The sequence below is a fragment of the Haemaphysalis longicornis genome, unplaced genomic scaffold, assembly GCF_048455015.1.
Source record: "Haemaphysalis longicornis isolate Haplotype H1 unplaced genomic scaffold, Haemaphysalis longicornis Haplotype H1 scaffold_4, whole genome shotgun sequence".
Classification (NCBI taxonomy): Eukaryota; Metazoa; Arthropoda; class Arachnida; order Ixodida; family Ixodidae; genus Haemaphysalis; species Haemaphysalis longicornis.
Genome location: NW_027526361.1, coordinates 166522452 through 166733311, shown reverse-complemented (window position 1 = coordinate 166733311; position 210860 = coordinate 166522452). Strand labels below are relative to the sequence as shown.

At 48.3% G+C, this 210860-nt stretch overlaps 1 protein-coding gene and 1 pseudogene across 2 annotated transcripts; both read left to right on the top strand.

The window, feature by feature from the left end:
• LOC144180660 (uncharacterized) overlaps positions 1-6640 on the top strand; it is a 14298-nt pseudogene extending 7658 nt beyond the window's left edge.
• Positions 6641-49520: 42880 nt separating this feature from the next.
• Positions 49521-172050, top strand: LOC144179495 (anionic trypsin-2-like). 2 transcript variants are annotated; one of them, XM_077707869.1, is made up of 6 exons: positions 49730-49922; positions 110030-110213; positions 117902-117992; positions 121963-122146; positions 153290-153435; positions 171871-172050. In XM_077707869.1, the coding sequence occupies exons 1-6, from the start codon at positions 49856-49858 to the stop codon at positions 172033-172035; spliced, it is 837 nt and encodes a 278-aa protein (XP_077563995.1). In that variant the 5' UTR covers positions 49730-49855; the 3' UTR covers positions 172036-172050. The 2 variants fall into 2 exon arrangements, with proteins under 2 accessions (XP_077563996.1, XP_077563995.1); XM_077707870.1 differs by lacking the exon at positions 110030-110213 and having other exon boundaries at positions 49521-49922.
• The last annotated feature ends 38810 nt before the right edge of the window (positions 172051-210860 follow it).

The following is a 210860-nucleotide window of genomic DNA, read 5'->3' as shown; positions in this document are numbered from 1 at the left end:
ACTGCTCTAACCCGCGTCTCGTTGCCGCGGAGCAACCGAAAGCAAAATACAAACTAAACCAACCTCAGAATTTCTAAGAACCAAAGGAGGAGACAGAGACGGCCTAGCAACAGCCCGGAGCTCCCCCTCCACAGTGAAGGCGAAAGCCATTGCGCCTGTTTTTTTTCGTCTGCTCAACACTGTCAAAACTAAGTCTCTTCTACACTTTTCTATACAGGATGCTTGGGACTAGACAAAGAAATGCACAATTCTTATCACAACCATACGAGCACTACCATGGAAAGATGCAAGCATGATGTACACAGAGCGCCAACACTACCAATTACACAGCAAAGAATTCACAATAAGAAACATGCGTTCTCTCATTTACACAGCGGGCTGGAGAAAGGGTCAACTGGCTCACCAGGAATCGCCTCGGGAGGATTGTTGACAGGCTGGTGTGCGCGTGCGGGGTCATCAATCGGCTATAACCGTCATCCGACCGGGCGGCGTATTCCCAAACCATATCCCGTAGGGGCCCAGGCCAACCACACCCCCTAAGCAGGGGCGCAGCCAAAGAGGTTAAAAAAATTGCAGTTTTTTAACCTCCTTGGACGCGGCACCGTGACGTCTCTACCTATATGTGCGCGACTTCATGCGAGGTGGATTTTTTCCCCCCTCCCCTCGTTTCGGCTGCTTTGCAGGCAGCCGATGGTTTCGCTCCGTGGGCGGGGCTGGCCTGCGGCGCTGGGGAAGCTAACGCACATGTGGTAGAAGCTAACCTTTTGTACTTGAGCCCCTGATCTCTCCGCGCTCTTCTTGCGCACCTGCAAGTTGACGCTGACCTCCGATCGGGTTCCTAGATAAGCGCTCGACTCGGTGCTCGAAGTGCGGGCGCGGGGATGGACGCTTTCACGCGCATGTGGCAATTATACACGTTCCGGAAAGCGAACACCTTCATTGAAAGCTCATTCTACAGCACACAGAAGGGTATACAATTGAGTTGGGTGCTCTTTCACTTATACACACCTCAAAACACGATTCGGTGCTGCAGGTAAGGATTACAAGAAAGGCAGACAATTACCCATGACTACATTTACAAACTGTCCTACTCTTGCGAAATATTACAGCTGCATGAGCTGCTACATTTTGGCACTTTCATAAGTGCTATTACATTGAATTTCGTTAACCTTAACTTCATTGCATTATTCTTTATCAGGAACAGTGCCACTAAGGAAAACATTGACATTTTGTTAACAGCAATGGAAGGTGTGAATTGTTCTTGCAAGGGTGATACATTGATAAGGAAGACACCAGCTCAAACGTACACGTTTTACACTCGGTCATGAATTCTCCATAATTTGCACTGCTGGTCATAACAATTTAGGGAAACAATATCAAAAATATATACCAACCAAGGGCTAAGCAATATTGTACAGCAACTGAAGTACTTGATGAGTTTGATATATGTCTTCTGTACAGGGCTATTGACCACAGTCTCTTCACTGAAGCCATCAGGCCAAGTTTGATATCAGGAATCATGCGTGCTACCACTCACACTGTTGCCAATGTCGATTAGTTATTTTTAACAATTTATGCTTCATGCACACAGAGATGTTGCTGCATAAGATACGTTATTTATAAATAGACAGCTCCAGCAGGATCCGAATGGCGCTGATGCCCCCCCCCCCTCTGTAATCGGGAAGGCACACTAAATCGTTACTACTTAATTTGGCTCTGTCCATTATTCGACCGTAATCGCCACCAGCTTTTAACTCTAGGTCCCGCCCTTGCGACTGAACAGGAACATGTTAGTCGGGTCCGTGACGATCCCACCGCACTAGATGCAATTACCGAGTACGCCCTTGAAAACAGACTCTACAAATTGGTGTAGAAGCCTGTCAGACTTCCCCGTTCGGTAAACAATGTGAACGGTCTGCAGCGTGCACTGTTTTCAGTGTGAACTGTACATTTAAGTGTGAACTGCGCGTTTTGCTGCCACTGACTGACTTTAATGTGTTCATTTTGCGATTAGGACCCGAAGACTGCAACTGTGTTCATTGTGCGAGTTGTGACCTTCCCCTTTTCTCCTCATCCTTGCTCCCCCAGGGCCTCATGGCCTCTCATTTAATACAGTGTTACACTCGCTCAGATACGTATATTCTTTTCGCTGGGACATGAGTAGTTGCCCGTGAGCTTGAAGTCACGGTAGTCGCAGAAGAGATAAAACTAAGTAAAAAAGATATTTCCTTTGCGCACTATTTTTGCGATAGTGATCTCGGAGTCCAAATAGCGGCAAAAAATTGTCACTTTTAGAGATCCACTGATGGGTATAGATGAGCAGTTTGTGTCTGTTTACTTCGATGCATTTTTAGCTACCACATATATATATATATTTCTGTAGTGTCTGGCCTTTTAATTCGCCAGCATTGTGTCACAGCTCGCGCCTCAACTGTAAGCCACACACACGCAAAAAGTATACAAATGTATAAACAAGAAATAGCAGGAATAAAAATATAAATAGTACAACACAAGTTGCAAAACGCCGCCTCGCGTACTACAACGCTTCGTATTGAAAAACGTACCTTTCGCCCAGTTTCTGGACCTTTTGGACAATCCAGGTTGTGTTGGTGCACCCGCTCTACGTGTCCATGAAGGCGTTGACTGCTACTTCGTCAGATAGGTTCGCGCGGAACACAGACTTACGATTTGTTGACGCGAGGTCATCTCTGACGACCTCGATTGGCTGCTCGTGCTTATTCATGAAGCAGAAGTTATAAGCTTCGCGACCATAGCGTGAATGCGCGGGGGACGTGCGTGGCGCACACAATTATGAGAACGGACCCTGTGATGGGCAGTTCTGCGCGATTGCGAGGCACAGACGAGTATGGCGAATAAAACGCTCGCTGATGTTCGCAGCAGACGAGCGACCGACGTACGCGTGTGCTTTCGACCGAATGAGAGCAAACGTTCTGCGCTTCGGTAGGGAGTCCAAAGGACCACCCAAGACCAAAAAAAAAAAAAACACTTTTGCCTTCACTTTATTGGGAGTGCTTGCCTTCCGGAACGTAAACAATAACTACATATGTACGTGCAAAAGCATTCATCCGCGCGCGCACTTTGAGCAACGCGCCGAGCGCTAGCTTAACTAGGAAACGCATGGGAGACGAGCGACTGACGGCGCACAAGAGAGCGCGGAGAGCGAGCTTCATCTTCCCAGCGCGTACGCCAGGCTTGTGCTAGGAGCGAAACCATCGGCCGCCGCGAAGCAGCGCGATCACAAAAGATCAAAACAAATTTTTGTCTTCATTTTTATGAGAGTGTTTGCTTTCCGGGACTTGTATAATTGCCACATGTAGTACGTGAAAGCGTCCATCCGCGCGCGCGCACTTCGAGCACCGAACCGAGCACGATCGGAGGTCGTCAGCGTCAACTTGCAGGCGCGCAAGAAGAGCGCGGAGAGATCAGGGGCTCAGGTACAAAAGGTTAACTTCTATCACATGTGCGTCAGTTTCCCCAGCGCCGCAGGCCAGCCCCGCCCACGGAGCGAAACCATCGGCCGCCCGCAAAGCAGCCGCAACGAGGGGAGGGGGAAAAAGAAAAAATCCACCTCGCATGAAGTCGCGCACATATAGGTAGAGACGTCACGGTGCTGCGTCCAAGGAGGTTAAAAAATTGCAATTTTTTTAAACCTCATTTGCTGCGTCCCTGCTTAGGGGGTGTGGTCGGCCTGGGCCCCTACGGGACATGGTTTGGGAATACGCGACCGGGCGACTCCACAAAGGTGATGTCGGCAGAAACGGTACAATGTGTCCGTCCAAAACAGTCGGACATAGCGAAGGTGCTCGGGCCACGCCACGTATAAGCCGGGCGCGGTATTGCGACGTGCTCTAGGAATAATCCAGGTGCACAATTTCCACACTATGCTGGCGGCACATGACTAAGGTCATCACAGGCCAGGTGTCTCCCAACAATGGAAAACCCAATTAAATAACTAAAAACATCCCACTTCACACCTGCCAGTGACACTGCGGCTGATCATTTACAAGATCTTCGAGCCTACCAGACTGTATGGCCAAGGTGAGTCAAGACAATAACGCAACAATGCGCCTAACTGACTATTCGGGACCTCCGCCTTTAACCGTTCATACTCAATAACGGTGGCGATGTATTACACCACGAACCCCCAGTTGGCCTAGCGAGACACTCATCCCCGGAACCACCAGCAATACAAGCTGGTCCCTGTCCCCAGCGCCCGTTGCAAAGCAAGTCAACGTCACGGCGCTCCGCCTACCAAAGGCGGCCGAGAAACTGCTCGGAAAAAGGAATTGTCCTGCCAAAACCCTGGCTAGCTCTTCTAGCTCTTCGGGGTGAATACGTACGATACATGGCATTCCCACAGAAGGAATCGGTCGCATTAATCCGTAGAGATAAAAAGATCAAGCACTAGTTTGAATACTCTGCGTTGTGGAATGAGGTTACTCGAATTCAAGCATCTCCTTTAGCACCCGAGCGTGGGTTGCGCCAAAATCAACATCAAAATCGAACCCAGCACGAAAGCCCTATGTTCTCATGCTCGAAGCAAGGAAAACCTCGCGCTCTCGAGCTCCGCCGGCATCCACAAAACGAGGAGCCGGTCCGGCCGGCGGCCCGAATGCGGGCTCTCACCGGAACGTACACTGCACGCAACTAGCGTGCCTGGCGCGGCCAGCCGATTGCACAAGCAAAGCTCGCTACGGTATGGCAGCAAATGAGCAATCAAACGCTGCCCCACGTTGGGCGCCAGAGATGTGGGCATCATCCCATCCTATTCTTAACCCTAGCCATTAAGGAATAATAGAATAACGCGCCGTCGTTATTCTCACTGCTCTCGCGCAGCGCCGAACTGCCCTGCCGAGAGACTCTGCCAACAACGGGTTCGAGAGCGAGCCACGACTCTCGCCGCGAGTGTACGTTGTCAGTCACTTCACATGGAAGCGATACATTTCATAATACAGGGGTTTATTACGCGGGAAACCACGATACAAACACTACACTGCACTACGCACCTAGCCCCTGGGGCATACAGCCGTCAGCGTGTGCCCAGCCCGTAGTCGGGCAGCAATTAGCGTCCGCCGGCGTTGGCCGGCCGCAACGCTCGCTGACGTAGGGGAAGGGGGGGGGGCTCTCTGTGGCCGCCACACATTTCAAGCCAATGGACTCGACGCTCGTCCGCTGACCTCAGACGGCGCAAGCCGTCACATCGCGGACGCGGGGGCAACCCACCAATGAGTGGAATATGCCCGCGGAGACTCGCCGGGCATCCTAGATAAACGGACTGACGCAAATCAAGGCATGCGCAAATCGACACGGTGGGTGCCGTGACCAACGGGAGTGGGAAACAACGGCCAATGCAAGAAACGGCGAAAAGTGGCCGAAGGGCACTTACGTACCGTGCGATCGCTGCGCGTCCCAAGGGCGGTCTCTCCGGGGAGTCTCCTGCGCGCTTCCCCCGTCGCCTCGTAGGGAGAGGAGGGAGGCGCGCGAGGATCGCCCTTGCCCCACCAAGGAAGAGGACGTCGCTAGCGCCTCCTCGCCTCGATATGAGGGGCTTGGCCCCCACAACATATAAGGCGAACAATATGTACATGGGGGCCCCACAGACAACGCTTCACTCTCTGCTGCGCTACCAGCGCTCCCTCCCGCCGCTAAAGTACTGGACGCCCGTTGCTAGCGCCCTTCAGGAGGCAGTCACGAAGCGGTGAGCGAAATCTTGTTCCATCTCATCGCGTGATCCCGCAGGGACGCACATGCGTGCGTACCAAAGGTAGTCCGTTTTTATATATAACTTGTGCCTCGAAGTTAAACCTCCACATCAGTACCCAACATTGTTCCTGTAACCTCTGTCAACACAGGTTTTCTGAAGTCCTGGAGTATACCAGTCTTGCCCTGGCAGCGGCAGTCCATCCCAAGTTCAAGCTCTCCTGGATGGTAGAAGAGCGAAGAACGGCAACATTTCACCTTCTCGAGGAAGGGGGCGGAGTGCTGGAAGCATCTTCCAGTGAAAATCCAGCAACTGTTGACGGAAGTGACGAAGGCGACGAATTCTTCCAGCTGCCGCAAGCCTCTCCCGTATCCACCGAGGTGCAACAGTGGGTAAACGATCCAGGAACAAGTCTGAGCGAGCTGTCGAAGTTGCTCAAGATAAAGAAGATCTTCATACAGCGGAATACGGGAATTCCATCCAGCGCACCCACTGAACGTCTTTTTAGCAGAGGACGTGACGTATTCGCCATCAAGAGAGGGAAGCTCTCCGATTCCAACTTTGAAAAACAACTAATTTTATGCTACAATGATGTTAGCAAATAAATTCCTTACAGCGAGAGTGCAGCAACAAAAAAAAGTTCTATATGATGGATAGAGAACTTCCGTAATAAAAAAAATGAGGCGTACACGACAATTATTGATTTGGGCATGAGTGTGCATCATTTTAGGTTCCCCTCGTGTAGGCTTTACTACGTGTAATTTTTACTACCTGCATGTCTTCGTACGTTTCTATTAAATGAGCCAGATCTTGTTAGCTATTGCTTAGTTTTACACCGTAACGAAAAGTAACGACGTTACGTTTTTTGCAGTGACTGTAACTGTAACTAGTTACTTTTGGAAAATTCGTAAATGTAACTGTAACAGAGTTACTTTTTTCGGCTAGGTAACTGTAACCGTAACACTGACTTTTTTTCGGTAACGTGCCCATGACTGCAACATTGCCACCGTTGTTAGTGATGGCCTGGAAAGAATCACGCCAAAGCAGGAGGCACCGACCAGTCCAGGTGATACACTGTACTTCGTTTCGCCAACTTCCGCATCGTTGTAAAAATTGTGCTGGTAATCAATAAACAGCTAGAGCACAGCGCTGTACCACGCGCTGATAAGGGCAGCAAATGTAGCGCGAACAATGGTGTTCCACATAAACCTTGCCCACAGCTACTGTCACCACCAATTTGGTTGTTGTTGCACATATGTGTTGTTGCACATATGTGTTGTTGCACATATGTGCAACAACACTATGTGCAACACTGTGTGCAACAACACAACATCAATATGTTTTGTTACACATAATTACAAACGTCATGTTAGTAGGGCTGCTTCTGGTTATAGCAGCAGCTGTCCAACAGCCTACCACTGCAAGTGATGAAGAACTACCCAACCATGTGATGTTTTTTGTCCAAAAAGAAAGAAGCACTCAGGCCTTCATTTCCTTTCGCGAGTCATTGCTTTTGCTTTCATCATTAAAAATCGGGTGATGCGACTTGAAAATTATTTCTGATAGGCATTGTTGACTGCGCCCGGTCTGGGAACAATTTTTTTTGCTGTGAGTCAAAGAAATAAATGTCTCGCACCTTTGATTTATAGTTCTGAAATTGCAGGTCTCACAAATGTCTGCATGTGCCATTACATTATTTCAAATTGACAACTTGTTTGGTCTCCTCTTTGGGCCTCATTGTGCAAAGCCCACCTGTTAAAGGGGTCATGCAGACAAAATATGTGTGTTTCATTAAAATGTTTAGTATTTTCTGAAAAATTACAATTGAGGCCAAAATGTTTATTCTTCTGCTAAGGCGTGTGTTTCGTGATGTCTGTGATGACGTAACTGGACCAGGTAATAGCGTCCTCGATAGACACACACCGGTGTTTCCCCCAAACCAGCGCTGTGCACAGTGCCCCACGACGGTGCGCACCGGCACAAAGCTTTGCTCGAGGAAAGAAAGAGTGGTTCTACGCCATCTACGGTTCGTATCCATCTTTTGGGCTACAAGAGCAACTCGTGAAAGCGTTGATGTGCCAAAAAAGCAGCTCAGTATTACACAGCGCTGCTACAAACTGATATTTATTGAAAGCAACTACACAACCTATATATATCCCGCACACTTGCGCGACAACGTACTCATAATGAACACCCACCAACAAGCCGCTTCTGGTCATCTGAGAGCCACATTAACGCGACTGCCTGCAGTCACGGACTTCCCTCGAGCTATGACAATATATGGCCCTTCCCGGTCTAGGTACTCTAGCGATGCGCGATACCGCATTCGAACAAAACGAATGCGAAACTCCAATATTTACTCCTACTGGCGGGCGCATGCAGACTTTTTTGCAGTAAGCGAAATTCCTGCATAACACATAATGTTCGTGCACTCATATGAATTTCGTGGCCGTTATTACCGCCCGGTCTGATGAATTCGCAAGGCATAAAGTTGGGCTAGTTGGTTATCTGACTGCATTTTTCTAGCGAAAAATAGACGCGGACGAAAAAAAGTACACAGGACACTAGCGAGTGTTCTGTGTACTTCTTCTTCGTCCGCGTCTATTTTTCGCTAGTAAAATGAATTCCCAAGCAACGGGTCCTTGGAAATATTGATATACAGCCGTTTTCCATCTTTATATGAGTGCATCAACGTGCTGCCGCTGCAGCAGACGGTCCTGCAGATGGCGGAGAAAACTGCTTCACCAACGCCATTCGTTATGCATCTCGGGATTGTACCGCTGCACTCCGTTGTTTCTCGCGGTGCACGACGATGCAACCAAAAATTGCCCCGCGACAGCGCATCCCGGTTTATTGGGGACAGATTGTGCGCACTGGTGCAGTTTATTGAAGATGAAAAGGCGCACTGGTGTGACCCGGTGCACAGCAGTACGGTTTATCGAGGATGTCATAACTGTTCAAGTAAATGTTAGTGCGCTATTTAGTCTGCAACTGCAAAACGCTTTGTTTACCATCAGTCCTCCTAGATGGTGCCACCATATACCGTCAAGACCTCTGTGCGCAACCGCTTTGTTTGCGACCGTATTTGCACCTGGCTTGTTTTTGCTATGGTTTGTAGTGATTGTTTAGTGAAACATTGGGTATGCTCGACAAACAGTCATGGAATACCATGTCGCTTACGCCAATCGGCCAGCGTAGTGTGAGACAACCCTAAAGCGCCGGACTGCTGTACAGCTATAAGAAGCATAGTGCGCACAGTACCAACAGCCGCATGCACTTGTGCTTCTGTGCTTATGGGTAATTTCGTAACTTCTATTGTTTACTCCACCATTCTTACTGCTATAAAACGAATATGCTTTAAATTTAAATGCAAATAGCTTGTTCTGCAAGCCATGCCTAACTGGCGTTTGCTTTTGCTGGCCTCAGCCAATCGCACAGCTGGGCATATGACGTCATAGGTTATAGCGTGGGAAAGAGGGTCGCATGGCCATTCTTATTTTTAATAATATAGCATGATTTAGTGAAGTTTGTTTTAAAGGTGGTGTCAGTGTTATTCTAATAAGGCAATCTTTCAAATCAACCAAACTTGCATTTTGTCTGCATGAACTCTTTATTACGCTGCATAAAGTAGCAAACTCTGCATCATTACAATATGATGCGTAGTATGTGGTAGCATTAGCAATGCTCTATTATCGGGACTCTTTCTAACAAATGAGCATTTTTCTTTGATATATAATTCTTCGGTAGTCATGTAGGTAGCAAATTCTCTATTGAAAATGGTACCAGACATGAAGGAAGAAAGGCCTCTCTATAAATATTTATGTATATGTTTACACCCAGTATGCAAAAATTCATTCTGATTATATTTCTTAGAATTGCATACAAGGGTTTGTTTGACTACTTATGCATATTGATACTAACATATCTTCTTACAGGCTGCAGGAGGTGTACTAATGGAGTATCCAGGTCAACATGCTAACGACATGTTGCTGTGAAGAGTTCCTTCTTATTTGTTTACTCATGTGTTTTCTTTTCAGCGTCTGGCAATTCCCGGCTGTGTTATCTGTCTTCAAAGGTGAGCGTGTTATCATCGTTTTCGTATGCTGCGCAAGCTATTTTGTTTGATAGAAAGAGTCGGCACTAGGCTAGAATGTTCTTCGTTGATCACCAGTATTCTCAACCTCATCGGACACTAACGTGGCTATCTGGGCGTGTTGGTTTAACATGATTAGGAGAAGACAGCGCGGTTTACACACGGACACAGGGGAGAGTACTTGACACACACGAGCGCTGAACCAACAGTTTTAATGAAAAAAAGACACACCTATATATACGCACTGCAGTCACGCTTATCTGGGCTTTTATACACGGCGCATGCGCAGAAAGTCTAATTCTTTTGCAGTAAGGGCTAGTGACGGTGAACTAACGCATGCTTGCCCAAGCCTGTGGATTAATTCAGCTTCAATTATCTCCCGTGTGATACGGTCTGAGCATTTCTTTACGACAGAAGTTCTATCAAAGAACGGCACACATCCGCACGTGTGGCAGTGCTGCGCTAAATATCCATCGATCACTTTCTTTTCGCGTGCGTTGTTTACCTTATTTGCATGTTCCCTTAACCTGTCCTTCAGACATCTTCCGGTTTGCCCTACGTAAAATCTTTTGCAGCGGAGAAGAATTTTGTAAACGACCCCTTCCACGCATTCAACATATGCCTTCCTGTGCTTAGTGTTCCAGTGCCTTCCCCGCATGGCCTCTGGGTCGCTCAATCTGCACAGCTTCAAAAGCTTGTTTGGGGCGGAGAAAACGACCTTCACATTTGAACGCTGGGCCATTTTCCTCAAGTTATGGGAAAGTTGGTGCATGTAGGGGATCACCGCAACCTTCTGCCGGCCCTCCATAGGATCAGCACGAGGCTGAGTTTTCCCACGCAGTCCTCCGAGTAACCCTTCTGGAACGGAGGAGAGCACCGGCGCCGGGTAGCCAGCGCTCTGCAGGCGTTCCACCTGGCCGTAGAAGCTGGCGGAAGTAAGGTGCGGACATGACTTTTCAAGGGCGTTCTTGAAGCACAGAGTGACTATTCCCCTTTTCACAATCTTCGAATGGGCGGAGTTGTATGGTAGAAGGGGTTTCTTGGCCCGCGGTTCATAGCACCAGCAGACACCATCATTGCGAAATGTAATCCGGATATCTAAAAATTGCTATTGCCCCCCCCCCCCCACCGGAAGTTCGTACGTCAGGTCAAGTGGATGCCAACCCTCTCGAAACACAGTTAGGACATTCGCACGGTCTTGTATAATAAAAATTTCTGGCCTGGTAGCCAGAATTGCGGTCTGCAAGTCACAAGCCCATTTCGGGACAGTGAGAAAATTTGTCATTTAGGGTGCACAGCGGTATAAGCGACTAAAGCCAGGTAAATGAGTTTGCTGAGCAACTTGAGCGTACGTGTTGCAGTTGAAATTTAGAACAGAATTTTTTTGGCTGGGGCGTGAGAAATGTAAACCTGCCTTATACTGTCACAAATCTTAAAATTTATTGCTTCCGCATGGTACACTAATAACTACTGAGTCAGTTGCAGTTTTGCTTGTTTACACATCGCTTGCCGTAAGGAAGACAAATCACTTGTACCAATCTTAGCGTGGAGAAAAAACTATTAGCACTTGAAGCCTGCTGTAAAGAAAAAGGTGAGACATAGGCGAAAGTCGACAATAAGCTGTTTTGAAATGGCACTTTGTTACCCCAGTGGGAATAGAATGGCTACTTAGAGGTAGTTTTAAAGGGGGAGAAGACCAATGACTAGATGATGGTGAGAAATAATTTGGTGGCAGAGAATGTACTCCGACAATGCAGAATAGGAGCAGTTGGAACTCGATGGAAGAGGCCATCATTCTGCAATGGACATAAAGTGGGCTAATGAGGACGATGGCGAAATGTGATAGCACTCACAATATGAAGGGGCTGTTTCCATACAAAGAATGTAAGGTGCCTGGTGAGGACGTAAACTTGCATTAAATCGAGCAAGGCCAGCTGGCCTTCCTCGATTTTCAGATCCAAACTAGATCCCCATGGACTGTCTGAGATGCTGTTCGGTATGCTACCTGTATTCCTATGGGGCTCCGTGCCCGACGAGTGGCAGCAGACGATCGGACATCTAAACTGAGGAGGTCCAGAATTGGCAAAACTGGTAGAAGTGCTCGCATATATTATAGAATGTAACGCGTATCAGGAGAGGGTAGTTTATTCTACGTATAGACGCAGTAATATTCCCAGCTGGGGTAGACCACTCTCAACGTTGTGGAAAATTACGTGTGAAAGGAAGTACAAAGTACACAAGAACGAGTATTCGCTGTGATAGTATTTACAATTTACAACATAATCAACTGCTCCATAATTACAGATGTGCTAATATCAAATTTAGGATTGCTAATCAAATACAAATATTGAAGACTAACTGCGAATCAAATATTTTCAACCACAAATATATTTGCTTTGTGTGTATAGAGCTAAAACAAAGCTGAAAAATATCTTAGTCAGTCAGGACTGAACACACCTGAGTATCAAGTTTAATGGTACGACGACAAGATGGCAATGCAGTGAAACAAAAATCTAGCATGCATTGGAATGAAGAGATGCGGGTTTGTTCCACAACTGGCTATGAATACAGACTGCAGTCCCTCCAGTCATTGAAAAAAAATTACACCATCTTCCCGTGGGGAACCCTGATGAGGATGCGAAGCTTCATGGGGGTTCCATGTGGTTCCATTGTGTTGCCGTTATGTTGAGTGATCTGGTATTTAGCAGCGCCAGAGGGAATTCCGTGCCCGGGTCCACACCGGTGGCAGAGGCACGCAAGTACTGTTGTGTTTCGGTGAGTAGGTGGTGGTTCTCGAGGCGCAGAAACTCGTCCATCACGTTCTTGTCGATGTTGTCGTCTCTGTGGTAGAATCGGTAGTCTCTGTCAGCGTTGGTGAGGTAAAGGTTGACGTTGGTGCACCGGCTGAAAGCAACGTACACGCCCTCCTCTTCGCAGCCTTGTCTTCTTCTCCTTCTTCTTCAGCGGTTCCTCTACGGGAAGATGACGACGGTGGTTGAACGCGAATCTATCTCGTAATGGATTCTTTGGTTGGCCAATCCCTACGGGCATCCTGCCACAATCATCATCAGACGCACTGCGGACGGGGCGAGAGCAACGTACACGCCCTCCTCTTCGCAGCTTTGTCTTCTCCTCCTCCTTCTTCTTCAGTGGTTCCCCTACCGGAAGATGACGACGGTGGTTGAACGCGAAGCTATCTCGTGATGGATTCTTTGGTTGGCCAGTCCCTAGGGGCATCCTGCAACAATCATCATCAGAGGCGCTGCGGACCGGGCACGGACGCGGGACATCCCCCCGAGCAAGAGATGCTTCGCATCTGAACGGACCCTTGTTATGCGTGTTAGTGGCTGGTATTACCCGACTGCGAGCCAACGAGTAATTCTTGATTCTTCAATTCTCCTGCCACATCAATAGTGAAATTCTGCGTATAAAGTTTACCACACTACCCTTACACTTCGGCAAACATACACCAGCGTTGGAATGCTCATGTTTTGTGCATGTCATGTTTTCAACTTTTTTGCTCAGCTTTAACGTCGCGCAAACAAGCCAACCCTCGGGGGCAGGTCGTGCAGTGAAGCTTTAAAGTTTGTATGTCGTGTGACAGAGCCAACTTTAACTGCTCTAATATTGATCCATCTTTTTGGAAAGTATACCCAAGATTATCACGCGTTTCTGATCTGCGGTAAGGAAACAAACTATTCAGAACACTCTCTTGGAATGTAATTGCATCTATCTATATCCAAAAAATAAAATGTTCGCATTCCTGGAGCCCTGGAGTTGTGCACGCAGAAGGAAAAAAAGAAAGGAAAGAACAGTATCCAGATATATTTAGCAGGGAACAGTCCGGTTGATTACCCTACACCGACAAATTACACGCGAAAACCGGCCGGCATGACACAGCCGTTTCGTGCACTTCTTTGAACTGCGCCGTGGTCAATCGGGTTTTCTTTCGTGAATGTGTGCAACCAAATGAAGCTGAAACAGATTCACTGCAGCTGATCCGCCACTATATAAATTATGCATCCTACCAATTTTAACGATGATGCTGTTTAACTTGGTCGTTAATTAGGCCGGCGAACATGTGCAGCAAAACCCTGCCCAGCAATTACGCCATCGCGAGCGCCGGCGCCAACAAGCGATGAGCGAGCCCCCCACCGCGACGCGTTATTTACCGGTGAAGGCGCGATGAACGATTTGCCCTGCCACGTTGTGCCATCGGATGACGATGACGAAATGACTCGTACTGAAAACAAAACAACACATTGTATACAGTCAGAACAAAACCTGATTTTCGGATTTTTTTTAATCTAACGAAGAAATTCAGGTTCCCGCTCAGGTGCCCATACGGCTGAATGCTTTTGTAAACTCGGGCTAACGAAAAAGATTCAGCGCCATTCTAGATTTAGTAGTCTTTCCATAAACATACACATAAATAGGTGCAATTTCTAATGTGTTTCGTTGCAATGCCACGAAGAATATTTCAGCATGCCAGGAAAAGAAAAAAAATTACAGCATCTCCACGAAGGGAACTATGTGGTGATGCAAAGCATGGGGGTTCCGTGTAGGTTTCACACCAGAGTAGAACCGGCGCAGGCGGTGTCTAGGAGCAGACTGAACACCGGGCAGCGCGCGCACCTGCTTTTATACAGCTTGAGGAGAGGATAATGAAGGAGAGACGCGCATGCGCAGTGGGGGTGTGGACGGTGCAAACACAAGGGAGGGACATAGCCCCGTCCATGAGATGGCTCCTGGAGCGACAGTGTCGCCGTTGTCTTCCTGGGCCGGCACGAGACAAGCACGCTTCCCCTTTAAGGGCTCCTGGAGCGACAGTGTTGCCGGTGTCTTCCTGAGCCGGCACGAGACGAGCCGAGCGGCGAGGAGGAGGACGGCGTTATTACAGCTGGCGTGGAGAGGGTTACAGGGAGGAGAGGTGGACGCCGGACAACGGAGGGACAAGGCGAGCTCAGAAGATGCTTTGCATCTAAAAAAAACCAGGTATAGTTTCGTTTTAACGGAGCTCCACGGGACAAACTAGCTCTACGCGGTCGCTGCAATTACGATGTCATGGTATCTGTTGTGGTGCGCCTCCTTTCAGACGTCTGTAGAGTCAACTGCTTGTAAAACCACAGACCCGATATTACGAAGCTCTCTATTTAATCTAATACTTCCCGGGGACTTCGTTACATCGGGTTTTAACTGTACTTTATTGGCCGAGTGCTAATTGCCTTTTGTTGGTCTAACAACGACACTACACAGAAAACTCGGTCGAGGCATAAACACGCGTGAACTTACCCGGACCAGAGTCCTTCAATAAGCAGAGTCCTTCAATGCTTTTCTGATCACGAAACTCCGGCCGAAGTTTCATTCAGGGACAAAAGCTGCCGCTAGGATCGCCCCTGTTAACGTGAAGGCTTCGCCGGCGGGCGATGACGCTTGCGAGCCGGCTGTTTCTCCGTCGGCAACGCGCGCTTTCATCTGCTCTTCATTTCCACCTGTAAAAACGCGAGCGAAGTGTGCATGTTTTTGAGTCAGTTGTTGTCGCGTAGCTCAGCTGTGAAATTGAGGCAAGACCACGGGTGTTACTGAGGCGTATATGTTGCAGCGTTCGTTCGTTGCGGCAGGCACCGCTACGTTCTCGCTTTGACAAGGCGGACATCTGACGTTTTCAATTTTTGACTAGCCTTTGCAGCCGCCTTGCATGAGTTGAGTTAACTAGCGCCAGAATTAAATGCGTATTCAGCCCTGGGCGACATGCTGCGCTGAGCAAATAGGTGGGCAAACATACAGCACGTTGGGTTAGCGCTGTGTTTGCGCTATTTTATGTTTATGTATTTATTTTATGTAATGCAAAAAAATATTCGAGATGCGGAAAGTGAACGTGGACCGCAGGAAAAAAAAAAACGCTCACAAAATGGAAGCAGCATAATGGGCGCGCGGAGGGGCCAGGGTAGGAGTAAATGCTACAGCCTTGAGCGACTTTCTCGGCTGTCCTCATAGGCATAGGGTGTCAACAGATAAAAACTCGCCCGCTCAGTGCCTGTCACACCCCTCCCACCCAAACGGCAAGTTAAAAAACATTGATTGATTGATTGATTATGAGGTTTAACGTGCGACGCTACACCGGCAATGAGGCACGCACCGTAGTGTAGCCCTCCGGATTAATTTCAACCACTCAGGTATCTCAAACTTGCGCCGAAATCTGGAACACACAAGCGTTTTCTCTTTTCGCCTCCATCAGAAAGCGCCTGGGAACCCGGGTCTTTGGACTTATCAGCACAACGCCTTAGCCCCTGGGCAAGCAGGGCGGTCAAGTTAAAAAGATATATGTATGCAGGCAAAGATAGCCATGCTACGGTTTCCAAATTCAAAATGTCTGATTGGATAACCAAAATCACAGTAGCTGCAGTCCCATCGTTGTTCAACGCTGAACGCGACGACATTTTGCAGACGGATTTTCTCGTTGTGAGCGCGACCGTGGCTTGGGCTTCGTAAAATACGCCGGCAGGTTTTCAAATATCCGCGGGGTATGGCATCGACTCGGAGCTTGAGCTTCTCGCGCTTCAGAAGCACAGATTGCCCACTTATTTTGCACTCATCGGCTCGAATAATGTCCGTAGGGTCGAAATGTTTCTCGCACACACGAACGGCCTTCGAATCGAAGCTGAAAGCGTCCGTCTCCTGTCGTGGAATGGCTCGCTTCCACCTGTCGCGTTGTTCGCGGTCGCTTGGGAGGCAGAACAGCGAAGCCTTTTCCGTTGTACTCCGATAGCCAGAGCGTCAACCAGGTACACAGCACGTCAGAGGCATGGTAGTTCACATAGTTTGCACTTCGTGATTAGTGCAGAAAGCTATATCACACAACAAACACCAGCATGCTCGCGCTCCAACGCACTGCAAATGCGGCCGCCGCCGTCCAAGCCGCCTTCACCGGACTCGTAGCGCCACCGCGCAGGAGCTTTGGTCCCCATATGAAGCTCTCCCATAGCGTTACGGAGAAGTTTTGTGACCAGAAAAGCATTGAAGGACTCAGGCCGGACCAAGAATAAACTAGGTGGGGCCGCCAGTGTCGCTGTTTGCCCAGTCTTGGCGACACTAGTGCGGAGCTGCCCCCCTAGTGCAATGCGGCCCCGGCAACTTGCTGCGCTTTGTATTTTGGTGGTGGCATGATGACGAAATATGTGAAGCAGTATTTACATCGCATCGCCGCCTGGCCATGCAAAGGGGAATTCGAATCAAGCTCTTGCTGTCAAACTTACTGGACTACTGGCGCGAAATTTTCGTGTTATATATTTTTTTCGCTGCTATGGGTGCCTACCACTGATCTCCACTTAGTTGCTGGATGGCGCTTCGCCGCTGTCGCGGCCGGGCGCGCGCACGGCCACCGGAAGTTCAGCGGCTCGTCCCGGAAGTCGGGCGTCTGCTATGCTTTTCAACCGCTGATAAGCATCCCGATTGGCGGATTTTGGCATTTTGTTCTCACTCTATTGCATTTTGGCTATACACATTGCGTTCAGATCGCAACATATGCTATACCGAAATATGCGACGTTAATATGAAGCAGAATTTAATTGCAAAGGAGAACGAAAATGTCACTTGGGTCTTGGTTTGAGAGACGACGCAGCTCTAACGGGATTTATGCTAGAAATTTATGCTAGGGATTTATGCTAGAAAGAAAACAACGTGGGCACGGCGACAGGCTGTAGCCGAGTTCGTGCGCCCGTTCTGTCAAAACAGTTGTCAGTAAAGTGGTCACTGCAGAGCCTGCCTGGGGATGGAGAGCTAGTTACACGGGCACAGTTAACCACGGTTAAGCAAACCGCGGTTAGACAAAACCGCAGTTTGCTGCGTTACACGGCAGACGAAACTGCGCTTACGTCGCTAACCATGGTTAGCGCAAACTGAGCTTGGCACCTCAGTTCGGTTACGCTAACCGCACTTTCTGCAGCCGCAGTGCTCAAAATCGCACAATTCAGTTCGGACGCAAGTGGCGGCGCATCAGCGGAGGCGAAAAAAAAAATCACCTGGCGTTCGGAAGAGACAAAGGTTCTCAAATAGCGGGCGCCCAAAAGCTGTCCCCAAGACGCGCTTACGTTCTTTGCATCGCTCTCGCAATCAGCGCGACTTCCCGTCAGCAGCGGCTCGTTTCCCGATCCGCCCGATCAACTACGACAAACGCCGTGCTAAATTTGTAAATTCCGCGCGTCGTCCGCCAGAAATGGATATAGCAGGCAATCTTGAAGCGTTTTCATGAAAAGCACACGGAAACGATCGGCGCGCGCGTCGGCCGTGCCTGTAAACACGCCGGCGCGCCTGCCCGCACGGCACTGCTTGCGGCCCGAACCGTCCCAGACCACGGCAGCAACAGCTTATCGCATCGCCGCTCTTCGAAATCAATCTGATCGCGGAAAAGAACTTCCGCATTCGAGAAAATGGATGTTAGTGCGGTGAAAAATTGTGCTATGGATTGTAATTCGCAGTTGTAGAGATAGCGGTGGTCAAATATCTACCGCGATGCTGAGATGAAAGTTCCCAACACCGAACAGACCTAAGCAAACCAAGACGGTTGCGAGCTTTGGGGAAGCCCCTCTTCTCGCCACGCACGAGTGCGTTGCGTTTGTGTCAGAAGCGAATGCTTTAACGATATTTCTTGTTGTCTACACTGCTTCTCTTTTTTTTATCGTGAAGTTAAAAGTGTGGTAATTTATTTTTGTTGCGCTCATAATCAAGTGACTGCGGTTACCAAACTTGCAATTTCGCGTGCAACATCCAAAACCGCAGTTGGCGATAACCGCGGTTAAAGTTTAGTATCCACGGTTAAACTTAACTGCGGTTACTTTCGCCATGTAACTAGGGCATAAGTTTGCCACCCAATGCAGGTATAAATCCGGCTTAGAGCGAGGGAATCTGCGTAACAAGAGCCCCAGCTTAAAAACGACACTGATATGACATTTGCGTTTCGCTGCGTATCACGCACGTCGTTCAGAATATTGTAATACTTCCAAGTAGAACGTCTTCCCAGACGACTTCTCTGGTCTGCTTGTGCAGTTTACGGCGCAACAAGCAGGCATTTTTGGCGGAATGCGTGCGAAACCAGCCCATGCGTAGCATGCGCTATGCTGGAACGGCCCGACTTCCGGGACGAGCGCTCGAACTTCCGGCGGCCGTGCGCCGGAGAGCTCGAAGCGCCATCCAGCAACTCTGGTGGAGATCAGTGGTGCCTACCAGCCCGCTAACCTTAGAGTGGAATGTTAGATGGTCGATCGCAGCGTAAATAATTGTTTGCAGCCTCATTTATTGGTATCAGTTCCGGTTCCGGTCAGTTTCGGTTTCGGTCTTTGATACGCGCGCGGGCGCGTCCAGACGGTAGTGGTCGCACGCGGCCGGGCAGAATGACCCTAGCCCTAAAACTGTGTAGTGATGCACAGGGCGAAGCAGCGCGCGCCAACAGCAGCCATCGCTTTGGCTACGTCAGGGGAGCCCTGACGTCGATAGTTTGGCTGAAGGAGCAATGCCGATGTCAAAACGTATCCGCTCTAAGCTTTCTGCAGCGTGAGAAGGAGATTAACATTGATTTAACATATGTTATACCAGGACTCTGGTTATACTTAGCGGTTACGGCTGAAACTCCGTGGGAGTTATCTCCACATACAAGTGAAGCTTTTTACGTAGTCGTCTCAGCTTTGAAATTTCCTGTCAGTACTCCTCACCAGCTCTTTGGCTTTGATGCTGCAGTTGTGCACGCATGAAAGAAAAGGGGCGTGTGCATTGTCATCGTATACACGTCATAGGTCAGGGCATATATCTATGAAAGCAATCTGGCCGCGCGTGCAGCTTAATTTTATCGTCGGAACCATAGATGGGGTGTGTCAGCAAACATTTTCACCGTTGATCCGTCCCCACACGACAGATCAAAGTACGTGGCTGCGTTGGTGCTACCTTCACTGGTCCATTGCCGGTGGTGACATCGCCGAAACGCGGCTCGCCGCATTGTCAGTGCACCCATTACATGCCACTTCGATGGCTCATATATGACTCCAGACGCCGCTTGTGGGCGTAGGTTTGCGACAAATGCTGTGTGGTGAACCTCTAAAGGTCCAGCAAGGCGTACGCATGGGGCCGATCGAGTCTCAGTTAAGTTAGCGACGGACAAGGATGAGATGCCCACCAATTAATCTTCAATAATTAATCTCCAACAATTAATCTGCAATTAGCGCCTACGCCTGTTCCACCCATATGTCGCACCTTTAAATGCTTGTTGCTTAAATCACTGCAGATTTGCAGAAAGATATTGTCATGTGAATGTCTTGCAAGACACATGTTGTGTAGATATTTGTGCTAGGATGATATGAACCAGGCCGGCTTTAAAAAAAGAAAAACAGAGAAAACATAGAATTCAATACGCTTTAGGCTTGCTAACAGTGGGAGGCAGTTTGGTTTTGACGAGAGCTAGCCAGCATGTTTCGATACTGTTGCAAAGGGTGAAAAAATGAATAGATCTTCTACAGCTTCAACCCTGTGAATTAACAAAGAATTGTTGTGCTCTGTAAACATGTATGTTTACAGAGCACAACAAATATAAGGAGCTAGGAAAATAACTCCAAGCCTTGCTTTGTAGGGTTATAATGAACGTGTTGGTACAAAATTAGACTATTAGGAATTACTTGGTGTCTGGCTACCCAGGAAACGTGCACTTGCTTAGATTTATTAATACACAATTTCTTGTTCATGCATGGCACTGCGTACGAAAGTTACTATAACTTCTGCATGGAGTGATCTCCTGGGCTTTTACCTCCACAGCTTTTACTGAATCATGCACAGTATTCTTGGAACAGACATAAAGGAAAGAGTATTTGGTAGGCAGCTCATTTATATGAATATAAGACACAAATGCAGTAGGGTTCTTAAAGCTTAGCTTGGTGGGGGGTAAATGAATTGGTCGATTCCTCATTTTTTAAAGGAAGTTACCTCAACAAGCGTTTGAGAAGGGTGCTGAGCTGCAAAAATAAGGAGCTCGTGTCCAACCCGGCCAGCTAGACCTAACCAGTCAATCCATGCACATGGAAGGGGACTCGTAAAAACCTATGCAGAATTTAAGAGCACTAAATGTATTTAATGTCAATACTAATACCAATCCAAAGTAGAAGCCCATAGACTGAGGTGTTGCACTACTGAACACGAGGCAGAAGGTTTCCTGGGCATGCCAGTTTTTGTGAAGGAGGCGGAAAACACAGCTGTCCGTGAGTAAGTGATCTTGCTGTTGAGTGAACACTTCCAGGTGGTATAAGTTCATTCATTGCCCTCCACCATGGCATGGCTCATATTCATGGTGCTGCCTCAGAACTTTATACTACAAACTTATCTTTCAGGTCTTAGCACTAGAAACATTTAAATGAAACATTTCTGACATTGTATAACTGTTCTTGGTTAATTATTCATTACATAATGGGCACTATAGCAGTGTTGTTGAAAAAGAGCTGCAGCTAAATTCTAAAACCTAATGGTTGTACACTAGTGTCATGTTACAAGTAAATCGAAAATGAAATAGTTATATCCTTTCGTTCCCGAGCTGTGCAAGTTGTACCTGCCCATGAACCTTCAAATGCTCTTTAGTCTCATTGCCAACACATGAGCCATACATGCGCTACTGTTCCCAAAAGGGCTAATCAAGCACACAACCTCCAAGAAAACACATCAGGCATTGGGAAAAAAAACAGTTAAAATTGACTCACTTTATTTGATCGACAACTGGCACATTTTGCCTTTATAATAAAGCCAACAAAAGACCATCGCCAGCACTGCATTAGGGCTTAAGAACGTTTCTGCAGTTGGCTTTGGAAACAAGCAGAATGCACCATTATGTACAGGAAACACATCACAAGCCACAGCTTTGACCAGCCCATTCATTGCACTAGGTGTCAAGAGATAAAAAAGAAGGACCACCACGAATGCTTTATTGTATGCACAATGATCAAACATTAATTCAGAGTGTAGAAAAACATCCCTTCCAGCATGTTCGGTTGCTCAACCCATTTGTGGTCACACATGGTCACAGGATCAACCCATTTGTGACACCCTCATCGAAATGAAGGCGAGAACGAGTGTGTGGCAAGATTTCAATGTGGGCTTTAGGTTGTCTGTAGGCTGTCTGCAGCCATAATTGCTATTGTGCGCCAAACACCCTAGGATATTGAGTGCTGTGAAGTTAAGCAATTAAAGTAGTCAGAAAAAATTTCTATCTTATGTTCACCGTTGCGCATCCTAGTAAACCGTTACAACCACCTGGCATGTTGGCAAGGGAAAGGGAGTCAGAGTAAAATATTTTTGAAAGGAGAAGAGGTCAGCCTGAGAAACTGAACTTGGGCCTGCTACTTAAATCCTACTGGGACAAGGAATGTACTGAATACTGAGGGTATGAGTAATGACAGTTGACAGTGAAATCAACCAATGAACTTTGTGCACTTAAAGGGCCCCTGAGATGGGTTTTTTTTTGGGGTCGATGGTATCGGAGCACAATGACTATTTCTTGAACTAATCGTGACGTAATAGTGCGCTCTTGGTTTAATCAATTTTTTACGAGCGTAAAAACATCAGAAAGCTACAAAAATATCTTTTGTGTGTGTGTGAGTTTACACAGTCGCACATATTCGTTTTATACCGGAGTGTAAAGCACTTACACACCGAGCCAAACGGGCTTGACGCTCCGTCGTTCTCGGCGGAAGAATACAGTGAGGGCAGGAGCAACGACGCTTGCAGCTAGCGTGATCGCTCAGCGCTCCGTGTCTGGTGTTAGAGTATCATCAGTTTTCTTTGCATTTGCTTTCTTGGACGCTGTGCCCGAAAGGATTCTTTGCACCATCTGTGTTTCGAGCGTAGCCTCGACGTTGTTTCAGTTATGAGGTGGTAACGAACTGCGCGCCGAGGGAGCGCCGCGCCGACGACGAAGGCGGAGCTCCGCACGCAGCGCTTGGACGACGCCGGCACTGCTCGTGATCACGAGGCGCACGTTCAAGTGCGCTCACGCGGGCTGAATAAATCAGTTCAAGCCCAAACGCTGTCGCAGCTGATTCTCTGCGGCGGTCGCGACAAGGGTAAAAGCATGCGAGGGCAAGAGCAAGGGCAAGAACAACATCAACTAAGATTGCTTGCATGAAGCGCCGAGCGCAGCGCATTTGCTGTGCCGTAAAGTTCCGGAAGAACGCCCACCCAAATTTAAGTACAGTGATATCAAGTGAAAAATACGAGATGGGCGAACTTTCGGGTCAAGCGCGGCAAGGACGAATAAGTGAGCGCATCTACACATGAAGAGATGATTCGGGTTTGTTTTGTTCACTCATCGGCGCTAAAGCCATGGATTTTACGGGGTGGGCGTGTCTTTCTGTAAATTGAATATTTCACTCGTAAAAGGGGGTGGGCGATGTTTCGGGGGAGGGCGTTCACTCCGAACTTTCCGGTAATCTAATCAAGACGCGAGCGTACGTTTCGCCGGCGCAGGGGGCTCGCTACTACAGTCGCTAGAAATTCTAGCCTCTCTATCGCTACGTAATAATAATAATAATACTTTATTAGCACACATATCTTCTGGAGACCCAAGCCTGCAAGGGCTGCAGAAGGCAGTGTGCCCTTACCACGACGGTAAAAATAAGTTATCGTTCACGGAAACTCTCGCGCATTCAAGGTCGACTTCCGCAATCACCAGTATCTCCTGTTCAAAGTCCGTAAGGACTGAAAAGATAGCTTAAAAAAGGGCGTCGTCGTCTCATGTGCGACCCACTCACTGAAATAACCATGGTAACGACGACGCTGTAAACCAACGACCGCCGCCGTCAAAAATCACGGACATTCCGGTGGCCAACCATGAAATGAGTGCTTCGCCTCGGACGAGGTCGGACTATGTCGTCATCGCAAGCTGCCGAGCCAAAAAATAGTTCTGTCTCGTCGGGGTAATAACTTTTGTTAGCGTGAGCGAATATGCTTACTATTTTTTAACTTCTTTCTACAAGAACTATAGAGTAGTTTTCTGACACAAACAAAAACACTTTGAAATCCATCTCAGGGCCCCTTTAAAGCATGTATAACATGCAACGGGGCGCAGAAACATACTAATCACTGTACAATTCGCATCCCATATTTACCGTCCATAAAAAAATAGTTCCGAAGTTTGTGAAATTTCACCAACTATACCCGGGAGTTCAGACAGGACAAGCCGCGATTTGGCAGCTCGATCTTGTTTCTTGATGTCAGCCCACATGCCCAAAATCTTTCGTTTGGACAGAGGGTAAGCATTAAAGCGTAGCAAGGCTGCTTCAAGGTATTTTCATTCACTATACTTGGCCAAACATTGCAAATGATCAATTGTCTCTGTACAATTTTACCCAGAAGGCAGTCTGGGCTGTCCTCGCGTCCGATTGTGTGCAGAATGCTATTCCAAGCCGCAGCCTGTGTGGCAAGGTTTCATTGACTTTTGTGAAGTCGAGGGGCATGAGCGAGCCAGAACCTTTGCTCGGGATCAGTCCTGGGGGGCCGTTCCTGTCAATTTTGTTGGTTTGACCAATGCAGGGCAGCCGATTGTGCACGGGCTCTGTAGAGTATTGCGTTGCTGTCTAGTCTTATGATGGGTGTAGCTAGAAGAGGGTATATCTTTTAGCAGGCACAAGGCAGCATTTCCTTCACAGAAAATTAGTTCTATAATTGTAATTACACTGGCTAGTTTCTAATAATTTTTGCAAACAAAGAGCACGACTACAAAGTGTAACAAAGGTAAGAGAGAGCAATGACTTCCAGCTAGTGCCTTGTTTGAAACGTATGACCCATATAAATACCATGCGCTATAACATCAACAGAAAAACCAGCGCAACACCATGCTGCAACTTTCCTGCTACGACCCCCATGAGCACTGCCAGCTTTCATGTCCGCAACCTCGTTAAACTCAGTTTATCCTTGAGAACATGATTTTAGCGCTAAAGACGACAGACACTTTACTGGTGCTTGAATCTATCAAACACCAGCAAACATCAGTTAATTTGAAATGATACGGTAAACTTGGAAGCTGGCACAACTCAGTGGGAAGGGAGCAGCAACAACAATTCTGTGCACAATACAGCCCCTGTTGCGGCATTTTTCAGTACGGCGACCGTTGTCACACTGACCTTGTTAACCTATATTTGAATCTCCTGATACTATGGAGAGACTTGTTGCACTGGTGGCACACTGTAATTACCACTGTGTCGATCCATGGAGCCTGACAGTTGCCATTCGAGTATGCGAGTCTGCCGATGGAATTTTTTTCTGGAGACTGTTGCACTGTCCCGCAGTGCTTCGTGTATTATGTCGTGCTGGCACAGCCATTCCCTTCCACGCGGACAAACAAAATGCGCACAGACCACATGCAACACACATGTGTTTGCGTTGTTGTGTGGGATGCAGGTTTGCCAACGGCTACCAGTCGGCTGCGCAGTAGCACCCAATGTATGCTTAGATGCAGATACCTGGCTCGTCAGTGAACAGAAGTGGTTTTGCCGGTTGGGTCAAAATCAAGCATGACTGTGTTGAGGGGCACACGAAGAGTGGAGCACGTCAGACATACTTTTAGCCTGTGCGATCAGTGTATGTGCTTTGTGCCATTAGGAAATTTAGCAGGTGTATCCCGTGTATTACGTTTTTTGCAAGTTTTTCCGACATACCTTTAGACGCTGCGTTAAATCGTCAATTCCTTTCAAAAGCAACACGAAGCCAGCAGGTGAGAAAAAAGGTATGTTAGTAATACTAAAAGAAATTCAGGCTATTAGAAATGGTTCAGAATGGCATGTAAACAATCTTTGCTAGCATGCACAGTATTTGACGAAATACTGCACTGTTACAGTAGCACATGCTCACGTGATTAATAAAGTTCTTTCACTCACTCACTCACGTGATTGCAGTGTTTGTCTTTACTCCCTGTCGTATTGTTTTTTGGCGCTGTTTTTTCTAAGTGTGTAAGGTTGATTTAGTGCTAATATGCTGCATGCACACGTAAATAAAAATACCCTGCAAAAAAGATGAACAAGGCAACTGGGGTGAGAGAAAATAGAAATAGCAACCACGCAGAGTCACTTAGACGGTATGCTTAAAGGGCAGGTGTAACAGTTCAACACAGCTCGTAGCACCTGTTATTGCTGAAGCCACTGATGCATCAGCTAGCCTGTCATAAATGGGCACGGTCACGTACGTTTGGCGACATCGTAAATTCTGGCGCACACGAACACAACATCCACGGAAAATGACACAGTAACTTAGTACAGATATCCGGCGAATTTTTTGGCCACGCTAGTAACGACAAAAATCACGTCAATTTGAAGCGCACGAACGAGAAATCGCTGTCACTGCGACGCACCGTTACTAGCTGATGAGATTCTAGAATATTCACGCATACACTCCTGCTGCGACACGGGTCTGGACACTTTTCTACGCATCATTTCAGAACACGCAAGCCGAGTACGGAGCAGTATCAAAATATTTGCCTCGCGTGGTGATACCGACACAACACCGTGTAGCATCGATGACTGCGGAGCCAGCAGCCTCACACAAACAATAAACCTCTGGAAAAGTACGACGCATCACACAAATCGGTCGCGTTTTAAAGGCAACACGGTGCTTCGTACCTTACGGCACATTTTGGGGCAACATTTGGTTCTGATCCGACAATTCCCGCACACGTTGTTCATATGAAAACGCTGCGCTCTGCGCAATCACTGACCAGCACTTCGCGTTGCTGCCATGAATAGTTATCGGACTTTGAAGACTGGGAAATACAGCAGAAGATACAGGCGCGGAGACACAGGTTTTGATAGCTTGGAGCTAAACATCTATACGAAACGAAAACACAGCGCACCGAACCACTCCTGAGCGACTCCAAATAACGCCGACGCTCGTACATTTCTTGCTTGTTTCGTCAACGCGCGAAGCCGGAATATTTGAAACAGGCCAATGGAACAAACTCGGAGCAGACGGACTACGGAACAGACAAGCCCGTGCTAGAGTGAACTGTACCCGTACGGATGCCAGTAACGTGCCCAAATTCTCTCTTCGATTGAATTCGGCCTCTTCTCCATGCCTCTCGTCCGTAGGTCATCCGTAACACCCGTTGTAAATCTATAAAAAGTGCTTTGTTTACACAACTTCTTCTACTTGAGTGTCTAAACCAATAACAAACTCGAGTTTCCCAGAGAACAATATAATGCAAATAGCTACAAAGCATGTCTATGACGTCACGGTGACTATGTGACGTCATATTAACAGACATTCAACTCAGCCTAAAAATAAATATTGAATTTTGTAATATGAGTGTGTCACAGCCAAAAATATATGCAATAATTTTGCAATAACTGCAGGTTCATGCAATTACGCAATTTTTTTGTTAACGTACGTCACTTCCGTGGGGCGCAGCCGCCAGTTCGGGGAGAATCGGCTCGGAAGCCCTGGGTTGCTGCAGCAGACGCAGCCATCTAAAAATCGTACTAATTATTCAAACTGACAATTTTACGTTAAAATTTGTTTTGAAGGTGCTTAATTGTTTTGTTTGTGCTTTCGCAAGTTATTCATTGCTATCTTAACTCCGGTTTCTATGTTGCGATTGTTTCTGCCTCCGCGCAACTGCCTAGACCAATTAGCGCTTGCGCGGGCACTCCGGCACAACATGGATGAAGAGGGCAGTGGGTTCACAGGTCAAGATCTGCTGTCCTTGTTTATGTCGAATTAGCGCGGTGATGCTACATGCACTTTTAATGGAAACTTTGCGCGCTGTTGGTTCGCGCCGCAGTTACCGGTTTCGATGACAACCAGCCTTTATTCTTCAAATAGTGTGCTGCTCCACCGTAACTTCGATTTCGAGACTCCAGCAACGTAAATTCCTGCTCTGCTGAGAGGGAGTCCCTTTTGCGGTCGACTGAAGGAGCAATACATAGTTTTCATGCACGTCACGTCAGGTACTTGCGGCTTCCGGCGGCGTCTGGCGATGGGATAACCCAAGTTTACCTACGTGCCGGCGTCTTGCATTCTCCTCGATACGCAGGGGCGCTTCGTAAGCTGCAGTTATGACGATCTGCGCAGTTTTTGGGTGCCGAAGCAGAAGTAAATCGTCAGCGAAACCGACGAAGATGGAACCAGGTCTAGGAATGTTCCGTTTGCCGAAGGTGATTGCCAATCAGTGCGAGCGAACGAAGCTGCTGTCCGAAGAGCGCCAGCATGCGCGGTTCTCCCGCATAAACCGCAAGGACTTGATGAATCTGGGCCACATTCATGTCTGCGGTTGTCACTTCATTTCAGGTAAGATTTCTTCGAGCAAAGGATGTTGCGAGCGATCATAACGAAATATGGGGAGTCACACGAGACCTTCCGCCGCTCGTTGCCGCCGAGGCAGTCAGGCGTGGATTCACTTAGTCCGTCGCTGGCTGCAAAATTGGGCTTTGCGCAGAAGGCCTTGTTCCCATTTCATTTGTATGCACGTTGTTTTGTTATGCCTTTTTCGCAGTAGAAATATCAGCGTAGACTGTGCTAAGCGCGGCTTTTGGGTTTGACTAAAGTGGTGCCGTTAGAGTGCGGCGAGTTTCAAGAAACGTCCTTTGGCTTGCAGGTAAACCTTCGGGTTTAATGGATGAGGGAAACCCCGCCCACCCAGCATCTCGGCTACCAGCGCGGAGAGCCGCCAGCAGCGACGGCTGCTCGCTATCAGCGCAACAAACAGCGTAGAAGAGCAACGGTCAGCACCGTTGCTGCGATAACGACCCACAGCCTTCTGGCTTTCAATGACCCAGCCCAGCCAAACTGCAGCGATGTTGATACCGAGTCGCCAAAAGGATGGCAAGTTGGGCTGGTTGGTTCATAGTTACCATAATGAAATGCAGCGCGAAAAAGGACGTTAATTCTTCTTTTGTCCCGTCCTTTTTCGCGCTGCATTTCATTATGGTAACCGAGTCGCCAGCTGTGCCTAGCGTCTTTGAGGATCATCCAAAAGGTTTATGTTATCTTTTTGAATTTAGAAACATCCTCATTTTTTAAATGGGTGCAGCACTTTTTTGCTTTTCCACTGGACTCAACAATGTTGTTTTCTCTCCCTCCTCTTCTACTGTTCGGCTTCATATTTATGTACAAAAATACACTGTTCCAATTCCTGCAGATGCTGTCATTCAGACCGACCTGACTGCGCGACTTGGAGGAAGCCAAAATCAACTGCCAGAGGCTCGTCTCCAAACTGGGAGCATCCGAACAATAACGGGAGAAGCTGCAAACAGCATTGCAAGCCGTCAACGCTGACAGCCAGCAGCTCTCATTGAACATCCAGTCACTGGAAAAGCAGAAGCAGCAGCTTGAAGTGAGGGAAGACTGACTGCGCAACAATGATGCGAAAGTGTTGTTTTATACTGGAATCGCCAACATAGCTTTGCTGATGGCAATTTTTTAGTTGATTGAGGTTGTTGTGAAGCACACGTCGCAGAATGGTCTGGTCAAATTTCAAGAATTTCTTGTTTTTTTTGTTAAAGTTAAAATGGAACTTCCCTCTCCAGGATCTTGCTTTCAGGTTTGGTATCTCCGTCTCTACTGTAAGCAGGATCCTGGAGAAGTGGTTGCATGTGTCATTCTGGAGGCTGCAGTCACAGATTGTGTGGCCATCTAGATGCGATATTCAGCGTACAATGCCGCAGGCATTCGTTGATTCCTTTGGAACGAAGGTAGCTGTCGTAATAGACTGCTTCGAGGTCAAGATTGAACGGCCATCGTCTTTGTTGCCAAGATGTGAGACTTGGTCGCAATACAAGGGCAGCAACACTGCCAAATTTTTAATCGGGATTTAATCCCAGGGCATGATAACGTTTATATCTGAAGGCTGGGGTGGCAGCAGTAGTGACCAGCACTTAAGAGAGCATTGTGGAATTCTCGACAAGTTGACACATGGGGATGTAGTCCTTGCGGATAGGGGCTTCAACTTTGCCGACAGTGTAGGTTTGGACTGTGCCACACTGCATATTCCCGCGTTCACCATAGGAAAAGCACAGTTGTCGGCACTTGATGTGGCCCGCCCCCGAAAGCTGGCTGATGTGCGCATCCACATCGAACGAGTACTAGGGTTAGTGCGCAACAAGTGTATTTTTATTTTATTTATACATACTGCAACCCGTAAGGGCTATGGTAGGAGTGGGGAACAGGCCAGTACAAAACAAACATGGTGTAATACTTGGCGAAGGAAAGTAAAATACAAAGTGGCAAGACATGGCATCACATGGTGGCATAATGAAGACATGGTGGCAAGGAACAGAACACAGCAACCATACTGTGCAAAACTGTGCATACTTTGCATACTGTGCACAGCAAACATAAACAGCAAAAAAAACTGTCAAAGGGTATTTATCGATAACAAGAATTCGTTTAAGGGCAAAGAACGTATGTCACCGGATAAGTTATTCCAAAGTTCAACAGTTCGTGGAAAGAAGCTAAATTAAAACGTGTTAGTACGGGCGTAGAATGGTGTCATATTCAAAGGATGGTAGTGGCGTGTTGAAGAAGGTCTGGAACATGTTAAGTACAGATCTTTTGAAAGTTTGCACGTCGAAAAAATTATAGAATGTAATAGCCTGAGAGACTCAACGTTCCTTTGCGATGAAAGTAGAGATAGGTTCAAAGATGGTAATGCTGACGTAGGTGAAAAAGCAGAATCATATCGCCTGAAGATGAATCTAATGGCCTTTTTCTGTACCGATTCAATTTGTTTTAATACGCACTGGTTGTAGGGGTTCCATACAGGTGACGCGTATTCGAGCACTGGGCGGATAAGGGTCTCGTACACAGTTAGTTTTGTATCGCTAGCGGCCGCAGATAGTGTACGCCGGAGGTAACCAAGTTTTTTTAGGGCTTTAGAAGTAATGTAATCAATATGGAGGGACCAGGACAGGTGAGGAGTAAAAAGCACGCCAAGGTATTTATATTGGTAAACTCTCAGCACGGACAGTCCATTAAATGAGTAGTTGAAATCTGAAAGAGCTAATTTATTAGTAAAGGACATGAACACAGTTTTTTTGTAGTTAATATTCATTTACCAGGAACGGCACCAGTTGCAGAAAGATGCAAATGAATCGTTGAGAAGGATGTGATCATTGGGCGAGTGAATTACATAATATTGCCGCAGAGAATATCATATGATAGAGCCAACGAAGCACGTCAGCTTGCCCGTACCCACCTCGCCGTTTCACAAATCAGCCAGAAGAACCGATATGATGAACGTCACCGCGTCGTGCACTTTTCACCAGGGTCCCTTGTTTTACTATGGTGTCCGACTAGCCGTGCCGGACTTTCTGAGAAACTGCTTTCCGGGTATGCTGGCCCTTACAAAGTACTTCGTCCAGTTACGGACGTTACGTATGAAATCGTCCCCGTCGTCCTTTCCAGCTCTGAACCTCGGAGTGACATCGTCCACGTCGCCCGCCTCAAGCCGTACCACTCCCTTGATTCACCTTCCACATTGTAGCCGCACAGCACCGAGCCGGCGCTTATCCTGCGGGGGAGCTATGCCGCGTGGAACTTATTAGACAAATGAGCTAGCCGAGAAATGAGCTGGCCAGACACTCGACTTACAAAGGACGCAATCCCCCAAAGTGGGCATGTGCCATGGTTCTGCGGCGCCTGGCTATCCGTCGAGGAAGAAGAAGACGCTCTGGTGGACTAGCGTGTGCACGAGCTGAAAGACCTAGCTGCCTGTCCGAATTTCCCTTCCTAATTATCTGCCAATAGAGACACATTCGTTTAGTACTTGTGAATAAGCGTTTTCCTTGCTCCGCAACAATATAAAACACAATCATCAGCGTACAAACGAATCTTAGAGTGAACAATATCAGGCAAGTAATTAACATAAAGCAAAAATAACGGAGGCCCGAGGACTGAGCCCTGCAGAACACCAGAAGTGATTTTGACCGGGGAAGAAGCAACGGAATCAAAGTACACAAATTGAGATCGGTTCGAAAGAAAGCAAGAAATCAAGTGAACTAATTGTGGGTTATTGAGGAGCTTATTTAGTTTGTGCAAGAGTTTTGAATGAATAACAGTGTCAAAGGCTTTAGAAAAATCGATAAAGATGGCGTCAATCTGATGTCCTGCGTCAAGGTTCATGGAAATGTCATGTGAAAAGGCAATAAGTTGCGTCACCGTGCTGAACCCGCGTCGAAACCCATGTTGAAAATTTGACAGAATGTTATTAGACTCGAGGAAGTTCATGATATGTTTAAAGATTATGTGTTCAAGCATTTTACAAGAGTATGAGGTTAATGAAATAGGTCTATAATTGGAAAAAAAGTGCTTATCGCCGGATTTGAACAGAGGAAGAACTTTACCTATTTTCCAGGACGAGGGAACAGTAACGGTGCGGAATGATGTGTTAAAAATAATTTCAAGGTACCGAGCACACCACTGGGAATACCGGAGTAGAAATGCATTGGGCATGAAGTCAGGACCACTGCATTTTTTTGCGCCCAGATTTATTATAAGGTTCACAATGCCCTCTGCGGTAATTGTAATATTCCCAATGGAGATATTAGAAAGGCGATTTCGGAAGGGCGGGACAACGTTATTGTCAACAAAAAAATTGGAACTAAAATCGTCATTGAAGGCATTTGATATGTCAGCTGCGTCACATAATGTTTCGCCATAATAAGTGAATGAAGACGGTAAAGTGGATTTGGGAAGGATAGAACGCCAAATCTTTTTGGGGTTACTTTTAAGCAAAGTTTGAAGCTGTACACGATAATAAAAATCCCTAGCCGCGTTTGTTATCCGTCGAAGTTCTTCTTTCGCGAGTTTGAACTTGGTGATAGTGTCAGGGCTATTGTTACGTTTAGATCGCCTGAGGCGATTCACACGGCGTGATAAGTGTAGAATGTCGCGATTCATCCATGGAACACTGCGATTAGTCTTCTTCGTCTTTAGTGGGATAAACTGCCGTATGCAGGAGTTAATAAGCCGCTCAAAGAATTCTACAAGGGCGTTAGTGTCACCACTGAGACTGAGATCGTTGAACGCCTCAAAGCTATGGAACAATTCCTCGATAATAGAATTATCATCAGCGTTATTGAAGTCAGGGAAAGTTGTGAACAGCGAACCAGGTTTAGGCAATGAAGAAGGAAGGTTAACAACAACTGTACTGTGGTCAGATATTCCTTTAATTATCTCATGAGTGAAGCCATTCTGCGCAGCACGAGCACTAAGAAAAACTAAATCCAGTAGGGCGTTGGACCTTGTGGTGCCGGTAACGATCTGGAGAAGCCCAGCAGAGAGTGACAAATTTAGGAGTGATTTGTTAATAATGGTATCGCGACCGCTGCAGGTCATTGCCGACCAGTTAACCCCAGGTGCATTGAAATCACCCATGCAAACGAAATGTGCCGCAGAAAAGTTATGTTCAAGAATGAATTGACTGAGGGAGTGAATGCTTTCAACCGAACACCCAGGAGGGCGATAAAATACACCGATTACAATTGACTTTTTAGGAAGATGCAGCTTGCACCATACTGATTCAGTCGCAGCTGGAGAAGGCAACACAGAAAACTTAAGGTCAGAACGCAGTAGCAAAGCAACACCACCACCTTTCATATTAGAGCGATCAGACCTAACTACGATGAATCCTGGTGGGGTAAATTCTGAATCAAGTATGCCATCGTGTAACCATGTTTCGGTGATCCCAATCACATGGGGGGAATACGAGGAGACAAGAGCAAGAAGGTCTGGAAATTTATTGGTGATACTTCTGGCGTTTAGATTAAGGAGGGTGAGGTTATCTGGATGCAGGCACAGAAGGGGGCGGTTTACTTTAACCCGATTAGCATATTGAGGTGAGTGTCCCAGTCATGACGAGTGTCGTCAATGTAAACGTGGTCGAAACGTATTTTAACTGTGGAACCATTGCTACGATGAGACGGGGTGGCCTCCCAAAGTTTCCTACGTAACGAACGTACTCGTGCAGAATAATCTTCAGCAATTCGGAAATCAGTACCTTTTAGCTTTGTAGCATTGCTCAGAACATCCATTTTTTCTCTGAAATCCAACAGTTTGAGAATGACTGGACGTGGAAGACCATTGTGCGCCGTACCGATTCGGTGACAGCGCTCAGTACGAGGACACACCATTTCCAAATGCTCGGACATAAATTTCGCAACGGTAGCGAGTAAAGAAACATTTGTTTTTTCTGATTCTTCGGGCAAACCATGGATGATAATGTTGTTCCTTCGAGAGCGATTTTCTAGTTCGTCGTTTTTAGAAACAAGTTTTGATACTGTTTGTGGTAAGTGCAAAATGTCGGAACGTTCTGGCTCAGACAAACTGTTTACGGAAGATGCCGGCTTTGATTCGAGTGCAGACACACGCGCTTCAAGAGACTCAAGTCGGGCGTTGAAGGACTGCCTAATATCAGAGATATCGCGCGCGATTTGCTTTTGACCCGCCAGTATCTGCGAAAGAGTTTCCGCGAATGAATCAGAAACGCCCGGAAAAGGGGGGATACCGATACATCAGAAGCTGATTTGGCGCGCGAGTCTATGGTTGTTTGACAGAATCACTTGTGTTATTAGTAACCTTAGGACAGGATTCCTTGGGAGGGCCTGGGTTCAGTTCAACGTCACCGCTTAGGATAAGACGATGTAAGCAAAACGCAATGTGTGAATAACAGGACACAACACTTCGTGGGCAGGCACAGAGCAGCAGAAAACGATCATCGCTTCTAAAGCACGCAGCATCTGTGAGGTAACATACCTGCAAAAGCAAGCAGCGATCAGGCATCGTGCTCACACCGCTCCTGCCTAGCCCGCTGAAGAAGATGCCGGGATGAAGTCATTTTAAACGGGTCGAGTGTGACGTCACTGGCCAGGAGTTGGTCGTCTTCCAGGGGTCGTTGCAGGCATCCAGGCAAGGTGAACGAGGCAGACAGCCCAAGATAGGGCCATCTAGCATCACCAGTCTGCCGGGCACGTCGTCGATAAGAGATTCCGGAGGGACCGCGAAGTTCGCATGCGCAGGCCAGGGTGATGGGTCAGGCCCGATCCTTGGCTCAGCAGAACACGGCAGCAGGGCGGCGGACCAAAAAGCGAACTGCAAAAGCTAGCAGCGATCAGGCATCGTGCTCACGCCGCTGGTCCAGCCGATAGACGTTCGCACTTGCCGGCCGGGAGACATGCACACAACATTGGATAAGATGGTTGCAGTATGTTGTGCAGTGACTACAGTGAACTAGAATAGCTTGATCCAGTGGCGCGAACGGGAGCCGCTCTGCAGCGCTCGGCTGAACCAAAACGCGTCTACCACCGCCAGGGGCGCCACTGCGCCTTCTTCGAACGGTGCCGCCGTTGAACGCAACGAACGGGCCATTGCTTGGGGCGCTCGCCAGGTATTGCCGCTGCCGTTTTTTTTAGTGTGGCATAGTAATTAACCTTTATGGAAGAAATACACTCGCTTTCGTTCTCTCTGTACCTTTCTAGGGACGTTTTGTCGCTTATCAGACTCGTTTGAGCCATCGGGCAACGGCTACAAACAAAGTTGCGCTGTACCGTCTGCTAGCGGCGCAGTCGATAAGCGGATGTGCGATGCGTTGGCGGCGCGCGGTCAGACAGATTGTGCGTCTGTTAATGGTCGATGCCTTGCATTTTCTGCGTGTTTTGCGTTTCCGTGATGCTCCCCTAAACCAGCTAGGGATATGCAATCGTCAGAAAAATAGTTATTGCGAGTGCTGTCTAGCTCCTATACCCCTCTGCGCTTTTATACCAGTTTGTGGCTAATTTGGAAAATGCCTTCACTACGTGTCTGAGCCTCGATATTGTGGAGGTCGTAAAGGCAAAAAGGGAGCTCCAGCTTGGCTGCCCTGACCAGTGCAAAAATGTGGCAGCTGAGCTCACTGCTTTTAAAATAACAACACGCTTTTTTCACTGAGAGCATTAAAAGCAGCAACACTCGAAAGCGCCAGGCTTCGAAGTACTTGAAACTGAGTCGCAGAACTTAAACTCGCAGGCGTGTCGCTTTGTTTTAAACACTTTTATGCGATATAACTTCGCCTGGCTAAGCCATTGTCGTGACTCTCGTCTAGGGAAAATGCGTTTTCATTTTTATTTTTCAAACTTTCTTGAAGTTCCAAAAAAAAAAAAAAAGCTCGCCTCTCTTGTATTGCTTATCGGCCTGGAAATGTCATGCGCATTCTTCAAGTGAGGCTCGAAAACATTTGGGGTGCAAAATATAGGAAACAGAATAGGCCGCCTAAATTAAAAATTCTTTCACTCACGGGTGCTACCGGACGCGTGAATGCTGGGTATAATTTGCTTCCGTAGAGGCAAAGCCACAAGTAGGCTCATGCCGGGACTTTATTACAGTAAATAAAAAAAGTAAACCCATTCGTAAAGAATTAAACACGGCAGTTGTCCGCCGGCAGCACATCGAACGCGTACACTCGTATCGATCGTCTGCGTAGGTAGCAGACGACACCAAAAAACTCGATTTATAGCCTTTTCCCTGCACCTCAAACGGGCAGATTTGCAACAAAAGTTCCTATGGTACGGGGACCCCAGATGAGAGCAGCCTTTTTTGTAAAGGTTAATTACTGCCAAACATTGAAACAACGACAGCCATAAGTTCATAACCACTGCCGATCGCCTGAAGCATAGAGTTTCATACTAATATACACTAGAGGGAAATGTGGCGCCACCGTCTAGGGGAGCCGCGCTTCGGTGAGCGTGCCGTCATGTACCGGGCAGGCACGTTCCACTTGTCCTTGGCATGGCTCACGAACAGGCTGAAAAGTTGGCTTTGGCTGCAAAAATGAAACAATATTACTGCAGAAAATTAATCGAACTTGTTCTGTTATTAAAAAAATAAAGCTTCATAAAGATTGATTCGCCAGGGATTATTTAGAAGCTTCATGGAAGATGAATAAAAAAAGTGTTACCCCTTTTGGCTTCAAGACGAAAAACAAGCCATGTGGCTGACCAAGCCAAGGAGGCGAGGAACGTCGCTAGCTGCAATGGCGCCGCCCACGGCGGCACGCGAATGCAGCGCCAGATTTCCCTCTAGTATATATTAGTATGAAACTCTATGGCCTGAAGTACAGCGACTGCCGCGACGGCACCTCTCGAAGAGGCCGCGGCAGCGCCCCCTGGGGCTTTCTACACAGAAGAGCACGCCCCTTTCTCGCCGTTCGCGCCATTAGATCATTCTAGTTCACTATAGCAGTGACACACTTGTGTCCTTCTGTTGTCCCTGAAAACCCAGCCATGACAGCTACACCTGCTGCTCAGAGTGCAAACGATTGAGAGCTACACTAGCTCTGTGCTTCTTGTCAGCCTTTTGTTTGCCTGTGATTGTTTTAGTTAATTGTTTGCATATTCATAATTGTTGTGCTTTTTGTTGCCCCTCTTTCATATTTTTATTACTGTATGTTGTCTCTGCCATGCTGTAAATAATGTGCAATATGTCAATTTTATTTGTTTCTTGTTTAAATTTGTTTGTATTTTGTGTGTGTTTGCCTGTAACAATTTTACCATGTCATGCTTCCAAAGTGGTGCATGCTGCAGAGTTTTTGTAGTGGCGCTTCCCTCAAAATTGGTTTCAATTTTTTTTAATGCCTAGTTACTGTTTATGGCCCTTGCATGCTACTTTGTATGAAGAAATCGAGGGTTGGACGGCAACCCGTCTGGTCAGGAAAACACATGACAATAAAAACTGGCACCAACCAAGAATGTTTAAAATCCAAAAAAGACGCTCCGGCTCCCGTACGGGTGCCTTGTTCACAATGAAACTTCATTGTGAACAAGGCACCCGTACGGGAGCCGAAACGTCTTTTTTTATTTTAAACATTCTCTGTCTGTGCCATTTTTTATTGTCATACTTTGTACGAATTGTAAACTGCACAGTTTCTTTTGCCGGGTTTTTATTGTTGCACAGATGGGCACAAACACTGCTGCTCAAGATCTTGCACGTGGACTAGAAGTCACAAATATTTAGAACAGTACCACGATCATAATTTCGGGTGTGTTGTCAGTCTGTTGGCTCCTGTTTTGTGCCGCACATTCTCGACAAAGCCACACCTTTTGCTTTGGTGCTCGCTTGATTCCAAGACGTGTATACCCATTTTACTGATCTCCATCACAAGCTAGCATTTTCCCCGATTCTGTACCCTGGCACCAGCAGAAGGAGTCTTTGTCACTGTCGCTTGTAGGCTTCATGGTATCTTTCATTGTAAAGCACTCTGTGAATAGTTGAGGCAGAATCACATGGGTGGAGAACTTTCTCGCTGATGCTAGTATCTTCTGGACAAAGGTATCATCCCTAAATACTCTTTCAATGTGTAGCTCCATAGGCGTCCACACGACAAAGTCACAGTACGCAACACCACACACCCCCATCTGGGTTTGCACTTGTTAGAAGTACGCGTGTGCCCGTTTTAAGCGCAGGCTCCCATCAACGAATTCAAGGCAAAAGTCTAAAGTTTTGCTTGCTGCTAGCATTCATTTATTTTGCGGCAGAATGGGGACATTTCACTTCAAGCGTGCTGAGCCTGCCCTGCCCTTTAAACCTCTCGCCTGCAACACCTCCGGGGCACAGGGCTCCATCCTCGGAGACCCCCTGATCTACAGTGGTGGTTATGGGGCCCTCAGTATCGGTCTCTGCTGACGTTTGTGCGTGAAACCAATGTGATATTGTATATATAACTGTTATGCCATAAGGCAAACTCTCGCAAAAAAACTTCAAGCACGCGCATTGGACAGCAGCATCTGGGCTGGCTGCAATGTACGAGTGGTCACCAGAGCCACAAGCCAGATTTTGAATGAGCAAAACTGACATGCTGCTTTTCATTTTTGCGACATAGCTGTTTATTGCCTCAGATTCGTGATCTAGACCCCACGTTGCGGCAGGAGTGGAAAACTTGTGCATTCCTGGGTGACCGATTTTCTTCAGCAAGGAAATGAAACATGTCAGCACACGCTTTTCATGACGGAGGCAGTGATGCGCCCAGCCCGGTACGCGTACCACATTGTGCATTTCGACTGTTCTCGTGTGCTGCTTTCAACATGCTGTACCATCTCTTGGCTGATGACCCGTTTTTCCAGAAACTTCTCGGCACGGTGAATGAGGGAACCGAGCTCATCAGAAGACGCTTCTTTGCATGACAAGGTACGAAGCAGCTGCGGGTCTTTGTTTTGTTGTCCCTGAAACAGTGCACTGTAGTGTGGGTGCACCATAAGAATTGCCGGCTTTACGCCGCAGGCAGCAACTCTCGAGTAAAAAAGGTTTAGCTCCTCTTTTGTAGGAGCATTAGGAATAGGCAGTACGGCTTGTGGCAGGCTTTCACACGTATCTTGGCCATTGGCCTTGGGCTGCATTTGGTCCATCTGTTTTTTCTTCCTTTTTGAGAAAGAAAAGTCGATTTCTCTGAGGCGCTTGAATTGGGCACGAGGGTAAAGGCTGGCAGCCACATATTACTGCGTTCCATGCTCGTCCTGGCATACCGGACTCTTACTGCAGTCTCAACAGCGAACAGCATTGCTCCTACGTAAGAGCAAGCTTCACCTTGACCTGCCATGCACATGCAGTGGGCTGTGGTGACTGCTCCATCGGCGATGGCTAAGATCCATGCTTTCAGTGGTGGATCTCCAAGCCGCTGTGAATGATTCACCTAAAAAAGAAAAATAAAAAAGTTTGAAGCATAGTCAGATAGTTTTTTTAAGAAAGAGTTTATCCACCAAGTAGTGTGCACGGTTAACCAGAAAAGTGGCTATTCTTGCGCTAGTGCACCTGCTAGCCCGCCACTGGGTGTACTATTTACACGGCATGTTTAAAAAGCCAAAATGCAGCACGAATAAAGCAGGGGGATGGTTACTTCATTAGCAAATCGACCGCACGCCGATGAGACGTGCTGTAACATTAGGATTGCTTGGCGGTACTGACAACACAAATGAGCGAGTGCAGTCGCGATGATGCGGTGCCAGTCTGCCGACACCGGCTTGCGCGCAGTACCGCTAATACCACCGGTTTTTGAACCTCTCGTGAAGGTACAGTTTCTTACGGAAGAACGAAAAACCACGCATTTTCCGTGTTCTTACCTCACTCAACACGATGACACGTTTCGACGGCAGCTGCGTTGCTTCCAAGCACTTCACAAATCCACTCGGCACGAAGTTGTGCGCCTCTAAGGACTTCAACATTCTCATATCCTCCTGAGTTGCATAGTTTGTGGCGAGTGCAAGGTAGTTATAGATGTCCATGTACACAGTGGACGGTAGCAGCTCCACATCCGCGACATCTTTCCCGATGCGCAGCTCGAACGGGTCAACACCCTCGAAAAATCTCAATCTTTGATTTGTAACGCGCAAGTGCAGGGCCCACCTTGTTTGCGAACTACGATGAATGAAAACCAGCTATCGCGCTGAACAGGCGACTATCGCGTGCAGCCTGAACGCAAAAGCAGCAGTAACACGCTCGAAAGTTCTTGCAGGTTGCACCGCCGCATTTGTATGCAGGTCTACAACATGGCGGACCGCACAAAAAAAAAAAAACGCAGACGTGATGTCACATAAAAACTATGTATTTTGAGGCGCCCAATGTAACTATTTCTATGTGGGGAGAACTTGGTTTCAGTTGCTTGAAGCTAGTAATTTTTCTCACATTTTGCCGCAAGCTTATACTTTCTTTTTTTGTGGCATGCGGCACCCTCATGCTCTAGCGAGATGTAGTATGCCGCGGTAAAAGCGAGAGCTGCGTCGTTGTAGCATGCGCATAAACCACGGTGGTTCTTGGAGCCTTTGGAATTAACTAAAGGGTAATTCATTAGTTAGAACGTGCATAATAGCGGGTGAGCTTGTCCAAATACTAAAAAACTTTTCATGCCACGTTATAAACCGTAGTGACATTTTATCTTGGCTTAGGTAAAAGAATGGCATGCACGATCCCAAGTTTAACTTGTTTGTTTTTATGTTTCACATGTACACTTTTTTGCTTAAATAAACATGCACATTACAACATACGGTCAATTACTGAGGACAACACAGGGCGTTGCGAAGAACATGCAGAGAGAACATTTATTACAAGGAAGCGAATCTTTATGTACAATTAACGACAAGAGGAGCGGTTAAGTTTTCCCTCCGATGCTTTGGATCACGAACAGATCACGATCATGAACAGCGGCTCAGCTTTAGGTGTTTCGCCTTCTCCCGCTTTCCAGCCTTGTCACTGTTAATGCCTTTGACATAGAAGTGAAGTCGCGTAGTGACGTAAAACCTAATTATCTTAGCTGTGAGGCAAGAAATATGCTCAGGGAAGGCGACTTCAAGAGTAAGTTTCGTCATACACAGGCAGCACAGAATATCTAGAAAACGTCGTATTCATGAATCAAGCGTCCGAAAGGGATTTTAGAGAGGAAAAGACGGCTTCTAGAACTCAATAATTGCAAGGATAAGATCCCTCCGAAAACTACGTCTTTAAAACGTATTTTTACAACTGCTTTTAGCAGTTGCTCCTCTGGATTTCTTGTAGCCGTCCGTATAATCCCATGCCAATACTTTTGTCGAGGTTGTATATAGTGCCTTAACGCGCCATTTTTCGTAGCCTCGTGTGACTGAGAAGGCGGTGGGAGAGTGTCACGTAAAAGCCTTGCTCTCTGCCTCTGCCTCTGTTGGCCGCGTCCGCATGCCTGTGGAGATGGAGGCTATGGTCGGGGCGCGCAGTGGTTATAGAGTAATAAGTTTTGGCGCCAAAGGCCAGTGGCATAGTTGGCGGGAGCGTGGTTCTGCGACGCCGACGCTGTGGTGGAGCCTCTTTGTGCATCGCTCTCGTAGTACGAGCAGCGAAGAGGGAGAATTTTTGTAAGTATTTGCAGTTTGTGCCGGGTCTACATACTTCACATTCTCTTCCGCGCGATGTGACTGCCATGCTATGAACCGTAAATGTTTCTGATATATTTGTGACAGCGATTGGGAAGGACAGCTTCGTTTTATTTTCTTCCAAAAGCGCCATTACGTTGTTTTGACGTGTGCAGTTTTGCGCTGTTGTGTAGTATACGTAATGTCGTGGCTAGTCATAAGCAGTAAGTATCTGGGTAAGCAACTGCATGCACCTCGAATATATTGTTCGCTTGTAACATTTGTTTAGTGTTTTGATTTACTTGAGCGACAACTTGTGCTATATCTTGGAAACATCGGTCGGCAGAGCTAAGCTTCGCTTCCACCGTAATGTTTGCGAAAGCTGGCTTCAAAATTATGCGATATCCTTCGTAGGCCTGCATTCACCCTTAGTATCCCAGCTGGAGGGACGTACGCAAACAAGCGGGTTCGTTTCACTCCTTATGAGAGAATTATGTCGTCCCACGTGACGCAGTGCCTGCAGGACAAGGCGTTGTGGTTATCGTGGGCGAACGCACGTGGCCATTAGCGCGCCGTAGCGCTTCAGGTGTCCGTGTTTTGATGCCGATAAAGCTCAGCAAACCGTCTACATCGTGCGTGCCTTTTTGTTCTAAGCAGAACTGCACTTTTACTGCGCTGCCTGTTTATTCCTTTTTTTTCAACATTTCAGATTCACGCATTGCCGGGTGTTGCGTACGCAGTTTCAAACCACCACCTGCTTTGTCTTAGAACTGAGAACCCAACGTCGACATAGCGACATGCCGTCCCAGCCCGATGATGGACGCGGTAAGCGTTGTAATGTCAAAACCCGGTTCGCGACAAGGCTCGTTGGGCAGAATTGAATTAAAATAGTGCAGAAATATTCTGAGATTCTTGATTTTGAATATTTTAAGATATTTATAAGCTATATCAGCTCGAAACATTATTTCTTCCATGCATGCCTGCGTTGAATTTTTTCTTGTTTTCGTTGTGCCTATTTGCAGCTGCGAAAAGCTTTCATCATTGTTCTCATGCATGCGTTTTTGACTTCTTTAATTTCACAACTGGAGGTTACTTCGTGCTCAAATTTCTGTAAACGCCAGTTCACTTAAATGAGCAAAACTTTAAGGCTTCCGTGTTGCAAGTGCGCTTAATGCAATGTGCCTGTTTGCCGCCTTTACAAATTGCACGGTTCCTGATGACTGATGAAGTGGAGGCTGTACCTTCTTCAGGGGTATGGGAAAAGATTTGCTTTTGGCCGGTTGCCTGCAGTACAACACGCCTGACAAAGAAATTACTCAATGTGACCAACTGTACCCTTCCTCCAAAAAGCACGACGTACGGGTAGTTGGCACAGCAAGAGCTTGTACCAACCTCGTGGGCAGCGTAACGTTAAATGACCGATCAGGGAAAACTGTATGCTGTATGCTCTAACGCAAGTGTGCAGTCTTTTTCCATGCCCGTATTATTCAGGGTAACCCAAGGTGGTAGAGGAGTGCATATGAATGGAGCTCGTTTGTTTAGCTTCAGTGGCTGTCATTCGTATTTGACTTGTCCAGTTACTCATTTACCTTTTCATTGCGTGCGCTTTTCGGCACTGTTTCAGTTTGTGTTATCCAGACCAGTAAATGTTCGTTTTATGCTGTGTTGGCAAGTACTATTTCGAGTAGTCATTTTTAGAAGGGCTTTAACCAGTGCTTATAGTGCTTATTCTAGTGCTTCTTCCAAGGAGAAAAGTGTCTTCATTATGCACATGGCTTTTTATTTGTTTAGATAAAGTTTAGACAACTGCGCATGTTGCGCAGTTTTGATACAAATTTGCTTTCGTTCATCAGGCGGCTCTAAAAGCTTGAAAATTGCAAAAATTGCGCCAAACTGCTCCAAAACAGTCTGAGAGCCAAGGATTTTAACACTCCCGTAGGTTTCCGTTGGGAAAAATGCTTAGTGACGGCATACTTTTCCAGCACCCCCAAGGTGATGCTGTTTGTAAGGCTTTAACTGATTAATTATTTAATAAAAAACCCGCACAAAATTGTCCTCGAGATAGTTTTTTCGAAATTCACAATGTCGGGTAGCACACATGATATTCTGTGAGTTTTTTAAGTTGTCCCGTCAGAAAATATTGCAAAGTCCTGTAGAAAAGATACTTATGTGTACTGAGGCGACAAACTACTTTTGCGAGTTGATGAACAAACTGCAATTTTCGGAGTGCCGTATCTCCAGAACGAGATCACTGGGCGCCGCCATCTTGCTGTGGTGAAGATGGGAAAACATTTCCGCCGTGCCGATTTCTACCGTGGTTTTGGTTATGGGAGTGGCTGGGTTTACATTTAGTCGTTTGATCAGTTGCGGGAAATTGCGCGGTTCGAAAGACGGGAGTTTATAAAAAACAACGTGGTGCCCGCGAATTCGCCATGTTTCGGCCTTGGGTGTGAGGAGCGGTGCCTGCTTGAAGTGAAGTTTCGGATTCATTGCGCTGTTATAAAACGCTAAGTTGTTGTTAGCTTTGACGGCGAGCTTGCGAGCGGCGCGAATGGGACGATTTACACTGCAGAAGTGGCGGCACAGGCGATATCGCTGCAAAATGTTCAAGCAGTGTCCGATAGCGGCACGGCCTATTTTCGCACACCAGTAATAATAGTTCATCTATCTGAAGCGAAATTTAATGCCAAGAGGGAGGGGGCTAAACACACCAACGTTACTCAAATTGCGATCGTAGTAAACGGGCACCTCGGGGATTTAAATGGGAGGGCTGGTGGGGTGCGACGACTGTTCCCTCACTTCGCGCAACTTTTGCCATGGCTCTACAAATGTAGAGCCATTGCAAAAGTTGCTTGTTTACAACTTGTTTACAAAAACAAGATTTCAAAAACGATAATTTTGGCATTCACATAATAATAAAGATGCCTTGCAATTGCTTAGTTTCTCAATTCGATATTCTTCATGGCGCTCAATGGACGCCGGTTAATGCATAGAGCCTTTAAGCTTAAAAATGGTTTGTAAAAAGGCAGTGCACTTCATACCTTGTGATACTCTGGTAGAAAAAAACTTTATTAAAAGGCTGTTTTAGTATTATGTACGTTTAAAACCGAATAAGAAGTGCAATTTTCTCCCCTGAGTTGCCAAAAATTGGATTTTTAGGCTCCTAAGTGACATAATAAATGTGTTTCTTCTGCTCAAAATCGAGATTTCGTTGCTCCAAAAACTGCTCCCAAATCTAATTCAACTGTTTCGCCCCTGCTGGAACCAGGTGAGCACTGGTATTCTGCCTAGTAATTTTGTTATATACTCTTTACAGTGTGATCTCTCAAATAAACTCAGTTTAATGGTTTCACTTTCCTAAAGAACTGACATTTTTTGCAGAACCAGTTGTCGTTGCATTTTATTGTTTAAGCGTAGAAAGCAAATGTATAAAGTTCTGAACTTGATGGTAAAATTTTCTGGTATTGACTCTTTTTGTAAGTGTTTTGTTTGTGTTTTATTCTTGCTTTCAAATAACCATACTCAGAAAATGTACAAAGTTGTGGATGTGACAGTGCAAGTCTCTTGCATGTACTATTTTTTGTGCAATTTCTTATTTGTGCTGCATTGTTGTGTCCAAATATCTATAAGAAAATGCGCAAAGTTTTGGACCTGATGGTACAAGTTTCTCGCATTGATTTTTTAAATGCGGAGCATTTCTTAGGCTCGCCTTGTCCTGCGTCGTTGATGGCGGCGCCGTCCACACGCTCACTGCGCATGCGCAACTCTCCTCCTTACACCCACAGCTCCGCGATACTACACTATAAAAAAAAGAAACAGTTAGCGGCGCCCGGTTTCGATCCCACGACTCTCTGGCCGCAACGGGAGGTTCGCGGTGCTCTTCCCACTACGCTACATATCCGGGAGAGGAGCAAGTGCTACGAACGTGCCTTATGTCCTTGACTCATTCAAACTACGTCAAGAAGCTACTGATACAACGAACGCACGCGAAGCTGAACGTGAACGGAAACGACGAACTGAAAACTTTAGAGGGGGATGCTGAATTTCCCGTGGGAAAGCTGTGGCGGGAAGCGCCACGCGCCTTGCAGCTCAACCAGCCCCGTCCGCAGCACCTCTGATGCTGATTGTGGCAGGATGCCCCTAGGGATTAGCCAACCAAAGAATCCATCACGAGATAGGTTCGCGTTCAACCACCGTCGTCATCTTCCCGTAGGGGAACCGCCGAAGAAAAAGAAGAACGAGAAGACAAAGCTGCGAAGAGGAGGGCGTGTACATTGCTCTCAGCCGGTGCACCAATGTCAACAACCTTTACCTCACCAAAGCTGACGGAGATTACCGATTCTACCACAGAGACAACATCGACAAGAACATGATTGACGAGTTTCGGCGCCTCGAGAACCACCGCCTACTCACCGTAACACAACAGCACTTGCGTGCCTTTGCCACCGGTGTGGACCCGGACGCGGAATTCCCTCTGGCGCTAGTAAAAATCAGATCACTCAACATAACGGCAACACAATGGAACCACACGGAACCGCCACGATGCTTCGCATCCTCATCAGGGTTACCCACGGGAAGATGGTGTAATTTTTTCGTTTTGTTTTCAATGTTTTTTGTCTGCGCTCCGTTCTTGCTTCAAAAGTAAGAAAGTGGAAAGTTGTGGTCCTGCTGGTACAAGTTTCTGGAATTGATCGTTTTTGTTCAATATTCTATTTGCTCTTAATTCTTCCGATAAAATAACCAATGTAGTGTTTTTGTGTAATGATGTTTCTGGCACGTGCGAGTAAGATTTTTCCACGGAATTGGGGTTTGAATGGTAGTGGTATTTTTGTGCTCAGTACTTTACTTTACCCTATTGCTTTGTCTCACATAAAATGTTTTCTCAAAGCAAAAACCTTTTTATTGCGAATGCGTGCAGCAAATTGGCCGCATTCACGCCTAGCATCACCTCCGGGGGAAAGGGGGGTAGTGTAGGAGCGGGTTAATGCAGCCGTATTTTATACGCGTAAAATGCGGCTCTAAATATCCCAAGAAACGGCATCTTATCGTTTTTTCAAAGCCGTTTTCTAGACCGTACTTATCGATACGCCTTTAAACAATCTAAAATGCCGATTGAAAAGTCACATTGACAGACTCATACAGCGCTTGCAAAATCCCACTTTTAGACCAATTTCCGAAGACGTTTTAAAGCGGGTTGTCTAGAAATAGTAATACCCGCTGGATATTACACGTGATTTAAGACCTCTCCGAAACACCGCGAAAGCGTTACAGGATTGTCTGGGATGTTTACAAGTCGTTTTTTTCGTCCTCAAAAATCCTGACAGTAGACGTCCTTAAGCTCTTCTTGCAGTCGCATTGCACCCGCGCACAGCTGCGTAGAGTGAGTTTTCTTTAAAACTCCTTCTGCCTCTCTTCTACGTTGCCCTGGGCACTCCTTGAGCAACACCCCTCTAGTGTGCACTTTGCAGTACATGCCAGATGGCGAATTAAAAGGGAGGTTCCCGTTTGAACCCAATCCCATTTCACCCGGTCGCTCGCGCGCGCGTCCAGACCTGCAGCGGTGCGATAAGAATGGTGACGTCAAGTGCTGTTTCCTGTCATGGCGGCCACTCGTCATTCGTTTTGTGAAACCGAAAGTGACACAAATAAACGACGCCGTAAATGATTGTTTAGGCTGCTATCGACCATCTAATGTGCGCTAATAGGTACCCATAGCAGCGAAAAAAACGTAACACGAAACTTTCGTGTCAGTACCATTGGAGTTATGCGGGTCTACATTGCGATTAATGGCTCCTTGTGATGGTTACTGACTGTTCTAGCTATTTGATGATTCTGTACTATACGACTACTATATGGTTATTGGCGAAATGTAGACAGACTGTTTTCCAGATTGCGCGGGTATATTGCTAATAACGGCTCCTGGTGACGGTTACCGACTGCTTGAGTGACATATTTTGGATTTTTAGAATTTAGGGTCGGTGTTCCAGCCTACGCGTTCTATGACAAATACTATACCAATTATATAAAATGCACTTCAGCATCTAACTTATAGCCTTCCCTTTTAGTATCTCTGTACTATCAATCGTCAGTACTTCCTTGCGTAACTTTGACCAGTGCTGGGTTCTCGTGTGTTCTGTTTTTTTTTATTCGTGACTAGCGATCAGGGCTCCTCTGAAAGGTTACCGAATGCTGTAGTTCCCAAACCGAATTAATCTTCTTTCAACACGTAGCACGATATACGCGTTTCGGCGCCCATGTAATGTAAAATAATTCAGCTTCCATCTAGAAAGTTCCCAACGCCGTCACACCCTGTCAATTAGCTACTCTTTCAGCGCTATGCTAATTATTTTACTCGTGAAAGGTGCACTGAGGAATGTTTATATTGAAACAGAACTGCACAGTTACAGGAACCATTTATTGAACAGTTGAATGATATTAAAATGGAATGACTTGTCCGCAACAATCAAGTAAGCACAAACGTTGTAGAAGCGCCCTAGAAAATGACGTGTACGATCGAGCGTCGTCGACTAAATTGTAGCGGTGTTTGGCCGGTGAGAATCTAGTTTTCAGCGTTATTATATCCCGAAAAATCCAATTGGATCGGAAACACTCTTCATCAAAGAGACGTTTGAAAGACAGAAGTATCGAAAGGGGGAAACCATCTTCATATTAAACAAGGCCGCCTGGCGCGGCGCACAATGAGCAGAGGAAACCTCGGCTCAGCTCTAAAAAGCTAAAACAGCCTGGCGTGGCCAGGCGCTGGTAAAAAGAAAAGGCAAGACATGCTCGCGGCAATATATACACAACATATACACAATTATATACATAAAAATCTTTAATACACAGATGCGTTATGATTTCAACTGATACACAATTATATACATCATCATCACCATCACCATCATCATCATCATCACCACCACCACCACCACCACCAGCCTATCTACGCGTACTGCAGGGCAAAGGCCTCTCACATTATTCTCCTATTGCCCCGTATACATATTATATACATACCTATATATACAATTATATAGATATAATTACATACATACAAAACATATACACAGACGCGTTATACTTTCAACTTTTCGTAATAACACCGCGACTTGAAGCCCAAACGTGGCGGTGATTTGTAGCGGTGATTTGTTACGGCTTGGACCTCTCGACTCGTTGGACCTTTTGACTCGCCTCAGCCGCGTCAAGAGGTCCACGGGGAGTCAAGAGGTACAATGAGACAAGAGGTTCAACGAGTCAAGAGATGCAATAGTGGACCTTTTGACGCGTTGGACCTCTTGACTCATTCAACCTCTTGACTCGGAATCCCCCCCAGGGTGGCGGTAGTCATCCAAGCGGCACGCCATCCCGAGATTTTGAAGCGCCAAAGAATTCATAACACGATGCGCTCATGTGGGTCCCTTCGTCCGTTTCTCCTTTCTTGCCTACAGGCGGCTTCTTGCTGAGCAGGCAGTGGCCATGGAGCACGACAGGCCGATCGAGCACGCGACAACGGCGGCGCAGCGTTGTCGTCGTCGCCGCTAGTTTTTACAGCGGTACGGCCAGCCTTGAACGGTTAAGCGCGGGGTCATTCCGTACTGCAACTGCAGTAGCGAAAGAATGTCTGTCGCCACCGCGAAAGCAAAAAGTCCAATGAGCTCCGCTGGTCATCGACGTTTCCAGAGTGGAATGTCTCATGATCTATTCTCCTTCGGATGGCTGGAGTCGTTGCTGCGATCGATGCGTATGCGGCGCGCAGTCTTGGTAGTCATCGAATCAGCGAGGGTATCGTGTGCTGCGCGCTTCGACGGGTCTGCTCGTCGAAGCAGGACGACGGGGAGAAGTGGCGTTCGCCGGTGTGATTTATTTTTCTCGACGGCCAGCCGAAAGCCACGCGCCCGAGCCTGTCTCGGGCGTGCGTTTGCATCGTGGCTTATTGACACGGCCAGCTGCGACACAGTCGTCCCCGTCGGTAGGCTCACTGCGTGCCAGTGCCACTGTGGCGGCACCTGCTTCCGCGTCGAGTAATGCTGCCTGAGCGCTTTTCACGTCCAGTAGCTCGAAGTAGGCGCACCTTCCGACAGGCCACACTGCTGTCAGCCGCTCGGAGTGAGCGACTGGGCCCAACGCCGGGCTCCCACCCTGCAGCTGGGACGCGCCGCAGCAGCAGCGGCTCCCCGACACCCGCCGGCTACGGCCATGCCCGACCCGCTCGCCCCTCTGCTGCTGCTCAACGCCTTGCTCGGCGTCTCCGTGGCTCAAAGCGGTGAGGGCCTCTTTCACTTTCCCCCTTTATCCGCGCAGTGGGGAGCTGTTATTCCTGCTACATAGGTTGACAAAGCTGACTTGCTACCGACAGCTCCGTAACTGTGTACGTTATGGTGGTACCTCGGGAAAGAGTACTGAACTTGACCACTAAGACGACTTTTTCGTTGCTCAGTGTCTTTCACTTGTTTTAAATGATTTCTTCAGGCTGAAGTTTTAATCACACTAAAAACAGCGCAGGGACGAGGACGGAAGAAGTGACAAACTGCAGCGCACTAGTTTGTCACTTCTTCAGTCCTCGTCCCTGCGCTGTTTTTAGTGTGAATAATGCGTACCCTACTAGCCCACCGTCAAGCCTTATGAAGTTTTAATCCCTTTGTATGCCAAACCTGCGTCAGCGCATCGGATTCTGTGGGAGGTTAATAAAAATCGGTGCAGATCGTGTTTTGCTGCATTTGTCCCGGAACAAAGCAATGACGTTCCGCTGCTCAGACGAGTTGTGAGCGTGTCCACTGGCCGTGCGATCGATTTGTCGCTGTTTGTGTTAGCGCTACCGAACTTTTGCAATGTCGCTGCGTTTCAATGTTGCAATGTCGCTTCAGCGAGTCGCAGCGTCGTTGGAGGGTTTTCATTTTACCGTCGTTGTGCAACTTTACCTCCCGAAGTTGTTGCTTTTAGTTTCCCCTGCGTGGGCTGGGGGATCTTCCACGTGAGAAGTCAGCATTGCTACGGCGGTTCGGCGATTGGTATGAGTAGGGCGACGGCGAACGTTTAAAACGGGCTGTGCCACGGCTGGTTTGAGAAAGGTAGTCGTCGATCTCACGTGGTCGTTGCCCAGGGAGAGGGCGAGGTCGTCGACGGAGAAACCGCGCAGTCCGAGTCTCTTTATGGGCAACGACGATGGATGTGATCGGCCTCTCCGCAGTGGTAGCACAGCGGACGATTATCGGCGGTTGGCCAAACGTCGGTCTTTCTCGGCGTCTGGTTTTGGGCTGTGGACGGCGGTACGGTGGACGGCGGTGACAGTGGGGACAGCGGGGAGAGTGAAAGGCGGTACGGCGGAGCTTCTTGTAGACGGGTTGGAGCGGGGTGGGGTCGACGAACAGCCGTGGATTAGGTCATCGCCTGTGGCTCGCGGGGTGCCTCGGATGGCACAGAAGTGCCCAAAGAGTGTTGAACCTCTTCGCGGATGACGTCAGTCAGGGAAGCCACTTGAGGTTGCTGCGTCGTCGGAAACAGCTTCCGAAGCTCCGCCCTGACCACTGCTCGGAAGTGCAAGCACCTTGCTGCGGCTTTTCTCAACTGCTACAGGTGAGACGTACAGTTTTAACTGCCACTGTTCGGGCTGTGATAGAGCTCCGCCGTAGACTTTAGCCACGGCAACACGAAAATGTAAATGCAAAACATTGCACATTCCTGCTCAGTACTGAAAAAGGTCGGTTTAGGGCAATTATGCGCATACGGAACTGCTGTAAACGTTGCCAAAAATATGTGGCTTGTTGTTCCAACGATTACAGCATGCAGCTTACATGTGCAGGATGAACTTATAAACCGAACAGCTTACGCCGTGGCGCAATTGCCTAGGGCGTTGGGTAGCTGCCGGTGAAGCCAGATTTTATTCAACCGGGCTGTGCTTTAAACGGCTCGACATTCGGGGCGCACGTTAAATTTCCGGCACATTTTTTTTTCTCGGAAGTTAGTAATTTTGTGCTATGAGACCCAAGTTTGACCATTTTGATAATCGGGCGCGGGCTCCGTTCGCTAATTTATAAGTACAAATTTCTACTATACTCGGATACAAGTCAAGAAAAAAGGGGCGTCGCCTAATCCCCCACTTCCACCACCCCCTTCCAGCCAATAGTGTCGCTCTATCAAGGTGACGTCGTGGCCGACCGCATTGCCCCTGCGGGCAGCACTCGGAGCCACGCTTTCCTTAATGCGTCCGTGCCGAAATGTAGTTCTTAAGGGCGCCTTCACTTTGAGCGGAGATAAAAACCTTAGCTAAAATTTTTTATGTGCCCGTTTTAATGCAATGCGTGAAAGAATTTATCGTCAGCTGCAGTAGCGAGTTTCAATTATATTCCTGATGGTGAATTTCTGCTCTTCCGGGTTTTCCCTCAGCCGCTTGCTTCTGGCAGCTTCTGGTTTTATGCATTGCCGGCCCCATTTCCCGCCATGGATCCCGAAGAAGTCGCATCTGAATGTGCTGCATCGTTCTCGACTGAGAATTGTGGTGCGTTGCCATCTACGCCACGCCGATGGTACAAGAAAAACAAAAGCCGCCGTGTCATCTGCAGCTGCGGACGGGAGATGATCCGGAACGCGTACGTTCGTTTGCGGCATCTTCACCCAGAGCGCAGCGTTGAAGAAACGGCCGCGACCGTGAGCGATCTTCTTGGAGTCAGCGTGAGCTTGGTGATGGACGTGAAGAAGGAGATGAAAAATAACGACGGAAATGTTGCGACGCCCTCCCGAAAGCGCCCGCGAAGCGCCGGAAAGAGACGACGCACAGAAGTGTACGACGACTTCACGAAGTGCGCATTGCGGTCGTCCGTGCATCGTTTTTTTTCGCAGCAATGAGATTCCGACAGTGAAGGCAATTGCTGCGGATTTCAACGCTAGCGGCGATGTTACTCCTCTCAAGCCATGGACTGTGCGCCGCCTGCTGAATGACATCGGGTTCAGGTATGAGAAGAGGGGCCGGAACTCGCTGCTGATCGAGCGGGACGACATTGTCGCGTGGCAGCAGAAGTACCTCTACGACGTCGCCAGGTACAGGATGGAAGGTCGAAAAATCTTCTACCTTGATGAAACCTGGGTGAATGCGGGACACACGCTATCGACTGTTTGGACGGACACGACGGTTGCTTCCCACCACGACGCCTTCATGCGTGGTCTGACGACAGGTTTGAAGCAGCCGTCAGGGAAAGGACAGCGCCTGATTGTAACGCACATCGGCAGCGAGGACGGCTTCGTCAGTGGTTGCCTGGATATCTTTCGGGGTACGAAAACCGGCGACTACCACGAGGAGATGGACGGCACCCGCTTTGAAAGGTGGTTTGGCGCCGTTTTGCCGCAACTGCCACAAGGTAGTGTAATTGTCATGGACAATGCCTCGTACCACTCGCGGCTGGAAGAAGCAGTGCCTACGACGTCTTCGCGCAAACAGGTCGTTCAGGACTGGCTGACGTCCAAAGGACTTGCTTGGGATGAAAAAATGCTTAATTAAAAAGGAGCTCCTCAGCCTTGTGACCTCTGTAAAGACACGGTACATCAAATATCGTGTTGACGGTGCAGCTGAAAGGGCAGGATGTATTGTGCTTAGGCTCCCACCCTACCATTGTGAGCTCAATCCCATTGAGCTCATATGGGCGCAGATGAAACGAGGTGTCGCAGCCAGAAATGCCACATTTAAGCTGGCAGTTGTAGAGGTGCTCCTGACGGAAGAAGCTGCCAAGGTAACAGCTCAACACTGGGCAAACGCAGTTCAGCATGTGATCAGCATTGAAACAAAGTTCAGGGGAGACGGTGGAGCAAGTGCGCATGTTCAACCTATTATAATCCATCTGGATGAAGATGACATGGACTCCGACAGTGACCTATCTGGTATCGAGTCCTTTGAAGATGTGTAAGGCGGCCAGCTATTCGCCAGTGCCGCCTTTGCCCCTTTCAGTTAGTGTGGAGTGCGCAATTTAGCTTAAGTAGGTGTGTTTCCATAGCTGCAGGAGCAAGAAACTCCATCAGACAGCAGAGAAGACCAGACATGCTGTTTGTGTGCGTTATTAAGACTTATTTCTGGAGTTAACTGAGCTGCCTGTGTGTGCTGCGTAACTTGTTCATGGTTGATTGCTTTGATATGTAGCTATGAGAATCAGAAGATGGAATTGCAGTATTTGGTTTTTATTTCATTTGCCATTACTGAATGTTGTATGCTGTGTTGTAGAGTCGACAGGGATTTTCCAGTATGACAGTGAGGGTGACAAGTTATTTCAACAATCGATGCATGATATCATTTGCTGTAGTGAACCGAGCGGTGTATTGTGTGGTGCTGGCTCAGGACTGGTTGCCTTGATATGTAGCTATGATAATCAGAAAAGGCTGTTGCAGTGCTTGGTTTCTGATTGCATTTGTTGCAAGTGTGGTGCAGGAATTAGGCCGAATGAATGCAGTCCTGACCAGACACTGCGTGGCAGACGTATCCATAAAAGAAAATTCTACATCTCGAGCTAGAGGAAACCCACACTGTTCCAAACTATTTTCTGGAAGCAGGGCCACGCTTGCACTATGCGATAGTTTTCGCTGCACAGGGAGGATGGCTATTCGCATGTGTAGCATGAGGTGTGTGCAAGCAGAGTCAAGCGAGTTCGCAAATTCACTTCAAGCAGAATCATCTGCAGTGTGTGGCTCTACGGCTCCTTGTGCGACACTATATAAATGGCTATAAAGGCAAGTTTCACCTACAGGAAAAGACGCTAGCTCGAGTTTTCACCCCACGTTTTTTACATTGTTTGGACACTTATGCGTGTATTGGATGCAGAAACAAAGTTGCAAATTAAATGCCTACGTGAAAGCATGTAACTGAACATTGTGTGTCCGTGTGGCTGGCTGAGCCAAGTTGTCTTCTTGTAGAACATTGAGAACAAATAAATCTGTTTAAGTGTCTTATTGCTCGTTTCATTTGCTATGCATAATTCAGCAGTGCGTCTGTTTAGCTGTCTGAGCCAAATCTGACAGGATACAGCAGTGAGGACAAGAAACGTTGCTTCGGTGTTTTATTTCTAATTTGATTCTATTTAGCTATCTGCTGTCTTACGCACGACTTAGGATAAATAGGTTTTATCTGTTGCCTACTCCACTGGATAAAATGCAGAATCACAATGTTAAAAACAATCCCCAAAGCTTTGGGAAGGGGAAACAAGGTTGGTTTCAATCGATCCTCCCATGTATGGGAATTATTTCATGTAGTGCATATTTGGCGAGATTATAAATTTCCTCCTGAACATATGATCCCATTTTGCCTTTGCGTAGCAAGAAAAGTATGATATGCATTGACCAGTTTCAGTGCAGCGATGTGTACCATATGTGTGGTTCCATGCATCAACTCAACCGACATGTCATCAATCAGTGCAGATCACTACGTAACCCTTCAAACAGACTTCATTGCCTGTGTTATGAAGTGGGCATCAATTCATGTTCTGTCATTGTGATTTACACTCCTAATATATGTGTAGACATTGCACGAGTTGAGTTGCGAACAGTCCTGTGGCAAGCAGCAGCTTGCTATTTGACTTGGAGCAGCGAGCTTCTCGCTCCAGCGGCCACTTGTGACGCAACAGTGAGAATGGATGAAATGCTGAGCTGTTTTCCACCCTGAATGCTCTATTTTGAATTTAGAGCACGTGCATGCAGATGACCATTGCAGCAGCAGCTTCTTACTTAAGAGACAAACACAAGGCGGGCAGTGTCTATATAGCTTCAATAATGCACATCTCATGCAAGAATTTGATTTGGTGAACAATATGCATGCGCATGTGTAGAAAAAGCTAAAAGGTGGTTTATTTGATTTCAGTGCTGCGTTTCATGTCTTCACATGCATTGTTGCAGCTGGTCATACCGGTGAAATCTAGCTAATGCAATGTCACTATCGCGAACCACAGCTCATTCACAAAGCATAAACGGGACAATGAAATTGAACTTACAGTGGTAACACTCCTGTGGAATCTTAATTATCATAGACAATGCAAACTCAAAGCAGATGCCTATTCGTATTTAATTCACAAAGGTTTTTGTCCGAAACAACAACTTAAGGCACTCCAACAAAAAACAGGCGACAAAAACATACTTGTGTCAATTAACACATTTAACAATGGTATCTCAGCGTAACCGAGAAAAAAAATAGAAAAGGTGGCCTATTAAATCCCATCACGTAGCTAAGCTACAGCTCGTACGCATTCACGGTCAAAAAGTGCGAAAATTCTGCTTCTTGTATTTGGCAACTTGATCACAATTTGGGCGAATACGCTTGCGCCCGACATGGACTTGGGACACACGGCTCGACATATATGCTTTAACGAAATGTAGCGCGCGCCGTCGCGTGGCTTGCGTTTCGCCCCGTGCGTACTGTCCATGGCGTTAATAACTTGCTGGCGTAATCTACGAGAAATAAACAAGGAGTTATCGCCCCCTGTCGCAGACACTGGTGCGATAACGTGGGTAGCACAGACACAGGAGGTACTAAACGGTAGAACGGTACTTCACGCTCAAGGCCAAACGCCCGCACAGGATGACGACGACAGCTTCGTATCATACAGCGTACTGCAGTAACTGCAGCGGCGGCTGCTTACCGGCAACGCGAGCGCTCACAAAGCAGAAGAAAAAACACCGTAGCGATTGTCATTACCGAGCATGTTAAGAACACTGCACACAACACGCAAACAATGAATACGACTGAACGGCACTAAAAATCGTCCTCAGAGAGCCCGACGACGCCGACGGTTTGACGCGAACAGCGGAGGCGGCCATTTTGGTAGAAGTCCGGAAGCGCGGAAGAACATTTTTTGTGATTTCTTCCGTGAGCGCGGCGTGGAGGCGGTCTACCGCGACGTCACGTTGATACGGCGACACCATTGGCTGGAAGGGGGTCCTTTGATGAGGAAAAGCCGCACTTTTCTTGAGTTGTATCCGAGTGTAGTTGGTTAACAGGCACGCGGATCACTGATGGAGTTCGGAACATGCCCAACGTACTCCCGGAAAACGACTAAACTAGAAGCTCACATGCGATAAAAGTAAAAAAAAAAGGCCGCACAGCGTGCGCAGATAAGATAACAGCGTGCCCTGGCTGTTTGGAGCTGTCAAAGCTGCGGGAGTCCTGCCATTCACTGACTTCAGCGTCACTGACTTGAACGTCAAGTACGTCGAGCTGCGCGGGGGGGATCGGCGGCGCAGATGCGCATTTGAGGTCCGCTTCAAGTGCTGATTAAAAAACGATGTTCCCAGCTAATCGAAATCAAGGCTTCATTTAAAAAAATAATCTTGACATAATTAGCACCCAACACATATCTTTAGCGCCTAAAAAATACATGCTCGAGCAGAGCACACGGGGAAGCGCGCCTACAGAAAGTACACCGCGCGCATGCAATGTGGCTCCGCTACAATGAAAAATCAAGTGGCTGCTGACCTGGAAGGTAGTGGTCGTCTTGAGGGAAGTGCTTTGAGCAAACATGCTTGACGTGCGTCACTTTTTTCTAATGCGTAGGTCCCGTCTCCACAATGCCTCTCGAGGCGCGCCGTCGACTTCTTGCGGGAAGCGGTAAAAGTATCCACTGCTGTACTTCCATCGTGCCGACACATCGACGGGGACGCAACTAAACTTTTTACACGTCCGCTTTATCGTCTTCGGGCCTTCTTTCAACGATATCACGCCAACTACGCAATTACGACGACAAACAAGTGCGGTGCGCCATGGGGACGTTCGCAACCGTACCTGATTAGGGCGATTCTCGCGACGGCCGCTAAGTGGCGGGCACAAACACAGAGTCGCAAATACGGCCTGGCTGACAGGGGCTTATGCAGGGTTTTGGTTCTCTTTCGCGTCTTTTTGCTTTTCCGCGCCCGACACAACTTGTTATGGTGACGTCTGTGAGCAAATAGTACATTTAGGGCACTTCAAAAAACAGCTGCGTCTTGGAAGAGTGCTCGAACGCTAACGAGATCTATCGGGGGACACGGTTGTACGCGCTTCTATGCCACTCGTATAGGCCTCCTGCGCTGGAGTTTTGGCGACATGCAGCGCCCCTAGCGGCCGACGCCTCTGGGTAGTACAAAAGCAGACGACCCTCGCCGCCCTCCATGTGTTTTCAATTACAAGCCAGAGTGAAAGTTGGTTGTGGCGCTTTGTGGCGTGTTTAAATGACTGCATACTGTATGAAATAACCCTTAAAATAGTTGCAGAGGCTAAACAAAATAATATCCGCTAAAAGAAACTGATTTGTCGGCTTTCTTTTGAGCGAGCTGTCGTGGTGGTCGCGGCGTGGGACAGTTCGCCAGGTCGGGTGGCTTAACTGTTTGACGACAGTTAGTTTAAGGAAAGTTCACGAGTAGCATAAACATGGAACGCTGCTCACCCTATATCCTGAGGTAACTGCAAAAGGTTGCTTCAGCGGGAGCATGCAAGCGAACGCAAGAATTGCGCAGCCGACTCAGCTGATCGACACTGCTGGCCTGGCACCGCCTTTGAAACAAGCGGAAATTTTCTTTCGTATTTTTCTTTCGTATATCTTTCGGAAATTTTCTTTCGTACATACGATCATCACTGACTGTTGGTTTTCTAGTGCAGGGGTCGTCCACTCTGAACGCCGGCACGCCAGTTTTGACTTCAAATGGAGTTAGACAGCGAGACAAGAACAGAGAATTGGCGTCCTCCTGTTGAATTGCCCCCCATCTCCACACTTCGCCATAATATTGTCAAATATTATGAGAAATTCGCTGAATTTTTTTTCTTTGCATTCAAAGCCCCCTGCTCCTCCCACCCGATTTACCGTCCAGCCCTCCGCCGTGTCGGCTGCATGGAACTCGGCCGTTGCTGACCCTCATTCTAGGCTATTAAGTGCGAACTGGGAATGTATGCTGTAAGAGCGTAATTAAGTAAAGTGAGAGCAAACAAGGAAAGCGAGCGGCCTCTTAGTTCACCCGACCACTTTGTTTTAGGGCCACTAATTTCGGAATCGCAAAACAGATTTCACGCTTCTGACGGTCGCGGCATTTTGTCACAGAGACACGCAACAAAACGGCAAGCTAACACTGCACCATGTATTCGTAACGGCGACGCAAACGAGCACTGTTTAATGAAAGTGCACGCATAGTGTGCAGGTACGCAAAAGAGCGGCGCACCGCAGCAGGCAAGCATGCGGTCCGCCGGACTCGCTGGCTTTTTAAAGCGAGATCATCGCCGATTGCGTCACTCTTCTTTTTTGATCGGCTGTTTTTGAGAATTTGTCACCTAGAGTATTAGCTTAAATTAGAAAGTTCACTTAAAATCTCACTTCGTACGACCATCGATCGGTGAACTTGCGAGCAGCAGACGCCGTCACGGTCCCCGCATTTTCGTCGGCGCTCTAAACGTGTTTAGCGCTGCAAAGCTTTTTCCCCTAATGCCAAGTTGATCGCTGAAATATATCGGACGCGTCGGGGATGAGCTGGTGACCACGTCGCAAAATAATCGGGAGCGTCGAGCTCATTTTGCTTCTGTAAACACGGGATCCTATGGGACCCGCGCAGCTTTGTACTACCCGGAAGTACTGCCCGGAAGCCGCTTGCGCAGCGCCCCCTGGGCAGCGCAGGAGGCCTATGGGCGTCGGCGACGGCAGCAGCATGTAACCAATGTCACCTCCGAATACTTCAGGAACGAGTGAATTCTATTGCCCCCTCAGTTAGATCTTATACTGGCAGTGAGAGGTGTGTTTCGTTCTGCAGCGCGGACAACGAATGTGGCTTTGTATGAAATATACACGCCGTAGAAAAATGTGTTTCGGTGGTGTGATTACCCAATACCGGACAATAATTTTGCCTTTTATGGGAATATAAGCCACGCGCAAATGTTAAGCCTATTCCAAGGCTGTGGTTCGTTAAATATGTGCCTACTCACGCCTTACAGCAAGGACCAAGGAAAGTTAATGAAACCACGGAAAAATAGCTGGTCTGCCAAGTCTGTAAGAAGCAGAACAGCTGGTACGGGAATGAAAAAACGCAGTGCAGCTTCGGAAGTGCTAAAGAGGTTTGTCGAAACTTAAGCAATGTAGGACTCACCGGACCAACTAGATTCGAAATGAACTCTTTGTTTCACAAAACATGAGGGAGGGGGAGGGGAGGGGGCGCTTAACTACCGTTGTGTACACTGACTTAATAAACACTTATTGAGACCGGCGTGTACAATGTAGGGTGAAATCAAGCAACAAACGTTTTAGTAATAACACACACAAGGTGAGCGTTCACTTTGCTTTAATTTTTCTACTTTTCGACTTCAACGAATAACTGATCACTTAGCGGACGCATTTTTTGAAGAATACAGTAAGTTAACTAGCGTTAAAAGGTGTTGTTGAAAAAGCGTAGTATCCGATAAGGCCCTCTGATTTCAGTTCGTGCTAGATTTTGCAGGCTCCGTGTGTCGTATGACTACGCTTCAAGGAAGCGTGTAGTCGCGGCCGCGGATAATTTATTTATTTTATACATACTGCGGACCACACTTCGGTCCAAGCAGGAGGGCATCGTACAATGCAAAAAGCAATACAATAAAATATGCACAAAAAAAAACAATGCACAGTTACCCAGTATCGAAAGGACTTCATTCGGTTACCTGGTTCCAGTCTGAAAGTGCGTGGGAAAACCAAAAGATTGAATGTGTCCGTTCTCGCAAAGTACGGAGTTCGTGCGTTTTGTTGGTGATGTCGTGTCGGTCTTGTGTTTAAGGGAGAAAAAAAAGGGGTTGGAGCAAGGGCAACTTTGCGATTATATAAAAGAGACAAAATAAAGGCGGGACTTCTTTCTACGATCCTGAAGGGAAGGAATATTATTAGCATTAGGTCTGAGAGGGAGTCCGTTCGCAAAAACCGAGAATAAACATACCGAATGGCCTCCCGCTGAATCCTTTCAAGTTTCCTAATGTTGTGTTTAGTATGGGGGTCCCACACGATACTCGCATATACCAGCTTAGGCCTAACGAAAGAAAAAATCACTAAGAAGCTTAACGTTTGGAGCAGAATTTCGGAGCTGATATCTTAAGGAGCATAATTTCCTGAAGGCAGACGAGCAAATATTATCTATGTTCAAGTTCTATGATAAGTTGTTTGTTAATGTAACGCCGAGGTAGTTATAGCTGTCAACCTGTGTGAGTGAAGACGCTCCTAATTTATACACGTGTTCAATGGGGTTTTTTCTTTCTTGTAACACAAAGATATACACTGTTTTCCTAATTTAATTCCATTCCCCATTCTACAACACCACTTACGCACGTTTTCAATGTTTTTGTCGAGTTCGTTCTGATCATTAGTACTTGTGACTTCTCGAAACAATACACAGTCGTCAGCGAACAATCGAATTTGAACAGTAGGGTCAACAACAGTTACTAAATCGTTAATATACAACAGAAAAAGCAATGGTCCCAAAACACTACCTTGTGGAACCCCAGAGGTGACAGGAAGACACCGAGATTGTTCTTCGTTAATTTTTGCAAGCTGTTGGCGGTTGGATAGGTAGGCTGCGATCCAAGAAACAAAAATATCCAGGATGCGAATGTTTTAAAGTTTTACTATTAATTTTTTATGTGGTACCTTGTCGAAAGCTTTTTTGAAATCTAAAAATATAACATCAATTTGGCCATTGTTGTCAAGACACGCTGCAAACGAATGAATTATTGTCACCAATTGGGTGGCCGTGGAATAACCTTCTCTAAAAACATGCTGAAAATTTATCAGGGCTGCATTTCGTCTAGTAATTCAAGAATCTGCTTGGCAATGATTTTGCAGCACTGGGACGTTAGAGATATCAGACGGTAATTTTGAAAGCTAGACCGGTCACCTTTATTAAAAACGGAACAATCAGAGCCATCTTCCAGTAACTCAGTAGCTTCCGAGTGGACAAAAAAGTCCGAAATATTACAACCAGAAACATAGCAAGTAATTCGGCATATCTGCGTAAAAAGACGCTTGGAATTTGGTCTGGATCACAAGAAGACTTGGTTTTCAAATTTAACAGCATAGATAGTACACCAGATTAAGATACAAAATCAGCGTCATAAATGCCAGGATCTGGTATTAACAGTGGATAAGTTCGCGTAGGAGAAATCACACTGTGAAAATAATGATTAAAATGCTCAGCAATGATTCCAGGGTCAGAAATTCCATCACCGTCGACATTCATTTGCCTTAAAGGCTGCTTTTTGTCAGTAATGTAATGCCAAAATTTATCAGGATCATTTTTCATGAAGTTTAGCAGGAGCGTTTGAAAGTACCAGTCCTTGGAGCAGAACACGGTGTTTTGCAAAACATTTTTAAACTCTCTGATGATGTCAGGCTGTGCATTCTTCTCTAATCTTTTGAGTTTGCATTTCAAATGAAGGATTTTACGTGTTATCCAAGAGTGCACGCTTGTGAATTTTTTTGCGCTTGCTCGGTATGAAGTTTTCAAGGCAGTAATGGCACATGTCCTTATACCGGTCCCATAGGTAAACGCCATCCCCATCGAAATTAGCAAGACATATTTCTGGATGTTCATGCACAGATTTGTCATTAGCTCGTGAGTAATCTTCGAAACACCGTGTCGTGGACTTATCTTGGGAGCTTAACTTGAGAAGGGGTACAGTAACGCATACTAAGTGGTGGTCAGATATTCCTGGTTTTATTGCAAGAGAATATTTGTCAAAATCGCGGGGAATAAATACAAGATCCAAAAGAGAACTACGGGGGCCCTGTACACGAGTCGGTTCGTTTACAACTTGTAATAAGTTATGTGTAAGCATTATATTAAACTGTATGTTTGTGTGTTTCAAAAATTATGAACCCACCATCAACTGTTTCCAGTCATTCCCTGGAAGGTTAAAATCTCCAACCAGAAAAATTTTGCTGTTCAGATATTTTGACATGTGCTCTCCAAGTCTAGTTAGATATTGCGACGAGGAGTCAGGAGGCCTGTAAAGCGCGTAAAGAACGAAATAGTACCCCAAACGCAAAACCTGTATGCCCAAGCATTCAGGTTCGTCGATATCAGGCAACAAAACGGCCTGTATATTGTTCTTTAGAAGAACGGCTACGCCCCGCCACTGGAAGCTCTGTCTTTACGTATTATCTGATACGACGCAGTGAAGACTCTATCATCAGTTATATCACTTCGGAGCCAAGTTTCTGTCACTACGACAATGTGTGGGTCATTTTGTAGCAAGATAATTTCAAGCTGGTCAGTTTTAGATGCAGAGCAGCTCATTCACTCGCCTTGTCCCTCGGGCGTCGTCGGCGTTGTCCGCCCCTCCCTCATTCTCCTCGCCGCGCCAGCTGCGCTCTCCGCCGCTCACCCACTCTCCTCTCCGATAGCGAACACTCTCTCGCGAGGGGCATTGGATTGGATTGGATTAGGTTGGCTTGAATTGGATTGGATTGGCTTAACTTGGCTTGGCTTAGCTTGGATTAGATTGGGATTGGATTAAAGTGGATTGTGTTGGATTGTGTTGCGTCATAGCCGCGGCACGTTGCGTCATAGCCGCGGCAGACGCGCTGGGGCCGGCGCATGTGCAGTACTCTCTCTTCCGCGGTTTCCTCTCCTTCGGGCGCGCTGCGCATATAACCGGTGTGCCGTTCTCCGGCGAAGCAACATCCACGCTTGGCTCAAACACCTAGAGTCCACGCCGCTTTACAAGTACGCCAACGTCGTCATCGACTGGGACCGGCTTAAGCAGTCCTCTCAACGTTATGCGCGCTATAAAACGCGGTCCCTCGCCGCTCCGCCTATGCGTCGCATCTACACAGGGGTTCCCGCGAGGGGAGGTGGGAGTTTTTATTTTTTAGAGTACGAGCGTTCAGGTTCAGCAGGCGCAGTTGCTTTTCTTTGGTTGGGTTCGCATTACTGTTAGGGGTGCTCCTGGTTTTTTGGTTGATTGGCCTTGTGGGAATATATTTGTTCATGATGCGTGGTTTAGTGCATGTGCTTGTTGTCTCGTCACTGGACCATTTGGCTTTCGTTCGTCGTTTTTTCGTAGGAGTATGCGTTCATCTTTTTCGGTATCCCAAGTCTAAACGTTGCTATTGATGAATAGTTTGTCGAAAACTGACGACACTTTTTCTTTTTTGTCGCGGTTCGTTTTCTAACTTGACCACAGTTTACGACTGATGTCTCTCACTCTAAGGGATAAATCTTCACTAATGGAGAAATCTGAATCTTTTAGCTTAGATCCTTGCTTAAGAATTGAGATCTTGTCGTTTGCGTCTTGCAGACTAAAAATAACTGCTCTAACTTTGTTTTGTGCTGGGCTACCTATTCGATGGATGCGCTCAATATTAATTGGTTCAAGCTCCAGTATGTCTTGAATTACTTCTTTGTTGACAGCATGTTCAAGTGTGTCACTAATCTCGTTTTCATTTTCCGGTAAGCCGTACACTATCAGGTTCGATCTTATACTATGGTTTTCGAGCTGATCAACATGCTTTGCAAGTTGCTGAATTAGGGTACTCATAGAAGCTATTTGAGTTTGGAAAGCAGCAACTTTGACCTCCAGATTCGCCAAGGTGTCCAATTTTTTCTCTATATCAGTTTATCGCTTTTCTTTTATGTCCTTTATGTCAGCTATACTTTCCGGTTTAACAATTTTAGCCAAATCAGGACCATGGTTTGTCTCAATGTCTCCGCCAAGAAGGAGCAATTGTCGCAACAAGCCAGAAACATCGTAAGACACACCAGAAGACCATGGGCATGGCAGCACAAGTAAGAACGGGTCGCTTTAGCGGAAGCATTTTCCGTAACGTTTGTTCACCTGTAAAAGGAAGTCAACGAGTTTTCAGACCACCGCATACTGGTTGTGCCACCGTGCCCAGTGGCTTAGGAGTGGACAGGACGCTCATATATAGCCGAAATCCGCAACGGCGCCGCCTGGACGACTTCTGTATCAGTGATGCACACGTGGCTGATAGCTGCAGAGGCAGGTGGTCCGGGAGTGCAGTTGATGGCCGGCAAGGCAAGATGAGGCTGGTCGCAGGGTGCAGCGCATGCGCATCTCCCACTTGCAGATCGGAAGGTTCGGCAAAAAGGGGGCCCAGCAATCCAAGGAACTGTAGAAGGAAGACAAACGGGTTTTCAGACCACCGCATAATGGCTATACACCCATCTCTGCGCTGCTCGCGAAAGATATACAATCGATTGCGAACGGTCACCTCGCAACAAAGTGACCCAGCATTAATCTTTTTGTCGTGTGCTGATGCCCGCGTAAAATCTTGCATTATCCATGGCACTTATTTCGTAAAATGTTCGGGAAATTTATGCCACACTGGCTTGTCAAGGGTAGTGATCAATATCAGAGGTATGAAGCGTAACTGGCGGGATTAGGTATGAGTGCTCTGATAGATTATGTAAGCACACAAAACCAATTTACGTCGTAGTAAATAACCGTAGCATGACCATCTGAAGAAGCCCTGCTTACGAAGATACTGTTTCTGCTGCAGTAAATTTTGGGGCAGTGGAATTACAATCAGCTCCATGCATATGCCTGTTTCGCGACGCCGGCCTGTGACACACGCCTGGCGCTTACACGGACTGAATGTACAGCAGTAAGATCACGTCATAAACGTTTACACTCTCGTGAATACACCGCATTTGCGAACAGAATGACTGCTCCATATAAATACGTATTTACAACGCATACAAACGGTAAATCTCAGTCGCGGACGTGTCGCGAAAGCAGCGGCGACAGTGGTGAGCGGGCCGGAGACGCCCTCGACTACTTTCGTAACGGCCCGCTAGGGGGATTTCAGTGGCGCCCCGACAGGCAGCGCTCGAGGCGTACAGTTTTATATACTCACAGCCAAATCTAAACGTCTAAGTCGGTTTATATGTTCATGCTTGCCAAGATGGTTGAACAACAACAAGACATTACGCAAAGATAAGACAGAAAATTAATACACAAGGGATATTTAGTGTCTGTTTATAAAAAAATTCATGGATGCTTGATTTTTGCGAAATTAAATACAACATCCACTGCACAAAAAATAATATTGTCGCCAGCTGTCGCCCGCACCACTGAAGTTTCTGGCGGCATTTTAAGAACTCAAGCGGCAACAGTAACAAAAGGTTCCACTAGATAGGTTCCACGTTCTGCTTGGAACGCACGTGAACTAGGACAACGCGGTACTATAAACGTTGAAGTAGGGCGCCTCGATTCACGCGCGTCTCCGCCTAACGGCATTACTGGCATCAAGGCACCCGGCCTGGAGTAGTGGAACGCGGTAAATTTAAATTAACTTGAGCAAACCTTTAGCGTGCTTACCCTGCGAGGAGCGTCACGCAAGAGGAACAACATGAGAGGCGAGCGGGAAAGCGAAGGGAGGCATTTACTTGGCAAATGTCGACAAAGACTATCGTGTTTTGTCGAAATTTGCAGCGAAAGGAACAGATACGCGGCCAATTTTTTTTACAAAGCCCATCGATATCGTCAAAATGCGCGGTGCGTTTGGGGCAAGTGCGGCAATGGAATGGTAGGTACCCTGAGGACGTTGTCTTGAGTGAGGCGGAATGTTCTCATGCCCCGTCGGGTCTCGTGCCCCGCCACGTAGGGCAAACCTTCGGGTTTGTCCTAGGTAGACGTTTCCGCATGCTAATGGGGTGCTGTATACGACTGCGGTATGGCATTCGGCGTACCTTGTTCGGTGATTCGTGGTGCATGTCTCCCTTCATGGTTCGTTATTTACACGTCGCCAGATTTGATACGCCTTGTTGGGGATACTGCACACAACGAACACAAATTGCCTGACTGCTAAGCCATGCACGTAGGGAACTACCACCGTATTTCCTTTCAGAACTGAATTGTTTCCACGGGTGCTATCCGTGAGGGGGGCAGAGATGTAGGCGGAATGCCGACAAGGCCTCTGCCCCCCCCCCCCCTGCACTTCAGCGTAGACGGTATTGCAGAAAAACGTAACGTCAAGCACGCAACAAAAGACACGCGATACACAGTGCTTAGAATAGAAGATTCAAACATTTACATAAGGTTGAATAGAACTCAAACGATACCTAAAAAAAGAAAACAAAACCAACAATAACAACAAAAAAACTCGAAACGATTCCAGGTCATGCACAAACAGAAAGAGTACATTCCAAGTACGTAACAAAACGCACGCGTTACATAGCATTTAAAATAAACCAAAACAACCTGATGCATAATTTAAAGTTGTCACGCATGTCACGCAATGCGCAAATTTGTCGTGTGCCCTCTTGTTCCTTCTTTTCAAAAGCTGTAGTAGGCTTTTGCTCACCGCCGCCAGGATGCTTTTCCCGTAGCCGGCGTCACGCAGCCTGGTTATCTGCCGGTTGAACCTCGTTGTCATCTGATGTGTGCAGGACTTCTCAGTGGCGGAGTGCGAAGCCGTTTAAGGTGATGTACTTAACAGGTTTATTCCATGAGAGGTCTGAGGAAAAGCAAACCCCTAGATACTTTGCGTGATGTACTTTTCCGATGGGAACGTTATATAAGTGGTAGTTTTGGATAATGTTAACCCGCTTTCTGCTGCAGTTTAAATGACTACATTTTTGTGGATTAAGGTCCATGTGTCACTTATGGCCCCAGGCAAGGATCCGGTCAAGGTCACACTGTAAGGAGGAAGCATCAACGTCATTCTCTATGTTTCTATAAAACACGAGATCACCCGCTTCTAACCTTATTTTGGATGTGATGTTCAGGATCATGTCTACATCAATGAGAAATAAAAGTGGCCCTAAAACAGATCCTTGTGGGACCACCGAAGTGACAGCGGCGAGATTTGATTCGGAGCCGTTGATAACCACTTTTTGTGAGCTAGCCGACAGATAATTCCGTACTCAGCCAAGCACAGAACCAGGAAGGCTAAGGTAGGATATCATAAGGAGTAAAAGATAGCGGGGAACAGTATTACGCGCTTTTTTAAAGTCCAATAAAATGCAATGAACTTGTTTACCAGCCTCCAATGAAGAAAATATATCGTGGAGAATTCAACCAACTGGGCTACACACGAATACCCGCTCGAAATTCATGCCTGGCATCGTTAAAAGAATTGTTCTCGTGTAAGTGGTGAAAAAGGTTTGAGTATAACACATGCTATAACATTTTGCAACACACACTAGCGAGGGATGTCGGTCTGTAGTTTTGTGGATGTTTACGGACACCCGCTTTATGAACCGGTTTAACATGTTCCGTTTTCCAGTGACGCATCCCGTAGCCCTAATCTTGGACATCGGATCCGTGTAGGTTCATGCACGCTACATGAAAGTTTGGTCTAGAACAGAAGTAGTTGACAAAAGACTACTTTGGGTAATGTTAATTATGTAGCTCTGCGGAACACTGCATCTCCTAGTCAACGCCAGCAGGCCTGCATCACGGAGATGCATGTTCTCGTTGAAAGGCGTTTCATAGATGGGGTGTTTCAATGAAGTTGTCTCCGACCTCATTGCACTCTTTTTGTTTAAATTAGGTGACTTGTCAACCAGGACCTTTGCTCCTTGATGATTCGCGCTTTTTAATTCTCAATGCAAAGCAAACTTGACGCAGGTTCCGTTTGAGCTTTAGTGATCTTTATTGTTATCTATGCACTGAATTGTTTTAGGCCCGCTACTTGCAGCTCACTGTCACGCTTTTTCGCTTTCAACGCTGTCGTTCTTTGCAAAGCGTCGCACTTGAGATGCCAACATGTGAGCAAGCATCATGTGGAGTTGGGCAGTACATCACAGGACGAATCATTAGGCGGTTATCTTTAAGCAATTTTCCGCAGTGCAGCTGCCATCATCGCGTGGCTAGGTCACTGAAGTTCGTACGTAAGATATAACACATTCCCGTGCTTTTTACAGCAGCGCTGTCTATTTGGAGATTCCGAAAAAATATGCCCGCGGACGTTAATGATATTTAGCCGGATATGTATAATGCTTGTTAACATAAATGCATTCTCGAAGGTCCCTTGGCGTGAGGTTTCGGCCACTGTTTTTCCCAAATAGCCTGAAGGGCTTCCGGAGAGACATTTTCTCCAGTTTTTTTTTCACATTTAAGACAGCGAATATCACCTGTTACCCGTGTATGTGTGTATGGGTGGAAGGGGGCATGCACGTGAGCCAGGTTTTTGTGAAAAAATCCTACAACCGTGTTTACAGTCGTTTCATTTGTCCAGGGCACTTTACAAACGTCGGCAAGTATATATCCTCCTGCGCAAAATGCCAACACCTACAGCCCGTCGCCGACAAACGGCTTAATTGTGTTCCCGCTTGGGCATTGAATATGGGGGAATGGATCTGTGCGGGCGGGTAATTACCAGCCGGCTACCGCTGGATTATGACTGTGGCTGATCCTTTAACCAGGCGTGGCAAAACCTCACCCCTGCAATTTGAGCACGCCAAAGAAGTCATCAATCTTGTCCTGAAGAGGTCATGGTGCATCGCACGTCCTTTTAAGCGATGGACACAAGGCCTCCCTACCTCAAGTTCTCGAGAAAGTGCTTCGAGTTGCAAATGTTATAAAATGAGTAGCAGTAACCACCCTGGGAATGATGGTCTCATCGGAAGATTTCATCGAACTCTCTACGACATGCTCTCAACATACACTGCGCCAGACCACAACAACTGAGATCGCGTTCCACCTTCGTAACCTTTGCCTATATAAACAGATAAGCAGCGTACTGCCGGCTGCTCACCTTTTTTTTCTAATTTCCCCATCCTTTGTTCGAGACACCGCTTTCTCCCTACCCCGGTCGCTCCTTCAACCCCGTTTCTCGAGCAGTTCGTTTCTTGGCTGAACCACTCGCCCGCATACACGCTTAAACCACGTAGCAACAACTAACCACTCCGTCAATTTCCGCCCAGGAGATAAAGGGTTACTGTGAACGCTAACTAGGCAAACATGCCTTTGCGAGAGTTACTAGAGTCCACCATCTTGCTTTAACTCCGGAAAACATTCCCCTTCTTGTGCTATAGTATAAACGCACGCAAGGCCGTAAGTGACAACCGCTTCCCACTCCCATCCTAAACAACCTCATTACCCGCGTTCTTGGGCTTACGAGTCACGATGAAATCGGAAGGCGCAGGTATTTGAACCTACCATCATTCACAAGGCACATTATTATAAATCATGCTATGTGTAAAAGAGTCGTGAGCTAGGCGAGTTGGTATGGTGTCATCTGAACAACAGCGCGAAAACACGGGAACAAAGGACGCAAGGCCTCCCTTACAGTTAGCGCTCGTCTTGCCTGCTTCGTTTGTCCCCGTCTTTTTTGCGCTGTTGTTCAGATGATATGTAATTTCGTTAGACGCGTCGCTTGTTGCCGACAAAAGCTCAAAGAAAACGACCTCGTGTGTCCCAGTCAAGCCCAACTAGTTAACCGCATCACGTATACAGTTATCAGTCAGACACCTACCACAAAAAAAGCGAAATCCAGAAACTGGAAAACGTCATTCCCTAAGCCTATTAATTAGCACTATGGCTTCCCCGACAACATCTACTCTACTACCAAATTATCTCAGAAGCGGAATCCGTAACGCCTCTGAGGGACTGAGGGGACTCTGCGAGGCCCACAATGTTAACGAAATTGCAGGACACAACCTTAAATCCACTGGTTGCACAATATTCTGTCGCTTTGTCTTTGAACTTCCCGATACCTACAACCCCCACCAATGTATACCGCAGTGACCTCGCGGTTCTATATCCCCGCACCACGATACCCAAAAACAAACCCCTTCGCATGCAGCCAAGGTCGCTAACAGCCCGCATCCGAGCGCTTGGCATATGCTTCAGGTAAACGCAGAAGTTCGCTACGTTGACGCTGCCAAATAGCCCCCCAAATCATCCTTCGCAATTACAGCCTTACAACAACGTCACCGCCAAACACACCATAACCACAGAAGAAATTGTCCTTGCTCTCGCACCCACAACGGCTCATGATCATAACAATTGTCACAAATTATCAAACTGCTCGTTGGCCTGACACCGCCGGCCGCATCGCACACTCAGCCCTGCGCACTACGAAAGGCATTCGAAACCCACTGAGTTTTACATTCTCTTGACTGTATGACATGCGTGTCTGGAAGGAAATGAGACGGCTCACACCGCTGTCCACGCACATATCTACAGGGTTCCCTCTCCATGTCTCAGCACTCCACCACCCTGTGCCTTGAACATACAAAGATATGCTACAACGCTACAGCCTCGAACACAGCACTATTCCACCGCCCGAGGACAAGTTGACAGAAAACAAGTCACCACCTACCACCGCCTTCGAACGAACACGTATCCACAACGCAACCTCCTCCACGTTCGTTTGGCAGTGGCACGCCATGTTTGTTCGTTGATTCATCTTCTGTAGCGTCGAATTCCTTGAATGAGCTCTGCAGTAGAGGTCGTTCCATGGTACGTGATTAAAACTTGAAGGGTTGCATGACGCGACACAACTTTTTGGAGGATTAATTTGGCCACTAAGACCCGGCTGGGAAGGGGGTGTGGTTTGACCACTAACGCTGAAGGTCAAAACTGTTCACCCCGCGAAGACTGGCTGAGATAGCGCAGTGCAGATTGCTCTGCAATACACAGACGTTGAGAAGCAGCCAGCGAGTGACGTGCACGAACAGCGTCTGCGAATCGAATTCCACGGTGTTTGACCAGCGAGCATTCGTCTCTCCACGTTAATCCCTTTGGGACCAGCGAATTACATCGGGAACACTTACGATAAAGAACATTCTAGCCTAGTAATTACAGGCGGAAAACACTTCTTATCAATTTAAGATAGCCTGTGCTTCATACAAAAGAAAGCGAAAGAAACACGCACATTGCTTGGAACACCGATAAGACAGCCGGTCGCGGTCATATGCTTGCAACAATCCCCGTCAGTAAACTAACTTGGAAGACTCTGCCTGATACTCTTGGCAGCCACCACCTTACCATTATACTCATGTTCCCGCATCCCCTAGGGCGGCACTGAATCGGAACTGCCAAACACACCGACTGGCCCAACTTTCCACTGGACCCGACAATCCTACCATCATGAATAGAAAGCATTGAGTTGTGGCCACAGCACCTGTACGAGCTACAACAGTCCCACACTGACAAAATAGCCTGAAAGGGACCCACAAAAGCTTTGTGAAGGTGGCAATCAAATGCATTCAGGTGGTAGAACACATAACCGGAGATTTTTGAGCCAAGTGTGAGCCCCATACGTTGTATGGATAATTTGTAAACGATTTTTGAAGATCCCCTTTCTCAGCCGATGAGCGCGACGCCGCAGCGAGACGACCGCGGCTGACGCAACGGCGATCGCGGCTGACGCAACGGCGAGGCGCCCCCCTGATTCGGCCGATCGTCGGTCGCCGGCAACGTCACTGCCATTGGCTTCCGGTTGCTCTTCCTCCTTCCTGCGTGATCCCGAGGCAAAGGCGGGCCTGCAGCGAGTGACGCGTTCCTGGGCGCAGGAATGTAGCTATCGGAGGACGGAAGTCGAGCGTCGCGATGTCACATGGCTATTCCCAGTGTTTCCAGCTGCTTTGAAAGAAGCAGAGAGGGAGGAGGAATCGAACGGCAAGGGGGGAGAGGTGCACTTATTTGCTTCTGGCGCAGCTAATACTGAATGTAGATCAATAATTCCAACGGCATTGCATCGCTCGCTATATTGGTACTACGCGACAATAAAGGCCTTTTGTAACTTTTACAAAAGGCTTTTCCGGGTCCCTTTAACGTTTGATGCCCTAAGGTTGAGTGCTACTGCGACCACCTCTGGGCAGCGCGAAGAGGGCTGCTGAACAGGTGGCGGCGCCGAATGTATAACCAGACTCTGAACCGGAACATTGCCCGGATTATTGAGCAAGCCTTCTAGTACGCCCAACAACTGCACTCCAAAAATCGGCGCACGTTTTGCGACCAATCATGGGGCGCGCTCACGAACCAAGCGGGCTTCATGCTGAGGCACCTTATGGGCTCATCACCATCAAAGACACGTACGGCCCAACATGACACCCGGCCACCGCACAATCACCTGTCCACGCCTGACCAACTGTTAGACCAAGTACACACCAAGGTTTTCGGGGATGATGGGACAGCAATCACCCACCCAGGATAAATGGGAGTGTCGACACCCACTCTTGCCGTATCGCGCAATAAGACCAAAGTGTCTCAACCGTTGGTGAAGTTACTTCGCAATACGGCACCGGACCAAGAACTGATAACCTACTGCCTCCTACGTAACCTCAACAAACACCAGGAGTATCTACAGGAGTGCTACAACCGTCACTGAGCTCAGGGCACGGTACCGGCGCACTGGCATCATTCTGAATTGGCGCGGTTGCTCAAGCCCAACGAGTCCATCAACATTGACAACATCCGACCTATCTAACATCGTGCATAAGCAAGTTCGAGTACGTCATTACACGCAGCCCCGCACGGGCCGCCTAATGTATTCAAGGTCCACTTACGAGGTCAGTTGCCTGGCGCCCCGGCCTGGCGCGTGTAACGATAGAGAGAGAGAGAGAGAAACAACTTTATTTAACCGATTTTACGACGTCTTCTCCCGGCGTCGTCGATGGGAGTGGTTCCCTATTCTTGAGACCCATATGCCTCTCTGGCCTCTTGTCCCCTGGCAACCAGCTTGATTTGGTCTTCCAGAGAGGGGCTGATCAGCAAGGTCTCCCATCGCTCGGTGAGGGAGGGGGTAGTGGGGGAGTGGTTGAGGGGTGGAGGGGTGTTTTTGGTAAAGTCACATTCTCCGATTATGTGGCGGAGCGTGCCGAGTTCTTTTTTACAAAAGGGGCAATTTCGGGTGTAGCGTTCAGGAAACATCTTATTTTGAAGGAGAGGGTGTGGAAAGGACCTAGCCTGTATCTGTCTGTATATTGATTGTTGGTCTCGGCTCAGTGACTTGTGTGGGTCAGGGAACCGCTTTCTTTGTTCTTTATAGTAGTGCGTTATGTCGCTATAGCTGGTGATGGCGCGTGGCTCTGACTCCTCTGTCCGGTATTCCATTTCTCGGGCGAGTTGGTGGGCTAGTTCATTGCCCTCCAACCCGGAGTGTGCCGGCGTCCATATAAGCTCCACCTTTCCATTGGTGGGAGTGCGGCATTTCTTCAGTACCTTAAGTGCTTCGAGAGACACCCAACCTGCTCTGTAGCTGGCGTATGCCTTTTGGGAATCCGTGATTATTTTCTTTACTTGTGGTTGCGTTAGTGCAAGCGCAATTGCTGTTTCTTCGGCCACTTCTGGATGGGACGTCTTGATGGAGGCGCAGGTGACGAGTTCACTCCGTGTTGTTATCGCCAGGGTGGCCCTTGTGGTGCCCTTAGGTATTGTTGCGTCGGTGTATAGCGTTCTGGAATCTTCTTCTCGGTCTATTTCCTTTACGATGGTCTTTGTACGCGCTGCTCGGCGGCCATCATTGCGTCCTGGTTTCATGTTCCGGGGTAAAGGTTTACTCTCTATTCTGTTGGCCCATTCTTCGGGTAGGCGGTCTTTCTCTTTACTCTCTGCTTCTTGCCATCCTACCTTGGCGAGGACTCGTCGACCTGTCGGTGTCTGACTGAGTCGGACTCTTTGGTTTGATAAGTGAGCTTCGATTATTTCTTCTACCGTGTTGTGTTTTGACATGCCAAGGAGTCTTTCCGTTGATGAGTGCATTGGTATTCCCAGCGCCGTTTTGGTGGCTCTTCGTATGATTGCGTTGAGCTGATCCTTGTCTTTCTTAAGTAGTTTGAGGTAAGGTGCCATGTACACTATGCGTGACGTGATGAACGCTTGTACCAGTGTTAAGGCATCTTCCTCTTTGAAGCCTCTTCTTTTGTTGGCTACCCGCTTGATCATATTGATTATTTGATCTGTGGATTGTTTGAGCTTATACAACGATGCCTCTGACTTTCCGTTGTTTTGAAAGATGACTCCCAGGATGCGGGCTTGGTTGGTTGGGTCTATGTTGGCGCCGTCTAGGGTGAGACGAATGCTGTCTTTTTTGCCGTTCTTGCGTCTTGGTTTGATGATCAGAAGTTCTGATTTCTGCGGTGAGCAACTGAGGCCGCACGTTTTTGCGTATTCGTGCACGGTCTCTGCCGCTCTCTGTAGGGTTTCCTCAATCCACCCCTCCGATCCTGCTTGTGACGTCCAGATTGGGATGTCGTCTGCATAGAGGGCGTGATCTATTCCCTCTATTTTTTGGAGCAGGCTCGGAAGTGGGAGAAGTGCCAGGTTAAAGAGGAGCGGCGAGAGTACCGACCCTTGTGGTGTTCCTCTGTCTCCCAGGGCTATAAGTGCTGACTTTTCTTCGTCGCCTATCTTGATTGTTGCGGTGCGATTGCTCAGAAAGTCTTGTATGTATTTGAACGTTCTTTCTCCGCAGCCCGTCTGTTTTAGGTTACGGAGGATGCTTTCGTGTGTGACGTTGTCGAACGCCCCTTTTAGGTCGAGTGCCAAGATGGCTCGTGGTGCAGGATTTTTTGCCTTCTTGATGACCAGTTCATGTAACTGAAGCATCATGGGTGCTCAGATGTCTTCGGAAGCCGTACACGGTCGAGGGCATTTGTTCGGTGTTATCTAGATGCCTTTGGAGTCTCTTGTATATCATGCGCTCCACCACCTTCCCTACGCATGACGTAAGGGAGATGGGCCGCAAGTTGTCCAATTGTGGCGGTTTCCCTGGCTTGGGAATGAAGCGAACGTCTGCGTCCTTCCATTCTTGTGGTAGCTTTCCTTTCTTCCATGCCTCATTAGCTAGCATCAATAGCTTCATTCGGTCTTTGTCGTTGATGTTTCTGAGCAGTTTGTACGCGATGTTGTCTGCTCCCGGCGCGCTGCCTTGATTGCTTTCCTCGATGGCAGCAACTAACTCCTGGTCAATGAAGTCTGCGTCCATTTCTGCGTTGGCGGCTCCCTCATACCTGAGTGGGGCCGTGTTGCTTCTTTCTGTCTTGAGGTATTTATCCGTGAGGTCATGGATGAGTTGCGTTACGCTTCCGTCATATTTGTTTATCGTTTTTGCAAGATCTCTTGCGTTGGCGTTCTTGCTTTTAAGTGGGTCGATTAAATGTCTTAATAGTTTCCATGTCTTTTTCGTCGATAGCGTAGCCTGGAGGCTGTCACATACCTTAAACCAGTTTTCCCGGCATAGTAGTACCGCATATTCGGCCGCTTTTTAAGTGCGATGCACTTTATAAGCGACCCCAAACCATCCACCGCCGGCGGCGGCGGCGTCCGCAGCCCTGCTCTCCCTAGCAACGGCGCAGAGCGGAAAGGAGCGTCGGTAGCAACGGCGCAGTGACGTCACTCACCACGTGACGCCACGCCCTCACCGCTCCCTCGCGGCGCGGCGGTGTGCGCCGCGCGCATCCCTCTCCTCACCCGCGCCGTGACGTCACGCACCACCTCCTCTCCCGGCAGCTGCCGTGCGCCACTGCGCGCGTCCCCCTCCCCCTTCGCTCGCTCCTCCTCTCTCCTCGCTGGCTGCAGCTGCGCGCGCACCCCTCTCTTTCGCGCGCCCGCCTTCTCTCTCAGCCACCTGGCTCGGCGCGCTCAGCGCGGCGTACCCCCCTTTATATGCAGCGTAAACCGTCAGACCTCCGTGGGTCGGCTCGCGCGCGCTCTCTCGCTACAGTCTCCTGCTCGCTCTGCTCCAGTTTAGACCGTTCGCTGGCTGGGCGCCTCTCAAGGCGATGTCAGAATTACTACGCCGTGTACTCTCGGCGCAAGAAATGCATTCGCACTTCCTCACGATTCCCTTCGGGGAGGTGGGGGCAATTTTTTTGTTGAGTTCGTTTATACGTTTTCGGAGCTTGCGATTATGCCGTTGTCGCTTCCACCTTCTTGTGAGACTGTGCCTGGCCGCCCACATGTGGCTGAGTCGGCTGTCTATGAAGGGTGTTTGAGCGGTTGTGGCTATCGTTTGCGTGAACTTCTTGATTTTTTCTCGCTGTCTTTTGGCCCATTCATCATACGTCTTGCAGTCTTGGCTTGCCTCGTTTTGTTCTTCCTCTTTCTCTTTTTCTGTTTCTTTTCTCAGTCGGTCCCAGTCCGTAATGTTGGCGTGGCCTAATCTTGCCCTGATTTCTGTCCCTCCCAGGGTGATGCAGATTATGTCGTGGTCCGATCCGAGGTTTTCTCCCGTATTGCACCAGGTGGCGTCTAGGTTTCCTCGTATTAGCGTAAGGTCCGGGGTGGTGTCTCTAGCTGTGCTGGTGCCTGTTCTGGTTGGTATCCCTGGTTCGTTGATGATTTCGAACTCGTGGTTTTCTATTGCTTTGAGCAGTTGGTTTCCTCTTTTGGACGCATATTTGTAGCCCCATGTCGTGTGGGCTGCGTTAAAGTCTCCGACCATTATAACCGGCCTTGTTTTAGCTTCTTTGATGCAGTCTATCATGGTGCCCTCGAAGTCTATGTTCTTGCTTGATGGTCGGCAGTAGGCGTTTAGGATGAAGATATTCCTCTCTCCTTTCCCTCTTCTGCTGTGGATTTCTATGAGCGTATGGTCGCAGCCCCGTTGGGCGGTCACGTGTTGTGTGGCCGCCACGTTGCTACGTACCATGGTTGCTGTGCTTCTTTCTCCGGGGTCCGTGTATGTGACGTATCCCGAGAGTTTAGTTTTGCCATTCGTTTCTTGCAGTGCTATGATGTCTGGTTTCTGTTCCAGTTTGTCTATATATAGATGTAATTCCTTTATCTTACTTTTTAGTCCCCTGCAGTTCCATTGTAGGATTGTTGCGGTCTCTTTCTGTTTTTCTTTATTCTTCATTTTTTGTTTCTTGGATAGTGTATTTGCGTGCCGAGCTTACTCCTCGTCGCTTGTTTCTTATCTCTTCTTTCGCTGTTCTCTTGCTAGTCATTGCCTTGTGTTTGAATTTCGCCTCTAGCGTCATAATTCTCACTGTTAATTGGCCGCATTTGGTTTCAACGTTTTCCATTTTTGTTGTTAAGTCGTTCACTTGATTGGAGATCTTCGTGAGCATAGCTATGACCGTCTCGAGAGTCGGAGGAACGGTGGTTTCCGCTGTCCCTTCTTCCATTGCTACTGATGTCGTCTCTTTGTTGGTATTTTGCGTCATTGCTTGAGTCAGTGGCGGCGTGACTAGCATCTGTGGCGTGATTGGCGTTGGTGATGAGGTTTGCGTTGGCTCTGCCTGCGTGGAGCAGGGGGTGTCTCTCTTGGCTACTTTTCTCTTAGCTATGCTATCATCACTGCTTTTGTTCTTGGATTTACTGAGCGCTTCTATGCGTTCCATCATTGCCTTTATCTGACCATTCTGTCTTTCTACCATTTGCTTCAGCTCTGAGCACTGACTGCAGTCTTTGTTCTTATGAGGGGGGGAAGCGGGAGTGAAGGGAGGGAAGTTGCTGTTGCTGAGAGCGATGGGAGACCCCACCGCCCAGCCCACCTGTTTCTCGGCGTCGTTGCTCCTCCGGGGCTTCGACTTGGACCTCGAGCGGGACTCCCTCTTGCGAGATCCGGTTGTCGATGGCGATCTGGTGGCGCTCTTGCTTCTGTCCCTTCTTGTTTTCGAGCGGTTCCGCCGTTCGCCCGTTCCTCCTGCTGCCGCCTGCTGTTGCGCGGGTCCTCTGGGTGGTGTTAGTGATGACGCTAGTTGTTGCATTAGTTGTTGGTCTCCTTCTTCACTTGGGTGTTGCCTTTCCCAGCGTCGTTTACGTATGACGTAGGGGGTCTTAAATCTTGCCTTGCAATGTTTGTCTGCGGTGAGGTGGTTCCCTCCGCAGAGGCTGCATTTCGGGTTTTCGCAGGCGTGATTGTCTTCGGGGTTCTTCATTCCGCACCCTCGGCATATTCGGTCTTCAGGATTGGGGCATACGTCCATCCTGTGGCCGAGGCGTCCGCACCGATAGCATAGTTCTATTTGCTTGCGGTACAGCGCGCACTCTACCAACAGGTTGCCGTACCTGATGTAATTTTGAACTTTGTCTCCGTCAAAGGCTATAACCACCGTCGTTGTCTTGCCGATGCGATTGGCTTGTAGGGCGGTGGGGTTGTAGTCTTGGACGATGAATTCGTTGATCTCTTGATTTGTGTCTGTTAGCGGCACTCCTCTGATGACGCCCTTGACGGTTCCGTGAGGGGCCGCTTCATAGGCGCTAATTTCGTGTGCTGCTCCGTTGATGTTGAGGATTCTGACAGCCGAGTAGCGGTCTGCGTTCTGTCTGCTTGGGGTACTGATGGTTGCTTATTCGGGCAGATGACGTCATGAACAACTTCTTTGCCGCTAACTCCCGCAGCTGCCAGTATGGCGCGGCTGACTTCATATCTTGAAATTTCTCCGACGTTCAGGCCTACTCTGGGATGCATGACTATCTTGGTGTCTTGTCTCGGTAGAAACGGCATTCTTGCCGCTTTTAGTAGCTTTCCCTTGACCGTGCCTCGCTTTGGGTGACGTGGGCCGGCGACTGCCACTGCCTGTCCAACGTTAGGCGACGATAGGCTCAACTTGATCTCCTTTCGTTGGGTCCTTTTTTCACCGGCAACTTGCCATCCGAACGTTCTAGACATTTCTTCCGGCATAATTTCCTCGCCTTCAACTTCCACTCGCATGGCGGACGCCATTTTCTTGAGTTAATTCGTTGCTAGGGGCTCCGGTGAGGTCGATGGACCCGCCGGGGCTGCGCCGCGGAACTTCACTGAGCGTTAGGCTTAGCTCTCTGCGGCGTGGCGTTCACAGAAAAAGTTCGCTAAAATCGAACACAAATCACTTTCCCACCTGAAATTTGGTATCTACGTGGTCCTTGCAACTTCGCGGATGCCGTCGTGCCAAAATAGCGGCGATTAGGGATGATGGTCCGGGCCTTTTGTCCAAAAAACTGTCGAGCCGATGCGAGACACCTTGGCATTCCACCGCGCTCTCCGCCACTCGGTATAGAGGCACTGCACTGCCAACACTACGCTGTCATCGTCGTCAATTCGCTGCGGCGCGTTCGGCATACGGCTCGTCTGGATGCCAAGAATGCCGCGGGAATAACACCCTTTCCGAAGGCAGATGGCCCCACCAAGTTCTGTGGATTGGGCGCTAACTGACAACGAAGGGGTAATTGTCGTCGTCTGACCTCACGGAAGCGGCGGCCTTCCCGCGAGATCCCTTTGCCGCGTGCCGCCGAAAGACCTTCGGAGTCATGGGTACTCGCCGCCGCGTGCTTGTTCGCCTGCGCACAGGCTTTTGACCCGGGGGTGGTGGCGCCTAATCGAATATTCGGCAAATGGCTGCGTGACAGCTGTCCTTCCCTTACGCATGTACGAACGCTAGAGGGGCGTTCCCGAGAGAGAGTAATACCGAAGTGTTTTAAGGCCGAACTTGGCCGCAAAACAGCTTTCTTGTCTGAGCTTTCAGCTAGCCAGTTCCCGGCGAGACAAAGAGCCTCGACCGCTGAAGCTAGGTGGGGATTTGGGAGCCCCTTAAGCGAGAGGTAGACTGGAGGATCGCGTCGAAAGTTTAGGGCACAGCTGTGTACCGGGCAACTAGACGGCTCCTGCGGCGGGAACAGAGTCCCGGCCGTCGTTTCTCGAGCGGTTTGTGTACGCTGTAAGCATACAAGAGTCAGACGGAGTTAGGAAGCTCGAGTGACTTGTGCGCAGATAGAGCTAGCGTCTAACAGCCGTTTGAAATTTTTTCTTTTTATTCCTTATTTACTACGTTTTCCTAATGTAAATAGTTGTATATAAACTCTTCGTTTCCGTTCATCAAATACAAACGCGTCGACTTATCAATTCGGCCACCCTCTCCGAGAACTTCAACACCATCACCCTGCGCGTATCCTGCCAAATCAACCGGAGCCCGGGCAATTGGGTTCGTGATCGGCACCGGACTTCGGGAAACGAATATCAAGAATTTTTACCCAAGTTGACTGTACTGGCGACACCACGGACCCTGAGGCCTCATTCATAAGCTGTAACCAACCGTGGTGAGAGCTGGAGGGTAGAAGCATGGAACGGTGGCCGTCGGAGCTCTTGGTCTAGCTCCGGCCTATGGGCTCCCTGTCTGCCTACTAGGAAGGGAGCTACGCGTCCTCACTGGCCATCAGGGTAAAATCAGCGAAGAAAGTACCCGTGTTCACAGCCTTTTACTGCAAAGCTGTATATGTCTATCCGCCCCCCCCCTTCCAAGTTTCATTCCTGTTTCATCGATTTACTCAGCGCCACTCCGGGGCTCCTCCTCACCACCGCTGACACCTCTTTCACAACTATTTTCCCTCTCGCCTCCACCGATGCCCCTTTGGCAAGTTGCGCGAAAGGCAGCCGACGGCGGTGGTGTGGTTATCAGATTCCTCCGCTCTATGCCGCCATAATGTAAAACCTCTACAGAAGCGTGCCACACCAGCCTCCACCTGCTGTACCATGTGACCCCGCTGCTGACCTACAGTGCCGGCCAGCCCCGAAAAAGCGTTCCGTCGACCAAGCTCCAGAGGACACTGCCAGTTCTCGCGAGGACGTGGTTGAAATGGACCAGGTGACATTCACTCCTGTCACGTACAAGAAAAAGCGGACCGCCGGAATTCCGGTTGTGTTTCAACCAACAGGAGCAGGATGCTTTTTCTGGAAAGACAACCCTAACATCTTTGCCTAAGAGGTCGTGGCAACCGCACAGGAAAAAGTTCTAACGCATCGGCTGAACAAAGACGACAGCCTTATGGTCACCGTATCAACTCTTGCTGCTGCGAACCGTCTTCTCCAGACCTACAGCCTTGCCGGTATAACCACTGAAGCTTGCGTACCTCACTCCTACATGGCGACGTACAGGAGAATACAAGGTGTGCCCCTCGAGTACACGAACGAAGACCTCAGACGCTACCTCAGCAGTCAAGGTGTGATATCTGCCCGCAGGCAAGTTTCCTATGCCCGTAATGACGACAGTGTTGTGACTGAATCGCGCCGACAACCTGTGATTCTAGAGTTTAAATCTGACTCACCACTACCAGAACGAGTTTTCTCGGCTTTTGCAGTTTCCCGGTGACGGAATACATGGGATCAGCTACGCAATGTTTTACATATCAGAGACATGGCGGAGCGAACAGCGGCCGATAGGTCGCGTGACGCTATTACACGGCATTCAGCGAGAACGCAGGGGGTAAACCCGCAGATGTGTTGGTCAGTGTACCGACATGTCCTCCCCATGTCTGCGTGGGCTCGCAGCTCAATCGATAAGACAACGGGCAACTCGCTGCGTTACTCTATTCGTTCCAGGTTACTGAAGTTGCTGGCGGTGCCAGTAACTTCTTTTATTTGTTCGCGGGAGTTTTTTAAGTGCGAATGCACTTTATAAGCGACCCCAAACCTTCCACCGCCGGCGGCGGCGGCGGCGTCCGCAGTCCTCCTCTCCCTAGCAACGGCGTGGACCGGAGAGGAGCGTCGGTAGCAACGGCGCGGTGACGTCACTTCACCACGTGACCGCGCTCGCTCCGCCTCCTCGCCGTGGCTGCGCGGGTGCGCGCCGCTCCCCGCACCGCTCCTCGCGCCGTGAAGTCATGGTATGACGTCACAGCGCGCCTCCTCTCCCCAGCAGCTGCCGCGCGCTCTCTCTCCACCGTGACGTCACACTCTCTCCTCTCCCCCTCGCTCGGCTGCAGCTGCCGTGCGCCGCTGTCCCTCTCCCCATGCGCTCGCCTCCTCTCTCAGCCACCTGGCTCGGCGCGCTCGGCGCGGCGTACCCCCCTATATATGCAGCGATAAACTGCCAGACCTCCGTGGGTCGGCTCGCGCGCGCTCACGGGCGAATGCCAACGGATTTTAACTTTACTCCCCCTCATAGCATCACCCCGTGCATTCGCACTTAACCATGTTCACCCTCGGGGAAATGCTTGGGAGTTTTTTGTTGAAACCAACGGTCGCGAAGTAACCCTTGGGGGATAGAGGTAAAAAGCTTTGCTTTAAAAATTACACCATCTTCCCACGTGGGAACCCTGAGGGGATGCAAAGCCGTGGAGTAGTAGCGTGTTAATTAGTTGTTAGAGTAAACACACGTGTAGTAGCGTATTAAAGGGACACTGAAGTGAATTTGTCAAGCTCCCGTTTTCGCTTGCACTGCGTAGACTGGCGCAAATTAGCACACTTTTCATCGTTTACCCGGTTGACAAATCGGTAATTATTTTACAAAGCGCGAAAGAAGAAAAACTACCATGCGCGGTTTGCGGCGGCCGCACCAACTAAGCTGTGACGTTGGGAGGAGGGGGCACCGTGATTGGACGATGCCCAAGGTTAGTAATCAAACAAGTTTCGGTTTCGGTTTCGGTTCTGGAAAACAATATGTTTGACATCTGATGGCGTCGTTGGATGGGCATTCTCAATATCCCATGAATAGTAGTACCGCGCTTCTGCCATGTTGTCGGCTGTAAACTACATAACATAAGCCTCCCAGGACGGCTTGCAATCGTAGCATTCACTAGCCGAGGCCTACGATGTGCATGAACACCCTCCGCATCCCCGCAGACGCTCAAATACATGCGCTTTTCCCCATATTTCGAGCTTGCCTCACTCATGCCTGTATCGTAAAAAGCATGTACGAACCAGGCCAAGGGTCTGTTGATTCTGGCCTGTGCCCACTGGCCGCAAGCAGTCGGTGCTTATAGCAACAGCACGCCAACGATAACTCGCTAGCGCGCCAGTGCCAGCCTGCGCGAATTCTGTGGACTAGTTCGTGGAGTAATGAACGTTGCGGCCCAAAAAAAGGTGAACTCAGTATAGAAAACATCGGCGGAAAACGAAAAAGTTCACTTATACAAAAAAAAGCACGTACCCGCGGGGATTCCAACTTGTGACTGGCAAAACACGTGCGATGACATACCTAGCGCTCCAGACCACTCGGCCACGAGCGAGCGCTGCCGACCTTGGAATTATAAGGTATATAATGTATAACCAGTTTACACTTTTATTTAGTTTTAGCATTTCAAGGAGCTTAGGTGACTATTTGTTGTTTTGCGCTCGTGCAGTAAGCATCCCCCAAGTTTCCACAATATCTCACGTCTAGCAATTGCATCTCTTAGACGGAAAGACGTCCGCAGATGCGTAGTCGTGCTGCTGGCCGCTGTGCTTGTTCGCCCAGCGCAAAAAAGTGCTTCCCGCACCCTAGTTTTACGCTGTACGGTAAAAATATCAGTTGATTTTATTTCCTTAGTACCTATATTGACTTCGCTGACTCTTCTCCCGCCTTCAAGATGCCTTATATTTTGCTACTGGCGTACCAGTCAGCGAAGCGTCGCATGTGCGCTTGTGCAGTGCTTGTGTGAAGCGACCTTGACTTGGAGCTAGATACAGTGTACAAACTAACCAAGTAAAGAAAGGCACATTCTTCCATTCACAAACGTGTCCTGGCTTCGTTTCAACTGAGCGAACGAATTGCGACAACCCGTCGGCGGCCGGCGGACGAAACGCTAGGCCGACTGACTCTGTCTGAAGGCCGGGGAGCCGTGCAGTAGCGCAGCCAATTGCGAGCTCGGCTCCTCCCGACGTCACACGAAAACGCCACAGAAAATGGGCGAGCGTAAATAGAGGAGGACAGCATTTTCAAAATAATTTTTCTACTAAATAAAACCGCGTAAACGAGCCCAGAGTGGTCGAAACATGGCCTGGGGACTCCGGACTATATATACAATTTGCGCTAGTAATCCCGCAAAGTTTACTTATCACTTCAGTGTCCCTTTAATTCCTCCTGACTATGGGCTACGAAGCTGAGATTTTGAAGGTCTCATACACCACTTACCGGAACCATTTATATTTGTAGGCGACCTCAATGCACATAACTAAATTTGGGGCTCTTCCCGAACGGATCCCGGAGGTCGCGTCAGTGAAGTTGCTAACATCATTGGGAGCCTGCCTTTGGGAACCGAATACTAAGAGTTATTTGTAATATTAAAGGAATGCAAAGATTAGCCGTCCGCTTCATTTATTAATGATATCGCCGTCATGACTACCCTTTTAAACTGGCGAATATGTATAAAGAAAATCCTAACAATAAAATCTCAGCGAAAACTAGCCAGGCTGACATTCGTTTTACGGAAATGAAGGACCCGACACATCAGTCTTGCTGACTCTGTCATCAACGCGTTTCACGTGACATTATCCATTCTGCTAATTTCATACCGTTCTCAGCGCGCACTAGCAATTTCAAGCCCTCATTTTCTCATGGCACTATATACAATGCGGTACTTCATCCGCCTGAAATTGTTCAATTCGAGAGTATGCTTAAATGTGTTGATAATGTTTCACTTAAAAGTTTTCACTCTGTGTTTCAAAAAAATTTCCCATTACCGTGTTTTACTGTTTTTACCTCGGTAGAAAGGAATAAGTGGTCTAAGTTCACTGTAACACTGCATGTGAGTATGCGTGGCCTGCAGCACTGTAAAACTAAACACGACATAAAAAAGTGCTTAGGTATGCTCCGAGGTTTTGTCAGTCGCGTGTAAACATAAAATGTTTTACACGGTAAGAACAGCCGCAACAGTGCAGGCCGTAAAAATGTTCGGTAAAGCAGCAGTAGCAGTATTGAATCAATCAATCAATCAATCAATCAATCAATCAATCAATCAATCAATCAATCAATCAATCAATCAATCAATCAATCAATCAATCAATCAATCAGCCAAAATTCACCCATTGTAATTACTGATATAATTACGAATAATAATCTATCAATGAGTTTTATTTAACATCCCGTCCACGAACGAACAGAGTGTTTTTGTGTTGGCGCAATGTTAGGGCTTTGTTTGCTGCCTGTAAAGAGCAGAAAGACCTGCAGGACATTATTGCTTGTCTCGTAGAACACTGGATAAACACAATGAAGAAGAACAGGAGAACATAGAAGGAGAAATGCAGTGACGCTTAGTTTACTCCCTAATGTGAAACTTCGGTGCAGCGTGAGCTGCAGTCTTATCGGTCACGGCGTCTCAGGAAGTGATCGCGTAATCAGCCAACGCTGGGCGGCGCTTGCTACTCTGCTGTTATCTCGCAGTGCGTCGCTGCCGCCGGCGAGAGCGTTGTTGCAAATCACGTTTGAATCTCCCGGGAAATGTCACGTGGTTTCAATAAGCGGCGAATGAAGCAGCGTCTGACGAGGGGAGCACGCTTTTGGCTGCGACGCATGAAACAAGAGGGAGGGGAAGGCAGTGAAAGAGATGCCGCCCTCCTCCTCCCCCTTCGCCAGATGCTCTTTCCGTTTTCTTTCGGTCCTCGCTGCTGCGTTCGGTCACTCTGTTACGCGGACGCATACGCCACGAAACCCATGTAACTGTTGCCAGAGGGTTGCCCCCAAAAGGAACACTCATTCACCGAATCCAGAATTATAACACCGGAGGTGGTGCATAAGAGAACGGAAAACAAAAGAACAAGAAAGTGAGATTGCAAAATTGCGTCATGTCAGCAAAAGATGTCATTTTTCACAACATGAAATTGTAGGTTTGCTGCAGGCGTGTCACGGGACAGGGTAAACAAATATCAGGACAGAGGGTAAACCAATTAATTATTGGTTGGTGTCGAGCCAGTTAACGTAACATCTTTGGAACATCGGGCGAAAGATAATATTCCCTCGAGATATCGGGATCAGTTGATATGAGGTCAGGGCGTGGAGAGCTTGTGAGAACCCCTTCTATAGCGATCACCCAGCGTTAGATTCAGTTTTTAAAGCAAACTTTTAAACTTGATTGATTGCAGGCTTTAACGCGCCGACGCAACGCAGGCGATGAGGCGCGCCGTATTTGAGGGCTCCGGATCAGTTTTGAACACCTGGGTATCTTTAACGGGCGCCAAAAATCTCGTACACACGAGCGTTTTCACTTTTCGCCTCCATCAGAAAAGCGGCCGCCGCGGCCGGGAATCGAACCCGCGACCTTGTGCTCAGCAGCGCAACGCCTTAGCCACTGAGCCACCGTGGCAGATCCAAACTTTTAAACTACAGAACGTGGACCGGCCACTGCACCTGCTATGTTTACATTTAACTCTCGTAACTTTCTTTTCACCACTCTTCAAAATTTGTTGTCCCACCCTTTTATTGTGAACCAGTATATCAGCCAATGAAATTTTCGTGTTCGCGTCAAGAGAAAACGCCAGGCTAAATGAAAGAAATTACTGGCACCGCCAGGAATCGAGCTTGGATCCGGATAGAGAAGCGGAGCGACAGTAACTATACTAATATACATAACGGGCCACATGGAGTGATTGCAGAGGTTTCATAGTACAGATCAACCTAACTATGCGCACACTACGCTCACACGCCCACACGAGGAGTAGGGGAGACAGACGGTGTACTCAACGAGGTCAGCGGCGGGTTTACCACTTGCGCTCATTCCGAGCGCTCGGGTGAAGTGAAAAACGCGTAATGCATGATAACGGTGCTCACGTGGTTAGGATTAGCGGCGAACGGAACAGGGTCTAGGGAGGAGGCGGGCACTCTTTGGCGGCGACGTATGAATGATTGAAAACTTCAACGCGCACGGAAAACAAGAAACGAGAGGGGGGAGGCAGCGCGAGAGATGACGCCATAGCTGCGCGTGCCGTCCTGCTCCTGACCCTTCACCAGACACTCCTTTCCGTTTTATTTCTGCCGTCGCTGGTGCATTCGGTGATTCGGTTACGTGGACGCCGCCCCCGCAAAACCCAGGTAACGGCTGCCAGAGTCTTTCGTTTCACTCGTTGTAGAGCTACGTGTGTGTATTCAAGTGACGTCGCATGGGCGATAGTTGTGGGTGTCGTTTACAGCTCGCAGCCCAAGCACCCTCACAGCGTAGATTGGAACCAAATTTTTTGAAGTGCGCAGGTTTACAAAGTTCGCCTTGTTTAGAATAAAATCCGTTGTCAGTGGGTCGTCTTCCCTGAAAGTGTCGTTTTTTGTGTCCGTTCTAGTTGAAACCAAATGAAACCAAACACATCGAGGCTTTCCCAGATGGGACGGGGAATTGTATTGACGTCAAGAGTTTAGCACAGTCGACATTGCCGTGCACAACTTTTTGTAGGAAATTTATATCTCGCACTCGATTCTCATCGTGTATATACACGAGACCTAGGTCAGCCGAAATGGAATAATAGTTATAAAAACGGCGATGACCAACGTGTCAATCACATACTATATGAATTAAACTGCGCTAAACATTTTCGATTCAGTCGCTGGAAGAATATAGCAAATTGCTTCAATGACAGACAGGAACTCAAGACGTGCTTTTGTTATGGAGCAATAAAGCATGCGAAGAATTGTAGGTTATGAAGTTTTAAGTGGGTCAAGTTGGGTATGTGAAGTGATACCAAAAAATTTTTTTTTAAAGTGCACGTGTAACATTGTATAAGGCAGATTTCAGCGGGAGTCTAGATCTGAATTCTTTTCCACACCAAGGTCTTCACAGGATGGTTCCTTACAGAAAAGTAGGACTGATCTGCTTGTTGGAGAGGAGGCAATAAAACACAACACCACCGCGTTTTCTGCTGACTGTCATAACAACGGTTAAATTGCAATCGGTTGTAAGGTACCAATGTTCGATCCAGTAGATGTCATTCTGCAACGATGCACCATCCTGAACGCTTTCTATCTTCCAGGACCGTTTCATCCAATCTGCAAACAAGAAAGCTCAAGCGACGGCAGGTCATCTATGAATATTAAAAACAACAATGGCCCACGGTTACGGCCCTGCGGTACGCATGGTAGCGACAGGTATGGTTTAGACAAACACTACAGATGTTTCACTTGATGAGGGCTATTTTCCAAATGGCTTCTAAACCACGAGCCGTAGTGTCGACATATCTCAATTTGTTTTAGTTTGAACAAACGCAGTCAGTCTGAAACTTTATCAAATGCTCTTGTAAAGTTGAAATAAATTGTGTTGACTTGGCCTATGGGACTGGTGTAGCCGGGGGAACACGCAGATTTCTTTCGATAAACCTGCCCTTTTCAAAGCCATGTAGCCATGGTGAAATCTTTCTTTTCAGAGAAAGCAAGAGGTCGTCAAGGACGATTTCTAATACTTTAGAAAAATCACATAAGGTTGCAGCTTTAAAATTTTGGCACAACTAGTAATTTTTTTGCCACTGAGAAGGGAAGGATCCAGTCTTGAAAGACAAAGTGAATACATAAATCAAGGCGTGGACCAAAACAATTAGCACTGGCTTAGCTCGGCCATGCCAGGATACACGTAGCGTGAGCTGAGGTTCAGCTGGTTATTTTTAGGTCTCCTGGTTGTCTAGGATTAGCTGATTATCATGCTTACTGCTGCTAAAACCATTTCCAATCCAATACATTCTAGTCCAGTTCAGTTGAGTCCACTCCAGTCAATGCTCCTCGCGCATGCGCAGCACGGCTTTCCAGGAGCCACGCGAAAGGGCTATCAAGCGGCTCCGGCGCAGTGTCAGACTTGGCTACTGCGCAACGGAGGCGCGCAGCTTAGCACGCGCCGCCGCCAGTGCGTGTGCCGCGGCTATGACGTCACTCCTCTGGAAATCCCACGCCGGCGAATGTGCAGACCCAATTCTGTAGACACCCGTACTCCAATTCGATTTGATTTCCAATCTAATCCAATACAATCCAATTTCATCATCATCATCATTATCATCACCAGCCTGTCTACACCCACTGCAGGGCAAAGGCCTCTCCCATTATTCTCCAATTACCTCGGTCCTGTGCCAACTGTGACCAATGTATCCCCGCAAACTTCTTGATCTCATCTGCCCATTTAACTTTCTGCCGCCCCCTGCAGTGCTTGCCTTCTCTAGGGATCCACTCTGTTACCCTTAATGACCAGCGGTTATCTTGCCTTCGCATTACATGCCCTGCCCACGTCCATTTATTCTTCTTAATTTCTACTAATATGTCTTTAACACCAGTTTGCTCCCTGACACGCTCCGCTCTCTTCTTGTCCCTTAATGTTACACCTATCATTTTCCGCTACATTGCCCGCTGAGTCGTTCTCAATTTAAGTTGAACCCTCTTAGTGAGCCTCCAAGTCTCTGCCCCGTAGGTGAGTACCGGTAAGATGCAGCTGTCATACACTTTCTTCTTCAGCGACAATGGTAGGCTGCTATTCATTATCTGAGAATGTCTGCCATATGCACCCCACCCCATTCTGATCCTTCTAAGTATCTCTGCCTCATTGTTGGGATCTGGGGTCACAACTTGGCCTAAGTAGATATATTCGCTTACCACTTCCACTGCCTCGCCACCTATCTCAAACTGCTGTGCTGTCCCGAGGTTATTGATCATTACTTTAGTTTTCTGAATATTAATTTTCAGGCCCACGGTTCTACTCTGTTCGCCCAGTGCGGAAAGCATGCTTTGCAATTCGTCCCCCGAGTTACTTAGCAAGCCAACGTCATCAGCAAATCTGAGGTTACTGAGGTATTCTCCATTAATCCTTACTCCCACCTGTTCCCAATCCAACGTTCTGAATACTTCTTGTAAGCATGCTGTGAATAACATTGGAGAGATTGTGTCCCCTTGTCTGACACCCTTCCTTATAGGTATTTTACTGCTCTCCCTATGGAGGATGATGGTAGCTGTAGACCCATTGTAGATATCCTCTAGTATTCTTACATAATGCTCATCTACCCCCTGGTTCCGTAATGCCTGAATGACTGCTAGGGTTTCGACCGAGTCAAATGCTTTCTCATAATCTATGAAGGCTATATATAGGGGTTCAGTATACTCAGCGCACTTCTCTATCACCTGATTGATCGTGTGAATATGGTCCATTGTTGAATAACCTTTACGGAACCCTGCTTGTTCTTTAGGTTGACTGAAATCTAAGGTTGCAGAGATTCGGTTAGCGATTACCTTGGTAAATACCTTGTAGACGACTGACAGTAAGCTGATCGGCCTGTAATTTTTCAAGTCCTTCATGTCGCCTTTCTTATGGATTAGGATGATGTTCGCGTTCTTCCAAGATTCCGGTACCATTGCGGTCATCAGGCATTGCGTATACAGGTTTGCCAGTTTTTCAAGTACAATTTCTCCGCCATCCTTCAAGAGGTCTGCTGTTATCTGATCCTCACCAGGTGCTTTGCCCCCTTTCATTTCTTTCAAAGCCTTCCTTACTTCTCCGGTCGTTACTGGTGGGATTTCTATCTCCTCTGAACTACTGTCTCGTTCGGCATTATCCTGTATGTCCCGGCTGCTGTACAGATCCCTATAGAACTCCTCGGCCACGGTGACTATTTTATTCCTATTTGTGATGACATTGCCTTGCTTATCCTTAAGTGCATACATCTGATTTTTCCCCACGCCAAGACGTCTCTTCACTGCTTTCTGGCTACCTCCATTCTTTACAGCGTATTCGATCCTCTCCATATTATACTTCCGTATGTCAGCTGTCTTGCGCTTATTGATTAACTTCGAGAGCTCGGCTACTTCTATTCTGTCAGCTGCGGTAGAGAGTCTGATAGTTTGCCGTTTCCTGATTAGATATTTCGTTTCCTGTGAAAGTTTACCAGTATCCTGTCTAGCCATAGGGCCCCCGACTTCTACTGCACACTCCGTGATAATGCCTGTAAGGTTGTCGCTGGCTTCCTGTGTCGTAAGCTCGGCTTCCTCATTAAGGGCGGAATATCGGTTCTGCAGATCCTCAATTCTTCTGCTTTACGTCTTACTGTTAGCTCATTTATCGGCTTCTTTTGTACTAGCTTGTTGCGGTCCCTCCTCAAATCTAGCCTAATTCGAGATCTTACCATGCGGTGGTCACTACACCTTACCCTTCCGAGCACTTCCACATCCTGCACGACGCCAGGGTTATCGCATAATATGAAGTCTATTTTATTTTTGTGCTCCCCATTCGGGCTCCTCCAGGTCCACTTCCGACTCTCCCGTTTACAGAAGAAGGTATTCATTATGCGTAGGTTATTGCGTTCTGCAAACTCAACTAGTAGGTCCCCCCTGCTATTTCTACAGCCCAGACCATAGTTCCCAACTGCCTTGTCTCCCGCCTTATTCTTGCCTACTTTAGCATTGAAGTCCCCCATAACTACGGTATACTGTGTTTTTACATTAGCCAATGCCGATTCCACATCTTCATAGAAGCGTTCCACTACTTGGTCGTCGTGGCTGGATGTGGGCGCGTAGCCCTGCACCACCTTGAGCTTGTACCTCTTATTGAGCCTAATTACAAGACCTGCTGCCCTTTCGTTAATGCTGTAGTATTCGTCGATGTTGCCAGCTATGCTTTTATTGACTAGAAATCCCACTCCCAGTTCTCTTCTGTCCTCTAGATCACGGTAACATAGGACGTGTCCATTTTTCAGCACCGTAAAGGCTTCGCCTGCCTTCCTAACCTCGCTAAGCCCTATTACATCCCATTTAATGCCCTCTAATTCCTTGAACAACACCTCGAGACTTGCTTCGCTAGATAAGGTTCGCGCGGTAAACGTTGCCAGGTTCAGATTCCATTGGCGGCCTGTCCGGATCCAGGGATTCTTAGCACCCTCTGCTGCGTCACAGGTCTGACCGCCGCTTTGGTCAGTTGCTTCGCAGCCGCTCGGGACTGAGGGCCGAGGGTTAATTGGCGTATTCATGGGAGGTTGTGGCCGTTACTACACCAGGGTGGCCAATCCTGCTCTGGTGAGGGAGTGCATTACCGGCAATGGTCGCCGGGGTCAGGCCGCACCCCAAGCCCCTTTGTGCAATTCCATCAATACGCGGATTTTTTTTTTATCCGGTTGGAATTGTCCGGCACCGGGATTCGAACCACGGTCCTTCTGCACGTGAGGCGGGTGTGCTACCTATACGCCATCGCTGCATACCAATCCAATTTATTCCAATCGAAATCCCAAATCCAAATGCCAATTCAATCCAAATCCAATGCAATCCAATCCAGTCAATTGCTCCTCGCGCTTGCGCAGCCCGGCCCTTCAAGGTCCACGTGAAACTGCTCAACCTCGGCCAGTGTAGCTTACGCTACAATACCTGGAACAAAACCAAAACGCGGACCAAACCAAAGAATTGGAATCTCATCACAACCAGATGAAATTTTTGGTTCCAATTTCAAAATCCATCGGCTAACTCCGGTTTCTTTGCATCTCCTAAAACTTTTCAATCATTGCTGCCTTGAAGGGACCTTGCAATACTCTTTTTAACTATTTTTTACATCACCAATGCTTGAGAACGTAGTCAACAAACAGACCCACTTTGAATAGGAGGTCACAAAGCACGTCAGCAAAAATTACTGCTTTATGCCGATCAGATAACTTAGAAACTCCCTTTCCCAGTCTTGGCTTTCATCGAGCGCTCATTACAGCGGTGTAATGGATACTGTCCGTCTTCCGTTTGCAGCAATAAATGCATTCTATAGCACCCCTAAAGGAGCCAAAGCGAAGCAGAAACGTAAGGCGGATATGCTCCGACAAGCAAATCACGCAGTGTTGCTCCGTGCTGGCGATTACTATAGCTTTCAGAATGCTTCCAGGCGTGAAGGAAATAGTGAAACTGTTTATCAGAAGTGTTGCAGAGTCCCTTTAAAAATCGGTGCATGTACACAAGTAGTCGGGTCGCCAGAAAGTGGAGCTTAAATGCTACGCAAAGGCCTCGCATACTTCCTCTGACAAGCATCAGATCTTAGTATCAGTTCCGAGAACAGTAGAGCTGACGTTATAAAAGATTAAAGGTACGTAACGACCCAACGTAACGCCGACAATGATTTTACTCTTTGTCCCTGAACCGTTTAAGACGTTAGCGATAAAGCCTTTCGTCAGGGGCAAGAAGCTACTTCGAATTATTTTGCAGACTGAATATGCTAAGTACCGGTAATTGTAGTAATCTTCCTTACATAGTATATGGGAGTGCTGTTTCCTGCATATGAAGTTCGGCAACAAAGGCGCAAACCAACCGGAAAATATCGGTTTCGTGGAATACTTTTTGGTATATCCTCCTTCATTGCATCCCGAACTAGTGATGAGACAACGGAAACAGACCTGTGAACATCTGTAATAGAAAAAGAAACATCTCGGCCAATCATAGCTGCGCTGACAGTTGTAGTATCCTACGTAATCACCGTTAACATACCTAAAGTTTGATATTGACCGCACAAGTTGCAAACTCAACAGCAGATTAAAAAAACTTAGCGCCAATCTACCCTGTGAATGTGGTTGGAAAGCAAAGCTATAAACGACACCCACAACGATTACCCACGCGGCGTCACTAAAATTAATTCACGTGGCTCTACACATAGTGAAATCAGAGACAAGTGAAATGCACTTAACCACACCCTTTATTACTTCAGATAGATATTCTTTGCAAAGGTTAAATCAATGCACTATTCATGAGCAGTGTTTGAGTTGCATTGTGGAAGCACATGAGTGGAAACGTTTTTTTTAAATAAAGGAAGGCGAATCCCGGTGTTAGACGATCTCACTTCTCCGTCTCTGCCGCTGCGGACGGAGGCGACGAGAACGGCGGCAGAGATGGAGAAGCGAGATGCCATGCGTTAGTGTGAGCATCGTTTAATTTTTGTAACTCCTATTCGCAAAACCTACAAAAATGCTCTTGGACTCCCTGCATACACTCCTACCACGTACCTACTCCGACTCGGCCTCCACAATACACTTTCTGATCTAGAAGCACAGCACGTCGGCCAGCTCACTCGCCAATCCCTCACTCCCACGCGCCGCACCGTCTTGGTACACCTGGGTCGTTCCGTTCCTACTTCATTGGGCGTACCACAACGAATGTCCACCCAAATCTGTACACACATCAAAGTTTACCAAATCCGCGCCATATGTACCCAATATATTTACAACGGGGGTCGAAGACAGGCACGCGTTCGTCTCCTAGAGAAACGATACTCCAACAACCCCGAAACATGATACAGGGATGTCGCAACCTACTCACACCGAAGAGCCCATGCAATGGTTGCCCTCTCTGTTCAAGGCTTCATCCTGCCATCCGCCACCATCGCTGATACCAACACCTCAATTGCCGGAGAGACAGCCATAGCCCTCGCCGCCACCACAGCGCCTGCCGGCTATATAACCATTCTTACCGACTCACAGAAAGGTTGCCGGAACTTTCTGGCAGGATGTCTTCAAGCTTCTCCAGATTATCATAATCAAGACTTTGCCCTACATCCAGACTGCACGGACCCCAGGTCATGCCTTACTCCCAGGGAATGAGACGCCGCACGCCGGCCGGAATATCCTTATCCGGGCGGGCGTCTTGGCGGTACCCTCCTCCAGCCTTCCCGATTCCAATCGCTACACCAATGTACTGAACCACTACCGTCAAAGCCGCCGCCATTACCCACATCCTCATCCCTGCCTCAACACTTGCGACGCCGGAATATGGCGCAGACTCCAAATGAAAACATACGTCCCCAACTACATACCCTTACAACTGGCCCACCTGCCACACACCCAGTACGACTTACCTTCTTGTATTGGCATGCGCCAACCACCCAACCCCCTCCCTCCCTCTTCCGTCCCCCCCCCCCTACACTGAGCAGTGGGAGAGTAGGCTGGCCAGCTTTCAGCTCGGGACTAGGGGCACCTGATCTCCCGCGGGATTGAGAAGCAGCAGTCGCTCGCGGGTTTGCGAACTGAGCAGAGGCCACCCACCTTCCTTTTATTTATTTTTTTTTGCCGGATCCAACTAGAAATGTGCGCCAGTCCACCCTGTGAATGTGTGGGAAAGCAAAAATTTCAACGACATCCACAACAATTAGCCATGCGACGTTACTTAAATTTGATCACGTGGCTCTACAAATAGTGACACCAGAGACAAGTGACGCGCACATAACCAAACCCTTTTTTTACTTGAAATCGGTATTCCTTGCTAAGGGTTAATCAATGCATGATTAATGAACGATGCTTGGTTGAGTTGTGTTGGTGAAGCTTATGAGTGGAAACTCGTTTTTTATAAACTCAAAGGAACCTCAAACCCGGTGTTAGGCGATCTAACTTTTCCTTCTCTGGCGCCGACGATGAAGGCGACAATATCGGCGGCAGAGACAGAGGAAAAGTGAGATGCCATGGGTTGTCATCATAATATTCATCATCATCATCCTATCTACGCCCACTGGAAGCCACAGTCTTCTCCCATAAAACTCCAATTTATCCCGCAAACTTCTTGATCTCATCTGCCCATCTAACTTTCGACCGCCCCCAGCCACGCTTGCCTTCTCTAGGGATCCACTCTGCTACCCTTAATAACCAACGGTTATCTTGTCTTCGCATTACACGCCGGGCCCACACACATTTCGACATTTAATTTCCACTTATATGTCTTAAAACGCGCTTGCTCCCTGACCCACTCCACTCTCTTCTTTTCCCTTAATGTTACACCTATCATCTTCTGTTGGATTGCTGGCCGAGTCGTCCTCAATTTAAGTTGAACCCTTTTAGTGAGCCTCCAAGTTTCCGCCCCGTATTTGAGTACCGATAAGATGCAGCTTTCAAGATGCAGCAGTAAGATGCCAGTTCGTGTAAGATTTATTTATTTTTTTAAACTCCTAGCGCATGCGCTAGGCGCGCACACGGCTGCTATAAACATGCCGTGGCGGAGCGAATTGCGGCGCGATAGGTCGCGTGACGCTGTTACATGGCATTCAGCGAGAACGCAGGGGTAAACCCGCAGATGTGTTGGTTAGTGTACCGGCATGTCCTCCCCATGTCTTCGTGGGCTCGTAGCTCAATCGATAAGACAACGGGCAACTCGCTATGTTACTCTTTTCGTTCCAGGTTCTATTCCTGGCGGTGCCAGTAACTTTTTTTATTCGTTCACGGGAGTTTTCTGTTGACACCAACGGTCCCGAAGGAACCCTTGGGGGCTAGAGGTAAAAAGCTTTGCATTAAAAATAGTAAAATTGCCGAGGACACCTACTGAATGGCACGACCGTGTTGCTTGTTAGAGTGACATTGGAAATGGGGACAATGATTAGATTGAAAACATAACCGGAAACATCTGCAGTCCTATTAAGCCGAACAAATTCATTGGAATTAATGAACTCAAACCGGCATTCTGCCTTTTTGGTGCGTAGCCGCAGAGTATATGAATTAGGCCAGGCGCTGAGCAATCATCCTGGAAACATTGAAATCACCACATTGCCGCGAACCATGTATGGGTTTGTTTATTTGTTGTTTGTTTTTACTGCCCGGCCACGCCCGGGTGTGTTATCTGTGTCCCAAGTGAAGCGCGTCTTCCATTCTTTATTTTTATGCCGCACGGACTACCTCATTCAGATAAGCAGACTGTTTCGCCCTTACGTCATTAGCCCAGAACAATCTTCTTTGATCTACAATGTTCTGGATATACATCGACGGTTCCAGAAACACTCGCGCTCAAAGATAAAAGCCTGCAGAGCAGACGCCGCGGCATTCGAATCACCGACGCTCGCTTGCGCACGTCACCTAGCTGACTACTACTTCGCCGCATGTGTATTCTTTGAGTTGTTAGGGGAGCAAAAGTTCGCTCTAATAAACTTGTTTTCCTCGAAGACAACTGCGTCGTTTTTGGCTTGGTGATATCTGGTGGTGGTGCGGGGTACATGAACCCTAAACCTTCTTCAAGCCGGCAATCAAGCCCAAGTCGTGTCAGCCGCCGGCAGCAAGGTCTTCTCCCAGAGTTCGGGCTTCTTCCGGATGAAGTGAAGAAAGAAGACGTCGTGAAAACCACCATGATCAATGCAGGCACCATGACCAGCGCTTCCAATCCTGCCCTCGTTCTTCAGCAACCCAGGGAGCCCCCATCACTCTATGGGTCGCCGGCGGAGGACCGCGAAGACTGGTTGGTGCAGGTCGAACGGGTCAGGCTGTTTAATCGATGGGACGACGCGGAGACACTGAGGCAAGTGTTCTTCTACCTTGAGGACTCAGCACTGATCTGGTTCGAAAACCATGAGAGCTCCCTAGAGTCTTGGAACGGTTTCAGAACACAATTTTTAACGACGTTCACCATGGTTGTGCGGAAATAGCGGGCCGAAGTATTGCTGCAGACGCGGACACAACCGAACGAAAGCATTGTTGTGTTCGTCGAGGAGGTGAAGAGGCTTTTCTGGCGTGCTGACGTTGCATGGCGGAAGAAAAGAAGTTACGCTTCTTGATGTGCGGTGTAAAGCAGGAACTGTTTGCTGGAGTTGTCCGCAATCCACCCAAAACCGTCGCCGAATTTATGACCGAAGCCAGCACAATTGAGAAGGCCCTCGAAATGCGTGCTAAGCAGTATGATCGCAACTTAGTTAGCGCGGCCAATGCGAACTATTTCGAAAGCACGCGGATTCTGGCCGACAGCCTACGCGAGACTATGCGGGAAATAGTGAGAGAGGAGCTGCGGAGACTTCTCCCAACGCCGCCGCAACCCCAAGTCGTTTCCCTTACCGACGTGATTAGGGAAGAAGTGCAGCTTGCGCTAAGAACTTCAACGACGCCAGAAGCACCCCGCGAGACGCAAGCCATGCCCTACGCGGCTGCTGTCCGTCGACCTCGCCCGCCTGCCCCCTATCGTCCCGAGGCTCTATACCGTTGTCCCCTGTCCCCGGCCCGACCACCTGCAGTGCAAACCTCCGCCCCAAGGAAGACCGACGTGTGGCGAACGCCAGATAATCGTCCGCTGTGCTAACACTGCGGAGAAGCCGACCACATCTACCGTCGCTGCCCCTACAAGAGGCTTGGTTTGCGAGGGTTCTCCGTCGACGCACCACGCCCCCGACCGGGCCAGCGTCCAACTGAAATCGAAGATTACCTGACCAACACTAACCGAGGCCCAGTCCGTTTCAACCGTTCGCTGTCGCCCTACCCATACCAGTCGCCGAACCGCCGTAGCAATGCTGAGTTCTCACGTGGAAGGTCCACCAGCCCACGCGGGCGAAACTAAAAGCAGAAACTTCTGGAGGTGAAGTTGCTCTACGGCGAAAAACCGAAAACCCTCCAACCACGCAAGGACGCGCCGAAGGCAGTGATTCACGACATGCCCTCATCCCGACGACCCAACCTAACCCTGACGAGACTCCCGAACACGACGACAGCTACACGGCGCGACGCGTACCCGACATGACCGAGACTGCCGCTGAAAAGACGATGACAACGATGCACAGTGCCCGAACGTCAACACGCACAAGCCGAGATGCGATGCCCCGACGCTCCCGGAACTCGAGGAAGGCGGCGTCCGACGTCAAGGTGTCCATCGACGGCTTTGATGTAGTCGGCCTCATAGACACGGGAGCCGACTACTCAGTAATGAGAAGATCAATCGCGTCTAAGCGGAAGAGGCTTACGACCAGATGGGACGGTCCGCACATACGCACAGCAGGAGGCTATCTCGTGACGCCAAGTGGAACGTGCACATCGCGCGTCCCTGAGACGGCACAACGTACCCAGCGGCGTTCGTCGTTTGGCCTAACTGCTTCCGCGACGTAATTCTCTGAATTGACTTTTTGACGGACAATGGTGCAGTAATTGATCTACAGGCCAAGTCTATAACATTTTCCTCCGATCACTGCATGACGCCGGAACCGAACCCCGAACACCGTCCTGCTGTAAGGATCGCCGACGATCATGTCTCCCTGCTACCCAGCGCAAGCTTGATGATCAGCGTCTACTGTAAAGATGCGGTTCCTGACGTCGACGCTGTCATAGAGTGTGACCAAAGGCTGCTTCTCGGCCGCGGTGTCTCTGTCGCAATAGGCCTTGCGCGCTTTAAGCAACGCCAATCCCACGTTTTGGTCACTAATTTCACCGACGAGTACCAGCATTTAAACAAGGGAGCTGCAATTGCGTTCCTGGAAGAAACGCCAGAAGCAAGTGACCTGATCCCGGTTGCCGAATTTGAACGCCCACCCGAAGATACCTTCAAGCTTCTGAATCCTTTCGACGTGAATCCGGCGTTACCGCAAGCAGAACGAAACAAATTATTGGCTTTGCTGCGTCACTACAGGGAGTGTTTTTCGTCGAACTCAAAACTACACCAGACACCTGGCGAAGCACCGGATAATACCCGAAGATGGAGCCCGACCTACCCGACAGTCACCGTACCGCGTCTCTTCGCACGAGCGGGAAGCCATCCGGACTGAAGTCGACGACATGCTCAGCGACGACATTATACAGCCATCGAAAAGCCCCTGGGCTGCTCCGGACGTACTGGTGAAGAAAAAAGACGGCACGTTAAGGTTTTGCGTTGACTACCGGTGACTGAACAAAATCACCAAAAACGACGTGTACCCCCTGCCACGAATCGACGACGCCCTCGACCACCTCTGCCATGTGAAGTACTTCTCATCGATGGATCTGAAGACCGGATACTGCCAAATTGAGGTGGACGGAAGACGCCGAGAGAAGACGGAATTTATAACCTCGGACGGCCTATACGAGTTCAATGTGATGCCGTTAGGGCTGCGCACGGCGCCAGCAACGTTTCAGAGAGTCATGGACACTGTGCTAGCTGGCCTGAAGTGGCACACCTGCCTCGTATACCTCGACGACGTTGTGGTATTCTCCCGGACTTTGGACGAACACTTTGCAAGGTTGCAGTCTGTACTCGAGGCCATTCGTACGTCAGGGTTAACTCTGAAGCCCGAAAAGTGCCGTTTCGCGTACGAGGAACTCGCGTTTTTGGGCCACGTCGTCAACGCCGCGAGAGTCCTACCTGACCCGACAAAAACGTCAGCCATTGCGAACTTCCCAAGGCCGAAAGACAAGAAGGGCGTGCGAAGATTTCTAGGACTGTGCACATACTACAGGCGCTTCGTCGCAAACTTCGCACTCATTGCAGAGCCACTCAAACGCTTGACGAAAGATAGCACCCCTTTTAGCTGGGAAAATGAGCCACAAGCATTCTGCGAGCTCCATAAACGCGTGCAAAGCCCGCCCGTGCTCGCTCATTTCGACGAAGACGCCGAAACGGAAATGCACACGGACGTCAGTAATATGGGCTTGGGTGCCGTCCTCGTCCAGAAACAAAACGGTTCAGAAAAAGTAATCCCCTTTGATAGCCGTGGTCTGTCGAAGGAGGATAAAAACTACTCAGCGTCTGAAAGAGGGTGCCTGGATATTATATGGGCGATTTCAAACTTTCGCCAATACGTGTATGGTAGACCATTCAAGGTTGTTACAGACCACCATGCGCTTTCTTGGCTTGCAAATTTGAAGGACCGCTCTGGACGTCTTGGGCGGTGTAGCTTGCGCCTGCAAGAGTTCGACGTTACAATCGCCTATAAATCCGGCAGGAACCACTCCGACGCCGAGTGCCTGTACCGCGCTCCTGTCGAGCCACCACTACAAGACTAGTATGAAGACAGCGCGTTCTTCGGAGTAGTGACGGAGAGCGGCCTAGCCTCCCGGCAGCGTGCCGAACCTGACTTACGCGTCATAATCGACTACCTCGAAGGATGCAACGTCGCCGTGCCTAGGACCTTCAAACGAAGCCTACCAGCATTTAGCCTGAAAAACTCCGCTCTCATGAAGAATAATTTCAGCCCCGGAACGAGAACGAATTATATTCTTGTCATCCCCGCAGACCTTCGTGACGAAATTTTGAAAGCGTACCACGACGACCCGTCTTCCAGACATCTCAGCACAGCCCGTAAAATTGGAAAAATTAAGGTGAAGTACTACTGGCCCCGCCTTACATCCGACGTCACCCACTATGTCCGGAGCTGCCGTGACTGCCAGCGACGAAAAACGCCACCGACGAGACCCGCCGGACTTCTGCAGCCGCTCGCCACCTTATCGAGGCCCTTGCAACAGCTAGGAATCGACCTTCTGGGCCCGTTCCCTACGTCCCGATCCGAGAACAAGTGGATTGTCGTAGCGACAGACTACATGACGCGCTATGCAGAGACCGCCACTCTTCCGAGGGGGACTGCACAAGAAGTCGCCAAGTTCTTCATAAGCCAAGTCGCGCTGCGACATGGAGCCCCGGAATTCCTAATCACGGACCGCGAAACAGCCTTTACTGCGGAGCTGATGCAAGTAATATTACGCTACAGCAACACGGATCACCGAAGAACGATGGCGTACCACCCCCAAACGAACGGACTAACAGAACGTCGGAGCAAGACAATCGCGAATATGCTGTCAATGTACGTCGAAGTTGAACATAAGGCTTGGGACGAAGTGCTCCCGTATGTCACGTTTGCGTACAACACGGCTATCCAGGAAACTACGCAGATGACGCCGTTCGAGCTTGTCTACGGAAGACGGCCGACTACGATGCTTGACGCCATGCTTCCGCATATAGAAGACGATGACCTCAACCTCGACGTCCAAGGATACCTTCAGCGTGCGGATGTGGTCCGCCAGCTCGCTCGAGTTCGTACAGCGGACCAGCAGCTGGCGGATGCCGGGCGCTACAACCTCCGACACCGAGACGCCAAGTACAACCCCGGGGATCGCGTTTGGGTTTGTACTCCCATCCGACGATGCGGACTAAGTGAGAAGCTTGTGCGACGGTATTTCGGACCCTACCAGATTCTACGACGTGTCGGCCAACGTACCTACGAGGTTATCCCCAATGGTGATTCTGGAACATCACGACGACGCAGGCGGCCCGAAGTCGTCCACGTGGTTCTCTTGAAACCTTACTAAGCAAGGTGAAGGACTTTTTTTGTTGTCTGTTCGGACTGTCTTCTATTTTATCATCGGGTCGATGCACTCTTAGAGGGGGGGTAACGCCGACAACCATGTATGGGTTTGTTTATTTATTGTTTGTTTTTACTGCCTGGCCACGCACGGGTCTGTTATCTTTGTCCCAAGCGAAGCGCGTCTCCCATTCTTTATTTTTATGCCGCACGGGCTATCTAATTCAGATAAGCAGACTGTTTCGCCCTGATATTGTTCGCTCAGAATAAGCTTCTTTTATCTACAATGTTCTGCATCTAAATCGACGTTTCCAGAAACACTTGCGCTGAAAGATAAAAGCCTGCAGAGAAGACGGCGCGGCATTCGAAACCCGACGCTCGCTTGCGCACGTCATTTTGCTGACTACTGCTTCGCCGCATGTGTATTCTTCGAGTTGTTAGGGGAGCACAAGTTCGCTCCAATAAACTTGTTTTCCTTGAGGACAACTGCGTCGTTTTTTGGCTTGTTGACAATATATGTGTACTTTGTATCGTAAAAATCAACCTTACTGTCGACAGCAGCACAAAGATTCGCAAGTGCACTGCCGTCATAATTTGTAGGAGAATAGTAACAACAAATCAGGTAATTTAAGCCATGGGCTGCGGGTAGCTGCTGACCTGCACTTTTCGCGTAACTCTGAATGTGCTTCCTTCGGAATGCTTGAGAACTAGATATAAAAGCTATCGAGACTGCACCTACATTTATTGGGGTGTTTAACGCGCCAACGCTGCACAGGCGATGAGATGCGCCGTATTAGAGGGCTTCGGATTAATTTAGCCCACCTGGGGATCTTTAACGTGCCCCGAAATCTCGAACACACGAGCGTTTTTGCCTTTAACATCCATCAGAAAAGCGACCTCCGCGGCCGGATCCCCCTTTTTAATATGTGCTGTCCAGCGCCTCTTCCCAATAAGGGTGGAATAAATGGCCCGGAACACTTAGCTCAGTTTCAGCTAAACATACGATTTCGCATGGATAGTGTAGTGATACAGGCAAGCGAGAATCGCAGCGAAGAGAAGGTGACTTGAAACAGACCACAAACAAGCAGCATGAATCTATGAATGGCATGTAAAGTGCAGCCCGATAGAGTTACTGCTATTGAAATTTGCCACAGGAAATATGCGCAGGCCTGTCAATGCATAATTGACAGGCCTCTACATTTAAAGCCAACACCGACTTTGAAACAAAAGCCACTCACTGATATCAACCATGTCAACGGCGAAGTAGAACGAATAACAAGTACGTTAACATAGAAGCAGTTAGCTTAAACTTGATAAGCTTACATCAACAAAGAAACAGACCCGATTGGCATGGTGTGTGTCCATATAAATTCTGAAACATAGAAACTACTAAGTTCGTCAGGCGCCACGGTTCTTGGCGAAATGTGGGCACGGGGAGAGGGAATGCGTCGAGTTCATTTAGAACAATTTGTACACGTGTCAAATGGGCGCCACTAGATACTTGCGAAACAAAAATGACAATACCAGTGTGAAGAGCTCCCCGTTCCCACCAGCAAAACAGTTTTCTCCAATTAGAAAACGTTACCGAGAGAAATCTGCCTTATCCTACACGACAACCTGTTAAATGGATTGTAGGGTGCCCCAGAACAAATTATGGCTTACAGATGTTGTCTTTTATTCTGCCCTCATTGCTAAACCGGTTGTCTAAACATAATGTGGATAGCCTGTATTCCAATCTGCAACGTATTATTAATTTGCTGAGAAGTTGACCACAGACTCATTAACATTTTTTTTGGTTGTGCAGTAACGCAGCCCGTTTTTGTTTTTGTTGCTTCTTTTGTCTCGTTTACTTGTTGTTTGAAGTGCTGACAATCTTGTCTTTGCTTTGTACCTGACGGGGCAAGAGCTAGTCAGGCTGTCTAGTACAGATTTTTTCCTTGACCCTGCCACTTTATACCAAAATATCTGTATATATAGATGTACATAAGTGGAAATAAAGAATTCATTCATTCAAATATAATAATTTAAAATGATAATATCCGTGAAAACACAACTTGAGATGCCAATAAGGTTCTTCCAAAGGCCCAACGAGTCTGAAGTAGCGAGCACCATCACGTTCAGTCGACGTATCCGTTATGCACACGCACATGTAAAACGAAAAATAGAACCAATAGAGTCGATACAAATGACTCCTGAGGTCATTAGAAATGGAGATCCCTGCAACATCAACAGGTCCATGCGCCCCCTGGGAACTTCGATCTCGCGCCCATCAGCCCTGAACGTCCCAAGCCATTCGCCGCTATGCTTCGGGCCAAAAGTTGGCGGAGTACATAAACTGAGACACATAGCCTCGATAAATCATTGTGTTCGAGCTGATGGGTCACGTTCTAGGCCGGGCGTGCCGAGATTGACGACCTGCCTGGACCCGCAACCTCCGAGCGCCAGCTGTCACGGAACGAAGCCGCTACGCCTCGATGCAACGCCAGGTGCGGCGGTCATGTTTTCTGCCCCATATCTTTCCCTTAGAATGCATCATCTACAGCGACCGTCGTATATCAAACTTCGTAACGACTTTTTAGAGTTAAGCGCTCTTCGGCTACTAACGATGTTTTGTCTTGGAACCAGATGGTCAAAAAACCTAAAAAATACGGAGTACTTTTTAGGTTTTTGAAATTTTTAATTTAAAATTTAAAATTTTTAAATACGGAGCACTTTAGGAGCCCGGCTTGTCGTCGTGCCCCGCACGCAGTCATGGTCACTGAGGGCGTCACGCACCCAAACAGAGGCTTCGAAAAGATACCCGTTTGTCCCTGGATGTCGATTTCCGGTCAAAAGCTATACTTGGACAACGGGCTTTACATCGGCAGAACCATGTGAAACTCCTGAAACGGCTGTAATGGGGCATACGTGACCCCATTACTTAGCGCAAGGCAAATTCCAAGTACATTTGAGGAGAAGTATATGTACTTCAACGGGACTCCCCACGTTTATTTAGTTAGGAATGCTCGTGGGTGGGTTTTCTACCACAGTAACCGAAAAAAAGTGGCCGTGGAAGAAAAAAAAGGACGCGGTCGAAATAGCGCTGAAAGGCTCCCGAACGAACGAGATGAAAGCAAGCACAAAAAGACCAGACCTTCGCTCGTGCGAAGGTCTGATCTTTCCATGTTTTAGTCAGAATATGACACAAAAGATGAATATAAAGGATGCGAGCTGTCCGTTGGGAAGGCGCGCGCACACTGCGAAAGCGGAAAAATTGAATTTCATTGAACAAACCTCTGTTCAATTCATGAAGTGACACAGGGACGGAAAGAGCGTGAGGAGTAGTAGCAAAGATCCGAACTTGAGTGGCTTTACGTTTTTCATTATAAACGTTCCCTGCGCAATAAGTGACAAAAACGACGGAAAGCGTGTACAACACCAAACGCAACTTTCAACTCATTTGGGTGCGAAATTGTGACGTATAGGACCCCCACAGTAAAATAATTTCCATATGCAGTGTCCCTTCTCCCTTTTGGAGCATGACATTATGAGAAGGGGGGGGGGGGCGTAATCAATGTTTGTTATCGTAACAGTGAATGGCCTTATCCGACAAAGTAATGTCCTTTTTGCGCCAGTAATAGGGCAGGCGCGCTGCGACAAATAAACTTAATCCGGCCATGCACTCCGCACAGATGGATAACCCGCAAAGCAGGAACGCGCGGCCAGTGTGTACCATTGTGTGCTACTCCGTACGGGATCCCTGCAACGCTTGCCCTTCAGGTGCTTTTCTAGGTCTGTTCTTCAGGTCGTTATACAAATGCAAAAAAAAAATTATCAGGAACGGTGCGGAAATGAAAGCGTTATTGAATTTTTACTTCTGCGAATATACCCCCCTTGGTGTCTCAGTGGCGAAGGCGTTTTAGTGCAAGGACGGGGGTTCGATCCTGGTTGCGGTGGCTGATTTTCTGACGGAGGCGCATACCGAATACGCCCGTGCGTCAAGAGTTCGGTACATGTAAACGATACCCACGTGGGCAAAATTATTCTGGAGCCCTCCACTACGGTGCGCCTCACGGCCAGGTGTAACTGAAGCGCGTTAAATATCAAAATCAATCCATCACGCTTACAAACACTGCGGCACTAGCTATGTCATACCCGAAGCCTCTGGATACGAGCACGCAACGCAGGGTCTCTACAATGGGCTGGGCATGCAATATTTTGTATCTGACAAAGTACCAACCGAGGCAGCGTAAATAATGCTTCAGGTCGTACTTTTAACAGCAAAGCTGTTTAAGCTTCAGCTTGGTCCGTCGGAGCCTGCAAAAAAGCACATAAAGAATAACACCGACGGCAACTGAGCGTGAGCCTCGTGAGCAGCGCCCGGCGTCGTCTAGGCTTGCGCGTGGGCTTGCGTCACGTGAGGACCTTGCAAAAAATGCCAAGAAACAATACCGAGCACACGTCACCATGCGCCTCGTGAGGACCGCCCGGCGTCGGCCAGCTCGACCTTGAAGAACACTGTGCTTAGGGTTCGGGGCGTGATCACGTTCCGACAGACACCGTGGATACTCCAGCTAGGCTACACCGTGGACTACACGAGATACTGGGAGATCCTGACACACCACTCCCTACTTGCTCTGGATGTAACATCGTACTCAGTCGATATCACATCCTCTTGACCTGCACAATCATGGCATAAGCTAACACTACAAACCCACCCCACAAAGTATGGCTGACCGCAACAAGCACCGCCGAAGAACAAAGGCAACTGGCGGCGTACGTCAGGCAGCGGCTTGAAGACGACACCGCAGGTCCTCTAGAATGAGAGGACTAAGCAGGCCTGCGTGCACATAGTTACTAAAAGATTTTTATCTCTCTCCCACTCTCTTCGCCAGTTCTTGTGCCTTTGCGCCTTAAGTGGGAAGCACAGAAAAGCTCGCGCTACAGATGACGAGTTCGCGGAGCCGGTACTAGTGTGTGCTAACGCGGTCCACATTGGGAGAGATAGGAAGGCCTGCGGACAGTGATCCATGCCTGCCAGTCATAAAGAACTTTCCGTGGAAAGTTGGGAAATCCATGTAAGGTGCAACAGCCGGTTCGCCGACGAAGGGACAGGGACCGCCGGCTCTGCTGTTTCACCAGACTTGCAGTTCTAGTGCAAGCTGGGGCGATGTTTGTAAAGAAAGCATGGAAAATATGCGCAGACCTACAAAAGAAGATAAACGCGTAGAACAGTTAAAGTAGCAGACCACACCTATGCTTCGGTCTTAATATGCATGACGCGATAGCGTTACTTCGGCGTGGAGGGCCGTTTTGGAACGCAGTTTCTACATTTACTGCACTTAAGTTCAGTGACGAGATCTAGACAAGCCGCAAGGGGTTTTAATCCCCGCGTCACAAGAAACTCAGGGGCTATCTGCGCTTGTGTGGCCTTAGGTGTGACCGTGAAAAGTTCCGGCTGCGGGGTGCCGGTCAGTTTGAGCGAAAAGGCGACAGTGTCAGAGTTTAAACTGTTTATTCTGACAGAGCCATTTGGCTGAGAGAGAGGCAGAGGGAGGGAGAACTTTTTTGAGCAAGATTTAGTGAAAGACCCGAAGGCCACGGCCCCTGCACCAGCTCACGCTGATGTTGGGGCTACAAGCTTTTCAGGGCAGATTCCCATGTGTGGATTGAAGTGAAATATGTAATGTAACGGTTTTTCACCCCTGAGCATATACTTGGGTATTACCAGATTTCGTATAAGAGAGTGGGTGCTTCCTCGCCCATGAAGATGGGTTGATACATGTGTTGGTCTGTATCCTGCGCACAGTTTGCGAGTCTTAGGCGTTGAGATCCCCTGGTGGCAGCGGGAAGGATGGTGTTCCTAGGAGTAGGATAAGAAGACGTCCTCCATATTTTATGGGGAGTGTGGGTGTGACAGTCGTGGTCAACAGGGAGCGCGGTATGCGAGTTCGCGTGGATCGTGGTCGGCTGCATCACTCCCTTATGTCGGCATGTCGGCGCACTGATGTGATCTCAGCTTTGATTATTGAAGATTCTAGAAACTTTCTCTAGAGTTTCGGTACTCTGCCTGCAGCCAAGAGACTAGTGGCCTTTTGAACATATGTAATGATATATAGGCGTCTTTTTGATAGTTACGCTAGGCGGATCGCAAGGACGATGGCTCCGATACCGCTTTTTGTCTTCATATGCTGGAGGGTAATGAAATAACAGCACTTGCATGGTAGTTCACTGCGATAACTGTTGCCTTTGTAGTTTCGGATGTCCCGGCGTGGGCGTATATAGTGCTTCATGGTTTCGAATTTTCTTCAAATAAATTTTTTCCTGGCTTCTCGCGTGTCGTTGTGTAGGTTCTACATTTTTCTGGAGGGGAAGGGATTTTATGGAAAATCGTTGGACCGTTAACATATCCATCATGGCGTCCAACCATTTTTTTCCTCTGGGGGTGTGCCTATATAGATAGAATAACCTGTCCCAATTTCATTTTTCCCGCACGTTGCTTGTGTGCTAGTAGAACGGTCTCGCTGATTTCTTCAAGGGTATTATGACACAATTTTAATGCCCATGCGGCGATCGCGAAAACAGGAATGTTGAGGGTTGGCCTAAATGCTGCCTCGGTGGTGGTGCTTATTTTGACTTCTTCAGTGCGGGTACAGCCTGGTACGGCTGTACCCGCCTGTACGGTACTTCCTGTACGGCTGTACCGAAAAATGAGCCTAATAACGTTGTCCCGTGAATGAAAACGTTTACACTCTGACAATGTGGCCTTGCCGCTCAAACTGACCAATACCCCGCAGCCGGAACTTTTCGCGGTCACAGATAAGGCCCCACAAGCCCAGATGGACCCTGAGTTTTTTGTGACGACGTAAAAGGCAAGAAAACTTGCGTGTTCCGGGGAACTTTCTTTTCTTATATTATTTTGTTATTTGTTATATATTAGTAAGGGTGCACATTTTCGTTGGTTGCTCGAAGTTTTCGTGATAGCTATACCGCATAAAAACTTCAGACGCAAAAGTCGTGAAATCCGGCACCTCCTACCCATGGTCTTCCTGTAAGTGGTGCCCACACGGGAGCTAACCTGTCGGCAGCGCGGAAGCCCTCCGGAATCCTGGCTGGTCCAACATTCTTTTCACCACATGGCTTCTTCGAGTTCATCTTCAGGTTTTCGCTTCTCTTTACGCTCGCCGTTCCTCTCGAGACAAAGTTGGCTTCAGCTGTCACCCTTGCAACAATTTCTCTCCCCCTTCGCCGCTCATTGCGGGAAAACAAATTTTCTCGCTTTAGCCAGAGAGATTACACTAGCGGGTCGGGAGAAAGCGCATCATGTAAGAATACACCCCATCATGCCAGGGATTATCTGCATCTCAATTCGTAGTAGATTGGTACAAACATCGCGAGCTCGTCCGGCAAGCGGAAAGCATCAATTGTGTCAGATTAGAATACATTAGAAGTGACCGCACAGCGGAAAACTACACAGGCACAGAGATCGTTCTGCGTATTTTAACAGCGGATCTGTTGCAGGTCGGCCATTTTTGTCCGTCTGCTGAAGGTCGTGCGTCACGCTGAGGTAGGAGCAGGTTCAAAGACCTGCCGGGGGCCCCGCAAAACCGGTTTTCAGACGCTTCGATAGAGGCCGCATCGGTCTAGAAGGGATGGAATATTCCCCCTCGCACTAGGGCGGGAGCCCCCCGCCGTGGACATTTAGCTGGCCATCCCTTTGCGAGGACAGAACGCCGTCCCCGGGCCACTGCCCACTGACGTTCGAGACGAAGAGAACCACCGCTCCGCTGTTTTAACAGATCTCCTGGGCAAAACAGGATACTGGGTAAAACAGGATTTAATTTTTATTGATGGCTGAGCAATATGTCTTTTGGTGATAAACTTTTCGAACTTTTTGCCTCAGGTGTCACGTTCAGAACGTAGTTTTGAGCGGCGATAACGAAACGCTACTCATACCGCAGGTTCTTGCGGCGTTCGACCCTTGCGTCCCTTGGGCCGAATCGTGGGTGGGCGACCGTCCAAGCCAGGCGACTACCCGTGGCAAGTTGGAATCAAGTATAAAAGCGGATTCCGGACCATTCACCTATGCGGAGGAGCGCTCGTCGCAGACCGATGGATCGTTACGGCTGCCCACTGCTTCGAACAGTTAGTAGCCACCGCCTTTGAAGGCAGCTTTTTAATATTCCCATCCACCACCCTATCGATGAATTCACCCGTCCATTCATCAATTATTCTACAATTAAAAGCCAAGCACACGTGTCATTCGAGAATGAATGCACGGAATGCAAGCTACCGGTCGTCATAAATTGCGTATGCCATGAACAGCACACGTAGTAGGTCGCTACAATATTGCATTTTACTGCGAAGCACTTTATGTCTAACCCCGCCTCCCCAGCTTTACTCTGGTGAAACCGATTTACTCGGCGCCGCTCCTGCGCTCCTCCTCGCCACCGCCGACCCCTCTTTCACAACCTTTGTTCCCCTCGCCACCACCGATGCCTCTTTCACAAGTTGAACAATCGGCTGTAACGGCGGAATGGGCGCAAAAACGGCTGGAAACCACTGTCGCCGTTGTCGCCTCAAATTCCATGTAGCTGATTAGGTGCTCATTCTTTCCAGTTGAAGACCAACTTACCCGGTTGGAGTGCCATTTGGAGCCCATAACTCTACAGCTTCAAAGGCTTTCGGAACGAAAATTTCACCGATGTATTTCACGCCTAAGTACGCTCCCATTTTCTGTTGCCCGTTTATTGCGGCGCGGGTTGCGGCTGGAAGAACTGGGCGTGCACGTACAACTGAGCTTTATGTCGCTACTGACGACATCCCGTTGTGCTGGTGGGAAATTTAAACGTGAAATTCGCATGGCTCAATGGGCCCTGTCTGGTGTACTCCGTTATCGGGCGGCTTGTGCCTGGGTTGGCGTGTTACCCAAACAGGAGCTTGCCTAAGACCGGGGAAGGAAGCGTACGTTTACATGTTTCTCCGCTAGAATAACGCTCGAGGCCTTACAAGTGTTAACTCGCTATGGGAGGGACACATGTCGTTCGCATAGAAAAAGAAGAGCGGGAACAGAATGAGCGTGGGCCAGAAGGGACGCGCGAATGGGCGCGAAAAGAACAAAACGCCGCGGACGCCGCCGCCAGCGTCTCAAGTTCCATTTCATTGAGGAGTTGGCAATCCCTCCCGGATGAAAAGCAACTTGCCAACTTTGGAGGCCGATGTCGGCCAATATTAAGTGCTCAGCCTAAAGGGATTTCAAAGCAACATTTTCGACGGCGTCTTTCACTACTAAGGACGCGCACATAACCGGCAGCTGGTTTACGCGCTCACGGGTTCGGTGGAAGGGCGTTCACGCGCACCTGTAGCTTTCCTGCCCTTACTGATGTTGTTCTGTTGTTCTGTTGTTCCTGCCCTTACTGATGTTGTCCGTTGTTCTGGCGGATGGTTTAAACGTGGGCGTCACGCGGCCCAATGCGCCTTGTCTGGTGTCCTCTCAGTGGTCTAACGGATCGGCTTGGTGTGTTACACAAACAGTATGATACGTAGGACGCGGGAGCGCAAAATACAGCTCCGTGTTTGCCCGCGACAATAAAGCTGCGTTTCCTCCCAGCTTCCTTCCACTAATTGGCTAGAAAGTATGGTCAATAGCAAATTAAGAATTTCGTGCACTCGTGAGCTACAGCCTAAGCCAGAGATGTTCCTTGGTGACAATTCTTCATCCAGTGACTGACCCTTCAGCCGAGTAGCCCAGGAGACTGGCACGGCGTTGTTCGGCCAAGGCCTAGAGACGAGCGACGAGCGTCTGCCGAGCACTTCTGTTCAAGAGCATCCCTCTGGACAAAGTTTGTCAACCCTTATCAATCGGAATCTCAGACCCCCTGGCGGGGAAGTTGTCACGATACAGCACGTCGCTACACTGTGCGCGCGTACTGAAGTTTTGTGTAGCGCAGGGAAGCTCCCTGTGCTTGGCGGCAGAGCCCGCCTTCCTCGAACATGTTACTACAAGCGCCCACCGCGTGGAGCCCGCTGGCGGTGACTCAGGCGGCGCTAGCTGTAAAATACAAAACTGTTGTAGCGGAGACGTGTGGAGACATGCATCTGCGGGCGGACGCCGCTCGGCGAGATCTTCTCTTCTCCCTCTCTCAGACTTAACGTGTGCGTGCGCCCACGAGGCCTTTAAAGAGTGTTCGTATGTGTCTTCACTGTGGTCTAGCCGTGCGATAAAGCTGATTGACCGTTGGCACCTCGGGTTATAAATACGCGTTCCTTTGGAGCGCGTTTTACTCGGCCGACTGTATAGGATCCTCTTGTTGCTCTGCTCGAGAAATACTATAATCTGGCCCATAAGGTTACTATTCCTCTGTCGCCGCTGTTCATCTCTCGCTATGCAGTAAAACAGTTAAGTTTTGCCTTCCGCTCTTTGTCAACACCGAAACAGCTGCTTCTGTTAGCCGCTCGCCCACTATGCTACCGCTACGTGACGTAGGCGACGGAGCCTGGTTTCTGGTACCCCTCGCAAATACCGCAGCGTTAAAGGTTCCGTACTCCTTTTTTCAGCTCAATCGAGTGTGTAAAGCTATGTGCCTTAATGCGACTAAACATGGTACAAAAATACACATACTACAAACAGCAACAGTCCTCAAAGTGGCAAATAACGTTGCTGGGCACGCGTTGCTTTGGTTTAAGACTCCATCAGCTGCAGTTCCTTTTCAGCGTCGTGGTGATAACGTTTTTTCAGGGCAAAAACACTTTATTTTTTCCGTACCAAATCCACCAAAGTGTACTACAAAGGGTCAATGAACACAAACACTTAGGTATCATTCTTTCTTGTGATCTAAAATGGAACAAGCACGTGTCATACATTTCAACTAAATCCCTCTCAGCGCTTCTTTCCCTCAAACGGTCCCTCCGATACGCTTCGGCAAAAACCAAGCTACTTGCATACACGTCACTCGTTCGATCTATCATCGAATATGGCGTCATATGCTGGTTCCCACATACTAAGTGTGCAATAGCAAAGTTAGAGGGTGTACAAAGAAGAGCAGCCAGATCCATCTATAACAAATACCGCCGTCATGATTCACCAACTGAACTGTTAAGATCAGCTGGGCTCCCAACAATCAGCGATCGCGCAAGATGCCTTCGAGTGAAATTCCTGTTTCTTCTCCAGAGAAATTCTCTAAAAATAGACAAAGACCGGTACCTAACACGTTCCCATACAAGAAATTTTAGAACAAAACACAATAAACAATTACTCGAATACAGATTTGACAGCGACACCTTCAGGTATTCCTTTTTTCCGCAGGCCATCAGAGAATGGAATGTGTTACCCCAAGAACTTGTTGATTGTACGTCCCGTGACTCTTTTCTGTCCGGATTGTCTAATTATTACTTTGTTACTACGTAATATTGTACGCGTGTTTTTTGCTCTTCAGTTTGCTTCAGAAAATGTCGCATTGTGTATGTCGCAGCATGGGTATTATCGTTATGATTGCTTCAACCAAGGCAAATGCCTCTTGCTACTCTTGTTGAAATATGTCTGAATGATCATGTACCTTTTTGACCTTTCACTACTGTACCCTTTCCTGCCAAAGCCTTTGTTAGGCTAGCAGTATGTACAAAATAAATAAAAAATAAACTAAGCAGACAACTTAATAATGTCACCGTGAGATCTCCTTATTTTTATTTTTTTAGCGGTGGCGCATACAACCCCACGAAAATTCTTTCTGGCTATACTCCACTGCTCGCAGACGTTGCACATGATTCGGAATAGGTCTTCGAGGAATGTTCTTCTTAATTGTTGGTCGCGGGGGTGCTCTGGTTGGTGGAACTGCCAATCACAGCCACGAACCAGAGCACCCCCCCGACCAACAATTAAGAAGAACATTCCTCGAAGACCGATTCCGAATAATGTGCAACGTCTGCGAGCAGTGGAGTATAGCCAGAAAGAATTTTCTTGGGGTTGTATGCACCACCGCTAAAAAAAAAATAAAAAGAACGAGATCTTGCGGTGACATTATTCAGTTGTCTGCTTTAGTAATGCCTAAGTGTTAGTAGTTTTGTTTACTGTAATACGTATCTGCGCAAAAATGCGGGCGCACACTGGACTACGAAGAACACAATTTTTCTACAAACCAACACTCCTCGTATTATTGTTATTATTTTTTATTTTTGCTGCAAAGCAGTATATGTCTAACCCCCCGAGTTTTCATTCCGGTGTCATCGATTTACTCGGCGCCGCTCCGAGGCTCCTCCTCACCACCGCTGACACCTCTTTCACAACTAGCTTCCCCCTCGCCTCCACCGATGCCCCTTTGGCAGCCGGCAGGTAACGGCGGTATGCGGTTATCAGATGATTGCGAAAAAAACCAGGACGGATGGGCGTAAAAAAATGCTTTGACGATTACTACACTCTTTGTGCACAGCGCGAGCTGAAGTATTCTCTGTAACGGCGCATTTCTACGGCGTCTCAGGAAATGTTCTCGTGATCAGCGAACGCACGGCCGCGTGCGCTACTCTGCTGCTAGCTCGCAGTGCGCCGCCGCCGCCAGCCAGCATGTCGCAATCGTGTTTGAACCTCCTGCGCAAATTTCCCGTGGTTTGGATTAGCGGAGGATGGAACAGCGTCTGGGGAAAGTGTCGGGAGAAGGCGCTCCTTAGTGGCGACACATGAAACATGTGTGAGGGAAACGCAGTGAGCCAGATGACGCCGTGGCCGCACATGTACTCCACTTCGCCCTTCGCTCGACGCTCCTCTCCGTTTTCTTTCTTTCGCCGCTGCTGCGTTCGCTCCTCGGTTATGCGGACATAACAGACGCCGCTCCAACGAAGCCCAGGTAACGGCTGCCAAAGGGCCTAAGCCCGCCGTCGCTGTTTCCACTCAAATTCACTTCGCCAAGTAGTTGAGAACCCCTCCAGGTAGAAGAGAAACTTCCCCTCTTGGAACGCCGACTTGAGCCCATATTTCGTTTTCAGCTTGGAAGGCCTTCCAAGCGACATTTTAGCCGGTGTCTTTCACGCTGAAGTCTGAGCAATCACCGGTTGCCGGTTTATGCGTGCACGGTTTGTGCGTAGAAAAAATATGGGTCGTGCACGCACTGCTAGGCTTCATGCCACTACCGATGAAATGCCGGTTATGCTGGTATTTAGACGTCGAAATTACATGGCTCAATGCGGTTAGTCGGCTGTCCTCCTCACTCGAGTGGTTCGGGTGTGGGTTTAGGTGTTACTCAGACATCTTACACACACAGTAACATGCATAAGAGGGGGAAGGAAAATGAACAGCCACAAGTTTGTACGCGAGAATAGAGCTCAAGGGCTTCCAGGTTTTAAATCATTATGGGATCGATGCATGCCGTTAGTTTGGAGGAAGAAGAGCAAGAATCTAAGCGTTGGTTTGAGCGCAAGCGCGAATGGGTACAAATACAATGGAAAGCTGCTGTCGCCGCCGTTACCGGCCGCCTCAAGTTCAGCTCGTTGAGTAGCGGCGAATCCCTCCCGGATGAACAGGAAATTGCCCGCTTGGAAGGCCGGCGTGAGCCATTATCACTTCTTCAGAGGGCTTTCAGGGGATATTTTCGACGGCGTCTGCCACTTATAAGCTCGCGCACATGACTGGTTGCCGGTCTATGCGTGCGTAGGTTTGTAGTAGAGAATAGTGGTAGGGACGACGGGAGGCGTGCACGCGCAGCTATAAGTGTCATGCGTGGACTGATGGATTGCATGTCTGTTGTGCTGGTGCGAGATTTACACGCGGACGTTAAACGGCCCGATGGGACCTGTCCGAAGTTTTTATAGGTAGAGCGGAATGAGTTTGCGTGTTAGGCTATGTTCATATTACCGACGCAAAACCCGTATCGTGATCTATGGACGTAAAAAATGTCATTACACGCAGTTCGGTTGGCTGAGGCGTGAAATGATGTCATTATTTAAGGTTATTACGACAGTTGCTGCAACAGTCTGAACCCCGCCTTTCACAAACAGTAAGACGCTTACGACGTGGGAGGGACACAGGTAGTTTTATGTTTATCTGCAAGAACAAAGCTTGAATCCGTCAGAGGTTCATTCAACTAATTGGCTAGGAAATATGCTCCATCACACATTATGATAAACGTGGTTTCGTTACGTGCACTCCGTGGACTGCGTCCAGCTTTGCAGGTCATCCTTCTTCACAGAGTGGAAAGGCACTAATTTTTTTTATATATCGATGTGGTGTGTCAATAGCACCAAAAAGGCCGGATGCCGGGTAAGTGGGAAATACAGCGCTCAGAAAATTTCGCGATGTGATGTGACACTGAAACACACTCCTTGTCTGACAGAGATGACATTTTGTGCCCGGTTATACAAAAGCGCAGTAAAATCTCTTTAACAGGCTACGTGACAGATTTCCCCATGATTCATGACTAATTAGATTAACCTAAGCCCTACAAAAAAGGACACTGTATGTAATATAAATTATCGTTTTGAATTTTTTTCATTTCAATGACGCCTAGTTCCTCAAAAAATTTTGGTTTACCTCGCTTTCAGTCGCAATTTCTTCGTCCGATAATACAAGCACAATTGCCATTCCAGCGTTGCAACAGCGTTTTTCTTTTGTCAGATTCTTCGGCGGTGTTTCCGGCCGAAGTTGAACGCCACAGCACACGAAGGCTATTAAGAAATGATTACAGGGAAATGCTTCGACGCCTTTGTAAAACTCCCAAAGGAGCTACTGTTTCTGCCTGATTTTTCTATCTCATAGCGACAAAATTAAAATTCACATTTCATTTAATTATTATCGGCCCGAAGGCATTACGTAAGGGGTAACAGAGGTAACAGAGGTAACAGAGGTAACAATAGGTCGAAGCAGTACATACTGGACAAGTTGAAGAATACATCTTGCACAAAATATCATCTGTTACAGCAGTTGAACTTGAAGGTACATCTTGAGTGAGAATATTTGTTTCCCGTTTATCCCTAAAACTTTAACTATCAGTGCATGCTCGATTTTACACGCCGAACGTACACCTGGGGCGGTATTCTCGTAACTGTCCCTTTTGAAAACGTCCCTTTTGCGTCCCTTTCATCGTGACGTACTTCCGGTAAAGCAGTGGACCTTTGATTCAAATACCGTAACTGTTCTTGCAAACGCATTTTAAAGAACTTAAACCGTATCAGAGTATCTTTTATGTGTTTATTGTTCCGCGAGCGAACCAACAATAAGGCGACGAAAAATCGTCTGCTCCAAATCGTCTGCTCCGAGTAGCCGCGGCTCATAGCTCCGCCGCGCTTGCATAGCGTCACATCCGGGTGTTCGCTGTTCGCCAATCAGGACTCGCTCAAAAGGGACACTTTTGAAAGGGACACAAAAGGGACAAAACACGGGAATACCGCCCCTGGGCTACGAGTGCGCCGTATAAAGTGGAGGGCTGCAGATTAATGTAGACAACCCGTTTATGCTCACATTGCATCGTAATATCAGAGTCCTTCAATGCTTTGAAAGACTCTGGTAATATCTACGGACGTTTACTTCTTTAGCCTCCAACAGAAAAGCGGCCGCCGCGACCGCGATGAAAGCCGCCTCCTTGGGCGCAGCAGCACAACGCCGCAGCCACAGAACCACCCAGACGGGAGTATCACAGCAACAACAACGACATAGTGACGGCCGTACTAAGTGAAAAAGAGTGGTGCAATGAAGTTTTCGAAAAGGGTTTTCTTACCACGATGTTTACAGTTCTTGTGGTCATTAACTTTTACAGGACGAAGTAGCCTTGGATTTTTTGGTGCGGTGTAAGGGGTCATGAGGCTGGCTAATTTTCCGCGTGGTTTCTTTCCTTTCTGATTGTCGTTAAAAGCCGGAAAAACATCTCAAGGTACGTCTTCCGGCTCGGGGATTTCAACAAGACCGCCATGGAGCCCGGCGAGGTGCACGCCAAAGGGGATTTGGTGAGTGCTTTCTGCGCTACTTCTTCCTTTTCCACTCCCTTTTGAATGTGGGGCCATTTTTTGACACAATTCGGCAATTCCCCCTCCCTCCTACACTAGCGCACTATCTCAAGCACAAGAGATTTAAACTTCATCAACCTGCTTCGTTGTGCTATTATGACTACGCTCACAGTGGGTGCTGGCGTACGGTCTACTTTTTGTGCCCTATTTTATGGATTACCGAAGCTAGGACACTGTCGACGTGAATCAGTGGCCCAGATAGGTTCCTTGAAAATGTGTAGTCACTGATAAATCATTGACACAATAGGACAAATTCACATTTTAGACACAACGCGACACTACAAAATCGCCTTTGTTTTACAGTGAAAGCTCGTCAATTCGAACTTAAATAAGTCGAATTTATGGACAATTCGAACTGTATGATTTGGTCGGTCGAAGCCTCCATAGAAGTCCGTGTACAAAAAAGCCCACGAGTTCGAATTTCTGTAGGTTCCACCATGCGTAATTCTAACTACGCACCACCGCGTAGGCGGCTTGGCGTCTGACAAACGTCCAGATATACGCACCCGCTAACACACGTGACAGCATCAACTCCAGGACAAAAACCGGCGGTAAAATCGGGTCAAACCAGCCGGAAACACGTATAGCGTGCGTTTTGGAAGACATGTTCTTTGCAGACCACGTCGGTGTGGACAGGAGTGCGGTGGTGTGTGGTGCGCTGGCAAATCACCAATCATTTCTCAGGTAACATACGTAGAATCAGTCTCTGCCAGTCGAGGAAGAGGAATAGGAGGACGACGATGATGACGAAGAACCAGTGCGGCCATTCGTTCGAAAGTCAAGACTGCATGGAGTGCCGTCTGTCTTTTCTTAATTTTTGATGAAAACCAGCAGGAAGCTCGCGGATGCAATGGCTCGTTAGAGGAAAAAGTGCTCGCTGCCGCTTTTAGGGACAAAAGGCAGACTGCGATCATTTTCTTTGCAAGCATAAAATTGCGTACATGCCCTACTGCTTCCCAATGGCAGTGTGCAGTTTTCGTCACTTTCGTTAGTTCCGACTTTCATTAATATCAACTCAGATAGCATCCTCCTGCGGTTAGAATTAACATGAGCATATTATGCGCTGCCGAACGCGTACCGAACGCTTTACTAGGTGCACTTACTTTTGGCCAGTGAGCGGAAGCAAAGTCACTGGATGCAACCGAGCCAAAGCTCCCAGATATTCTCGTGCGACGGTATTGGGGATTTTTAATGAATCTTGACCGCAAGCGTGTCCTGTTTGGCTAAGGCTTGTGTGAAACGCTTCCTTCTAACATTTTTGCATGCATTTGCAAATCTCACATTTCACCAAGTTTTATGGTACCAGTTGCAAAGGCTACCTAATTTAAGGCTTCCGATTTTATCAGGTCTGTGGCTTTCAACGCCTAAAGTTCAGAGGCGATGGTGTAGGCTTCAATTGCTTTTCTGAAGAATATCACGCACGTAAAGCCTAAAAGCCATCCTACTTTTGTAATTGCCTGCGACGCCCTGTCGCGTTTTAAGTCTTAACAGCAAAAGATTATCCCCACGTTTCCAACTCGTCGTAATAATGTCCCGTTGTTTCACTTTCGGTGAAATCATTTTTGGTCACCGTAGCCCGAAACGGGCAGAAAAACTAAATTTCGTGCCGTGAATACTAGCAGCCGTCACGACCCGCTATATCCTAGTTGACAGTGTTAACCGGGCAAATTTATTTAGGGTCTTAGAGAAGGGCGTTAGTGCGACCTTGTTAGTACTACTGATTTTACAAAAACTGCGCTGGAACTGAGCACGAAAGTGACAAGACTGGGCGCTGGCTAAAAGCGACGATTTTTTTCGCCGTGGCGGAATACATACCCTCGGAAAGAAACACAAACAATAGGAAAACAATAACACATAAACATCTGTTTTTGTCTGTTTTTTGTTTTCTTTTTACTTTGTTTTTCTTTCCCAACGTATATATTCAACCACGACGAAAGAAAATTGTAGTTAGTCAGTGCTCACCCTTGTCACTTTCTTGTCCCTTTGTAGCGCAGTTTTAATGCGATAGCGTTATTTTGCTCATTTTTCGATTTCCCATTTTACCGTGTTCTCCATAATAAACCTATCCACATATTACAGGCTATAGGTATTCTTAACTACCTAGTGGCTTGGGTTTCGACGCCTGTGTCGACGCCTGTGGGCAGAATTCACCTCATCTCCCAGTTGATCCCGGCGTACCGCAGGGCCGTGTGCTAGGACCGCTGATGTTTTTAATGTATTGCAATGATATTGTAATATTATTACTGATCCGGTTAGACTACGAATATTTGCAGACGACTGTATTATTTACACTGATGTACAAACGCCAGACCACCAATTCGCTTTTAACACTGGCTTAACAATACTATTTCGTGGCGCAACGAATGTGGCATGCTGCTACATTTTGACAAATGTGTTTTCCTGCGAATTTCTAACAAAAAAATCCTTTCAGTTTTTCTATTCGGCACCCAGCCAACCCTTAGCCAACCGAGCCAATTAAATACCTGGGCAAACCGAGCAAACCGAGCCAACCGAGCAAATTAAATACCTGAGCTTCACAATAAAAAATGAGTTGTGTTCGAATGCACTTATGTTTTGTCCTCGACTCTCCGTAAACTGTGTCTTCTGAGGCACGAATTCAGAGACGCCCCCTCGCAAGTAAAACTTTTAGCATATAACATTTTAATACGTCCTAAGCTAGAATACGCTTGTATCGTGTGGGATCCGCCTACTATATCTAACATTTGATCTCTTGAGACGATTCAAAGGTAAGCAGTGCGTTTTATTTATACGAAGTTTGGTCGGGGTGTATCAGTTACGAAGCTAATGCAAGATAATAGAATCCAAACACTACTATAACAACGCAAGCTTCTCCCTCCAAATTCTTGAATTCACCAGTTAAAAAACTTCCGTAAGATCCATCTGCTCACGTGACTCCAGCTTCGGCCCGGCAAAGTCGTCACTCGCATGTTCTTTCTTTAACCCCCTATTTCGCCCGTACTAATAGGTTTGAAGTTTTCTTTTTCTTGCGAACTATGACAGAATGGAGCAACTACCCCGCTGATTACATCCAGGGGTTAGATCTTCATGAACCAAATGTTTATTTACTACGAGTTTCGACCCCCACTCCAACTTTATTTTGGATGTTTTGACTTGATGCATTTGCGTTGTTTTTTGCGTCCTTTGCTCACCTCTTACTGAGATGTATTTTACTGAAGCTGTGTTACGCACGTATTGATTCTATGGTTGTACTGGTGTACCTCCTTCTATGGCGTTTGGCCTGCAGTATCCACAAATATAATAAAATAAATATAACCTCTCAGCTAATTTTAATGATTCGGCTTTTCGGTAAGGTACAGGGGAACATTTGGTGCGTTTTCAAAGAGTATGACGTGGGATACAGATGTCAGTCAGCAGTTCTTCCCCATCTCGCACCTAAATACATTGTTAGGTTGAGCGGCGATATTTCTGGCTTTCTGGCTCATATCGGTACCTGTGACGCCATTTTGTACCCAGGGACTGGGCCCATTCACGGCTACTGTCGCGTGGGGCTGTGTAGGCCGACATTCCCGGTCGCTCAAGGCTGCTTTCAAATGCACACTAGGCATATATTCCGGAAATACTTTTTATATACATGCCTACGTACGTACAAGGTTTGACTCGAACCAGGAGGTTTTCTGACATCCTGAGTTGAAAACAGTCTATTTTCAAGGGACGGGACACGACATCTTAACAATTAAATTTTCACCCGTGTTTCTGCCAAGTAGCCGGTGTCAGAGCTATTATTTCAGAGCTGTCAGAGCCGCTGTCTGCCGGCTTATTTAGCCAAAGAGATTCGTAAGTAGCTACTACAGGCTTTTTACCAACATCGCTAGAATAAAAAACGTCCAGAAACTGTATTGAAAGCGTTTGCCATTGGCGTTTCTCGCAGATGATTCCGCACAAGAAGTTCGACATCCAGACGTTCCGCAACGACATTGGACTGGTGCGACTGAGTGATCCCGTAGACCTAGCCGGCGCGAACGCAAACCTGCAGACCATTTGCTTGCCTGAACCGCACATGGACTTCTCAAAGGCGCGGTGCATCGCTACAGGATGGGGCGAGACGGAATTCAGTGAGTGCGCGCAATTCCGACGCATTTTCAGAAGCTTCGCGGATAAACGAACGGGCATTCGCTTTCGCCAGGATAGCTTCGGAGCTTTTATTTGCAGTTAGCACCTCATATTCAATTCCCATTAGGTTCCAGGCGCACCTGATGCAGGAAGGATCAATCGCTGATCAGCTGTGATGCGTCACCCGTCATAGAAGTGGCATCGTGCCCAAATATCGTGCCCAAATGCGTGTATTATATGACGTGGACAGGTGCACCTTTCTGAGATTATCAGTTTATAACACAGCGCCGCTGTCAGCCATGGTACTGATACATTCAAAATTTGATTTTATTAAATTTATTTTGAGTGAAATAAAAAATCTGGTAAGAGCAAGATGACTTTCAAGAAGCCATTCAAACCACCCAACAGTACCTTCGCGGTTGTGGCCTGCACTGCTCCCCAGATAAATCCGAATCATTGCTTCTTAAAAAACGAACCAGAGGTCGGCCCCGGCGCCAATTCCTGATATAGAACCTAAATTAACAACGCTCCAATCCCACAGGTATAAACGCCCCGCCAACTATTACTTACACTACATGACAACGCTCTATAACCTGCAAACCACAACTCATCAAGTTCTACATCTTACATGTAGTATCACAAATCGCCGACATGGCTTCAAAAAACAGGACACCATTAAAATTGTGCAAGCATTCATAACGAGTAGAATTACGTAGGAACGCCATATCTAGCCCTGAAAGATAACGAAAAAAAACTTAATATCTTGATCCGAAAAGCCTACAAGTTTTCTTTCGGTTTACCCCTCACTGCTTCTACAGACAAATTATTGCAATTAAGCGTGCACAACACTTGAGAGGAATTGGTTGAAGCCCACAAAACTATCCAAATGGAACGCCTAAAACTCACCAAGGCCGGAAGACACATCCTACGAAAACTGGGTTACGAAGTTCCGAAAGGCAATAACGGTAATCAACGCATTTACCTAAACGTTAGAGAAAACATCACTGTCGCCCCGATACCAAGAAACATGCATCCAATCCAAAACAAAGCAGGACGCAAGGCAAGAGTTAAAGCTCTTCGAACTGCATACGGGAAACACTCTGGCATTAGGTACGCAGGCGTATCACTACACACCAGTCGATCAGCCCACGCCATCAGCATAGTCAATAATCAGGGGCTGGAGCTAGCTTCTGCTTTTATACCTACCAAAGACATCGACACCACCGAAGGAGCAGCCATCGCCCTTGCAGCTACCTACCTCTGACAAAGAGCATGTGACCATCATAGCAGATTTCGAAACAGCTTGTCGAAACTTCCAAATTTGACGCATTTTATCATCGGCACCAAAAATTCTATCGCCCACCCTGATGTACCAGAAATTTTAATGATATGGATACCGGCTTATTCATCACTCGAAGGGAATGAGGCGGCTCATGCCACAGCCCGAGCTCATACACGCTGGGTGCCTCCTGCTGGAATGTCAGCCAGTCCTTCCATGAGCCCAACACGAGAAATAATCCCCAGAAGTTACAGTGACATCCTGCCCTACTACTGCTTCAGACGAAGAACCTTTCCGCCTCAACATCTCAACATGTCTCGCGAAGACACGGTCATCTACAGACAGCTAAAAACACACACATTTCCACATGGTACATTACTGCACTCAATACATCCGACATTATACACAGTACACTTGCAAATTCTGCATGGAGCCATGCACTCTCTACCACATGGTATGGGAGTGCCGCCACGCATCATCCCTTGCCACAAATTCAAATCCGTCGTTTAAGCAGTTTGAACGTCGGTTGACCAGCTCCAACCCGGATAACCAACAATATTTGGTACACCGGGCGAGACAGGCCGCCATGGCCCAGGGCTTCCTGGACTAAAAAGGTCCTCTAACTGGCGGTCAACCCAACAGCATTGACTGCTCAACTAAATGTTTCTTCCTCCTCTTTCTAGTGAGAGTTTAACGTAAAATTGACCATACGCCTTTTTGGGAGAGAGCAGTCTTCGGTAGAAATCGATAGGAAATAAAAATAAAGGGGTATAAGGGCAAATAGCGCTACTTCAAAATGCTGTTAAGTATGGCTGAATAAAAAACTGAATGTTTTAAATATGAAAATAACCACGCTGTGTTCCTTCACAAACCGGCATGTGTGCCGTTACAGTTTACAACGTCGATTAAATACCTGGGTCTCTATTTTCACGAACAAATGTCCTGGAGAATCATGGGGAATACGTTATCAAACTCCTCAGAACACTATCTGCCCAGTTATATAAACTGATTTAATATCACTTTGAGAATCTGCACCCGTTGGTATTTAAGCCTGAGGGCAGCGTAACCTGCGATATGGAATTTTAGCTTTTGGTTTCTGCGCACCAACCAGCATACAAACAATGAATTAGATATATTCGAATTAGATATATTCAAATACCTGATGACGTTCCATGCGAAACTGTCCTTGACACCTCGAACAAAGCGGTGAAAACACACATTACCGGCTTGGACCCTTTTATTGACCTTTGCGTTCAAGCGACATGCCCTCAAACATTTTTGTTCACTAAATAAATATCACTAAAAAGGCCTCAAGCGCTACGCAAAACACACCTTTATAAACAGTCAAGGATGTGCTGTATTTTTTACAGTGCAGAGAGTAGTGTTTCATTTCATTTAAGTTTCCTTGGGACATAAGCAAAATGTTTTCAATTCATTCATACATACATACGTACATACATACATACATACATACATACATACATACATACATACATACATACATACATACATGCATACATGCATACATGCATACATACATACATACATACATACATACATACATACATACATACATACATACATACATACATACATGCATACATGCATACATACATACATACATACATACATACATACATACATACATACATACGTACATACATACATACATACATACATACATACATACATACATACATACATACATACATACATACATACATACATACATGCATACATGCATACATACATACATACATACATACATACATACATACATACATACATACATACATACATACATACATACATACATACATACATACATACATACATACACACATACATACATACATACATACATACATACATACATACATACATACATACATACATACATACATACATACATGCATGCATGCATGCATGCATGCATACAGTAGCCGATCGCTTTTCGGACTCCGAAAATTCGGACTTGCTGGATATTCCGGATTTTCCCGCGGATCCCCCAGTTGTCCCATAGGAGTAACGTATATGAGCAACGAATATTTCGGAAAAAATAAAGCCCAAAGTTCGATTTCGAAAGAGACACCAGCCAAAGTTCGAAAGAGACACCAGGCGGTGTCTCCTGCTCGCGGTCGCCATATCCCTGGGCATCACGGAAGGGGCCCTGGTGGAGCTGTTCACTGACTAGTTTTCCAGGGGCGCTCCAACCCCGCCTCCAGTTGCTGCGGCCTCACCGGACGCGGCGCCAGCCGCCCCACACGGCCAGAGAATGGTTTCCCTCTGCTCCACGAACATCAAGCCCCGTGAGATGCAAGCCGACCTGAATCGCTGCCCCAAGCGGCGGAGCGCTCCTAATATCGACAGGGTGACGTACCAGATGTTGCGGAACCTGGACGTTACTCAGCTGGAGCGGCATCTGCGAATGTTTAAACGGGTCTACAAGACTGGTGCCCTGCCGACACCTTCGCTCATGGGGCTCATCTCGCCAATTCTCAAGGTCAGCAAGCCCCTGACGGAGCCAGAGTCCTACCGGTCCATGTCCCTGATGTCAGCTGCTGGGAAGGTCATGGAGAGTGCAGGCTTGGCCCGTCTTGAGTGGATCGCGGACCACAGCGGCGTCTTCCGGGAGCAGCAAAGCAGCTTCAAGCGGCACCGCTGCACGGCTGCACGGCTGACTCCCTGGGGGACGTCATGTCCATGCTGGAACAGGCCCGCCACGACAAGAAGGTGGCCTTCCTGCTTCTGCTGGACATACGGTCGGCCTTCGACACGGCCACCCACGGGGCCATCATGGAGGCCCTGGACGGCATGGGCGTTGTGGGGCGCCTCGGAGGCTACATCCGGGCGTTCCTGCGTAACCGGGCACTGCGGGTGAAGGTCCGCCGGGCGACCAGCAGTCGTCGAGACGTCCGCTCCGGGATGCCTCAGGGGAGCGTGCTGAGCCCGTTCGTTTTCCACTTGATGCTGGCTCTTCGCCCCTACTGCATCCCTCCAGGCTTGCGACACCCAGTAAAGGTGGCGGTATGGGTTGACGACGTGGCACTCTGGACCTATGGCCCCACCTAAGACTACCACACAGTGAAGGCCTGCCTCCAGCAGGGTCTGGGAGCAGTTGCAGTCTTCCTGTAGAGCCGTAGCCTACATCTCTCGGAGGCCAAAACGCAGGCCCTTGTGCTGCACCAGGGAGGATGCAGGGCTCGACGGGCAATGCACTCAACACACTCAACGGACGGCCTCTTCCCTGGCGGCTGACCGTGAAGTACCTGGGGCTGCTCATTGACTGCCGGCTCACATGGCTGCCAGCTGTCAACTCCCTCCGGGCACGCAGCGCACGGGTGCTCCAAGGGGTGCGGCAGCTTCTGGCTCGAAGCAATGGCGGCTCACACCAAGGGGCGTAGCGCTTGTTCCACGGTATGACCTCCGCAGCTGTGCTGTACGTGTTTCCACTCGCCTACCTGGGAACGCGATGCTGGCAGGAGCTGGAGATAGACCAGCGCCGCGCCGTCCAGCTCTGCCTGGGCCTTCCTTACGCGTCCCCGGTGGCAGGCACTTACACCGGCGCGGACACCTGGCCCATCGAGATGCGTGCATTGCAGACGGGGCTGTGGCACATCCTGAGCCTGCTGAACGCACACGATGGGGCTGCGCTCCTGCAGAGGTTCCGTAGCCAGCCCAACTCGCACGTGGGAGCGCTGCTCACTATCTTCGAGGAGAGCATCGAGATGTCGAACCGACCCTGCCTGGAGCCGCCACCACGCGACACCGGGGAGGCCCTGCAGGTCACAAAAACCCTCCGCGTGGTTCGCAACAAGCGGGGTCCGCAACAACCCCAGGCCATACACCACGAGGCCTGCTGCAGGCTGCAGGACCAGCTGAGCAGCTACCTGCATCTGTTCACGGACGGCTCCGTCAGGCAAAGCACGTGCGAGGGGGCGGTTGCAACGCGGACGCCGACGCCCAAGCCAGGGAGGCCCATCAGGAGGGCACCGCAGTTTCCCAAGACGTCACCGCCTTCGACGAGGCCCTGATTGTGCAGACTATGCACCCCGACCCTCGGGTCGTGAGTGACCTGGTGCCGCGACCGTTGCCGGCACGCATCAGCAGGGACGCCCGCTGCCTGCTTCTCCGCATGCGGCTCAACTGCTGCAATGTGGCGGAGCGCCTGCACCGACACGGGTGCAAGGTCTCCCCTACTTGTGTGGACTGGCCGGAAGCAGATGCGCTGGATCACCTACTCTGCGTTTGCCCCCACCACGTGGGGCCGAGAGCAGAGCTCCACCGGGCGCTCCAGCGTTGAGGCCTTACCAGCGCCAGCATGGAGGACCTTCTGTTCCCGAAGGGGCCTGCGGCAACCCGACGGGAAGCCTTCGCCCATCTGCTCCGACCGGCGACCGGCCTCATTCAGCGGCTGTGACTGACTGTGCAATGACTGAGTGATGTGCACGGACTGACAGGTTTTTAGGACTGACAGCTCTTTTTATACTGGAGCACCCCTTAGTCGGCGCTCTCAGCCGGCGCCTTGGCGCCGGCTTTGAAAGACAGGGAGAATAAAGGAACGAGCTTCGCGTGCTTGGTGCATCAGCACGGCACGGGCAGTTCGATTCCGAAAGCCTGCCACGCTAGTACTCTTTCTCTTGCGGTGCGCTGCGACCCCGCGGTTCCCGACAGTGGTGACTCCAGACTAAGACATGGCCGACTCCAGCAACCTTCCGCCCTCAGGCCCTCTTTTGGCTGATGCTTCCTCACGGCCGTCGCACGTCGCAGTCATACAGCTCCATCCGCCCAACTTATGGTGCAAGAACCCGCAGGTTTGGTTCGCCCAGGTCTAACCCATCTTCGATATGCACCGCGTCATCTCGGAGACTACTCGGTTTCACCACTTGCTTTGCAACCTGCCTTCTGAGATGGCTGATGAAGTGGCAGACGTCATCGGTGCACCTTCGGGCGACGCTCCGTACCAGCGGCTCAAGCAGAGTATTCTGGACCGAACCACGGCGTCCGAGAGCGCGCGCCTCCGGCACCTACTCGCCAACGAAGAGCTGGGATATCGCCGCCCTGTAGCGCCCCTTGGTCGGCGCTCTTAGCCGGCGCCTTGGCGCCGGCTGTGAAAGACGAAGAGAATAAAGAAACGAGCTGCGCATGCTTGGTGCGTCAGCACAGCACGGGCACTCCGATTCCGAAAGCCTGCCACGCTGGTGCTCTTTCTCTTGCGCTGCGCTGCGACTCTGCGGTGCCGGACAATACCTTTCTCTCTCTCTCTCTCTCTCTCTCTCTCTCTCTCTCTCTCTCTCTCTCTCTTTCTCTCTCTCTCTCTCTGTCCCTCTACGCTTTATCCGTTCACTTCTAGTCTACTTCCCTTCCCCTGCACTGGGTTGTACGCAGGCGAACTCCCTACCGAGCTCAAAATAGCCTCAGTGCTTTACTTTCCTTTTTTTATTGCGGAAGTTTGCTATTCAGCATAAGGGGAAATTACATGTATAGATACACCCCGGATTCCCGAAGGAATCGGAGCAGGGGGCCATGATGTGGTCCTTGTATCCACGCCATGAAGTTTGGCGGACGTCCGGGGCGCGGGCCGCAGGTCTCGATGTGCACAGCGGGTAAGCTTCGCAGAGCGGGGCAACTCCACACCAGGTGCTCTGCTGTAGCCTGGTCAACTGGAGCGGGGCAAAAGGGGCAGGTGGAGTTGAACGGGGCATGGTATTGAGGAGGCCAGGACCTCGTCACAGCTGGCGTGAGGGCGACTCCCAGGCGAAGACGTCTGAGCAGGACCTCATCTTGGCGAGACAACCCGTAAGGGAGATCTGTACCGCGCGGGGGTATGAGAGCGCGCGCGGTGCGCCGTAGACGTTCTTTTGCACTGGTAAGGCGAACACCTTTTGATGAAGGTGCAAGAGGAGCTGGATATTGCACACGCACGGGGTGTGTTCCGGCATCTGCAGCCTGCATTGCGGGGTGGCTATTCCGTTGGCGCCATGACACGCGCACACGACATGAATAAGTGTCCATTATGTCCTGGATTTCCAGCAGAAGTTCGTTGGACGTGAGAGTTTTACGAAGCTCTCCAACAGCTGCCGACGAATCAGTGTAAACTGTACACTGTGGTGTAGCGTGGTTGATTAGCAACGATGTGTGTAGCAGAGCATCCCGCACTGCAAGTTCTGCCTGCGCTGATGGCCACTTCTCCGTTGTTATGTAAGTGCAGGTCACTGGATCGGGAGCCACAGTCGGGCAGAGTAGAGCCGTATGAAGTAAGGTATCGGAAGCACTGGCGTCGACGAACATCAGCGTAGACGAAGGGCTACCAGTGTCCATAGAAGGCGGAATCGGAGCACCAACTGTCCGGCGATGAATACGGGCAACAGGTCGTGCATCCGTTAATTCGTGGAACTTCCATGAGGGCCGTATAGTGGGGTTTGATAGTGGTGGGGCTGGTGAACCGGTAATGTATGCTGCAAGAGCGGCGGAATCAGGGTCAAGGGCTTGTTTTTGGAGGCGGGCTTGTCGACGCTGATGCACTAGCTCATCAAACGTGTTGAGCTCCGCTTCCTGTTGCAGAATAGGGACTTGGGTGAGGGCTGGAAGACCAGTTATAGCTCGCATAGCCGAATGGTTTATTGATTCGAGTAGTGCCCAGTCTGACTTTGTAAGAAAGTGGAATTGCGCTTGATAAACTATGCGAGGCTGAAGAATGGCTCGGACAAGCATGCGGGCCATCTTGGAGGCCGCTCCGCCGGCTTTTTGGGACATGCGACGGAACAGATGCAGCGATTTTGAAGCTTGATGCTTTGAACAGCGAATCCAAGGTTTTGCAGAACCGGTGGCCGTAATATCCAAGCCCAACACCCGCAGGGTAGATGCTGTTGGTATAGGCGTGCCTTGAGCCGAAAGACGGATCGGGGAGGTTGCCAACCGCCGACGTCCCCATGCGTTGGCCACGGTGAGGAGGGCTGTTTTGTTAGGCGAAAGCGGGAGGCCAAGATATCTGCACCAAGAGTTGGTTTCATCTAGAGCTTGTTGCAGGCGGACACTTTGAACGTGAAGGTCCTGGTGAACAGACCATACCGTGATGTCGACTGGATAGATGATACTATGGATGTGTGGAACAGCACCAAGTCGCCAGGCAAGAGGTATCATGGCCATGTTAAAAAGCAAGGGGGCCAAGACAGATCCCTGAGGCACACCACGGCGGGGCTGGAAGGAGCTTATGGGAAATCCGTTGAGACGTATGGAGAAGGTGCGGTTTCGTAGGTAGAAGGAAATGAAATCACATAGGCGGGATGGCAGGTGAAGGAGATGAAATACCGCAATGACGGCGGCGTGGCAAAGGTGGTCGTACGCTTTGTGAACGTCCATGCCCAGCACAGAGCGAACACGGTGGAATCGGCCGCCAATAAGGATCATCTCGCAGAGGTGGCCCAGACCATCCTCTGCACCAAGGTTGGGACGAAATCCAATTTGGCATGGGTGGTATAGATGGTGCTCGTCGAGCCACCACTGAAGGCGTGTGGCAATCATCCGTTCCAACAGCTTCCAAATGGTCGCCGTAAGCGCTATTGGTCGGAGGTTGCGGATGTATGTACTCGGTTTACCGGGTTTCAGGATAGTGATAACATCCGCTTGAAGCCAGGCCGGGGGGATTGTACATGTGAGCCAAACCCGGTTGCACGCCTATAGGAGTCCCTCCAGAGAAGAATGGTCGAGGTTCTTGAAAGATTCAAATGTTACTCCGTCGGGGCCAGGAGCTTTGCGGAGTGCCGCCGTGTCAATGGCCGCGGTTAGTTTCCTCAATTATAAATGGTGAGAGTATGCCCTCGGTTGCTGCTTCCGATGGCGGCGTACCAGCACCGGATGGAAGAGTGAACGGTGGGGGCATGATGGCTGGGTCCAAGTCAAAATCGGGGTATAAAGTATGGGCCAGCGTATCTGCAAATTGCAAAGAAGTCTGGTTGGACGTGCGGAACGCTGACGCAGAAGGATCTGGGGATCGTGGTGATCGCTCCAACGAATGAAAAATGCGCCATATGGAGCGTAGTCCAGACTGAGGCCCTAACGAAGCGCACATGTCAAGCCAGCGCTGGCGGGACAGCCGGCGTTCATGGCGACGAGCCGCGGCTGTTAGCTGTTTAAGGCGGATTTGGCAAGTCGGGGAGTTGGAATTGCGACAAGCAAACACTTCTGCCTGGCGGCGCTGCGCCCACAGCTGACGGAGGCGCAAATCAGGGTTAGGGCGGCTCTCGTCAACCCAGTTTACAGTTGTAGAATCTTCAAGAGCCCTTTGTATGGATGATAAAGGGTCCTCTTTGAATGCTGATATCTGCCTAATCGACTTCCGAAACTCGTCCCACTTGATAATATGGCATTTACGACGTAGGCGACGAGAGGGCGAACATGAAGTATCGAGGAAAATAGGATGATGGTGGCTACCCCAGCAGTCTGGCTCCCGCCGCCAAGTAACGGCCGTTGGACCAAGCCACCAAGCTAGGTCTGGGGAATGTGGAGGCATACGAGTAGACGTGGAACGGCGAGTTGACTGGGTCGTGCCATTAAGTAGAGTGAAGCGAGAATTCTCCATAATCTTGAGGGGACCTGAACCTCGCGCACTCGCCATGTTATAGCCCCAGGCTGGGTGCGGAGCATTAAAGGGACACTGAAGTGATATGTAAACATTGCGGAATTACTAGCGCAAATTGTAGTCCGGAGTCCCCAGGCAATGTTTCGACCACTCTGGGCGCGTTTACGCGATTTTATTTAGTAGAAAAATTAATTCGAAAATGATGTCCTCCTCTCTTTACGCTCGCCCATTTTCTGTGGCGTTTTCGTGTGACGTCGGGAGGAGCCGAGCTCGCAATTGGCTGCGCTACTGCACGGCTCCCCGGCCTTCAGACAGAGTCAGTTGGCCCAGCGTTTCGTCCGCCGGCCGCCGACGGGTCGTCGCAATTCGTTCGCTCATTTGAAACGAAGCCAGGACACGTTTGTGAATGGAAGAATGTTTCTTTCTTTACTTGGTTAGTTTGTATACTGTATCTAGCTCCAAGTCAAGGTCGCTTCACACAAGCGCTGCACAAGCGCACATGCGACGCTTCGCTGACTGGTACGCCAGTAGGAAAATATAAGGCCTCTTGAAGGCGGGAGAAGAGTCAGCGAAGTCAATATAGGTACTAAGGAAGTAAAATCAACTGATACTTTTACCGTGCAGCGTAAAACTAGGTTACGGGAAGCACTTTCTTGCGCTGGGCGAACAAGCACATCGGTCAGTAGCACGTCAACGCATCTGCGAACGCTTTTCCGTCTAAAAATTGCAATTGCTAGACGTGAGATATTGTGGAAACTTGGGGGGCGCTTACTGCACGAGCGCAATACAACAAATAGTCACCTAAGCTGCTTGAACTGCTAAAACGAAATAAAGGTGTGAACTGGTTATACATTATATACCTTATATTTCCAAGGTCAGCGGAGCTCGCCCGTGACCGAGTCGTTTGGAGCGCTATGTATGTCACAAATTCGAATCCCCGCGGGTACGTGCTTTTTTTTTTATAAGTTAACTTTTTCGTTTTCCGCCGATGTTTTCTATACTGAGTTCACCATTTTTGGGGCCGCAACGTTCATTGCTCACGAACTAGTTCACAGAACGCGCGCAGGCTGGCACTGGCGCGCTAGCGAGTTCTCGTTGGCGGGCTGGTGCCATAAGCACCGACTGCTTGCGGGCAGTGGGCACAGGCCAGAATCAACAGACCCTTGGCCTGGTGCGAACACGCTTTTTACGATGCAGGCATGAGTGAGGCAAGCTCCAAATATAAGGGAAAAGCGCATGTATTTGAGCGTCTGCTAGGACGCGGAGGGCGTTCATGCACCACTGCGTAGGCCTCGGCTAGTGAATGCTACGATTCCAAGCCGTCCTGGGAGGCTTATCTTATGCATTTTACAGCCGACAACATGGCAGAAGCGCGGTACGATGATGACTGAGACATTGAGAATGCCCATCCAACAACGCCATTGATTGTGTTTTACAGAACCGAAACCGAAACCGAAACTTGTTTGATTGCTAACCTTGGGCACCGTCCAATCCCGGTGCCCCCTCCTCCCAACGTCACAGCCTTAGTTGGTGCGGCCGCCGCAAACCGCGCATGGTAGTTTTAAATGCGGAGCATTTCTTAGTCGCACGATTTCGCGCTTCGCCGTCGGCGCCGTCCACACGCTCACTGCGCATCCGCGTCGCGTCGAAGCGCAGGTGCGGCGGTGCGGCGGTGCGGGAGGAGCGCGTGTACCCCGTGCGCTCCGTCGCTCTCAACAACAGCTGCGGCGGTGCGGGGGGAGCGCGTCTGTGCGCGCATGCGCCGTAGCTACCCGTGCGCTGCGTCGCGCTCAAAAGTAACGGCGGCAGGGCGTGTACACGTGATAACGGCGTGGTGGGTGCGTGGAAAGTTCGCGCGCTTGTGTACGGAAGTGTGCGCATGCGCGTCTCTGCCCCGTACTCCTCTCCCTCGAACGCGGGCGGTGTGTATATAAGCGGCTGAGCGCGCGTTCGGAATTCAATCAAGGGCGTCTTTGCTTGGCTTTCGCTTGACTTGACGCTTTGCTTGACTCGAGTAGATGCGATGGAAGCAATGTCTTCACCAGTTACGCAATCGCACAACCGCTCCTCAAAGACCCCTTGACAGTACACTTTAGCGACCACAAAGCAGTCATCCTCTCCGTCCAATACAACGACGGCACCAAGCAATAAAGACAGACTTTGACTTTACAGTCCTTCCCTTCACTTCTCCTTCATTCAATAAATAAGAATAATAAAGACGAAATAACAATTAAGCATTCCCAAACCATACCCAATTACGCAACATTCACGCGATACCCCCACCACTCTGCGACGCATTTACTCGAGTTCCCCCCGTGGGAAGACGCGGGCGGGTTTTTTCTTCTTTCGCGCTTTCTACCGATTTGTCAACCGGATAAACGATGAAAAGTGTGCTAATTTGAGCCAGTCTACGCAGTGCAAGGAAAAACGGGAGCTTGACAAATTCACTTCAGTGTCCCTTTAAAGTCACCGGCGATGAGGATGGGACAACCGGGATGTTGTGCTCGTATATGCGAAATCCACCCAACCGAGCCCGCGGGGCATGACCACTGTGAGGACGCACATAGCAGGATACGAGGATCACTGCACAGGGACTTAGTTGAACTTTCACCGCAACAGTTACTGGCCACGGGGAGCACCAGCTTTGAAGGTCAATAGCTTGCTGGAGAAGGCGCGTGAGGACATATACCACCGCTTTACCCCGTAGAGTTGGTGGGGCGTTACGGTGGTCAATGATTGTTGGAGACGCATAGCCGGTAAAAAAGGGGATACGGGATAGGCCATTCGCTTCCTGAAGCAGTAGCGCCCATGCACGAAGTGAGCCTAGGCGAAGGCGTTCCTTAAGTTCACCAACTTTTTGGCGCAGGCCCCGACAGTTCCATTGTAGAATAGTGTCCTTGCGTGTAGTTGCAGGTATGGCAGGTGCATAATTTAGCGGAGGCACGCTGCAAGAGCCGTGGTTAATATGTGCAGCTGCTGCACCACGTAGTTAAGAATGGAGCGAGCGTCGGATGCTGACGAGATCGAGGCTGCTGCTGGTAATGATGCCGGAGGAGGTGGAGGCAAGGGAGAAGTTGACAGAGGAGGTATAGCTTCACATGAGCTCTCTTTTGCAGCAGCACGCTTTAAGCGTCTCAGCCAGCAACTGGACACGACGAGCGGTCAAATTCGCAAGCTCCGTTTGTAGTGCCTGGAGGCGAAGATCTACCTCTTCTAGGGCCGGGGAATTCTGGTCGGCCTCTTGAAGACGGGATCGCTGACGAGGTCGACGCAGTCGCACCACCTGGCTGTATGAAACCGAATTCATAGGTGGTGTGGCAGAGACCGGTTCTGGTACGTGATCTGCAATATCGTCGTCGTCATTCGAAGCTAGGAGTTCGTACCGGTTTGAAAGCGGGAGCCGTTGATCAACCTGGGACCTCGGGGAGCTCTTCACACGTGCACGTGGCTTGGCGTTAAGCTTCGTCGGGCACTTCCTGTCTGTGATATCGTGATCATCAGACTTGCATAGCCCACAACAAAATTTAGGGGCATTTTCATTTCCAGCAGTCGCGTTCGCAGTCGCCGAGGTTTGAGCAGGACTTTCCTTTTCCTCTCCCACCCACAAACCACAACCCCCCATACATACATGCATACGTACATACGTACATACTACATACATACATACATACGTACATACATACGTACGTAAATACATACATACATACATACATGCATACATACATACATACATACATACATACATACATACATACATACATACATACATACATACATACATACATACATACATACATACATACATACATACATACATACATACATACATACATACATACATACATACATACCTACTCGGAACATTGCTGGCGCTAGGCGGGACAAGGACGACGAATTACACACAAATAGTGCGCTTCATTTGTGTGTAATTCGAAGTCCTTGTCCCGCCTAGCGCCAGCAATGTTCGGAGTAAAAAACCAACTAGCCCCATTTCAAGCTCTGGTACGTACGTACATACATACATACATACATACATACATACATACATACATACATACATACATACATACATACATACATGCATACATACATACATACATATGTACATACCTACTCGGAACATTGCTGGCGCTAGGCGGGACAAGGACGACAAATTACACACAAATAGTGCGCTTCATTTGTGTGTAATTCGAAGTCCTTGTCCCGCCTAGCGCCAGCAATGTTCGGAGTAAAAAACCAACTAGCCCTATTTCAAGCTCTGGTACGTACGTACGTACGTACATACATACATACATACATACATACATACATACATACATACATACATACATACATACATATGTACATACCTACTCGGAACATTGCTGGCGCTAGGCGGGACAAGGACGACGAATTACACACAAATAGTGCGCTTCATTTGTGTGTAATTCGAAGTCCTTGTCCCGCCTAGCGCCAGCAATGTTCGGAGTAAAAAACCAACTAGCCCCATTTCAAGCTCTGGTACGTACGTACGTACGTACGTACATACATACATACATACATACATACATACATACATACATACATATATACATACATACATACATACATACATACAGAAAAAAAGGGTTGGCAGTCAAGAAAACCTCGGAAAGCAAAGGGGAGGCGTGGTGGGTCATAGAAACAGGAAAAATGTTTTGAGTCTGAAAGAAAGAGGTGAAAAATGCCCGCCGGGTGGGATCCGAACCCACGACCTCCAGAATACTGATAACCACTACACTACCGATGGGGCTGTTCCCCCACCACCTTCTTGGGTATTTATGTTAGGTATTTTTTGGTTTCCTGTACTTGGGGTGGTAGCCAGCGCCACTCGGACTACTCGGGGTGAAGGGGGACCTTCTTTTTAACCCCCGGGCCGTGACTCCAGTTACTACGACATGTCGAGAGTGGTCGACCCGCGTTGAACCCTCTTAAGCTACCTTTGGCACCAAGACTGCCAGAACAGAGGCCCTCGCTGTGAATGTAGCGAATCAGAAAACTGGAAATGAGGCGCTCAGTGAATTAAGACAGGAAATAAGGGTTGTCAGTCAAGAAAACCTCGGAAAGCAAAGGGGAGGCTGTGGTGGGTCGTAGAAACAGATGAAGAATTTTTTGAGTCAGGAAGTGGTGAAAAAATGCCCGCCGGGTGGGATCCGAACCGACGACCTCCAGAATACCGGTCTGGTGCGATAACCAATACGCTCCCGGAGGGGCTGTTCCCCCACCACCTTCTTGGGTATTTATGTTAGGTATTTTTTGTTTCCTGTACTTGGGGGCGGTGGCCAGCGCCACTCGGACTACTCGGGGTGAAGGGGGGGGACCTTCTTTTTAACCCCCGGGCCGTGACTCGAGTGTCTACGACATGTCGAGAGTGGTCGACCAGCGTTGAACCCTCTTAAGCTACCTTTGGCACCAAGACTGCCATAACAAAGGCCCTCGCTATGCATGTAGCGAATTAGAAAATGGGAAATGAGGGGCTCAGTGAATTAAGACAGAAAATAAGAGTTGGCAGTCAAGAAAACCTCGGAAACCACAGGGGAGGCTGCGGTGGGTCATAGAAACAGATGAAGAATTTTTTGAGTCAGAAAGAAAGTGGTGAAAAAATGCCCGCCATGTGGGATCCAGACCGGTATTCTGGAGGTCGTGGCCTTCAGAGCGGTATTCCGGAGGTCGTGGGTTCGGATCCCACCCGGCGGGCATTTTTTCACCACTTTCTTTCTGACTCAAAAAATTCTTCACTGTTTCTATGACCCACCACAGCCTCCCATTTGCTTTCCGAGGATTTCTTGACTGCCAACACTTATTTTCTGTCTTAATTCACTAAGCCCCTCATTTCCCATTTTCTGATTCGCTACATACATACCTACGTACAGACATACATACATACATACATCCATACATACATACATGCATATATGCATTCATACATACATACATACATACATACATACATACATACATACATACATACATACATACATACATACATACATACATACATACATACATACATACATACATACATACATACATACATACATACATACATACATACATACATACATACATACATACATACATACATACATACATAGATACATACATACATACATACATACATACATACATACATACATACATACATACATATATACATGTAATGATCCGAGGCTGTTCACTTGGGAACCATCCTTTTATTCTCTTCCTCAACCTTCTCTTTTTCCCCTTCCCCTAGTCCTGCCTTCGCCGTCTTCGGCTCTCCACACTCTCCGGGTCCCTGTTTTCGTCCTTCCTCTGTGTGTAGCGAACCACGTTGCTGATGGCCGCGACTTCCACAGTCCCGTTACTCGTCATGTACCACAGGGTCTTAAAACGCCATTGATAGATGCTGTCTTTATGACTTCGAAGGGTCCGATTGGTGTGGTTTTTAGGTTGGCACATCCTTTTCGCACCAACATTAAATCGCGTGGAGAAATAGCCGGAATACTCGTGTTGTGGCGCCTGTCGAAGAAACGTTTCATCGTCTCCTTATACTTCATTTCACCCTCGACTGTCCTTTTCGTTTCTTGAAGTTTAAGCCTTGTCGTCAGACCAAGGATCTCGTCAGCGGTCAGGTATGATGGCTTACCAAAGGCTGCATACTGAGGGCTGCACCCCAGTGCACTTGTGTGCGACCGGTTGTGATGCGTGACCGCCGCCTCCGGACAGCACTTCCAACCCCCGGGAAAGTTAGGGTAGAAGTGGATGTACTGTTTAATATCTCTTATGGCCCGTTCTGCAAGACCATTAGCCGCCGGGTGATATGGGGCTGCAAACTTGAGTGTGGTGCCTCTGCTTTCCGCCCAGCGTATTATTGCTCGGCTCCTGAAAGCAGGTCCATTGTCAGACACAACGTATTTTACACCATTAAACATCTCTCTGTTCAAAAGCGCTATTACAGTATTTGCGTCCTCCTTTCCTGGTTTTGCAGGCACTATCCTGGAGCATTCATCGATACACAATAAGAAAGACTGTGTCCTTCTTACCCCTTCACCCTTCTTTTGGAGCTCCGCAATATCGAGGTGTACTGTCTCAAATGGTATTTTTGAATGGGCTGGCGAAGTCATCGCATACATTTTCTGTTTGTATTTGGCCTTGTTGATTTGGCATGAGTGACAAGAGCGGACGTATGCGCTTACATCTCTTTTCATGTGTGGCCACGTGAACCTCTTTCTGATCTTGTAATAGGTTCGCCAGAAGCCGTCTTGACCTCCTGACTCTGGACTGTCGTGGTAGAGCTCCAAAACTTTTCTGACCAGTGTAGGTGGAATGTGAAACCGTACATCTACACACTGTAGTTCTTCTGTTCCTTCCCACAACCTCAGAGCAATCAGTGCATTTACTTCTTCACACGTCTTGCAGCTTATGTCAATAGGAAGACGGGAAAGGGCATCAGCATCTGAAAGCAACTGCCCGGATCGGTGCAATACGTCGAAATCGAACTGCGGCAATTCGCTGATCCAACGAGATACTCGTCCTTTAGGTTGACTGTCATGCAGGAGATATGTGAGGGCCTGGTGGTCAGCGAAAAGCTTGAACTTCTTGCCCTCGAGGTACGATCGAAAGCACCTCACCGCTAGCACAACAGCCAGAGCCTCTTTCTCTGCTGTACAGTAGTTCTCTTCAGACTTGAACGTATACGAGTAGTACCCAACCACGTGTAGTTTTTGATCGTTTGTAGCCGAATGTCCTCGTTGGTATAGAACGGCGCCTGCACCATAGTGAGAAGCGTCCGTGGTGAGCTCAAAAGGAAGTGAGAAGTCTGGCAGCGTGAGCACGGGGTCAGATGAAATGGCTGACACTAAGTCGTGGTACGCTTTTTCGCACTCTTCTGTCCACTGGTAAGCCGTACCCTTTTGAAGCAGGCTTGTTAGTGGCTTGTCACGAGCAGCGAAACCCGGAATAAAGCTGCGGTAGTGTCCTGCCAGACCGAGAAAAACTCGCAGTGCGTGTATGTTTTCAGGTCGCTTCATATTTCGTACCCGTTCAACGGACTCCTCTTTCGTGCTTTTAATGAATCCATCCAGCACGCCCCCGAGAAATGTGATTTTCGGCTTAAAAAACTCACTTTTCTTAAAATTGGCTTTCAGCTTGGCTGCACTCAGGGCGGTCAAGACAGCGGTGAAATGTTCCGCATGTGAGCTATCATCCTTGGAGTACACTTATTGTCATCAACATAAACATTGCAAAATAGGCCCAAAAATGGTTTCAACACCCCATTCATCATCTTCTGAAACCAGGCGGGGCTGTTCTTCCACCCGAAAAGTAGTCGGTTGTATTCGTACACGTCTAAGGGTGTGACAAAAGCCGTGTGCTGTTTGTACTCCTCCTCGAGAGGAATCTGCCAAAATCCCTTACACAAGTCTGTGCATGAGAAGACGTGGCAGCCTCCCGTCTCTTCAATGATGTTGTCTATTCGTGGCATCGGAAATGGGAAAAAGTCCGTTTGTCGGTTTAGAATCCTGTAATCTGTGCAAAAAAGCAATGGGCCATCTTTTTTTAAAGCTAATGTAATGGGGAAAGCAAATTTGGAGACTGACGGGCGTATTATTTCAGCTTCCAGCATGTTCTGAAGTTCTTCCTTTAGCCAAAGTCTTCTTTCACGGGACATATTGTAAGGCTTTCGTCTAATGGGTGTTACATCAGCAAGCTTGAAAGAAACAGAGAATTTTGTTGTTGCTGGCGGGTAAGTACCGACGCAAACGAGCTCTGGAAACTTGAGGCGAACGTCCTCCTCACACCGAACAAGTCCGTATGTTGTGCTCAGGGAACCGCAGGCCTCCATGTCAATGCATACATTATCATTCCAGTATAGGTTTATTTTAAGTCTTTTCATATCAGGTCTTTAGAGTAGAAATTGGTATTCGCACCCATTAACAACTAAGGCGTCGATCTCTGCGCTTTGACCTTGGTACGTCACCTTGGCTTTTATCCACTCCTCGTAAAGTTGTCTCATTCCGTCAAAGCCCTGTACTTGTACTGGTCTCCCTTTAAGAATATCGTTTTCAGACACAAGTGACTTGTTTATAACGGACACGGAAGCGCCACTATCAACTAGTGCTGTGACGTCGGTGCCGTTAACTCCCAAAGTTATCAAAAGAAGATTTAATGTGGTGAAGTAAACAGTCTCAATTTTTGTCGTCGGGTGGGACTGATCACCCTCATTTATTAGTTTTTTTTCTGGGTTGCTTCAGCGTCACTATGTGCTTCGACTTGACGGGACTCATCCGAAATTATACTGTCACTGCAGGGGGATGCAAGGTTAATGGCACCATGTCCTCGGTACCAATTTTTTTGTGTACCCGATGACACTTCGGAAGTTCCAGACCTCTGTGATGCTTGCCCGGTTTCGAAATTGAAACGTCGCGTACCCTGTATTCTCCGAGGACTATCTATGCACAAGCCTTGAAAACACTCCAAAAGTTCCTCGATTGTCTTTGGGGACTTAAGCTGCACCTGCTTCTGAAGATCCTTAGGCAACCCGTGAATAATCAGTGGCACAGATGAAGACTCCGGGAGATTAGAATCAGCCATTTTCAGTAGGCGCCTTTTCTCGTAAAAATACTCCAAGGGTTTGCCCGATCGGTATTTATAGAAAATTGCACGATCCCACCTTTCCACAGGGTTTTCTTTGAACGCTGCGAGAAAACTTGCATTCCAGCTGTCCCAGCTGTCTGACGCCTGTGTGGAGAACTGCAGCTCATACCACTTCTTTGCAAGTCCCGTCAAAAACAACCGCATGTTTTCCACTCGGTCGATAGCTTCGTGCCAGGAGTTCTTCTCGGATGCCTCTCTGCCTGCCTGCCAATCTGTCATCTTCTCTTATCACTCATGACGACACATTAGAACTAACCTGGGTGCGAGTCTCAAATGTTGCCCTAAAGGCAATTTTTGGCATCTGTTACCGGCCGCCTGACTCTGAACCTGGCTTTTCCATCCTCCTTTCAAATTCACTCACCCGGATTAAAGACATGTTCTCGGAAGCCCCTATTTTTTTCGGTGATATTAATTTCCCTCTAAATAAACTGGCCTTTACTCTCAACCCCTAGTGCATCCCCGTCCAACTAATCTAAGCAATTCCTCGATCTGACACTAGATTTTAACCTACATTAGGATATAACATGCCCCACAAGAGGCGATAACACTTTAGATATTCTTCTAACATCAAGCCCAGATGACATAAAGCACACAACAGTACTCTCTGAGTTCAGCGACCATCACCTTATCCACAACTGCATATCTCTACCTCTGATTAGAAGGTCGCCAACTGAAAAGTTTATAACTGATTACAAAAGAGGAAATTTTGACGCTATCAACGACAAACGTGATTCTTTTTTTAACAGTTTTCGCGGGTCACATCAATCCCGTTCAGTAAACGCCAACTGGCAGATATTCAAAAAACACGATACTAAACTTTGAAAAACAATACGCGTAAAATCGGATTCCAATAATCATTGGTTCAACAAACAATTAAAAAGGTTTTTATATCGAAAAAAAAACGTCTTTACAGGACCGCCAGTCAATGCAATAACCCTTTACCGTGGGAAAAATATCACGTGTGCGCCAAAACATATATCAAAGAACTACAAAAAGCCAAAGATAAATATTTTTCATGTGAGCTACTATCTATCCTCCGCTCAATGCCAACTAAATTCTGGCGCATTCTCTCTCACAAAAATCAAAGTACCAACATAGATCTTCTAGACCAAGACGGGGAACCAATAGACACAAAAAACGTTGCCACCGTCTTAAATGACTACTTTACATCTGTATTTTCTACCCCTAACATTACACAGTTCACACGACTACCTACCCGTTCTCCCGGCGCTGTATCCCCCGAAATAGCATTTAACCCTGAAGGAATCGTTAAACTAATCACTGGTCTTAAGATATGTTCAGCGCCAGGATGTGACCAAATAACCCCAAACTCTTAGCTAACACCGTCACAGTGGTTAGTCAGATTCTTTGCCTCATCTTCATGCAGTCCACTGAAACAAGCGAAATTACAGACGATTGGAAGATAGGCCGAATAGTAGCGATCTTCAAAACAGGAGAGCGAACCAATCCAGCAAACTACCGCCCGATTTCCCTGACTAGCATTCCCTCTAAATTACTGGAACACATTATATCTTCTCCCATCGCGGCTCACCTTGAATCAATAAAATTCTTCTATAACCACCAGCACGGTTTCCGAAAGCACTTCTCATGTGACACCCAATTAGCCGAGTTTACCCACGACCTACTAAAAAGCGTGGATGATAACCTTCAGATTGATGCCATATTCCTTGATTTTTTCAAAACTTTTGATCGCGTACCACATAATCTGTTACTTAGCAAAATTCATTCACTTGGCATTGCACCGAATATTGTCTCCTGGGTTGAACACTTCCTCTCTAACCGTAAACAATTCACCTCTGCTAATAAGCATAACTCCTCTTTAACTAACGTATCATCAGGCGTCCCTAAGGGCGCGGGCTTAACGCCTCTTCTATTTTTAATATTCATAAACAACCTGCCAACAAACATTCAAACAAAACTACGACTATTTGCAGACGACTGTATCATATACTCCCCCATTCACAACATTGAAAACAGTACTAAGCTACAACAAGACCTCGACACAGTTGCGCTATGGTGCCAAGACTCATCAATGCAGTTAAACTTAACCAAATGCAAATCGATGTCATTTTCCCGTAAGCGCGCCACTGTTCATCATACCTACTTTATCAATTCGCTTCCTCTCGATTCGGCTTCGTCATACAAGTATCTCGGAGTGCACATGTACCCATCTCTTTCATTTGCGCCACACGTGCAGTCCATATGCTCAGACGCTCTGCGCATGCTTGGTTTTCTGCGCCGCAATCTAAAATCTGCATCTCCTGACGTTAAAACCCTAGCATACTTAACATACGCACGCCCAAAGCTCGAATACGCATCGTCCATTTGGAATCCATCCCAGGCATATCTCGCTAACGAACTAGAATCGGTCCAAAACCGCGCAGCCCGCTTTATAACCTCACAGTTCTCCAGAGAAATCAGCGTCACCACTCTAAAACAATCAATCGAACTGCTATCCCTCGCATCACGCTGCCTCATCTCACGCCTATACAGTTTCCTTTTCCGCCCGCAATCAAGACACGAACTTTTACAGCCTCCTAACAGAACTTCTTCTCGCATTAACCATTCTTCCCCATTGCACGAATCAACGGCCGTACATCCGCAATGAACGACTCCTTTTTCCCCCAAGCAATTACACTTTGGAATCAACTCCCCGAAACCATTGTTGCCACACCTGACCGCACATCATTCCGCGCAAAACTGGAATCCCACTTTGATTCCACCCAATAACCCGTGGCTGTAGATCTACCCTACCACCGTACTGTATGTATAATTTTTTTGCCAAGTTGTTTGTACTCCCAGTCAAAGCGTTCTTTTGTTTGTTGTTTGATTAGTTTTTGTTGTTCTTGACCAAACTACCATATGCGTATTTAGAACTGTATTGTTTATAATAATTTGTTCACATTGAATTGTACACCCTCACAGCGTATTTGTTGCCCCCCCCCCTTATGTTTTTCCCTCGGGCCTTTAAGGATGCAATAAATGAAATGAAATAAAACAAGCATAATGCCTTCCTCATTTTGCTTCAGTCACAACCTCACCTACCAGACATCCTTCTCCTCCAAGAGACAGAACTAAATCCTACGCTACCTGGATATGTCACGTTTCAGCAAAGTCCCTGCCTTGCCACGCTGGCCCTATCCACCCTCACGGCTACTATTGAACATGACACCGCCAACAGCCTTACTGTTTCAATTCCTCTTAAGCGCGGCCCTCTGCTCATCAGCAATATCTACAGTCCCCCTCGCAATACTCTACCGGAGCTTAAAGAACTGTTCCATCCTTGTCGAACCAAAACCCGTCTTCAGCATATCCTGGCCGGCGACTTCAACGCCCACATCCTGCATGGGGCTACACCAGGCAATGCAGGAAAGGCCGCCGGGTGCACTGTGCTACACAAGAAGCTGGGTGCACACTACATAACGACGTGCAAGAATATCCACGTATGGGCAACTCCGTGGAACGAAATACCAACCCCGTTCTCACTTTCGCTACTCGAGCTCTCCTTCTACGCTGGGGACACGCTCAAGAATATAAAAGCAGCGACCATGCAATCTTCAAGGTCTCCGCATCTCCAAAACGAATCAAGTGGAAATCTGTTCGCATCACCGATTGACATAAATATCGACAACAGTGCTGCAACGCCCCTTTCACGTTTCACGGCCGTACATACAGCTACATTCACGGACGTACACAGCAACTTATGCGTGCTCTTGATAAGCGCACCAAGGTTCTTGCCACGAACTAAGTCACTCCTCACATAGATGACCACCTGTCACACTGCTGGGAAGCCCGCGCTTGTCTCCTGAAGCGGTGGACTCGCTGCAAAACAAACCGTAGACTCCGTGCCTGACTCAATCAACTTAACAAACACATTCAAGACTACTCTAACCACCTCCGCAGGGAACACTGGAATACCATGTTTGATTAACTTCAAAACACCGTGAGAACTAGCAAGACATGGCGCATACTCAAAGCTTTAATAAATCCCGACTCCACAAAGATTATGACCACCCAGAAGATAAATCGTCTCACCAGTCAACACAAAGACCCAGCCACTCTGCTTGCTACCATGAAGAAACTTTATACCCCTTCTTTGTGTCAACCTCGGTATTCTGACTATAATGGCTCTCCAAACCCCGAACTTGACGAGGAATTCACCTTGGCTGAGCTTCGCATCGCCATCCATAAGTGCAGAGGCAGGAAATCTCCTGGTCCTGATTCGGTAACTACCACCCTGCTTCGGAATATGTCAAATGCGGACCAACACCATCTCTTACATGCCATCAACCTCGTTTGTACAGGACAAATACTACTCTGTGACTTATGGAAGAAGGGCCACATGATATTCATCCCAAAGCCCGGCAAACCTCTAGATCTCCCTAATCTCCGTCCCATAACACTGACTTCTCACGTTGGCAACGTTATGGAGCGCATGGCCCTCAATCGCCTTCAGCAACATCTAGAGGATACGCAAGCACTCCCTTACTCTATGATTGGATATCGCACACAGCTATCTTCTCAAGACACACTGCTTCGCATATACGAGGACATCCTTCAGTCTCCCAGCTCAGCCCAACTAAAAGCCATCCTCGCTATAGACCTAATGAGACTATGTGGATCACGACGCTATGCTCTCAGAACTCGCAGATACAAACTGCCGCTCGAACATGTACAGTTACGTCCGGGACATCCTTCAATCCCGTACCCTGACCATACAAATTGGCGACCACAAGCTTGACGCGGAACCTCACCCTAAGAGAGGCATTTCTCAGGGCGCGGTCCTCTCTCCTAGATTATTTAACCTCGCCATGCGCCGTATCCACCGCGCTCTACAATCTTTCCCCGAAATTCAGTACTGTGGGTATGCCGACAATATTACTATATGGATCAAACGCGGCAGCCCGGGATTCATTTAAGACCCTTCAAGCCACCCTCAGAGCTGCTGATCGAGCAGCTCACACTATCGGTCTAGCTTGCTCGGCTGAAAAAACTTCATTGCTCCTTGTGCACTCCCGTCATTGGAATCCACCTCAAGTTGTCCTTCATCATCACGAGAACGCCATCCACCCACAAAAAACTTTGAAAGTTCTTGGCCTTCACATGCAATATCATGGAGGAGGAGGTTCGGCCGTGCAACACATTCTCCGTCAGGCCGAACCCATTCTTAACATGATGCACCGTGTCACTACACGCTCCAGGGGACTCAAGGAACAGGACCTTCTTCAACTCTGCGATGCTCTTATCACCTACCGCATTCGTTATCAAGCGCCGTACGTCGTCCTAACGCGCACCTTAGAAGGGAAGCTTGACGCTGTTATCCGCAAAGCGCCAAAAATATCTCTGGGTCTTCCAATTACCACTAGCACCACCCGACTTGCGCAACTTGGTGTTCTCCCGGCGGATTCTCATTAATTGACATCCATCGCAGCCACCAACGTCAACGCCTCTCCGAAACTGCAAGAGGTCTTCATATCTTACGCACATTAGGCTACCCGTCCCGTCCTCCCCGACCTCAAACAACTCCTCTAGACAGCAAAATCCTCCAACATGTTACCGTAGCACCTATTCCCCGCCACATGGACAAGGAGCGCAATCCCAAACGCCGTCTTATTCGAGCCGCATACTACGCCAAGAAAGTAAACCGCGATACCGACAGCCGCCACGTATTCACAGATGCGGCATTTGAAGATAACCTCGGTTCGCTCGCCTTCATCACTTCAGGGGGCACTCACTACTCCATCACTCGACGCTGCACCTCCCCAGAGGAATCCGAACTTCTCGCCATCGCTTTTCCCGCTGCTGACAACACATCGCCCGTCCGCACGACCAATATTTACACCGATTTCAAATCAGCATGCTACGACCTGGCTCAGGGTGTCGCCTTCCCCTCCTCACTGTCCCTCTTCAACAACGTTAACGGGCCTTTTCACGTGCACTGGATCCCTGGGCAGGCGTTGCAGGCAACGAACGCGCTCATCAGCTTGCCCGCGAAGCTTTCCTCCGGGCCCCTGTCGGCGCTCGCGACACAAATCCTTGTCCTCCCCCTCCGCTCCCCACCTTAGCAGACATTCTAACCATACGCCGCACGTTCCCTCCCCTCCATTCCGGGCTTCTCGTCGCGAGCAAGTAGTCATTCGGCAGGCGCAAACATATACACTGCCCACACCCACTCGGCTCCATATATTCCAACGCACGCCAGACACCCCTGTCCCACTCTGTCCGCACTGCGTTATTCCCCCTACCCGGGACGCGTATTTCCAAACGCTTCGCTGCACAGATTACCCACGTGACATGTCTGTTCGCGCGTTGGAGAACGGTAATTAACGTGGTCAGTGGCTGCGCCCCAAACCAAAGCGACCTAAAACACGCCAAATCACCATTATTAACAAAAGCAAGACGTAGATCTGAGTTTAGAAAAAAACGTTTTGGAAAAAAAAATCGCAATGAAAAAAAACTAGGAGAATGACCTGCTGGGGCTCGAACCCAAGCCGTCAGTGCCAGTACTCAGTGCTCTACGTCTGGGCTACAGAGCCAGAACAGCGGGCTTGTTTTAGCAGGCGCTCAAAAGAATAGCGCGTGCAGTGACATCACACATGTCACGTGGGTGCTCTGTGCAGCGAAGCGTTTCGAAACACGCACCCAGGACCACATTCTGTGGGAGTGCCCCTTCAACCCTACCCAACCACGCAATTACACCGGAGAGTGGCTGGCTGTTGCGGCGAGTCTCCGAGAGCAACGGGAACTGGCGGCCCACATCATCAGGGCCCTGAGCGGCTGCCTGGACCGAGGCGGCTGATTCGCCCCACCATCACTTGACCAATAAAGTTTCTATCTATCTATCTGTGTTCTTGTGAACCAATGTGCCCTTGCGAATAGTTGCCCGGAGCAATACATACATACATACATACATACATACATACATACATACATACATACATACATACATACATACATACATACATACATACATACATACATACATACATACATACATACATGCATCATGCATACATACATACATACACACATACATACATACATACATACATACATACATACATACATACATACATACATACATACATACATACATACATACATACATACATACATACATACATACATACATACATACATACATACATACAAGCAAAAGAAGTTTCGATTCACCGACTGACTGGTTCATCAACGCCCAGCCTAAACTGCTAGACCTGGAGTCTTGTAACTTCGGCAGTACATTTCTATTATGGCGTAGGGGTCACTAAGGCGCGATTTTTGGAGCTTATACTCCAAACTGGGGGGGAACAGAGAAATTGTGTTTTCGCAAATTCCTAATTGTCTCGCTCCCTGGTGCAGATATTGAAGTTTGTATTGCACGTATATGCAGCCCGTAAAAATCTCTAAAAAGTAGTTTAGTGTTTCTTCTTAATCAACACCTATGGCGTGAATGTGCATTTCGGAGCACATTGGAGAGTTTCTAAAGATTCGCAAATGTACGTTTCCCTGATTGATATATCAAGCTGCTTTTCGCTGATAAATGTTACTTATACAAATGCAAAAAACAAATTTTGACGATATGACCATATAGAGGCGCTAAAAGGGAAAAAAGAGTTTTGAAATTGCACCGTTGACGGGCAGAAAAGGCCTACCACGTGATGTCAATGCCTAGGCAAACTGTTGATTCAAAAAGCTCCAAATTTCAGGAGAATATCACTACTATGGTGTAGGATGTTATTGCTGCTGCATTTTTTTTAATTACACGCGTGAGAAAGTGAAAAGTGAAATAACTTTTTCGGAAATTTCTCTTTTACCGCAGGCCTGTTGGCATATCCAAGAGGTTTTTGTTGATTTGGAGAAACCATGCAGATTCCTAGAAACTGTTTTACAATTTTTTTTATGACAGCCACCTATCATGGGCAATCAGGACTTTGGCCAATTTTCGTGTTTTTTTAGATTTCACTATAAATATTCAGGCCGTTCATTAATCCAAGTCTCTTTGCTTACAAATGCTCCCCATGAGTACGATTGTCCTAACAAGTGTATGAATAGGCGAGCAAAGTTCTTTGAAATACAGCCCTCACTAAGTGCAATTCAGCTCAATTTTTGGTATCTCAAATATCTCGCGTCATTTGTTTGGACTTTTTGTAACTACACGCCTCCCGTAGGATGCTATGTTATCTACTATAAAACTGACTAATTTACTATGAAAGTCGGGAATTTGATATAAAAATCTGACCCCTACCGAGACAAACTTCCCATGCCTTTACAACGATGGTTAATTGATTGAATTGAAAGTTAGTTCACTTTACTCATTAGATTGTGTCGACAGTCAGTTGACTTTCTATAGAAATTTTGTATTGAGTTCCCACTGAAAATGGCCGCCGTGTTTCCTTTGAAATTCAATGCTGAGTTTTAAATGAAAGTCTATTCACTATGGTCACCATGTCCGTTGACGTCCAGATGACTGTGTTGACTTCCAATTCACTTTTTCTGTTGAGTTTCTGATGACAAGTATCAAGTGAAAGTATACTGACAAAAGTCTGTTGAGTTCCAGTCAAGTCCTTGTTGACTGTCTATGGGTTCTCGCGTTGAAAGCCCGCTGAGAAATGTCAAATGAAATCCTATTGAGCATATTTAACACAGCCTCTTTGATTTCATTTGAGTTTTTTATGAAGTTGTTTCAACAATTGTCTATTGAACTTTAGTTGACTGTACCAAATAGTTATTAGTGGGAGTGCCAATAATGCAAAAATATTCCGAAAACTGGTCTCATCAAAACTTTTGCCAGGTGCCCTTTGAGAAGCTGAATAGTGAAGGAGGTTCCGTGGGAAAGCTCGCTTTATTGTTCACAAAAGCATCGCGGGAAGGCTGGAGCCTCGCAAGGTCAACTTGAATAGCCTGCAAAATACAAGAAAGAGACTTGTTCGTTTACACTAGTACTGCACGAACTGATGATTGCTTCCCTTGTTTTCATGAAGCATGCTGGTCTTAGTAGATGGCTATTTTAGAAGTTAGCTGCTTTTTACTTTTTGAAAAGCATGGCACGGAGACAGTAGTTCAACAAATGTATGAGCTTTTTTTAGGTTTCGGTGTCTTGAAACACGTTAGCCACATCAATTAACTCTACAATGGGTAGGGAGTAGAGTGCCTTCACTTCTATGCCTTCCGCATTAAAGCGCCTGATATCTAGAGGAAGAAATATGTTTGAAGGCAGGCAGGGAGCCGCAAAATCCCCCACATTGGTCTGGTAAGGTATCCTCCACGTCTTTCCCGCCCGAAAGAAATCCACATAGACCTATCAAGAGTGGTTGTGGCACTAACAACGGCAGAAACCTCAAGCATGTTTAAAAGTATACCTGTGAACCTGTGAACCCGCTAACTAACGTTGCCGAGCTGATGACCCCTTCTGTGGGTTAGCGCTGCTGTGGCCGCGACACCATTCCCGTTCAGCGCGTGAGAACATACGATAAACTACCCGTCGTGTTATCCCCGTAAAAATCCGGGGTGGGTCCTTTTCCATGAGTGATGACTGTACGGAAGAGCACGAGCGCACTAATTACGGACGAAAAGTTTGCCTTGTTGGTTAATGGATGCAGGGTACATTGTACAGGACGGGACACGGGAAGAAATACACGGGACGAACGCTCGCGTCCCGTAAATTTCAAGTGCGGAGCACTTTCGGGGAAGTGACAAATGGGGTAGTTGGTATTGGATTTGGAACATCTTAAACGTAGCGAACTTACACACGGGCACTAAGAAAAGAGCGGCAAACCACAGGGTTTGTCGTCTCTTTTCTTGGTGTCCGTGTGTAAGTGCGCTACCTTTAAGATGTTCCCAAAGCATTTTAGGGGCCCGGCTTATCGCCGTAGCTTGCCCGGGGTCTCGGTATCTAGCAACCGCGGTCACGCACCCAAGCAGAGGCTCCGAAAAGGTCACGTGGTCGGCATTGACGCCCATCCTTTACGAATCCGATGACGATCCCACCTGTGCGCTACACAGGCACACGTTACTCATACGCAAAGTGTTGGCGGTGATCTGCGCGCTGCGCCGTTGCCATGCAGGCTGTCGGTGCTAGGTCTCAAATAATCACACAATAATAGAAATACGAAAAAATTATGAATGAACGAATTAATTACCCCAAATTAATAAAAACTCAACCCGGTGTCTCTTTATAGGCATTTTAATGGGGGGCGGCGCCCTTTCTTGGCTACTTTTGGTATCAACGCCAAGAAAGGGCGTCACGGTTCCTTTGGCAAATCCCAGCTCTGCACTTGACAGCTTTCCCGTTGAGTGGAATGCTTTACATTTCTTCCTGTGTTCCGTCCCACAGCCCTAATACAACGCACCCTGCATCCGTAAGCGCACGTCACGGAACAAAGAGTAGCCCCTCTGGCTGTGCATTGCATCGGTTCCCGAAGAAAAGCACCCGCGAGAACGTCTGGCGCGTGAGTAGAGCTCGCTTGGACTTGTTTTCCTTGTCTGCATTGATGCGCCGTTCCTAAATAAGCTTGCCTATATTGGCTACAGCAGCGTCGATTACATGCTTTAGAATAGTCTATGTATAAATACATATACATTTTAAAATGTAATGCCCCGCCTGTATGGCAATGAACCGAGAACACGTACCACTAAAGAACAGCTTCTGAATCCGGTTCTTCACTTTGTATCACAAACATCGATGTTGTCGCGCAGCCGCTAAACACTGCAGCCGCGCGCACTGAACACGGTGAAGGGGCTTTAAAGCCTCTTCACTGCCTGATATCGATGGCATGTGCGGAGGAGCGCGATGGATGTAAACCGAAATTCGGGATTGGTTTTCTCTACAAGAAATGCGACTCAGTGAGATGAGTTGATATTGCGCCTAAAATTTCAACTTTGATTATTCATCAGCAGGTAAATATTTTTCTAGTGTACGTTTTTATGCGGGCACAGGGTGCTGTTATACGGGCTCTGGGAAGCATCGTTGTCACGGGAATTAATAGGCCCCAATATTGCAATTCCGCTGCATCTCCTTTTAGTAGTTCCCGTGTTAAACCCACAATTTAAATAATTGATGAATCGATATATTTTTTTCACTCCTGCGGCCTCAAGCTCAATAATTATTCGTGAAATTCCAGCGCGTCTGCATAGCAGTTCATTCTGAATAGAAAGTTTGGCGTTTGCGTTTACAAAAAGCGCACAGAAAATATTTTGCCCAGCCTAAACATTTATGAGGACTTGCTAGAACTTCTAATTTTTGGTGACGTAATGTACCGCACGCCTTGCTCCAGGAAGTTTTCCCAACTAAGTTTTTTTGTGTGTGCTGGATATAGCACCGTGATATTTTTTTTCTGGAGAGGCCCGTAAGCTCGATGTAGTCCTTTTTATTTTACATTCGAGCTCTTGTGAAAAAATGCCACACATACCCGAGGAATCATGCTGTGCTGAATTTTTCGTCGTCCGTTTGGTACAATATGCTAAAAATATGACGCCGTTTGAAAACTTTTATAATTGCCACCTAGGGCGACCCCACATCAGGGTTACATTTGAAACAGCCAATCTGTGTACACCGGTAAAGTCCACGAGAGGGGCAGCCCATGTGGTGCATTATATGGCGTCTGCTTTCAGAGGGCCGCCACTCGGACGTCTTGATGGAGGTGATGCTGCCCGTGTGGCCGCACGAAAAGTGCGCGAAGGCCTACCGAAGTTACAACAAGATCACCCGCGACATGTTCTGCGCTGGCTACGAGGAGGGAAAGAAGTCTTCCTGCAGTGTAAGCGGACTCAATGAATTTCACGCTGAACACAGGGCCGAAGCACCACTTCCAGCGCCATGAACAAGAACAAAAACCAGGGAAATTAAAATCTTTTAAATCGACCCAATGTTAGTACCCCTAGAGATGAAGACCATCATTGAACTACCATTCTGGGTTTTCTTAGCGTATACAATGCGTTTTTTTTTTTCGACGAGGTTACAAACAGCATTGTAGGATCTTTTGGGTATTGCTGGAAATATGCGGTTCTAAAAATCGTCATGTTAGGCCTGTCTTCTAACCAAGCTGACCTTTGGACAGAATAAGAATAGACATGCTTAATTAGTGGGGAATTTTTATAACTAGATTTTCAGCAGGCTTGCGTACCTCAAGTGCAACGTCTCCACAGCACGCGCAGCGCAGCTTGCAGGTACATGTCGCATCGATGCGCCCGAAACGCTGACAGCGGGTGCAGTGTGTCCGTTTTTCCGCATAGTAGTATACACTTCGTATCGAGTGTTGCCGAGATGGCGGAGTAACGTCTCATGTCAATAGCAAATACTGTCCGTACTACATCCGACATTCCCCAACGCCGCACTAATCACACTGGTGTTCGTGGCCGCAGGTTGTCATTTTTTATTTTATTTATTTATTCAGAGTGTAAGCCTATTCAAACGCTCATACAGGAGAGGCACAGCGCACAAAATACGACACTTTAATACATCTCTACAAAGGTGTTTAGCATACAAGGGCTAATAAAGGCGATGTTCGACTTGTGGGCTAACATACGGGATAGCAGAGGACCCCGGCTAGCTTCGCTAGAGAAAGTGCTACGCGCCGTGCACTAGCCCTGCAGAATCAGAAGACTCACGCACGGGTTCGGGTACTCACATGCGGTACACAGGCTCCGGCAATCCAAAGTGAGGCTTTATTCCCTGGCAGATACAGGGCATATACCAGACAACACGACTATCGCTTGCGGGGAGACAGTGGCGGCTGTCGCTCGCTCAAGCCGCGGGACTCGGACCTCGATATCCGTCATCACGGACGCGGGACTAGGGGAGGCATCCGTGTGACCGATCAGGGCAGGATCTCTCAGCAGAGTCCCCGCGGAACGCTCTCGCGGGCTGCTCGTCGGCTCGGGTGGAGGAGAGGAGGTCTCCACCGGCGATCGGGAAGAGGGCGGCGAGGGAGAAGGCGACGAACCGGTCCTGCCTCCCCCTCGCCCTCCGCACACGTTCGCGGCGAGCCGGTTCGGCGAGGGGTCATGAAGAGGACACGACTTACGTGACGCACCGGCTACCCAAAATGGCGGCTACCAGCTCGCCCAAAACGTGTGCGGACGAGGCATAGGGACACTAGGATCCCCACAGACTTTAGCAACAAACATATCCACACAACGCGCTCTAACAACCGCACTAGGTAATTCGTTCCACGTTTCTATGGTTAGCGAGAAATAGGAAAATTTGAAAGTGTTACTACGAGGAACAAAATTTCGGATATTACAGCTATGGCTCGTTATACGTGAATGATAAAAAGGAGGCCGGAAATACGTATCGTTGTCTCTGTTTAGGGCGCCGTGATAAAGAAGATAAGGGAACTTTACGGATGACACGTGTCTGCGGCATTTTAATGTTGGTAGGCTAGGTTGGATACGGAGTGTGGTTATGCTATCGTGCCGTGAGTATTTCGAGTAAATGAAGCGGAGGGCCATATTTTGTGTGTTCTAACTTATCAATGAGGTATGCCTGGTGACCTGGTGAGGGTTCCATACTATGCTCGCGTATTCAAGAATGGGACCTACTAGCGTAAAATACTCTGCAAGTTTTGCTTTAGGGGACGCCATTGTTAGTTTTCGTCGCACAAATGCTAGTTTTCATAATGCCTTAGCGCATATATTGTTTATATGTACATTCCACTTTAAATTGTTGGTAATTGTTACGCCTAGGTATTTCACACTGTCCGTCTGAGTTATAACATGACCTGCTAGATAGTAATCAAAGCATAGGGGCTGATTCGTCTGATTTATAGTGATACTTTTTGTTTTGGTTGCGCTAATTTGCATCCCTACTTTATCGCACCAGGCAGCAATGTTAGCTAGGGATGTGTTTAGTTTCGTTTGATCATCAACGGTCCGCACAGACGTATAGATTATGCAGTCGCCTTCGAATAACCGTAGTGTTACACCCGGTTCAATGCAAGTATTTATTTATTTATTTATTTATTTATTTATTTATTTATTTATTAGTAATGCCCTCAGGGGCAATGGCATTATACAGGGGAGTGGTTACATTCATAATATAAAGAAAGAAAGCAGCGAGAAAAATAATATCAAACAAACATTTTACACAAAATTAGGCAAAGCAACAATAAAAGAAACGCAGCAAGCAAGCATAACTGCACACAACAAAGCCTCAAAAACACAATGTCGACTATGGCATTTTTGCAAAGTCTCACTTTGGATTGCCGGAGCCTGTGTACCGCATGTGAGTACCCGAACCCGTGCTTGAGTCTTCTGATTCTGCAGGGCTAGTGCACGGCGCGTAGCACTTTCTCTAGCGAAGCTAGCTGGGGTCCTCTGCTATCCCGTATGGTAGCCCAGAATGGTTGCTGTAGGAGAGGGAAGGCGATTCCATTCTAATGACGTACGGAGAATAAACGACTGAGAAAAAGCGTTCGTTCGGCTTGATGCTATGCCGACTTTGTGAGCATGATCAAGGCGAGAAGAAACGTACAATGGAGGCAAAATGAGTTCTTCATGCAGATGTTGGTGATAAAATATTTTGTGGAACAACGAGAGTCGGGAAATTTTACGTCGAACTGCTAGGGATTGAAGTTTAAGGGCAGATTTTATTGTTGTTATGCTGCCGGTTCAGTTACAGTTAGGCAGGATGAAACGTGCATAATTATTTTGCACCATTTCCAGTGAGTTTATGAGATTGTTAAAAGAAGGATCCCAAATAGAAGAGGCGTATTCTAATTTAGACCGAATAAGCGTTTTGTACAATCGCAGTTTAAGGGAAGATTGTGCCTTTGCAAAATTACGCCTGAGGTAACCCAGAATACGATTTGCATTGTTAATATGTTCAATGTGAACATTCTAGGTGAGGTTGCTTGTGATATTTATAAGATATTTATAAGAAGAAACAGAGTCTAGTGCGATGCTATCAAGGTAGTGAGCAGGTAATGTGTTATTATTTGTAGATACACGCATAAATTTACACTTGCTAACATTAAATTCCATGCGCAACTTTAAAGGGGCACTGACACAAAAATTGTGCATCTTGTTTTTTTTTTTTTGCGATAAGTAGCTAGTGACCTACTTATAACCTGTAGAAACCTCATTTGCTTCAGCGTGCGACGGTTGTTTAATTAGAGGCATTTTCAATGAGGCCAGTCGCAGTTTCGGTTTCAGCGAGTGCCGCGAAACGATGTATTTTGTGGATTTTGCGTGAACAAAGCTGACCACGTGACCGTCGGAGGGATATCACAGAGCAGAGCCACCGTAGCACTGTCGAATCCGCATCGACGGCAGTTTCTGCGAATGCCCCCACGTACTGATCTCGTGAGGCGCTTAATTGAAAAGCGACCGTGGATGTGACGCAGGCGCTGCGAGTGCAAATGCTACCGCGGCTAAAGAACGACGCGCGACGCTCGAGACGGTGGGTGGCAAGACGCGCGCTGGGAGCAGCCGGCCGGTCTGCCTACAGGTCCGCCTACAGATGTGTTCGGCTTAGCACTGCGGCGGATATTCGATTGCCGCTCTCGTAAGCGGTGCAGATGACAATTTTTAATGCAACCCGCCATCGCATCATTAACTCCTTTCTCATGTAAGCCACCATGGTCGGGACTTGGGGACAATTTCGTGCAGCGGTAACAAGCTATACTCGAGCTACCTCCGCCGGCCTGGGCCACTTCGCGGGTGGCCGCCGCCTGCACAGCGACCGTGCGACTTGCTCAGTGGGCTTTTCGTGTCTCTGGCGCGTTTTCGCATCCAATGTAAATAAAGAGTAATAGAAACAGAGTGCCTGGAATCGCTGTAGAACTTTGGTCGCGGCCAGCTGCGCGATGAGCCGACGAAATCACGGCGCCTCCGCCGCCAACGATCGGGTCGTTCGTTCTCGAGAGCAGAAGCTCCGCCCTCCGGCCCTCCGATTGGAGCGGCGAGCCGGGCGAGCCGGCGAAAAACGCCGGCAGTGCGGAAGCGGCAAACACAAACTCGTGACGTGTTTGGACGTTGTTTATTTACACAATATCCTCGGGATGTCGATTGCGCGTGGTCCTCTGCTGGCTGCTCGGTTGCGTTTTGCACTTTAAAATTGATTTTAAATATGTTCTAGGCTGTATTCGCCGCTGATATTTTGCAGATGATGTATATGTGTTCCCACCAATCTATCTCCGAAGTTATCTCGCCTTCAAAATTTTGTGTCAGTGCCCCTTTAAGCACCAAGCCGATAAAAATTTAGGTCAGTTTGAAGGGTGGTAAGGTCATCGTCACAGATTATTTTTCAAAACACCACGCAATCGTCAGCAAATAAATTCATGTTAGGTGAGACGCACGGCGTTAAATCGTTAATATATAATAGGAAAAGCAAAGGGCCGAGAACACAACCTTGTGGCACACCGGATTTAACGAAGGTATTATTGAATTCTGGTTGTTAATCGAAACAAACTGCGAGCGAGTAGTTAGAAAAATCTCAAGCCATGCAATAAGCTTCGGTTCAGTGTTAAGCTGACGTAGTTTGTGTAGTACTAGTTTATGGCCCACCTTGTCAAATGCTTTCGAGAAGTCAAGATATATGCAATCAGTAGATGATGGTCGATCAAGTATGGCATGACGCTTATGTGTGAAATATCCCAACTGTGTTTCACATGAGTAACGTTTGCGAAAACCATGCTGTGACCGCGTAAAAAATGAATTTGATTCTAAGAAATTAACAAGGTGTGAAAAAAGAACATGTTCTAGTAATTCACAAGGGATGCTAGTAAGTGAAATGGGTCTGTAGTTAAGCGGTGAGTTTTTGTTTCCTGATTTATGAAGCGGAATCATCTTCCCCGCCGTCCAGTCGGCAGGCAAACAACCGTCGTCAAGTGATTGCTGAAAAATCTTTGTTAAATTGATGGGTGAATATACACAAGTGCTATGCAAGAATTTACGGCTGATGTCGTCACAACCAGGAGCGGAAGAAACTTTGAGTGCTTTAATTACTTTAGCAACTCCACTCGGTTCAATAAGTCTTGAAAACATATCAATGTAGTTAAATGTTTCGAGAGGTGGCAAGCAAACGTTTTCGGAAAAAGAGAAATTACACACAAAGGTTTCATTAAAAGTGTTAGCACACTCCTCCGGAGGAACTGCAGCACCATCGGTGTCGGTTAGATGAACAATATTGTTATCACGAGGATTGATGGTGCGGCAAAACTTTTTTGTGTTAGTACTAGCATAGTGGATAATATGGTACGAAAAAAGTTCTCTTTCGCTGATCTTAGTGCCGCAACATAGTTCTCATTGGCCAGTTTGCAAGCCGCCCAACGCGCATCATTCTTAGATGGTTTTGGTGATCGGTACAGGCGGTTTTTTCCCGTTAGACAAGCGTTTAAGGTTGCTTGTATACTGTGACGTGGCAACGAAGGGGAAGTGTTTAGAGATTGCAGGTACAAAAATAGACGGGATAGTAACGACAGACAAGGCAGCCGCGATGTCCCAGGTACTGCACGCACATCGACACCAGCGAGCGTCTTCTTCTTCCCCAGCCTATGGGTTCACTTATCCCAGAGGGTGCATTCCCGCAGAGCGGGGATTGGCCACTGGTTCTGTTTATGGTAAGGAGCCAAAAGACCGAGCCCGTGACATGACCCCCGGCGGTGGGAGCAACGTCCTGGTGCTGAAGACGGTAGAAGTTGAGGGCTGAACTTAATCACGGACGAAGTACGGCTTCAGGCGGGACACATGCACAATTTGAGACGCTGGTTGCACAGTTGACGGCGGGGGCGTGGCTGGAATAATTTCGTACGTCACAGGAGTAACCACGCGAATGATGCGGTAGGGGCCTGTGAAGCGGGACAGCAGTTTTTCACATAGCCCAACATGGCGTGAAGGCGTCCAAAGGAGGACCAGGGAGCCAGGTTGGAAGCACACGTCACGGCGCGTCTCGTCGTAGCGGCGCTTCTGACTTGCCTGTGACTCCGTAATCTTGGCGCGGGCGATCTGGCGGGCCACATCAGCCTGGGCAATGAGATCGCGTGCATACTCAGTTCGTAGCGTGGTCGAGTCAGGCAACATGGTGTCCAATGGCAGGGCAGGGTCACGACCGAAAAGGAGGAAGAAAGGAGAGAAGCCGGCAGTGTCGAGGCGCGACGAATTGTAGGCGAAAGTAACGTAAGGGAAAGGAACGTCCCAGTCACGGTGGTCGGTGGATACGTACATAGCGAGCATATCCATGAGCGTCTTGTTAAATCGTTCAGCGAGCCCATTGGTCTGCGGATGATCGGCCGTGGTGAGGTCGTGCTTAATGCGGCAGGACCGAAGAAGGTCGTCGACGACCTGAGATAAGAAGCACCGACCACGGTCCGTGATCAGCTGACGAGGAGCACCGTGATGCAGAATGACGGCGTGTAGTAGAAAATCGGCGACGTCCGTGGCACAGCTGGTAGGAAGGGCACGTGTGATGGCGTAATGCGTGGTGTAATCGGTGGCAACGGCGATCCACCTGTTACCAGAGCGGGATAAGGGGAAAGGACCGAGAAGGTCCAATCCAACCCGGAAGACTGGTTCTGAAGTAACATCAATTTGTTGAAGAGTGCCTGCTGGAAGTGACCGGGGCGTCTTGCGGCGTTGGCAAAGGTCACAAGCCGTTACGTACCTTCACACATACCGGTAAAAACCGGGCCAGTAGAAGCGTCGCCGCACACGGTCGTAGGTCCGAGTGACACCAAGATGCCCAGCAGTCGGCCCGTCATGAAGCTAATGGAGTATGTCGAGACGGAGATGCTGACGTACGGCTAGAAGGGAGTCAGGGCCATCCGCCCGGAAGTTGCGGCGAAACAGGACTTCATTACGCAGTGTAAGGCGTGCAGAGATGGGTCGGACGGCTCCGAGCTAAAACGGTCTATAACCTGCCGAAGGGATGGGTCGCGTCGTTGGTGGGCGGCTATGTCGTGCAAGTCGGACAGGGCAAATACGCAGGGGTCAGAGCTCCGCGTTGCTAGACACCGATATCCTTTTAATCTTTTTAATTCGTGTGAAGGACGCCCTCAAGACATTTAGAAAAAATTAAATACGATGCTTGGAAATCCAACGGAGCCCCTAAAAAAACTTATAAAGGACGGTGAGATACTAGAAAAAGAAGCCTTAGCCAATGCTTTCAATAATTTTTTTTCTTTCCGTTCCAACTGTTTCAATGAATACTGAAAGTTTAAGATGCCTAAATTGCTCTATGGACAACACTATTTTGCTTGATCCCGTTGCTGAGAATGAAGTCATCGCTGCGTTTATGTCTCTAAGCAACAGCAATACCTCCAACATGCAAGGTTTCCAGATAAAGCCCTTAAAGTTTGTCATTGATTTGTTCGCGAAATATCTAACGCCTTTTTAACGCATGCATCTCGACTGGAGTTTTTCCACACAAAATGCAGTCCGCTAAAGTTGTAGTACTATTTAAAAATGGCGGTCGCAATAATTTCTCAAACTTCCGGGCCCGCCTATTTCCATTTTGCCTGTTTTTTCTAAAAGTACAAAAAAAAGTTTCTAAAGCGCTTATCACCATGTTCTGATCCCTATAATAACATTTCCCCCGCTCAATACGGTTTAATAAAGAACAAATCAACTGAGTTGGCACTGCTCGATCAAAAAGAGTTTATCCTGGACAATTTTGAAAACAACAATGTCGTTCTAGGTATTTTCCTTGAATTCACAAAAGCATTTGACTACATAAACCACGATATTCTTCTTCATAAGCTACATCGATATGGTTTTCGCGGGAAAGCTCATTCTCTAATATCATCTTATCTATGTCATCAATCGCAGCTCGTTGCAAATGGAGAATACATTTCAACAACTAAACCAGTTAAGTGTGGCGTGCCACAGGGTATCATTTTAGGTCCGTTTCTTTTCATTTTGTACGTCAACGAGATTGTGAACATCGATGAAATCGTTAAATACATAACATACGCCGGTGACACAAGTTTATTTTTTTCCGGTTGCTCAGGTATTGATTTCGCAAATAAGACTCTTGCTTGTATTAGCAGCTGGGCATTCAACAATAATTTACAACTGAATGCTAGCAAAACAAAAGCAGTACTTTTTCATCCACGCTGTAAAATCAACGCAGTTTCACCTATTGTAATCAATCAAACTCCAGTTCTATTTGTTAAATTTTTCAAAACATTAGGTGTATGTTTTGAAGATACTATGTCATGGAATAAACACACTGACTATTTAATCCAGAAATTATCCGAGGCCACTGGCCTTATGCGCCGTTATTGTTGTTCTTTCCCAATCTCAGTTAACTTTCTACTTTACAACTGTATTTTCAGCTCTATGCGGCGTACTTATTTGGAGCGTACAACTCGGGAAAATGTATGAAAAATAACAGTTTTACAAAAACGAGCTATTCGCTTACTCAGAAAGGTTCGTATCTTTTTCCTACACGAGAACTATTTAAAAAGTACAATGTTATTCGCATGGATTCTATTTAGAGTTATAAAATTTACCGATGTTACGAACAAGCAGTAGTAAATAACGGTTCACTAATTAATCTACCTAGTACAGAAAAGCTTTCTCCGATATATTCTACCCTCAATACTGAAACCTGGAAAGTAAAAAAATGCCGAACAAATTCCGGAAAACAAATGTTCCCATACAGATTGCCGTCTTTACCCAAAAATTTTCAAGACATTTCTACCATTCCTTTTAACCATCTACACAGCATCTTTACACTTAACTCATGATGTTGTTATACGAATAAATATCTCCCTCTTTCTCTCTACTGTATTCGTAAGCTTACTATTTTTCAAACCCTGCTCAGTATGTACTTTGAGTACTGTGTATAGTCACTGCATATATTGTATATACGTTGCGTTTTTTGTTTCTGTTGATTTTTGGTAATATTTGCCAATGCCGCTTGCCGCCTGTTTCACCGGGGGGCTGGGGCTAGTCAAGCTGTTTTTACGGCTTTTTTCCCGGCTCCCTTTGCGCGAAAATGTTTTGTTTGTTGTTTTTTCGCGCAACAATAAAATCAAATCAAATCAAATCAAAATATGCAACTTACAAACCCCCTTCAAAAATGAATCTAAAAAAAGAAGAAAGTCCAAAACAGAACGATGGAAATACAACTAAAAATGAGCGAAAATGAGCAAACCGTGAGCTATGCATTTCCACAAGAATGCATAACTTCCGGAAGTAACATATTTATTCGTTAAAATCTAAAGAAATCCCGGAAAAGAACGATGGAAATACAAATACAAAATAGGAGAAGAAGAGAGAGAGAGAGAGAAAAGACCTTTATTCGGCCGAAGTTACAGGCCGAGCATGTCCACCGCCTGGGCGACCAGTCTGCGCTGTTCTTCTTCTCCTTCAGAGCCGAGCCAGTCGGTCCAGGTGGTGATGGAAAGGGATGGAGAGGGATAGGAGTCAGATAGCTGAGCCACCGGGCAGTAGAATAAGCAATGAGGTAGATCAGCGTAGGCAGTGGGGCAGTTAGGACAAGAGGGGTCAGACCTATAGCGATAGAGGAAAAGGCGGGAGGGAGTGATCAGGGCATTCATTTGGATGTGCCGGAGGAGTCGAGCCTTCGCCACGGTGAGTGATGGGTGAGGAGGCGGGTAGAGGCGTTTGTCAAGACGGAGCTGAAGGTAGACCTCTTTGATGGTACGGCGAAGGGAGAGCCTCGCACCGTCCTCCGAGGGCCCGGGCCAGGGGATCAACGGTGCCCGGTGAAGAGTTTCGCGGGCGAGTTGATGCGCCAACTCATTGCCGTCAATCCCGGAATGTCCAGGGACCCAACGGAGGAAAACGATGGATGGCTGTAGAGCGGAGACCGCTCGTTCGACCTCCTGTTGAAGGATAGAAGGTAGGGAGCGATTTTGTATGTGTATAATAGCGGCGTGAGAGTCAGAAAAGACTGTGTATTCGGGGACGGGGGGAAGAGAAGCAAAGGACTGAAGGGCATGGGCAATGGCGAGAACCTCAAGAGACATTGCTTCCGGAGGGTGAAGGTACGGGCCGCTAGTGTGGGTTTCTGCTTCAGCAAGGTGAGGGTGGTACAGAATGTAACCGCACGAGCCTCGAGGCGCCACAAAGGAGGCATCTGTGTGAGCAATTCCCTGGGTCGCGAAAAGAGGAGAATGATGCTGCGCGGCCGCATGACGACGACCTGCATGAAGGACAGGGGACATGTTTGACGGGAGAGGGAGAATACGAAGGTTGGGCGCCGAAATTGCGTCAGGAGGGGTAATGGGGGAGACGGGAATCGGAGATATACCCGCCTGAACCAGTAACCATTGACCTTGACGGGTAAGGGAGAGCCGAGAAATCTGGGAATCTCGATGGAGATTGAGGAGAGAGCGAAGGGAATGAAAGAGGCCCGTGGCAAAAAGCTTATCTGTAGAAGTGTTGATAGGGAGGTTCAGTGCTGCTTTGTAGAGTCCCACCAAGGCGGTCTCAAGGGTATTGAGTTGAGTGTTGGTGAAGGAGATGTAAGGGATAAAGTATAAGAACTTGTTGAGCGCGAGGGCGTGAGCAACCCTGCAGGCATTAGCTTCGTGAAGACCCGCCCGTCGAGTGACCACACGACGTAGAAGGTGGGTTACCGAGTGGCAGGTCGCGACGGCGCTGTGTAGGGCTTGTATGTTCTTGGCTGCATGCAAAGGAAAACCAAGAACCTTGCATTTGGTGACAACGGGAATGGGAGAACCAGAAATATGGAGAGAGATGAGGGAATTGTGGGCACGCTGGTAAGAGGAACGGTTGAGAAGGAGAAGCTCGGACTTTTCTGGAGCAGGGGAAAGACCAACAGCGGTGAGAAAAGAGTCGATGAGATCCAAGCCACGTTGTAGGGTGCTCTGCACATGGCCCGGAGAGCCAGATGAACACCAAAGGGTGATGTCGTCGGCGTAAAAAATGTGATGAAGATCAGGGATTTCAGATAGTTGTGAAGCCAGAGGAGTCATAGCAATATTGAAAAGGGTGGGGGAAAGAACAGCACCCTGAGGAGTGCCTCGAGTAATGTGGTGGGGGTCGGACAGATGAGAGTCGACTTGAAAGCGAGCCACCCGGTGAGAGAGGAAGGAGCGGAGATAGGAGTACATGCGGGAGCCGCAGGACATTGCGGCAAGCTGTGCCAGGATATGGTCATGGCACACACCGTCAAAAGCTTTACGGACATCGACGGTCACCAGAGCGTGGATTTGGGTGAGGGTGGAAGAGAGAAAGGTGTGCTGCAGAAGCAAAAACATATCCTGAGCACCGACACGGCGACGGAATCCGATGAGAGTATGAGGGAAGAAGTCCCTCTTTTCGAGAAATTCAGAGAGGCGAGTCAGAGCCATACGCTCAAGGGTCTTACCAACGCATGACGTTAAGGATATAGGCCGAAGGTTAGCGATTGAAGGAGGTTTTCCAGGTTTGGGAATCATGGTAATAAGGGAAGACGTCCAGGAGCTAGGTAGGCTGCCACTGTCCCAAGCTTGATTAAAAATCTGGAGGAGGAACTCTTTCGCATTGTCGGGGAGGTTGCGGAGAGCCGTGTATGTGATGACGTCTTCTCCAGGAGCAGAACGCTTAGCATTTCCAACCAGGGCCGCCTCGAGCTCCCGCAGAGTGAAAGGGCGGTCCAGATCAGAATTAGGTTCACCTGAGTAGTCCATATAGCTAGGAGTAAGAGGGGGCGGGAGATAAAGAGAGGCTAGTTGGTTGAAGAGATCGGAGGCTGTTCCTTGAGCAAGAGCTTTAGCTAAGAAGAGAAAATCAAATGACGTCCTGCATATCCAAAAACATGTATAAGTGGCAGATGTAACACATTTAATCGGGATACTCATTGGTTTAACAGAATTTTGAAAAACCAAAAAATTAAAGTAGGAAACCTAAAATTTGCTGGAAAATGATGAGATGAAATCCGTAATAATCATCTCATACATGTCCTCCAAGAACCGATGACTCAACCAAAAAATCGCTGAAAAGAACGTTGGAAATACAATAATACAAGGTGCGGAAACGTACCAACCGTCACTACTAGGCCTTCTATCGTGGAAAAAACATCAATGGTTAAGTAATTCCCTAATTGCTATAATAGTACAAATTTACTTTCTTTGGCGAAAAGAAGCAAACGAAAACTTAAAAGCAGTAAAATAGCCGAACGCCTTTGGATACTTACAGACTAATTGGCTGTAAAGAACTGACAATCCAGACAAGCAGTACAAAAATGTTACGCCTTACTAGACAATTATTTGAATTGAGTGAGTGAAAAACTTTATTAGACGAGAGGCCATGGGGCCCTGGGGGGGGTAAGGATGAGGGGAAAAGGGGAAGGTAACAACTCTCACAATGAACACAGTTGCAGTCTTGGCGTCCTAATCACAAAATGAACACATAAAAGTCAGTCAGTGGCACTAAAATGCACAGCTCACACTTAAATGTACAGTTCACACTGTAGACAACGCGGTTCACACTGAAAACAGTGCACGCTGCAGTCAGTTCACATTGTAGGTAGAACGGGGAAGTCTACCAGGCCGTCACACTAATTTGTAGAGTCCGTTTTCAAGGGCGTACTCGGTGATTGCTTCTAGTGTGGTGGGATCGTCGCGGACCCGACTAACATGTTCCTGTTCAGTCACAGGGGCGGGACCTAGAGTTAAAAGCTGGTGGCGATTACGGTCGAATGATGGACAAAGCCAAATTAAGTGATAAAGATTTGGTGTGCCTTCACGACTACAGTGGGGGCATCGGCAAAATTCGGATCCTGCTGGAGCTGTCCATTTATAAATAATGTGGGGGGTGTACGCTGCATTGGCATACACTTTATTGGCGAATACTTCCCCGGGACGCGAGAAGCGCTTGAGAGGGGCAAGGATGCCAACAGGAGTTCCTGCCTGTAAGCGCTTGCAGCTTTCCTTTTTGAGGTTATTTGAATTTCTGCAGATTATTTTTCGTCTGCAGATTATATTTCGTATTTGTATTTCTATGCTCCAGTGATAATATAAATTACTCCCGGTCCCAAAATTGCAAGAAATCTCTAATTTAGTTACCCCTGAGCTCCGATTTCCAAAGCTGACAACCGACTGCCGTTAATACGAAGTCCATGGGGACCGCAAAATACCTCGAATTAACCGCATTTCCAATTAAGCAAAAAGCACAAGAACAGCATTGCCGGCGCCACGTTGTCTTTTTAATTTCGTTGAGAATATCGACTTTTTTCGCCAAGTACGACACACGTTGCCATGACAGTTGAGTCTCATCGCTAAAATCGAAGCCTAAAGCTTCAACCACACAAACTTGTCACACGGCGCTGTGCGCAACAAAGGAGGTTCAGGACCTTGATTTCGTTAGTTTATTCTGTTAGCCCTTAGGCCGTTACAGGGTGGATGGTCGATATAGTACATGGTCCATTGTATAGGTTTAACAATTTTTCATTTTTAATGTATAACTCGCTGAAAACGCGCTACATAAAAACAAATAACACATAGCATACATGCAAACACAGGCGTATATTTGTGCCAAGAATCAAGATGTGGACGATCTCTCGACACAGGATTGTCAAAATAAAACATGCAAAGTTGCACGCTTCGGTGCTATGGCGCGCCGATAACACAGCTCGACACGGCCCTCTCAAACCCACCAACGGAGTTCAGCTGTGTTATCTCCGGTGGTAGTCGATGCTATGTGGAAAGAAAGAGTATTTAAATGTGTCTGTTCTTGCTGTCATAGGCATGATCTGATCGGGACTGCTGTGCCTTACTGGGCATGAGGATCATTTTTGGATGTAACCTGCAGTTTCAATATTTAAGGACTTCGCCTACAACAGGTGGAGGAATTTTAGTTTGGCAATCGCTCGCCTTTCGAAGAGCGTCGGTAAGTTCAGATAAGTTAGCATGGCCGTGACAGAATCGGTCCGCCTGTATTTCGGAAGAATAAACCGCGCGGCTCTCCTCTGGGTGCTATTCCAGAAGGCCCGAGTTTGAGCGAAACTCGGGCAAAGCGGAGCTGTCGTGTTAATAAGCTTATGATAATATTTCGGAGCAGGGTTAAAACGCATTAAAAATGCGATTCATGCTATTTGCTGATTATTGAGGTGACGTAATCGGTCCAGGGCAGCGCCCACCGAGGATGCGCCACTAAGACATGGCGCATCTTTCAGTGCTTTCTCTCGCTCCACTGCTGCACTGGTGGCTACTGGGACTACGCAAATCCAATTACTTCATTTTATTGTACTTTTACTTTATTAATCTGTATTTCACTGCAAAGTTCATTTTATTTTTTATTTCATGCGTTCATATGAGCTTTTTGTTTGGAATTTTTCGTCCTAAAAAGTTGTTTCTGCCGTTGGTGGCACACAGTGCAATCACGTGACTATGGCCGACTGGCAAAAAAAGAAAACGGGTGATTGAAGCGCGCCACATTCAAAACAGTTGCTGTTCGTATTGCTTTATCGAAACCCTCCGATTTTCGACACAAAATTTCCTCGGCACGGTCCAGTATGCTTATGTGCTTTTAAGGCGAAACTCGGGTGAGACGTATTTTCAACTTCTTTTTTAATTTATTGTACTTGCGCCTTTTTCCTCGCTTTCGTTTCTTTTTTTTTTTCTTTTGGCACGGAATACTTTAAATGGCTTTTTTTCTGCTGTTGCATGTTTGCGCCAGTTTCTTCTCTTTCATTTGTTCGTCTTAGTGTGCAAGCAGACTGGAACACGCCACAGCCTCCCTAGAATCGGGGTTCTACGAGGGTGGTGTGCACCTGTCCTACTCCCTTGACATCACGTTCAGGCTTCATGCTACACGCACTATCCTACAAGTGTTACTGTTCGAATCCACAGTGTTACGAATTTTGCGAACCGGGCCCGTTAGTTCCTCGAAGGTCCAAATTCCGGGCTCATCCCCCAAGCGGCCATGTGTTACGAAGGAAGGAATAGCAACAAGGAAGACGACGTTTCGGGTTTGTTTGCTTTATTTCATTTTCCTCTTCACCGATCTGGTTCGAAGAAGCTCTCCACAGTCGTTTTTTTTTTTCGTAGAGTTCAATCCCCGCACGACCCTCTCTTCCTTCGCGCTCTTCCTACTCCCGTTTACCCTCCCTCTGGCGTCACGCGGTTGTTTCAATTCTTAGCTCTTCCCTTTACTCGCTTTCCATGCTCTGCTTCCTACCAAACGACGGTGACGCTGAACAAAACCCGTTGAAAGTTTGTTAAGATCGCCTCTCACCATAGGTACGCGCCTTTGATTGTATTGTAGAGAGGATAATGAAAAGATGCAACAGGCCATCAAGCTATCGGGGTATTCGCCGTACCAGCATCGACCATGTGGAAGAGGAAGGCAGGATTATGTCCAATCCCGACACTGGGATATGCGCCAAAGACGTGCGAGGGGAAGAAGATGAACCCCGTAAGGTGCATGCGCGAGAAACGAGCCGGGTTATCTCAACGATCGGACTTGCGTTCCTATCGGCTTCACCCCTGCGAATACACCACGTCAACCGACTATCGGTGCGTCGACTATCTCCTTGACAGCATATGTAATACGTATAAGCTATCCTGTCAGTAACGTTTTCACAAGAAATGCGCGCTACGCAACCCCGCGAGGTAGACTGTCCGCCGCGCTGATGATAAACAAAACGCATGGTCATGGAACGCTTCGTTAAAAAAATTCCCCCGCATTTCCCCGAAGGGGAGTATGAGGAAGTGCGAAGTACGGGGTGATGCTATGAGGGGGAGTTTGTTGAAGTTTGGTGGCATTTTGCCCGTTAGTTACATTAACACCCCCTCGTGATCACGTTCGGCTTAACACGCCTCGTTTGTCCCTCTGCGGAAATCTTGGTGAATTAACGTGTATGTTCGAGAGGAGGAGCGCACCGCACCGCAGCGCACCGCAGCTGCGAAGCGCCGACCGGAGTGAAGGGAGAGGAGGCGCAGTCACGTGAGAGAATGCAGAATTAGCGGGTTTGTAGTATCACGTGTACACCACGCAGTTATCAAGCCGCTATAACGCCGCTGAGTCGCCAACGCACGCCGCTGATGACGTAGTTTGAATGCGTTAAAGATATAAGGCGCGTTACTAACTCTGATATCAACGTCGCGTCCGTGGCTTAGTCGGTAGAGCGTCGCGCTGCGGCCGCAAAGTCCGCAGATCGAAACCTGGCGCCGGATGCTGTTTTTTTTTATATAGTGTAGTGGCCTGGCTGGCGCGCCGAGAGAGGGTGTTGCGAGCTGGAGAGTAGTAAAGGGGCTTTAGGAGAGTAGGCGAGGGGGGAGAGGAGGCGCTATGCGAGCGCGACGATTCAGGCTCGCTTAAGAAGTGCATTCGCACTTATTCCTGGCCAATATCCCACGTGGGTATGTGCCATGTCAGCGGCCAGGCAGCGCGCGCCCATCTCCCCCCGTTGCTAAGGAAGACGAAAAGCGCGCGCACCCGCAGCTGTTGCTATGCGGACGGCGGAAGGTTCGGGGTCGCTTATAAAGTGCATTCGCACTTAAAACTGCCTTGCGAACAGACGATAACTGAAGCGCACGCTCCAACTGCAGACAGATAGACGTGCGGTAGGAACCTGTGGAAGCTACGTCCGCCAAACCACCTAAAAGAAAGGCGAGGTCTGCAAAACACGTCTCCACTGATTATATTGCGCGCACACCCGCTGACAGTCGATGGTGCGGTCGCCACCAAGGCTTCTGTAAAAGCTGCCCGCCGCGTAAAACCTCAGCGCGAACTACACTTGCTCCTCGACGGTCATGGAGCTGAACCCGCCTCTTAGTAATCGCAAACGGGGGTCTGTCGCCGAACGACTGCACAACCAAAGCAAAGCACTTTTAGAGAAAAAGAAGCGGGCTCGAAATTCCTATTTCGTCTAAGAGACCTGTCGGGCAGAAATATGCCTGCTACGGAGACCATAAATATAAACCGCACCGCAGCAGCGGCCACCACGGGCGTCCCGAGTTCAACTCGGCCGTGCAAAACCATGCCCGAGTTTCCTCCGAGTTCTAATGTCAGTCAAACACATCCAGCTCCTTCGGGGGCGCGGCGTAACAACCGAAGCCACATCCACCCATGGCGCCCACTTTGTGTGGGCGTAGCGTCGTAGCCACGAAGTCGTCATTTGATGCCCGGTAGCAGTGACAAGACCTTAGCACAAAACAAAAACGAAGCCCCCAGGCCACCGTCAGCCAACGGTGCCACAGTCGCGGGGGTGTACGGTCCAAACTGGAGTTCACTATTGTACAAGCCGACAGGAGAGGCAAAAACGACACGATTTTCCCATGGGAGCCTTCTTCATACACCGCTAAAACATAGACGATGACTAATGACACAACTTCAACGTCTAAAACGCACTCGTCAATTCTCAAACACGCTCTTCAATTGACACGGGACGATTTCCGATAAGCTCCCGCCATGCACACTCAAGCAAGCCGTAAACAAAAGCCATATTTGATGGTCGGGAGCAAGGCGCGTTCCATTCGCTACAGTGGACGCGTTTGATTACTTCGTTTGCGCTTGCTCGGAGCTGCACTTGGACTGCCCTCAGGCCACGCTGCAAACATAATTCAGTGGAAGAACAGAACACCGATAAAAACGGACCGCCCCTTACCGGGCGTGGCGCCACCTACAGCCACGCGGGGGATTTCAAAGTAGCAGTGGGGTTATACTGAACTAGTGGGGTTATCTGGCTTCTGCTCGGGAATTAGTATTGCAGAGCGATTTCAGAGGGTGCTGCATGCGGGAGATAGCTCCATAATTTATCAACGTGGAATACACCGCGCGGAATATGCCAGGCGTGCTGCGCGCGATTCCGGTGGTTTTGCTCAAGGTGTATCGAATGCTTCACTATCACTACTTTCATAATCCAAGCAGCTGGAAACTCTGGAGTAGGCGAAACTCGGGCCTTCTGGAATAGCGCCCCTGGATTCTTTCACGAGAGGGGTGCGTACGAAGGTGCGAGTTTCAACTGGCCTGCCGTTTTATTAACAGTGCGCTGCCTTAGTTGCGATGGCGCCAATGTCAGTACAGAACACGGCGCTGTTTTTCAGCCTGACATATTTGAATTTTATCGAGAAATGACGGTTAACTTGATGCTTTTTATTCCAAATGCCTTCCAATTAGGCGACATAATGGGTTTTCGGTTTGAATTATAGAGCAATTTCTCTCTTCGACTGCATGTAAAATTGCAAGAATGTTCCAATTAAGCGACTTCGAATTATCCAGAGTCGACTGTGGTGTGGAAGAGCTACGTATTTATACTTCTGCCTTTTATCCTACAGGGAGACTCCGGCGGACCCCTACAGTGCACGTTCGACGAGCGGACTTGGTACCTGGTGGGCGTGGTGTCGCATTCGGTCTACTGCGCCCTGCCCAACATGCCCACCGTGTTCACAAGGGTGGCCTCCTTCCGAGACTTCCTCAACCAGCATCTCAATTCGCGCTGAATAAACGCGTGCGTGTCCCCGTGGTCGGTGTCGTCTTTGCGGGAGGCAAGAATAGCAGGACACGTTCGCTCAGTACGGTGACCAGAAAATAGACCTCCTTAGCTGAAGAAATTAACATTACAGACTGTGGTGACGGCTGCGAGGGTGCCGTGGGGCGTACGAAAACAGAGCAGCGACCGCTACGTTGATGAAGCCTAAAGGCAAATTTTATTCAAAACGGCCAGCCTTATAAAGATGGCCATAGCACCCTGGTGACATATTAGCCAGAAATTGTACATACTAGATCTCTTATATCACATAATTCCCAAATATATCAAACTCCCGAACAGACACAGACAACCCCAAAAGCACATCAGAATCAAAGTAACTAACAATCGCGAGAAACGGTCCCAACATACCCACAAGACGAAATACAATGAGCAATTAAATCAAGACGTGGACGGAAGCCTGTCTGGTCATGAAAACATAGCAACAAATATAACCTGACTCCGGCCACGAAAGCTGATAAAAATAAAGGCGTTTCCACTTCCCTACGGGGGCCTTGTTCACACTGAAATGAGGAGAAAGTTATCCGGTGATGTTGGCTTCAAGATGTGACGTGGGCAACGTGCACACATGTGTGGTAAGTTGCCGTCATTGGGATTAAGTGTGTGCTCCATGGTCTGTCTGTATTGTCAGGTATTTAAGATAAAGCCGTGAAGTCCAGTTCTATATTTCCAATATTTTCGCATTGCCCGAGTCTACGTCATGATGAGTTGCTTTTGCGTGTTCGGCCACAGCGCTAGATTATACAATTTTTTACGTCCCGCATGTGCTGCGTTATAAATTGCCTCTCATACGCATTTGCATGACAGGCGATTCTCTGACTTTGCTGAAAATTTCCCCTCTCGCCAACATAGCTTCGATCACAGGCTGCGCGGGAAATGTAGATAACGCCTGGGAATTTTTTCTTCCGGTAGCTCGTTCTACACGTTCTACCTTAATTTTTGTGTTGGCACGTCCGCTTCCTGTGCTACACGCGCCATGTTCTTGCTAAACCCAAGCACATACAATATCGGAGCATGATTCTTGCGACGCATGTCGCTGGACTATGCAGGAAGTTCTAGCTAACGTTCCACAGAGCTTACAAACGAGTCAGTGCAGTCACTTGCAGAGAGGTACCGCTGCACGTGCTGTATGTGAGCACAGATATCGTCCGATTTCTTGCAAACCCTGTTCGTACAAGCGAGGCGACAACAGACCTTTTATGTCAACTTGAAGCCAACATAACCGGATCACCTTCGCCATCCCCCTTTTAGTGCGAAAAAGGCAAGTGTCTTTGTTTTCAAAAACTTTCATGGTCGGAGTCAGTTTTTAATTGTTGAATGACCAATCCTACATACTCGCTCCCTTCACAGAAGAGAACAGCCTCTAAAACACACAGCAAGAGTCACATGAAACTTCCCCGTGAAAACACTCTCGTGACATGATGTACAAAAACAGTCGGTTTTTAGACATTGCGGGACAACATTGTGGGATCTGACTATTGATGCGCCAAGTTCGTCTCAAGTATGACCTCACAAAATATATGCTTGGTTAGCTTAAGCGGCAGGCTTGTTGGGTAAAACAAGACGCAGTAAAACAAGAAAAATACAAGGGACCCCGTACAACATAACACGGAGCGCAGATTTCAGACAGTGGTTGTACAGCAGTTTCCTGCTGTATTGCATGAGAATAAGATGTGCCACGAATCGGGAGCTACAGAAACACGGGATGCACACCAGTCACGCTTGGTACATGAGAAGATGTTTAGACCAGCACCACATAAATACTTCAGGAGAGTGGGATGGTGGTGGTGAAAAACGTTCTTTACTGAGCTCAAGGGGTAGGGAAAGGGGTGTGGTCAGCCTCCTTTGTCCATGAGGCCGCGGGCCTGCGCTGCATCCGTGGCTCGTTGCACCAGCGCGAGTTGACGCTCCGGCGCCGAGCTGGTCAGCGCAGACTCCCACTGCTCAGGGGATGGGGATGGGATGGGGTGAGGGTGGTGGGGACAGGAGTATACTAGGTGGTAAGTTGAGAGTGGGATGTCACTGTGGGCAATTGTAGGGGAACAGAGATGGGGAGATGGGGGACAGGATGGTGTGGTTGTAGTATGTCTCGGTTTGCAGTCGCCGGTAGATATACGCTTGATGGTTGGAAAGAGTGTGATGAGGAGGTGGGTATATCCTTCTTGTGTTTGTGTAATGAGAGAGAATGGAGCTGTATGTGAGGTCGAGTGGGGTCAGTGCCTGTGGGACAGGTGGGGCTTGTCCGGTTCTTCCTGGCCTTGCTGTTGGGAGTGCCCGGTTGAGGAGGTCGCGGGCTACGGCGTGGGCCGCCTCATTCCCTGCAAGGCCGGTGTGGCCTGGTGTCCAGATGATAGAGATGTCGATGTCTTCGGGGAGGTGTTGCAGGATCTGGATGGCTTGAGGGGGTGCGAGGCCGGCTTGGTATAGGCGGCAGGCTTGTTGGGAATCCGATATAATGGTCAAGTAGGGTTTTTGTTGGTGGGTAGTGGTGGCGTGAGCGATGGCTAGCGCTTCGGCCGTTGCTACAGGTAGGTTCCAATAGGAGGCTGCAGTTGCTAATTTACCAGTTGAATCGAGGACTACAAGGGTTGTGTGCTTGTGGTATGTAGATCGAGCAATGTCTGTGTACCGTGTGTGAGGGTCTGAGCTGTGTCGTTTTTCAAGGAGCCTCACCCTGGCCTCTCGGCGTACCCGGTTGTAGGTAGGATGCATGTGTTTTGGAACAGGATAGACCTTGAGGCGTTGACGGATGGTGAGAGGAATACGTTGCGGTGCTTGCTGTGAAGAAGGGGTAGTGCGTCCGATGTCCTGGAGAACTTTTCTTCCTGCTGGTGTCAATATGAGTCTCTGGAGGTGTGATGCGCGCTGTGCTTCCAACAGTTCACTTAAGGTATTATGCAGGCCGAGTTTGAGGAGACGATCGTTAGATGTGTAGGTTGGGAGGCCAAGGGCTGCTTTGTAGGCTTTTCTGATGAGGGTGTCCAGTTTGTTGATTTCCTGCGGTTTCAGGTTGACAAATGGGGTGCCATAGGTGATGCGGCTGACTATCAGCGCTTGGATTAGCTTGCAGGTATCGTGTTCTTTAAGTCCGTATGTAGAGCCTCGTATTCTTCGGATGAGGTGTGTTATCTGTGTGACTGTTTTTTGGAGTTGTGGTAGAAGGGCCGCTCCGGAGCCATCGTAGTGGAAAGGTACGCCGAGCACGCGGAGCGTGGTAACTTGTGGGATGGGGGATCCTTGAATGACGACTTGGGGATCTGGGGTAGTGGGAGGGGGTCGGCCTCTTGTGCGGAAACGTAGAATCAACAGGGCCGATTTGTTAGGTTCTGCTGTGAGGCTTCTGGCTTGAAGATAAGCAATGGTGGTGTGGATGGCTTGCTGGAGTGCGTCTTCTTGATCTCCGCTCGAGCCATGTGTCGTCCAAATGGTTAAATCGTCCGCGTATAGGGCATGACGAATGCCGGGGATATTGTCTAGTTTGCTTGGTAATTGGAGGAGTGCGTTGTTAAATAGCAGGGGTGAAATTACGGACCCTTGCGGGGTGCCTTTGGCCGGTGTTTCGAAAGTTGGGGATTGTATATGGTCCGAGTCGCAACGTGGCTGTGCGGTTTCCCAGGAACGCCTTGACGAAGTAAAAGATTCAGTGGCCGCATTCGGTATGGTTGAGGGTTTCGAGAATGGCTTGGTGTGTTACGTTATCAAAGGCGCCCTTAACATCTAATGTGAGTAGGACCTTTGGAGCGTCACGGCTTAGGTTGTCTAGTATTTGCTCTTTGATTTGTGTAAGGATGTCCTGCGTAGAGAGGTGCTGGCAAAAGCCGAACATTGTTAGGGGGTACAGGTGTTTTTCTTCTAGGTGGGTAGTTAGGCGTTGATGTGCTAAATGCTCGTAGATTTTTCCGAGGCATGATGTCAGGGAGATAGGTCGGAGGGTGGTGGGTGATAGAGGCTTGTTAGGTTTCGAGATTAGCGTGATGTCGGAATGCCGCTACTGTTCTGGATAGGTTTCCTGTTGCCAGTGATGATTGTAGTAGTCAAGGAGAACACTGAGGGTATCTTCGCTTAGGTTACGGGTGGTGCGATAAGTGATGCGGTCCTTACCCGGCGTGGTGTTGCTGGTTAGCCGGGCCAGGATGGCTCGGAGTTCGGCCAGGGTGAAGGGAGTGGCAAGAGCTTCGTTAGTTGGTCCGGTGTATTGAATGTCCGGCGTGGAGGGGTAAGTTGCACGATCTCCGAAGAGGTGTAGCTTTATGGATTGCAGGAGGTCTCTTGGGGGGAGAGCACTATTTCGTAGGAGTTGTTGTATCCGGTGATTCGTTTGTTTGTGAGTCGAGCTATTGTCCAGGAGATATCGCAGTAAGTGCCACGTTTTCTTAGTGTGTAGGGTTCCTTGCAGTTGGTTACAAAAATCGTGCCAGTTCTGGGTTTTGAGTTGGGCTGAGGGTCGGAAAAACAGAAAAGAAGCCGGTTGAAGTAATTCGGGCCAAGAGACAAAAATTACGCCCACCTCCCCTCGCGGGAACCCTGGTGTGATGCGACGCTGAGACAAGCGGAAGCGGAGCGCAAGCGGAGAGCAACCGTCGACCGAAAGGCCGCCGGAGAGCGGCACACCGGTTATATGCGCAGCGCGTCCGAAGGAGAGGAGACCGCGGAGAGAGAGAGTACTGCACATGCGCAGCACCGCGCGCAGCGCCGCCCACCGGCGGAGTGAGAGCGCACTGGGCCGCACACCTGCAGATGTTGAGAGAGAGTGTTCGCTCTCACCTGGGCACGCGCCGGCGCCAGTGCGTCTGCCGCGGCTATGACGCAACACAATCCACTTTAATCTAATCCAATCCCAATCCAATCGAATCCAATCCAATGCCCTTCACAAGAGAGTGTTCGCTATCGGAGAGGAGAAAGGGTGAGCGGAGGAGAGTGCGGACGCCGCCGACGACGACGACGGATGCACGCAGGAAGGACAGGGCCGCCGACGCCGCCGACAAGAGATGCTCTCAGCGTCGCATCTAAAAAAAATCCCGGGCCCTCTCTACTAACGTAAAACCTGGGCAGGAGCGAAGCAAGCGGTGTATAAGTGTATTCTTGGCTCCTTGGCGTTTTCGCCCATGGAGATGAAACCGTTGGGTATAGAGGTATACAGCTTTGCTGTAAAAGTCTCGTGTCTTTGACGAAGCGTTCTAGCGCGAGGCGTAGACGAGTGTCCCGGTGTTTTAGCGCAGTGACTACATGAGACGACGCTTATACCAAGACGACATGAGATGCCAAAAGCCCGATCCCGTAAAGGGCGTCGCCCCTAAAACGAAGGCAAAGACAGATTTAAATACGACATGGCCGTAAATAAGTTGCTAATGAGTATCCCCAGGCATTCAAAGTACGCAAGCACACTTAAAGGGGCCATGCAGACAAAATACGAGTTTGCTTTATTCGAAAGATTTTGTATTTTATAGTGCCCCCCCACACTTGTCCAGTAGCAAACGATGCCGTATTCACTAAGAAAGTAATCAATTTAGATTAAAACACTGATTTTCCCCCCAAATAGCGTGTTTTTGCGATGTCTGCCATGAAGTCATAAGGACGGGTATTCGAACGAACTTCCAGAACTTTCAGTGCGTCATTAGTCTCTGCAGCCTTGCTTAGCGTCAGTCCTCCCACATGGCGCTATCATAGTCAGCCGAGTACAATTGCCCGCCGTTGCTTTGTTTTTGACCGTATTTGCACCTGGCTTGTTTTTGTTACGGTATAAAATAATCGTTTCTTGAAACGTGGGGTATGCTCGACAAACAGGATCACGTAAGACAACGTCGCTTACTCCAATCGGCCAGTGTCGTGTAAGACAACTCTAAAGCGGTGTAACAAAACTTGTTGCTGAGCTAGTTGGTACATAGTTCAAACAAAGTTAAAAACGTGGCGCAAACTAGACGGGACAAGAGAGACAAGAAACACAGGCGCCTGTATCTGTGTTTCTTGTCTCTCTTGTCCCGTCTAGTTTGCGCCACGTTTTTAACTTTGTTTGAACTAAAGCGGTGGTCTGCTCGGCAGCTTTCCCATTGCACGCCGTGAAAGGAGAGAAAAGGAAACTGACCGAACCCGTCGAAGGGAGGACCCTACTCGAGGTTATTTCTGTGCTATTTTTGCCTGTCGTGCGTACTATAAAGTCTCGGTGATGAGTGTTAATAAAATACATGTATCCACTCGAAGAAAGGCAGCAGTACCCAGGATGGCGCGTTGACAGGCAGGAAGGAAAGTAAAACCACGCTCTTTTACCGCGTATATTTCCGTCCATGCCAGTTTTTTTAAAAACCAAACTCGGCTCTTGAGGCTTCACAGTACGCACGGCAAAAATTTGTGGTGTGACCCTAGTGGTACTTGCACATTAAAAATTTCTTTCTTTTTCTTTGTACAACTTTACCATTTTTCCTTAAAGGAGCCGTGCAGACAAAACACAAGTTTCGTTCAATTCAAAAAGTGCCTCGCTGGAATGGCATTGACACCACTTCTAGCGTGAACTTCCCTCAAAGAAGCTACACAATAAGGAAAAAGAGGAATAGACCATGCAACCCACTGGTTCTTTCCCCGCAACAGATCCTATGATGCCATATGTGCCAGCTCTGCGTTTGGCTGAGGCCGGCAAAAGCAAACGCAAATTAGGCAGGGCTTGTAAGCTTGCCGAATGAGCTATTTGCGCTTTACATTTAGGGTGCATTCTTTTTATAGCAGTAAGAAAGGTGGGGTAAGCAGTGGAAGTTACGAAAGTACACGTAAACATAGAAGTGCCGATGTTGACTGCTGTTGGTACTACGCGCACTATGCTTGTTTTAGCTGCAGAGCACTGCGGCGCTTTGGCGTTGTTTCAGACGACACTGACCGATTGGCGTAAGCGACGATGTCTTACGGGGCCATATTTCCAGAGCGAACACCATGTTTCAGGAAACGATTATTTTCTACCTTAAAAGCCAGGCACAAATACGGTCAAAAACAAACCGAAAGCAGGAAACGTCCCGATGACGATGATGATGATGATAATGAGAATGATGATGATCCTTAGCGACTTCCCCTTTGTAACGGGGTGTCGTTGCACAGCGGCCTTAGTCGTAACGCCACTGTACAATCACCTCGCCAAAAAAATTCAAAAATAAAGACAAATATAAAAAAAAGGAAATACTTTTATGAAATGTTTTTGCTAGTCTGACTTCTTTGTTCGCATGTCTTCCCAGATTGTTCTCTGCTCTTTTCCCACCAACATTGTAACCTTCTTTTACTAACCTCTACTGCTGTCCAATTCACTTTCCCGTTAACCTTAAAGCCAAGGGCTTCCGGAAGCTGCATGGCTCCCTCACTGAGGACTGGAGGGATACTTTTGCACTCCGTTACAATATGTCGCATATTTTATGGCTCCCTGCCGCAGCCTGCGCACAGTTCTTCCTGTACCGGCTTGCGGATAAGCGTTTTTGTTCACAAGCAACCCGCCCGGCCTTCGGAAAGCAATTCACTCCCTTTGGTATTATTGAAGAATTTTTCCTTGTGATCTCCTGCTTCCCGATCCTGTATATATCTAAGGACTTCTTCGCGTCCATCCTCTTTTTCCAGGTCGTTGTCTCTGATTCTTTCACTTCATTTTTAGTGCCTTGGTCGTTTCCCATACACTTCCAGGTTTCCTGAGCCTTCTGGTTCTTTTGCTCCACTCTGGGTCCACGCTTTTCATGTAAAGATACCGTAACACTTTGGCCGCCCATCTCTGGTCATCAATATTTCTAAGTCGTTCTTCAAAACATATTTTGCTCTGTGCTTCTCTCACTCCAAATGAGGCCCATCCCATGTCTCCCTGCACTGCCTCATTTGTTGTTTTACTGTGTGCTCCTAATGCCAATCGACCTAGCGCCCTGTGATTAACTTCTAGTCCTGATTGAATCTCTGATTTGACACACAGTACTGCGTTTTAAAAGATGAGTACTGGTACCATTACTCCCTTCCAGCGCATTTAGGTGGCGTCATCATGGTGGCGCCATCTAGGTTGACTAACGGTAAACAGGCTCCGCAGCACACTATGTGCTGTTACTGCAGACGTAAGAACACACGATTGTCCGGGAAAATCAAAATTTAACTTAAATTGATTAATTTCTCTGTGAATAAAGCATTGTTTGCTACCAGAAAAGGGCAGGGGGCACTAAAAAACACGAAATCTTTCGAACAAAACAAACTTGTATTTTTCTGCATGATCCCGGCCGCGCACGACCGCGCACGACATGCCGCAGGATGAATGTGATCTTAATACATTAATAATGCTGTAGAAATTCCCTCTAATTTTAACCGTTTGCACAACACCACAAGAACGCCTACTGAAAACCCATGTCCAAAGACCCATTCGATTTTCGGGCTGCTTCCTGTTGTAGAGAAAACAATCGTTGACTGTTACTGAATTTAGAAATTCACCTGCGCTAGATCACGCTGTTATATGTAAATAAAAAAAATCCTCTCGAGCAAGTGGTGCATACGGTAAGCAGAAGTTGCGCTAGACGCGCTGAATACACTGCTAAATAGCCGACCACCAGGCACGTGTCTGAAACAACACGCGCGCTAAGTGCATGCAGATTATAAACGCGCACGCTGTCTACCGCCTATTGGCGGTGAGCGCGACCACGGGCGGCGCTGCGAAGCTCGCCTCCGTGACGTCGGCTTTGGGATTCTCGCATTTGTCGTCTGCTTCACTCGGGCTCGCCCTCCCTGCTGTTTCTTTGCGCTCGGTTGACGTCTGATGCTTATCCGTGCCAATTTTTCATGTGGGTAACTTTTAGGGGCGAAGCACCTTAAGGCCGAGGCTTGTCCGACGTCCGGCGTCCGTGCTCACGGCACAGCACCGTGTAAATCGATACATCTGTAAACAATGATTTTTTTATTGTAGGGTTTTACGCGTCGACGCAACGCAGGCGATGAGGCGCGCCGTAGTAGAGGGCTCCGGATTGATTTTGACCACCTCGGGATCTTTAACGTGCGCCGAAATCTCGTACACAGGGGCGTTTTTGCTTTTCGCCTCAATCAGAACAGCGGCCGCCGCGGCCGGGAATCGAACCCGCGACCTCGTGCTCAGCAGCGCAAAGTCTTATCCACAGCAACCGCGTGGGTATATCTCTGAACAAAAGGTTCACAAAAGGTTAACAATAAAAAAATAAGAGGTTCACAAAAGGTTAGAGAGAGAAAGATAGAGAGACAGACGCACAGCACCTTGAAAATAGAAAAATCTGTGAACAACAGATTCACAGAAGGTTAACAGGAACAAAATAAAAGGTTCACAAAAGGTTAGAGACAGAGACAGATTCACAAAAGGTTAGAGAGAGAGATAGACGTTGAGCAGTTTCGCGTGGCTCCTGGGGAGCCCTGCTGCGCATGCGCAAGGAGAATTGAACTGGATTGAATTGCGTTTGGATTTTGTCACGATTTAGCCCCGCGTTCGTGAACCTGGGAAGGTAGGGGTACCCTCCAGAAGAGAGACGACATGCAGCGTGCTGGTGGTGACGGTGACTGACCGCGAGCAGCCGTGCTCGGCGGTGTTTATTCGCCAGCCACACACAATGTTGCCCACCGAGCCTGGTGGGGCCACTGAACTTAGCGGTCAACGAATATCAGGGATGGGGGGCCCCACACACTTGTCACACCCCTCACCCCCAAGTTTGTTTGTCCTACGCAAACACCAAACAACACCTGTCACCCCGGCGAGTAACGCTTCGGCGGTCTCCGCTGTCTCTCACTCCGCCGGAGCACAGGTGTCGAAGCCGTTGTGGCAGCATTAGGTGCTGCCTGGGTCACACTCGCGCCAGCTGTCGGCCTTGCAGGTGTCACCAGACTTGCACGTGGCGCCACAGTGGGGCGAGTAGCACCAGCCCCTGGTGCTGTGCTGGCAGCGGTCGGTGAAGCTGGCTCACCTGCCTGCTGGCTTCCTGAAGGGGCGGCTAAGGTCGCCAGGCGAGGCCTCTCATGGTCGGCGTGCCGGTGCCAAGTGCTCCCGTCCGACATGCGGACGAGTAGCGACGACGCACTGGCAGGAGAGGCCGCGTTCCCGGCAGACCAGGGTGGACCAGGCCGGAAGTTCCTGGCGAAGGCCGGAGCCCCAGACTCCGGCAAGGGCCCAGGAAGGAGTCCAGGCTGAGGCAGTGCGGCGGGCCCGTGGCCAGGCAGCCCGGCTGCGCCAGCACCTGCTCGGGCGCGTACGGCTCCCCGCACAGCATGCACAGCATCAGCCGCAGGTCCGGCCGGGGCCCCGCGGCCGCGGCCAGCGCCTGCTCCAGCCGCACGGGCTCCAGGCCGCCGCCCCCGTCCACGAAGGGGTACTGCAGGCTCTTGGCCCGGTTGATGCCCTCCTCGCGCAGGAAGTCCCCCTGGCCCGCAAACACCATGACCAGGGGCAGGCCGTGGAAGGGCAGCCGGTCCTCCTGCTGCAGGTTGGCCAGCAGGGTCTTCTCGAGGCTCTCGCGGATGTACTCCAGCCCCGGCTGCCCGGCGTACACGCACAGGCAGCCGTGGGGCAGGGGCTCCGTGCGGAACAAGTTGTGCGGCAGGCCCACGTCGCTGTCGATGATCCTGAAGTCCAGCGTGTACTGGGCCTTGTCGTCGAGCCGGAAACCCTGTGGGAGCGCCTGCCGCATAGCCTGTGTCACCTGCTGGGCGCTGCCCCTGGCGCCCAGCACCACCAGGTGCAGCAGGTGGCCGTTGGCGCCCAGCACCCCGCCGCCGTTGGTGCCGGCCCCCCGCCGGTGCAGCAGCTGCTCGATGACGCCGTCCATGCAGTCGGGCTGGGCGGGGCAGTGTTCCCTCTGGAACCTGAATGCTTGCCGCCGTGCCGGTGAATGTCCCCACCCCGGGCTGGAACAGGGCCTCGAACTTGATCAGGAGGCTCGGGACGTCTTCCACCGCACGCACTGCTTCCTGGTACTCCGGCAGCCGCACGCTCAAAGCCTGGATCCGGTTCCGGCCCAGCAGCGTCAAGTACAGGGGCAGGGTGGCCTCCCTGTCGCCAATGCGGACGCTGACTTGGGCTTGACCCTCGACTTGGGCGAGCTGCCCGGAGTAGCTGCGCAGCATGACGCCCGACGCCTCGACGGACACGCCAGGAAAGGTGCGCTTGAAGGCTTTCCCGGCCATGACCGACGCACAGGCCCCTTTGTCCAGCTCCATGGAGATGGGGCGCCCGCAGACTTCGACGGTCAGCAAGTATGGTGGCACCGCCGGCTGCACTGTGCCCGCGTGCCACATGTCGAAAATCTGCCGGTCTTCGGCCACGACGTGAAGCCTAGCCGTTGCACCCAAATCTTCTGCCGCACGCCCCCGCCGCCTACCCATGCGCCGACTTGCTTGGCCGTGGGCTGGCGCGGAACACGTGCTCGACGCCGGCTGCTGCTTCCGTCCGTCCGCCGTCGTCCCCCCTCGGCAAGCCCGAGCAATGTGGCAAGTTCTTCCGCACGCAAAGCACTTCGCTTCCGCCAACTGGCACTGTGAGGGGGGGTGGCCACCACCGCAGCGAACGCACCTGCAACGCCTTGCCGCCATCTTGTTCACCGACGCTTCGGAGTGTCATGCTCGGCAAGACGGTCTTCAAAAGGCCGCGCTGGGCTATATATAGAGGGGCGCTGGTTGCATTGCCGCTCGCACGCATCAGCGGCGACCGAATCCGCTGCTCATGAGCTGGACGAAGCTGCGCGCGCCCGGAAACGTACCTTGTTGCGCGCTGTAAAGGGCGGCATAAAATTGTAGGCCGCTGCGGTTTGGCATAGCATGTCATTGCGATATAATTAATTGTAAGCCGGCAACAAAATTGAATAGCCGGCAAATATAGAAAGCACATTCACAGGCATTTTCGTTGTTCGGAAAAAAATCTCGCTTACGAGATTTATTCTTTAATTTCGGGTATGTCCCAATCTTTTGCTGCCGGTCAGTCCAGATCTGTTCTGAAGAAAGGCAAACAAAAAATGTCCATGTGGTTGGAAATTCTGTATTAGAGAACACCGTAAACAATAGGTACAATCGTTGCCTGCTAGTCAAACTCGGTTATAGCGAACTGCAATATGCATCACGATTAGTTCGATATATCCAATAGTTCGAAATAGCCGAACCTGCCTATTGGCCGCGAGGCCCACCACTGGAGAGGCTGGCGTTGCGATCGTTTTGACGTCACTTGTAGGATCACCGTTCCTGCCTTGCTGCGTACTTGGCTTGCTGCGAGTGCCACAATTCATTTAGGAAGCGCGTTGTAAAAGTATTTTCGTGTTAATTTCCCATGTTTCAAGTTAATTCTCAGTGCGTCAAGCGCAGTTTGACCTCATGGGGACTTTATAGCCGCATCAACTGTGGCACATTATCCGCAAACTTTAGCGTTGTGGTCAAACACGTATGCGACGAAGCGTAAGCAGCGGCTTGTTTCCCCGATAAACAATGTGGACTACGACGATAGCCGAGTTAAGTATCTAGATTTCACGTGTTTGCAATAAATGTAAAAACCAGGAAATCCTGAAACGTTTACTTCTCGCAGAAGCGCACGCACCCGCCGAGCGTGCCCGCAGGGCCGACGTTGCGGCTCGAACCGACGCAGGTCGCGGCAGTAACAACTTGTCGCTGCGTTTTTTAAAATCACACAAGACGTGGAAAAGAAGCTCCAGATTAGTGAAAGTGGATGTTAGTGTGATGAAAAATTGTGCTAGGTAGCGTCATCAGCTGTGGTTTTCAAAGCGATGCCCAAATATCTGCCGCGATTTACGCCGACCGGCCGAGGAGGTCGGTCCCGGCAGCGCCGGCGCGTTCACGCGCGGTGTGGCGAGTGACCGAAGGGTGGTGATACCTGCGGGCAAGACTGCAAGTATCGGCCGAGGCCGTGGCAGGCATCTTGATCATCGATCGCTTAAACGGAAATCACCGCGGTTACAGAGTCCCACATACGAGAAGGGGGGTGACAGTGCGGTGAAAAATGTGTTAGGGACTGTCATTCGCAACTGTAACAATAGCGGCGATGACATATCTGCCGCGACGCTAAGCCTAAAGTTCCCAACATACGATTACGTGCATCCGAAGCCGGCGGCGAGCGGTTGGAAAAGACCCTCCTGTCGCGCGCGCGCGTGTTCCGTTTGGGTTTCCCTAACTTCTTTGGGGCCCCCAGCGCTCGGTTCTCCTATTCTAAATATCCCCATTACCCCAAATCCCTAACGACATGTTTCGCCTCGTACACAGCCTCGCCTTCTGTGAGCAGTCATGAGTTTCGAAATTGATGCTTGAGAAAGGCCGGCTTTCTGTAAACAGACAAAAGTCCACGTGCAATTATAAATTCCCACGCCGAACTCCTAATGAAAACTAAATATAGTCATGTCCAAGCCCGCTCGAAGGTGTTAAAAACTCACATTCATACCGTTCATACATTGCGGACAAGTTGTCGCGAAAAGTAACCCAGACAGCGCACATACATCCTAGGTAAGTGCTAGGGATGTCCCACCTGGTAGTTTGGGAACTCCCTGCGACATCGCACTTAAGTTCCAAAAACATCCCAAGTGATACACAAAAAGACCTCTTTGGGATGTCCCAGACTAGGACTTTGCTGGGAGGTCTAACATCCCATACAGAACAAACAAAGGAAGCTTTTGGGATGTTCCAAAAAGGCGCTCGTAGGTCCTTTTCAGGACACATTGGATTAATATATGTGGGTATAGCTCAACATTCCATTGCAATGGAGCTTTTCCTCCACTCAGGTGCACAATTAGAACTATGTGCAAAACCTTGCAAAACCATTTTATTGGACGAATTTCATACATAACAGCCTCCAGTGGCAAAATCAAGCAGCACTCTAAAGGTACACCATAAACTTCTAATAGCACAAATATAAGTTCTTTATAGCTTCATGCATGACTTTGCTTCTGTTTCTGACAATAAATTTCACTAGCTGAAGCAGAAGTGAAATTTCACATGAAAATTTTCAAAAGGTAGCTCAAGTTATGTACAGAAAGATAAGAATCGTCTCTTTTCTTTTATATCATGAAATTCACCATGCATCTGAATAATTCATTTACAAATAGGGGCATCCTAATTTCTAAGTAACTTATGGCATAAAGAATGAGGTCTGAAAGTAATGTACTTTCTGAAATACCAAAAGGTGAAACATCCTTCACGACACAGGAAAAGCACATTAGTGCACAGAAAGGTACTGAAAACCATTAAAAGGGCATGCAGACAAAACAAGTTTGTTTCATTAGAAAGATTGCCTCGATAGAATCATACTGACACGACTTTAAACATAAACTTCACTCAAATAAGCTACATAATTAGGAAAAAAGGGAACGGCCATACAACTCACTAGCTCATTTCTTGCACTAGAACATATGACACCATGCGCACAGCCGTGTGATTGTCTGAGGCCAGCAAAAGCAAACACAAGTTAGGCAGGGCTTACAAGCTCGCAGAATTAGCTATTTTCGCTTAAGTGTAATGCATATTCATTTTTTAGCAGTAAGAATGGTGGGGTGAAACAATGGAAGTTACAAAAGAAGAACCAGTGCGTACTGCTGTTAACTACTGCGTGCACTATGCTTGTTACAGCAGCACAGCACTGCGGCGCTTTATGGTTGTCTCAGACGACACTGGCCGATCGGTGTAAGCGACATTGTCTTCATCATCATCATCATCATCACCAGCCTATCTACGCCCACTGCAGGGCAAAGGCCTCTCCCATTATTCTCCAATTACCTCGGTCCTGTGCCAACTGTGACCAATTTATCCCCGCAAACTTCTTGATCTCATCTGCCCATCTAACTTTCTGCCGCCCCTGCAACGCTTGCCTTCTCTAGGGATCCACTCTGTTACCCTTAATGACCAGCGGTTATCTTGCCTTCGCATTACATGCCCTGCCCACGTCCATTTCTTTTTCTTAATCTCTACTAATATGTCTTTAACACCAGTTTGCTCCCTGACCCACTCAGCTCTCTTCTTGTTCCTTAATGTTACACCTATCATTTTCCGCTCCATTGCCCGCTGAGTCGTTCTCAATTTAAGTTGAACCCTCTTAGTGAGCCTCCAAGTTTCTGCCCCGTAGGTGAGTACCAGTAAGATGCAGCTGTCATACACTTTCTTCTTCAGCGACAATGGTAGGCTGCTATTCATTATCTGAGAATGTCTGCCATATGCACCCCACCCCATTCTGATCCTTCTAATTATCTTTGCCTCATGGTTGGGATCTGGGGTCACAACTTGGCCTAAGTAGATATATTCGCTTACCACTTCCACTGCCTCGCCACCTATCTCAAACTGCTGTGCTGTCCCGAGGTTATTGATCATTACTTTGATTTTCTGCATATTAATTTTCAGGTCCACGGTTCTACTCTGTTCGCCCAGTGCGGAAAGCATGCTTTGCAATTCGTCCCCCGAGTTACTTAGCAAGGCAACGTCATCAGCAAGTCTGAGGTTACTGAGGTATTCTCCATTAACCCTTACTCCCACCTGTTCCCAATCCAACGTTCTGAATACTTCTTGTAAGCATGCTGTGAATAACATTGGAGAGATTGTGTCTCCTTGTCTGACACCCTTTCTTATAGGTATTTTACTGCTCTCCCTATGGAGGATGATGGTAGCTGTAGACCCATTGTAGAAATCTTCTAGTATTCTTACATAATGCTCATCTACCCCCTGGTTCCGTAATGCCTGAATGACTGCTAGGGTTTCCACCGAGTCAAATGCTTTCTCATAATCTATGAAGGCTATATAGAGAGGTTCAGTATACTCAGCGCACTTCTCTATCACCTGATTGATCGTGTGAATATGGTCCATTGTTGAATAACCTTTACGGAACCCTGCTTGTTCTTTAGGTTGACTGAAATCTAAGGTTGCAGAGATTCGGTTAGCGATTACCTTGGTAAATACCTTGTAGACGACTGACAGTAAGTTGATCGGCCTGTAATTTTTCAAGTCCTTCATATCGCCTTTCTTATGGATTAGGATGATGTTCGCGTTCTTCCAAGATTCCGGTACCATTGCGATCATTAGGCATTGCGTATACAGGTTTGCCAGTTTTTCAAGTACAATTTCTCCGCCATCCTTCAAGAGGTCTGCTGTTATCTGATCCTCACCAGATGCTTTGCCCCCTTTCATTTCTTTCAAAGCCTTCCTTACTTCTTCGGTCGTTACTGGTGGGATGTCTATCTCCTCTGAACTACTGTCTCGTTCGGCATTATCCTGTATGTCCCGGCTACTGTACAGATCTCTATAGAACTCCTCGGCCACTGTGACTATTTTATCCCTATTTGTGATGACATTGCCTTGCTTTTCCTTAAGTGCATACATCTGATTTTTCCCCACGCCAAGACGTTTCTTCACTGCTGTCAGGCTACCTCCGTTCTTTACAGCGTATTCGATCCTCTCCATATTATACTTCCGTATGTCAGCTGTCTTACGCTTATTGATTAACTTCGAGAGCTCGGCTAGTTCTATTCTGTCAGCTGCGGTAGAGATTCCCATGGTTTGCCGTTTTCTGATTAGATATTTCGTCTCCTGTGAAAGTTTACCAGTATCCTAACTAGCCATAGTGCCCCCGACTTCTACTGCACACTCCGTGATAATGCGTGTAAGGTTGTCGCTGGCTTCCTGTGTCGTAAGCTCGGCTTCCTCGTTAAGGGCGGAATATCGGTTCTGCAGCGCGATCCTGAATTCTTCCACTTTACGTCTTACTGTTAGCTCATTTATCGGCTTCTTTCGTAGTAGCTTGTTGCGGTCCCTCCTCAAATCTAGCCTAATTTGAGATCTTACCATACGGTGGTCACTACACCTTACCCTTCCGAGCACTTCCACATCCTGCACGACGCCAGGGTTATCGCATAATATGAAGTCTATTTTATTTTTGTGCTCCCCATTCGGGCTCCTCCAGGTCCACTTCCGACTCTCCCGTTTACAGAAGAAGGTATTCATTATGCGTAGGTTATTCCGTTCTGCAAACTCAACTAGTAGGTCCCCCCTGCTATTTCTACAGCCCAGACCATAGTTCCCAACTGCCTTGTCTCCAGCCTGATTCTTGCCTACTTTAGCATTGAAGTCCCCCATAACTACGGTATACTGTGTTTTTACTTTAGCCATTGCCGATTCTACATCTTCATAGAAGCGTTCCACTACTTGGTCGTCGTGGCTAGATGTGGGCGCGTAGCCCTGCACCACCTTGAGCTTGTACCTCTTATTGAGCATAATTACAAGACCTGCTGCCCTTTCGTTAATGCTATAGTATTCGTCTATGTTGCCAGCTATGCTTTTATTGACTAGAAATCCCACTCCCAGTTCTCTTCTGTCCTCTAGACCACGGTAACACAGGACGTGTCCATTTCTCAGCACCGTAAAGGCTTCGCCTGCCCTCCTAACCTCGCTAAGCCCTATTACATCCCATTTAATGCCCTCTAATTCCTCGAACAACACCTCGAGACTTGCTTCGCTAGATAAGCTTCGCGCGTTAAACGTTGCCAGGTTCAGATTCCATTGGCGGTATGATTCTAGGGGTATGATCGTAGGGGTCTAGGGGTATGATTGTAGCTTGGGTACATTGTCTTACGTGACCCTAATTGTAGACGTACCCCACGTTTCACGAAACAATTAGTACCTACCGTAATAAAACCAAGCGAGGTGCAAATAGTCAAAAACAAAGCAAAGGTGAAGACAGCATGGTGGTGATATCTAAGAGGATTGATGATAAACAAATATCTGCAGTCCACTGCAGATGGTACGGCGCGCTTGAATTTCGCTTGAAGACCCTTCCTTGTTATGTCATGGCGGCCGTAACGAAACTCACGATTTGGGGGGAGAACAAAATTTTAGCTGAAATTGATTAATTTCTTGGCAAGTAAAGCATCATTTGCTTCCAGAAAAGCGCTAAGGGCACTATAACACCCCAAATCTTTCGAATTCAAGAAACTTGTATTTTGTCTACATGGCCCCGTTAGTGTGGCAGCCACACTCCCTCAGGGTGTGCAGCCACCGTGAGGCATCACTTTGCACCACACACATTGAAATCATTTGAAAGGCCAGCTCATCTAGTTTTGATTGATATAAAATGCTATTTTTAAATTCTATTGCAAGTAAAAAGAAAGCTCATAATTTTAACTCTTTCGGGACCGCCGGAAAAAGTGATGAAAAAGGGAGGTCTCGGTAAAAATTTTTTATTACATGAAGCAAAGATACCATCCTGCTTTAGTATATACCAAAATGCAGCTAATTATATGTTCTTTGACATACAATATCGTGTTTTACTTCAACACTGACGATAGCACCATGAAAAAATCAGAAAGTAAGAACTTCGCAAAAAAACTACTGAAAAAGATAGAAAAAAGCGTAAATCTAAGAATAATTAAAAAGAATAAAATTATTTCAGGATATACAAAATCTAACACAATGCTTTGTTTATTCATCACGAAAGTTTGATGCGGCTAGGTGTAACTGGTTTTTTGTTTTGTGTGTGATTTCTTTGGCACTAGGGCCATGGCTACGTCGTCGCCCAGGTACACGCCGGGCTCTCGGCTCGGCGAAAACTTGATCCGTTTCTGCGCTGGTGGCAGGAGATCACCACAATAGGTAGTTAACACCCTAGCGAACAGATATAAACTAGCCAGAACATATTTCGAGCGCACATACCTATTCCAGAGCCATTTGAAACCGAAACCAACACCCACCTTTGAGCGCGATTCATGTTCCAGGCTGATCGACACCCGAATCCTCACTTGAGCTGAAATGCGATCTCTAAACTCGCATTTCGACTCTTCACTGCCACTCTCATCGTCAAAATCCACAGTAGAAGGCGAAGATATGCGAGACGAGACGACGCGGATCTCTTATCGCGCTCGCGCGTGAGTATGTTTACATTCCGAACCACCGCCCGTCAGTATAAAATATCTGATGCGTTGCCGCCTGGCGATAAAAAAAGAAACTTCACAAAAGAGAAAACTCTAGTTTTCAAACTATCTCCTAGATGTCGCTAGGTGTTCCATCGAGCGAAAATTTTTATTCTGCACGCTCGCGAATCCATCGATCATATGTGACCGATGGCCTATAGGAGCGGTCCCGAAAGAGTAAAAGCTTGTAAAATCAAAGTTTGGATCACGTGTACCTACATTCGACAAGAATTATGTAAAACTATTCAATATAAAGGGAGGAAATTGTCTGTGTGATTAGAAGACATGCCAATTGACCACGTGATGACAGCGAATTGTTTTCAGCAAAATAGGTTTTCACCTGTCTGCTAAAGGGCTATTTGCCTTTTAGCAACAGAATAAAGCTAACAAAAGAAAATTGATTAACAGGTAACATTACACAGTTCAAAGCAGAAGAATAACAGTTTGCACGTGTTGGGTGTGCGCATATTTTCCTACTTTAAATCTGGCTAGATTTTGTTACAATTTTACGTACTGAGGTCTAAATGTGGAAATATACCTGCATGCATACTTATGAGTCAGCGTTGAAAACGTGGAACCGTGTGTGGATGTATATTGCGATATTTTTACCTTGGCAATTAAAAAAATCCTGAATAAATGCAGCCAAATTTTGACGGCCAAAAAATCAGACAACAGCCAACGTGTACAAAAACTATCACTGCTCTTCACTGAGTCATGTATATATCAGGTAGTGAATTTCCCTTTTTAGACTTTGTTAGCAGAAAGATTAAGAAATTTTGAAACCAATTTAATTTCGTCATTCAGCCATCAATTGGTAGAATGTCTTATGAAAGCACAGCAAACTCTCCAATTTCTGTTGAATTGTTTTCTATAACTCTTCGAAAATAGAGAGGCAAGTGAAGCAAAATAAGATTTCTCGAGTTTGAAATTTGTATTTGTCTCTCATACAATATTGATATCACTCAAAACTAGGCAGGCTGCACTTTGTAATGGTACATTAGCTATGTATGTGGTGCTATCTCATGCACAGCAGTGACCATAAACACGTCCAAAACGGCCAACCACACCCTGAGAGTGTACTGGCGCCATGCACATTAATCTGGGATGATGCACTGAATTACATAGTTTTTTTTACCGCTAGTAGCTCACCACACAAAAAGAAACATGGTTTATATCAGCGTCAGGAAAATATACATGAACAGTCAAGAAAATGAGATTAAACGACTTTCATATCAATCCTCGGCAGTAACTGCATTGCAGCTCCAAAGGTTTTCTAGAGTGCCGCGGCTCTTTCCGCAGCACGTCAGAACCGTGTTGCTGTCTTCGTATCCTTTGGAGTTCCATGTGGCTGGGGAGGCTTTACATGGTCCGTGAAGCTGCCTGCACATAATTTAGAAAACAATTTGTAATGAATTCAATGAACAGTGCTGACGCGGGTTAGCTTGAACACTGCCAGTAAGGAAACACAACTCAAGCATTACCAAAGTGTACAGATAAACAAGGCACACTTAGCGAGGCTTTACTTCATAATGCTAAGAATATGTAGCAGGCACAGCAGCAACAAACACAATGTTTATGCAGTGATTTCACACCATGGGTAAAACGGCATGCTACGAGTACGTTAGTTTTATACGTGCTGAGCTTCGCTGATCTCTCACAATACCCGTCCTGATACACGCTGTCGTGATTGCGCTACAGTCAAAATAAAACTTGAGGCCAGAACTCTCACAACATTCTGGCAGCCTACTGCCACGCGAAACCTTGAGGAGCTTGAGGGTTCTTTTAATGCAGAAATTTGATGTGTGATAGAAATTTTGCTATTTGGATTTGGGAATGATCACTTTAGTTCTGTTTCATCGACATGACCTTTACATTCCACGATTTCTCAAACATTTCACCTGCGTCAGATGGAAATAAAACAGTTTTACTAAATAATTTTCAGTCACTAAAATGCAGGTTTTACATTTTCAACTTGCTCTTACAAACAATCACGCTTGTTGGCACTACACATCACACACAGGCAGGCTACTGCAGCCATTTACCATTAAAAGTTCGTTAAATGCGCCATTCCATTAGTCTTCCCCGGGATCTAATGGTGCAAAGCACAATGAAATATAATAGAGTAACAATAACAAGGGCGACACTACACACAGTAGTTGCAGATTGTTGGCCATTCCCACCACGTTTAAAGCTGCCTGTAAAAACTGTAACTGCATCTCTAAGTCTCTGCTTGCCGACAAAAGATTACAGGAAACTGGCAAAAAAAAAGCTGCTTGGCAGGTAAAGACTGACTGCAATACCTATATTCAGAGCATATCGAGCAATTTGAGAAAGATTACAAACAAATTAAGTGAAAGGTTGTTTTTACTGCTCATGACAAATTGATAGGGCTCTTTAAGAGTAACTGCACTGTAAAGACAGTCTTCGCAGCCCTTTAGCCATGATGCACAACTACCCCCACAGTGACCAATTCTTTAAAACGGTAGTCAAATAGGTGAGGGGAAACGAGTACGGAAAACTGACTATTCAAAGCGGCCCAGATCGCGTAGCCATTTGTTGCATAGTTCGCCGGAATTCTCTTTGCTGTGGAGGTTGTGTAGCAGCTAACATGTCCATCCGCAAACGACTGCAAAGTTGCCGTCATTAGTACAAGGGCAGGCGATCACGCAAAATGAGCAAGTTGAGCACATCAAATGACATGCTACTCAGTGAAAAATGTTAAACGCACAAATTATAACGCATAATGCCTGCGCTATGCCGCTCTACCATTTATTAAAATAAAAATAAAAGACAGTCAGTAACGAGGACTGTCACTGGACTGTCGCACGTATTGACAAAACTTGAGACGGGGTTTCATCTAAATACACGCGAGAAGTGAGTGATTTCGTTACGGGTAGCGCGGGACTGGTAATTGAGGCCTAGAACCGAGAACTAAGCTACGCTAAAAGGTTTAGTTAGAGACACTATTGAGGCCCAATAATGTCTCTTTGTCTAGAGTTGTCCTTGCTCGGCTTTTGCTTTTTTTTGGCAGTGGCTATTTTGCCTGCAGCCGGCAGATTAGCCTGGGAGAAAAGTTGCCGGCAGTTGCTTCCCGTTGGCTGGCCCAGACCACGTGATCATTCTGCCGGCACATTTTCGCCAGTGCTATTTTGCCGCCAGCCGGCAGATTACCCCGGAAAAAAAATTCCCGGAAATTCCCCGCCAATGCTGCCCCTAGGTGCCAATGCTGCCGCAGGCGATCTCCACTTTATTGTTGGGCACATGTTTTCGAGCTTTGCCGAGTTTGAGGAGAAGATTGATTGGTACTGTCCAGTGAATTACGTTAAGTTATAGAAAAAATGAGTCGGAAGAGCGGGCATGTCGAACGCTTTGATTACAGATAGTGGCTAGAGGGTGAGGGTGCTGCAAAAGCTACAATTAAAGGCAAGCAGCTCGATGAAACTGATGTTTGATACACATGACTGAGTCATGTGTGTAAAGACTATTTTTACACTCCCACTGCTGCAATTGATGTTTTTTTGTCAGGTCAATCGTCACTGGCAACCAAGCATCTTCGGTAAAATAACTTCGCCCAGCGTTCACATTATCATCACCATCATCATTTATTATACCCTTAAGGGGCCTTTGCGGGGTATTACATAAGGGGGGAACAAGTACAAAAATTCCGCTGCACTGATGGTCGATGGTACAGGCGTAGAAGTGAGGCAGATTGATTGATTGTAGGGTTAACGCGCCGACACAGCGCAGGGGATGAGGCGCGCCGTAGTGGAGGGCTCTGGATCAACGTTTGTTTCCGAAATGCCACAGTGCACATGCCCGGGCCTCCATTTAGCAACCCTTTCATCGAGCTGCTTGCCTTGATTTGCAGCTTTTGCAGCACCCTCACCCACTAGCCACTGTCTGTAATTAAAGTGTCAAAGTTCGCGGCAGGCTGTGTCAAAGTTCGACATGCCCGCCGCAATCTTGCCGACTCGTTTTTTTCTGTAACTTGACGTAATTCACTGAACAGTACCAATCAACCTTCTCCTCAAGCTCGGCAAAGCTTGAAAACTTGTCCCCAATGTTAAGTTGGCATTGGCGCCCATGGGCAGCATTGCCGGCGAATTGCCGGCAACTTTCCTACTGGGCTAATCTGCCGGCTGCCGGCCAAATAGCACCCGAGAAAATGTGCCGGCACAAAGATCAGGTGCTCTGGGCCAGCCAATTGGAAGGAACTGCCGGCAACTTTTCTCCCAGGCTAATCTGCCGGCTGCCGGCAAAATAGCCACTGCCTTTGTTTTGCTCTGTTGCAGTGATGTCCTTACTACACTAGTTGTATTATAAAGTCATGTAAACTAATCACCAGCTTGAGGTACAAAACAAGTTGAGCGACGCAAAACAGTGCAGCAAACGTTGCCTTTTTACCGCCACCCCAGGAAAGCCTTTCGACCGTTTCCGCACTGAGCACCCACTTTTCACCACAGAGCAAGAAACCATGCATAAGACACAAGACAGGCATCAGAAAGGTTTAAACACTGAGTGAGACATATAAACGACTTGCAAAGTTACCTTGTTGTAAGGTCCACTTATGAGATTAGCGGCCAGGCGCCCGGGCCACGCGTGAGAACCCGCCGCTCTGTCTGGTGGCCCAGCACTGTAGACTCTACGCTGCAGCCGTCGCCAATTCGTCACGGCGCGCACGGGAGACGGATTGTCTGGCCCACCGCATACCACAGGGATAATCCCCCATTGAGAAAGCAGACGGCGCCGCCGGATTCCGGGGACCGTCTGCTTGACGCGCGGAGGTGGTGGGATTACCGGCGTCGGGACGAGCGCCGCGCGAGCCTCCATTGTTAACGCGCCCTGGTCAGCATGACGCACAGTCGCGCCTTTCGCCCTCACCCCTCGGGGTCGTACGCGCCTGCTGGCCCGCGAGCGGTCCGTTGACCCAAAGATGGCGGCGACTCATTGAATATTCCGTGGCGTGCTGAGTGATCGCTGTCTACGTGAATTTGGGCACTCCCTTACGCGTGTACGAAAGCTACAGGGGCGTTCCCGAGAGAGGGTGATCTCGAGGTTTTATAAGGCCGAACTTGGCCGTTGGCAAGGGTTCTCGTCTGAGCGCCGAGCTGGGCAGTTCCCGGCGGGACAAGGAGTCTCGACTGTTAAAGCTAGGTTGGGATTTGTGAGCCCCCTAGTCGAGGTGAAGATCGCGTCGGAGGTTTAGGGTACAGCGCCGTACCGGGCACCTAGACGGATCTTGCGGCGAGACAGAGTCTCGGCCGTAGATTCTCGAGCGGTTTGTGTACGTTCCGAGAATAGGAGAGTTAGACGAAGTTGAAGAGCTCGAGTGATTTGTGCGCACTCGGAGCTAGCGTCTAGCTGAAGTTTGAAGTTTTTCCTTCATGAACCGAGTTTTCCTACTGTAAATAGCTGTATATAAACTTTCGCTTCACTTAATACACCTCAACGCCTGGAGTTCGTCAATTCGACCGCCATCTCCAAGAACTTCAACACCATCGCCCTGCCAGCATCCTGCCAAATCAACCGGAGCCCGGGCGATTGGGTTCCTGATCGACACCTGACTTCGGGGAAACAAACCACAACCATCTTTACTCTTGTGAAATGACGTTCTAGCAGCATGCAGCAGGCGGCCATGTTTATTGTTATGAAACTGCGATGGCTGAATTGAGGCAGTTTCGCAGTTTCGTAAAAACTCTATCGCGGTTTCGTAAAAACTACAGAGACATCTCTAATGGTGTAAAACATAGAGTTAATACTACTGGTGTAAAATAACAAACAAACTTTAAAAATGTACTCAAGTATAATTAAAATTTAAAAATTAGTTTTTTACCTTTTATTTATAAATATTTTACATAACTACGAAATAAAATGGCAGCAAGGCAGACCCAGCACCAGAACCAAGCAGCAGACCACCTGAGCGGGACGGTTCTTTGCTCCCTGAGAAAGTTGCCGTGCTCAAAAGCACCGTTTTTAAAAAGTTGGTTTAATAGCATTTCTCTGAAGCACTTCCTGCAACAATCACGTGCTACCTACGGGTGTGCTTAGGTCAACGCGCAAGGCATTTGCTGTACGGCTGTACCTTGGCTGGACCTCCTTCACGCGCGTATGCGCGCCTATGCGTTTTGGTTTTATTCTTCTGCAGGCACAAATAAAACATTGGGCTGACCGAATCAACATAAAAGCACGCACGCGCTTCGGCATATATCCCAATCACAGCCATTCTTGGACATTTTTAGGACTCTCCAAGTGCGGAAGCCCCAGGGATGCCCGTAGGCTGTGCCTTTTGGGACATGGGATTTAGGTCCTTTTTTGGGATGACCTTAGGATGTTTGGTGTTGTCTGGGTAAACATCAGCCGCGCGGAGTACAGGCTACGGCAGTGATCGTTAATCAAATCCGGGCATAACAATAAAAACATTGTAAGGGAAATAGTCACTGATTAAGCCAAACTGCAGACCATAACAACACTTTTAAGCATGTTCGGCGAAGCAATCCGATCACCATGCTCGCGTAGTTATTCATTTACCCGGCAATGCGAGCAGTTCGCGTGGTGCGATCACAAGTGAGCGACGCGTTTCCGTCGCTGTTACAAGGTCTTTCCTTGCACACACAGCCTCGTACATGCCCCGTCACTAGTATTTTATGATGAATTTACAGCGTACTTTTCTCGGCATCAGTTTCATCGTCCATGGAGTTAGCTCGCTGCGTACGAGCTTTGTGTCGCGATGGTAGCAACTACCTAAACACGGCGGTGTCGCCGGGAACAAGTGAGTCGCTGATTGCTTGCCCGAATTATTCGGTCTGCAGACAACGTTTTTGGCAATTTGCACCAAATCCACAAGGAGGGGGAAGACGGTGGCCACCACAAAAAAAAACGCGCTTCCGCAGACGCACAGGAAATGTGTTGCAGCAGACCACGACACGACCCGGCGTCCTACAAGTGACGTCACTCGTAGGTGGCGCCATGGTATGTCCTCGAGGCCAATAGGCGCAGAAATGTAGCTAGAGGAGAACGGAAGTCGAGCCGTCGAGTGTCGCGATGTCACGTGGCTATTCCCAGTGTTTCCAGCTGCTTTGAAAGAAGCAGAGAGGGAGGAGGAATCGATCGGCAAGGGGGAGAGGTGCACTTAATTGCTTCTCGCGCAGCTAATACTGAATGTAGATCAATAATTACAACGGCATTGCATCGCCATATTGGTACTACGCGACAACACAGGCCTCTTGTAACTTTTACAAAAGGCTTTTCTGGGTCCCTTTAAGTTAACCATAATAAATTTGTTGGTTATCGTCATGTACCTGTCATTTTAAAGATAGTTGCTCGACTCAATTTGACTGCGAGCTGCGAAACTGCGCGTTTCCTCGCTTGCGCCAAGTTGCCGCGGAATATTTGATGCATAGGTGTCAGGCGCCGCGGTCGGGCGGAAGACGCGGCCACGCCCCCCTTTTCAACTTACGCTTCAACTTAGAAAAAGCGAGTAGTATAATGCACAAAATAAATTGGAAAAGATACGAGGCTGTTTGGGCACAACTTTTATTGCAATTGAATTTCCTGGGAAAAAAGTCAGTGTTGGGTGCAACAGGGCCTCAGAACACAAGTTGGTTTCAATGTTTGTTTCAGTGAAGTTTTTTCTGAGCCGACATCACAAGCACAGAGTTAGGTTACGGCACTGTATATCAAAACTATCATGCATGGTGGTGTGGCTCCTATACTCAATAAAGTGCAAAGGCTTTATTAGAAGAGAAAAACTGCAAGCAGTGCCCTTAGAGAAAGTAAATATCTTCATTCAGTGGCTTCTGCTTCACCTAATGGGAATGCACTGTCCCCTTATAACTGCTGAAGGCGGTACAAAAACAATTCAGCTATTACCAATACACCCACTGAAAAGAAAGTGCTGGTGATCCATCTTACATTCCTGTGTTTGACGTGTTTGAGGTGTTTGCAGTACATTGTGGCAAATTTTAATTTTTGTCCCCAGTGCAAATTACAAAAGGCACAAATTGCGGCTCGTTGAATGTTATGTGGTGCTCTTGAATGGACTATGTATTAGGGGTGGGCGATTGATCGATCAACTTTCCGATTAATGCTTTAGTTGCGATTAATTTTCTAGTCGGTCGAAGTCATATGAGCAAACCGAAACAGGAGTACCGCGTTGAAAGTGTGTGCATGCCGAAGACCATATTCGCGTTCAAATAACCTGCCTGACGTTTCAACAGAAAACAGTGCAAGTATGCTCAGAGATGATAGCAATTAAAACTGTTGGGACGGAGAAGCATTTTATTATTATTATTATTGTTGTTGTTGTTGTATGGATTCCATTAAAATATTATTTTTGGTCATTTTTCTTCGAAACCAACACTACCGATTAATTGATTAATTAACAGATCAAAGCTAGCCAGTTAATCGGATTAAAACTTTTAACCGACGTACGCCCAGCCCTACTATGTATGCAACCTACATCTTCGCTTTATTCAAAGGTTGTGGCTAGCGTTCCGTCCAGACGGAACGATATACATGTGCTAAAGTTCCGTCCACACGGAACGGAGCTCTGCGGGTTATTCTTGCGTCCAGACGGAATACAAATGAGAGCTTAGCGTTGTACAGTTCCGTCCAGACGAAAGCAAAACTGTCTGATTAGACGCCTTGCTCAATCTTTAGATTTGGTGTAGAGGGTGCGCCTCCGACAATGGCACTCTTGTACCGGGTTCGATTCTCCCCAGACATGCTTTATTTTTTTTTCCGTGGTTTTGCCAGCGTTTAGTAACAGCTAACTTCGCGCCCACTTTACAATTGACGCGGTGAGAGCAGTCAGTCTTGATTTTGCACTCAACCGGCCGCTCCGCTACCGCTCACTAGAGCCAAGGCCGACGTATCCATCGCCAGAGTTCCGATCATCTGTAGTTCGTAATGGTAATCACTAATTAACGGTTATTCTGGTTAGTGAATGAGCAGAAGCGTTTCATTCGGCTGGGTAAATATCAAGAAAGACTGCTCTCATTGCTTGTTGTGAAGCGGGCGTGGTCGAGGTAGTGCCTTGGAGTTCCGTTTGTATGGAGACTCGGCGGAAGTAACCCCAGTTAAGTCTAACCGTGGTTACTAAACCTTAACCGCGGTTATCGCAAACTGCGGTTTTGGCTGTTACACGCGAAATTTTAAGTGTGGTGACCGCGGTCATTTGGTTGTGAGCGTAACAAAAATAAATTAACATACTTTTAACTTCACAATAAAAAACAATATGGAAGCCGTGTAGACAAAAGCAAAAATATCGTTAAAACAGGAGCTTCAGACCCAAACGCAACGCACTCGCGCGCGGCGAGATTTAGGAGAGGGGCTTCCACAACAGCTCGCAACCGGCTTGTTTTTCTCGCGTTTGCTCGGTGTTGGGAACTTTAGGCTTAGCATCGCGATGGATATTTGACCGCCGGTCCGCCGCTATCTCTACAACTGCGAATTACAATCCATAGCACAATTTTTCACCACATCAACATCCACTTTCTCGCATGTGGAAATTCTTTTCCGCGATCAGATTGATTTCGAAGAGCGGTGACAAACTGTTGCAGCCGTGGTGCCGGTTCGAGCCGGTTTTAGTGCCATGTGGGCAGGCGCGCCGGCATGTTTGCAGGCACGGCCGACGTGCGCGCCGATCGTTTCCGAGTGCAGAAAACGCACCATGAATGCCTGCTTTGGTGAACGACGCGCAGAATTGACAAATTTAGCACGGCTTTTGTCGTAGTTGATCGGGCTGATCGAGAAACGAGCTGCTGCTGACTGGCAGTCGCGCTGACTGCGAGAGCGACGCAAAGAACGCAAGAGCCTCTTGGGGGCAGCTTTGGGGCGCCCCCTATTTGAGAACCTTCGTCTCCTCCGAACGCCAGGTGCTTTTCTATTATTATTTTTTTTCACCTCCGCTGATGCGCTGCAACTTGCGTCCCAACTGACTTGTGCGATTTTGAGCACTGCGGCTGCGGGAACTGCGGTTAGCGTGACCGAACTGAGGTGGCCGAGCTCAGTGTGCATTAATCACGGTTAGCGGGGTAACCGCAGTTTCGTTTGTCGTGTAACGCAGCAAACTGCGGTTCGCTTAACCGTGGTGAACTGTGCCCGTGTAACTAGGGTATTAGTCCGATCGCCTTTGTTAATTTTTACCCAACCGGCCAAACCGCTTCCGCTCATTGACTAGCCAGAGTCACATTTGATTTATATATAATCACTCAATGAGATGATCGGCCGTCAAACGAACCGCCAAGCTCGACCATGCCCGCTTCACAACGAGCAGCGCGGACAGTCTTTCTTGATACTTACCCAGCCGAACGAACCCCTTCCGCTCATTGACTAGCAAGAATAACCGTAATTAGTAAACACCATTACGAACTACAGATGATCGGAACTCTGGCGATGGATACGTCGGCCTTGGCTCTAGTGAGCGGTAGCGGAGCGGCCGGTTGAGTGCAAAATCAAGACCACCTGCTCTCGAAGTTAGCTGTTACTAAACGCTGGCACAACCGCGCAAAAAAAAGCATGTCCGGGGGGAACCGAACCCGGTACAAGAGTGCCATTGTCGGAGGCGCACCCTCTACACCAAATCTGAAGAGTGAACATGGCGTCTAATCAGCCGGTTTTGCTTTCGTCTGGACGGAACTCTACAAATTTCACTCCGGCTCCGTCTGGACGGAACGCTAAGCTCTCATTTGTATTCCGTCTGGACGGAAGGATAACCCGCACAGCTCCGTTCTGTCTGGACGGAACTTTAGCACTTGTATATCGTTCCGTCTGGACCACGACCAGTGGTCTGGACGGAACGCTAGACACAGCCTTATTTCAAAAGGTCAGACAGTGTACATTATTACTACAATATTGTTGTATGAGGAACAACACTAACACCACACAGGAATTAGGATACCCACGGGCATAGGTCGGCGTACTCACTCGTGAGTACACTCATTTGTACTCATTTGTACTCAAACTCACGAGTGAGTACGATGATGATTGAGTACACACCCAGAAAAAAAAGGTGAGTATGATGACGCGTGAGTACAGGGGTAAGTCCACTACTCGTGAGTACAGTACTCATGAGTACACTACTCATCATTATGAGTACTCATGAGTACAGTATTCATGAGTATGAGTACTCATGAGTACACAGTACTCATGAGTACACAGTACTCGTGAGTACACAATACTCGTGAGTACACAGTACACATGAGTACACAGTACTCGTGAGTACACAGTACTCGTGAGTACACAGTACTCATGAGTACACAGAGTACAATACTCATGAATACTGGTTTTGCGAGTGCTTGCACTCTTGAATATATGCACTCGTGAGTACAGTAGCGCAAACAAGTTTCATCACGAGCTCGAGTCCGGACGCGCGTGTACGAGTCGCAAACATTTAGCGGTGCCGCTGTGCTGCTTAACAGACAAGGATGGCAAAATGAGACAACGAAAACTGCACTTCCCCCCTTTCCCGGTCCCTGTTTGGCGCTGTAAGCGTTTCTCGGCGGTCGCTCGCAAAGGGGTCATGGTGAAGAGGGAAAAACGAGGCGGTGAGGGCCCGACGGGAAACGCGGCCGCAGTTGCTCTACTCCTATGGCACTTGTTGACTGCCGCAGCTATTTTTGTTGACGCGGCCTGTGAACGCGTGGCGGCTTCATTGCGCTTGCTCCCTTCCAGTTGTTTTAGGGTAGAGGCGGTGGGGGCTGCTAACAATGCACGTACTAGGCGTACTGCAGTCCCTCTTTTTCGGTCTTCAGAAGTTTCTGTAGACGCATGTCACGCTGTGTAGTCGTTTCGTGAGCCGAACCGCTCATTTCAATGGTCGCAGTTATTTACGTAACTCGCGTCAAACCGACTACGTCGTTTGTAACGTTTGTCTGACCGAAATTGTCCGCACCATTCCACTGTGCGTATTCAAGCGACAATTTGGCTGATGTACGTGCGCCCATATTGTTTTATTAGGTTTCTGTTTTTAAACATTTTGCTCAGGTTCGCCAGTAATATGGTCTCGTGTAGTGCCATTTACAAGTGAGCATATAGCCCCACCGTACAGGCGTGGTGGTGGAATTTGCCCCAGCAATGGAAATAAAATATCCGAGTACACCTAAGCACGTTTGTGAGTTCTGAATCGGACATCATAATATCCAGTTCAACGCGTGCGACGCCTTGTTTAGCCTCGCATATTTTGTTTAGCCTCGCATAATTAGTTAAACATTTTATTTTTTTCTGTTTAGCCTTTCATTCGAGCCACGACCTAGCTAAGATGTTGCAGTCGACAGGATCAGGATTTGAGGCCATGAGAGGACGAATGGACGAAGAGACGAACAACGTGGACGAACCGCAACACGAGTACGAGAGTGCGGCACGCAGACGTGAGGCACCGACAGACTCCATGTCAGTGGTGGTCGACACACTGCTGTCTTCAACGGAACGCTACGTCCTATGATCTGCGAAGAAACAGCAGTTGGTGAGCGCACTACGATTACGAAGGCTACATCTCTCCAAACGAACGAATGTGCCAACGCTACTTCAGGCTGCCTCCGACACCAAACGGCAGACGAAACTGCAAGCGGCGCTGTTTGAGAGCAGGAGGCTGCGTGAGGAGGAGGAGGAGGAGGAAAAACTTTCTTAATATACAAGACAGAGTTAAAGAGTGGGAGAGGCGGTTAGGCATTTCTTGCGTGGGTGGTATTCCTCAGTCCGGGATCCCAGTGGTGGAGGCCGCCGCCCGTGCCCGCTGGACGAGAGCCCGCTGAAACTCTAGGTCCGAGCAGCCGGGCAGGGCCGCCTCCTAGCCCTCCCTCGTTGGCTTCACTTTGACTTTTAACCCTGGATTATACTGGCAGGCTCATACCATATGATACGTGTCTGCCCACTGAACGCAGAAGTCATACGAACCCGAGAAGGACGGGTTGATGTGTTTGAGCATTGCGGGGCTATAGAATGAGCCCGTCTGCAGCCGGCGAAGATGGCGCTCCTCAGTTATATGTTATATCCAGCCCTTGGCGGGTACCGGGAATGCCCGCCTACAGTGGCGCAGGTATGTTCTGACCTCAGAGAATGTGGTTAGCGGGTAAGGTACAAGTCTACGGTCAGAGCCTGGGAACTCAGAGGAACTCCGGGGAGATACGCTCGGGCGGCTGTGTGCGCAGCCTCGTTCCCCTCTACTCCCTGGTGGCCAGGTACCCATACAAGTTGTTTTATGGTGTCGGATATTTCTGGATTGGCATTTGTGAGAACTTTTTTTCTAGCTAGGTGTGCTATCCGACACCTGATGAAATTTAGGCAAGCTTGTTGCGAGTCGGACATTATGTGCGTTGCGTCAGAGTGAGTGGCGGCCAAAGCTATAGCCGTCTCTTCAGCAAACTCAATTTTACTCGTTTTCACTGATAGTCCATCCACCTGTATTCCCTCATGCAGGACCGCAACCGTACAGATGCCCTCCGGTGAAGGGCCCCGCTGCGTCTACATAATACACGCCTTTACGGGTGCCATATTGTTTTGTTATGGCTGTTGCTCGGGCTTGCCTTCTTCCTAAGTTTTGGGTCAGGATTCATATTACGGGGCAGAGGTTTAACGATTAGTTTGCAGCGCCAAGGGGGAGGGATGTCCGCCCTGTCTTCAGTCGTAGGGGGTAGAGCGATGCGGAGATCTTCAAGGACCTGCCTGCCAGTAGTTGTCATTGACAGTCGCATGATTTGACTCGTGTACTGAGCCTCTACAAGCTCAGTGATCTTATTGTGCATCCCGAGCTGTGTTAAACGTTCGGTGGACGTTTTAGAAGGGAGTAATAACAAATGCAATAACGCCATTGCCCTTAAAGGAGCCATGAAGAGAAAACACAAGTTTGGTTCATTCGAAAGATTGCCTCGTTAGAACCATAACGACACCACTTATAACGCAAACTTCGCTCAAATAAGCTACATAATTAGGAAAAAAGGAAATGACCATGCGACCCACCAGCTCATTTTCCGCAACAGAAGCTATGATGTCACTCGAGAATGCTCTGCGATTGGCGGAGGCCGGCAAAAGCAAACGCATGTTAGGCAGGGCTTACAGTTTCCATAGCGAGCTAAATGCCCCTGAAACATATTGCCCATTCTTTTTATGACAAAGAACGGTGGAGTAAACGGTTGAAGTTCCGAACGAACACGCAAGCGTGTGCGCCAATGCATACGAAACTACCGCCGGCCGAGCTCGACATCTCGCCGTCGCGCAGACGAATTTTCGGGTTCGAGGCTCTTAGGGGCCAACGAACCGTCTCAGCACGCACAACCGCGACCTTGCTTGGTATCGTAATCCCTTCACAGGAGGTTGGCCGTCATATCGCCAACCAGCAAAGGTAAAAATAGAAACAAGGGGAGTAAGGAACACAGAGCAGCAACGAGATAGTGCCACTCGTCGCACAGGTTTCGGTATGGAGGTCGTGTTGGCTTGCTGCTTCGTTACGAGCTCGTTTACAGTTTACAACCACTGAAAACTTCAGTTTGTTCGAGTACTTTACAATGAAATTTCGTTGCTGTGTTTAGCAATGCCCATGTAGTACGTGCAAATCGTCGAGGGAGTGCGACATCCCCGCCGGTGAGATCTCCTTTCATGTGCTGCCCAACGACGAACCTCGGCGAAGCAAGTGGCTACGTTTTGTGAACTTTGCAAACGGATGAGAAAGAGAGCTAAAGGAAGTACGAGTGTGCTCGCTAATAGCGGTTTATTCGTTTAAAAGCGGTCTGGCACGGGTTGTTTGAGCGGGTCCTCCCCCGAACGAACTGGTGTATGTGCTCTAACCCTATTGCGATCACCATGAACTGGCCCATGAATTGCAGGTTCTAAGAACTGGCCCAGTTATTGAGTCTACTGAGAACAACCAGCATTTATTTGTTTTTTTTTCTCTTACCCTCCCTCCCCATTCCTTTCCCCCATCGTGACCAGTGGTCATCCTTTTCTATTAAAGGCTGTCTCTCTCTCTCTCATTTCCGAGGAAGTGATTACGGCAGTGACCCGGACATGCTGGCGCTCGTCGCCGACTTCGTCAAATCGCCTTTCAAAGCGCTCTGACCTTGGGGAAAAAAATTGCCGTACACACCGCGCATTGACGCTCGAATCTTTCTGGTCCGAGCAGAGAGCTCGAGCGAACGGCTTTCCATACACGACACCGGCCAACTGGCATAAGCGATACTGCTACTGAAATTGAAAATACGGCACATACGTACCAGTCTGTATTCTTCCGTCGCGACGGGGCTGACGAGGCAGCGGTGCCGACGGCTGGGCATTCGTCTGTTGTGGCTATCGCGGAATGGTCGCTTTCCCGTCCACCGCGTATCCCACAACTCTTGCCGCTCGTGCACTTAGAAGCATTGAGCGTTCAAGTGGTGTGAGGTTGTTAAATGCAAGCCCGAGCTCCTCGGCGAGAGTTTTGTTCTCCGGATCTGGCGATTCCATGACTAGGGCTGCGGGTGCACTAGGTTTTACTAGTATTTTTAAAATGGCCGCCGTCTCGGTCGACTCCCGCGTGAGGGTGCTATATGGAGTCGACATATTAAGTATCTGTTTCATGGACCGGCTCGTATGACGCCATTGTTCACGTGACGAAATGTGCAATTTTAGCGGGAGATTTAAAATTTTGGCTTAAATTGCCTTATTTCTCAGTGAATAAAGCATCATTTGCTTCCGGGAAAGCGCTTGGGGTACTATGAAACACCTAATCTTTCGAATAAAACAAACTTTTGTTTTCTCTTCATGGCTCCTTTAACAAACTTAAATCCACGTGTGAACAAATCAGCCGCATGATCTGTCGAGTATCAGGCAAACACGGGGGCCTCCAGGAATGCGGGACGCTCGCCTAGTGCAGGCCTTCGTCATCAGCCGCATAACATATGCAGTTCCCTATTTAAGGTACGACAAAACGATATTAAGAAACTTGACAAGATGATCAGGTCAGTTGTTAAGTGTGCGTGATGAACGAGAAAGTTTTCAGAGACAACTGGCGAGAGCCGGCCGCACGTTTCCCACGGTGCCTGGACTGCACAAGATACGGACATAGGAAGAATGCACGACGGCACGCACATAAACGATACGACGCATGCAAAATTGTGATTGCGTGCTCACCGGACCTCTCCCAGGTAATCGCCACGATTACGGAAACGCATCGAAGGTCAGTACATTTCTAGCGAGATAACGAACACACGTTGCTCTACTACATCGCTCACGAGCTACATCGTCCACGCGCAGGTCATTCCAGCAACGAGCAACGAGACGCGCAACGTACGCAGCGTGCACGAACCAGAAGGCACCACGTACGTTCCTGGCACCCGCTATTCCGGTACAGACGTACACGAACGGAACGCTGAGAGCACAGAACGCAACGGAGCCAGTACGTACATTTTTCGCTCGTGCTGTCCCGGCGCCGGTCCACGCAACCAACGACATCACATCCGGATTGGTGGATATGGCCACGACAAGCGAACAAGACGCACGGCGGCCGAAATGCACCATACGTGGCGAACAACTGCATACCAATTATAGAGAGTTTCCTAGATAAAACGAGACGCACAGCGCACGAAACGCACCAGAGGCGACGAACGACATCCAACTTGAACCAGTGGAGCTGACCACGGCGAACGAAATGCACAGCGCACGGAACGCCACCAAGCCAGCACACACGGAGGAAACCACTATTCGCGACATCCTCCGCTCCCACTGCTGTTATCCCGACTTGGCCAGCGAATGTTACAACCGCAGAAATCACCTGGCCACAAGCAACAATAGACCCAGCGCACGCAGTTCAACCCTACCGAAACGTACGAGCTCTCCACACCCGCTGCTCCAGCCCGATGTCCAGCGGACGAACGACATAACACTCGTGCAGGTAGGTTCGTCAACGAGCAACGACACGGCCAGCGCATGCGGCATGTCCGAGCTAGAACGAACAAGATCCCCGGCACCCCCGCTCCGACCGAGACTCACACGACAAACACCATTTTGTACAAGAGGACGCAACTGCCAGCAAGCGGACTCGGGACGAACGGAGCCTGCTTGTATGGTAGAGATAGCGATTATAGCATTCTCGAAACAACGGGCGAAAGACGAGGGCTTGAGCGACGACACGGACACGGCAAGGACGGAAACAAATGAACCCGATCCAGACGAAGGCATCGAATGCCCTAACGATGAAGTCATGCTTGCGACGCCAAGGAATGCGGGACTGAACGAACGGCATGAACCACGCCTTCTTCCCCATCACAACGGTTTCACTTCCGAAACAACCACTGCGACTGCGAGCACGGAGCCGCAACGACCTTGACCGATCAGCCATGCCACCCAACGAAAACGCCACGCTACCGCACACTAAACGAAAAGCCAAACGGCTGCCGCACCATACGCAACACACACGACAATTCAAGCAAGCAACGTCCTCAACGCGCCGAACTATGTCATCCCTACACAACGCAACTCCCCACCGGACAAACCGGACGTCTAACCCCCCCCCCCCCCCCCCCCCATGCATCAAGCACGCGACGAGCTACACGAACAGAATCGCCGACGGAAGCGGCGCGGCTAACGCAACGCCGTAAACGCTCTCAAGTTCAGGTCTGACGAAGGCAATCCCACGGCACACACACAATAAAATCAAGCAGATTTGAAATTCACCGAAACTCAACGAGACGAACACCCTCTTAACGAATTTTCTAGTATCCGGAACAATAAAAAACAAACACCAGCATCGAGCATCTGTGTATAAGCGGACAGTGATCTTGATACGAACGGACGTCAATCTACGCGAACGTTTCATGGTGCCTGCGGGCAGGCACAATTGAGATTTGTAGCACGATTACGAGTGTATCAGCGCGCCCAGAAACGAAAACGGACGACAAAAGCTGCCACCCGAAGACACGCACAAAACCGCAGCTTACGGCCACGGCCGCACCGACTAGTCCCGAGCTCCCCTGAGCCCGACCCGGCCTAGACTTCGTTGTTTTATTTCTGAACAAGAGGAGACGCCACACGCAACGCGAGTGCTTACGTTCCGTTTCGCTCTTTCACATGTACGTGCCTTCGCGCAGTAAGTCGCCCTACGACAGTGCACCGCGTCAGACGTTTCTTCCTCTGTCCTGATATATATGTAACCTGTGTTTTTCTAATCAGTTAAACATTTTATTTTTTTCTATTTATTCTTCCTTTCGAGGAACGACCTAGCTAACAGTGCAAGTAAGTTGATTATTCGTGAGTAATACAAATTGTATACTCATGAGTACAGATTGAGTACTCATGAGTACAGAATGAGTAGTACTCATGAGTGCAGAATGAGTAGTACTTGTGAGTGTAGAATGAGTAGTACTCATGAGTACAGAAGATTGAGTACTCATGAGTACTCATGAGTACAGATTGAGTACTCATGAGTGCAGACTCAGTACTCATGAGTACAGATTGAGTACGAATACTCGTGAGGACAAATGAGTTTGAGTACAAGTGAGTATGATTACAAATGAGTATTTGATGAGTGAGTACGAGTGATTTTGTGAACAGACGAGCTTTTTGAGTCTGAGTTTGATTGAGTACAGCGCGAATGAAAAAATGGTGATTGAGTTTGAGTGAGTTCTTTCTGTTTTGCCGACCTATGCCCACGGGTATATTTCACAAACAGGCAGCCAGAATGCAAAGGAAGCCAAGTAAACCAGGGGAGGCTATCCACTTATTAAACAGCCATCGGTTCTGTTCTTGTGCAAGATGGATAAAGCCTGCCACTTGACCTTACTTCAAAACAGCTTGTCCGAGTTACTGCTGCTTCTTCTTTTTTTTTCTGCCATGCTATAGGCACTCGGTAAGAACTGAAATATTTGCTACCACTACAAAATGTCTGAACTAAAAGCCCGCAACCCTCCTATAGCTTCTGTAGAGACCAGGGCTGCGAGGATACGAAATTCTGCTTTTAAAGCTATTTTTTTGGAATAGCTTTTAATAGGAACAAATATTTTCAAATTAAAGTGCTCTCCTAAGCACCTTTCTCTTCGAAACGTGTTTTGGTTGAGTTGGTCTATGGTATTGACAAAATAAAATAAAAAAATTATGAGCGCTACAATAACAGCGTATGAAAAGAACGGACGACAAATACGCCAGCTGCTTGCCTTTCTCGTCCGTTCTTGTAGCGCTCATATTTTTTCAACCCCTTCCTCCTGTCCTTTAGCCGCACGTCACACGGGCATCGCGGCAAAGCCTGTCGGCACTAGCGGTGAAAGCGGCGCTAGTTAGCGGTGGTCGATCGGTCATCCAAACTTTTTATGGGCCTGGTACTGGTACTACAGCGGAGTTATGGTGGAGTCGGTGACTGCCGAACAGGCAACATGAGCAACACGCTTAAAGCAGATACGCGGCGCGTTCATCAAACAACAGCTCGACGCTACACTTGACAATCATGTTAGCAACCGTCCACGACGTTGACCCGCAGCTATGTTGGCACAAACTCGGGCATCAAACAAACGCCAAAGCGAACCTACCGCTGCGGAAGGGCGTATGTACCTGCGCAATAGTGATAAAAAAACACCTTACCGCAGTGCATGCTATGCGCAGTGCTAGTGTCACTAGATTACCTTATCTAGTGACACTACGCAGTGCCTTCGCGATAAAAGTAAAAAAATTGGGGGCGTATCTGCTCCTTTTGTTGCAAATGTCGTCAAAAGACGATAGTCTTTATCACTTTTGCCACGTAAATGCCTCCCTTCGCTTTCCCGCTCACCTCTCATGTTGTTCCTCTTGCGTCGCGCTCCTCCCAAGGTAAAGACGCCAAAGGTTTGCTTAAATCATTTAATATTTCCCGCGTTCCACTGCTCCAAACCGGTTGTCTCGATGCCAACGCTGCCGTACGGCGAAGACGTGCGTGAATCGAGGCGCCCTACTTCCACGT

Coding starts and splice junctions, on each gene's coding strand:
- LOC144179495 (XM_077707869.1), top strand. CDS start 49,856: ATGCCCGACCCGCTCGCCCCTCTGCTGCTGCTCAACGCCTTGCTCGGC. Junction 117,993..121,962: donor TGCACGCCAAAGGGGATTTG/GTGAGTGCTTTC, acceptor CGTTTCTCGCAG/ATGATTCCGCACAAGAAGTT. Junction 153,436..171,870: donor GAAAGAAGTCTTCCTGCAGT/GTAAGCGGACTC, acceptor TTTATCCTACAG/GGAGACTCCGGCGGACCCCT.